Below are 288,358 nucleotides of genomic sequence, written 5' to 3'. Positions count from 1 at the left end.
GTGGAAGAGACAGAGCAAAATGATTCTAAACAAAATGAATTAAATGAGAAGCCTCAGCTGAACAAAAAAAGGGACAGAAACACGGCAAGTAAGCTGCCACCCACCCTTTACACCTTCAGAGGGAAGAGCTAGGCGGTAGCAGTTGAGCTTACTGTCTGTTCGCTCTGAGTCAAGAACTGCTTTGTTCCAGGCTGGGGAAACATATAATAAGTGCAAGCCACTTTCCCAAAGAGTTTACAATCCAAAAGGACAAGGCAAACAGAGAAGAATGACAGTCTGAGTTGTCATTGCCAGTCCCTGAAGGTGCAAGTCTGTAACCTCGTCTGTTGTGTAATGAAGAGACTGCTGGGTCCTGCCATGGCTGTGATCAGGAGCAGGATCTGAATTGGCACCGAGCATGTCAGCTTGCAGCAATGTAGACTTAATGGGCTGTATACTGCTGTCAGCGTAAGGCAGGACATTTACGGTCTTCTTTTCTGTACAGTGAGAAAAAGATTTATAGACACAAGTGAATTTCAATAGCAGGTTGAGATGCTCACCTTCATTCTCTCCATTCAGAAGAATGGAGAAGGGTATATTAATAACTCCACAAAATCATTTTGGCTAGCTTTTCACTTCTCAGCTTCCCAGCTGGCTATCCCAGCAGAGCTCTTTGTAGGGCTCTTTATTTTTCTGAAACTGGCTTCATAGATGTTTCTCCTTCCTTTTATTTCTTATGACCTTCAGCTTCGGTGCAGTAATACATCTTTACTGGAAGACATAACATCACTCACAGTTTCACCATTCTCAGTCCTCATTCTTTTCCAGCATCCAAAAGGTGAATGCATCCAAAACGGAATTGAGATTTCTTTCCCAGCTGGATCTTACAACAGTAATAAATGAGTTACCATCTGCATTTCTAATTAAAAATCCAATTGGTATAATGTAATGAGGTTTCTGGATGCAATTAACAACTGCTGGGGGTCTCTTTATAGAACCAGCGCTACAATTATGAGGCAAATAGATTCTATCATATGCAATGAAGAGCTTTTCTGTCCTTAGCTGGGTGGATTCACAACAGGGAGTTAGGCACTTTTAGATACTGTAATCTACTGAAATGCACAATTCAGGTTAGTACTTGGGTTTCCTGTACAGTTCAGGGCAGAATTAAATGCCTAATAGGATCCATCGAGCCTTCAAATTCATGCCTAACTTCTGGAGTTTTACATTTACTGCAGAATCTAAGTCCATATGTTTATGTTTGGATCACAAGCACCATATTAAGAATAAATAGTGGAGACATTTTCTTTTTCTTAGAAGTAGAGCTGATGAAAATGGTGAAACTTTCTGGGGATTTTTCAGGGTGAAGAAAGTTTTACCTGGTTTTTATGATCAGTAAAAATTTCAAAGCCACAAATTAGTCTTGAAGATATTCATGGATCACTTCTTCTAGATCAAAATTTCGTAACTTTGTTATAGCAATGACTTAGAGTTCAATGATCCTTTACAAATTAGACTTTATAAAGAGAAGAGTGAGAATGACAGAGAGTATATTTAAAAGCCCTTTTCTCCGCCTCCCTTATCTCCATGTGTATACACACACTCAGCTATATTCAAAGGCTTGCATAAAAGTCTTCTACCAGAATATTGCCATGTGCCTGAAGTGTTATCATTTTTCAGACTCAGACTGTGATATCTGAGGAAGACACTCAGCAGGCAATGCCACTCTTAGCCTAGCTAAATCATCAGCAGCACCGCCTTATTCACCAGCTTCAGCAGAGTTAAAGAAAACAAAGATCATCAGTATGACCCAAAGTCCCAGGTTGCCTGGATTTCAGGTTTCTTGGGGGCAGGCCTGAGAGATATTCTCAGGTTCTTTCAGCCTCTGTCTGAGCATGTGGAGGTAACTCCTGCCCTCTTTCCAGGGCCACCATGTCATCAGGATCTTGCAAATCAGAAGAGTGCCTGTGTGGGATGGGCCTCCATCCAGACCTATGAGCCCCTGAGATCAGTGCTTCCTAAGTGCTGTTTGATCCTTCGAGGAAAGAGAAGCTAAAGGACACAAATGGCTTAAAGAGCATGTAAGATGCTGTTGCTTCCTCACAACAGAATTAAAATGACTCCTGCTCTAATGATACAGTAACAGAAGCAACAGAGCTAACTCTACAAAATGCATTTTTTAATGCAAATTTCTGTGTATTCTTTGTTAGAAAGCATAGAACATTTGATAAAACTGCTTCTGGCTCACAAAACATAAAAATAGGCAGACTTCAGTAAAGAAAAGATAATTTTATTTGGTTTGTACACAACTTTTTCCTAGTTTGAGTCAAGAAACTCTGCTAGCTGACCCAAAGAGATTTATTCCAACATTAGATTAGACCACAGATTTATTGCCTTTACTAGAGGTCTTAGCAGTAGCAAAGGGACCAGGTTGCAAACTGAGGCAGTCTGAACATTCATATACTGTGCCTCCAGCTCATGACTGGTGTTTATAAAATGCTATTGCCATGCTAATGTTTGTCCTGTGATGAAGCTCTTGGCTTAATTTTAATTTCTTAAATAATTTTGTATGATTTGTAATACATGGCTGCTGTTGAGACTGTCTGAATCACGCAGCCGGTGAATTTAGGAAGCAATGAATGAGTGAGGGAAAGCAGTGGCGTGACAGGCAGTACCCAGACTAGTCAGAGCAACACTGCTTAATCTGCTTTGCCACAATTTGATGAGTATAAGAAGAGTTTTGTGTCTTCCTTGTAGGTCAATTACAATCAGTTAAGCTTACAGTTGTAGTTCAAGGAATTTCTCTGGAGTTTAGCAGTGAGATGAAAAGAAGGGGTTCCTGGGAGTGTCATTTTATCTCCTTTGTGCCAGAAGGATAGCAATGCTACAGTGGTTTAACAAGATAAGAGCTAGGCTTCCTTTTGAGAATGGGGCTTGTGAGCTGCCCAGCCTGCATAAACACACAGCAAGCCCATGCCTGGACAGACGTGCTTGTGGGGCCATGGACTACATGATGCCTCTTCACTGAGGCTGGAGCCACATCTTGCTTCAGCAGTCTGGCTCTTGAAGAGGAGACACTGGGCAGAGGCAGGTGGTATGAATCTCCAGGTAGTGGGGTTTTTTGCTTTATTTTTGCTACTCTGTTTCTAAACATACTTACCTTGACTTTGATAGACTATATGAAGCTTTCTCTCCACCTTATCTTTCTCCTATAGTCAGCACAACCTCTGCAGTCACTGACACATCTAAATCACTCTGGGTGCCACAAATCATACTGCTGGAATACCTCCCGGTCAGCACAACTTGCAGAAGTATCTTGAGCTGCGGACAAACTACTGCAAGGAGTTTGGAAAGCGGGGATAAGTTTCCTGTGGCAGGAATACCCACTGGTCAGCAGGAGGGGCCGTCACGGCTACCACCCATGAAACCAGACTTCAGCTGGGATCTGGCCCTAATTGTACAGTACTGAAAAATAGCCCTACAAAACCAAATCACATGTTGACAGGTAATGGCCAAGGTGGCAAGAGCAGTTACAGCAAACATGCCTAAAGAGGCTCCTGCACTGGTTTCCTTCAAGTCTTAGCAGAAAAAAATAAACAAGATAATAATCAGGAGATTATTATCTACCGATTCTTCACTGTCATAATAGGCTGCTTTGCTTTACAGGGCCAGAAGTGTCCTAGTGTGATAGTATGATAATTTTTGTTTGTTTGTTTTTGTTTTTAGAAAGAAGCCTAGAAATACATGTCAAAGACTGCCAAGAAAAAAAAAAAAAAAAAGAGGGAAAAGAAAATCTGATTTTTCTGACCTCTCGGGCATACACAGCAGTATGGTTAAGTTAGTGAGCAGAGTTCGCCATTAATATTTAAAAGATTGCACTGTCTAAGTTACCATTATTGAAATTCAGATGACTTGGTGCTTTTCTGCCTAATCTTGCACTCCTGATTCTACTTTGATTCAATTCACTGGGGGGGAACTTTGGGCTCTCGGTCACTAACATAAAGTCAGATACAATATATCAGTTCATATTTTTTTTCTTTTGCCCATTCTTCTTGAGTTAAGAACTCTGATAATGTATAGCTGACATTTGGGCAAAATCTAGAAAATGAATTCCTTTTTATCTCCAGGCTAAGCTGCACCAGTGAATAGAGTACTATAATAAAACCTATTTGTATGCCTGTCATACAAAGACAAACCTTTCCAAAGGAAATGGATTTGAGTATTTGCAAGAAATGATAAACAGTCAGACAAAAAGGTACTGAATTTCACTTTGAGATGCATGGGAGAAGTAGGTTTTAGCTTCCCTTGTCAGGGAGGAGGAATTCATATCAAAGGCACGTCAGCCAAGAGTCTCAGAAATGAGATCTTACCCGGATCTTTGTGAAAAGAAGTGACTTGGAAATATCTTGAAGGGAATGGTTTAGAGTTATGAACAAAATGTCAGCCTGCATTTCTATCAGAAAAAAATCAAAAGAGGCTTATCCACTTCTGATAAAAAGAATTACCTGGATTTCATTTGTGCAAAATCCTTGTGCAAAGCTGTGTTAAAATCTAGTCCTCTCTCTGGTGTGTGTAACTGAATTACTACAAATAGGTGCTTATACAAGACAGGGTGCTGAAATCAAGCCTAATTCCAAAGCGCTGCTACTCTCCCATGAAGCCAAAGAATATATTTTACTGACAAAACAGCTACAGAACCAGAGCTGGGGGGTTCCCAGACACCTCTGGCAGCCTGGGTGACACACAGCCCTGCAGCCCTGCTGTCGCACCCTCTCTAGCGAGCATGGCAGGCTGCCGGCTGCCGTCTTGCTCCTGGGATGTAACTACACCACAAAAAAGGTGGCTAGTGGCACCAGTCTGCCATGGCAGCTGAAGCATCTCATCATGTTTGAAGGCATTTTTGGAATGGTTAAAAGGGAGAAGTTTTTCTCGGAGCAGCCTTTTCCACAGAGAGTCACTGAATTTATTGATGTAAGCAATGAAGTAGCATCTGAGCCACTTGAAAAGGCATGTCCTACGCTAAGGAAAGGCAGGTGGAGGCACATGAAGACAGACGTATGCAGTTAACTGGGGAGTTTGGGCCTGCGTTATGCAGAGGAGATGGGCGAGTTCAGCAGCTGCATATTTGTTCAGGGCTTTTGCAATATTCAGAGGTCTTTTAGAGATTTCAACCCATTGCTGTAATTCCAGACGTAATTAATATATTTTCCAAAGCAATTTAATTATTGACTAATTGTAGTTGAAGGATACTGTCATGTTTAAGTCTACAATGGAGTAGTTAAGACACCTACTGCCTGAAAAATGTCATGGTGGGTTAATGCATAATGATGGTAATTATACTAAATGAAGAATGTTTGAGTGCTTACCAAGCTTAATTAAACTTTGCAGCACTCCTAAGACAGAAATATTGTTATGGTAATTTTAACAGGTAGGTAAATTGCTCATCCTGGCACGTGAAGGTTGGGTAATTTACTCAAGGTCACACATCAAGCCTGCAGTATAGCCAAAGTACAGCCTATCACATTGACTCCTAAGCTGACTTCCAGCTGCAGTCTTCAAGTAATTCCCTCTCTCCTAACGTTTTAGCTTTTTTCCTGAAATAGAAACTGGCTTTTGTTCATAGACCTGATTGTTGATAAATTCCTCTATCCTTAAAGGACATATATCTCCAATCTTTCCCCAGTAATTCATGCCAATGTGGCAATTTGCTAGAAAGTGAAGGATGTGAGGGCAAAGAAGAGGGCAACATGAAGAAAGAAATAGAGGCAAAAGCTAATAAAAGAGAGTGGAATGAAAGGAACTAGAGGCAGAAGAAAATCATGGCATACAAGTGAAAGACAAAGGAGTCAAGGGGAAATGCAGGGTCAAAAGAAAAGTGAAAATAATGAAATGGGAAAGGACACCATCAGGAATTAGCAGACAGGAATGTGAGTGAAATCAAAATGCTCTAAGAATTGAGATGCATTTAGTGGAAATGTATTAAAAGTAAAAATCTACTGTGTCCACTACACTATTCTGTTTACATGCCAGGAAATTCCTTACATCCTCAATCTATTAAGTGGTACTGTACATAGGGACAGAAAAACTGCTGCCTCTGAGTAAAGATGAGAAACACAGCAAAACTCCTGCAGAGTAACCCTAAAATGGAAACACGAGCAGACTGTGGAAGGAGTCCCTACTGAGATCTTTTGATTAACCTTGCTATGATGTAAGTGGGGAGCCTAGATAAAACCAGACCTTTCTTCCTTTTTTCCCCTCTCCTTTTATGTTACAGTAATGCAAATAACTAGTACAAATACATACATGAAGGTGGTGGGTTGTTTTTTTTTTAACACTCAGTCTTGCTTCCTTAACTTGGCCACTTACTTTTTCCATTGAAAGCAAGAGTAGTTCAAGATACTGTTAAAAAGGAGTAGATGGGAAATTCAAAGACAAAACTGCACATCTTAGCTGACAGATGTGGCCTTCCTAACCCAATTAGGATATCAAAGAATTGAATGTGTAGAAGGAGCAGGAGCAGACCAACAGCTCTTGACCCCAAACTGTTTCTCCTAGCATATAAAATGTACAGCTGACTAGACCCAGGATGGGATGTTGTCCTCTTCCCAGTGCTGTTGGTCATTGTTATGGATTGTTTAGCTATCGTGCAAAAAGTATTGAGGTGGTCTGAATGTAAACCTCTGCTTAGGTTAATGTTTTTAATCTATGAGAACAGTCTTATACCCATCTCTGTTGTTCCTTCCATGTGGACTACTCCTTCCCAGAGATGCTGAGAAGCATCTTCCCCTCTCTGTAGCCAAATCTTTTAAGAAGCTTTGGCCCTACCAGGATTTCTGTCAGAAATAGCTGACTACCAGCAAAACAGAAGATCATTTCTATTCTCTCATCAATGGCATCTTCTGCTGCTTCATTCGGCACCTTGCTGAGACTTCCCAGTGAGGTTTGCCCATGGAGGTCATGTGCATGGACATGGTGGTGATGCCGTACAGTTAGGATTGGTTTGCTGAGCACTGTTTCCAGACAGACAAACTCTCCATAACTTGTCATACACAAAATTTAGTGAAGTTTCCATATCATGATGCACCATACCTGTTGACTAGTTTTCACCAAATCTTTGGTCAGATAGAATGGTTCCTTCACAAAGACTGGATGACTGCTTTTTGTCTGTCTGACAACACTTATTTTCAAGTCTAATGTTCATGTTAGGTGTCCCTAAAACACAGTGGCTAGTGCACACGTGTGTATGGGAGGAAATGGCAGAAATGCAGCCACGGTGAATTAACTTCTTATCTGAGTGAATATTTACACAAGAGGTTTTGTTTTCAGCTCACTGAAGCACAACCAGCCCTCATTATTCAGTTCATCAACCAACAGTTAATGGCTTGAGGTTAAGAGCACGTTTCTTTTCTTAACCTCCTGACTGCATGACCTGGACACTAAAGAATGTATAGATGCAGTCTCATGGCACAAGGTCTGATCTAAAAGTTCTCCCAGGAAATTTAATAACATACTATTCATTTACCCATTTTGTATTTGTGTTTGCTACAGTTTTCACTTGGGAATGTGAAATCTCTGGAGTGGTAGCTCTGTTTTGTGAACTGCCTGTTCTGGCACAGTCAGGTAATCAGAAATGTCATTGCCACTGGCTACTCACTGCATTTTATAACTTTTGATTAAATATATCTGCCGTGGTTTAACCCGGCAGGGAGCTAAACACCAGACAGCTCTTTGCTTACTCCCCCCCCCCCCACCCCCCCGCAGTGGGATGGGGGAGAGAATCAGGGTGGGGGGGCGTGGAGGAAGTAAGATTTGTGGGCTGAGATAAAGACAGTTTCATAGGACAGAAGAAGGGAAAATAATAATAACAACAAAACCAATAATAACAACAACAGCGACAATGATAAAAGGATATACAAAAGAAGTGATGCACAATGCAATTGCTCACCACCCACCCACCAATGCCCAGCCAGTTCCTGAGCAGCATCCCCCCGAGCCAGCTTTGCCCTAGTTTATATACTAAGCATGACATCATATGGTATGGAATATCCCTTTGGCCAGTTTGGGCCAGCTGTCCTGGTTCTGCCCCCTCCCAGCTTCTTCTGCATCTCCAGCCTTCTCAGTCAGTAGAGCATGAGAAGCTGGAAAGTCCTTGACTTAGTGTAAGCACTACTTAGCAACAACTAAAACATCAGTGTGTTATCAACATTATTCTCATACTAAATCCAAAACATGGCACTTTAGCAGCTACCAGGAAGAAAATTAACTCTATCCCAGACAAAACCAAGACAGTATTCACCCCTTATTCTATACCATCTATGTCATGCCCAGGTTCCACAATTTCCAATGCATTCCAGTTAATCACCACCACTTCTCCTGCCTTTTTATGTATACACACAGATATCAAATGTTCATTGTGCCCATTTAGTCCATGACTTTGGGCTCCATCTGTCATAACAGTCTTTCAGGGCAGGAGAGGTGGTGTGTGGTGTTGGATTGTTTGCATGCTGAAGCCATTTCTGGTTCCATTATCACTGTGCTTTGCTTAGTTTTCATCAAAGTTCATTTTTCATTAATCTGTAATGCCATTGATATGGCATAGAGCCACCATAGAGGAGATGATATATAATGTTATATAGTAATTAGTGTAGGTTAATGGTAGGACTGGATGATCTTAAAGGTCTTTTCCAACCTAGACGATTCTATGATTCTATGAATTAACATGATACAATTTAATTTATTGGCTATTCTCACCCAAAACCAAATTCCCTTGAGGTACATGTGGGACTTCCCCATCCTCCCACATTACCCACCAAGTGCACACAGGTCCTTGAGCAAAAGCAATCCCACGAATGGGTTTGCCTTTGCCCGAGGCAGGAATAACCCAGACTGTCTTCCCCAGCATATTTTTTATGTGCACTACAGGGACTTTATCCACTTCTACAGTACGTAAATGTTTTGATTGGGCAGGGCCAGCCTGATTGGGCTTCTAGTGTTGACTGACCAGGTGGCTTTTGCTAAATGTGTATCCCAATGTTTGAATGTTCCAGCACCCATTGCTCTCAGTGTAGTCTTTAACAGTCCACTGTATCGTTCAATCTTCCCGGAGACTGGTGCATGATAGGGGATATGATATACCCACTCAGTGCCGTGCTCTTTGGCCCAGGTGTCTATAAGGTTGTTTCGGAAGTGAGTCCCATTGTCTGACTCAGTTCTTTCTGGGGTGCCATGTCACCATAAGACTTGCTTTTCAAGGCACCAGGATAGTGTTCTGGGTGGTGGCATGGGGCACAGGATACGTTTCCAGCCATCCGGTGGTTGCTTCCACCATTGTAAGCACATGGCCCTTGCCTTGGCAGGTTTGTGGGAGTGTGATATAATCAATCTGCCAGGCCTCCCCATATTTATATTTCAGCCATTGTCCTCCATACCAAAGAGGCTTGAACTGCTTGGCTTCTTTGGTCAGTACATATTTCACATTCATGGATAACCTGTGTAATAGTGACCATGGTCAAGTCTACCCCTTGATCATGAGCCCATCTATGTGTTGCATCTGTTCCTTGATGGCCTGAGGTGTCATGGGCCCATGAAGCTATAATAGTTCCCCCTTATGTTGCCAGCCCAGATCACCTGAGCCACTTCAACCTTAGTGGCCTGATCCACCTTGCTGGTTGTTTTGATGTTCTTCAGTGGCCTGACTCTTGGGTACATGAGCGCCTACATGATGTACTTTTACAACCAGATTTTCTACCGAGACAGCGATATCTTGCCACAGTGCAGCAGCCCAGATGGGTTTGCCTCTGCGCTGCCACTTGCTCTGCTTCCATTGCTGCAACCATCCCCACAGGGCATTTGCCACCATCCATGAGTCAGTATGAAGTACTGCCCATTTTTCTCATTCAGCAATATCTAAAGCCAGCTGGATGGCTTTCCCCTCTGCAAACTGACTTGATTCCCCTTCACCTTCAGCAGTTTCTGCAACTTGTTATATAGGACTCCATACAGCAGCCTTCAACCTCTGATGCTTTCCCACAAGATGACAGGACCCATCAGTGAACAGGGCATACTGCTTCTCATTTTCTGATAGTTTATTATACAGTGCGGCCTCTTCAGCACACATCACCTCCTCCTCTGGTGATATTCTGAAATCTTTACCTTCTGACCAGTCCATGATCACTTCCAAGACTCCTGGGCAACTCGGGTTTCTTATTCGAGCCTGTTGTGTGATCAGTGCAACCCACTTACTCCATGTAACATCAGTCGCATGATGTGTAGCAGGGACCCTCCCTTTGAACATCCAGCCCAGCGCTGGCAGTCGGGGTGCCAGCAGGAGCTGTGCTTCAGTACCAACAACTTCTGAAGCATCTCAACCCCCTTCATATGCTGCCAATATCTTTTTTTCAGTGGGAGTATAGTGGGCCTTGGATCCTTTGTATCCCTGACTCCAAAACCCTAGGGGCTGACCTTGAGTCTCCCCTGGTACTTTCTGCCAGAGGCTCCAGGTGGGGCCATTCTCCCCAGCTGCGGTGTAGAACACATTTTTACATCTTGTCCTGTCCACACAGGCCCAAGGGTTACTGCAAGAACTATCTCCTGTTTAATTTATTTAAAGGCTTTTCATTACTCAGGGCCCCACTTGAAATCGTTCTTCTTCTGGGTCACTTGATATAGAGGGCTTACAATCAGACTGTAATTTGGAATATGCATTCTCTAAAAACCCACAGTGCCTAAGAAACCTTGTGTTTCTTTTTTGCTAGTTGGTGGGGACATGGCTGTTATTTTGTTGGTCACATCCGTTGGGATCTGATGATGTCCATCTTGCTATTTTATTCCTAAAAACTGGATCTCCTCTTCTCGTAGTTTAACCCCAGCCAGCAACTAAGTACCATGCAGCCACTCACTCACTGCCCCTGCCCTGGTGGGATGGGGGAGAGAATCGGAGGAGTGAGAGTGAGAATACTCCTGGGTTGAGATAAGAACAGTTTAATAATTGAAATAAAGTAAAATGGTAATAATAATAATAACAATATAATAATAATAATAATAATATACAAAGCAAGTGATGCACAATGCAATTGCTCACCACCCACCGACCGATACCCAGCCAGTCCCTGAGCAGCAATCGCTGCCCCCCAGCCAACTCCCCCCAGTTTATATACTGAGCATGATGTCACATTGGTCAGTCTGGATCAACTATTCTGGCTGTGTCCTCCCCCAGTTTCTTGTGCACCTGGCAGAGCATGGGAAGCTGCAAAGTCCTTGATTAGCATAAGCAGTACTTAGCAACAACTAATCAACACAATCAGTGTGTTATCAACATTCTTCTCCTACTAAATCCAAAACACAGCACTACACCAGCTACTAGAAGAAAATTAACTCTATCCCAGCTGAAACCAGGACACCTGTGCAGGTCCCTTGACCTTACTTTGTTTTATGGCAAAACCAGCTTTCAGCAGGATTTCAACTAGTTTCTTGCCTTTCTCAAAAACCTCTTCTGCTGTGTTGCCCCATATGATGATGTCATCAATATATTGCAGGTGTTTTGGAGCTTCACCCTGTTCCACTACACCTGGAATTTACTGCCCCAGGGGTGGAAACACAGCCCTACAATTTGCCATGGACTGATGCCCTGGACATAACTCTATCCCAGCCGAAACCAGGACAATATCTTATTATTTTTACTCAGTACTAGTTATTATTTCCATGACTTTGAAATGAGAATTGCAGATGCTTTGATAAAGGGATTGAAAGTCTGTAACTTGAGGAAAGGAATTCTTGCAGAGTCCTGTTTTGTAGCTTTCTCTTTCTTTGATGACTGAATGTTAATAGTTATTGTCTTTCCAACAGCAAGGTCAATGACTGGTGCAGGAAATACAGGTAGATAATTTAGGTACAACTCAAGCCAAGCTGTTCTTCTAGTGGCCAGGTGGAAAACAAGATGCAGGGAATTAATCCAGCTCCTGGTCCTCAGGATCAGAGAATCCATTCCTTCAGCATCTCCCTTGATGGTCCACACACCTGAAATGTAGAAGGCAAGCTCTGGACATGGCAGCTTCATGGACCAGACAGTACGGCTGACCAGCAACAGCCTGGGCACATGCTGCAGCCCTCAAAAGATGACTGATTTGAGCAATCCCTCTGCTCCCAGCACTGGGACAAGAAAATCCTTTCAGATTTCCTGCCACAGTTCCTCTTCAGGCTTCACAGCTCTTTGCTACTCACAAAGGGAGTCTGGGTTAAGTGTTACACCTGGGCCTGCAGACAAATATCCTGGCCTATAAATTTAAGCAAATTTAACACTTGTGGTAATTATGTACTCTCCATGGACAAATGCTCTCAGGTTTCATGGAGGAAACTGGAATCTGTAGTGCGTTACCTGAACAAAACCTGCTCACTGCAGTCAGGCTTGTACACTACTTTCCCTAAGGTGCTGTAAAGCCCACTGAAGGTCTCTCATACCAAAATCTGTGAATCTGCTACATATTCCTTCTCCACATCATGATACACCATCATCACAAAGAGACACAGCAAAATTAGTAGTGGAGCAGAAGCATAACATTAACCATTTTCTCTGTGGTCATATTTGAGGGGAAGAAGTGTGTGTGTGGGGTATTGTCTTGTAGAATTGTTTGTTAAAGCAATATTTTGATTCAAACTCAGACACCCACATTTAATAGGAAACTTTGCCAGAATGAAAAAAACTTGATTCCACATCAGGAAAAAATATCCTGAGAAATTTCTAAATTCTTTGTGGAACAAGTGTTTCAGATGCTAATAGTTCTGGACACATTTGGTCTATGTTTCATTAAGGGAATAGAGATGTCTTCCTCCTAAGGATTCCTGGTCTGCATCCTCATTTCCAGGGGTTCCCCTGCTGTTCCCCTGGAGTTTGGGTCAGTTAAGGGAGCCCCACCCGGTCCAGGCCAGTCACTGGCAGCTTGAGTTTGTTCTTCCAGAGCTTTTTGGACTGCCCATTCCTTGCCACGAGGATGACTAGATACTACACAGAGTTTGCAATAGTTTCTGTGGCTCCCTTGGGGTAGATCTTTGTGCTCCTGCAAGAGCTGTGGTTTGCAGAGATTTTGCCATCTCAGTTTCATACCTTAGGGGCTAGAAAATACGTCTTTATTTTTTGAGGAAGTCAGCGATGCTGAGATGTCCTGCAGCTACAGCTCCTGGATGATGTAAGGTTTCCAGACATTTGACCCTGTCTGGAAAGGATCACATTAGGGTGAAAGTAGGGTGACCCAGAGGCCAGTGGTTGTAGGATGCCCCGAGGTCCCTGGTGAAGGGCACATAGAAGAAGTGCAGGGACATGCACTGAGGCTGCAGGTAATGATAGTCCACACACCACAGCAGCCTATACCTGCCATTCTTCTGGAAAACTTCACCGAAAATGAGACATTTTCAGCGATAAAGTAGCATTTTCCTGACCTCACAATATAGCATTGTTTTCTCTGATGTGATTTTAGTAAGTCTTATTAGTAAGTCTTATTATTACATTATCTTTTGTCCCATTATCTTAACAGTTTTATAAAGCACAAAACAAACAAACATGACAGAACTTGATTCAAAGTATTTCCTCTGAAAGCCATTTTTGATAAAAAAAATAAAGGCCTGTAAAAATAAAAGCTCAGATCTGGTTTCAGCATATGTCTATAAATCCAGAATAAGTATACCAAAGGCAGTAGAGTTATTTAGATTTTTTTACCACTAATGATTAGTGTTATACAGTATTGCTATTCTCTCACCAGATCCCTCCCAAATCAAGAGAGACATTTTAAGGCAGCTACTTTAATACTCTGAGGGCAAAAGTTTTTGTATAAATCCACATTCACTTGATGTTTACAAGATTTTTTTCTTTTTACAAGCATTCTGGTAAACACAAGCGTTTGTGGAATGCAGCTGAGTGGTTTAATGAACAGCAGTAAAGCCAGTCTTCAGTTTTTATTCAAAGGAATAGTCTTCTTATATTCTCATTAAAATATTCTTGAGCCTTGGTTACTACATTTAACAGCTTTTGGGGATGACTGGATTAGAAATAGTTAGAAATTGTACATTTTTTCAAGAATGTAAAAATTTTGTTTTTCGAACAGTTATGTGAAAGATCAAAAATTTCAACATATCAGATAGTTATTGGCAAAATATCACCAAAAACACTGGGTACCTTTGGTGAAAATCTGAAGCTGCAAATGGGTTTATATCCAACTGCAATAGTTACACCTCCTCTCATATAAGCTAAAGAGAAAATCATGCCCTACCCCACATAGCTGGTTTAAAGTCCCAAACTCCATATTGCAGCGCTGTCAAGAGTGACCTCCATAGGATAAGGGAGCAGGCATATCACTGGATAACACGTGCCAGTGTATGAGGACCTGGCATCTCTTGCTGGGGTAGCTGTGGTCTGTGATGTTAAACGTGCCGTGTGTGCAAATGAATCGGGTCAGCAGAGGCAGCCATGGGAGCACCTGCATCTGCAGTGTCTCCTAATTAGCAGGCTCTTCTTGTACTGTAATGCCTGTCTGATGTTTGTGGAGGAGGAAGAGCTGTATGGCAAAAGGGCATCTACACCACATGTGAAACATTTAAAGGGAACATTTGTGGTCTTCATGTTCAGCCATAGGTCTGCCTGAAAGAGCCCTGCCCAGTTATCTTCTGTGAGAGCAGAGTGTCCACAGGCACCTGGGGGCATCTGCTTTGTTTGCTTAGAAAGGTAAGGAAGAGAAAACAAACCCTGCAGGAGAGAGCTGAGGACATACCCTTACGGATCTATCCTGTAAGCACCTTGGACAGAAATACAAAATGGAACAGGTTGCCCAGAGAGGTAGTGGAGGCCCCATCCCTAGAAACATTTGAGGTCAGGTTGGATGGGGCTCTGAGCACCCTGATCTGGTTAAAGCTGTCCCTGCTCGCTGCAGGGGGGTTGGGCTAGATGACCTCTAAAGGTCCCTTCCAACCCAAAGCATTCTACGATTCTATGATTCTATGATTCTATGAGCCTGCATGGGTCAGGTCTTATCACGAGCAGTGGTTGCTTTGCATGATACTTTCCAAGTAGCACAGCCAAAGTCCTCCATGGACTAGGATAGTCTGTGAATGGCAAAGGTCTGGTTTAGCTGCCACCATGGGGATCACCCCCACCCTGCCCTCTTTCCACACACAGAGATGTGTGGCCCCTGTCCCAGCCTTTGGTCTGTTCCAACCTGGTATCATTCATGTTTTCGACTGAGGCTCCCAGGAGCTACACTGAGCACTGAAGTGGTCCCAAAGGCTCCGTGAAGATCAATGTACACATTTGGTGGTAAACAGCCATTTCTGAATCCCCGAGGGAGTTGCATCTCCTGCTTACTGGAGCTTGCGCAGCCTTTAAGCTGGGGTCACTGAGCTCCCTGAGACAGAATTATTTTATAGAAGAAATACTTTTAAATGAAAACTATGAAATAGTCACACACAAATGCAATGATGACTTCTAAGAATGAGTGTTCACACGAGAAACCAGGCTCTGTGGGACTTTCATCCCTCCAGAAAATAGAAATAGCTTTTGTATAAAATTAAAATGAACGAAACCGAATTGACTCTTAAACACCGAGCAGTCACAATAAGCTGCTTGTCCATAGCCTGATGTATTTACTAAAAGCACATTCAAGAGAAACAGGAGCTACTCAGAAGCAATTTACAAACAGGAAAACAGAGGAAATTGGCTGGGTAATTTATTCTCCAGGAAGTAGTCTCATGGTTGTATAAGCAAGGCACCCAGCAGAAAGGCACTGTCATGTTGTACCTGTTCATGACTTAAATATCAGTGTCTTTCAGCGTATTTATTGTGTTAGTGCCAGGTGCCTGCTAATGCAACTCAAAAATTGCAGTTTTAAGTGCCAAGTGAAGATTTAATTTTAGGATTTGTTTTTGCCCATGGAAGAAGACTGAAAACCCATGAAAGGCCAGGCAATTATTATTTTGCTTCCTGGTGACTGAAACTTCATACACATGCACAAATACGTATGTAGAGCTGAGACACTTATAGTAGCATGTGGGATGTCAGTACACTGAGACCAGATAGTATGTTTTCATCTTTGTGCAAGTGTCCAAAACCTATCCTTCATTATATTCTTGTTTCTCCATGTCATTCACTGCCCCTTCACTGAGAACTTGCTATGCCCACTGCTGTTTTGTTCTTTGCTCTCTTGTTTTGCCAAGCTTTTCTTCTTAACTCTGTCCCTGGCCATTTAAATGGGAATTAGTCAGAAGGAAACATCTCTCTCATCCAGCAGCAATCTGCACTGAACTGTGCCTTCAACACTTCACTTGAAGATGTGAAGTAGGAGATAAAGCAGAACTGAAAAGTTGTGAGGCAAAGCTAGATCATGCTCTGGATCTTGCACCTTTCATATGTACTATTTTTCTGCATCTTTATCACTCATAACAGGGATAGAGATTGACTATAGCTGTGATCTGGGTGGTCATGTTCCTGCTTAGGGCCAGGTCTCCAGGTTTCTCTCCCTCCAGGACAAATATGAGCACAAAGGAGTTGAACTCCAATAACATTTAGTGAGCAGAAACCCCAGCTGGATTTGATCCTTTGACTTTCTGCTTTTAATAACAATATATTTATCAGTAACCAAGGACACTGCCCCAGCAGCCTGGTAAGTGGAGACTTGCTCCAGCTGAAGGAGAGGAGGCAAGGGAGGGAACGGAAAGCAGCTCACCCAGTGAGATGCTTTCTGCTCCGGCTACTCAACCACACTCCTGTTACGTTAGCCTTAGAATATGACTTAGAAGTAATTGTTCAGCACTGCAGAAGAATGGCTGTGTACCCCACCATTAATTATTAGCTTCATTTTGCATGAATTAGTTGACTTCCTGCAATTACTTCTGCTCTTCCCCACCACACAAGTGTGGCATTCTGCTTTCCAAAGGCAGCGAGTCAGCAGCTTGCTGACCCAGAATGCCTGTGAGTTACAAGGTGCTCATTCCATTTTCTGCACCAGTCGCTAGGCTGGGGCATCCAAATTCCAGCAGACACAGGATGGTTTATGGTTTGCTATCTGCACCAGATGCTTAGCAGGAGGGCCAAAGCAAAAGGAGAGTGTGGGAGAGAGGAATGCATTTGCCTTGCCAAGGTGAGAGTCACCCGTCAAGGAGTCTGTTTGGTTGTGGTCAGAAAAGTGACCTTGTTAAAAAAAAACAACTTGGTGTTTTGTATTTCTTCCCTTTCCATACTGTCCACCTCTGGAGTACTCCATCTGACCAGCCAAAGCACTTAGCTAAATGCCAATTCATCACTGCATTTGGAAAATGAAATAGAGCACCCCTTGCTTTGCACTCCATTGATAAAAGCAAAGTCTCTGCAGCTGGAGCTTGCCTGGTGCTTTTGTGGATATGCGAGGCAGTGCTGAACACAGTGTGCTGTGCTGCAGCCACCCTGCCTCTGCCTGCTCAACTCCTGCTAGTGCTTTTTATTTCCATTTAAGCAGAGTGCTGTGGCCCAGAAGGCAGGCAGGAAACATGTGAAAGCAGAAAGGTACTGTGTCCATAGCCATGGCTTTGCTTTGCTTTTCAGCTCAGTGTGCCGCCACTTATTCTACAGTGTAATCTGCGACCTTTGGGACTGACCATTGTAGAGCAAGCATTTTGCACTGAGACACAGCTGAAACTGTGGTCTGACATTGCAAAATAAGGAATGTGAGCACTCTGGAATAAAGGTTTAGACTTAGCAAGGCCCACTGGTCCCAGCTCTGGTGTGGTCAGCAGTGCCAATTCACACCTCAGAGCTGCTAGGCAAAGGACAGAAACACCCAAAGGGCACAGATGGGATCGCTACTTCCACAGAAAATCCCATGTCAGGAGAATATACCCAAAGCTGATGCCTGGAAAGAGGATGATGGACCAGGAAAGGAAAGATGCCTGCAGGAATACTGGGAACCTGCTGAAAGGGTGATATGTTCATGGAAGAAAATCAAGAAGGTGATCAACCACGCAGGGAGGAGCCATGACAGAAACCTGTGATCCTCTCTAGGTGGAGATCTGGGCTTTTGACTCTGGACCTGGTCCCAAGGAGAGGGGAGAGAGGGATCGTTCATATATCTGTTTCTTCAAGGGAGGAGTTTTCTGTGGCATTTTCCTACAGCATATTAACTTCTGTTTGAAATTACACACTGAACATGGGTTTCCAAATTCTCTTGATTACGCACCTCATCAGACTCAGCAGGTCTTTGGTGACATAGCTTTCTGTCTCCAGCTCCCACCATTTATGGAGTAAGGTGAAGGCATCCAATACTCCATGTGCTGAAGAATACAGTTATTGTAGACATACTGAACAAGGGACTTCAGAAACAAAGCAGTGCTACTCCTTATGGTCTTTGCACTCCTAAGCCTAGCTCCTGAAGAGCTATGACAGCCATCTGCCAGATCAGGAGCCTCCAAAGACAGTATATATTTGTAGTGAAGTTTCTTGTGCTGGCATGGCTTGCTTGATCCTCCACACTGCTGTTGATGTTATCACTTCTGTGTCCTTTTCTGCATTGTCTGTACTGAAGTGAGCCTTCTGTCCTGGGAAGAGCTGGGAGAGTCCACAGGGGCTGTGAATCCCAGAGTACAGAAACAAAAGCCACCCTAAATCACATCATACCTCCTCCAGAAAATTCAGGCCACCTCCAGAAAGTCCTCAGTAGGTGCTTGCCTACCTCTGACGTCCCAGACACTTGGAGGGGGCTGATGCAGATGCACCAGCTTTCCATTATTTACTAGCTTTCCCTGACTGCTGTCCATGAATGCACAGATACCTTCAGAAACTGAAGAATACAATTAAATGCAATGTGTCCTGGTTTCGGCTGGGATAGAGTTAATTTTCTTCCTAGCAGCAGGCATAGTGCTGTGTTTTGGATTTAGTAGGAGAAGAATGTTGATAGCACACTGATGTTTTAGTTGTTACTAAGTACTGCTTATGCTAGTCAAGGACTTTGCAGCTTCCCATGCTCTGCCACGTGCACAAGAAACTGGGAGGGGGCACAGCCAGAATAGTTGATCCAAACTGACCAAAGGGCTATTCCATACCATGTGATGTCATGCTCAGTATATAAACTGGGGGGGGGCGGGGTTGGCTGGGGAGCAGCGATCACTGCTCGGGAACTGTCTGGGTATCGGTCGGCGGGTGGTGAGCAATTGCATTGTGCATCACTTGCTTTGTATAGTATTATTATTATTATTATTATTATTATTATTATTATTATTATTATTATTATGTTCTTATTATCATTACCATTTTACTTTATTTCAATTATTAAACTGTTCTTATCTCAACCCAGGAGTGTTTCTCACTCTTACTCCTCCGATTCTCTCCCCCATCCCATCGGGGTAGGGGGAGTGAGCGAGCGGCTGCGTGGTGCTTAGTTGCTGGCTGGGGCTAAACCACGACACAATGTTAAAGCTGGCTTTTTGATGGCTCTGTCTGCCAGAATAAAAGGAGGAAGGCTCAAAAAGTTATGTGCAAAGGGAAGAGGAATGCATGTTTACTTCTTTAGGGCATATGTACAAGCAACACCTCCGCAGAACCCCAAAGCTGCGCTGACCAAACCTTGAACAGACAGAAAGCACACCAAAGCATGAGGCTGTTAAGAAAATGCAATTTTGGCTCTCCAAAGCAGTATAGCTATATATTAACCGCTGAACCTGAAATAACAGACTCTGTCCCTCAGCTTTGGCACAGTGCTGGGGTCCCAGCAATTTGGAGTATCATGGTCCATTGCCTGGCAAAGACAAGTGCTAAGATCCATAGGCCCAGATGTAAGAGCTTGACTTGACAACTTAACTGATTTTGGAGGTTTAGCCATTAAAATCAGTGGCTACAGAAGAAATGGACTATTAATGAAAACTCCATGAGGTTGTGCTGTTGTTGACCCTGGAGACCCATCACTTCTGCTTGCCCCCACTGGTGCTTCCTGCCCTGGCCCCTTTGGCACAAATGTGGGTCCAAGAGGCTTAGGGGAGCCTTTTCCCTGCCCCATCCTTGTGCTAGCATTGTCTGGCCCTGACCCCAGAATTTGCCCGTGTCCAGTCAGCCAGCGGCACCCCAAAACACTCCAAAGAGAGAAGTATACTGCTCCTCTGCTTCCTACCTGCTCTCCATCAGCAAATGCTCCCAAGATTTATGGGGTGACAATTGAAAAAAATGTTGCTGTAAATAACTCTGAAGCTCGACATACCTTTGAGTGTGCAGTATTTCCTACATATACGTAGGAAATTTTATACGCATGTATAACTGTACTATTACATTTGCATTTTGGTATGTGTATAGACAAAATGGATTTCAAAGGCTCATCTAAGAATATACACCAAATATGAAAGCTCTCAAAAAAAATCTTCATGCAGAAATACTTACATACTTATATTAGCAGGAAAGAGGCTCAGAACAATATGATTTATCTGACTTTATTTGAAAATTCAAAATACTGAGCATGATGAGAGAAGAGCAGTCCATTTATAGAATTAAAATGTGAGAAAGGCACACAGCAAATGCTTGAAGACATTGAATGAATTTGAGAAAATTAAATCCTATTAACAAAAATATTGTGTTCACTAGAGAGAATAATTATGAAATTACTGAGCTCTTGTGATTACAATTATTTTAAAAATACATAATCCATATAGCAAATAGAAATCCAGCTTTAATTCAGTTATACTGGATGTATGATTCAGAAAAGATATCAGATCATTACATATGTTACTATAGCTAGTCTTAAAAATATATCGTAATTATAGAACTATAGGAATATAGAACTTAGCCTGTCCTCAACACTGCACAGCTTCACAGCACTATTTTTCATTTGAGACCGTTCATCTAGTTGTAATGCAGTTCAAAATCTGAGTCTTTTCATTATGAGCAACTGCCTATTTCTGACAATCCCATAAACATCAAATCCTACTTAAAGCAGCCATAGTCTGAAAAGGAACATTGTAAAACTGATGCCGCCTTATTCAACTTATTGGCTCCCCTGTGTACCTTCACAGTCATAGTTGTGAAAAATTGCACAGAGAAAAAGCTACACTCAAGGTAATGCATTTCAATTATCTACTTCCATCTTTCCTTCCTATTTTTTCTTTGCTATGGTATCAGAACAAGGGAATGTGATATGTATAAAGGAGCTTCGGGTTAAAAAACATAGTTACTATCTGTTTAAGAACACAACGAATTTGTAGTGCAGTTAGTCTCATTTAAGACACTAAGCTCCCTAAATTGAAAGAAATGTGCAAATACCGTGTAGACACATGCATATATAAAAGAATATCCATGTCTATCTTAATTATCTGGTCTCTATGACTTCATAGGCAGTTAGGGCTGCATTACATCATTATTGAGGAAACGGTGCAGATCTCTGCACCCAGCTGCATCTGTGCGGGCAGAACTGCCAAGACCCTGCTGTGCTGGGACAACAGCTGGCAGCAACGTTATGCCTAACCTCACCCCCGAGATTGCCATGATTGCTCACGGGCAGCAGGGCTGCGTACCACTGCTCTGCAGCCGGGACCTCCTGGCCCTCGCAGCACTGTCACCAAAGTGCTTGCAGAGAAAGGGTCCCTCCCAATGAGGCTGGAGAGTGCAGCTGACAGGCATGTGATGGATTAACCCCAACTATAGAAATCAGACCACCTTCTGTGCCATATACATTGCCTCAGCCCTGACTTCAGCAAAAGTAACATGAGCATGTTAATGTACTCTGGAGTCTGGAGGAAAGGAGAGATGCAGAACACAGATATTAAACATCTACTTTCCTCTTTGCCGAAGGGTAAAGAACAGAGCAGAGTGACGGCTCTTAGATAAGCAGGTCTCCTTGCTGAATCCATTACCAGGAGAGGTGTCAGATAGCACAGTGCAAGAGACCCTCAGAGAGGAGTAGGTGGCAGAGACCAACATGAAGGAGCAGTCATTTGCTTCAGGACTTACTGGGCAAAATTTAGTCTGAAAAAGAGAAGCATGAAGGCAGCTTGCTAACAGTCTCTAGGTAAGTTGATTTGAAGAGTGAGACAATTAATTGGGAGTGGAAAGGGAGCAATGTGACGGAGTTACCACAGAGGTGACTTAGGAAAATCTGTGTTGCAGTAAGCCAGTTGTGAAATCTCCATCCCTGACCTTCCTTACACAGGGTCTAGAGAAGCACTTAATCAAAATAATATAGAGGAAGGTGGTTCTGCTTTGGGAAGAAATCAGCTGCATTACCTCCCAGGGTCCTTCCCAGGCCTGCGGTCTTCTGCCCATTTAATAGTTTAATTACTTGGGAGTTTTGCTCTAACTCTTACTTGCTAAGTAAGGCTGAACATTGTGCAGCCGAACGTTGGGAGAAGGGGGCTGTTGTAAGGTCCTTGGAGCTTCATGGCTAGTGTGGAAGTGAGTCTTAATGGCTGTTCATTAAAAAAATTGGTGACAAAATGCTCTTAGTTATCTTTTTCATAACTAAAAAGATTGCTTTTCTTTTATCCTCCAGAGCCTGATGTTTCAGCTAAAAAACATATTTCCAAAGCATGGAGCTATCACTGTTTCTTATCTTCTTTTTACCTGGGCATCGTTGAGAAAGCAGAGTGTTCTCCGTTCATCCACTTCTGCAGCTGTTAACAAGCATCAGAAATAATTAAGCTATTTTACCCAGCAGCACATCATTAAATATTCTTTTTTGAAAACATGCTTAATTGAAAGGAATATCTTCATTTTTTCCCCCCATCTATTATGCCAAAGCCTCATTTTCTCTGCTTCATGCTGTAACATCCTTGCACCTCTGTAGGTATATTTTGCCAGCTGCCTCAGCTTTGGAAGGCTTGGGTCTTCCAAGCAGCATCATATGGAAAAAAAATTGGGCTCTGTAGAAAGTATGTATGTATAAAATATGCCTTTAATTCTGGTATGCCTGGAAAACTAAGAGCATAACACAAGTGGATTAGGTGACTCAAGCTGCTTGCAGGGATGTTCTACCCTGAGGGTTATAGATGAATTCCTGAAAAAAATCTGCAATAGATCAGGGTCTTTCTTGACAGCAGCATGGCTGAGGATCAGGGAGAGTCTCTCATCTTCACTCCCTGACAGCTCATTCCTCCCCACTATTCTCTGTACATGCTCTGCTATTCTGCTTTTGCTAACAGTGGTCAGAAATGAAGTGAGCCTTATAAAATATATATTGCAGTTGCCACTCAAAATAGACATCAGGAAAATGAAGTAAACAGTATGATAATAACTGTTTTCATCTAGTCCAGAGAGAAGCTCAATATACCTTAATGGCAATCACTAACCAGGAATGGTCACGGGGGAGGGTTTAGGCTTACAAGTCACTCTCTTTTCCTTGTTATTTATTAGGATGGAAAGAGCAACAGGCATGAATGACACAGAACGATGAGCACAAAGGCAGCCTTATGATCGAAGAGCCTCAAGCAAAAATAAAATCTTATCTGCAACTGCAGAAGGGAGAAATCCCACTGTGGCAATAAATCCAAAGGAACCTGACCAGGCTCTTAGTTACATCCTTTGATTCAGCCATAAGATGGAAGCAAGCAGCCTGTGCAGGAGCAGAAGACCAAAAGATCAGTCAGCTGGGGCTTTTTGGTTTTGTCTAATATAGGCACAGCCTCTTCTTCTACAATTATCCTCCTGCCAAGGTGATCCCAGTTCTGTCCTGAAGGACCTTTGAAGCCTTGTCTGCTTGCAGTGCATGACCTGAAACCATTGCTCCCTTGCTCACAGCATTATCATTATGATTTGCTCCTCTATGGACCCTGCAATTACAGTTGACTGTCCTAAGTTTCCCCAAAACAGTGATGTTTTGTGTTGTTGTTTCTAAAATAACAGTTTCCAGAGGCCATTCCCCACCACACAATAAGCATTTGAAAGCAGCATTGTGTTTGGAGGCAACCTAATTCCCCTGCGGCTCTTTGCAAGCCCCAGCACTGCTGTGTTACTGAAGATGCTTTCTCCCTCCTCCCAGCCTTGAAATGCCAAATATATCCTGACTACAGATGTTGCAGATGATATAAGGACATTGGATTGTAATTCAGCTGATGATTTTACTGCCAAGTAAAACCTTAGCACTAACTACAAACCTAGCAATATTCTCCAGTGAGAAAACAATATTTACAGTAGGATTTCAGCCACAGCAGCTCCGTGGTGCATTCAAGCATCTCTTTACAAAAAGTCCAAAGAGGCTGAATTGGCTACTGCAAGAAGTGACCAACTTCCCACCTTATTATGACTTACCTCCATACATACTACCACCAAATATTACCTCCACTTAAATATTAGGATAAATTTTACAGACATAAACACAGAAATAGCTGCTTATATAACTTTGAATTGTGGCACAAACTTTAATGGTGGGAAGAAACACCAAGGGGAAATCCATTGTTGGGTGACCATCTTTGACGTAGTCAGGGTTGTACTCTGTATTGTGTTGGGCATCCAAGACCTAAGCTGAGGTGGAGGCTTTAGCACCATCCTAACTTTTAGCTTCCTGACACACATTGATTTGTATCACAGCCTTCATGTTTTTTAAACAGAGTGATTCCTGTATGTTTAATACGGAAGCTGCTATTTGCTGTGGAGTTTCCAGAATTTATACGCCTGCAGGATATTTAAAAATATTTCCAAATCAGCCTATCAAGGCAGGTTTTTCTCCTGTCAAGAATGTTTATGCAATAAAAACAAAGATCTCAACAAATGCCTCCCTTGTAACTTTGCCTGTATAAAAAGTGTGAGGTTTGTATAAAAATGGTGTCAGTTATATGCGTGTTTCCCTGCACTGCTGAACATCTGCTCCACTCTCTAAATTACTAGCTCCATATGCAAACATAGCAGGTTTGCAGAAAAATACACTGCAACTGACAACATTCAGATTTAATCTACCAAAAAATATGGTTGCAAAACTACAGGGTAATATATCCCTTTAATGTTATCCACTTCAGGGCTACTAAACATATTGTAACCACCTTCTCCAGCATGATAGCTGGACCCTACTAGGAGGAAGGGATGCCTTCTGGCAGGATGAGTTTTACGGTGATTTTATTTTGTTTTTTCATGGGGCACATGGGAGGCAGAAGCCACAAGGAACAAAATACGTAGAGCTCCTCACAGTACAGTGCAACACTGCACACAGCCGTGGCTTGGTGGACAGGAGGTTTGGCAGCAGAAGGGGATGGAGCAGCCACTGAGCCCCATCCCCAGCGTTGCTCCCAGGCAGAACCTATCATACAGCACCCAACTCTACCACTGCCTGACACAAGCCAGGAGACAAAGGACGCACTTTTCTAATGCAGGTGCACTCCTTGCTTTGAGATGACCCTGTAGCAATCCCTCAGTCAGGGGCTGTGAGTAGGTGGCACGTAGAAGTGCATCGCAGGCCATGTAAGAGTGATGGCGGCATGACCGGCCCCAGCACTTGGCTTGACCCCACATGGAGCCAGCACCGGCCAGTGACACCCCTTCCCTGCGGACGGTGAAGGCAATGTTGGGTCTCTTTCCCAGTCACAGAAGGAGGCATCGGGTGCCCTTGTTTCCCCCTCCCACTCCCCACACCTCAGGGGTCCTTCAGCCCCTTTAGGCATGTTTCCAGATCTTTGACATTTTGCTGCCATTCTGTGTCCCCCCCTTTGTGCTTCTTAATGCAATGTTCAGCGACGCTACTGACTCCTTCCTGCTGGCATTTTAGCTTTTTTTGTCTTCTACAGCTGCTTTCCCTAGCAGATGTTCTCCAACTGGAGTCTGAGATAATCCCCTCCTTGTCGTGGGGATTTGTAAAGCCCATGGCCACCTCTGTGTTGCCTCTGCTCTGGAGGTCTCTTCTCCTGCAGACGTTGGGGTACTCACCCTGCTTTCCTCCAGAGAGACAGCCAAGAGCCCATTGCTCCACCACAATGGCATGAAGGGTCTTGACATGAAAGAGAAGCAGACTCATCTTTTCCTAAATTCAACCAGCTTGTCTGCATTCATAGACGAACAAAAAAATGGTAACAATATTATTCAATAACTCAATAACTATTCAGGTTGTACAAAAACATAAGGCAAGGCAAGGAAAAGAAAAGATTGTGAGTATGGGCAGCTTTAGAAAAATATGCTCACATGAAGTTTTTTTCCTTACTGGGGGAAGTTAATAAAAAGACATGCTCTCGGAAGAAACTGTAGTAGTTCCCTTCAGGAAGCTCTATTTTGGGATAACATAAACTATGTGCTGGTTGGATTAATATTTAACATGGCTGAAAAATAATATCGCCCTATTACAAGTTCCTCCCAAAAATGGGCACAAGCCAAATTTCACTCTAAAGTAATACCTATAGAAATATAAGCACCTCGTAGGAGGAAGATACTATCATAAGCCAAAGTAAATGTTTAAATATTATGCTTATAATTAAGAAAATAAAATCAAGAAATTAATGATGGAAGAAAAATTGCAGATATCTGCATCTTGATATTATGTTGAATCACCTTTATTTATGTGGTTAATAAATAATCTGTTGATTCAGAATTGTAAAAAATGGGGATTCTTTTCCAGATCTGGAATTTGCTTGGGAAAAGACATGCAATAATTCATGCCAAACTACACAGACACACACGTGTATTTTAAAAGCACTTTATTAGGATAGAATCAAGCTCTTTTTTCATCAGTGTTTTGAATCTTTCTAGGAAGAATGCAGTATTTTTCAACTTTTTTTATTAAACATACCTGTTTTTTCTAGATATCACAAGTCATCTCTTATTACCTGTGACAGTGAAATACCAGCCCTTTGGAGCCTGGTTCAAAGAGGTCCTACATCTTCCTCCTCTATTAGTTCTGAATGTTTTCTGTGGCTAAGATTCATGACTGTACAGATGGTCTATTCATCATGTTAGGCTCAATTACCTCTCAAAATATATGGGGGAAAGCATGTTTCCATTGAAGTCAGCGTTGAAATTCCTATTACTGCAACAGGGCTACAATTTCACTCACAGGGTTTAAATGGCATACTGACCTTTGGGAGGTCTGCTGGATGGGAGTGAAATTCTTGCACTGTGTGTATTGCCATGTTTGATAGCAATGTTTCTAGAATATGCAATTTCTGTAGCATATAATACTGCAAAAAGTAGTCATGCCATTTGCCAAAGCAATTTTTCAAAGCTGAATTTGTTCAATGTTTTTTATAATTAATGGCATTATGGAGACTCTTAATTTAATTATTCAACAGTGTATTCTCTCTTTTGATGGATGTCATTGGTCATTAATCTTCGTGCTTCTTTTTCAATTATCCTTGATAGGTTTTTGCCCTTACTGTTTAACCCTTAACACGCATCCAACAGAGAGGGTGCAGCCCTAATCTGACACATGGCATGAGACAAGGATATACATATTGTACTCTGTCAGAAGTGCTAATGCTCACACACACAATTTATAATGACTTATTGGCCTAGAAATTTCTTTGTCAGCTACTTAATATTCCTTCTCTAAAAATGGGTTTAAAATCAGATCTAAAATTCTAATATTCTATCTTTATATTTCCTCCTGAATTCAAACAGCATAACAAAATGCCAGTTCTCTAATTTACTAAATATACTTGCAGAACTTCAAAACAGTGTAGTAGACTCCAGTCCTGTCTTAGTATGTATTCAGGATTTCAAAGCACACCCTTCTCAAAGCAGAAATACTGAAAGATCACTCTATATGTTTTGTTAAAGAAAATTACTCTTTTAAACAGTCCGGTGTTTCTCCTGTGTAAAGACTTGAGGACTAGGAGCCTGTGTGGTGACTAAGGACACAAAGAATGTCCTGATTTTTAAATTGCATTTATAAAACAAAACTATTGATAACAGGACAAGGCCTTAAAAGGATAGAGCAATTTACTGCTTATATAATAAGAATACGTGTGGCAAAAAGGTTTAGAAAGCTTTGGATAGCAAAATTGTTTGCAGATGGCAAAGCCATAAGTGAGTATACAAATCATGGCAATGAGAACTGTATCAGGAAAATTAATTTCAAAGGCAAAGTGCACAAAAGAAGTATAAAAGACTATGTAAAAAGACTACTAAAATGTTTGTCTGATTTTTTTTTCCAGGAACACTTACCTGACATCTTACCTGTTTCCTCATGCTCACTACCAAGAAAATACCTGTGAAAGCCACAGAAGAATTCTCATTAATGTACTTTTCACTGACTCCTTCCTCTGAACCTGCATTTTTGGTGTCTAGCAGCCCAAACATGTCTCAGGGGGACACTTTGTGCCCCACTGTCCTGGTTTCAGCTGGGATAGAGTTAATTTTCTTCTAGTAGCTGGTGTAGTGCTGTGTTTTGGATTTAGTAGGAGAAGAATGTTGATAACACGCTGATGTTTTTAGTTGTTGCTGAGTACTGCTTATGCTAGTCAAGGACTTTGCAGCTTCCCATGCTCTGCCAGGTGCACAAGAAACTGGGAGGGGGCACAGCCAGAATAGTTGATCCAAACTGACCAAAGGGCTATTCCATACCATGTGATGTCATGCTCAGTATATAAACTGGGGGGGGTTGGCTGGGGAGCAGCGATCACTGCTCGGGAACTGTCTGGGTATTGGTTGGCGGGTGGTGAGCAATTGCATTGTGCATCACTTGCTTTGTATATTATTATTATTATTATTATTATTATTATGTTCTTATTATCATTACCATTTTACTTTATTTCAATTATTAAACTGTTCTTATCTCAACCCAGGAGTGTTTCTCACTCTTACTCCTCCGATTCTCTCCCCCATCCCATCGGGGTAGGGGGAGTGAGCGAGCGGCTGCGTGGTGCTGAGCTGCTGGCTGGGGCTAAACCACGACACCCACGCTGAGGGCTCAGCTGACGTGTGCGGGTGTGGGAGTGGGTGCTCTGGCACTGGCACGTGGCAATCATGGAGACCTGCGGTAAGGAAAGGGGGAAATGTGGTACCCACTGTGATCAGGCCAGCTCAAACCTCTTCACAAAGACATCTTCTCTTTCCCAGCAGTGGTATTTTGCTGTCCCATCACCTTGTCCTGAGATCTAGATAGGGCAACAGTCATTGCTTTCTTGTGTACTTGGTCATGTCTAAAAACTGAAAGGTGTTCTCTAAGTCTTCATTTCCTTCAGAGAAAGCCTTTCCCTGGTTCACGTTCCCTTCAAGAAGCCCCTCCCTTAGCAGCGCAGCATGGTGCCCTCAGCACCCCCCAGGAGATGAACCTTGCAGTGCAGCTCAAGAAAAGATTGACACAAACTACTGAAAGCAAATTCAGCCTCCCCTTTTCAATTAGATAAGGTACCTGTTTGTAGTGTCAGCTGGGCCAGACCTCAAACATCACATAACAGAGAAAATAACACTGTAAGCCTTGGAGGACAAACACAAGGAATCTGGCTGCCCTTTGGCTGTCCTTGTGCTGTCCTTCATCCTAGAAGAGGTGACATGAGACATGCATATCTAAAGCAAAGCCATGGCAGAGTGATTTCCAGGTGGTGTATAAAGCTTGGGAGCTTTGAACTGTGCCCTTCCAAATTCCCACATAGAGAGAAGAAGCATGACCTGGATGTCCCAAAGCCTCAGAGATCCTCTGCCTGGCATGACCTCTGGGAGCATACAAAACTAAATGGCATTTAGAGAAGCCCAGATGTTTCTCTAAAATGTGCCAAACCTCAGCATTAACTCAAGGAATATTCAGATATTAAGATGATTTCAGGGAAAGATATTTTCTCCATCCCATCAGATATTCTGGACTCGCAGCTGAGGCTCTTGCCTGCAGAATTCCAAATCAGGGCAGTCAGCTCCCATGCAGTGATTTATACCACTAAGGCAGCATATGTGCGATTAATAAAAATACCTTATTTACCTTTCTTTGGAGCTACTGAGCTGCTGTAAAGCACCTCTTTTACCAGACACAGCAATCATCCTAGATTCTGATCTCTCTTCTCCACTTTATGGGAAACCGTGGCTTATGGGAGACTTTCTATTTCACAGAGCACTAAATCCTGGAGAAAAATCTGTATGGTTGCTGTAAGTGTGGAGAGAAAAGAAACAATTAACTGTCTTCCAAACTTCAACCCAGCTCTGTGCTTTGGAGTCCTCACCTCTTGCATCTGGCAGCAATGTGAGGGCTACATGCTGTAGGAAGTTGTAAGGAACTTATTTCTCATAGGGCATAGCTTCTGGTTCCACCCAGAAAGGGAATGTAATCACTGTCTTCAGGAAGTCTAATTAAACATACTTCATAATGACTACAGCATGAGAAGAAGCTCTCATTTAAGGGAGCTTGAAGCTAGAGTATGAAACTACCTGTTTAATAAAGTCTTTCTAGTATCTGCTCCTTTCTTTTCCATCTTAAAAACATTTACCATCTATTTTCCAAGGTCATTGCCCTTTAACAGTCCATTTTTTTCCTGTTTGCTTTTCTTCTGTTTACAAGCAGTTCCAATAAGAATGAATGTATTTATTTAGTCCTACAATGCATCAAAAAAAAATAGCATTCCTTTGGTTCACTTCTCACTCTGGGAAAACACCTGCCTCCCCTCCTATCAGGGACGGGCCAGGCTGTAACAGAAACCCACCAGAACCTTTATTTATTTTATGCATTTGTTCTTGATGAAGCTAAGCAAATGTTGTATCCCCATTGATAAGCAAAGCTTGAAAGGGTTGAATGTCTAGTTTGGATAAACGGTCAAGTGTTTAGACATTTGTCCTATATTAAACTCCCAGAAAACAAAGAAAATTAAGAGAAGCATCTAAAAGGTGATACCTTCTGTCCTTCCTCTGCTAGTCATGGGCTTCACCAGTAACACTGCCACAGAGCACACACTCGTCTCCCTCTTGCCTTTTTACCTCTGCTAAAGGGAGGGCTTTGCAGGGTGGGGGGATCTGTTTAGGACTCAGGGCTGGACTTAGACGTGTTTGCAGCAGCTCTAAAATCACACAGCCTTGAATACCACCTGCCACCTTGCCTTGCCTTGCCTTGCCAAGGTTTGCAAGGAAGGAGCAGGGAGCTTGGCAGAGGTCAGGTCTAGAGACCTTTCATGCTGCTAATGGGTAGACTGCAGAGGAGAAACTCTTGGAAGCTCCTATTCACCCCCATTTCACATTTTTTCACTTAAATCATTCTCTCTGTCTTAAGGTCTCCAGGTAAAAGTCCATTTACTCCTCTGTTTCTGCACCATGGCACCCTGACACGCATGCTAAAGCTCAGCTTCACCAGAAAAGGTATATGTGATGCCTCTTCTCCTGCCTCCACGCGGGGAGTCAGCTGTGGGAACAGGTTCTGCTCAGAAAATACCTGAGAAAGATGATGTGCTTTGAGCTAGATCAGTTCTGGCCATGCAGACCATAGGGCAGACAAGAGGGGAGGAGGTGGAAAGAACTGGCTTGCTGTAGAGGACCAGACAAAACCACTCACTTCTTTGGATAGCAGCTCACATTAAAATAATTCAGAAACTACAGCCATGTTTCAGACTCTTTGTGGGGATGCGTCTACATCTGATATCATGCATATGACCCCTTCTGTGCTGCATATTCAAAGAAAAAAAATCTGATCAGTTGCTACTTCTCTTCCACAACAGCTGTTTTTATAGCTGCTATTTCTTTTTATAGCTGAATCATTCTTTTTCAAACTTGGCTTCTTCGCACACATGAAATGGTTTTGATCAGATTATATTTATGGTGAAGGCAAATGCTAATTTAATATCTGTCACAAGATCTTGCAAGATTTCCCATGAGGTCTCATGATGGTGTATCAGCATGTAATTAGATAAGAGGGCCAAGTCAGTCTCTGGTGTAAGTCCTGGGAAGGCAGTGATATTACATCAAGGAAGCATTTTATCCTTCTGCAGTCAACTCTAGCTTGCCTGACATCTTGTTATTTTAAATTTCTTTGGCTTTCTTTTTTTTCTTTTTCCCCTCAGCTCTCATTCATTTGTACTTCAATTCCACCTTTCATTTTTCTTTTTCCTAGTTTCAATCATCCAAGTGAAAGAGTGTCACTTGTCACAGATTCCTTTGATATGCAGGTTGGTTTCACTTTGTTTTATTCATGTACTGATTATCTGCTTATTTATAATTTCATCCCCAAACAGATCGATGCCTACTGCTCTCTGACTTGAACAGCAAGAGGCTTGCAATAGTATAACACACGGTGTCATGATAATGCCTAGAGCTTTAGGTAGGATTCATTCCTTTTCATATGTTTCCTTGAACTGTTCCACACACCCCATATATTCATTCACAAAGAGAGGTTTCTATTTTCAGACATTCTCTGTTACGGCTGCCCAGTCCATTAAGCTAAACCTGCCTTTGCTGAGCCCATCATACATGTTCAGGTGCTGCATGTCACTTCTGACATCTTCTCCATCAATGTCCCTGGCTGTTGTGAATGTCCCCTTGTGTTGTCCTCCTTAGGAGCTGGACACAGACACCTATAGCAATGCAATACTGCCAATTTCTGCAGCTTGAGATCACCCTGTTATCTGCAGGGCCCAATGCAGCACTGTGCAGATACAGATACATTATAGATGATCAGCTCTGCAGAGAGGTGGGATGCTGGCCAAGGCAAATGTGCTGTTAAAATGGCAGCATTGCTTCTAGAGCCTCCACAAGATGGCTCAAGGCTTGTTCAGGTTTCTCTGTATGGTGGTGCATGATGCTGTATGGAGCTATTCCTTCTTCTGCTGGAGTACATTAGTATGTCATGAGTAGGTTTCTGCCCATGCTGGAGCTCTAAGGACAGCCACAAAAAGAGGACATTCAGCTGGGATGTAGGTCCAGCGTGGCCACAGATTTCTAGAGTGACTATAGCCACAGTACAAGAGATGGGGGAAGAGGCATTTTTCTATGGTTTTTTTTCCATTGAAAATTTTCAGCCAGAAGTGTTAAGGAGTGGGAGACTGAGTATTGGTCTTGAAAAATCAAGATTCCAGATCTGCTAAAAAAAGACAGCATCTGTGTGGTCAAACCACAGTTTTCTATTTAAAAACATGCCAGTGGATGCTGGATCCTCTCACCAAGACATGTAGCCTGTCCCGTGCTTCAGTTCCCTCTCGGGAAAATGGAGAGACTTCTCTACCCCACAGGAAGGAGCTGTAGCCACAGCCTCCAAGCATGTTTCACACCCCCAAGCCTCTGGAAGCCCTCCTGGCTCCTTTCCCTCCCTGCACTCCTCTCCACACTGGCAGTCCCTGTGGGGACCCTCCTGCCCCATCCTCCCTCCCTCTGCCCCCAAACCCATCACGCTCTCCCCAGGTTTCTACCTTACTGACCCCTCTCCTTTCCCAGTTCACTTCCCTGCCTCCACAAACCCAAATCTTGCTCATCCCACCCTTAGTAATCTTGGTTACTTAATACAACCCCACCTTTGTCCAGTGCGGGTGCTTTCCTTTTATACTAGATTTGGTCTAATACAAACTTCACTACAACATGTCCAGTTGCTGACTGCCAAAATCTGTTCCTATAGCACAGACCTTTCCAACTAGTAGTCTGGCTGTCCTCCAGGCTGTCTGCAGGACAGATATTCAAGGGAGAAGCCGAGAAAAGGAAGGCCTGGCACAGGATCCAGATTTTTCTCCTTTAAATAAAGCTGTGGAGAGCAGCAGTAATAAGTCTGGTGTTTGGGATCCCCACAGATATTGTTAATGGGAAGAGAACTGGGAGCATCTATTGAAAAGTTTGAGAGGACTGTTAGAGAAATTAAGAGCAAGTCAGTGATTTGCATGGTGTATTTATTTTCTAAAATGGAAATTAAGGTTCTAATTGAGCATTTTATGTAATTAAAATATTTTACGTGGAAAAATGAAGTCTCTGCTACAGAGGTAATAGGAAGTAGAAAAATACTTTGGACGTGCTAAAGATAGTGTCGCTAATTAAATGTTCTCCATGCTTCGGTTCTCTCTCCAACCAGATCAGGTAATTAATGTTTGCTTGTGCCAGATGCTGGATTACTCCCAGATCCTGCTGTGCACAATATGATTCTCCCACAAATCCCCATTTGTGATGAGGTGAGTTGAGATAACCTCACTGCCGCTATGAGTCTCTTATTCAGTAAGATGTATCCCTCGGAGAGGTTGAGAGTCCCGCTGTGCTGGGTGCTGCGCAAATGAAGAGCAGGTACATGCTTGAGAGCATTCCTCAGCAGAGCACTTGGTATCCTGTTGGATATTTGGGGAGTGGGGATGAGAAAAGGGACGTACAGAGCCCAAATGCTTAAGCTAGCGCGGTAATTGTGCCTAGTGTGAAACAAGCAAGTCTTCCAGACAATATGGGGAGCAGAAAAAGGTGCCTTTGTAGCAGGATGTTTTTCCTGGTGCTGGCCAGTGAGAAAACACTGTGAGATGAGAGAGAACAGGAGAACCTCAGGAGGAGTTTCCAGATAGTGTTTCCATTTTGTCCAGCAATTTAGGTTTGCTTTAGATTCAAACATGAGCATGTCTACTTTGTCTTAACTGCAGCTTTACATTTCCAGCATGATCCCAGAATAACTGTTTACTGGAAGCTCCTGCTTTCCCAGCTCTGTGTGGGTTCTCTGGAGGCAGGAGGGACTCACACCTGTGTGAGAAACAAAAACCTTACCTGTTCATGAGACCATTTTAGTCTGGGATGTAAAAAATTTTCTCTTTTCTTCCCCTTATGTTTCTTGAGCTCATAGCAAATTTTTGTTCCTTGTGTGCTTAAACATCCCTGTGTAATTTCCATTTCTTTACACTATGCCTTTATTTCACATATAGAAATGCGCATGGCCATTGCAGAAGCAATGGGACAAACAAGGTGGTCTTTACACAGTCAGAATTTCCATTGATTTCAATAAGCAATTCGATTAAGTGGACACTATAGGATTTGAGTCAGCCTATTTCACCCGGATTAAGGGGAAAACACGCCTGAAATTGATTGATATGGAAGCAGCAAGCCCATGTCCATTGGGCACTCACAGCCTGTAGGCATCATGCATGCTGTATCAACACTAATATAAATTTGATAAGAGTACACTGTCCAGAAGCAGTTTTGTCTTTGATAGATCTTTAAAAGCTGCACAAGGAAGTTCTGCCTCTGAGAGCATTGCAATCTTTCTTGTCAGCGGGATGCAGGCTCAGCCAGGTAATCAATACCACGCTCTCGCCCAGCTCACTGCTGGGTTAGGATACCCCTAAATAAGCAGCCCTTTCGTGACAATTATTCCCTTTTATCAGCACGCAAACTTCACGCTGCTGCTGCCAATAGCACTATTACAAATTTGAATGTTGTAGGATAGGCAGGACCTATGAAGGTGAGACACCTCCTGAATTAGTGTTCAATCCCATTTTGTTGAAAGCATTGTGCCACCTAATCCTGTTCATAAATGTATCAAAATCTGTCTTATAATATACAGCATGGAACAGCTCTGTGCAGCTGCCTTCCTCTTTGAAAGCTGATTTAAAGGAGAAATCCTAATGTGATGCTAACGCATAATCTTCCTTTGAAGCCTATGGAGCCAACCACCTCCTTACAGTCAGCACTTCCACGCTCTTGCTTACTTTAATATCTACTGTCAACAGGACAGTGAAGCTTTGGGGCTGCCAATTTGCATTCCTCTTGCATGGGGTCTCTGTGGAATACACCTCACACAGTATGTCTAACCTCCTGGCTGGAGACAAGCCCACACCATGGGCTGCTACACCGTATAGCTCAAGAGCATCTTCCCTGTAAATCTTTTCCCTCACCCTTGCGCTTGTTGGCCAACGAGTGAGCAATGCAACTGTTCCCTTTAAAACAAGCCCACAGAGAAGCAGCCGAGTGAAACAGTTGTCCCGTTGGTTCATGTTGTAAAGGCTTTACAGAAAAGGAGAGAAAGATTTCAGTGAAAAATCCGCTCAGTTGGAAAAGGCAGTTCTTATCTGCACTCCAGCAATTTCCAGCAAAATTTACGGTTTCCTTTATGTAGCAAATCCTCTGTAAATATGATTATATACACAAACATTGAAAATTTCCAGGTCCCAGAACATATAATAATATTTTCCACTTATAAAGCCCGTTTCATCTTCAAAGAACTCCGCAAGGACCAGCTAATGAATCCTCAAGTTATTCCTTTGAGGTTAAGTGATGTGCTCAAGGTCAAAGCTTGAATCGGTCTCAGAGACAGGATTAGATATGAACAGATTTTTGCCTCTGCATTCCCTACTTAACCCATGACCTTCATATGAGCAATCACTTGCCGTACTTTAACAGAAATTCAGATATAGAAGCATAACAAATTCTTTAAGAGAAAAAAAGTTGGATGTTTCAGAAGTAATTTCTCACCTTTCCTCCAAATTATAACTACCCTCTGTGCTTTAAAAATAGCAGCCCGTTGTGTTTTGCAGTTTGGCAAGAATGCTTGCCCACCTGCTTTGCAAGATGAGTCGCTTTGTTTCTCAACAGCCTCTGCCTTTTTCTTCAGTCAAGCCATCCCCAGGCCTACTTTCAGATGACAACCCAGTCACCTTCCTAGTTAGATGCCAACTCTATTCCAACACTACCCCGTGCCCTGTTTTCCCCAGCATTAAGTGTGTTCACTTGCCCCCTGAACTAGATGTAAAGAAGAAAGTCTTATCAGAGAGATCCAAGCACGATATATCACTGAGCACGTTTCGTTTGGGTCATGCAGAGAGTTAATTCAGAAAATCAGTGCAGTGTGCTTATCAGTACAAATTTAACAGGATACTTTCTTATCAGTACAAATCTTGTCAAGGTGGATTTTTTTTTATTTAGCATTAAAGCAAGGGGGTTGTAAATCAGTGTAAACCTTGGAGAGGTTTAACTCCCTCAACACCTGGGACTCATTGCAAAATAGCACCAGTTGCAAACTGATCTTGAAGCACGTGGGTTTGTGGAGATTGCAAAGTGCAATTTGAGCTACAGAAAGTCCAGGAAGCCCCAACCAGGCATGATTGGGGTGATGTGTCCCAGGGGCTGCCCAGCAGGAGGGTGCCTCTGGGACCCCCAGTCCTGCCCAGGCGGCCCTGCAGAGCCGCACACAGCCCCTCCTGCCTCCATCTGCCTCCAGCTCCGCTTTGGATGCACAGTACCTGCAAACCCAGCACCCATAGGAAAATCTATCCCAACAGCTCAGTGGTGCATGACTCAGCCTAAACGAAAAACAAGATGGCTTTTCACCGTAGCCAGTTTGGAGTCACTCTGATAACATATGATTGTAATTTAGGTGGGTGGGGAGCGGGGGAGAGGGAAGGGGACATCTTGCAGACAGCTTGAAATGTCCTAAAAGTTTCTGAAATCGAGCCTGCAGTGTCTCTTTGGCTCTTGTAAATGTTAGTCAGAGTCCAGCATGTATTTATGATCTGAGGCTTACATTGCCCAGTTGACTCATGTCTTCCAGATAGTGAACCACAGCTACCTCGCAGTCTTCCCGTGGTGCCCTCCACTGGCAGCATCAAGCTGCTCAACAGATAATGAAATCAGTATTTTCGAACACCTGTAAATCCAATAAAAATCTCTTATCAGCCGTGGTAGAAGTGTCCCAGAATATTAATAATAATTTTGTAACCATCACTGCTATTCAGCAACAATAAAAAGATTGTGTGATACAAAAGACAGCAACAATCCTGGGAAAGAGCAACCAGGTCCTGGGATTTTCCCCATCTGCCCACCTAGTAGGATGTACTCATGCAGCTTCTTACTTTTTCTCTAATTTGGTGAGGCTGAAATGACCTTCTGCATAATCAACCTCCTTCAAGAAAGGGGATTCACCCGTTCCTGGCACATGGCACATTTAGGTTTCAGTCCTACCCAGCAGAAGAGCATCAGGGTCCCCCATACCCCATGACATTATCAAAGCACTACAACAAAGCTGGCACAGGCTAGCACTACCTCTCTCACAGGTTTAAAGTTAAGAGGCAGCTGCTACTGTATTTTCTGTGGGACCTGGTCCCCTGCCTTGCATTAGGCATACTTCAAAAACAGGTTTTGCATCAGGCCCCTGGGGTACACTGGCTCAAATCTGGGCTGGGGCGGGAGGCAGCACCATGCTGCTGGGATCGACACAGCCCTGGAGGACACGGAGATCCTGTCCCAGGTCTCAGCATGGTTGGCACTATGTAACCCAGGTGCTTCCAGCATCCGCGGTAGTCAGCTGGGATTTTTTTGATGTATTTCTGGATTTAAGTAGTTAAAGTCCTCCTAAGTCCTTCTTTAGACACTAAGTCCTTTACTGGATCTAACCCAAAGCATATAAGTAGGAAAAATGTGAAGTTTCTGCTCTCTCCATAAAGATGTCTAGCTGTCTTTTAAATTAATTCCTGTTATTTGCTTCAATAGCTTCACCTAGCAATAATTTATTCCACATGCTTATTACTTTTTGATTGAAATAGCTGTGCCTGAATTCCCCTTTCACTCTTAATTTCCTAGTTTTTAGACTGAGTCTCTTGTTTTTCCAGACTTCTCATCAGAGTGAAGAGTTTATCTCATTCCAGTTGATCAAACCTTTTTACAACTTTAATATTTCTTCAGGTCTTCTTTTCTCTGATTTTTCTGACAAGAATAAATGCTTTCCTTTTGAACAAATGTAGATTAAGTCTGCTTATGCTTCCATCTCCAGAAAGGCAGAAAGCTATGTGAGAAAGTAACCATGTCAAAAGCCTGTGTTTCAATCTTACGAGTACCCTTTTTAGTAACAGCAACAGTGTTTTAGGGGTGAGAAATCAAACATCCTATATGCCAATTCCCATCTTTCATTACTTTGACAGCTCTGGATTTTTTGAGCTGGCAGAGCAAGGTGTAGCTTCTTTCGTGGCTGAAAGTGTACAAATAACTTCATGAATGACAGGGAATGATTTGGGAATAGTTTTTACTCATTACATATTTTTTTCTTATTTATCTCACAATGCTGCAAAAAGATGCAGAATACAGCAAAAAATACAAGGTTGTACATGGATGTGTGTGCAGGAGTGTGTGTTTCACTGATTTCATAAAAGCCAGCTATAGTAACCATAGTTCTCAATGACTTAACTATGAAGATGAATAATCAGCTCAGAACAACAACTCATTGAATTTCTTTTGTTATATTCGTTTTTGTCTTTCACTGTGTTTTCCTTTTTCAGCAAGATATGTATTACAATCTCAGTGAAGGTTTTGGGCTAATGTCCTGTGACACTTATAGGGCAGTTCCCAAGTCTTGAAGTTATTGTTTTAGTATCTTTGTGGAGTGTGGCACATTGCTCTGCATTGGTACATTTTCTGAAGGTTTTTCCTTGCAGCCAGAATGGTCCAAAGCATTATTTGAGACTGGTACCTTGGTCTGGGGAACATGAGCCTTGAAAAGGAGAAGATTCCCCAGTGAACTACGAAGCCATGGATGGAGACGTGGCTCCTGCCTGGCACTCATTGAACGACTGAGTTCTACCTAGCCCTTGGGCTGGTGAACAAGAAAACCAGTGGGGGAAAACCCACTGGTGGTTTTCAAACTGGTTTTGAGTAGGATGATTTTGTCCTTCAGTGACTCAAATCTCTGCTTGTAAGCCTGAACTGAACCTGCTCTGCAGAGACTGAAATCTGTACCCATCAAAAGGACATTGAGGTACTGGAGCATGTTCAGAGAAGGGCAATAAAGCTGGTGAAGGGTCTGGAGCACAGGCCTTATGAGGAGCGGCTGAGGGAACTGGGGTGGTTTAGTCTGGAGAAGAGGAGGCTGAGGGGAGACCTTATCGCTCTCTACAACTACCTGAAAGGAGGTTGTAGTGAGGTGGGTGTTGGTCTCTTCTCCAAAGTAGTTAGCGACAGGACGAGAGGAAATGGGCTCAAGCTGCGCCAGGGGAGGTTTAGGTTGGAAATTAGGAAAAATTTCTTCATGGAAAGGGTAGTCAAGCATTGGAACAGGCTGCCCAAAGAGGTGGTGGAGTCACCATCCCTGGAAGCGTTCAAGAAAGGGTAGACATAGCACTTTGTGACATGGTTTAGTCTAGTCTACCCTTGATTGGTTTAGTGTGGACTTGGTAGTGTAGGTTAATGGTTGGACTGGATGATCTTAAAGGTCTTTTCCAACCTAAATGATTCTATGATTCTATGATTCTAAATGGATAATTTATGGTCGATAAGTATTCTGGGCCTCCTCTCCTCCTTCCATAGCCTGACCACTGAGTCCAGCACACCCAGCAGGACTCTGGGGAGACGCCTGGCCCTGCAGTGGTGTCAAACATTGCTACTGGTACCCAGGGGACAAACAAGGGGACAGGCAAGATAGGGGAATTTTGGGTCTGTAAAGATTGCCCTGCTGCAGCCTAAAGGATAGTAAAGTGGTAATTTGTTTCTGTTGGGAGTGTCACAAGATACTGCACCCACACTGCCTTCTCTAGATGTTCACAGGCAACTTAACAGATGATACAACTTTACATCTTCACATGTCTACTTTTCCTTACAAAAAGTGACAGAGCTGGTGGAAGGGGAAGAAAGGTGCCGGAGGAAAGGAGGTAGCCAAAATGGGTAACAAGGAAAGGAGAGCAGAAGCATGCACAACTGAGAGACGGTAGATGCCCCATCCCTGGAAACATTCAAGGTCCGGTTGGACAGGGCTCTGAGCAACCTGATCTAGTTGACGATGTCCCTGTTCATTGCAGGGCGGGTTGGACTAGATGACCTTTAAGGGTGCCTTCCAACCCAAACCATTCTATGATTCTATGATTCTATGATTCTATGATTCTATGATTCTATGATTCTATGATTCTGTCCTCTCTCATAGTGCCAGTCTTGCAAAAGAAGAAGAAGGTGGCCAGAGGGAAACATACCAGCAAGCCTGCCCCTGGGGCTCCAAAAGTTCACCCATGTTTTAGAGGGGGAGGCTGGAACTGTACTCGAGTGGTTTCCATTTATATTCCTGCTACTAGTGGTGCCCATACAATATATTACACTTTTATTTTTTTTTATGGTGTCCAGAGCTAACGATATTAATTAATATTAGCAACAGAGAAAAAATGAGCTTGATTTTCAATAAATATCTTATTCATTGTTTCCTATTAGTACTACTACACATGGTAAGTCAGAGCTGTGTTTCTTTAAACATCCACCATCCCCTTCAGTGGCACAGGAAGACCAGTGAAAGGTTCAGAGTAATGAGCTATTTTAATTAAATTTTCAGGGCTTGAGGATATAGATAAATTAAAAGGGGAGAAAGGATTTAAGTAGGGAGTGATTTGGGATCAAAAACACTGTGGTTTTTGTCAGGGAATGACTCTCCAGAATATAATTCTGTTTATCTTGACTATTTATCAGTGTATCAGAGAGAGGAAAATAAGGTATTGTCACTGCCAGATATGGAAATGAGACCGTGGTGACTGAGTTTATATCTCAACACATTGTTAGTTTGTCCTTCAAAAGGGGAGCTACAACACAGAGAATTCAGTACATCCTGAAAGGATACTAACTTTGGAAACTGTTTTTGTAAGACACTTTTCCAGGAGCACAGAAATCCTTGAAAAATGTCAGATATATTGGAATGTATATATACATATATATGGTTGGTTTAGCAAGAAAGAAAATCTTTTACTTCTTTCTTCTTGGCTTTTTCTAGTTCCTTCTTTATTTTTATAAAGAAGAAAGGACTCTTCTCCTGTTGAAAGGAATCCTGTAGCCTCCAGAAATATTTTCTTAACAGCTTTGCTGTCAGTAGATTGCAAAAAGAGTGAACCATCAATATACAACTGCATAGGGATGTCCATTCCAGTTCAGATATGAATATCTGACTACAAAAAAACCAGAAGATCAAAAAGAGGGTTTTTTTTTGAAAGAAGAAAGTAAAGCAAGCATAGACCAAAAAGCATTAAAAAGAAGACAGTTAAGACACAGTAAATAAAATAAAATGCCCAGAGAAAAGTATTCCCTTTGAAAAGGAACATCAGAAGGAATGGAATTAGTGTTCAAAACATGCCTGACAATACCCCAGTGACAGCAGCAAGGTGGTGATGGAGAGTTGCCTGGTGCACCAGCAGCAGTTACCGCTTAAAGCAGAACTTCATTCCTGTGCAGAATGGGTGAGATATAGGAGCAGATTTTTCTGTTCCTTAGTGGCAGTGGTTTTGTCTAGTATTTCCATTTGGTTTGATTAGCACTCTGGGAAATGTACACGAAAAGCAGTGCTAATCACAAGAAGCAGTACACTGAATACTTTGTGGGAAAACATCATGGGCTCAGTGCAAGATTTCGGCACTGGAAGAAAAGTTTCTAACACGTACCAAGGAATTAATACTAGCAGATGCACAAAAATGCCTTAATGGAAAAGGCTTTCTGTATACAAGATGCTTGGTACAGGGATGCTATATATGTATTAGAAATACTATATGTATCTGAGAGATGAAATATAAAAAAAATTAGTAGTGAATATACCAAAAATGGAATATCGGTCGAACTCACAGTGATTCTGATTTGGGGTTGAGTTGGTTTGGTGAAAGTTTTTTAAGCCAAGAAATCTTGAGGAGGGAATAAAGCTATCAATGCAGAACTATTTTGACATGAAGCATTTAATTTTGGAGCTGCTGTAACATTTCACACAGCTGTTTTCCTAATTAAACTTTTCAGCTTGTATTATGAAATATGAAAAGAAACTAACCTAAGTTAAAAGATTAAGCAAAATTAGAAAATTTGGTAGCATAAGCAAAAATTTCAATTAGTTTCACCAGTCGTCCCCCAAAACATTGTTTTGATTCAACTCAAGTACAATATTCATCCTGTTTTCTTTTTTGTATTTTGAGCACAAAACTAAAAAAAAAAAAATTATATAGCTTTAGCTGAATATTCCTACTAGGCTTTTAAATATGTAACTTGAAGGAAAAGAGCCAGTGAACATAATCTCTAAGAACTACATGCTTGTGAAATTGCTAGTTCACTGCAAAGCCGGATCACTACCCTAAAGCCATTCAGTAGTAGGGTCAAGCCATCAACAGGGGGAAAAATGTACATCAAAAGCTACAAAAGACAAGGTGAAAATTAAATATAATAGACTAATAGAAGATGCAGGTGCAGATACGTCACTGTGAATTTATGTGCAATGTTAGTAAGAGGCTTTGTGTTGATCCAAGACATTTTCAGATATCTAATACAAGAAAAAAGAACACAAAAGCAACAACAGAAAAGATTAATCCTAAACCCAGAAATTAATTACCCAACTGAGGAAACTCATGTACTATCCTGACCTACACAACCTGGCAAGCCTTCACAAGAAGATAACAGATCCTCTCTGGGAAACGTATGTTCCCGAAACCGAAACAAGGCCCTGGTAGAAACACAGACAAGAGCTGCAGACCACCATGCAGCCAGCGATGAGCTCTCCTACCACATAGGCATGGGATGAAAAAGCAATTAACACTGGCACTCAGCATATGCTAATGAATAGAGGACTGTAGATAGGAGTAATACAGCCACATAATGTACTCAAAACCTGGCAAGGGTGACCATTTTATCTGGCCAAGAGAGCATCCGGCCAACCTCTGGGGACAGATGTAGTCCCAGTTGTTTGAGTGTGCCAGAGATGGATTGACGTGACCTGTCAAAACGGTCATGCGAAAATTGCCCCAAAGCCGCAGGGTTCAAATACTCGGTGCTTCTGACACAAGCTCTGATTTTGCAAGTCTGCATTTTTGCAGGATGCTCTCAGGCTGTGAAGTACCAGCTGTGTCCCATGCCAGCGAGGGGTTGCTCTCAGCAGCCTCTGGAGGAGAGCACGGGCGACAGTCCCAGCCCTCCGCTGACCCCTCTTCAGCCACCTGCTTGTTCACAGGCGACATGCTCCCTCCAAAGCCAAGTCCAGGGACTGAGAGGGCTTTGTGCTGACAGTCTTGAGAGGACAGGAGGGAAACAAGTCTCAGGAAAACCTAAGGTTTGTTTTCCAGAAGTTGTCCATGTTTCACACAGCCCAAGTCCTAACCTATCTATCCTATAAAAACCCAAAACACTATGCTTAAAAAAACCCCAGTGATAATTTAAAAGGTTGTTTAGCCAGCATCACTATACTTTGTAAATAAACAAAGTAGAATTCTAAAGAAATTTAGAAATAGGGACCTCTCCCTTTTTAATGAAAACAATCAGTGTATCAGTAAGTCATCTTTAACAGATTAAACTGAAAGCGCAATGAAATACTTGACATAACATTTTCCATTATGTACTAATTCTAAAGCCACATCATCCTTAAAAAGCAACAAATGGGCAGCAACAACAACAATAAAAACCCAAGAAACAAACAAACTTACAAAGCCAGATGTGTCAAAAGCATATTTTCAAATAAGCACAAGCAAATTCAGACTGAGGGGCACTGGCCCATTCCTTCAGCTTTTTGTTCTTCTTCAATAGTTTAACTAGCTGCAAACTCTGCTCCAAACCCCAAGCTTTCACTAGAAAGCCATCATTCAGCTTGTGAAATGAAGGCAGACCCATGCAATCTGGCTCACCTCTGCTCACCAACAGTCAGCATCTGGAAGAAGCATCACCAATGTCAAACCAACCCTGAAATTTCTAGATGGCTCTGAGCTGAACTCTAGCCCTATCAAAGTCACAGATTTTTGTATTTGGGCTTTTATTCATTTGTTTACACTTAGCTGTACTAAGTAAAATTATTTTTACTGTCACTATGTGGGGATTCACAGAGAAAAAATAATCAAGTCTGTTAATGTCAAAGAGTAGTTTACACAAAAGATATTTAGGATTTGACTGAAGAAGTTCTACTCACCAAAATTAATTGCTTGGCAAAACAAAACCATTCTTGGCTTTTGTGATGACAGCACTGAATGCTGCTGAGATCTTTGCCAAGCTGCCAGCATATGTAATACTCAAGGTTAGAACCCTCCGGCACAGAACAGGTACCCCGGTGTTGCACAGAGCACACCATGTGCAACAGCTCCTCTGCAGCCTTTTGCAGCCATGGGCATTTCTAGCACTCATCAGCCCCATGTATACTCCATACATCTCTGAAGCACACCTGGCACTTGCTGTGACCATGTGCTCCCTTCCACCACGCCCTCGCTCCTGCTGCTGCTGGCCCCCCTGGCTCCCGCGGTTCCCGTCACCAGGCCAGCCTGCTCTGGGCTGTGGAAATGACACCTGGTAGGCTGAGCTTCCCAGTCTGGAGATTATGATGCAGGATCTGTAGGACAAGAAACGCCTGAGGTCTTTGGCACTGAACCAGGACACGGCATGGACAGGGTCCTCTTCTCTGAGAGCAGAGCTTGGGCCCAGCAGACCAGCGGCTGGGAGTGACAACCCCCTAGACAGGGTGTTGAGGGACTGGCAGGTGACTGGGGGAGTCCATGTTCACTCACACTGTTTCAAGGTGTAACCTGTCATCCAGGGCTAGCATGCTGCCTTTTGGACACCTCTACCCACTAAGAGGGAGGTGTTCATGACCCTTTCAGCTCAACAGCCCCCAACCATTTTGGACACATAATTTGGTATGGGGCAGTTGACAGTGATTCCGTCTTGCAGGTCCCCAGCACTGCTGCCATACTAACCCCCTGAGGGGATCAGAAGCAATTCCCCTGCTAGGAAGTGGTGACACCAACAGGATTCACATCCCCACATTGTGTTCACATGGCTTTTATGGCTATATCACCTCCATTATCTCGCAGACCCTTGTTGACCTCAATAAAACATTAATGGATAGGTTGACCAGCCTACTGGTCACATACACTGTCCAGATCTTCTGCAACTCCTTGCTTTTCTTCCAGAGCTTCCACAAAGTCCTAATACCAGTATGATGCTACACATGCCCTGTTACTCTGGGTCACATGGCTAAGCTCTTAGCATGTGCTTCAGCTTTGCCATCAGTGTCTACAGGAGCACGGGGGAACCCTAAAAGGCAGACTAAAAGCCAGCAGCTCCATTGTGGCCCATCATGGCCTGCAGTGCCTGGCCCAACTGCAGCAGGACCATGCCTTCCATGTCATGTGTGCCCAGCTTTGCACTGCTCCTACCAGCCATAGGAGGGAAGGGCCCAGTGCCACTGGCAATCAGGGTTAGCACCATCACAGACCCACAAATGGAGGCCTGTGTGCCCCAAGTGCCCCCACTCTACCCACTGATGAAAGAACAGAGAGAAACCCACTGATACTCCAGAAGAGATATGAGAGCTTTCTCCATAATGCTGCCCTGTGGACCCATTCTTATTCATGTGCATATGCTTGTGGTGGGCTCTCTTCACCCTTGTTTTATTGTTCACAAGGTCTCTTGTCCACATCACCCTGCATCCTCTGCTTGCCAGCCTGGTCCACTTCCTCCTCACTGGGCCGTGGGTCATCATGTCCCTCCCCATTGTTCCTAGTGTAAAGCACTTCTCACTGGGTTGGCCAGCCTGTTGACTGATCCTCAGTCCCTGATTCTGAAAGAGGGTCCTACGGTTGTAGAAAACAAATCCGTGTAGTCTACAACAGCTGTGCAACTAGTTGTTGACCCACAGGATCCATCTCCTCTTCCTCAACACAGCTCCCAGACCCTTGTCTGCCACCAGGGGCAGGTGGAGGAGGGTCTTTCAGTGACTCTTGGGTAATAAAAAGCCTACACCATTTGTGACAGGGGAACTCCGGTTTGGATTCCCCCATGGAGGGCCCAGTCCCTCTGAAGGAGATCCATAAAAGACATGGTGCTGAGTCAATAGAATCCATGATGCTGCAGTAAGATCAAACAGACTTAGACAGCACTGCAAGGAGACATCTCCACTCTGGACTTTCCTCCTGCATCCTCTCCTGAGGGTGGGTACCCCAGGCTTTTCTTTGTGAAAGTGAGCTTGGTCGCTTTCAAAACAGTTCTGGGGAAGAGGGAGCTGAGTGGTTGGGAAGCCAGGACGTGCCTCCAGTCTTCTGTGGGATATTTTGTTTTGTTTGGATTAACACAGCTTCAGAAATTCCTGCAGATTTGTTTTATGGTATGTATTTCCTGCATTGCCCAGGCCATACAATTTCTTCCACTTAATTCTTAATAACACAACTGATCCCAATAACCTGACATATAACCCCCTATGTCTGTAGAGCAGCTAATGTCCAGTCCTTCCTGGGGCTTCAAGAAATGCCTATAGTAAAAGTTATAACTGCTGCTGGCATGGCTAGTAATCCACAGACAAAGCAGAGAACACCCTGCGGCAGGGCAAGCAAATGCTCCTTGTTTGCTGACATGGGCACACTCAACATGGCTTGCTTGATCTAACTCTGACTCTCCCAAAATATCATGCTCTTAGCCTCAGGCTTTAGGCTTCGTCTCCGTACAAAAACGCAAAATCACACTTGGCTTTTCCTGGCTCTGCAGGCTGCATACTTGCATTTCAGCCGTCTATCCCTCCTGTGCCCCGTGTAAGGGACAGAGGCACCAAACATGGGTCTCTTCACTCCATACCCTTCTGTCTGTGGTGCAGAAAGCTTTCAGAGATGGTCCTTATGTTCTTCTGCCCAAAATCTTTTAAGGATTTTGCCAAAATATCCTATTTCTTAATTGTAAAATGGAAACAGAGTGGTGTTAGGGCAAATAAAATAAATGCTAAGAAATACTCAGGCATCACTGTGAGGAATGCAGAAAATGAAATGGCATCTGTCCTGGCACAATAAAGCACTTCTTAAACATACAAGACTACAGTAAAGCATCTGTAGCATCACCTACCTCCACCACAGATTAGCCCTATTTTATACATAGGCTACAGACCCAAAGCTGCCCAAGTGGGTATATTTTGATCTAGAATTCCAGGTTTGCTCTGTTACTACATTTTCCATTTATGCAATGACAAATCCAAATTAATGTGTACCAGGGGAAGGAAGTCTGGCAAACAAGAGAGGAAAAAAGTAAGTGAAAAAAGGTTTTCTCCTCTCTGGTGTGTGATGAAACTATAGCAGAAGCAGAGGCTACGGCATTGTCTTTGGACAGAGGATACCTGGTGCCTTAGCTTGACTGGCTCTGAACTGCAATCAGTGGTTCTCTCACCTGGTGAAAACAGGATCGTTCAGAGCTATTAAAGAGTTACTGGAGTCTGGAAGGAGAGACTCTGTGAGCATGGGGACTGTGGTAGTGTCTGGCACTCCATCGGTAGTTCTACACTAGGACTGCTGCCCATATGAAAAGTAGGAGCTTTTCTGCATGATGCGTGCCTCCCTTGGAGCAATGCTTAAAGTAATTGCTCAGAGTCATTTCACTGTCTGAGAGCTTTGTTGATTTGGCTTGGGTTTTTTAAATGCAAGGATCCTTGTCCAAAACTCAAAAGTCCAAAGATACAATTTCATTCTATTTTGGGTTCCTTCTTGCCTCCCCTGTCCTGGTTTTACCTTGCTGAAGCTCTTCCCTGCCCTTGGTGGAAGCAGCATTTGGTTTTGGGTCAGAGAGTGGGTGGGAGCAGCCCCCTCTGTAGCGGCCGCTGATTCACCCTCCTGAATCATCTACCAGGGGTGCTGCTCCTCCGGCTGCGGGAGTGATGCAATGAGTGCGGCTGCCTCCATTTCAGTCTCCTTCCACTGCGCACTTCTGGGGCCGGCACACCCTGAGTGACACAGGCTGCTCGGGGGCCTGGGAAACTGCGGCGGTTCTCAGCAGCGTGGCTCCAGAAGGGCAGTTGCATCGCTCTACCACCAACATCCTCCCACCAGCTCGCCTGCGAATTCAAATAGCTGGGATGTTACCAAACAGATCCAAGAAAGCCAGACAGTGAGGAGTCAAGCCTCCCACCCTGTGCTGCCTTTATGTTGCTTGAGGTCAATTATTATAAACTATCAATTTTTCAGGAATGCCATTAATTTAACTGCTGTGTAAACTGAGTTTCTGTTTCTCAGCAATTATAATGTACAAGATCTCAAGCAGTAGTAATCCCTGAGTTTTCGCCTCCTTTTTCTTTTTTTTTTCCTTTTCCTTCCAGAGTTAACAGTTTCCAGCTGTGTATTCTTTGGATGTGTTTCCACACCAGTTTTTTCCATAATATAGAGCCGGCCCATTTCCAAATCCCAGATGTGTTATTTATTTACTCTGAAGCATCTGGGCCCTGACATGGTCTTGTCACTGCAACGTGGCAAACTTGTGAAAAATCAGAGTGGCAGCCAGTTAACAAGCTGTACTACACTGGCAAGTGGTGAGAACAGTTCAAAGGAGAGAGGAAGAGGGGGGTGGTGGAGTGGAAATGAAAAAGGAGCGAATTTCATGTTTTGCTACGCTGTGCTTTCTAAGGTTACAAATGACTAGTGGCATTCAAATTGGAAACTGGGGATTTTGCTCTTTTGTAAACAGAGCCATAAAGACACTGAAGCCTGACAGAAGCCGACCAGCGTGGTTGTGAGATATTAAACACCCTCTCCCCAGGTGGATTGTCTGAAGAGCTTCAAGCTCAGGCGTGATGCTGCAGGTCTTACGCAAGCTCATGTATCCTCCTAAAGACCCTCGAAATGACCACAGACCCTAGAATAAACCGAGAAAGGTATTTTAAATTTGCCTCTGAATTTTTTATGCCTGAGAAAAATATCCCTATTGCTGTCATGTTGTACACAAACCTCTGGTTTTGTTTTAAACTGTTGAGTATGAGGGGAAAAGCAAGCGTGCTCTGAAATGAAAACTGCAAGACTGCAGCGCAATAGAAATACGGCAAGCTAAACTGCAGCACCTCAGTTACAACTGGGGTCTTTGGCTTACATTTAACACTGCCTGTGAGCCAAGAATCTGAAATTGCTTTAGGGTTACCGAGCTTTCAGTCTTTATGTGGCCCAGGGGATACTGCTGTTGAAGCAGGTGTCAGCATTTGTTTTAAGAAATAGAGTCAGAGTTGCATGTGAAAGGCTGAAGAGTCCAAAGGCTGTTAAAGGCAGCAAGGGAGAAACAAACTACTCTGTGAAAGCAATATGTTACCTAGTTTGAGTTTAATCATGGAAATGTTTGATCACCCAGAAACAGAAGAGTTTCTCTACCACTGTAGCTTGGCTGCCCTGCGTTCTATTATTTATTTATCTATTATTTACTTTTTAGAGCTAGTAGGGTATATATGTTCCCCATTTAAAACTGAAATAGGAGACCAGGTGGGAAAGATGAAAAAAGAAAATTAAGGGGTCTTGCATGGAAACAGAAGGGATGAATGCAGGAAAAAGGCGTGGCAACAGTGTTTTTGCTAAGCTAATGATGTTCCTTGCTTTGTGTTAGAAGAAAGCAATATGTGACCCGTGTCACATAGCAAGAAGAAATACCTCCCAGATCTGTCCCTCTCTCCCTGTCTATCACACTCTCTCAAAAGCATATGAGTAAAGGAGGTGTGTATATATATGTCCTTCCTGCAACATAGAAATCAATCTTCCTCAGCTCATTCCCTTTCCTGTGTCCTGTTTACCATTCATTTAGGCAATAAGATATGAAACAGAATAAAACATTCACAGGAACTGAAGTAGTTCTGTCAAGAGCTGCTGGAAGATGATTAAAAACTTCATAGGAAAGGTTTTTAGAATCTTACTCAGTGAGATTTTTCATCTTCAGATCTTCTTTTCACAAAACTCTTGGGTAGCAATTTTGGTACTAAAACATATCAAAAGTTACCATCACTCAAAAGGTACATATAGAAGAGAAAGCACAAGGCAGAGAAAGAAGTTGAAGGGCTGAGCCACTACAGGTTGTACAAGACCAAATGCAACACTGAGACACAGGCAATTTTGTCTAATCCCCCATGTGGGTTATTTTAATTAAAAAAAAAAAGTCATACAGCAACATCAAGAACCTTTTTAAAAGTGCCTAATTCATAAGACACGGGGAAGGAAATCCAGGTGCTTCTGCTTGGCAGATCTGGAGTTTCCACTGCCCCGGGAGCTTGCTCCATATCAGGCAGCTGGTGTCCTCCCTAGCGAGATGGGAGCCAGGATGCTGTGATTGTCCAGTGGCAAGGAGCGATGTGCGGGAATGGTAGAGGTAATAGAGGTAACCATCCCTCATATCTTTTCAAGGGAAGAAAGGCATTTTCCTAGCTGTGAGAAGCAGAGGGCATGGAGGAGTCTGTAGTTCCAGCCTCGAGTACAGGCTGATCTTTTCCAAGTGTCACACTTTTCCCACCATTATAAAAACAAAGTAGAAAGCTTGCAACCAATGTAACTGAAGCACTCAAACATGAGTATCTGTCTTTTCATCATTTCCTATGAGAAGGTGCCATTTTCAGGCACCCAATGGCTCATACAGTGCTCCAGCACTGCTCGGAAGAGGCACACGTACCACCTCGTGTGGAGGTCTCCGCTGCACCCGTAATTCAAACATGGTGTCATTATTTCCAAGCCCGTGCAGTGTGGTGCCACCCCAGGCAGTGGCAACGACTACCAGTGCTCCTAACAACACCTCCCTGAACTGTTTACACAGCAGCAAGATTAAAGCTCCCCATCACCTCAGTTCACCATGACTATCATTTCCTGAGATCACAAAATTACTGCAAAAATTAAACATGATCTTTGCCTGTTGTCAGAAAGCTTTAAGATGCTTTACAGAATAGCTTATCAAACCGCCTGTTCAATTCCCGTGGGAAATGCAAGTATCACTTATGGGATTGCTACACACTGGCTTTTACTGTTAATGGACAACAGCTATTTGGGTGTCCTTTCACTCTGACATATTGCTGCATACAATGGTATAGCACATCACATTGTAAGTAGCAAGCCATATTTTTTTGTCTTTTAAGTCTTGAGAACTGAGCAATGCTCAGTGAAACCAGCGGGTCAGACACGCTTTTATTTTGGCTGTTGGAAAGGCAATCCTCCAGCTATGGCCAGAGAATCACCGAGTAACTTTTATTTAAAAGAAAAAAATTCTCAAGAGACAAGAGTCAAGCTGAAGGTTTTGTAACCTAAACAATTAAGCACAACCAGCGCTGTTCACAACCAAGATGTCAGTTATTAATGATGGCAGACTGGGCAAATATTTTACGCTGTGAGTGGTATATACTGTGGACTGGTACACCAAAAGTTTTGAAGCCTGCTTTTAAAACCTAGGGGACAAGGCCTTAGACACAAAAGAGAACTACGGTGTTTCTGGGTCAGTGGGTCCTCTGCAGGTATCCTGCACCATCTCCGGGTTTATCACTTTGCATGCTCTTTAGAAAATCACCCTGGCCATTGCTGCTCCCTTTTGGAAAGTGAGATGATACATCATTACCAAACAACCGAATACATGGCAAATGTTAATCTGATTTAGAACTGCACATAAATGCTCTGCAGATTAGTACTCCTGCCATCATTCAAGGTCATCACTCTGTTGTAGCCAAAAGGGTAATGTCTCATTACATTAAACCACGAGTGCTTTGGCCCCAGGCCGGATTCAGCTCAGTGATGTAATGCTGCAGGCATAAGCTATCATAAGATCCCCAACAGTGGAAAATCTGCCTGCAGATGGGTTGGGTTTGAGGTGCTGCTCTGGTGGGTTGAAGGTGTCCATAATTCCTGCCCTTCCAGGAACATATCCCTGAATGCCCCTTGCTTACCAGGGAGCCTGTGTAATCACCATCCTTGGAGGACAACCTCTTCCAATGCCAGCAGGGAAAGGGCGGAGACTTTAAAAGCTCCACCGGATATCCTACCAAGTTCGGGCTTCAAGCCAAAGCCATTGCCTTTTCACAGACCCTTTGGGATGTCAGCACTGCCTGCTCTCTAGGGTAGAAATACCCTCGGGGAGCCACCAGCAGAGATGTGCATTTCCAGCAGGGGAAGATGACCCAGTAGACCAGAGATTGCTCACAGGGTCCCTTTCAGCTTGTTTGGTGTCTAAATACAAACCTATCTCAGGAAACCTGCCATTTCCTCTTGAGCAAGCAGAAAAGCAGTGTCTCTGCTGTGATAGACTCTTAATTTCCCTTTTATTGCCCATGCTTCAAATGTCCCATGCTCAGAAGCACCCCTTCCCTTTCCTGAAGGCATGTTTTTTTTGTGCTGTTGGATTTTTTCTTTTTTAATTACATGTGTTAGCCTTATATCTACAACCTCTCTCTTCCTTCCAGAAAGGAACTGTAGCCTTATAGGCCACATGAACTTTTCCATAAATCAGTGGCCTTGTTATTTAAAAAAAAAAAAAAGATTAGGTAATTCTCATTCTAGAATTTTAGGATACAGTAATCTTAAATAAACTCATTAATTTTGATAAATTAGGGTATTTTTCCTGAGCCAGAGTAGCTGCCACAATATACGTCACCTTCCTCTAAGGTCTTTTTCTTTATTATTTTTTCCAGAGTCTGTACACATTAGAACCCAGCGGGCTTGTTTTGCACATAGCATTGGGAGCCACATTTACCCCTGGAGTAATTCCACTTAAGCAGAGGGAATTACAGGAGGCTGAAACTGGTTCCAGCACGTTAGATGGTTAAAACATTCCTGGTGTTGATAGATTGGCATTTCTAGATCCCAGCATATCTGCGTGGAAACGATAGTCCCAGGAGTGTGGCTGGTCTCCATGCCTTTGGGGTTTTTTTCCTGCTGCTCTGAGCTCATTAGTGGAAAAAGGAATTGAGGAAAAGTTTGTCAATCCCTTGACAAAAAACAGCAGAGCAATACAGCAGTCTAATTTACACTAATAAAAGTCTTGGTCTCCACAACCACTGATTATAGCTTCAGCTGGAGTGGAAAGAGAACAGTGGGTACTGAGAATCTCTACTGTAAATGAAGCTAAGTCATAGGACTTGGCTATATTCATCAAAGGCACAGGGTGACCTAAGGCACACAGTATTCATACTAAACGTCTGTTGGTTTTGCTACAAGCAGGACATTCAGGGGAAGAAGTCTTAAAGCTGAAACATAGTCACATACTTCTTGCATGAAAACCAACAAAAAATCTGAATTCATAAGTTGTTAGAAGTACTTTCAATAGTTATCAGCTCCGGACATTGACTACTTAAAATTGATCCCATTTGGTGATCTCAAGTCTAAATAATGATGTTACTATGCCAGCCCTGCCTCTGTTACGTGAGCAGGATAATTTTTTTTCCTGAATAAGAAATAAAGTACTAGATTTACAAGCAAGAGAGAAGTGTTTTTAATATATTTGTAATTTAGGCAAAACCAATTCCTTTCTCACAGCTAAAGGAGCTTATATCACGTCTGTTGAAGATGAGAGTTTAATGTAAGTTGTAAGTTACATCTGAGAATTTCTCAGAAGAAAAACCAAAGGTATTTGGAAAACTGAGGTTCTCTCAGTGGAAATGTAAAGTGAAAAATGTCAAATGAAGCATCTCTTTTTTTCTTCAGGAAGTTAAGAATGAATTCAAATCATTCTATGATTCTATGAAATGGGGGAAAAATATTTTAACTATAGGGGCTTCTTTTTTTTTCTCCTGAGCTGGCGATGCTCAATGCTGTAAATGTTTAAAGTTAAGCTATTGTTTTCAAGTTTTTCCATAGAAAATCTAAATGTTTTCACCTGAATTAGCACCTTCCAGTGGAAAAAAAAAAAAAAAAAAAGGTGGGATATTTTAATTAGGAAAGCTTTGTCTACAAGAAATTGCAGCCAGCTCTAGCCGGAAGCCATAGTAGCTGCAAAGAAGGAGCACCTAGACTAATTTGTAAAACCAGAGAAGAACTTGGGCTGGGCTTGCACAGGGCACTCTCCCATACTCTTTAACTCTGGGCATGTTCCCCAGCACCATTTTTGGCTATGCCAACCAATGGGCACTTTCCTGGCCCCTGCCCAGTCATGGCTCAGGGGACAGTGCATGTCAAGGACCACTGCCAAAATGTCCCTGTCATGGGGTGGAGGGAGTAGAGCTCACTCATGCTCACAAGCAGTGCCCTACCACCTGGCCGCAGGGCTACCAAATGGATCCAGACAGCTCTGTTCAGAAGGACAGACATAGCCTACGAGCCTGAGGACTGTAGGGAGAAAAGATGCTATCAATCAGACACAACGGGATGTTGAAATTATACAAAACCGACCTGTAGGTTTCCTGGAGTAACACCACTTAAATAAGCTGACTTTTGTCAAAACATCCCCTTAAGCCTTTAACACATTTGCGTTCCTACAAGGAGAGTTTTTCCTGCTGATCGTCTGGAGCATGGGCAAGCAAATGTGACCCAGGCTGTGCGTCTGCCTCACTGGTTGTAGGACATTGGGCTGGTTTATGGCTGTGTGTGCACTGCCTGGGCTCAGCATGCAGCTCTGGAGCTCTTCTAGGACTTGTCTGTCCAGCTCAGCTGGGGGTAGGAACATGGGATATATGGTGGAGGCTGGGGACACTGATGGCTGCTCTGTCCACGTGGTAATGACAACAGAAATGAAAATTTCCCGAGGTCTTACTAAAAAGCACTGGGCTGTAAGCCTGGGATATTAGCAAATACACTCCAAATAGAACATAGATGTATCCTCCCTCTCTTCATCCCTCCTAAGGCAGCAGCCGTGACCTTTATTTGGGTGGGATTTTGCCTTATTGCAGTGCTGGAGTCATTAAAGCAGCTGCTGACCTGTGCAGAGAGCTGGGACAAGGCTGGGAGAAGAGCAAGAGAGAGGCCAAAGGAGTTTGCAGCTGCTGGGGAAGAAGAGGGTGGTGCATGTGGTGGAGGAGACGTGCAGCAAAAATTAGTCCTATGTCCAACTGCAAAGCCATTTTTCTCCTGCTGCTAAGGAAGGGGTTAGAGCAATGGGTACAGCATGAGGAGAGAGTCCCTCCCAGGGCTGTCCCTCTGCCTCCTTCATACATAGACCTTTAGCCGTCCCATTAACCCCCACTAGAGCAGATAAAAACTACCTGCTCCACAGCCATCTGAGCTTCTGACTCAAACACCAGAGCAACCACCAACCATTTTGGCGTGGGTCAGCAGGCCATGTTGCATGGGTTTTTGCATATCATTGGCAACCATGCACATCATCAAGACAGTTTGCTACAGCTGCTGTATGAGAAGTGACACAATGTTTTTCAGCTCTGATGGTTAGTGCTCTACCATATTAGCGGGATGTTTCCAGTGATGTTGTGAACCTTAGCCTGAAACAGAAGGAGGCTATTTGTGGGGATGAGCTCCAGAACAAAAAGCCAGAATTGCGTTCAATGTCATAGCAATATCAAGGCACACTTGTACTTTCAAAGAACATAAAAGGACTTTTAGGCTATATTCTATCCTAAGGAGACATCTCAGCATGTTGCTGCTCTTTGTCATGTTACATTTTCCGCATTAAACTATGAGTATGCACAGGAAGAAAATGCCTTTTTGTAAGAAGAGCGAATCACTTTTGGTAGCTTAGGAAGTCAAATACTGCTTTTGGATTAAATCTCAAGAAGGTGCCAGGGAAGCTCTGCCGAAACCTTAGTTGCCTGACCTGGGAGGCAAATCTCATCAATTACTGGACACAAGCATGTCACAGCCATCTTAACTTTTGCTGTGGGCTACCTTTTTAAAAAGGGTTCGGTATCTTATTCCTTAAGGAATTAAAACCAAGAGAACAAAGGGAAATCTGGATTTAGAAATAGCAATGACAGGGGAAGCAGACACTGTTGATATGGACCAGGGCATTTGAAGAGCATGTAACTCAACATGAGCAAAGGTAGGAAGATGTTGTGTGGCTTTACACAGTCCACTAGTGGCTGTGCTGTACCTGTGAGCCCCCAGCTCTCCTAAACTGCTGATGCTCTGCTGTTCACAGAGGCAGGCAGCACAGCACTCCCAACAAACTCGATGGCTGAATCTTAAGTTAACTTTGTGCAGGCCTGTGGGTCCCAGCCAGACCTGGTTAGTGAAGCTTAGATTACAATAAGCACCACCCAACCTAGGAAGTCTGAAATGATGGATAACCATCTGAGAGAGGAAGACAGCTCCTTTTCAGGAACTGTCCAGATTGTTCCACTTCTGAGTTAATTCCCAGGCGAATCCAGGAGACGTCTGGAGTTTTCTGCCAAAAGCAGCCCTTACAGACATTATCTCCCAAAGCACACCCTTGGGAAGAGACAGATACAGTGCACTGTGTCCCGTGACCACACAGAGAAAGCCAAGCATGCTGATAAGAAACTGGAGCATATGCCTTGTTTTTGTTCATATTCCTTTCCTCCTATCAGAAGTTTCAAATTATTACAACTACACTAATCAAGTCAATGTTGAACAGCCCCACAGTTAAGACATTACTTAATAATTGAACAAATTAATAGATTTAGGATGCTGTAACAGTTAAATGGCCACTCAGTGAAATAATACGGGGTTTAACCTATTATTGGTAGCAGCTCAAACAACTCAGGACTGATGTTCAATCCTACCAGCGAGGGAAGTAGGAGCACATATATGAAATGTAAATATATGTGCATTGTGCTGAAGCTTGGCTGTGATTTCCAGCAACAAGAATAATGCTAATTAAGCTCCAGCTGCTTTCAAATTACTAGCATCGGGCATTCCCTCATCTTGAGAATGAATAGCAGAGAGGCCAGTTTCTGCTTCTTCAGAGCCTGGCTCAGTGGGAAGAATATGACTTATTTGTGACCGAGTCTCCATAGCTCACACGAAACTTCCTCTTCAGCTGCTACAAGGCTCTAGCTTAGATTTCATTAACTGTAGAGAATAGCACAGAAAGAGAAGCATAGGTTATAAAAAAAAATCAATCCATCAGTCAGGAGAAGCACGAGAGGAGAGAGAGCTGTGTGTATGTACACACATGTATGTGATTTGCTATGTGCAATCATATTTGCTAAAACAAAAGAAGAAAACCACGCTCATCTTTTCAGAAGAAAAAGTGGTCTGCTAGACGTGTATCACCTAGCAACTGGACACTGATTTCTCCTCACGCCTTGAAACCCATCACTAGCCTCCCACTGGCTTTTCAGCTTTATCAACATTTTTGCCTGTCAGGAGGCAGAATTCATTCATGGCTGCTGAACCATGGAGTTATATCAAGAATTGATTCGCCCTCCAATCTGGGTCCTGTAAATTACCTATTAACTCTCCTTTCCCCTTCCTCAAATTAAATAGCAAAGAAAGTGGCTTTCTGTTTAAATTTTCATATGGTTATGTATTGACTTAACACAGATAAGGCTCTCAGGCAAGTTTGGGGAAATCAGCTGAGCAAAGATGTGCAAATTTTTTTGCTGGGAGAAGATAAGTGGGGAAAGATTAAAGCTGCAAAGCAACCATACTGCGGATTATTGCCCATATCACTGCAGAATAAAAGCCTAACCAAGTAGCACAGGGCAACATGTCAACCAGTATCTAACCACCCAGAAAGTGTCATCCTTTTAAGACCCAATGAGTAGGGCAAATGTTGCCATGCAGTTATCGACCAATCCCACCAGCCCAAGTGACACTGAAGCAAAAAGCCAGGGAAAGCAGAGCTGATGCATCATCCCGTTGTCATTCTGCAAGCACGGTGTGAGGCTGTCGCATCCCATGTAGGAGGCAAGTGTCTACTTGTACCACGGCTAGATAACTAGATAACTAGATAGCTAGACCTGCAGGTGGTCTTTGCAGCCAGCTCCGGTGAGGCAAGTAGGACTGGGGTGGGCTGCTCGCATGGCAGGTGGAGTCGGCATTTAACAGCCCATCCAGGATGCTATTCAGGACTGACAAAGCACATTAGAGCAGTCAGACCCAACAAGGGAGTGGCCTCTCCTGTATGGTAACTCCAGGCTAACATCTTGAAGGCAGCACTGCCCCAGCACATACCCCCAGATCCCTTCCTGGTGCAAGAGAGAGGGCTGCTCTGTGGGCTTCATCTCACCTTGCCAGCTTCACTCTGGGGGCAGGGGGAAAGGGATGAGAGCACCGAGCCAGCTGCACACCAAGCCGGGGAAGTGCAAGCTTTCTCTTGGTGTCCACTACTGCCTCCCCCAGTACTCTCTGACCCATTATGGGTAGGCGTGGGCCCCACCATTATGGATAGCAACTGGAAGCCACTGATGGGTCTCACCAGGGGAATTCAGCTTGGCTGACAGACTCCAGAGTGAATAGCTGCCAAAGGACAACCAAGAGACTGCAAATGAAGGGCTATTTTATCACTGTGAATACATTTGTCTGAGCCCTGCCTATATTGCTGTTCCTACTTCAATCTGGCAGAGTCAAAAAGCTACCTGAGTTGACCAGTTCAGAGATGGAGTTGGATTTATAACCGCAGGAGTCCTGGATCCCTGTCAGCTTTACCCATGACGCTAGATTAAGTTGTTTCTCATAACTAGAACAGACAAAAATCATGTCTATTCAGTCCCTCTCCAGTCTCAGAACCCTCAGATTCAGCTCTTAATCAAAAGAAACATCACTTGTCTAAAATCTTGTTACAGCTTTCTCTATGGGTTACAGTGGCGCTCACATCCCTTTGGGGGAGCACATTATTCCTCCTCTTGCTCAGCCACTGCATCCAGCTGCTTTGTAAGCTACTTTTCAACCTGGGCAGAACTCGCCGATTCCTTTTAACAGGCACCAAAACAACTTCTTCAGCTGAGACAGATAATAGAAGATTTCCATTTCCTGGCACACGCAACTAGCCTTTAATCACTGATCTGGGACACGAACACTGAGGCTGACACATGCGATTTGCAGTTCCTGGAAATGCCACATAGGTTTTGTAGAAAAAGGGTGGAACTGGGCAGAAGGATGATTCCAGCACAGGCACCGCTCCTTTGCAGGGGATCCCTTGAGTACCTGCTGTCACCAAACATCACTTGGCTCTCTAGATGTGCCCTTTCAAACAGTTCTTTCAGGAAAGCATCAATAAAGCAAACACTTGTAATTGTTTTTAATAAGGAAAGACCATAAACAAAGGCGCTTTTTTGCTGTGAATGATACACTTTGATTTTCAATTTTTAGAGAAATATGTCACCATCTATCTATATTGCTGCTGGCGTTCTGCTGTTTCATCACCTGAAATAAATAAGTAGTGAGCTCAAGAGAAAGGTTGATGTTTTAATTATGCAGTCTACTACATAGAAAGTATGCCAGAAATACCTCGCAAAAATACAGAATTTGTTAATGCACATGAGGAAGATTAACAAAAGATTAGGTCTTTGGTAAGTATCATCATTTGGTAAGCCTAGATGTATTAGGCTATGTTCCTGCCACATAATCCTACTAAATTAAATTGATTTGCATCACTAGATAAATCTGAACTCCATAAAGTAGCTATTTTAAACTTCTGGAATAAATTTTATTCCCTCTTAGAATTTGGTTAGTTCTCTGCATTTTATTACAGATATTTGCTCTGCTGCAAATAGCATCTAGTGGTAAGGTTTATTACCAGGATTCTGTTTGCAAATAAATCCCAGTATTACTGAAGCCCTGGAGGAAGGAAGGTATTTGGAACATTTGAGAGACAGGATATTGGGATCATTGAGAGATGAGGACTTCTATCTGCTCTTTCCTTCAGTTAAGTGTATGAGCAGGTAGTATGATGCTGAGGGATAGGGCTGCCTTTTGTATGATCAGAAGGTAGAGTACTGAGTTTACTTTATAAATAAAAAGACCACAGTATGCTTCCTTGGTCATTCATCAGCCATGTACCATTAGACTGTTTACAGTCACCAGCCTGCTCAGTTTGAATTAGACATGGGTCCATCCTAGAAATACTTTTGCTAGGAATTCCAGTTTGAATTTTGGAACGAATAGCAGCCCCACAATTTTCAGGGTTCATGTCTATCGATCCATATGTTAGTCTAACAATTTGTCCAAGATTAACATCAGCTGACTGAGAAGTCACAAGAGCATCCCTTCATGTGCCTCACAAATTCTTTCTGAACTCCTTTCTTTTCAACCATACCCAAAAGCCAAGCATCACTTAAGGGCCTCATAGTGAAGAGAAGTGCAAGTGACAAAGCACAGAATTGTTTTTCTTGCTTGGTGGCATTTCAGTCTATAGAAGATGTATAGAACTAATACAGACAGATGTTAGCTGTCCTAGCAAGAACTAGGAGGAGGACTTACAAGAAGCTTGAGCCTGAAGTAAAGATGTCAGAGATACTTAGATCATGTTTGGGGTCAGGGCCTGCTTCATTCTAAAGAGGTCACATAAATCACATTTGATACAGACAGAAACTCAAAATCTTTTGCTACCTGCCCAGTAAACCCAGCTGCAATGATGTATATTTAACATCACCAGAAAGTCTCTATATTAATTCCATGGAGACCTCAAAGGTGATCTGACCTTTGTACCAAACCCCCTTTTATAAGTGTTTCTGATTTGACAGTCATTTACACATTGAGATGACAGAAATTTTGACCAAGTACAGCTGATCAAATTTTGGTGCAGAAACAAGGCGTGGAACTTCAAATCACATCAGATTATCTTTTAGGAGAGTTAGAGACAGTGGCTTCCAAGCAGTAAGTATATTCAATCTGGTTTTGCTGCTCCCAGTGGAATAAAAAGCAAGCAGCAATATTTTTAAAACAAGTGCTCTGTTTTAAAAATTGTTTGGTATTTTCCTTATACTATTATACCTCAGTTTTATTACAAATCTAGCACTGTCTGATACCAGGACACTGCAGGTTCTCCTTGGACAGCCACTTTCAGCCTTTACAAAATACTTTACAAAATTATTCAAATAAGAATCAACAAATCTTTTATAATATAGGACCTTTTCCTTAAAAAGTAAAGCAATGCTTCAACTATACACACTTTGACTTCAGATTAACAGCTCCCTTGGACCACATTATTCACTTAAATCCCAGACTAGGACTAGGTACAAATCCTAAACAGTTTAATAGCATTGCTGATTTAGCTCTTCATTGAAACATATTTTATGTTTGCTTTAGTTCATTTGAATTAGAGAGCAAGTAGTCTCCTCTAAACACAAGGAACGACCTTTTACAATTTTAGTATCTATTTGTAAAAGCAGTAACATCTATCATGGCACAGAAATAAGCTGGGGTGTTTACAGTGGAGTGGCTGCTGTGCGTTTCTCCTGGTTTTCCACCCCCAAGGCTCAAGCCTAGTCTTCCTTCTCATCCATGAAAGATGATGCTCTTCACCCACTGCGCTCCTGGTACTACTTGAATTACTTCAGACCCTCCAATGCAATTAGCCCACAGGAGCTGAAATAAAAAGACAAACAAAATTAGTTTTTTCTGCCTTCTTGGGATCAAAACCAGGATTTAAGGAACTACAATTTAAAGTTAAATTTAAAATTAAATTTAATTAATTACCTGTTCTTGTAAGATGTGGTCTGTATACAGAAGTAGCCATTAGTCTTCATTGACCCTCCTCCCTTCTGAAAAATGACAAAGCAGAAGTTGTTTCCCAGCCACCCAAGGCTTATGGAAAAGGAGGTGTTTATTCAAGCTTTTATTCCAGCATGATTTCTCATGCTGTAAAATTTAGTTTCATTCCAAAGATTCATTATCCTTTTATTTTTCATTCAAGTAATAAGATGGAGACCTTGATACTAAATAGTGCTGACTTGACTTCTGCAAGTGTTTCTAAAAAAAAAAAACACTAAACAGTGGAACTGAAGCTTTCTAGAGATCAGATGATTTTTCCCCATCACCACTGACTTTAACAAAATGTAGAACTTGGCCAAGACATTACACATGCATTGCAAGCTCCGCTGTTTCCATTAACCACAACCCAAGGTCTTTGCAGAAAGGACTGTGCTCTGGTTTGTTTGACTTTCTTACTCGGGGCCCCCTGAAGAATTAGATATCCTAGCTTAAAACCTGTTAAAATATATCTTGGTTTCAGAGCTTAAAAGCTGGTAATCCATAACTCAGGATCTGAAAACACACTTATTAGCAGAAATGAGAGGTCCATAAAGATGACATAGGAAAGATGAGAGGTATTTTATTTATATGGGTCAGATCAATTCACAGTCTCTCAAACTGCAACACCTCACCTCCGTGGGCAGGTCAGGGCTTTTTGCTTCTTTACTCCCTGTCGTGGTTTAGTCCCAGCCAGCAACTCAGTACCACGCAGCCGCTCGCTCACTCCCCCTACCCTGATGGGATGGGGGAGAGAATCGGAGGAGTAAGAGTGAGAAACACTCCTGGGTTGAGATAAGAACAGTTTAATAATTGAAATAAAGTAAAATAATAATAATAACAATATAATAATAATAGTAATAATAATATACAAAGCAAGTGATGCACAATGCAATTGCTCACCACCCAACGACCGATACCCAGACAGTTCCCGAGCAGCGATCGCTGCTCCCCAGCCAACCCCCCCCCAGTTTATATACTGAGCATGACGTCATATGGTATGGAATAGCCCTTTGGTCAGTTTGGATCAACTATTCTGGCTGTACCCCCTCCCAGTTTCTTGTGCGCCTGGCAGAGCATGGGAAGCTGAAAAAGTCCTTGACTAGCATAAGCAGTACTCAGCAACAACTAAAACATCAGTGTGTTATCAACATTCTTCTCCTACTAAATCCAAAACACAGCACTATGCCTGCTGCTAGGAAGAAAATTAACTCTATCCCAGCCGAAACCAGGACACTCCCTCAGAGTAAGACTCTAATACTTTCTTAAGACTGTTACAGAGCATTAAAAAGATGACTTTTCACAGAAGCCCGTTATACTAACACACAGCAAAACAGTCACAACACATGCTGATACATGACTATCTATTGCCTTACACTGTGCTCTTGGTGAGGAAACTCCTTCCAAGTTATCATATTGCAGTAACAGGATTTGAAGTTCAGGCAGACAGAGATACGTTTTTCACTTCAGCATTGTTTAACACGTGTCTCATGGAAAGAGAAGTTTAAGGGTAGGACCAAAACAAAAGAAAAAACCCACAAAGATGAGACAACCCCTCTGAGGTTGGGAGGGGTTGTTGCACGTGCACAAAGCAGCCCTTGGAGTTATTCCTCTGCAGGTCATTTGGTTAAACCCTTCCATTTCTATTGCAATGCTCAAGAGCCCAAATCCAAAGTGTTCCTGGACTTTCTTAATGGTCGGGTACTTGTGTTAACTAGGAAATCATTTTGCATGATGCCATGCAAAAGAGTGACCTTGCCTCTACCATCACGGGTCTACACTGTGAAATGGATGTTGGCAGTGGGGACGTCCTGGGGATCCTGAAATGTCTCCTGCAGAATGGTGCACCTCAGAAACCTGCACCCTGGGTACAGGAAGGGGTCACTTCCTAGGGTGGGGTACTCACCCCCATCTGGGGTGGCAGGGTTGTGGACAGGGCAGGATTGCACAGATCTGGGGCACCCACACCTCCCACTGCAGGGGTGTGCGGGTATGAGGTCCTGCATGCCCAGACAAGGAAGGGTGCATGTGACCCCCACAGCCTGGGAGGGAGGGGTGTGTGTGTGTGCACAAATCTGTGTACGTGTGGTACATGCTGGGGTCAGTTACAGAAGGGGGTTTAGAAATTTGTAGTTGCATGTTGCCACTTGTGGCTGGTATTGTGGTTATCTGTTGTGTGGCTGATATTGATCCTGAATGTATTGTTCAGTGACTGCCAGTTCATTACATATCATTAATAAATGACTGCACCACTTCAACCCTGATTTGACTTAAACTGTGTGAACCAATTGGGATTTGCTACAGTGTTTAGTCAGTGAGAGGAACAATGAGCTGAATTTTGTCAAATCCTCCTCAATTTGTCTGGATAACCTGGCTGATGAACACTGAGAAAGAGTTTCTAATGCATCCATGTGTAGAAGAGCACCACCTTTTTCCTCCTGTCTTAATCCTCCCTACATGTGCCGTTGTAGGACGCCCCTGAAGGCAGCATTGCAGGGTTTCACTGCATTAATATGATTGATCCCTTCCATGGCCAGAATGTGGGTACTTCAATCTGGGAGCAGCTGGCCAATTATCATGACAGCAATTAACCCAAACATTGCTGTGCCAAAGTCACTGACGATAACGTCTGGGCTACCTTCTTTAGTCTTACTCGATTCCTCCATTTTGAGACAGTTTCCACTTCTTTCCCCTCCAGTGAAGCAGGGTAGACTGCAATATTTGGTGTGCTGCCGCAGATCTGCGGGTATGCCACGCAGCACTCTGTGTGCACCAGCAGAAGTACTGCTCACGGAGCTACAGCCATTTATTTGCAACAGTGGGTTTGAATACCATCTCTATTGAGCTGTGCCAGCAGGAGGGATGTAGAGGAAGTTCCTAGTGCACTATCAGCATCCAGCACTGATTGTAAGTTACTTGCAGTCATTCTACCCCGAAAAAGGGCCATTTTCATTGTATGCATATTTATGCTCAGCAGTAAACCATCTTACAGAGACATGGGAAGCAGTTTAACTTTGATGGTTGATTTTAAGTTTTCCCACTCTACCCCATGAAAATACAGTTGGCAGCGTATGTTCTCAGAAAGCACATTAGTGCTGCATTCATTCAAACCTCCCCGCGTGGGCAGGAAAAGGACTGGAGCTATTCTTACATTATTCATGGCAAGCTTTGGCAACTCTCTCGGTGTCAGCATTCACAGCTTCTGCTCTGTAGTATCTCCATTGTCCCACATGTCTCCCATGTTCAGGCTCAGCATTTCCAACACTAATAAATACATTAGAGGCTTCCGGTGCCATTATGCAAAGGCAGGGAGGAAAGCCCTAAGGCAGCCTGCAGGCCAAAACGATGAGGAAGGCATCTCCTCCGTCTCTTTTTTCTGCTGGTGATCCTGCACCTCTTTTTCCAGAACACAGCTCATCCTTTTGGCAGGATCGGACATATTAAAACTCTTTCTCCACTTGTTTCACTTTCTTTTGCACTGTTAAGCAGTTGCCCTTGAACTTCTCTTGTCTGTGCAGGATCATGCAACGAAAAGACTTCGGGCAGGGCAAGGAATGGCAACAAACAGACCTGGCAGCAGTAAATGAAGGTTTGTGAATGCCCATTTCAAAACTCTTCCATAGTATCCTCATTTTGTCAACTCATTGCTATCCCAGATCATCCTCCATTCACCTCCCCATCACATATAATTCGTAGTTGTTACTCTTTCTGTTGACATATGTATGATAACTAAAAATCCTCAGGTATGGAGACATAATAATATATCAATCCACCACCAGTACCCAGCTGAAGCTGGAAGTTATTAAAAAATATATTTATTTAGGAACATCCTTCCTGGGCTGACATGTGGCATTTCTGGAACCAGCTGGATTCCTTTCAGAATAAGGTGCAGACTGACTTTTGCAGAAAGGGCATGTTTGTAGGTAGTCTGGAGGCTTCGGTTTCGGGGGAGACATTGCCCCTCTCTAGGAGAAAAGGTTTTTCCTTCGCTGCCTCCCGCTTCCCCCCTGCTGGCTCTGATGCTGTGTCCGTCTTCAGGGGAGCTTCATGAGGGCAATCGTCTCACTTTTCCTTTAATATCTCCTACTCTTGCGCGATGGAGAAATACCAACACAAAATTATATGGTTAACATTTCCAAAAGCCACAAAGTGGATGTAAAGGACAGGTGCCCAGCATGGTGTTGGCCTCCGACGTAATTTTTTAGATTATTTTGAAAATGTTTCCTTTTGTATCACACAGCTTTCCTCCAAAGCACGTGATTGAACTGAACTTCAATGGCTTTGTCTGGGTCCCTGTTCACAAGTTTTCCTTGTACCGTGCTTGAGATGAAATAAAGCTGCTGAGGTTCCTTTAAAGTTGCAAAATGTGCTGTCTAAGATTGTTGCCCTAGGGTTTGGTGTGGAAGAAAGACAGATGGAAAATATAATTTTCCTTAAATCCCTGCTGTCCTTTGTTTGAGCATTTGACTCTAATCCTCCTTAGTTTCAAGAAGTTTATTACTTGTTTCATGTTCCTTTTGTGCCCCTGAAAATAACAGAATTAAGAAAAACAGGATGATTAATAGTTGCTCATGGAAATCATAAAGTAAACCGACAGCTCCCTTCAATTAGCGTAGTGCTCAGGCCAGCCACACCAGGAGGCCATGGGGATGGGGATGCTGCAAAGCCGTGATGTGGGGAGCCCATGCCCAGCACCAAGGCCTGTAGCTGCAGCTCTGAGGACAACTGCAGTTCTCTGAGACCTGTGCTCCGTCTCACACCTAATTCAGATTCAAGCTTCATTGCCACGGCCAGGAGACCACCAGGAGACCACCATTGCTTATTCTCAGGGAGGACCAAGGGCACAAGACCAACGGTTCCCAAACAGAGAGCTCCAGGACCATTGCCCATGGAGATAGATAATTTTATTTCACTTACTGCTGACTCTCCTCCAGTTTGTTTAATGGGTCTGAGGTCTTCATTGCAATGAAGCTAGTGGCCTGTGAAGGCAACTGAAAACACATATTGCCATCTTCTCTGTGGCCACCAATCTACTAGCAAGTGGAATCCAATTTTATATTTAGTGAGTGTTCCAGAGGGAAAAGCAAGATCTAATAGACTTCTTTCATTCCTAACTGCTCTAACACTGCTCTCCTCCATATCCACTTGGAGAGCAAATTCAATTAAAATGTCCTTGCCAATTTACAAAATGATTAACATGTTAATGATTTTGCAGTTTTACAGAAGGGGAACAAGAAGAGAGGAAATAGCCTTGCAAATCCATCTGCACTATGGTGATGAAGAGTTATGGAGGGCTGTGGGCACTGGGTTGCGATGAGAAATCTCAGCCCCAGGCCAGAGCTGCCTCCAGCTCTCCCCTTGCCTGGGGCAGAACAGTTTCTTCCACCACCAAAACCAAACACAAGCAGGTTGGGATGGCAGGAAGGAAATGAGGCAAATGTAGATGAGGACAGACAAACACAGGGTAATTCTTATCAGAAGATGGTTAAGAAGAGCAAGTACAGTTATGCTACACCCACAGCAGCTCAGTGAACATCTTTCCCTCACACCAAGAAGGACAAAGATTTATTGCACTGAATCCAGCAGTGCTGCACTTGTTTGAAACCAATACTACTGAGAACTGGGCTGGGCTGCAATTTCTGCAGGCATTTCAGTGACGCCTTACAGGCACAGCAGGACTCCAGCCCATCGCTGCGGGTGATAGTCCAGTGTGGGCAAAGAGTGAGAGACTTGTTTCAGATTACACTGACTTCAGCAAACTATTAACAACAAGCAGAAAAAAAGCTCAAAACCAAGCTCTGATCACTGCACAGCCCCACAAAGTGCTCTGGGAGCGGTGGACCTCTCCTTAGAGGTGGCACACTGTGAAACTGCAGCATAAGTGGGTGGGCAGGTTTCATCTCCCCTTGCATGACGGCTTTGCTCCTGGCACTCAGGGCAGCAAAGTGCCAAAAGTCATCTCAAGCTCACCTCCAAGAGCTGCAGTCATGGTGGTTCCTCCAAAACATCAGGGGTTTCTCACATGCTCAGAGTACCCAATGGCTCAGTGAGTAAAGCCCTAACTATCCCCTGATTTGGAAGAGAAAGATTTCTTTTTTTTTTTTTAGTTACTCCTTGTTAAGTTTCCACTTGAACACCAGTGGTGGTAGCTGTCTTTCAAGAGGTGAGCTGTCATTTTCAAAACCTTCCCCCTCACTAATGGCCCTTACTATCACCCAGAAAAACATTACAGATTTGGGAATGGTGGGAGCATGCTATTTCCTTTTTTTTTTCCTGAAAGGAAATACTAACAGTATTGCCAAACCTCAAATCTAACATGACATTTATGCTTTACGCAAGGAAAATTTAGGAGAGTAAAGCTGGGAACAACGGCAGCTGATGATCCCCACATACTTTGGCAGCGGGAGCAAGTTGAGTGAGGTTGTGTCTTGTACGTTTATGTTGGGGTGCAAGAAAAAGAAAAGAAAAAAAGAAAGAAAAAAGAAAGGAAGAAAGAAAAGAAAAAAGAAAAGAAGAAAGAAAAATAAAAGAAAAGAAAAAGAGAAGCTCCTATAAAAAATGACGATGTGAAGAGCAAGGCATTACGATCCCTGCAGTGGATAAGCACCAAGGAAGTGCCTGCACGATGTTCCTGATGATCGTGGCAGCAGGACACATGTTCTTGAGCCTCTTTTTTAGAAGAGCTGTGGGGGGAATCTCCGAGGGCCTTGGCTGAGCTCAGCTGCTTGGCATTTCGTTGTGTCTTGGCTTTCCCTTGGTTTGTACAAGAGCACATTTGTACAAGCCTTGGTGCTTCCCACCAGGGGCTACTTGGGGCTACTTGTGAAAACAGTGGTCAGTTTGCGGAGCACCAAATATACATTAAACTGGCAATTTTGCCTTGCTTAGGACTTTCTATGAAAATGTCCCACATATTTCGGATTGCACAGTTTGCATAAATTAATGGCAGCTGACGGATTAACCCAAAGGCCAGATTCAGCGAACTAAGCAAGACTGTAACACTAAACCATAACTACCCCGTTAGAAGACATTATATTCCAACAGGTTTAAAAAAAAAAGCAAGCACCCCCCCACACACACACCATTTGTAAGCTTTGTAAAATTGCCCAATTAGAGTATATTTTACAAGGATTTTTGGCAGCAGCATCGACTTGCTAGCCAGATTAATGTGACAGAGCGTGACAATGGCTTCTCTCTGAAGTTCGCCGGACCCCACAGCTAGATCAGGCTGCACAGTTTATCTTGGGCAGATGCAGCTTCAGCACCAGTAAAACAGTTCAAAGAAGAGGGAGGTGACTCCGAAGCCATGGATGCGTGAGGATATTAATGGCAATGCTTGTCTGCTCCAGCTCGCAAGCCTTCCTTCCACATCTCCAAAAGCTCTGCTCAGCGTAGCTACATTTTCCCTTTAAGGCCTAATAAGCTTCACATGGACCTCTTTCTTTTGGTCAAGAAATTACTTGGGACATAAAAATGACTTTTTAACCCACTCACCTGCCGGGATGTTGTTAGTGACCACAGCTGAGGCTGCCACTAATTACGCTGTAAGTATGCATGGAGAGACGCAGCCCTTACCCCAATGGGTACGTTCATTCTGCTGGTCCGCAGATTTCTTTCTTTTTGAGAGAAACTTGCATTTTGCAAGCCCAAAGCCCAAAGATGGGCTTGGAGATGCTTGGAGAATTTGGGGCAGGAGGCCTGGGTTTGGATTACTCCTTTGAAGAGAGAAAAGCACTCACCTGTTGGGAAGATGGAAAGCCCTGGCACACTAGGCCCGCCCTGGCTGCCCCAGATAAGCTCTCTGTCCTTCAGAAACCTCCTGTGACTGTAGGTTTCTCCTCAAAAGGGCACAGGCAGGAAGGGACAGCTGAAGAGACCAACTCAATATCATTAAAAGGATGGTAGCAGAGCTGGGGCTTCTCCCCACTAGCAGAAAATCTTTCTTCCCCTTTCCATACTGCAGGTGCTTTTTAGTTACTTAGTCCTTTAGTTATGAATATTTATGAAAAAGAAATAGAAACGCATGCCTGCCTTTGGGATGAATTCTGAACCATGCGCCTGCAGAGCGTGGTGTAAAGTAGGAAAATAATTGTTGAATGAGTTGGGATTTCCCCTGCACCCTTCCTTCAAGTTGGAAGAGCTATGCTGTGGGATTTTGAAGAAGCCCCAGTCACCCCAGAGAAGTGATGGCAGCCTGCCCACGTTCTCCAGGTGTTTGCTGAAATGGCCAGAAAGCAACTGTCCTCTCCTGGTGTGCTCTGAGGGGGCCAGTCTGCCTCGGGGACCAGGTCCCTCTGGTGCTGTTCGAATGAGCTGCGGTACATAGGTACAAGACTTGCTGGGCGAAAGCTCGGGGATGGCTTAACTGTGGAACAGGAAAACAAGACACAGAGCTGCATTTTAAGACAGTGATTGTTTTTTCTGGATTAAATTACAAATGAAAATGTAGATGTTACACTGGTGGGGAAGACGCTCATTCTTCAAATGTCAGTGAGCTGGCTGTACTTCTATAAAGATTTTCTGAGCTTTGTGAAGGAGCAATGAGGACAGAAAGAAAGAAAGAGAAAAGGTGCACTTTAAAAGAAAGGCTTTTCTCCCAGTAAAATGTGTGTGAGGAATGCAAGTAAAACACAATTGAAGGGGAAACTTTTCCTTATGAAAAATTTTATATCAAAGCCAAATATAGGTCATTCCACTGGAAGAGGGGAATGACTGTGTTAGTCATAGAAGTCCTTTATGAAGTGATAGGCTTTATTGGTTTCTGGTTTATTCCAGGTAAAACCTTGAATCTGGAGTGAGAATTCACCTGGGCTCAGGCAGACACATTAAGCAATGCCCCTTCAGCTTAAAAAAATAGGTTCTCACATCAGATGGGCCCTCCTGTCCCAGCATAACCTACTCTTTCCCTGGAAGCCCATGCTGGCTGACAGACTTCAGGATTAGTGGCATAACTCACTCGGCCACAGTTTCTTGCCTGCAGCCCATTCAGTGGCAAACAAGGGTCTGGCATTTGTGTCAAGAGAGATAAAAAATAGTTTGAATGATGTGAAATTACAGGTGCTGCTCAGTCCTGCAATTCATAAGCTGAGCTGAATAATTTTACTGCCTTTTGCTGAGAACAGAGAGAAAAAGGGGGTGAGAGGTAATCACGGTGTCATCTACTGCAGAAGCCTTATGGAGGACTTTACCCTAATTTAAATCACACTGATGCGAGGAACAGTGCTGTCTTTGATTTACTGAAGTGGGTGAATGTGGAAAGCCTCTCAGAGCTTCCTACAACGCTCTGCTTCATGTGGATGCTCTCCTTGGGACAGCACGGAGGAACCTTCCCTTTCCCATGACATACCATTCAGTACAAAACCACTCCAAACAAAACCAGCAAAGCTCCCCTTCCCAAAACAAATGCCTCTCCCCACATCGAATGGTATTTCGAAAGGGCAAGGTTGTTAAATAACAAGGACGGACATCCTTCCCTTCCACCTCCTCCAGCTCACAGCATGGGCCAAGGCAAAACTTGCAAGGGGAGCTGCTGCCCCGCTACTGCATTTGCTGCAGGAGCCGGGGGGTGCAGGGTTTCAGCGCTGTGCGGTACAGCCAGTCAAGGCCACACATTGAACTCTGTGGATAAAACTAAATACTGAACAGCTGCTCTTTCAGGCAGCTTTATTCACCCTGCACAGCAAAGAAGGCAGGGACCCAGAGGAGAGGTAGTCCGTGGTTGTGGCAGTAATGCACGCAGGATGCTGCAGGTGTGGAAGGGGAGGAGCTGCGGGTTCCGGTACCATCTTCTGGCTTTTCCTTACTTCAGGTGCTTGTCTTGTACCCTCAAAGTGTTCCGAATGTGAAATGTGGTTGGTTCTGAAAAAAAAGTTATCTCTAGCATGTCTTTGTCACTGCTAAAATAGAGCATAGCGCTGCTAAAAGCCCTGATTTCATCGCTCTGCCATTTCACATCAGCGTGCCACATTTTTCTTTCTGAGCTGTGTGTCTCTGCTCTGTCTTCCCAGAGCTTGTGCTGATTTCCAGATCTTACCCTATTGCACAAACCTCTGGCTTAATCCTGTCCTTACCTGCTCGATGCTAGCAGCCAGGACTTTTAACTGCCTCGTTCCTTTATACACAAGTGTTGCACTGAACATTTCAAGCCATCCCTTTACAAACCCCCCGTGGACCAGGGTACACCAGCACCTCTTGGGCAAGCTGAGGCAAAGAGCAAAACAACCCAGGGAGGGGGAAACCTTCAGCCTACCCTTTCCCCCTCCCGCTCGCCCTTCTGCCAATATCAGAAAGGAAATGGGCCAAAGCTTGATGCTTTTTAATGTGAATGAGGCACTTTGAAATTGCCGGAGAGGGAGCTGATCAGACAAGCTCGGCTATTCTTAATTCTGGCAAACAACAGAGCAGTATGTTATCGGCCCCTGCCTCAGGCGAGGCCAGCTTAGATCAAGCAGGAAACCAAATGTTGATGTTTCAGAGATTTCTTAGCTCTGAGGTACTCTAACACACTGAAATATTTGTGCCATAGAAATGAGATTCAATGCACTCGCTATTTTCTCACACTGTTTGAACACCCACGAGGGGTTCCCATGAATGCCTGCCTGAAAGCAGGCAGGGGGTTGCTGATGCCATAATTATCTTGAAATGGTTGCACTGCTTTTTTATTGGATTAGCATTAAAAGCCCAAAAACAAGCTTTCTGTGGGATGCTTCAGTGTAATTAGATGTTAGAAGACATGCAAATGTATATAAGCCAGGGCAGAAGCTAACTCAATCCGTCACTTATGAGCAGGCAACAGTGTCACTTTGTCACCGCTGGACTGTGTAGAGTCACTGCACGAGCCCTAAGCTGGAGTTTGGGGTTGCCAGTGAGCATGGGTCTATTTAAGGTCACTTAGGACAGGAGCTGAACAAAGGATTAATATGAGTCTGACAAAAATCGTGTTTGAAAATATATTTATTCTGTCAGATTCCATGAGTGGTAGCTATTGCTCCATTCAAGCTGAATGATAGCGTTCAGCATGCGCACTTACTCATCCTGACAGCTAACAAGATAAACATGTCATCATGTGATTTGCCAAATATTTTCCAGTGGAATTCAGGCAGGAGTTGCCAACGGAGCTGGCTTTTGAGCAGGGGGACCAAGGCATTTGAGTATACACACGTGTGCCATGCACAGCAGCAAAACCCACACCAAACCTGCGAGGGACTTTTTCCACCATTCTGCCCAAAACTTAGGTGCGATGGTGCTCTTCAGCTCTGCCCACCATGACAGCTCTCTCCTGACTCTTTAGAAAATCTCCAAAAATCCTGGTTTTGCTGCACAGGATAATTGCAAGGAGAAGATCTGCTATTCATGCAAGCTCAAAAGATGCCAGGATCTGGGCAATGCTCATCAGACCTTGGCAGCAGTGGATGCAAAGGTCAGTACTGGCAGGCCCCAGATTGGCTTTACCTTTCATTGCGGGGTAATTCTTCCCAGAGACTGAGCTCGTGACCTTTATCATAGCGAGTTTTATTTACAGATTGGGAAATGGCAGGGTGTCCTTTAAGATGAAAGGAATCAAAACACAAGGGAAAAAGAAAGATTTTGCAGAAGCAAAAGATCTGACTGGAGAACTGTTTAGAGAAGTCTGTATAAACAGACCTGTTAGGCTGATATCTCACATTTTAGCCACAGCTTTTTGGAGCCTTTAACTAGATAATGAAGGGATTTTTAGGCTTTGGACTCCCCGGTGCATCCATCTTTTAATAACACCGCACCTATTTCCTCATGCGTTTGCAGCTGACTGCAGTGTAATTTTCCCTGCCTTCCCTTTTTTACGTTCCCTCTCTGTCCTCTTACCTGTCACCAGCAGGTCACAGCCACTGCTTTAACTATTTTTGTCTTGAAGATGCTCAAAAGCATTTTGCAGCCTCGTCCAGGTATCTATTCCCACCTACGAAAAAGGACTAATTGCTATGTTGCTAATAACAGCCCCTGTGTAATGGGTAGGGATCATGTCACACCATAGAAATGCATCCAGGCTCAGCAAAAGGCAGGTGACAGTCGCAGGCACCGAGCAGAGATGCCCCCTGCTAGCCCCAGCCCTGCTGCACGGTGCGTGGCATGGAGCAGGGAGCAGGCCGTGCCAGGCAGCTGGCCAGGACCTGGATAGCCTGGCTCATTCCCAGAAGTCTCCTTGGTAGCCCAAAGTGGGACCCTGGACTCCAGGCTGGGCACCACCATGCTGCAGTTCCCGGCGAACCCCAGGGGGAAGGGTCCACTGCCTTCTCCTGCCCGTTTAGGGGATGCTCAGGAGAGCAGGGTCCCCTCTATCCCCCAGGAGAGGCGTCAGCATGAAGTTTGTGGCAAAGGCTGAAGTGGCTCCAGAAAAGCACAAGTAAAGGTCTGATATGAGGAGACAGGATAAGCCTACTGCATCAGGCTGTGCCAGAGAAAGGGGGTCTCCTCTCTCAACTTGCCTCCTAAGGAGAGCGCTGGGATGATGGAGACACCACTGGCTTTCCCCTTCATGGCTTACCCTCACAGCAGCTGGCTGTTTTAAGCTGAATCCACTCCACCGTTAATTTTACTGAAAGAAATCTTTAAATAGCAAGAAACAACCATGTATTATACCAAAGAAGAACTAGGAGAATAAATAATGATTTACTTAATGCTCAACTGTTCTCAAAGATGCAAATCTCTCATAAACACTGCTGGTGGTAAATGACCGACCCACATTTCAGGCAGCCCGACATAGCCACCATTAGTATTGTTCACAGAGCAGTGAAAGTTCCTGCCATCCTACAGACATGGAATAAAAATAGTTTGCATTTCTACAAGTAAGAAAGACTTGAGCCTGATAAACCTGCTGTGAAGTGTCCCCAGCTGAGAGAGGAAGGGATCCAGGTTAACCACCTGCCCGTGGCCACACAGGAGAGGATGGAGCAGAAGTGAACAGGGCTCTGCTGGCCATCTGGCTGCGTTCCCCACCTGTGCCCCCCTCCACCATCAGTGGCCCATCCATATCCCACTATCAATCTGTCAAGAAAATAGGAGATATCTGGGTACTAAAGTACTCAGTGACTTAAAATTCTAGGCTGTCCATAAGGATCTCCTAGTTCCAAGTGTTTTTTGGCTTAGCTTGCTTGTGAAATACTTCATCAGCATTTTAGTGGAAGATGCCTTTCAAAGGAGGTCATCCTCTGCAGCACTTGTAATAGTCCTAAAAAGAAACACTGCTCTTGTTCCTCGTTTGTACAGCTTCCCTCCAACGCATGATGCATCCCACCCATCATTTCCAGTGTTCACCACCCTACCCCAAAGCCACGTCCCACACCCTGACCCAGCTTTGCTGTGGCTGTGCTGTAAGAATGCCCCCGCAGTGCCCCGGAGGCCAAACCCAGCACATTGTCTTCACCATGCTCTTGAGGGTGTCACAACAGAGTCTGCCCTTTCAGCCTCCCCTTTGCAGAACGCCTGAAAGAAAAATCCCCCCTCTGCCACCACACAGGAGTCCCAGGTGATGCTTGCTTCACAGAAGCAACGTGTGTGCTACCTCAATGGAGTTATGTCTGCAAACCAGAAAATGCTGGAACTGGCCAGCTATTCAAGCCTGCCCACTATCCCCTATTTTTGATCTTGATTCACCAGAAGACAGCATGTAGAACTACTCCAACAGCAGCTAGGTTTGCACATGGACCATCCTTCTGGCTGTACTGGCATCTCCGACTCCTATTGATACATCCTGGCCTCCCCTTCCCATTCCTCTGACCAGCTCAAATGATGTGTAGGTATATGGTCCTATACAACAAACAAAAAGTGCCATCTTAACTCAAAACCAGGCACAGGTCAGCCTGGTCTTCAGTACCTGTTAGAAATCCAGTTCAGAACAGGTGGTGTCATCTCAAAATGCCACATTTGCTCCTCTCTGGCGGACAGAACAGCCTCTGTGGGTGGCAGTAGTTTCTGAACATTTGCCATGCCCTTGCTCTACAGGTCTCCTTTTCCAGCCCTCCTGTGACTGACCACTGGTGAAGCCATCATGCTGACGAAAGAGAGGCTTCTCCCATCTCCCCTTGGCCTGCTGCTGGCTGGAGAGGGGTAAGGGCTAAAGCCTTGACCATTGTTTTTGGTCAGTCAGTTGAAACAAAAAGTCCTAGGGATGACTGAGATCCTTGGGCCCTGCCTTGGACCAGCCATAAGGCCAAACTCAGCAGAAAACTGTCAGGAGAGCCCAGGAACTCAAGCAATGGAAACACCTTGGGGTATAGGCAGAGGCAAGGGACTTTCCCTACAAGCCCTAAGGTGTGTTTTGGATGTGCTTTTATTTTGGGCTGTTTCTATCAATTGGGAATTCCTTTATTTGGAAACTGACCTGGAAGACCCAAAAGGACTGTGGGAGAGCCCAGTGGGCCTGAGGAGCTTTGGACCTTCTGGTGGCCACCAGCTGTCCAGTTCGGGTCCCAGGGCTGGGGTGAGCACCTTGCCTTTGCACAGGAAGAGCACTGGGACATCGTGTATGGTGCAGTCATTTGGGCAAACCTTCAGGAACATGAGCGTTAAGTGCAGACAGCGACGGGGAGAGGAGTGCAGAGGCTGTTGGTTGAGGCAGGGCTAACAACCGCCTTTAAGGTCCAGGTGTGTGCTGCTGAGGTCCTGCTTCTGCTTCCTGTGCCAAGAGAGACTCGGGAAGTGGACCACTGTGGAGAAGGGCTTTGCAGGGAGACTGGGGGCTTGGTGGTACCCAGAAGGAGCTGCATGGACACTGCACACCCTCACTCGGGTATAGTCCAGCTCAGTCCTCTATGCACAATCCCTGCTCATAAATTTCTTCCTCAGCCTGCTCTAAGAGTTGGCTACAAAGCGTCTGCTTCCCAGAGGAGCCACAGCTGAAGGCTTAGCCTCTGCTGGTGGCAGTGGCGGTAAGAGCAGCCCTTTGGATGCAGAGAGGTTATGCCCAGTGCCTCTGCAGAGGATGGGAAGGCAGCCTGTGTCCCTTCCCTTCTTCTCCCACAGGATAAATCAACGCTATGCCTTTTCATTTGATCCGCTGGCATTTCTGAAGGAATTTACACAGCCTTTAAGGTGGGTTGTTTCTCTGAGTTAAACAGAAAAGGGCTATAAGCTGAGGCTACGCTTATGCCAGAAATCAATAAGCTGCAATGGAGATCTATGGAAATACACTGAACCATGTGCAAAGGGCCCAGACTCTGTCAAAAAAAAAAAAAAAAAAAAAAAAAAAAATCCTTGAACTGGTTTGTGCCAGCATGGTTTTGGTCTGAGCTGAGGGTGCAGGTGTTTAGTCCCAGGAGGGTGCAGGGCTCTCCCCCAGTGCTTGCACAGAGATGGAGTCCCAGGGAGAGAAGGAAGGGAGAGAGAGGGAGAGGCTGTGCAGGGTGTTTTGAGAGTGGTTTGGGGTGTTTTTCATCCAGTCATAAGAGATGATGAATTGGATACCGAGCAAAGTTAACAGGAATAGCTTGCAGTTTGTGGCTGCTCAGGCACTGGAGAACCAGCCATCAGCTCCCATTGCACTGCGCTCAGATCCACCCCACGGCTGAGCAAAGCAGACAGTACCGCACCTTGTAATTATAGGCTGCAAACAAGCAGTGCAAGATGACAAACAGGGAAAAGTATAGCCTATCAGAGCAGCTCAAATCACAGCTGTAAATTTGACTGAAATGTATTTTAAAATTCAGAGATTTGCTGTAACTCTAAATGCACCGGTAATGTGCTGTATTGTATTTGTAATTTACCATAATGTAATTTAATGCTAGGCTATTTTTCAATATTTCAAGACACTGTCAAAAGGGTGAGCTGACTAAAGGAAAAAATCACTATAGTGGCAAATTTCAAAGAAATGTAACATCTAAAAAGAAAACACCACATGCCAATATAAAAAAAAAAAACCCACCAAATTTTGAAAATGAATTTGTGAGTTATCTCCTGAACACATTAGAACAGATAATATCAGAGGTTTACCTTTCAACTTTCTCTTCTACTTCGTCATTGTTTGAAAAGTTAGTGAGAGGGGAATAAAAGAGAGCAGAATCTCATAGCCTAAAGATTTACTTTGTCACATTCAATGACAGAAGAAAGGTGTGAAAAAAAGGAAAGAACAAAAAGCATTTAAGTCTCAGATTTGGAAATACCTAAATATCTGTTTTGGGGGATTCCCCTTCCCTCCCAAACTTTAGGAGGAAATGAATTCTTTTCATAAATGTCATTTCTTCTTTGGGGAAAAAAAGAAAATGATTCATGCAGAAAATTTCCACCAGTTCCAGTTGTAACATCTTTGCTATTTGAAGAGTTATGTAATCAAACTGCATTCTTACACCCATTTATGGATATTTATGTCATACAGGGTATGCAGCCTTGAACTTAGCCATTCACATACAAGAATATGAGCTGATATCAGGTTAATTTATTTTACATCATCTTGTAGGGATATTTCACTAACATACCATTAAAAAAAAAAAAAAAGAGTATCTTGACAAATAAAACTAGGATTGGTTATGGAGATCCTGCTGAAATTACAAACTGAAGAGGATTCATATGGGTGGAAAGTAACACAGCCCAGGAAGAGGCGATGATGAACCTCTACAATGCATGAAAATGGAGCTATTTTGCAGGAAAGTCATTCCACAGCAATTTCTCTTTATAGGCATGTACTGTGCAAGCCAGGAAGTACACAGTGTGAAGCTTGCACTGCAATTTTTTTCCACTCATCATTGCTGAAACAGTGTTCAAATCGATGGCATTTTAGATTTCTAATCAGTATTCCTTGAATGTTAGTTAAAAAACCCCAAACAGTTAGTGGATGTTTAACTACATGTTTAATTACGGAGTTTCAGTTTTAAAAGCCAAGGCCTGATGCTAAGGTTGGGCTGAGGTCCCACTGAAGTTAGTGAAATGTTTGTCTAAATAAAAAACCCAGGGCTAGCTCTGGAGGCCAGGTGCAAATTGGAGGCTTAGCTTCTATCACATCTGCTTGTTTACAGGTATGGCCAATAGTATACGCAATTCCTGTGGACATGGGGTTGCCTGATACAGCAAGCACACGAAACACAGGCCCAGGATGATAATTTGAATTTAAAGGGTGTTTTCCTGCTTTCACAATTTTAATACCGCTAGTGCTGGGTTTCCTGCATGGCATTTACACGCACATACGTACACAGACTTACTGTACTGGAGAACTCAAAGTTTTACTGGCGACTCACAGGTATCAACATGAATTACAGCTTATTATAATAATTAGGACCTGCAGATCTACTCTAATTTTGAGTGCAGGTGTGGGAAGGAGATGAAAGTTTATTGTTTCAAATTACTTTAACTTTCAATGCATTTTGGTAGGAGCAGTATGAAAAGACAAGACTGGGTTAATTCTGCCAAGATTTTTAATACCCTCCCTAATGCAATTAAGAAGTTAGAGCTGTGAAAAATAAACAAACAAACAAAAAATGTTGTCAGAAGTTGGACAGGGAGGGTGGGGAGAGAAACCTTTACCAGGTCAGTCACTTTGCATTCCTAACTGTGAAATAAGCCATAGCCAGTGAACCAAAAATATTCACTCCATCCACCAGATTCCAGCTAATTTTTAACATTTGGCATTATTAACACACTCCAGGTCCATTTACTTAATCATAATTAATACTGCTTATTCCTTCTTTAAAGAATTTATCATTCATTTGACAGTTACTGCCTAGATTTGGGTGCAGATGTAAAACATCACGTGTTTTACACATCTCCAATAAGATCTGCCCGTATTTCCAACTGCTACGCAGGTCTAGTAAAGTTTTGCTGTACAGTAAGAATGAAGAATTGAGGAGTTACATTTATTCAACTCAGCAATCAGCTCTCATTGCAGCCTGGTTTTCTTTTAGCTGGCAGAGACCACTTGTCCTTCAAGCTGATGCTTATATGTCCCTTAACGACTCTGATGTGAGCAAAAGCCAAACACAGAAGGTGGAAGGGAAATTATCTCCCTCTTGTGTATGTGAAAAACCACCCAAACATGGTGCTGGTCCAGCTGAACACGGGGATGCTGCTGAAGGCTCTACCATGCTCTGTGGCTCTTTCCTGCTCACATGGGGAGCAATAAAGACTGAAAGGCTCCTAAAGCACAACTCTATTTACCCAAAAACAGGAGTCTGTAGCTTGGGGAAACTAAATGAGCTAGACAAACTCAGTTCTGTCCTCCATTTAGACTCCTTTTCATAATGCCTGTCCCCACCAGTTTGCTTCTTCCAAGAACAACTGTTTTCTACACTGCCTTTTACACATGGAAAAAAGTCTACTAGGTCAATCGAAACAGCTGCTATATACCTTCAACTACTTCCTTCCTATACATTAAAAAAAGGGTAACCCTGTTTTGATGTGCTTACAAAAAAAGGTTTTTTTGAATGCATTTAAGTTAAAGCAAGCTGTGCCACTAATAACTTCTAGAATTGCATGATCAGATTTTTTATAGACATTACATCCCCCCTGTATCTATACCAGTAACTGTAAGTCAGGAATGTGCCTCCAGATACCTTCTTTGTACATCTAACGACTTTTATCACAGGATCAAAAACATTATAATCTTTGTAATATGCATTTGCAAGCAAAATCTCTGCTTTCCATTTAATAAGTCTGACATAACAAACCCACATCTTACAACATTATCCTACAAATAGAGAGTACTTTTATAGTTTGCTATATATTTCATTAATACTGATGTAACAGAGCTAAATAGATTTCCCTCTATGTGGCTGTCAGTTAACTGCCTCTTCTCCAAGCCTGCTATGACCTGTGAAATGCTTTCACATCCAGGTCTTTTTATTCTGGTGGCAAAGAAGCTTTATTTCTTTAATATCACGAGAGTCATTCCCAAATACCATGTGCAACTGTTTTTCTATTAAAAAAGCAAAGCAGTAAACAAAGATTAACCTGAAGTAACTGTTTTGACTGGCTTCCATTTCTCTGTGTACAAAACTGCACAGGGCAGAGTCCCCTACCAGTGCTGGAGAAGAAACGATGCCAAGGAAGAGTTTTCAGATTATGAACCGGTAGGTCAGGGCTGTGTCTTACACGAGTGCACTTTACACTAATGGTTTACCGCTGATGTGTCACAGTGATGCCACGGGTTATCTCAGGACTAGGGGAAGGACCGACTGCCGTCACTACACCCTCATGCAGAGCCAAAGCGGCGGCGGCAGCAGCTCACCTTCTGGAAAACAAGTCTCTTGGCCAGAAGCCTGTAAATTCATATTCAGCCGCCTTGGTGCGTTACGGCGATCGGCCCTTGGCGGCAAACAGCATTTGCGTGCTCTCTGTTGGCTCTTCAGAGAGTTTCCGCTTCCAGCACTGCCCAGACACCACAAGCAGGAGAGCGCAAATGCCGAGTCCCTGCTTCACCACAGCTGTACCATTGAACAACTCACTTGGATGCTGTTGATGTCCAGGATGCCCAGACAACACACTTGGAAATGATCCCCTCTTGCCAACCGTGACTTTGTTTGTTCAGACAGAGGTTAGATGAATTGGGTGGAGAAATAATGTTGCAATCAACTTGTCTTGTTTCAGAAACAACCCAGGCCGCAGGCACCCACACCAATGGTCCTTTCTCAGCGCTGCCAGGGGTGGTTTCAGATTGCTTTTTGCTTCTGGTAGAGTTGTTTCAACCTTATCAAAGTGTTTGCAGAGCAAACACAGGCACGCCCGCCCATGAACGGGCAGCCAGTGACGCAGACCACAAGCACACCGGCAGCCGTAGGGCTTATCAGCAACAGCAAGTTGCACCACTAACCTAAAATTTGCTTTGCAAGTAAATGCAAAATCCTGGGTAAACACCGATTTCAGTAATGAGTGGCTGCTTGCAGTGGTGTAAACTGATACCACCAGATAGATACAACTCAGTTTGTTTTCCGAGATGCTGGTATGATTTTGCACCACTTTCTATAAGTTAGCGTAACTTCGAGTGTTAACACCGTATTGGTGCAGGGTCTTGTGTGGAGAAGGTGTAATAGTCTGTGTATTTGAATTTGGGAATGACTGGAGCTAGCCTACCTGTGCGCATTCAAGATCTACATCTTGGTTTATTACATTGTCAGCTTTAAGCACGCCATAAAATACCTTATAGGGTCTTCTCCATAAAATCTGAAATCATATTGAATGTAACTGGCTTTGTGCCTTAATATATATTTCATTATCAGGTTTCCTAAGCTTCCTATGCCTTTACTCAAAACTAGGTCTATATATAGCAACAACGTACATTGACTGAGGAACTTAGTTTTTCCACCGTATCTTCAGCATGAAGCCAAGAGAAACGGCAGTTTTATAACTGACTTTTCCTTGAGAGGTATGGAGCTTCTTCAAACTCAAAATTCAGAGGAAAATACAGCAGCAGAAGACTTCATGGAAGCTCCTTCAGTCTGAGGACCAATGCAGGCAAGTCACTGACTTGTGAGCTGTAACGCTGATGCTTTCTGAGCCCATCTGTACTTGTGTAGCTCTGGTTCGGCGCCCAAGTGTAAGTCCAAGCATGTAGCACACTTGACTATAGGGAAATCTCAAGGGACAGGCTCTTCTCTGTTGCTTTTTTTTACTATTAATTTTTAATTTTTTTTTTCCTATGACACAGTTGTAGCAAACAGGGATGTTTGCAGCCTGTCACCATTCAAACCCAAAGGAATCAACATGGAGAAAAAAATTGCAAAAATATTCTGTAAAAGGAAACTTCGAGAGCTTTGCCAGTTGCTAATGAAACCATGCTACGTTGCACCAGAACAGAACACCGCAAAGCTGCATAAATACGTTATGGTTAATATCAGGTGTTCAGAAGGTTTTACAGAGACTGCCTGTGTTTGAAGGTAAATAGATAGCTGTTTGAACGAGGGAAAAAAAAAATTTAAAACTTAAAACCCAGTTGGGCTTTTGTTGTTGTTGTGTTAAACATTTGTTTGGTTTGAGGTCTTGTTGGGCTTTGGTAGCCAGGTCTAGGAAATAGGGAGAGGTTGGAAATGAAAGACTTTTAACAATACAATGAAAAACAATCTGTAGCACTCACAGGAGGGCTTGTCTTTGTGCCAGGCACAGTCCTTTCATTTCACGTATTACAAAGGAAAGACAGTAGTGGGTTTTTCTCAAGACCAAATGAAACAGTCTGTCCCTCTGCAGCCAGTCAGGGAGAGAATGCAACTTTTTGTGCAATGGTGCCAAGATGATATAGTTACTTTGAGGGAATGATTTTCAATTTCTTGTGAAAGTTCTTGGTTTGCAGAAATTAGAGTGTTGTAACACGTTGCTTTGCTTCACAGAAGTTTTGATCATTTTTTCCCCAGACACAAGGTGCCCAGGACATGAGTGCTTGAATTCTTGCAGGCATACGAGCTTACGTTGTATCACTCACGTTTTAACGACTTTACATTGACTTCCAGGAAAATCATGTATTGATTTTGAAGTTCTCTTTATTAACTGCCATTAAGAGACTTTCAGAGGACTTGCTACATCACAGCTCTCTGATCTTTTTTTCTATTTATTAACCACACCATTATTTAAAATGCAGATTGGCTGGCTATGTAATTTGATCTGAATTTATGGATCCTCACAACGTTACAGGGACATTTGTTATAAGATGTATCTTCAGACAAATTCAGTAGTGAAAAAATGTGCACCTTCCTTTTATCTCACAGAACCACACCTTCCTCCTGCCGGGAAATGTCTCACTTCATTTGTGCAGTATCTTTTGCTTCAATTATGTACAAAAAATGTGCAATCATTTTTTCTAAAGATTAAAGTGTAAAAACAATCTTTGATGCACTTTTATTCCTGTTGTTTACATTAATGTATTAGGTAGCAACCTACAGTATTAGGCAGCAACCTTACATAAAACCCTTTGGGGGGAAGGGAGGCAAGTCTGGACATTTCAGAACCTCCTTTATAAAGAAGGGTGAGGCATAAATGCCCTTTGGATTTTGTAAGCCTTCTCTGGATGTGATATTGAGATATTGAATTTGTAGTGACATACTGAAGGCAAATAGCACAGCACTCAGACAACCGACAAGCCCTGCCTACGCTCTCCATGGGGCAGTTTTCACCTGTTATTCCCAGGCTGCTGCTGAGGTTCCACAAAGGTGCCAATGTCAAAAGGGTGGAGAAGCAGCAAAACAGTTGGGTTTTGCTTTCTTTCTTTCTTCCATTAAGAATCACTACATGTAATATAAATAAATCACCTACATCTGCAGTCGCATGAACATCATTTTCTTCTAGAATACAAATTAAAGGGCGGGTTTTTTGTGCCTGAAAATTGTGCGAGCACACTGAACGCCAGCGTTATCCCACTGGTTACAAGTTACAAGCTCCAAAGAAGTTTGTAGAGAAGATTCATTGCAAAGAAAATTTGCTCAGGGGCAATTGTGGGAAGCCCATCAATTTCGAACTTTAAAGTAAACCTTGACAAAAGACTCAGCATTGACTGCATGAAATAATCCTCAGGAAAAGGAAAAAGAAAGATGAAAAGCCCTCCTACAGCAGTGTTACACGCTGCAGTTTCCAACCACAGCTTCACACAACAATTCTTTTGGCATCGGAGACTGTTGTTCCAAATTTCCCTTGAACCAAAAGTCTAATATAAGTGCACCGAGATCAGCCAATTTTCACTTACTCGGGTGATGAAGGATAATGAACCCGTAAGTTACACATTTCTTCCACCCAGCTGGCTCAGGTTTGCTTAAAGCTGCTTTAAACTTCCAAGCCTGCCATCAGCCTGGCCCAAGTCTTGGTCCTGTAACAACATCTGAGGCAATTGCAGTGTTTCCTGGATTAAAAATTCCTTACTTTTTATATAGTTGTACTGAATATAGGCATTTTGCTCTTCAGTTTCTTCTTTATTTTTTCCAGCTACTAGAATAGTTGAGTGCTTTGGGTATCTTGGCGCTACATTACCTTACTTGGGAACATTAAGAATCTCATCTTCCCATTTGCACTTCTTGGTTTTTTACCTTATACATCCCATTTCCCTGAAGATGTTTAGTTTTCTTGCACCCTAAATACAAGACAAGAATATGTTTTTCATTGCTCAAATGGCAGCATCTCAGACTTATTATTTGTAATTGCTGGTTCTACTTTTTTAACCACTACTTTTTTATTACACTAGTGCTTGCAAGAAGAGGAAGTTCTTCCCGCACTGCTTTCTTTTGCCTGTGTGAATTGTGAATATGCGTATTACTAGGGATAGAAATTGAAACTGACTTTTTAAAAAAGTATTTGGAAAAAATATTTGAGTGCAATGAGTCATTTTAAAGACAGTTTTAGTTTCACCGTAAAGTACAAAGAAGAGCAGTTTTATACAACTAAGTTACGTTGTAATTTCCTTTAGCAAAGAGATGCAGTTAATACCATATATCAAATCTAGAGCTGGGGTTGGCAGGTGAAAAAGCGAGTAACTGATGTTTTTGGGCATTTGAAGACTGAGCTACCAGTAAACTGTCTTCTTAAGCCACTGGCATTACTTTAAATTTTACCTTTAATTTATACCCTGAGAAGTCTTCAGTGTCAGTAATTGTATCCACTAAGAAAATGGAGAGGAAAGTAGATAAATTTGTAATAAAACCGAACATACAGGGAAATCCTCTGACATTTCACTAACTTGTAAGTGCTTTATGAGGGAGGACTCCCAATTATTTGTATTAAAGGCTCAGTAAGCACCAGGAACAGAAGCAGAATATGTGACATTCGTGTAGATTTCTGTTCAGGATAATGAAGATGGTGGGACCTATTTCTGTTTGCTGAATTTTCTCTGAATTGACTCCAATAGGGCTTATTTCCTGCAGCTATAAGAAAATGACTTTGGATTAAGAATAAATTAGACACTTTATTAAACTTACTCTGCAGTTTTATTATCCTAACTCTTATTCTTGAAAAAAAACCCAAACCCCAACACTTCAAATTTGGAATATATTCCCTGTTTCTAGGCTCATGGTATTACTACACATGATGGGTTTTGTACTAAAAATTTCTGATTTTTTCCCTCGATGTTATTTTCTAGAAGTCTCTGTGCAGAACTTTGATGGGAAACATCTACAGTTTCACATGCAGAGGGTCCAGTTTTTTAACCAACAGAAAATACTCCACAACTCCAAGGTTTCATCTGTTTTGAAGTCAAAAAACCCACCAAATTCTGATGTGTTTTCCATTCCAAACTGTGAATCAGCCACAGTGAAGACGGACAGCACCGGTATTCAGATTTCAGCTAAGCTAAAGTATTATTCAGCTACCAGGTTAATTCACCTACGGAGCATGAATTAGAAGATGCCCAAACCTCAACTGTTTTCAGGTTATGACCAAAGATAAAAGATACATCACTAAAACAAACATTGTCCCACACCTCTGGCCGCATCCAGGCTAGGAAATAGACCTTTTTTTAGTTTTTCACAAATTAAATCCGCACAGAAGGCATACCTTTAGGGTGTGCCAAGACCACCCAGCAAGACGGTTACCGAGGCAGAATTAGAGCTTGGGAGTTCCTGGTTTATTGTCTTACGTTAAAACCACTAGACTGAGCTTATTCTAAGGGGGGAAAAAAGTGGCCAGAAAGTAAACTTTTACAAAGCAGTAGTAAATTTAGAGCTTGTTAGAATGCTGGAGATTAATGGCAACTGGAGGATTTTTGTAAAAATCAGGATAACTTGGGGAAAAAGGAGTCTAATGTAACTGCTTGCTCTGCTACAGTGCAGAACACCCGACGCCATCTGCCCACATTTGCAAATGTTTTTAAAGAAATTCCTACTGACTTGACCAATGCTTATCTGAAGCTGCAATCTTTGTTTCTTCATATTTTAAGCCAGTGTAAATCAAAGGAACTCTGGGAGCTCTTCCTACAATTATTTTAAATTGGGCTGATGGGTTTTTTCCCATAGAGGAATCTAAAAGTGATAAGTTAAAAAAACAGGTATTAATTTCACTTTGTTAGTTTACAACAATGAAGTAACAGAGGTCTTTCAAAGCTTTAGCTGGTCAGCAAAATGCTTCTGCAAGTAGCGCAAAACTCTTCTATTTTAAAGGATCGTTTACTACTGTGGGAATAAACACTGCACAATAAACAACATTACTACATTTGCAACTTCTCTGAAGTTTGCCAAATCCTGATGTCTCATATAATCTTACACCTCAAACCAATTTAGAAGTATTGTAGCAGCAACTCTAAGACTAACTGCTGCAGAAACACAGAGCAGTAATGTTTTCCCCATCCATCACTTCACAGTTGAGGAAGGGAGGGATGAAATTTTCATTGACACCTAATAGAGTGCACACAGCAAATGTTTACTCAAGTTCTTCTGCTTTGAAGATATTGTCAAGCGCTCCACTGACAGCCATTACTGTTCCTGCTTGTTTAGACACAGCTCTGAAATGCAGAGATACGGAACATGAAAAGTATTAAACTTCAGTGATTTCACAGTGTGATGACAATATTATATATTAAAAATCCATTGCAAATCCAAGACTAAAACACATACAAGTACTGCAGTTTGAACTATAATTCAGGCTATTTGGGAGCAAAAAAGAGCCTGTGACCCTGAGCTTTTCCTGAACTTCTAGCAGTTGGAGTGCAAAAAAAAGTATTCACCTCCACACAGCCACCAAGCATGAAAACTCTCCTCTCATTCTAGTTCTATGGAAGCACGGATGCAAAGGACCTCTGCACCCAGGGGATGAGCAGAAAGATTCTCCATGGCAATCCTACATTAGTAGTATAAAAAGAGGTCAACCAAACACCTGGACTCTGGTCAGTGATCTTCAGTTCTCTTTTCTCTAGATGAAGCCTGGAGTGATCACCCTTTCCACAGGACCACAGGGCAACCACCTGGGCTAAGGTGAGCTACCAACAACTAGTTTATTATTTGTTTATCACACGAAGATGTGGTGTCAAGAACAGCTGTGTCACACACTTCTTGCAGAACGTTCCCAACACATACTTCTGGTCCTCACTCCATAAATTCAACCTTACATAATTCTGGGAATATAGCACACCCAGTGTGTTATCAAACGTGTAGGGGATGGAGAACCCCCTAGCCAGAGAGCCTCCTGCAGAGCAGCCTGATACCAGCAAGTACTGTTGGGATTTTGCTCAACAGAGAAGGATATGCACATATTCTCTAACTTCTCCTTTGAGTTCAAGCAAACGCACGATGTGAAACACCTGAAATAAGATTTTGCTCAACTGAAAGTAAAACGCTACACTTCCTTCTATCACGTCTGCTTCCTTCTAACAACTTGGAAATGAATCCTCTCTTCGTATTTAAAAATTTGTTCTTGTTGATAAATGGATTCATTTTTTGTAACTTAGGTTGTTGTTTAATACATGTGGCAGTTTCCTGAATTATTTCATTTATTGTCTTCTCATACCTATGAAGACACTACTGCTTATGAGAGGAATGAAGAGTGGTTTCAACAATTGCACATGCCAAAACCTAAGTTCAGCTATTTAATGAGCTAAAGGTATTTGTGTGCATTTAAAAAAACCCCACTTTCATGGTTTCATGAAGATCTAACAAGACCAAATTTTTAAGTAATTTCTTCTACTGCTCATACGTACCCTTTGAATAAGCTTGCCATATAGCCAGAAGGGACTCCTCCTTGGAGGGACAGCAGTACTAAAGCTAGGCTGAGTTCCCAATAGAGCTGCATCCTGTTTACCATTGCAAAAAAGGCATATAGGAATTCACAACAACTAGTGTGTATTTGCTCCTCGATGTTTCATGTTACAGGTTCAGGCTACATTATAAAGGCTTACAATAACTACTATGCCGAACTTTGCACTGGGAATCACTACTGAAGAGAAGCATCCATTTTCTTGTAGATATTTATAGCTTTCTCTGCTTCTACAATGAGCAATTTGGAGAGGTAAAGCTGTCAACAATTTTATTTCCATTCAGAAACTATGCAGTGATTTACGCCTCTTACACTGTCCACGGTTAAATGTCTCATGGCTCACTTTCTAGTAATTCCTTTTATTAAACTCATCTGACTGATGAGCAAAAGCTTGATAATAGCCACAGAAAGAACAGCACGGCAGTTTTATTAAAAAATGTGGACATTTTGTTATCTGCTTTTGAACAATCATTAGCCTCTACATTGTGTATCATATTAAAAGCTGTGATACCTTTCTGTCCTAGTGACAGAAATTGAAAGCAAAATAAAAAATGACGACTTGAAGTGTAAAAGAACTAGGAAAGTTGCTTTTAAGTGCAGGCAATGATATGAATTCTCTGCAGCTGTACCACTGACATAATATCCCTGGAAAAATAAAAAGATATATATAGACAATTTAGGATAAGTCCAAATTCTATTTTGAAATGGCAGTATCTGGAGGAGGAATATTTCTTTTTGTTTGTCATGACAAACAGTAAATGCAAATAGTAATGCAAATGCGACTAACGCAAGTAATGTAAATGCAAACAGTAATTACTAAAAGACTTTTTACAGATGAATTCTCATGCAGCTAAAAGGCATTAACTTCTTATTCCTCTCCTCCAACTGAACCTCACCTCTGCTATGAACTTACATTTTACATGCATCATGTATTTTAACACAGTGTTGTTAAATCAGGCTACACCAAACACAAGCACCAAACACTACTACTAACATTTAACAATGAAACTGAGGTAGGTTTAGGTTGTGTTGCCCAACTCACCCAGAAAAGCAGAGTAAAACATTGGCACTTGAAGTCACAGTCCCTGCCTCAGTGTTACCTTGCTCTGATTTTTGTCGTCCCTCCTCCAGATCTTCCCTCTTTGGTTTCCATAAACCTGATTTTCACGTAGTTATAAGAAAGTCATGACTGGTGATGAAAACTCATTGCATTGATCACAAAGCTCTTGCCTGCCAGTAACATAGGCCAGTGATAATGGCAAGTGCTGGCCCTGATGGAGCTCTCACCCATGTGCTTATGTGTTGCTCTTCAGAGTCATCTCAACTGCATCCTGCAGTTCTTGAGCCCCAAGGCACAAAATACACATATTTTTCCAGTTGGTTAGTCATTCCTAATATCCATATCACAGTACAGATGCTAAGAAAGACAGAGTGAAAGACCAAAAAAACCCCAGAAAATAGAAACTTAACATAAACTAAAGGAGGTTGATCTGTCCTGAAGTGAAATCAAACTGCAAGCTAAACACAGAGCTGGATACAAAGTTCATCAAGGTCCCTCCTCCAAGGGCAAAGAGTATTACTAAGAAGAGAGGTGCCTGAAGGCCTTAATCAGGTGCTAGCACTTATTAAACAACTGTAACTACAAGTCACAGCTCCGTAGCTGGCCAAACCTTTGTGCAAAAGGGCTGGAGGCTCCAGCAGCAACGACCATGAAAGACTAAGGTGTGCGTGTGGACAGTGCTTCCATGCATTTGCTGTAGACAGAAGATTACAAAAGGCTAAGTTAAAACTTTTCCACAAGTGTGATGCAAAGATAAAATAATAATATTATTAAAATAATATTCCTTTCTATTATACATGATGAGGCTCTCATATTATTTAGCAGAAAAGAGAAGGAAAAAAAAAAAAGATGCTTCTCTTGCAGAAAGTCTTGAATTTTCCCATTCAAGAGTGAGCTGCGATGCATGCATCATTAATTTCTATGCAGAAAACATTGTTCACTTCAAACAGCAATTAGTGGTAACATTTCTATCCTGTGCAGTGATGAGATTTTCATGCTAATCATTACACAGCAGTAAATTAATCATTTGGGCACATTTAGATGGTATGTATATTTCATGAGACAGATATAGATATCAAGATCAGTTTGATATTTACTCATGGTAAATGGAAGTGTCTCAAATCGTTATGGGGGAAGCATACTAACTAAATATACAGCCAGAGATGTTTGCAGTGTAGCAGCACCAGAAGCACTGCTTCATCTCTTGTTCCAGGAAATAGCTCTCTTTCTTTGTTTTTAATTATTTTAAGGGAGGTAAAAATCTTGTGGGATTACACAGAACTGAATCATTCAAAGAGACATTGAAACTCCAATAATGTCTTGACACATGAAGGACAAAAGCACCAACTCGGTTTCCTATCCTGCAATTCTTCTTTTATGACTGGCAAAATTACCTACGTTACATTATGCAGTATTGAAAAGAGACTTTTCATCAGCATTTGTGCTATAGTCTAGTCGGGTAAATGAATTATGCATTGGCCTTGTCCTTCTGTAACTATGTCTGAAAGCTTTGAGTTGTGGCAGAAAGGAAGGCTACCCAGGGGCCTCCCTTCTTCTCAGCAGAAGCAAGAGATTTGTAACACCTTGAGGAAAGTGTTTATTTGAAATTAAAATTTTTGACGTATATTTAAATACCACCACTATTTTTTCAACTCTCAGCTCACACATCTTTGCGGGCAAAAAGCAATCTAGTCCAAAGCTGATAGTGTTTTATTTTATCAGAGGGAAACGTACACATGGTCCCTTTACCTTAGAATGTCATCAAAATACTTATGAAAAGCACAGATTTATGGCAGCTGACCGTGACAATAATAGTAATATAAATAATATCCTCAGCCGTTACTTTCTCAACTGAAGTTGAAAAAGATTCTCAAAGATCAAAGGTGGCATGCCAGTGGAAAGCAAAGTTATGCCGGCACACTTGCATCACTTCAGAAGTGCTCTTGAATTGAACATTGACCAACCAATATATGTTTAATTGTCACTAACTGAAACAGCATAATTGCTACACTGAGCAGGGATAAAGATGATCTGTTGCACAGAAGGTACAAAATCCCACTGGGAAAGGAAATAAATTTATTAGCATCTCTTTGTTTATGGAAATTTTTGGGAGGGGTACATCTGAACAGGGAGGTTATTAGGACAGCACTGTGAACAGCTGAACTTTTAGATCTGAGAACTATTACAGATAGAAAAAGATAATGTCTTATTTTAACGAAACCTGTTTTTACATGTAAAAAACCTTTGTTTTTCAATTTGAGAACTCAAATATTTTTAATTTCACTATTTCTATAAAAAGAAGATAGCAATTTTGATCTTTGAACATTTCTTCAAAATCCACTCTGCCAAGCTTCTCTCTAAAACTGTGTATGTGAAGTTGATGTGAAGGTTAAATTTTTTTCAGGGGAATCAGGGTCTTAATTTTTGCAGCCTATCTTACGTAGTCTAGGAGCCAACAAGCACACCTTGGGATGTGCTGTGGCATCACGTGCATACCGCAGTGTTCTTCTCCTCTGCAGAATATTCCTTGACTCCAGAAATTCTCCTTTTGACTTGAGGCAATGGAGAAAAACACAAATAAACCCCATTTCCAAGTGAGAAAAGGTTAAGATTTGTAACAATAAATGTAACTTCACGGAGAACCCTTCTGAATCTCTGATGTACAAAGTGGCATACCTTGAGGGAAAAAGATGTGGAACACAGTTCAGGAAACAGTCAGCAACATTCTGTGAAGGTCAAAAGGCTGGATTTAGAGACAGCTGAGGATCTGCCAGTGGTAAGCACCACCAGCTATGCTCTTGTCAAGCAAATCAGAAAAAAGAAGCGTAGGCATCATGCCTTGAAAGCAGAGGAAATTTTTGCTAACTTTATTTCAGTACTGTTTCATTAAAAAGAAAGAGCAGAGTATCTCCAGGAAACTTTTATATTCCTGAAATGATTTGGAGGGAAAATTGAAATATTTAATAAATTTCCTGTAAAACCGCTATTATCATGGTAAACAGATACCATGGTTATTAATTCTATAAAAATGAATGGCTCATCACTCAGCTATTGCTCAGCTAAAGAACTGATTAACAGCACCAGGGACTGCCTACCATTTGGTTTAATACTCTGTGTTGTTCGTTATGTTAGCTGTTTGGTGTTGATTATATTGCAACAGTTATTCACATCTGTATGTTTGCTTGTTGTAAAATTTAAATGCACAAACAAGGATCATGCCACAAAGAAATGAGCAGAAATCATATGCCTTAAAATATTCCCCAGCACCAGTTATTCTTCTCTACCGTTACCCCTGAAACTCATCTGAATATCCAAAATCTTTGAGCAGGAAAAAAAACCAAAACCAAAACCTAACAAAGTATACAAGAATCAAATTCCCAGATTAATTCCTCCATCCAAGCACAAATGTATCAGCATTCTCTTGCCTGGCTTCCAGCAGGGGAGGGCATCCCCGCAAGAGAGAGGCGGCTGGGAATGGCTTCAGCAGCCTGAATCAAAATCTGCTCTTGCACTTCGTTTGGATATCAGCTGGCAGGTAATGAAGGTCACAAATCACAGCTGTGATGCTGTTTCTGAAACATCATGGCATTTCAGAGAAAAACTGCCATACAAAATTCTCTGTCATGTCACTACAGCAAGTCTTCCATTAGAAAGAAAAGGACACGCACAGCTTTCCATGGGGAGGTGCCCAAAGAAACACAGGAGATCTGGGAATCCTGTGGTTGGCTTCCTATCCTCTATGTCTTGGTTTATCTGAATCTTGCATGAAGAAACCTTTAGTAAGATTTAACAGCGGGAGCTGAATGAACTATTAAAAGCCCTACTATTTTAGCATTTTGACCATTATTTGATCATTTTACCATATATTACCATTAAACCAGTCAAGATTAATTTGTCCTATAACCTGAAAACTGTATAGAAACTACAGTATTATCTTAAGAGAGTAAAAAGAAATGTCTGTTTTATTAACAGTACATCATTCTAACGCATGGAGTGAAAGACAGAAAACAAACCCATGAACGTGTACACTAACTCAATACATTAGTTGTTCTGATGCAACGAATTTATTTGGCATATTTTTCCTGCTGCACAGGATCACTTTGCATACAAATGGTTATTATATCATAGTCAAAGAGGTATCAAACCTTCATCAGAAATCTAAAAAGTACTTAAAAGAAGAAATTTTAAGTGAATATCACAATTGGAAGATATCAGAACAGCAAAAAGAAACAGGAATGTGTAGAAGAGCATGTACTTTGAGGAAAACAGACATAATAATGCACAAAATCAGGGCGAAAAACAGAATTTCCCACAGCTGTAGACCACATGCATTAGTGGACTCACAATCTTTACTGAAGAACAGAAATCGTCTTTCTTGCTGTTTTATTACCTTGGCAACATCTCCTCCATGTCAGCAATTACATAGGAGACAACAGTCCAAACAGCAGCACAGAGATTCATCTGGTTTGGATCCTGAACTGTCATTGTGTCCCCTTGAGAATGATGAAACCAGAAGTATTTACTGAGGTCATCACGTAAGCTGGCACCTACACAGAAAAATGGACAATATTCCATTATAGGAATACAAATATTTAAAGAGGAATATAAACTTGAATCCATTCCTGGGCTGTTTACAATTAAATCCACATGCAACTGTATAAACTTCCATATAATAACTGCACAGAGCCATGGCATGTGCAGTTTGTAGGTTTTAGGTTAATTGACTTGAGTGAGCACGAGGCAGCAAAAATTCACACCGGGGAAAAGCCGATCTTTCCCTGGGAGACTCGTTTCCTCAGCAACAGTATACATCCATTTTCCTCTAAGACTACCAGAGTCCAAGCAGGAAAATCCCTACAGTAACCCCCACACAGCAGCGCTTCCTCTGATCTCCACTGCACTGCTCTGATGGTGAGTTATGACTGAGTTACGGATCCTCTCCTTGCTGTTACTTGTGTTGGGGAAAGCAAACTTTGGAATTTGCTTCTGCTTTTGATCCTCTCTTCATCATGAGGATGTGCTGTTTCAGAGCAGTTTTCCAGATAACCTGGGGTAACCCAGATAGCTCAGGGCTACATTACCCTCGCTGTCAGGCGTCCTCACCAGCCGGGGCAGAAGCAAGTTGGGTGAAACCACAGTTCTAAGCTTGTTTAGCTTAGAGAAGAGGAGGCTGAGGGGAGACCTTATCGCTCTCTACAACTCCCTGAAAGGAGGTTGTACTGAGGTGGGTGTTGGTCTCTTCTCCAAAGTAGTTAGCGACAGGACGAGAGGAAATGGGCTCAAGCTGCGCCAGGGGAGGTTTAGGTTGGAAATTAGGAAAAATTTCTTTATGGAAAGGGTGGTCAAGCATTGGAACAGGCTGCCCAGAGAGGTGGTGGAGTCACCATCCCTCGAAGTGTTCAAAAAACGGGTAGATGTGGCACTTTGTGACATGGTTTAGTCTAGTCTACCCTTGATTGGTTTAGTGTGGACTTGGTAGTGTAGGTTAATGGTTGGACTGGATGATCTTAAAGGTCTTTTCCAACCTAAACGATTCTATGATTCTATGATTCTTCCCATTCAGGAACAACTGACTCCCTCTGGGGGCACATGGGCAGGGAAAGGAGTACTCTTCCCCGAGTCAGCTGGGCTCTGGGAGCACAAATAATTCTGGTGAGGGATCACTCAAGGCCCCAGTGCAGACCAAAGCCAAGAGGAGCTGGAGAAGCTGCTGCTCCACAGGGCACTGCAGCAGGGACACCAGTGGGGTATTTTCACTCTGGCCATTCTCCACCTGGTCCAGTCCCCACCAATCCTCTCTGACTCCCTGTCCCCTTGCATTTTCTTCTCTCCCAGTTCATTACTTCTGCCTGTTCTTCTCTGCTTTTATCAGCATCCATCTGCTTTGTTTTAATTGCAACAACCCTCTCATCACAACAGAACTCCACCCCAAATTTTGAAAATAAGTAAATGTGATGTTTTCCCCCACCACACTGATTCACTGCTTCCAGTTCCTTTGCCTTGATTCCCTTGGCCTGCCCACTGATCGGGGCTAGGGAGGTGCACAGCTCCCACCTAGCACAACAGGACCCCCTCCTTGCTTGGTCATCCCACCCAGAGAACAAGCACCAGTGTGAACTCATGAGTAAGAGCTATGGGCCCGGGGTGGAAACACAGACTGAGGTTACTCCTACCATGCCAAGAAAGACAGAAAAAAACCAGGATTGCTTGATTATAAAGATGAAGTAAATAAATTATTCATATATTTATTTACACACAGTGGAAATCAGTATCAGATGATGAGGGCTTTGATAAACTCATGTGTGCTCATAAGACTTATTGTTATGATTTTTCTTGGTTTCCCTGAGATGCCTGAAGCCTTTGAAGAGAATGAAAACAAAGTTTCTCACAGCATAACTGTACATTCCTATAATATGTATCTTTTGATCACTCGTATAGCCATTCAGGACAGAGTCCAGCTCTCACTGTGGTTAACAGGCATGTTTCTATCGCTGTAATGGGAACTGACTTGGACTGCTTATTTCACTGCTATTTTACAGAGAAGGAAAAGAAAGATAATGCATTTTGTAATTCCATCCAAGATGAAGATCCCTTCATAGGAGAGATGATATGCAGAAAGACCAAATGCTGTAGCATATGGTTATACAGTGTTGTGATTGATTTTAAGAGGCTCTTCTTGCTCTTAAGAGACTTGTTTGATACTGACTTGAAGCAATGCAATCTCACAGAAGTCAGTGAGTAGGTTACAGGTGCTGAATTATGTTCCAATAATTTTAGCATTGAATTTATGTCAACTCATATTCACTTTTAAAATTTGATTCTGAATTCTTTTAAATATACACAACCATAAAAGGGTTGAACTATGATAAATCCTTTAACTGATGGACTTCTGCACTACAGACACATAACAAGTCAAGCCACTGAGGCAAACCCATTACAATTTTTGAACACTTCTATAAGACTCAAGACAAAAATTGGTTGCCTGGAATTTGTCATAGACATTGCACTAATCACAGTAACTATGGATTTACAGAATAGCGTTTTATCTCTGTGAATGGAACAAGGATAAACATCCTTTGCTTTGTAATGTTTAACTCCCTGAAATGCTGAAACAGATTTGCTTCTCTAAACGGATTTTAAAAATCAGAAAATGATCTGACTTTGGCATCATCCAATTACTGCACAAGAAACATCAGAGTGTGTGAGTAGAGAGAATATTGAAGGGTTCCTAAACTGGCCATGCTGTCTCTTTCATGTCTTGGGCTAGCACTGAAGTCAGTGACCTGTAAACATCTTGTGAGACTAAGAAAAAGACCCTAAGAAAGCAGTTTTATCCTACGTAATTAGAAACAAAAGTGAAAATCCATGTTCTTGGCTTTGAGCACAAGAACAGTTTACAGCCAAGGGCCCCACGCAAGCCTCTAGACAAGAAACACCCTGGGGCACAGATATGACTGCAAGCAATTTTCACGTCTCCTGCTCCAAACTTGAGACTCCTCCATGTTGATGTTAGCTGCCCGGAGATATTTATGGCTTCCAGAGGTCTCCAGGCTGCGGCAAGCCACTGAATAGCGCCCTTTCACCAGTAAATGCATCCAGGAGTGAGAACAACTCCTGCAGATAACCATGAAGAAGGAAGTTCTGCGGGGCTCCGCGGACTGCAGTCATGTTGGGTTACCTAAATAAAGTCCGTGGGATCCTACAGCCCCTTTTCTAAAAAAACATAACAGAAGAAGCAATGCTGTGAGCACAAACAGCCATCCTACAGAAGGCAGGGGCAGGGAGAGAAGAAATCTGCGTTAACACCAAACAGTGAGGTTTCAAAGAACATCAGCTGGCTGACCAAACTGGATCCTTGGATAGTCACTGTATTATTAACCCTTCTCAAACAAAATTTGCCTGGAAGCCAAACATGCCACTTCCAGAAGCTTGAAAGAAACTGGAAAAATTTACCTAGACACAGGTTTTAAAACTCCAATTGCTAACCATTTCATTCTTTCACCTAAAATTGATCTGGGGGTGGGGAGTGTTGCTATTAGGCAACATTTCTCTCAGGAACAACAGCCAGCAACAAATGGAGGTTTATTTTGGCCAGCTACATAAGCTAGCAGTCAAGTAAAACACATGAGCAGGCATGTCTCACAGACCTGCTATAAATTATTCACTTGTCTCCATGCTAGCCACCTAGAAAGGGGATAGTGTACAGCCTTACAAGAGTCTGAAAGCTCTAATTAAGTACTTAAAAATCCTCAGATGGGAGGTGTTATGTAGGTATGTATCATGTGTTTAATTCTGATTTCTAGGTGGAACCAATACTCAAACAGAAAAACGAGCAACGGGCTGGGTGCTCCACTGTCACGTTTTATGTGCTTTGCTGCTTTCCTGTGGTTGCAGAGCAAGAACACCCATAAAGAAAAAAGGGACGTTTGTCAAACACCCCTCTTTAATTGCCCTTTTTCAGTCTGTTCACATTTACAGTGATGCAAATCACATGAAGAATACTGCTGGCCAATAAGGAATTCAGTGAGAAACTGCTTCTAGCTACATGTAGTAGATGTTGTGGCATGGAAACAGGGAACGTTAAAAACCACTGCCAAAAATGCTGTACTTATTATCTGAATGCATCAAAAATACTGGAAATTAAAAACTGAAAATAATTAATCATTTGCAGCTTCAGTAAGATAACATACAGATAATTCATCATTCCATTACAAAGTGGCAGGAAACCCTCTTTAGTAGAGCGGTCCAGTTCAGTTACCTAACGGCAGCCATTTAGTGCCACTTGCGATCCCTCAGGTGCCTGGTGGGAGCTCTTGGTATGGGTCTGACAGAGAGGCCAGAGAAGATATATCTCATGTCCGGAGCAGCTACTGGGGCCAAGCAGTCCACTATTTGGTAGCATGACATGCGTGTTTCAGGAACTTAAAGCAGGGTTCTTCTTGTCACAGGGAGGCACCACCCTACTTGCCATTTTTAGGAAACAGCTGCGTAAGTAGGGTCAGAGACAAACACTCAGCAATGCCTCTGACTTCTCAGGTTGGGCTTTCTGGTTTCTTTGTTGTAGAGGTTGTGGGGTTTTGTTTTGTTTTTCTGCTTTCGACTCCTTTGGAGATTATTTCCTTATACGTGATCTATTAGGGAGCCTGCACGCTGAGCCAGCTGCAGATGAAACCACTTTTGTCCTCAGGTTACAGAGCAGGGCAGCACTTGCCAAACAGATCAACTTACTCCATAAATGTAATAATTTTAAAAATAGGTACCACCAGCATATGCTCTTTTGTGACCAAATGCCTTGAAAACCCAAATTGCACTGGGGTCTTGGGGTGATACTGATGTCAACTGAGCTGACAAAATCATTGATCACAGGGGTACCCACAGCACAGCAGGCAGGTATCCTGTATCAAATCCAGCTCCTAGGAAACATATTGATCCTACATATTGCAGGCCTGCTACACACAATTCAAATATAAGTACTATTTACCCCTTCTCCCTTCCCCAAGAGCTGCACCTTCTTTTAACACTTGCCATCTTCCAAGCTTTGCCACCAAGCGCAAGTGTTTCTTCATGAATCGGTTCACTGTCATGCGGCTGTGAGAAAAATAACACAATGGTATAAAACTGCACCAAAGCAGTCCATTGCTTTTTGTTTTGTTAATGTGAATTACGGTCACTGGTACCAGAAGGAACAACCAACCATAACAACTGTTGTCTGTCAGCCTTTTGCTGCTACCATTGCCAACCCTGCTACCCTCTCTGTTTGTCCTGTTCTTGACTTGTCTGAGGCACTGTCACAAACATGCCATCAGGACCTTGTTTCCTAGCTCCAGATGGTGGCTACCTCATGGAGCATGAGTAAGATATGCCACCTCTTGTGCCACTGCACCGGGGGTACCATGTAAAGAAATGGCATCTCTCCATCTACCCATCTGGAGCTCCTTACTGGAGTCCAGCGCAGGGTTGCTAAGATGATTAAGGGACTGGAGCGTCTTTCATATGAAGAAAGGTTGAGAGAGCTGGGGCTGTTCAGCCTGGAGAAGAGAAGATTCTTAGAAGTCTTATCCATGTGTATAAATACCAGATGGGAGGGAATGAAGAAGAGGGACCCAGGCTCTCCTCTGCAGTGCTGACTAACAGAACAAGAGACAATGACCATGAAACAAAACACATGAAATTCCATCTGAACACCAGAAAACACTTTTTTACTGAGAGGGTGGTCAAACACCGGCACAAGTTGCCCAGAGAGGTTGTGGAGTCTCCATCCATGAAGATATTCAAAACCTGACTGGGCATGGTCCTGGGCAACCTGCTGCAGCTGACCCTGCTTGAGCAGGGGGGGTGGACAAGATGATCTCAAGAGGTGCCTGCCAATCTCAACTGTTCTGTGGGAGTCTCTACCCCATGGTGCCATTTCCTTGGCTCACTCAGACATCTCTTATAACTGAGACACCATAAACAAATTCTTCAAGTCAAGCTCATTCATGTCTTGAACTCATTTCATGAACCTCTGCATAACCAGCTATTTCATACACGGTTTGATGCACTGCATAAGGCAGGTAAAAGCAGATGCTTTGGTAATTGATACTGACAATGTATTTTCAGTAATGAGCTGTGTAAGGGTATCTTGATGAAAATACACACACATACATTGAGGAATTCTGACAAACAGCCCATCCCTTCTAGCTTCTGATCTCAGCATGAAATGCACAATGTGAATATTAATTAGCTGATGACCAGACTATTTACCTGCCTTACATGTCCACATTAAACACCAATTCTTCACAAATTAATAAACCGTTTGCCACATTTTTTTCTTGCCAACTTAAGAAGATGCGATGCTGCTATTGAAGTAAAAGGATGAATGAACCACAAAATGAATGATGAGCGTTGTCAATGATGACCACTGCTTCTTGTCAATCACCGTCAGGTACTACAGCCTTCATATGCACTGCTGTGATAAGACATCATTAGATTAAACGCTATTGCCAGATATTTAAGCATTAAAATTATTGTCATTTGTGCAAACAATGACTGGCAAATTAGTTATTGATTATCAGAATGATTACAAAGGCAGTTTCCATAAAACACAGATATCTTCAAGGGGGAAAGCATATTTTAACTCCTGAGTATTTTTTCAGTGTAAAACATTTTGCATTCCAATCCTCCCTACATTTTCTTTCTTTTCTTTTTTATATCGCAAACAGCATTTGCCAAAGGAAGCCAAATGTGAGTCTTGAAGTCAGTATACATTTGCTATACAATGGCTTCCCAGTTGTCTTTGCTTTCAAGTAAACTTCGCAACACAACTATTCCACGAAACTTTCCAATATGATGGGAAATTCCCCACTGTTTGTGTAACCTCTCTGGGGTGTGCTGGGTCTTCAATATTACAGTTAGATCTTTGGGATACTGACCTCTACATGTACATTGCCATATATAGTGAAGTTAATATACTAATGAAATACAATAACGTATAACTTTTTTAGGTTTCATTTTACAGTAGTCCCTAGAGGACCTGACAGAATTGCGACTCCACTATTTTACACAGTATATATACCTCTCCAAATAAAAAAGACTCCAGCTCGGAAGAACAGAACACTCTAAACAGACAAGAGGGACTGCAGGATGACAGAGGCACGCAAAAATGAAATGGCACATTCATTTTCTCGCAGCAGCTGAAAAAGGAATAGATGCCAGACATCTGAGCCTAGGCCAGTGCCCTGTTGAGCAAGCTGTACTACCTCCTAACAGCAAAGTTGGAAATGTCTTAACAAGGGATATTTTGCTCAATATTTCCAAAAGTTTACGAAGCTAAAAGAAAAGCTTTGCAAGATAACTTATATGTGTATCTCTTGCAACTTCCAAGTATCTATGTGTTCGAGCTTCATCTCCCTGTCAAGACAAATCTGTGTACTATCAAAGGTACTGCTTGTAGTAAGACGTTGACACAAACACCTGATCTGAAAACTTATTTTTATTTCTGCAGTGATTTTCCTGGCTACAAAAGACAGATTCCTTTTTTTCCTCACCTGTTAAATCCTGGTTTTGTTTCCTGCTTTTTCCTTATGAAACAAGAAAAACTCCTTTACTTCATTATCAAGTTAATTCCAATCTTGGACCTTTTAGTGCCAATGACACTATTCAGGAATGTACTAAGAAACTACAATGCCTTGGAAATAAAGCAAGATCTGATGAAATATGTATGTCCTTTTCCTTTACACTGAGTACTTGCAATTAGGAAAAAAAAAGGCATCACAACTTCTGTGCAGTTAAAAACTGCTATGTACCAGGAATGCATAAACTACTGAACGCAAGAAACATTCCTCTCCTCACACCAGAGTGCTAACTCAGCTTTATGCTCCTATGAAATGGAGGTATGGGGGTATGCATATGTCCACAGAGTAACCGAATCAATATCCTCTCACTTCTCATAGCTGGAGCATTGCTGCCCCGGGCATTTTAAATGGTCAAAACTGCAGGGCAGAGGTGGGGAGACGCATGACTTTTCCTTCAAAGGATATGTGTCAAAGAGCTACCAAAGGAAAAGAAACAGATAAATGATATGAACAGGAATATAATTTAATTCTATTTTTTATTTTCATTTTGCCTCTTTTAAAACCCAGCAAAGTCACAAATCTTAAATGGTCAGGCAGTAAGCCTGCTGCAGCAGTAGTTCTGTTTGGGATGGGTTGGCTGGAAGGCTCCTCCCATGCCACAGCATCCTCGGTGCTGCACGCCTCGTGAAGCGCTTGGCTGCTTGCACGAGGCGTTGCACAGATGTTTGTGAGCTGCCCTCGCTTAATTGCAGTCTTCAGAACTATTACTGTAATGAACACCCAATTATTGCAGACATGTATTGCATGTATTTTGGTGCACATATTAAACTCTTCTTTCATGGGATAACCTGTAGTTGATAGCTGGCTTTAATGCCAATTACTTCCTTATCCATTTTTCAAGTAAGCAGAGGCAATGGAGAATGCTAATGTTGTTTAGTGGGGTGCTGACAGCATTAGTTCTCCTGTCATTTAGTCCCAAATGATGAAATTACAGGCTAAGTTGCTTGAGTTTCATGTCTGCAGACACTGAAATAGTTTCCAGTACAGAGCTTATAAATAACATCAGAAGCCCTGTTGTTTCACCTCCTGAGTCATTCTCTCAAAAGTCTTTAAAATTCATAACTCAAACAACTAGGCAGAGGGAAAGCTTTCAGTCGGTTGTTTCAGTGTCTAATTAAATGCAACTACAGTGTAAGGGAGACAATATGGAGTACGCATTATTTCTTGTTTTGCTTAATGCATTTGAGAATTAATCCTCTGGATACACTAAACAGACTAAATTACAGCTCAGGATTATCACAGCTACTTTTGCAATGCATTAACCTTTCACTTATTGCGGCAGAGGACCGTTGACAGCTGGGGATTCAATCTAAACTCGCGTAAAATCCTGCAAAATGAGGTCTCCAGGAAGGAAGTTGTTCTACTCCATAGAGCACAGGTTGACTCTAAAATAATATCCTAAACAGCCCTTGACGGGACAAAAAACCCCAAGAAACGGATGAAACTTCAACAATAAAAGGCACTGGAAGCTCTTCCTCCGCTCATCCACCCTCTCTCTTAAATCAGCAAGGCTCTTTTTTTTTGAAAAAGAAAATAAAAGGGTGAGTCTCCCTAGCTGGGTATTGAACAGCCAAGCACTGCCCAAACGCGACCCCACACTTGCAGCCTGGCTACCTCTGATGGAGGGATCCTCCACTCAGGCTCACTAATCCCATTTTTGAACCTATTTACACCTCTGCCTGCCATAGCTCCCTGAGAAAATGCACTGTGTGCCCCAGCATTTCATGTGGGCACATTATGGTTCTCGCTTTGTGAGCTGCAGAAGTAGCACCCTACCCTTCTTTGTTCACGTTCTCCATACAATTGATGGTTTAATAAATTTTTATCACACCCCACCTCAGAAGCTTTTTCCCAAGCTGAAGAGTCCTCCTCATATGGAAACTATTTAATATCTCTGAGGATGCAGGCTGCTGGTGACTCTTCTCCCTTTTCTAATTCTCGTTCACCATTCCTGAGAGAAGAAGCCCAAACTGCCCACAAACACCAGCGTGTGAATGGACTTGTGATGTGACTGCGGCATACCACAACACATTACCTAAGGAAGCTTTCTGTTCCTTCTCTCTTCTTTCCCCAGCAGCACAAAACACTGTGTTTTTTACCATCCCTGGTTACTGAGTTGACAATTTCAGACAATTATCCACAGGGATTCCCAGGTCTTTCTTCTTGAAAATAACTCATCTGGATCCTGTTGTCATGTATGCATAGCACGTATACTGCATTACTCTGCATTTATTGACAACGGAATGTGGCTGGCTGTTGTATTACTTAGGCATTATCTATCACAAGATTACTGTCACATTTTCACAGTCAGCATCAGTTTTGATATGAAATATTTGTAGTACTCATCAGCAAACTTTGCCAATTTGCTATTCACTCCCTTTGCAGCTAACATTGAATTTGATGAACATCCAAAGTTCCCCCAAAAGGGGGCTGGGCAGCCTAATAAAGCCCTTCTCCATTATGAAGACTGACAATTTATTTCTACCTTCTTTTAATCAGCTATTACTCTGCAAGAGGAAAATACCTCTTATCTCACAGTAGCTTATTTCTCTAAAGGTCTTTGATCCAGGAGCTTTTGAAGACTCAACTGTACTTTGCGGACAAGATCCAACTACAAAACCAGAGGGACCTGGACAGGCTGGATCGATGGGCTGAGGCGAACTGTATGAGGTTTAACAAGGCCAAGTGCTGGGTCCTGCACTTCGGGCACAACAACCCCATGCAACGCTACAGGCTTGGGGAAGAGCGGCTGGAAAGCTGCCCAGCGGAAAGGGACCTGGGGGTGTTGGTAGACAGCCGGCTGAACATGAGCCAGCAGTGTGCACAGGTGGCCAAGGTGGCCAACAGCATCCTGGCTTGTATCAGGAATAGTGTGGCCAGCAGGAGCAGGGAGGTGATTGTGCCCCTGTACTCGGCGCTGGTGAGGCCACACCTGGAATACTGTGTCCAGTTTTGGGCCCCTCACTACAAGAAAGACATTGAGGTGCTGGAGCGTGTTCAGAGAAGGGCAACAAGGCTGGTGAAGGGTCTGGAGCACAGGCCTTATGAGGAGTGGCTGAGGGAACTGGGGTTGTTTAGTCTGGAGAAGAGGAGGCTGAGGGGAGACCTTATCGCTCTCTACAACTACCTGAAAGGAGGTTGTAGTGAGGTGGGTGTTGGTCTCTTCTCCAAAGTAGTTAGCGACAGGACGAGAGGAAATGGGCTCAAGCTGCGCCAGGGGAGGTTTAGGTTGGAAATTAGGAAAAATTTCTTTATGGAAAGGGTGGTCAAGCATTGGAACAGGCTGCCCAAAGAGGTGGTGGAGTCACCATCCCTCGAAGTGTTCAAAAAACGGGTAGATGTGGCACTTGGGGACATGGTTTAGTCTAGTCTACCCTTGATTGGCTTAGTGTGGACTTGGTAGTGTAGGTTAATGGTTGGACTGGATGATCTTAAAGGTCTTTTCCAACCTAAACGATTCTATGATTCTATGATTCTATAAACTCCTCTGAAAAAGCCCTGCTAGATTGGTGAGGCCTGACTTTCTTCAAAAGCTACACAGACTCTTCCATTACTTTTGTATTTTCTGTCTTCGCAGCCCTTCTCTTGGCTCTGTGAGCACCCTGGTTCAGTGATTCACAGATCCCTATTTAGGGGATTCCCTACTTAGGGTATTTCAATTTATAAGGGTTATATACCTGTATTAGATGTCTCTGTATGTATGTATGTATTCGGTATATTCTAATACAGTTTATTTCACTTGTGCTTTCTTTAAAGCAAGGTATATGGCTACATATATTATGTAGAGACTACTTAACAAATTTGATAGTTTTAAAGTTGGTTGTTGGATTTATAAATCTTTTACATTTTGCCTTCTCTTTTAAACACCATGTAAGAGGGATGGAAGTCATTGCAAAATTGACAATTTCTCTAATTTAGAATTCTTTTTCATGTGTTTGTTGTAAACAAAGCAAAGCAGTTAAAGTTTGAGCATGTGATTTATGAATGCCATTAAACTCTAAATGTCACACGAGGGTCAAGTGAAGTACTTTATAAGACTGGGACCCACGTAAACCATCTTTCCTAACCAAATGCATTTCTGTACGTCTCTATACCCTTTGTATAACTGCAGCATGTATCTGATGTTATAAACTTGCTTAGAAACCTGAAGTATTGAAGTGCTTGCTTCACCGCCCTCTGCTAGCCAAAGAACTTCCTGCTAACACCCAGCGGTAGACGCTTGCTCCACCCTGTGCCAACAACTTCCAAACTACCCCAGAAATTCGGTGGAAACAGCCACCCGCTGGACCATTTGAAGGTCAGATATGGTGAGAGGGAACTGTGAGAATGACCCACATTTTGAGCAGCATTTCTGTCTCCAGTAACTTTGCATTCACTTACATTTCAATCAGTTCAAGAAGCTTCCCTGTATTTTACAATTAACTATTGTAGGAGCTATTTCCTAAGTCAAACTCACAATTCAGTTTAATGCAAGCCTTCAGGTCTGTTTTCCCAGGGGATGCTGGAGATGGAAAGAAAACGTGCAGCTTTCCCTTCAGGTTCCCTTCGGGCTCTAACCTCCCCTCCCAGGTACAATCACAACTGGATCTTTCATGACAGAGTTCCTGTAGGGCCCATGCCAGCAGGTAGCTGACTCCTACAAATACCAGTATTCACAGGACACAACTAAGCAGAGCTCTCTTCCACCCAGATGGTGAACAAAGCCTGTTAATGACCATCCTGGTGCTTAACTAGTTAAGAAAAAACAAATGGTCATCCTGCTGTAAATAAAACACATCCTAAGCAAACTACAAGTCTATTATATTTTAGATCACTTGAACAGCAACTGTGCCATTTATACAACCACACCAACAGAATGAGCAATGTTTTTTACTGTCTCTTTACTGTCATACCCCATTGAGATTATTAAACTCTTCAAGGTCATGGTAGATTTTAGATGTAGGACCATTAGACAAGGCTGGAAGAATACTATGACTACGATAATAAAATATCCTTCAAAAAACCTGTTGTTACTCTGATTAATGCATACCTGAGTTTTAAACCAATGTAAGTTATTTCCTAATAAATGTTAGATGCTCCAGATATTGGTGATGAAATACCTCTTTCATTTGATCTACAAATCAGTGTATATTTAGCTAGTTCATTATTAATAGAAAAACAGAGAGGTACTTGAAACAAAGTTCAGATTTGATCTTATCGCAAGGTTCAGGGCTGTTCAGATCTGGGAGTTTTAAGCCATTTCTGAAACAAAGCTGTAGTAATCCTTCCCATTCTGGTCTACAGATCATGTTGTCCCACGGGCTGTGAACACAAAGTAGCAGGAAGGAAAATATGCAATTCTAATGAGTCTATGTTCTTAAGCAATAAATTGCATATTTGTGTCAGCAAAGCTGCAAAGAAATAACACACTTTTAGAAAAAAAGAATAATTAAGGTACAATGAAGCAATGAAGACACCTGCTGCAACACTGTCATCTGCAATTTCAGAATCTTTCTCTGTTTTAACGTTTCATGAAATTACATGGGGCCCCATTCAGAAAAGAAAAAGAGAAATTAAAGGGAGGGAAGGACAGAAATTCCTTACACCTGCTCTGACTCTGCAGTGTATCACTAACTGTATGTGGGCTCTGGCTAATCCACACAGCAGAACTCATCCTAGAAGACACCAGAGTAAATAAAGCAATGTCCCTAGCCAGCATGATTCCTTCAGCCTGTAAATTTGAGTTGCTGCGATAGCTATTTTGCCACAGTGCAAACACAGTGACTTGTCAAAATGCAAACATATTAAGAGTGAAACAGAAGTCATACAAGCTTAAAAAGAACACTAAGAGAAGCTGACAATTAATTTTAAGTTGAAAGGTTAAGCTGCTTGCTTTCAGCAACAGAGCTTCAGTCATACCAGTAAGTGGAAAGAGCATTTGCCTTAAAGACAGGCTTACTGCATTCCCTGTACTACCATGCACAGAACATGCTGTTTTCTTATTAATTTGAGGGGGTTTGAAAACAAAAAAGGTTTTCCTTCAAATTAAATCTCTATGGGTGAAGGCCCCATTAAAAAGAAAAAAAAGCGAAGACTGGGTGGGTGAAAATTTACAGAAGCAGAACAAGGCACCAGCATGTCCAGCTGCCCCGAATGCTGAGCTGTGAGCATAGCTTTGAAAATGCTCTTCCAGATGCCATCTGACTATCTCCATCTCAATCACGTTATTGCACAAATCAAGACTCAATACATATTTTTCACCATATGGGAATAAAAATGTCCAAGGCCCTATCTTAAATTATATGCTTGTGTTGCCCAGTGCAGCTTTACAGAAATTTCATGAGCAGCTCCAAATGGCACAATGTTTTACATATGATGCAACAAATGCAGGTAATTTGATAACAGTCACCAGACCCTACAGAATATAGAGTTAAAAAAAACCTCTATTAGTTTAAACACTCCCTATCATCCTTCTGATACATTGTGACAATGCTAAAACTTAGAGCAGTGTTTACAGCTGTATAAATCAAAGCCATTTTGATTTGGATGTAGTCAACGAAATCAAGCACAAACACCCACTTGTAAAGCTGTTTATGGTGTTACATGCAAACACCACCTATAGCCTAATGCAAAGGGGGAAAAGAGCCAGCAATGACAACTGTTAGCAGCCTAGAACAAGTGATATGATCTCTGCAAGATTATTACTGAATTATTGTAATGATTTTAATAGACAGAAGCTAGAATTTAATACATTCCTTCAAAAAACCTTAATCTCTGCATTGCTACACTTACCTTTCATAAGAGGCTCCCCAAATGCAAGTTTTCATAACCGGAATCCAATTTGACTGGCACTTGGGGCATTAAACCCAGATTAGATGGATTTAGATCTCTATTCTCACCAACCTGCCTTTCTTTTGATTGTACTAATATACACTTCTTAAATCAATCAAAATGTTTCTTATTCTATGTTCATCATTAAGAAGTCTGAGAATAGATGAACCTTACAGTCTATCAAAAAGTTCAAAGTACTCAGGTTCCGTTGGAAAAGAGTAAATATGACAATTGGTTCCTTTCGAATACATAAATTGAAGACTTTTTTTACACAGCAAACATACATATACATACACATATACATACACCAACCCACCTATAATTTAAAACATTTCGGGAGCCAAATGACCACTTGCTAGATAGAATGACATGCTCCAAAATTAAAAGGACTGCAAAGACTACTCTGTTAAACTAGAATTAAAGGTCTTACCTAAAAATAACATCTGAATGAAAAATTTTTACACTCTGGCCAATATTTATTTTACTTTTACATCCTCACTTTACTTTTACATCTTCACTTTAAAACTGACAGGCATTTGATAGTAAAGAAAAAGAGGTTGCTTTTTCTCTCTTTAAGATCCATCATTGCAAAATAGTCTTGCATGATTATTAGTGTAACAGTTCCTATTTCTCACTCCTACAAGGACTGACACAGAAGAAAAACCAACAGGTCTTATTAGCCCTGGGTAATAGCCCAACCTCAGACTTAGCTAGTATCAGGTTCCTCAGAAGAGGTGAAAAAAACCACCACCTTTTCAGAAATGCAGCCATTGAAATTAGAATGCATGGAGCGAGGAAGGGAAAACTTTCCGCTGTCACATATTCTTTTCAGGGTCAGAAAACAGACAAGTGAGATTTTAAATAAGTAACTCATTCCAGGTAAGTACAGTCAAATTGTTCCCAGGCTGACAGACTGCCATCACGTCCCACCACTGCCAGGAGGGTCCACAGCTGTGATTCCAAAGGTGGCTCTGGGTTTGGAATAACACAGTGTAGCAGAGGAGGCAATAGTAATTACTTCAGTAATTAGATTCTGTCTTGCACTGTGTATTGAGAGCCCAAGGCTTATCTGGAATTAGAAGAGGCACACACAGTGCCTTTACAGCCATCGATTTCAGTGAATGGAGCAGCCAAATATCCTCTTCTTGAAACAGTGAAAGAAAAATCACACTTTTTCCTGTCTCAATGAATTTAAAATGCACTGTAAATAAAAAAGGAAAAGAGAACGACTGGAGAAAAGCAGCAATAGGCATGCGATAACACTATCCATGACGGGGACATGTATTCAACACTGTCCTGTTTTTTTGCCACAGAAAGGATGCTCTACGCCTAAAACAGGGAGGCAGATGTTTTTGCCCAGGTAATCTGTAAGGAGCGCTGAGAGAGGGGCCAAGCCACAATTTGCACAGCTCGGGGACGTGAAGCCAAGACACAGCCGATTGGGGAGGACGGACACAAGACACGGGCGAAGCAGCGATCCTGCCCGTTTCCACAGAGGCAGGAAAGCTGGCTCGGCAGGCAGGAGCTCTCATGCCTGTTAAATGATTACAGGAGTGCTTCCTAGTGCTCTCTTAGCTCAGGCCCCAAGGACCATGCACAGTCCCTTCCCACTTGCTCTCTAATTAGAAACTTGAAGTCATTACTTGGGCCAAGGGATAGTGAAATGAAATTGTTACTAGGTTGAGTATACTGAGTGAAAAAGTTTTTACAGACACCAAGATAATGCTCCCAGAAACACTGCATCATGTCTCGAAATCGTTTTGCCGTTAATAGATTTCCTGGCAGCTACTTGTCTGACCGAAAGAGAGGAGCTGCATGGAAAAGAAGAAAGCAAGCAAATGACATTCTTAACTGTGTGATGATCTCTTCTTTCTTCCAAGCATCCTGAAATAAAAGACATAAATGCAGAGCACTTGGAGGCTTCAGCAGCATCCAGTGCATGTGCTTTTAATTGTGACTGCACATAAACATCTGCCCTAAAATCTAGCCAGCAGGTTATGGTGGACAAGAAAAGTACCCATTGTAATTAGGAGCTAAAGGAAGAGGCAGGCAAACTAATTAACTTTCCTCAATGCTTCCCATTTAGCACATCTTAGGGATTTAAAATTAAAGACTTGTATAATTTGGGATGTTTTCAAGATTAAGATGTCTAAAACTTGTCGATTAGTTGCACAATGCACAATTAAATCTGTTTCTTAGCTAGAAGTTAGACGGGCTAAAATTGTTCAGGCCAAGAAAACAAGCTGCTGCAGCGGAGTGTCGAAGCCCTGACATGTTGAGCCTGCGCTTCTCATGCCCCAGCACAGCAAGAGTGAGAGCTGCCCTGTCAGACCCGATCTTCGTGCTGCTGGCAGCCATGAGCTCCAGAGTAATGGGCTGGAGAGCTAATAACAATTTTCAAGGCTCGCAGTGACACTTCTGTGCAAACAGCTTAGGAACCTCCCCAGCATGGGGAAAAAAAATACCCAAGATTTAGGCTTTGCCAATACTAGGGATTTTAGCCATTAGTGGTCATCTATTTCTGCAGCCTTCTGCATACAGGCTGTGAACAGAGACAACAGATAGATGTGGCACTTCGGGACATGGTTTAGTCTAGTCTACCCTTGACTGGCTTAGAGTAGACTTGGTAGTGTGGGTTAATGGTTGGACTGGATGATCTTAAAGGTCTTTTCCAACCGAAACGATTCTATGGTTCTATGATTCTATGATTCTATAACAAAACAAGACTGCACTATGGCTTGTTTGAAACCGGTATAGACTGTGTAGGTACATACTGCTGCCTACAAGACTGCTGGCTGTTTCTCCAGGGGCTGCTATTAATGCTAGGGCCCAAGTCAGTCTGCGAGATGCACCAGTCAAAGCCTGAGTGCTACAAAAACAACAACTGCCCAGCCTTCAGCAGTATTTTTCTAAAGACTTCTTTTGGTGACATCTGCACATGCTACAGGGCCTTAATTCTGCTCTGAAATACAAATGAAAAGACAGTAAAAACTCTTTTTTTTTTTTTTTATTTCAAACCCATTCAGCTTATTTCAGAGTCTCTGTAATTTGGAAGCAAAGGACTGCTGCGGCAATGTCTCGTCTGCTTGCAGATTTGGTTAGCATTTTTAAAGCACAGAACAAAAATAATACGCAAGGAGTCAGCAACAATCATTGGTATCATTAATATCTCCTGCTTATCTCTGGCCTAAATCTGGAAACCAACTAAAAGATGCTTTCATTTGAGAGCAGCTAGCCTGGAAAGCTGAAAGCCTAAGACTCTACACAGCACTACCCCAGCCACTTCATCTTCCCTCTCGCCTTTCCCTTCCCATCTGCCTTACAGTGCCTTTCAGCTCACGCCAAGTGCTGCAGCAGGAAGCCACAGGCACCCAGCTGCAGGACGAGGGCCTTGGATTTATATCATACAGAAACAAAGGCTCAAAGGAAAGACTGCATCATAATTTACATCTAACACTTTAAATAACATGCAGAACATTCCTGCATCTAAAAGGCCACTGACTGTAAAGAGTACTGTGAGCCTGGCTACCCAGATTATTTAGCACTATTTAGACTATATGCAGACTCGTGCTACTTAGAACATAGGAACAGCTGAACTGGGAAAAAACTCAAAGGTTCAGCCAGCCTGCTACCGTCTCCAGTAGCAGCCGATGTTGTGAGAAAGAATGGGAGAAAAAGACTCTCTTCCTTCAGTAGATGTGTCCAGCCAGTCCAGTTCATGGACTTTCTGAATAGGAATTTGCATTCATATCACTGTGTTGCACAGCCTTTGCTGGACCTTTCTCCCACGCAGTAGTCCATCCTTTTTAAATTTGTGTTTGATCCTGGTCTCCAAAACGTCTTGTGGTGCTGATTTCCTCCATTCAATTATCTGTTGTCCAGAGAAGCGTGTCCTTTTGTCTTAAGTCTGTTCTCTGGTTAGTGTTGATGCTCTGATCCTCCAGGTATATTATAAAAGGTGGACCGTTATTCTCTATAGTGTAATAGGGCACTACCTATAATATAATATTATAGAGGACAACTATTCACCTTTTCTGTGCTGTTCATGTACATCTCTCATGTACTTTTTTTTCCAGAGATTATGATACTTTTGGTGGTGGCTTCCACCTCAAGACATGACTGGGCAATCTGATAAAACCTGGAACTAGTCTGGTTCATGTCTGCATCAATTTCCTGAGAGTAGCTTGTACAGTATAAGGACTGGTTTGCTTTGATTAAACTAATAATTTGTAACCTATATTATCTTATTGCAGTAATACATGATGCAAAGAACTGCAGTTTCGTGGAATCCGTAAGACACACAGACAATGAAAGGCAGAGCTGGGAAAAGCTGGGCTTTTCATTTTGCAGCAAATGACATAATTCTGCATTTCTCTTTTCCCAACTCAAATGCAAATAATAGGCACTCCAAACTTTTCTCACAAAGTGAAATAAAACAGTAAAACCAAATACTCCAATCATGCACATTTTCTTGACTTAATACATATGTGAAATAAAAACCTGAAAAAAATAGTTTCTATATTTGTTCTGAATTTTAACTAAATGTTTATTCTTAGTGGAACTCACCATTCTGTTATTTTCTATTTCAATTTCATCAAAATAGATCTTGTTTATGCAAATCAACATTTCTCAATATCTTTCTTTCCTTACGGGATTAAAGACCTAATCTCCCTGAAGAAAGTACTTCTGCAATGCATTATAACTATGAAGAAACTCCAAAACATACACCTAGGATCACTGCTTTGCATACCAGTCACAAATGCACTGTGATCTCCAGGTGCTACCAGTATAGAGAATGATCCAGCACCTCAGTCTGTATCCTCAGTATACATCATGGCTCCCTTTGAACTAACTTTCTGATCCCATAAAACATGTGTAACAGCTCAAAGTTATGTTCATCTCTGAGGACACCAGAAGAGAAAAAAGAAAATTATGTATATTATAAGGTTGGTCCAAACTGGATGGACAGTGTACTTAGGGAGTAAAAAATGGAAGGATGTATAGAGTGGGGCACCACAGGGGTCTGAGGCTATTTGATATTTTCATTATAGACCAAAGTGATGGAGTAGAGTCTTCCTACGCTAAGAGATGACACCAACCAGGGACGTACAACAGGGACAGTGAGGGCAAGATGAGAATTTGTTAAGTGATCTTCACAAACTGGAGACACAAAAAAACCCCAGGATGTTGATCAGTAGGGGCAAGTAAAATCTACTGCACCAAGAAAGGAAAAAAAACAACTTCACATAAAAGCCTGCTGCAAGAGGAAAGAAATAACCATGCCTCTGGGTTCATAATGGAAAGAAAAGCGAGCTAATGCACTTAAATTGCCACAGGAAAGAGGTTAGATACTAGAAAAACCTCCCTGAGCACTAACAATAGCACTGGGACAGTCCGGCTGGTCTATAATGTTTCCATTGTAGTAAGTCTTCACCAACAGCATAAACAAATGTGAAATAAATGACACGGGCACTGGCGAGACTGTGTTGGCAAGGAGGATGTTTAGAGGCTCTCTAGAGACCTTCTTGCCAGCTCTGTGGTTCTTTGAAATCTCATCTGTTTGTACACACTTCTGAAATAGCTCCTTAACAGACTACAGATCTTCTTTCTCTGGCGCATTACTTGACCCATGGGTATAGCCACGTTTGGCCTGCGAGGCAGAGGGAAATTCAGGATCACTATTCCAAGTGGATCCTGCATGCAGCATTAAACTAGACATCAAAGCTCTGGAGTAACCTCATGGCATTTTATGGACAGCCTAGAAATAAGAACATTACACCAGAAAAATGTCCCGCTCCTAAGTATTTCGTGTGAACTGCAATGCATGTATGTGTAGAAAATACTGCTAAAAGTCCTGCCTCTAGAAGTTTCCCATTTAGAGAATACAAAGCATAAAAAATCTTGAAAATCAATTTTGTGACTTCACCAGTGCTAAGTTTAGTTTTTGTTTCTCCACATGTGTCTGCTCAGAGATGGGCAACTGAGCATTGATGTTTCTCAGCCTGCTCCCAGCACCTTCCACTGTGCTTTGGTTGTTGTGCTGTGGGTTTGGATTTGGGGAGGGGGGGAAGCAGGCAGGCAATCCAGACAATCCTTGTTTAGGTAAAACCATGTTACTTTAGGATTCTTCACAACAACCTCTGTCCTCAGATAATTTTAGTTTTTCTGTCTTGCATCTCTAATTTACTTTTGTAAGTTGCTTCCAGTAGCTTCCAGCCGATGAGGTGTTTGTACGGTACACATCCCCAAGGGAATTGGGGGTAGCTGTAAAAATGCCAATCCTCTAAACCTCATGTCTCTGCTCATAGGGGTGGAGAATTTATCCTTTGAGAAACCAAGCTGCTCAACTTCTTTCCCCTCCACAATGCCACATTAATGGTTTTCAACTGCTTCCAATTTTAAAATCCATAAACATTTTCTAACACATGGATGATCCCAACCGACAACAGATGGATAATCAAGCCCACTGACAACAAACTTGCTCTCTTCTTAGTAGCAGATGAAGTTGTACATTTTTAGGAGTAATCCACAATCCCTCAGGAGTCTGGAGACCAGAGACTGAAAATCCCTGCTTTCAGCTTTCTTTAAAAACAGCAGCAACAACTACAAAAATTCTGCTGTCCCAGAAGGTCATTGCTCAGGTTTAATATAGTTAATAGAACTGAACTGTTTTAAAATCCAGTTTAGTCAGCTAAGCAACAGGAAAAGTGCCCATTTTCTTTGGTGGATTTCCAAGCCCTACATGGTGATTGAGACAGCGCTGTCACGGGCACTGCAAACAGCCGAGAGCTGTGGACAGACTGGCCCTAATGGACAATAATTCTTAATTAGGTTTTCTGGCTCTTTGGATGGAGAACATGAATAAACTGTTGCTCGCGTTGAGGTGCATGCTTTGTTCTCGCAGACAGATTTGTTTACATGTCCCTAAAATACATTTGTAGGAAGCTCTTCCCACATACGCCGCTATTTTCGTTACACACATCCGTAACATTTGATCAGGTAAAATTGCTCTGGTGCTAAATAAATGCAAGGTCTGATGATTCCAGCAGAAGACAGACCAGCTTAATTAGGAAGCTATTGAAGGCTCTTACCTCTTCATTGCACCTTACAGACAAAAAGTAGCTCCTCAGCTCCCCTCACATAACTGCTACCATTAGGGAAACTGAGGAAGCATAAAATTGTTCAGTGATGATGGCAGTTCATGTTGTTGCAAGAACAGTAACCCTGTATCTTCTCTCTTGTATTCCTATGCAGCCCACAATCGTTTCTTGAGGATGTGCCACTACAAAATACAAATGTATATTCAGTTTGTTTCACACTTAGTGTTTTTCTGGCTGAATTGACTGGAATTATTACATGAAAACACATGTAGTCTCATTGGAAAGACAGATATCTGGAAAAAAAAAAGGTGCTCAATAAATTCTGCTCTTCAGAAATTCAGTAGCACTGTGGACCAAATCTGTAGAATCAATTTTGAAGACAAACAGTTAGAAGGGTTCCCATTCTGAAGTATATAAATGTTAACGATTTCCTGGACAGTGTGCCACTGAAATAATTTTGAACTGCTCCTTTGAGGAAGATGTCTCTATAAATGATTTCTGAGCTTTGCATTTGTTCAGCTAGGCCTACTATCAAGAACATTCTTCAGAAGCCTCAGACATTTACACCTAATATGTCACCTGCAAATGCAAGCACGATGAGTTTGCTTCTCAAGGAAGGGATGAGTTTTCTGAGTAATATCTAAAGTTCTGTCACTAAAAACCTTTCTGATCCTGGATCAAAACCATACTTGGTTCAAACCTCCAATGTGTGCTGCACAGTCAGTCAACATGTTTTTACAGTCTCCTTTCCATGTAAAACTTTTAGATTGTTAGGGAAAAAATGCTATGAAAGTGCTATATTATTCACTATATTAGCTACAATGAGTAACTAAAGAATAGTAAGATGGTAATCGCTGTGGTTTTTAAAGTAACTCTGAGGTCTCTGCCTGGCAGCAGAGTTGGGGAGAAGGGGGAACAGGTACTACTCATGGTATAGGAAGATGAAATTAGGGATTGTTTAAGTAAACGGGGCAAATACAAATTAATGGTACTGGATGGGCTGCATGAGGGAGCTGGTCAATGCTACTGAGAGGTTGCTTTCTATCATCTCAGAAAAGTTGTGGCTATCAGGGAAGTCCCCAATGACTGAAAAAAGGCAAATGTTATGCCTGTTGTAAAATAAAAAGCAGCAGGATCCAGAGAACTATAAGCCAGACAAACTAACCTCAGTCCCCAGGAAAATTATGGACTGGAGGGGTGGAATAAAAGTGGGTGGAAAACTGACGCTGGGGTCAAAGGGTAGCCATCAACAGTTTGAGGTCTAACTAGTGGCTAGTTATGAGTGGTGTGACCTTCAGGGGTCAATGCCAGGCCAGTACCCTCTGCATCTTCAGCAATGATCTAGATGACGTCTTGGCCCGTCATGGGGTGTGTGGCCCGTCATGGCCCGTGTCTTCATTAAATATGTGGAAGGAGCAGTTGTGAATGCTGCGTATGCAGAGCTGCTGTTCGGAGAGCTCAAAATCCAGGAGTGGTCTGACAAGGACCTCAGAAAATTGAGCAAAGACAAAACCAAAGTCCTGTACCGGAACAGGGCAACCCACTGCAACAGCACGGGCTGTAGGCACACCAGCAGGGTGGCCGCTCTGCAGAGCAGGACCTGCAGGCCCTGTTGGACAAGCGGCATCAGTGAGACCTTGTGGCAGCGAAGGTAACGTGTGGGGCTGCATTAGCAATAGGGTAGCCAACAGGTCCGAGGAAGTGATTTTTTTCTAAATATCGCATCTTCTTTTGGGCCTCCAGTACAAGAGTGGACAGAGTGAACTCACACTAACATAATCGCCCTGGCCGGATGACCGGCTTGTTCTCATCATTCTTTATCATTCCAATAGCAATTACATCAGCCGTGTTTTGTTGTAATTTTAAACTTGATTGCAAACCACCAATGGAAACTCTGAATAGTTCAGGATGTACCAAGCCCTGAAGAATCCTACTAGAAACACTCATCATATGACTTCATACAGGAAACTTCTTGGAGAGCTGCACGCCAGATCTTAATCCATTTAACCTGTGTCCCTCCCATCATGAGCAGCTTACGCATGGTCTTCCTGGAATGCTACTGCACGGTTTATTTTTTTATTCAGTTTTTAATATTGATGCCATTACAGTTTGTTTTCCAGGAATGAAATCCACGAATCCACATTTATTTCTGCGGTTGTTCCTAACAGCCATTCTGCATCATTACACATTTGGTGAGAAATCTCCCAACATTTCCACGCTATGAATGCGTCTTATTTTTCACACAGTCAAATTCCAAAAAGGTTAAAAAAAAAATTTACTTTGTTATTTGCATAAGCTTCAGTGAAGTCGGGGGCAGTTCTAGGAATAAGGCTTAACTAACTTGTACTTCCAAACTGCATATTTAACATGTTAACACTGAGCTCTGTGTGTTCATGTAGGACATTTGTTTTTAGGATCAACAAATGGCAAATGCTTCCATATGAAAAGAATATTCCCATCCACAGAAACAGAATTCAGCTTTCCTATGCAGCAAACAATAGAGCATTAATATGCCTCTCGGAAGCACAGCCAGAATAAAAACAACCACACCCCAAATCCAAATGAGATTCTCAGTCAGATATTTTCAGTGTTTGTTTTCTGAGACAGAGCATATTGTCCTACTAACAAGGTGAGTGTCAGGAGGAAATTTATGGACGATTTGTGAAACATTTTTGTGTGCTTACAAAAGGAACCTATTTAATAACAGTGTATTTTATGCCAATCCACCTCATGGAATTTTTTGAAGAGTGAGCATCTACAAGTAAGGAAAAAATTCAACTTTATTGATATTCGCAGAAGGAACAGTGTGAAAATATCTTTAAGAGAAAGAAGTCCACTAGCCAAAATGTGCAAGAACCATTAGAATTTATGATTTTATTTGAAACACCTTAATTTGTCATTACTAGATTAATGAGCTTATTTAGTATTTGGACAGTGTTGAATGCACTGGAACAATTTTGCTTCTTCTAGGATTCTAAAAGCCAATCAGAATGTCAGTGTTTCAAATTAATTTATTGCAATATTCATATAAGATTATTTTAAAGGCAACTGCCTTGCCTCAGTTTTTTGAAAGATAAATTTAAGTGCTATGTAATATCAGCTTCTTAACCCATTCTGAATTCTTAGCTTGTGACCACCAAGAAAACTTCATCAAATAAAATGCATCACAGATACTGAAGGAAAGAGAATAACTAGAAATAAAATAAGAAATTCAAGCTGTTCAGCAATGTATGATAGAGTTTTGTAAATATTTTTGGTTTCACAGTTCAAATTTCCTCTGGGATTGGCAAGTTAACAATAGTTCTATTTTTGTAATTGTAATTAGGATTATCTAAATGTTGTACAAATCAAAGACAAGAGGTTTTGATATTCAAAAAGCTAGTCCGTTTGAAATAGGTAAGGATTAAATGGGGAAGGAGGAATTTCATTATGGAAAATGCTTGTAAGATTTACTGGCAGATTCACAGATTTTTTTAAGGCCAGCAAGACCCATTACCATCTAATCACACCTTCTGAATAACACATGGCGAAGAACCTCACCTTGTAACTACCACATCAAGCCCATTCCTCCTGCTTGAATTACCCTTCACTTTTTGAAGGACGCTCAAGTCGTCTTTTACATGTTCAAAATGATGGAGATTTCACCAAGTCTGCAAGGTGCTTCTGTAGCTCACTAACATTATTAGCAGAATGTGTTTGCTTTCTTCCACTTTGAATTTGTTTAGACTCAGATACACTGAGTTGCTAATGAACTATTTTTTAAAACAAGGGAGAAAGGTGCTGTAATTAGAAAAATCACTTCGCAGCCTAATACGTATGCTGTAGTTGAGTCATCACTTAACATAGTTTTGCATAAATGGAGAGAGATTTAATGCCTCCCTTTTCTCACTGTAAGGTACAATTTCTAGACTTTCAAGCCTTCCTGCAGTTCTTTTGTGATCTTGCTCTCACTAAAATGTCACTAATATTGAGTGCAGTGAAACTACTTAGTACTACCTGCTACTAATTGCAGCGTTCGCCGTTGATCGTGTCAACTTTTCTCTTCTTGGTATTTTTACCAGTCTCTAATCAATTACTCTTAAAACACATTACTGAACAGTGGGAGTTCATAGTTAAGGGAGACTTCAGCAAGTTCATTCAGAAGTAGTCTTCATTTTTGTCACAGTAAGTGTGAATGAGCAGTTTTCAAGTATTTGCTACAATCATGAATTATTTTGCCACAAAGATGACACATTATTTTTGACTTGTGTCGTGGTTTAGCCCCAGCCAGCAACTAAGCACCACGCAGCCGCTCGCTCACTCCCCCTACCCCGATGGGATGGGGGAGAGAATTGGAGGAGTAAGAGTGAGAAACACTCCTGGGCTGAGATAAGAACAGTTTAATAATTGAAATAAAGTAAAATAGTAATGCTAATAGTAACAGTATAATAATGATAATAATAATAATGATACACGAAGCAAGTGATGCACAATGCAATTGCTCACCACCCGCCGACCGATACCCAGACAGTTCCCGAGCAGCGATTGCTGCTCCCCGGCCAACCCCCCCCAGTTTATATACTGAGCATGACGTCATATGGTATGGAATAGCCCTTTGGTCAGTTTGGATCAACTCTTCTGGCTGTGCCCCCTCCCAGTTTCTTGTGCGCCTGGCAGAGCATGGGAAGCTGAAAACGTCCTTGACTAGCATAAGCAGTACTCAGCAACAACTAAAAACATCAGCATGTTATCAACATTCTTCTCCTACTAAATCCAAAACACAGCACTATGCCTGCTGCTAGGAAGAAAATTAACTCTATCCCAGCCGAAACCAGGACAGTATCCACCCCTTATTCTATACCATCTACGTCATGCACAGGCCCTCCCCTTTCCAATGTGTTCCAATTAATCACCACCGCTTTCCCTATCTTGATATACACACAGATATCATTCCCTTCGTCTATGGCCCATCCCTCTAAAATGTCCATTGAGTTCATTTAGCCCATGACTTTGGGTTCCATCTGTCATCACAGTCTTTCAGAGCAGGAGAGGTGGTGTGCAGTGTTGGACTGTTGCATGCTGAAGTCAGTTCTCATTCCAACATGGTTTCATCAAAGTTCATTTTCATTAAGCTGGGCAATTCTTACTGCAATACCATTGATGCGGCATATAGCAATCATAATATATAGTATTATATACTTAATATTAACCTACTATATTATTATATTAACATGCAGTTAAGAGATAACATATAGTTAAGAGATAACATACAGTATTATAAAGCAATTAATATTATACAATTCAGTTCATTGGCTATTTTCACCCAAAATCAAATTCCCTTGAGGTACACATTGGGCTTCCCCATCCTTTCGCATCACCCACCAAGTGCACCCAGGTCCTTGAGCAAAAGCAATCCCACGAATGGGTTTGCCTTTGCCAGAGGGGGAAGTAACCCAGACTGTCTTCCCCAGCATATTTTTCATGTGCACTACAGGAACTTTATCTCCTTCTACAGTACGTAAAAGTTTTGATTGGGCAGGGCCAGCTCGATTGGCAGATCCCCTGGTGTTGACTAACCAGGTGGCTTTTGCTAAATGCGTATCCCAATGTTTAAACGTCCCACCACCCATTGCTCTCAGGGTAGTCTTTAACAAACCATTGTATCGCTCAATTTTCCCGGAGGCTGGTGCATGGTAAGGGATGTGATACACCCACTCAATGCCGTGCTCTTTGGCCCAGGTGTCTATGAGGTTGTTTCGGAAATGAGTCCCATTGTCTGACTCAATTCTTTCTGGGGTGCCATGTCGCCACAGGACTTGCTTTTCAAGGCCCAGGATGGTGTTCCGGGCGGTGGCATGGGGCACGGGATATGTTTCCAGCCATCCAGTGGTTGCTTCCACCATGGTGAGCACATAGCGCTTGCCTTGGCGGGTCTGTGGGAGCGTGATGTAATCAATCTGCCAGGCCTCCCCATATTTATATTTCAGCCATCGTTCACTATACCCAAGGGGCTTGAACTGCTTGGCTTGCTTGATTGCAGCGCATGTTTCACACTCATGAATAACCTGTGCAATACTGTCCATAGTTAAGTCCACCCCTCGATCACGAGCCCATTTATACGTTGCATCCCTTCCTTGATGGCCTGAGGCATCATGGGCCCACCGAGCTATAAATAATTCACCCTTATGTTGCCAGTCCAAATCCACCTGAGCCACTTCAATCTTAGCAGCCTGATCTACTTGCTGGTTGTTTTGATGTTCTTCAGTGGCCCGACTCTTAGGTACATGAGCATCTACGTGACGAACTTTTACAACCAGGTTCTCTACCCGGGCAGCAATATCTTGCCACAATGCGGCAGCCCAGATTGGTTTGCCTCTGCGCTGCCAGTTGCTCTGCTTCCATTGCTGTAGCCACCCCCACAGGGCATTTGCCACCATCCATGAGTCAGTATAGAGATAAAGGACTGGCCACTTTTCTCTTTCAGCAATATCTAAAGCCAGCTGGATGGCTTTCACCTCTGCAAACTGACTCGACTCCCCTTCTCCTTCAGCAGTTTCTGCGACTTGTCGTATAGGACTCCATACAGCAGCTTTCCACCTCCGATGCTTTCCCACAAGACGACAGGACCCATCAGTGAACAGGGCATATTGCTTTTCATTTTCTGGCAATTTATTATACAGTGGGGCCTCTTCAGCACGTGTCACCTCCTCCTCTGGTGATATTCTAAGGTTTTTTCCTTCTGGCCAGTCCATGATCACTTCCAAGATTCCTGGGCGACTGGGGTTTCCTATTCGAGCCCGTTGTGTGATCAATGCAACCCACTTACTCCATGTAGCATCAGTTGCATGATGTGTAGAGGGGACCCTCCCTTTGAACATCCAGCCCAACACCGGCAGTCGGGGTGCCAGCAGGAGCTGTGCTTCAGTACCAACCACTTCTGAAGCAGCTCGAGCCCCTTCATATGCTGTCAGTATCTCTTTCTCAGTTGGAGTATAGCGGGCTTCGGATCCTCTGTATCCCCGACTCCAAAACCCTAGGGGTCGACCTCGAGTCTCCCCTGGTGCTTTCTGCCAGAGGCTCCAGGTAGGGCCATTCTCCCCGGCTGCGGTGTAGAGCACATTTTTAATATCCTGCCCTGCCCGGACTGGCCCAAGGGCTACTGCATGAACTATCTCACGTTTAATTTGTTCAAAGGCTTGTTGTTGCTCAGGGCCCCATTTGAATTCATTCTTCTTCCGGGTCACTTGATAGAGAGGGCTTACGATCTGGCTGTAATTTGGAATATGCATTCTCCAAACCCCCACAACGCCTAAGAAAGCTTGTGTTTCCTTTTTGCTAGTTGGTGGGGACATAGCTGTTATTTTGTTGATCACATCCATTGGGATCTGACGACGTCCATCTTGCCATTTTATTCCTAAAAACTGGATCTCCTGTGCAGGCCCCTTGACCTTACTCTGTTTTATGGCAAAACCAGCCTTCAGAAGGATTTGGACTATTTTCTTTCCCTTCTCAAAAACGTCTTCTGCTGTGTTGCCCCACACAATGATGTCATCAATGTACTGCAGATGTTCTGGAGCTTCACCCTGTTCCAGTGCTGTCTGGATCAGTCCATGGCAAATGGTGGGGCTGTGCTTCCACCCCTGGGGCAGTCGGTTCCAGGTGTACTGAACACCCCTCCAGGTAAAAGCAAACTGGGGTCTGCACTCTGCTGCCAAAGGGATGGAGAAAAATGCATTAGCAATATCAATTGTGGCATACCACTTAGCTGCCTTTGACTCCAGTTCATATTGAAGTTCTAGCATGTCTGGCACGGCAGCACTCAGCGGCGGTGTAACTTCGTTCAGGCCACGATAGTCCACTGTTAGTCTCCACTCCCCATTAGACTTTCGCACTGGCCATATGGGACTGTTAAAGGGTGAGCGAGTCTTGCTGATCACTCCCTGGCTCTCCAGTCGACGAATCAGGTTATGGATGGGAATCAGGGAGTCTCGGTTGGTGCGATATTGCCGCCTGTGCACAGCACAGTTGTGGTAGCAATCGGCACCTGTTGTTCCTCAACCTTCAGCAACCCTACAATCGAAGGGTCCTCTGAGAGACCGGGCAAGGTGGACAACTGTTTAATTTCCTCTGTCTCCAAAGCAGCTATACCAAAAGCCCACCGGTACCCTTTTGGGTCCTTGAAATACCCTCTCCTGAGGTAGTCTATGCCAAGGATGCACGGAGCGTCTGGGCCAGTCACAATGGGGTGCTTTTGCCACTCACTCCCAGTTAGGCTCACTTCAGCTTCCAGTACAGTTAGCTGTTGGGATCCCCCTGTCACTCCAGAAATACAAATGGGTTCTGCCCCTCTATAGTTTGATGGCATTAGCGTGCACTGTGCACCAGTGTCCACTAGAGCCTTATACTCCTGTGGGTCTGACGTTCCAGGCCATCGAATCCACACAGTCCAGTAAACCCGGTTGTCCCTTTCCTCCACCTGGCTGGAGGCAGGGCCCCTCTAACACTGGTCACAGTATTCGCTGTTCACTTCCTGTAAATGTGAATCAAAAGTCCCCTGATCAAGGTCGGAAGTAAAATTAGCCCTCTTACTCTGTCTCGGGAACTGCTCACTGGAAACTGGAGCTGCAATTTTCCTGGGAGAACCGCCTTTTCTAATAGTTTTTCCTTGCAACTCACGCACCCGTGCCTCTAAGGTTGAGGTGGGTTTTCCATCCCACTTTCTCATGTCCTCTCCATAATCACGCAGGTAAAACCACAGGGTGCCCCGTGGTGTGTATCCTCTATATCCTCTCTCTTGAGCATAGGGATGTTGACTCCTAATGGCTGAGACACTGGTCCGTGCAGGTGGGGAGTAGGACAGATCCTCTCTGAGTTGTTGGAACTCTTGGCACATTTTTTCAGACAGTTTTTCCACAGCCGAGACACAGGCCCGTAGGGAGGAAGAGAGCTTTTCTTCATAGTCCCGGAGTTGTCTAGCCACTTCATCCACCGTTGGTGCCTCGTCGTCTTTCCAGGCTAGTATTGCCAACGAGTTGGAATACGATGCTGGTGCGCTCCGTACCACCTTCCGTCACATGGATTGTGTGCACCTGACTTCATCTGGGTCTTTGGTTAACTGCTCATCATTCAGGTCACTGTAAATCACCTCCAGCACGCCTAATTCCCTCAGGTACTGGATACCTTTCTCTACGGTGGTCCATTTGCTTGGGCGGTATAAAACATCCTCCTTGAAGGGATACCTTTCCTTCACGGTTGACAGAAGTCGCCTCCAGAGGCTGAGCGGTTTTGCCCCTTTTCCAATTGCTTTGTCAATGCCCCCTTCCCTGGAAAGGGATCCCAGCTGCTTGGCTTCCCTACCCTCTAAATCCAGGCTACTGGCCCCATTATCCCAGCATCGGAGCAGCCAGGTGATGATGTGCTCGCCTGGATGACGACCGAAATCTTTTCGCATATCTCGCAGCTCACTCAGGGATAGGGATCGGGTGGTCACCATCTCATTTATGGGTTCTTCCTCCTCTGGTTCTCGTGATGGCCCTGGTTCATCTTCATCCCTTACTAAACGAACTGATTTCCTCGTGTATTTCTTCTTCTGTATAGGGGCAACTGATACCGGTGCAGGTTGGTTCTCTGGTTTAGCCGCAGTGCCTGCCACTGGGGTTGGAGTGGCTGCAGTACCTGTGGTGGGTGTTGGAGTAGCCACAGTGCCTGTGGTGGGTGTTGGAGTAGCTGCAGTGCTTGTGGCTGTGGTTGGAGTAGCCACAGTGCTCATGGCTGTGGTTGGAGTAGCCACAGTGCCTGTTGTTTTGTCATCAGATCCAGAGACCCTCTCTTTCCCTTGAGGGTACTGAATAGTGTTGAACAGGGCTCTGTAAGCATGGGCCAGTCCCCAGCATGTTGCAATGAGTTGTGTCTCTTTGGAGTTGCCAGGGTGAGAACATACTTCTTCCAAATACTTTACTAGTTCTTCAGGATTCTGCACTTGTTCAGGGGTGAAGTTCCAAAACACTGGAGGTCCCCACTGCCCTAGGTACTTGCGCATACGATCCCACACACCCTGCCACTCATAACTATCCAGCCTTGGGGTAGATCTCTGGATGGTATTTTTAAACTGCTTACTGACCTTTATCAAAACGGAAACAACATTCCCAAGAATTATCAATAGAAGTATCTTAACTGCCCAGGGGTGTTCAAGATACAGGAAAGTTGTTGTAATGAAGGAGGAAACATCACAGAAGAAAGCAGCAAAGGTGCCATTCTGTATTTCCTCCACAACAAGCCTCTCAGAGTAAGAAGTATAATTGCTAACTCTCTCTATGAGGTAGTACCCGAAGTACAGTAGTGACTTCTGTATGAAACCCAAATACCAAAGAATGCTCAAGGTCAGGGCTTTGATAAGGAGCCTCCCAAGCAAAAGATCATGAATCACTGCAGAGCATAGCACACTACACAAACTGACAGCAAGCTTTAACGCGTGCTGCAAAAAAAAAAACATGGTGCAGATCAGAAGAACTAATATCGTGACCGGCAACTGTTAACAGACTCCTTAATACACTCTGATTAATCTGTTGTTATCTCAAGCCCCACGTTGGGCGCCAAAAAGGACTGTCGTGGTTTAGCCCCAGCCAGCAACTAAGCACCACGCAGCCGCTCGCTCACTCCCCCTACCCCGATGGGATGGGGGAGAGAATTGGAGGAGTAAGAGTGAGAAACACTCCTGGGCTGAGATAAGAACAGTTTAATAATTGAAATAAAGTAAAATAGTAATGCTAATAGTAACAGTATAATAATGATAATAATAATAATGATACACGAAGCAAGTGATGCACAATGCAATTGCTCACCACCCGCCGACCGATACCCAGACAGTTCCCGAGCAGCGATCGCTGCTCCCCGGCCAACCCCCCCCAGTTTATATACTGAGCATGATGTCATATGGTATGGAATAGCCCTTTGGTCAGTTTGGATCAACTCTTCTGGCTGTGCCCCCTCCCAGTTTCTTGTGCGCCTGGCAGAGCATGGGAAGCTGAAAACGTCCTTGACTAGCATAAGCAGTACTCAGCAACAACTAAAAACATCAGCATGTTATCAACATTCTTCTCCTACTAAATCCAAAACACAGCACTATGCCTGCTGCTAGGAAGAAAATTAACTCTATCCCAGCCGAAACCAGGACAACTTGACAGGACCACCCTGTGCCCTCCCATTAGAAACGTACATACTCTACTGTGAGATATATGACAGAAGCCCTCTTAAAACTATCAGTAAAATTTGGATTTAGACACTGTGCCTAATCACCCAGATCCATCCCTCTCTCCAACAGCACTATCCCAGCTGAGTATTTGCATGGTCTGTGCCTAGTCTACATGAAACAAACAAACTTGCAATTCCGATGTTTCCTGTTAATGATTAGAAGTAGTCCCATACTCCAATATGCCAAAACAAGACTCTAGCCCAAGCAGAACAAAGGTGGAAAGAATTGTATGTAAAGCATGGTCAAGCTTGTCTAGTAGTCAAATAGCACAACTAATAAGAAAACATACCATAATTTACAGACTAGTCCTTTCATTAAATGATTAGTCTCAAAGACTTTATTAACTTTATTAAAAGAAGAAAAGGTCATATGAAAGGCTAATATAACTGAGATATTATGTTAAACTACGAGCCTTTTAAGGTATCCACCTTCATAAAAAGTTGCAGCATATTAAATTTATTTAATTACTCTAGAGTAATTTCCAATTTCAAAACCCCATTTTTATGGAACAATGATAAATTAGAGCATAGATGAATTATTTTACAGATTAATACACACAGTTCTTTCTGCAATCAAGATTTTAAATGGTTCTAATAGCTGCAGCACTTATAGTAGGTTCTTTAAGTGCCAAGCAATTATAATTGTTCTCTTAGCATACTGTTTTAATTTAATACCTCCCAAGTTGCAGAAAATTTGACTTCTGCAGTGGAACACACTTATTCACCATATTTTCTTCCAGAATGATAAAGTAAGATATTTAAAAGGAAATGAATGACCTGGAAAAAGCAATACGACGTTACTAATTATCAAACAGTGCTGATATATCTCAGACTCATTGAGATCAAGATTCAGGCAAGACACAGGTGTAGACCATAAACCCCTTACCCCTCATTTCCATGCAAAAATAAATCAGACCCATAGTGGCTGGTGTTGGTGGTGTGCTTCAACACAAGTCCAGAGCAGTGGGAACTCAGCAAGTACAAAAATGCAGCAACTGTGGAGTAACTAAAATTCTCTCAGTACTCGTAATACTATGTGTAAAGCTAGTTTTGTGAGTAGCGTTTAGGAGTTTTGTCCAACCTTTTTCTCCATAAGCAAGCAGGAGACATTTCACTTGTGTTAGTCACTTGGTCAAATCACTGGAGCTCTCCACGTGACACCCTACACTGAACACCTCAGATCACGAATCACACAAATGCTACCTGTTAAAGGGGGGAAGTTAAGTTTAATGTCTACTTTAAGGAAACCTTTTCTTTTTCCTTCATCTTATAGGAAGGTCTTCGTCAAGTGCAATGTCCCTTAACCTGTGTGCAATCAAGCCAAAGACTTTACAGCATTGGCCTATGACGTCCTAGATTATGTCAATCTGATTTTTCTTCTTTTTCCTTACAATTTTTATTCTTTTGGCAATAAACAGAAGCTGAGAAACTGGATCCAAAGAGTCTGCCCAAGTCTGCAGAGAGTATGAAGCAGGTACGCTGAGGGGCAATGCTTCATGCATCACAGTGGAGTATCACTTCCAAACAGTGATATAGCCAAGAGTGAACAGAGTTTACCTACCTATAATTTGGGAAATAGAGAGTTTACCCAATTCTTCATGCCCAGCTGGCAACCTCAGGTCAGGGAGTTTTCCCATTACACCACTTTCTCAAACATGCCCCTGGCTGACACCGAACAGAGGAGCTGGCTTGGCTCAAGCATGCCGGCAGGCTCGTGCTGGAGTTTGGTGCTACAAAGGATGATGGGGATGGGGGGACAGGTGGGCAGCATGCTCCGGAAAAGGGGTGGAACTGAAGGATTTGGCCTCTTACATAATAAGAAAGGAAACCATGCATGTCAAAGTCCAGTGCCTAAGGGCCAAAATACAACTTATTTTAGATGAAGGTAATAAAGAAGCACTATGAAAATATAAAAATGAGAGAAGTTGTGTATGATAGTATTTTTTGCCACCTCCAAGAAAATGACTAATAGATTGGGTTAGCAATGAATTTTTGATTTCTGAAGAAACACTAAAGGTAGATGAACTACTGGTTTATTAGTTTCTGGAAGAATAATTCCTCCTCTTGTGTAATGTAACAAAAAAGCAAGACACCGTCACTGTGGAGACAGAGAGGCAGGAACAACCATCAAGATTCAGAGTGACATTGTAAAAAGGAGTTTCACCTTTAAGGTCACTGGCTGAATTTTAAATACAGGAGTTGCCACATGCCTTTAGGGAGTTGTTTGATGTCCTGGGTCAGCTCCATCTCAAACACAGCTCAGTTCCTAATAGGCAAGTGTTCCCATCATAAGCACCGCAGCAACAGATAACCTCCCTGACAAGCCTGGCAGAAGGGAGCATCCTTGAAACAGCTCTCCTGGAAATACTGTGTCACAACAGCATACCCTCTGCAAAAATAGGAGAGAACCTGTTTTCCTCTCCCCTAACACCTAAAGCTGAACTAATGTTCACTGGATACCATAATACAAATAGAATCACTTCATTCCCCTTTCTCAGTTTCTGAAGGTTTGCAGGGAAGGCTGACTCAGCCCTGGTGCTATTACCTTAGGAACTGGTCTAAATCATGTTCAAAGCATCCTTGTCATCATCAGATACCTTGCTTTTTCAACAAAAATACCTGAGTGCTGGTCTAGCAGGGCTTGCTTAATGTTTTTTTAACCCTTTCAGACACTGAAGAAGCCTGTTGTGAAAAGGCATGCAAAGAAACCAAACAAATAAACCCAACCAACCCGTCTCCCCACCTATATTTGCAAATTCTGGCCAGACTTGATTAGGACTTAGTGTTGGAAAGGAACAGCTTTATGTGCCACAGATTAGATGTATCCCTAACTAAAAACAAATATGTAATTGAACCCTTAAAAAGAAAGCTGAGGAAGATAATTGCATAATTAATAAAGGAGCAGTCTTAGGACCAATGGTCACCTCAAACTGTAAAACCACAGTGTAAAATATGACACCACAAAAACCCCATTTCATTTGATTTATGCTTCATGAAAAAGCAAAACAAATGTTATACAAATATTTTCAGTAGCTGAAAATTGGCTATCACTAGAAAAACACAGCTACAGACATTCCTCATTGCTGGGCTGAACTGTTCTCAAAATAATCCAATGTAAAGGCCACCAACGGAAATATTTCTAATACTCCACAGTCACAAAGCATTAAACTGCTGTGTTTGGTGCAGATCACCTTGCTTGTGCTTTAGAGGTACTAGTTAAGCTTCAGTCTATGGCTTGCAAAGCACTCTGAACTCTCCTGGCCTCTCTCACCTTAAAATCTCAGAATAGTCACCGCTGTTTTCTTGCAAATACATTTAAGTAACATTACAACATTTCATTGCATGCCCATTAAAAATAAACATGTTGGAAATTGCAGAGAGTAAGGAGCCAGAGTCACTTTGCCTGTCTCAGGAGCAGCTACGAACAGCTCTGAAAAACACACATGCTGTTGCCCTCTGCAGATCTTTCAGACCAAAAGGAGCAGGAGGAGCAGAATTTTAATAGCATCTAAACAGGCAAATCCCACAATCTATTTAACACCAAAAAGGAGAAAAATTCTAGAGAAATTATGTCAGAAACCATTCTTATTGTTCAAGAAGTATACCCTATTTTCTGTCACTGTGGCAGAAACAAAGCCACAAGTGTATTTTCAAGAAAATATTTAAATAAAATTGATGAAGTGTCAACACTTGACTGCTTGTTTAAATTGGACAAAATTATAAAAGCTGTTACAGTGTATTCAATTTGTTCCAATGTTATTATATACCATAAGGGCTCATTCGAGCAGTGAGAATACTGCAGACAAGGCGTGAAGATTACAAGATGTCTTAGCCTTCTCCTTGGTACAGTATGAAATACAATCTAAAGCAGCCGAAATTCTTTTAGTGGAGCTAATTCCTTCCCACTGGGGCTTGATGGGGAAAAAAAGAATCACTGTTCCTCTATGCTGCAAGAACACTTTGTTATTTGCTTAATGGGAAGTTAAATGAATCAAAGCTTCAGACAGCAAAAAAACCCACCATCAATTAATGTGTCGAATTTTTAATAGGAAAGCAAATCAGGTTTATGTAAAAACTGAGGTCTTGGTTCTGGTGTATTTATATTTTCCCAAGGTTGAGCTTATAGTTTATGATATTTTTCATAGTTTATGCTTTCTGAGGAGTATGGATGACTATGGGAGAGAGCTCCCATTTCTGCCCTGCTCCTGCTGAGTGTACTTTACACATGTAGCCCAGGTGACAAGAGGACCATGGCAGGCTGTAGCTGGTTATGCTCCAGGTACACCTCAGCTGATGAACAGTGGTGTACAAGAACTCAATAGACACTGCCAGCACAAGCACCACTCACATTATCAACTGAAAACAAGGCATTTGAATGTTAAATTTTTCTCTCTTCTTCCATAATCTGTCACACTCAGATGGGAAGCGCAATGCAAGTCCCCAAGGAGCATCTGTAATGCTCCCAACACCTTACCTAGGAAATAATTCTAATACACTCACATTTGCTAAACACAGGCTGAGTGGTGAGTTCTCATATTCCAATCACAGCACAGACATGTCGGTCTGAAATTCTAGACCAGACATCTTTGCATGGGCCCTTACAGGCTGTGGAGGATGATGCACGGCTACAGCCTCTCAGCAGTGCTTACAGTCTCTCAACTCAACTCAGCGCGTAGTCCTCACACTCATGTAAGGTGCAGAGGCATCTTACAGAGCCTAGGAACACGAGTGCACAGCAGTGTCACAGCTGTATGTCATTGCACCAAACAGCTTGCATCTCACCTGGAAAACAGCACACCAGCTGAAGATGAATCCCTAGCTGTTTAACAGTATCCGTTCATCCATACTTCTTGCCCAGCACAGATATTTTGCTTTGAAAATTAGATATTCATACATTTATCAAGGCAGTCAACTTTATGGTATCTTTGTACACCCCAGGTGAGTGAGAAGCAAAGGGTTCTGCCCATAAATAAGAAGCATATATTCCATGATCCACTGCATCTTCCGCAAGACCAGGTAAGAAACTAGGCAGTTAATCAAATATAAGAGATCCTAAGCATATTGGAACTACTAGTAGAACTAGCATGAGAAATGTGCCAGTCTGCTTCAGTCATAAAACATGGGAGAAAAAGAACCTTAAAATTTTAAAACTGATCATAATTTTTTAAATATCGGTGTTATGAAACTTTTTTCTTTGTATTGTTATTCAAGTGTGGAATCTACCATGGAAATTCACCAAGGCTTCACCCAGGCTGGCCTCTAATTGGGACTCTTGTGCTCTGCAAGCCCCTGTGCTAGTGTGGGGTCTCCTGCATGGGGGGCTGCCAGTGGTGGATCTCTCTCACAGCTTGCAAGCCTCTTTGCCAACAAGCTGCTCCTCACTGCAAGCCAGATACAATACTCCAAACAAACTCCTAAACCAGTTCAAACTTTGCAGAATTTTACCCCTTTAGCACACCTTAATGCCCCATAACCTTTTAAATGTCACATCTCAGAAACATTGTTTCTTCAGTATACAAAACAGGGAGAAAAAGCCCTGTATTTCAAAGTCAAAACAATAATAATAATAATAATAATAATAATAATAATAATAATAATAATAATAATAATAATAATAATAATAATAATAATAAAAATTGTTTGTTCTACATTGGAGAATTCCCCTCTGCCTTAGTTTACTATTTATAAACCACCAGTCTGGGATTAATTATTATAAATCCCTAAAGCCGAAAAGAAGATTTCAGGCATGTTATGCTACATATAATCTATATCATTATTAAACTGCAGCTCAAATACACTTTATGTCTTATTTCTGTTGGTCACCTTTTAACATTTCCGCATTTTACCTATGGTAAATTTTACCCCTTGAGAGAAAGCATTTCTTACTATTTTCAAAACACCAGACCACCCATCCGACATGCCAGTGCATGGGAGGAGCAGTGTCACCTATAAAGCATGCTCACCAGGCACCCCGTCTCTCATCCAGTAATCAATGTCCGTTCCATCTGCGTTGTCGTAAACATCTGTAACATTGATGGGCTGTAGCAGAGTCATGATCTCTTTCACGATGTCCCGAGCTTTAGCATTGCCAGTAAAACCCAGTCCAGATGGCTTGAAGGTGCCCTCATCAGACTCCATGACGATATCAAAGTTGGAGATATTTTCCTAAACATGTAAGGAATAAAGATATTGGTTTATGATTCCTATTTTAACTGGAACCATATACTGGCTTCTAGATATCAGTGTGAGCATACCATAACAAATTTGTTTAAGAAGCAGAAAAATGCTTCCTGTGATTATGTGTATATAAGCATAAATGAAGGGACCTAATCTTTCTGTATGAAAATGCTGAAACAGTTTAAGTTCAGTTCTGAGGCATCAATATTCTGTAGGAGCCACAACGTGACTGGCCTGCTGTGCGCAAATACTTGCTTTAAGACTTCTGAAGTGCCACCTAGAAAGGTAAGCCATTACCACATTTCAATTTTCACTTGCAACTCTCACTTTCTTCTCAGACCTGAAACTCAGAAATTCTGTTGCAGGGGGGAGGGTATGCAATCTGGTTGGCTTTAAAATTAGATGCATTCAAAGCTTGCTTAAACTGTGAAGGACATCCCATTTAAAAATACAGCTGCTGCCTCTTCAGAAACACATTATTTTCAATATACCATGTACTCAACTCTGACTTTGGTTGGAGGACTGAAATGCCAAGGTTCCTCCTGACATGAAGGAATAATGTCTGTTTTAAGGGAAGTTTGTGCTTCCAAGGTAAGTCCTTACAGGAAACATAAAATTTTAAGAATTTGTGTATAAACGGCATAATATCATTTGCTTTTAGTGTGCACTTGGAAGATTTTCTATAGCTAAAAGAACAAAAATTAGCACCCAGAGCCATTTATTTGCTTCCCATACACTCAGAATGCTCAGTCACAAAGGTTTAATTGGAATAAAGTACTTTGGGACTTTACGTGAAGGAAGGTCTCACTCTTTTTGAGAGGCACATAACTTTTTTTGCAAAGTAGAACAGTTTATGGCCAGGTCAGGCAGAAAAAAGCTATACTTCAGACTGTCTTGAATGTGACTAAGAGAGGTTACTGCAGCTTTTACTCCTATGCTCAGATCTCATTCCAGAATTTTACGGCTGTCATGGGTTATTACAAGAAAATCGTTACAAGAGATATGTGATAGTGGTGAGTAACAGATCCATGTCATTAACAGCTCACATAAGCCTACAATTCAGTAAAGAATTCTTTCACATTTTTCTGGATATAAAACCAAATATGAACTACAGGTGGCTGTGAATGTGATATTCACTTAAGTTTTCAGAAGTTCTTTATAGAATTTGCCAAGAATTGTGTTTTACACTCTGCTTTCCCAAAACTTTTCTCTTTTGAGTGAAACAAGATCTAGCATAGCAGGTATTCACTTCTAACTTAGAAATATATCCAGCAGTTAAAAAATCTAATACAAAATCTTTGCATATGATGAAGTAACTGTAAATGTTATAATATCTTAAAATAACCAATCTACCTATCCACCCATCCAACTACTGGAAATCAAGGTGGAAATAACCAACATTGTCTCCAAATTGCCATCACTATTTTTATACAATGAAAAAAATCTTCAGTTTATAAAAGATTCAATGTAACGAATTAGGATACATGTTGTGTCTAGGCCTGTCATCAAATGCAGTATTACAGGTCACGAGCCTCATCATGAAATCGTGATTCACAAACCCTCTGAACACCGTGGGAGAGAAGCAGGCCAAGAAAAGCACGCTGCATGGTACAAGGGACCAATGATGCTCCAAAGTCACAAGTACAACAGAAAGAATGTCTCAAAATATAAATAAATCTTCTCTATATCATAAGCCCAAGGAGCAAGACTTAGGAAAGACAATACACATTTTGGTGTGCTGGTGAATTGCCAGCAAAAGCTAACTTAATTATAGTGAGCCCTGCATAAATACCATGATAGAAATCATTCAGAAACAGCCTCTTCGGCTGAGTCTTCGAAGCAGGACTTCTGCTCATTTTTAGAGAAGCAGCAATGAGTAGCATCAATAAGGCAGGGCAGCGAGGTGAGAAGAGCGAGTGCGGGAACAGCATGGATACCGAGAAGAAATCTCACCTACCACTACAAAGAACAGAATTCCTAAGTTCCAAAACTTCATAAACTGCTAGTATAGCAGCATTACTGCAGTCTTCAATTGTGTTTTCTCATATAAATGTTTGCATGTGTTTTTAATATGAAACTGAGAAAACAAACCACCCACAATACATTACACCATATTCTTGCTCTGTAAGAAAGCTGTTCAGTTCTGAGAACGTGCTGGAGTGGCAGGAAAACAGGATGCCCTGGGGAGAGAAACTGGACTCACTGGGGGACAAAAAAGAAACAGGTCATAACTACTTGAAGTACCACATGACCTTGAGAAAGCTTTTTCCCTATTTTGTCCACTAGAAGTAGGATTAATTATTCACCGTCGAGTTTGAAAATTGCAATCTTAAAAAAAAAAGGGGATTAGGTTGGTTTCACCATACCCGTTTTTTGTACATGTATACTGGCGTTTCCACTTACGCATAAAGAAATACATGCTGGAAAATATGCTATAGGGAAGATGCTCCATTGTCCTTTGCCCTCTACATGCAGGAGTAACTGCAGAGCAGGGTGAGACCGTTTGACTAATTCAAGGGAACAGCACAACAAACCAGTAAGATTTTATAAAATAACTGCAGGCTCATCTGTTTCCTTCATTTTTCCCCATACTGAATGTATCATTTAAATAAGCATTTTAAACTCACTACACAGTTTTTTCAGAAAGTAATCCCATTTGCTGCATCTTGATACTGTGCAACTTCTCTTAGCACATACCAGAAAATTAAATCTTGTTGGTGTAACCTGCTGCCTAGTTCTCTGAACATCACAATAGACTTTTATCCTTTATCTTCTTATGACTTGATCACAGAAGAGGTCACCTCTCTTTATCTTATCATGTTTAGCTCTTTGACTGAATTTTTCAACAAAACATTACAATAAATACCGCATGGGAAACTGGGGTTTCTATAGCTTGCTGTTTTCATTGAATATGCAAACAGGCATGATCCTTGCAATACTTCTCCTATTTCTATTTTTGAATTTTAATTCCTTTTATTTCTGTTTTCTCTGTAAACAATCTATTTTTATCTCTGTTAAGCAAAACTAAAAATGTAAGTGCTTCTCATCTCGAAGGCAAACACTTGAAAACATGAAATACAGTCAAATCTTTTCAATTAAGAAAGCAAACCCTTGTCATACGCATGACTCATACTTCTATCGGTAGGAAACATGTCCCACCTAGATTAGATGCTGGCAATCCCAAGCATACAGGTAGCTACTTATTCAGTCAAAATCCCAGTTGTTAATTCTTACCAAATATTAAACTAGACTCCAAGATCTCATGACTAATCTACCGAGTCACTGACAGCAATTCCTCTTACCCAGCTAAAGCAGTGAGATACCTAAAAGGATAAGGGAGGGAACAGCTGTCCTAAAAGCCTTCAGTAATTTGGGGCTGTTTAAAATAGAGTGTTATTACTTGTCCAATACCTCATTTACTGGTTTTCTTTTTTTCATTCCACTGAGAAAAATGACCACTTTACAGGGAAAATACTGAAGTCTGTAACAGCAAAGCACTGTCCTTGACTGATGGTTAATTTGTTCCAGTAATAAGGGACATCAGTTAATCCAACAGTGCATTTTCAGCTTTCTGTTATTGATTTACACTTAACTTTAGGAAACACCAGCACTTGTATTCTTGTATTCCAGTATTTGACTCAGAGCCGTTAGGATCCAAGTATAGCATGGCAACAACTGTGTTGCAGAACTTAATGGTGAAATGACAGTCATCCCACTTGCAGTACTAAAAGTGTGTTTAAATCAACACCCAGCTTTTTTAGGCTGGCAACTAAGACTACAGGGAAGACAAAACACTGGAAACACCTAAGTGGATGTGACAGCTGGAAAAGAAAAAAATAAAATACATAATATCCTCTAAGTATTTAATAATATATAAACATGGTGTAATGTAATTTTGAGTTGCTGTTTAGGATCAAGATTATTTAATGAAGCAAAACAGCATAGATGGAAGCTAGAGAAAAAACACCAGAACAGCTGTTAGGAAGCAGAGACGCACCAGCATCAAGGCATAATAACCACCAGCCACAAGCATGATCATACCGCTCACACTCTTTTTGAATGAAGAGAGGGAAAATCAGGAACACTGCGAGTTATAAATTTTTGTAAATTACCCCATCATTATATGGGAGAAAGCTGCTGTAAAGCTGAAGATTAGCGCAATTTTTGATAGATGACTGTCCTGGTTTCGGCTGGGATAGAGTTAATTTTCTTCCTAGCAGCAGGCATAGTGCTGTGTTTTGGATTTAGTAGGAGAAGAATGTTGATAACATGCTGATGTTTTTAGTTGTTGCTGAGTACTGCTTATGCCAGTCAAGGACTTTTTTCAGCTTCCCATGCTCTGCCAGGCGCACAAGAAACTGGGAGGGGGCACAGCCAGAATAGTTGATCCAAACTGACCAAAGGGCTATTCCATACCATATGACGTCATGCTCAGTATATAAACTGGGGGGGGTTGGCCGGGGAGCAGCGATCGCTGCTCGGGAACTGTCTGGGTATCGGTCGGTGGGTGGTGAGCAATTGCATTGTGCATCACTTGCTTCGTGTATCATTATTATTATTATCATTATTATACTGTTACTATTATCATTACTATTTTACTTTATTTCAATTATTAAACTGTTCTTATCTCAACCCAGGAGTGTTTCTCACTCTTACTCCTCCGATTCTCTCCCCCATCCCATCGGGGTAGGGGGAGTGAGCGAGCGGCTGCGTGGTACTGAGTTGCTGGCTGGGGCTAAACCACGACAGTCCTTTTTGGCGCCCGAACAGGGACACGAAGGGTTTGAGATAACAACAGATTAACCAGAGTGTATTAAGGAGTCTGTTAACAGTTGCCGGTCACGATATTAGTTCTTCTGATCTGCACCATGTTCTTTTTTTTGCAGCACGCGTTAAAGCTTGCTGTCAGTTTGTGTAGTGTGCTATGCTCTGCAGTGATTCATGATCTTTTGCTTGGGAGGCTCCTTATCAAAACCCTGACCTTGAGCATTCTTTGGTATTTGGGTTTCATACAGAAGTCACTACTGTACTTCGGGTACTACCTCATAGAGAGAGTTAGCAATTATACTTCTTACTCTGAGAGGCTTGTTGTGGAGGAAATACAGAATGGCACCTTTGCTGCTTTCTTCTATGATGTTTCCTCCTTCATTACAACAACTTTCCTGTATCTTGAACACCCCTGGGCAGTTAAGATACTTCTATTGATAATTCTTGGGAATGTTGTTTCCGTTTTGATAAAGGTCAGTAAGCAGTTTAAAAATACCATCCAGAGATCTACCCCAAGGCTGGATAGTTATGAGTGGCAGGGTGTGTGGGAACGTATGCGCAAGTACCTGGGGCAGTGGGGACCTCCAGTGTTCTGGAACTTCACCCCTGAACAAGTGCAGAATCCTGAAGAATTAGTAAAGTATTTGGAAGAAGTATGTTGTCACCCTGGTAGCTCCAGAGAGACACAAATCATTGCAACATGCTGGGGACTGGCCCATGCCTATCGAGCCGTGGTCAACGCTAATCAGTACCCTCAAAAGAAAGAGAAGGTCTCTGGATCTGATGACAAAACAACAAGCACTGTGGCTACTCAAACCCCCACTACAGGCCTTGCAGCTACTCAAACCCCTGCCCCAGGCACTGTGGCTACTCCAGACACAGCCATGAGCACTGCGGCTACTCAAACCCCAGTGACAGACACTGCGGCTAAACCAGAGAACCAACCTGCGCCGGTATCAGTTGCCCCTATACAGAAGAAAAAATACACGAGGAAATCAGTTCGTTTAGTAAGGGATGAAGATGAACCAGGGCCATCACGAGAACCAGAGGAGGAAGAACCCATAAATGAGATGGTGACCACCCGATCCCTATCCCTGAGTGAGCTGCGAGATATGCGAAAAGATTTCGGTCGTCATCCAGGCGAGCACATCATCACCTGGCTGCTCCGATGCTGGGATAATGGGGCCAGTAGCCTGGATTTAGAGGGTAGGGAAGCCAAGCAGCTGGGATCCCTTTCCAGGGAAGGGGGCATTGACAAAGCAATTGGAAAAGGGGCAAAACCACTCAGCCTCTGGAGGCGACTCCTGTCAAGCGTGAAGGAAAGGTATCCCTTCAAGGAGGATGTTTTATACCGCCCAAGCAAATGGACCACCGTAGAGAAAGGTATCCAGTACCTGAGGGAATTAGGCGTGCTGGAGGTGATTTACAGTGACCTGAATGATGAGCGGTTAACCAAAGACCCAGATGAAGTCAGGTGCACACAATCCATGTGGCGGAAGGTGGTACGGAGCGCACCAGCATCGTATTCCAACTCGTTGGCAATACTAGCCTGGAAAGACGACGAGGCACCAACGGTGGATGAAGTGGCTAGACAACTCCGGGACTACGAAGAAAAGCTCTCTTCCTCCCTACAGGCCTGTGTCTCAGCTGTGGAAAAACTGTGCCAAGAGTTCCAACAACTCAGAGAAGATCTGTCCTACTCCCCACCTGCACGGACCAGTGTCTCAGCCATTAGGAGTCAACGTCCCTATGCTCAAGAGAGAGGATATAGAGGATACACACCACGGGGCACCCTGTGGTTTTGCCTGCGTGATTATGGAGAGGACATGAGAAAGTGGGATGGAAAACCCACCTCAACCTTAGAGGCACGGGTGCGTGAGTTGCAAGGAAAAACTATTAGAAAAGGCGGTTCTCCCAGGAAAATTGCAGCTCCAGTTTCCAGTGAGCAGTTCCCGAGACAGAGTAAGAGGGCTAATTTTACTTCCGACCTTGATCAGGGGACTTTTGATTCACATTTACAGGAAGTGAACAGCGAATACTGTGACCAGTGTTAGAGGGGCCCTGCCTCCAGCCAGGTGGAGGAAAGGGACAACCGGGTTTACTGGACTGTGTGGATTCGATGGCCTGGAACGTCAGACCCACAGGAGTATAAGGCTCTAGTGGACACTGGTGCACAGTGCACGCTAATGCCATCAAACTATAGAGGGGCAGAACCCATTTGTATTTCTGGAGTGACAGGGGGATCCCAACAGCTAACTGTACTGGAAGCTGAAGTGAGCCTAACTGGGAATGAGTGGCAAAAGCACCCCATTGTGACTGGCCCAGACGCTCCGTGCATCCTTGGCATAGACTACCTCAGGAGAGGGTATTTCAAGGACCCAAAAGGGTACCGGTGGGCTTTTGGTATAGCTGCTTTGGAGACAGAGGAAATTAAACAATTGTCCACTTTGCCCGGTCTCTCAGAGGACCCTTCGATTGTAGGGTTGCTGAAGGTTGAGGAACAACAGGTGCCGATCGCTACCACAACTGTGCACAGGCGGCAATATCGCACCAACCGAGACTCCCTGATTCCCATCCATAACCTGATTCGTCGACTGGAGAGCCAGGGAGTGATCAGCAAGACTCGCTCACCCTTTAACAGTCCCATATGGCCAGTGCGAAAGTCTAATGGGGAGTGGAGACTAACAGTGGACTATCGTGGCCTGAACGAAGTTACACCGCCGCTGAGTGCTGCCGTGCCAGACATGCTAGAACTTCAATATGAACTGGAGTCAAAGGCAGCCAAGTGGTATGCCACAATTGATATTGCTAATGCATTTTTCTCCATCCCTTTGGCAGCAGAGTGCAGGCCCCAGTTTGCTTTTACCTGGAGGGGTGTTCAGTACACCTGGAACCGACTGCCCCAGGGGTGGAAGCACAGCCCCACCATTTGCCATGGACTGATCCAGACAGCACTGGAACAGGGTGAAGCTCCAGAACATCTGCAGTACATTGATGACATCATTGTGTGGGGCAACACAGCAGAAGACGTTTTTGAGAAGGGAAAGAAAATAGTCCAAATCCTTCTGAAGGCTGGTTTTGCCATAAAACAGAGTAAGGTCAAGGGACCTGCACAAGAGATCCAGTTTTTAGGAATAAAATGGCAAGATGGACGTCGTCAGATCCCAATGGATGTGATCAACAAAATAACAGCTATGTCCCCACCAACTAGCAAAAAGGAAACACAAGCTTTCTTAGGCGTTGTGGGGTTTTGGAGAATGCATATTCCAAATTACAGCCAGATCGTAAGCCCTCTCTATCAAGTGACCCGGAAGAAGAATGAATTCAAATGGGGCCCTGAGCAACAACAAGCCTTTGAACAAATTAAACGTGAGATAGTTCATGCAGTAGCCCTTGGGCCAGTCCGGGCAGGGCAGGATATTAAAAATGTGCTCTACACTGCAGCCGGGGAGAATGGCCCTACCTGGAGCCTCTGGCAGAAAGCACCAGGGGAGACTCGAGGTCGACCCCTAGGGTTTTGGAGTCGGGGATACAGAGGATCCGAAGCCCGCTATACTCCAACTGAGAAGGAGATACTGGCAGCATATGAAGGGGTTCGAGCTGCTTCAGAAGTGGTTGGTACTGAAGCACAGCTCCTGCTGGCACCCCGACTGCCGGTGTTGGGCTGGATGTTCAAAGGGAGGGTCCCCTCTACACATCATGCAACTGATGCTACATGGAGTAAGTGGGTTGCATTGATCACACAACGGGCTCGAATAGGAAACCCCAGTCGCCCAGGAATCTTGGAAGTGATCATGGACTGGCCAGAAGGAAAAAACCTTAGAATATCACCAGAGGAGGAGGTGACACGTGCTGAAGAGGCCCCACTGTATAATAAATTGCCAGAAAATGAAAAGCAATATGCCCTGTTCACTGATGGGTCCTGTCGTCTCGTGGGAAAGCATCGGAGGTGGAAAGCTGCTGTATGGAGTCCTATACGACAAGTCGCAGAAACTGCTGAAGGAGAAGGGGAGTCGAGTCAGTTTGCAGAGGTGAAAGCCATCCAGCTGGCTTTAGATATTGCTGAAAGAGAAAAGTGGCCAATCCTTTATCTCTATACTGACTCATGGATGGTGGCAAATGCCCTGTGGGGGTGGCTGCAGCAATGGAAGCAGAGCAACTGGCAGCGCAGAGGCAAACCAATCTGGGCTGCCGCATTGTGGCAAGATATTGCTGCCCGGATAGAGAACCTGGTTGTAAAAGTTCGTCATGTAGATGCTCATGTACCTAAGAGTCGGGCCACTGAAGAACATCAAAACAACCAGCAAGTAGATCAGGCTGCTAAGATTGAAGTGGCTCAGGTGGATTTGGACTGGCAACATAAGGGTGAATTATTTATAGCTCGGTGGGCCCATGACGCCTCAGGCCATCAAGGAAGGGATGCAACGTATAAATGGGCTCGTGATCGAGGGGTGGACTTAACTATGGACAGTATTGCACAGGTTATTCATGAGTGTGAAACATGTGCTGCAATCAAGCAAGCCAAGCAGTTCAAGCCCCTTGGGTATAGTGAACGATGGCTGAAATATAAATATGGGGAGGCCTGGCAGATTGATTACATCACGCTCCCACAGACCCGCCAAGGCAAGCGCTATGTGCTCACCATGGTGGAAGCAACCACTGGGTGGTTGGAAACATATCCCGTGCCCCATGCCACCGCCCGGAACACCATCCTGGGCCTTGAAAAGCAAGTCCTGTGGCGACACGGCACCCCAGAAAGAATTGAGTCAGACAACGGGACTCATTTCCGAAACAACCTCATAGACACCTGGGCCAAAGAGCACGGCATTGAGTGGGTGTATCACATCCCTTACCATGCACCAGCCTCCGGGAAAATTGAGCGATACAATGGATTGTTAAAGACTACCCTGAGAGCAATGGGTGGTGGGACGTTTAAACATTGGGATACGCATTTAGCAAAAGCCACCTGGTTAGTCAACACCAGGGGATCTGCCAATCGAGCTGGCCCTGCCCAATCAAAACTTTTACGTACTGTAGAAGGAGATAAAGTTCCTGTAGTGCACATGAAAAATATGCTGGGGAAGACAGTCTGGGTTACTTCCCCCTCTGGCAAAGGCAAACCCATTCGTGGGATTGCTTTTGCTCAAGGACCTGGGTGCACTTGGTGGGTGATGCGAAAGGATGGGGAAGCCCAATGTGTACCTCAAGGGAATTTGATTTTGGGTGAAAATAGCCAATGAACTGAATTGTATAATATTAATTGCTTTATAATACTGTATGTTATCTCTTAACTATATGTTATCTCTTAACTGCATGTTAATATAATAATATAGTAGGTTAATATTAAGTATATAATACTATATATTATGATTGCTATATGCCGCATCAATGGTATTGCAGTAAGAATTGCCCAGCTTAATGAAAATGAACTTTGATGAAACCATGTTGGAATGAGAACTGACTTCAGCATGCAACAGTCCAACACTGCACACCACCTCTCCTGCTCTGAAAGACTGTGATGACAGATGGAACCCAAAGTCATGGGCTAAATGAACTCAATGGACATTTTAGAGGGATGGGCCATAGACGAAGGGAATGATATCTGTGTGTATATCAAGATAGGGAAAGCGGTGGTGATTAATTGGAACACATTGGAAAGGGGAGGGCCTGTGCATGACGTAGATGGTATAGAATAAGGGGTGGATACTGTCCTGGTTTCGGCTGGGATAGAGTTAATTTTCTTCCTAGCAGCAGGCATAGTGCTGTGTTTTGGATTTAGTAGGAGAAGAATGTTGATAACATGCTGATGTTTTTAGTTGTTGCTGAGTACTGCTTATGCCAGTCAAGGACTTTTTTCAGCTTCCCATGCTCTGCCAGGCGCACAAGAAACTGGGAGGGGGCACAGCCAGAATAGTTGATCCAAACTGACCAAAGGGCTATTCCATACCATATGACGTCATGCTCAGTATATAAACTGGGGGGGGTTGGCCGGGGAGCAGCGATCGCTGCTCGGGAACTGTCTGGGTATCGGTCGGTGGGTGGTGAGCAATTGCATTGTGCATCACTTGCTTCGTGTATCATTATTATTATTATCATTATTATACTGTTACTATTATCATTACTATTTTACTTTATTTCAATTATTAAACTGTTCTTATCTCAACCCAGGAGTGTTTCTCACTCTTACTCCTCCGATTCTCTCCCCCATCCCATCGGGGTAGGGGGAGTGAGCGAGCGGCTGCGTGGTACTGAGTTGCTGGCTGGGGCTAAACCACGACAATGACAAGGTATGAATAATGCTCATATTTTGTTAAAAGATGAAATACTTTTCTGCCACATTTTGTGGGAAAGCAGTCTGTAAAAATGTCCACAGATTTTATGGCACGTTCTCTATCAGAGTTACAGAGTTCTGACCTCTGACAAGCCAATGACAAGAGTCCCAGTAACTTCAACAGCCCTGGAGCAGGATTTGGTCATGTACTTATTAGCATTTCACTCAGTAAAAACATACTACTAGCATGTCTTGCCTTGTACAATACCGCTACTGTTTCCTCTACAGCCACTTGCCAGCACTCACAGAGATGACCATTCAGTATTGTAAGTTCTCTGGGATGATAGACAAGAAAAAGCAGGCAGCTCTGAAGACAGCAGCAGGCTACATGGGGTATGCATCAGATTACCTGCAGCCTTGTCTTGGGAGGTTTTTTCTTTGGCGTATCAAGGACAAGTGCTCTTCCAGGAAAACATTCCATAACTTAAGCCCTTTTACTGCTCAAATACAAGGGTATCAAAACACTGTCTATGACTCTGAATGACTCTGTCCCACTGCTATCCCTTTTTGAAAGGTTTTAGGTTTTCATTTGAAAATAGGCAGCACTGCCAAGATTAAAAATCATGGTTTACATCTTTCAACCAAAGACAACTTCTACTGCTTTCAATAAGAAAGTGAGTACTTTTGTAACTTTCAGTAACGAATCGGTAACAATAAATCAGCAATACCTTAGAAATTACCACAGCACATACATCGTTAATATTTCCTGGTTCTACGCAGAACGCTTTTAGGTTCTCATCTGAGTGAGCTGCAACATTAAAATGAAATGAAGTCAATGAGGAGGAAGCTCATCACGATGAGTCAACAAGAGGCAACAATTTTCTGTGCAGGGAGTTTGGGCAGAAGCAGCCCAGCTTTCTTACAGCAGAACATCCCAAAGCACCAAGGACCTGCGGTCGGGTGCATCTGCCTGGACTATGAAAGCAGAGCAGCTATGCTCAGGAGATGTCTCCACCAGTGCACAGTGTTTCAGATGGCACCTCTGCTACGTGCATGAGGGAAAGAAAAGGGAGGAAAGGTAAAAAAAGAAAAGTTCTCCTAACACTACCTGTGTATGAAATTTGCCCACAGGGAATGAAGACCAGGCAGCCCAGGGACACACTGCCATGGCTGATTCTGGGTTTTCCCTGCTTCAGGCAGGATAAAGAATCAACCCCTTTCTGTGTTTTAGTAAAATCTGGTTTCCTCTGCAGCTTTCACTAGGACTGTGACACCTCAATACTAAGAGTTATGAATTCCTACTGACCTAGAACTGGTGTAAAATATAATTGCATAAATATGCTAGATTTACTGTTCTTAACACAATCAAGGATACTTTCGTTTGTTAACTGTGATTCTGGAGAATACAGTGCAATTATTTTCTTTTTGTTATTTTGTAACTGAACATTTCTTTTTTTATGCATTTCTTTCTCAATGAAAGGGATCAACAGGACAGCAGTGGTCAGAATAACAAGCAGTAATTTTACAGAACTTTGATTACAGAGAATATTTCCTGAGAACAGTCAATAGGCAAATGGTCAACATATTTCACTGGGATAAAAGAACCCACATTGAAGTCCTTTGTTTGGTTCAAATCACACACAAATCCATGTCTCACGTTCCACCAGAGTACTTGGTACCTTGGAAAATAAACATCATGTTGAAATACAGGAGTTTTCTGAAAACTCTGGTTTTGAGGAGCCAATATTTCCTGGGGAAGAATCATTTCAACCAGAAGTAACAAGAAATTATTTTAGTATTTGCTTCTTAGAGGAAGTAACTCATTAGCGAATCACAGTAGAAACCTCATGTGAGCATCAACAAAGAGTACTTAAATTAGCAATGAGATACCAGCATTTCAGAAAGTCCTGCTTTCATGCAGACCCAGTTTGGGCAAAATATCAAATCTTCTTGGTAATAAACACAAAAAGGAAACCATAGTAAATACTGGTGATAGATATTTTTCATAAAGTTAAACCTTTCCTAAAAAGTTAAACAGTGTATGGCATTTGCACCAGAAATTTAGGTAAGTACTGTAAACATCATTAAGATAGCACTAAAAGCATGCAGAAATATTTTAAGAATGCTTTCTCTAATACGCTTTGACTTAAATTCATAACATATTAATGCCTCCAATGATCACAACAGAGTTACTAAAGTAAATTTGAATGTGACCTAGGATCTCGTAGTCTTCTAATTACAAAATGTATTTGCTTTGCCAGAAGACTGTATGCAATACTTCTGTTCCAAAATGAGTATTATCAGCCATTCATAGTCCCTTAATTCAGCTGGGTAAATAACTGTAACCTTGTCTTCATGATACACAGATCTTCACAGAAACTAATCCGAAGCAACAAAAGGAGGACAGATGCTTCGTTACATGTACTTCTTTCTCCCCTCGGGAAGACAGCATAAGACTAAACACACAACAAACTTAAAAACCCTACTGGAGGGCACTCATGTACCATTGTTAAAGACTGTAGGAGAATCTGAATTGCTGCAATGTGAGGTCCTCCAGAATTACTAAACCACGTTCCTCCTGCTTCTTCCATTCAACTTGGAAAGGAAAGCAGCAGTTGCAATGTTGCACATTTTTGAAGTTATTTTCTGTATTGTCCATACATAAGAGCCCTACTCAGCAACTGGGTCACACAATACTAAGCACTGGGCAAAGACGTCAGATGCAGTGTCGAATCCCAAGATCTGGAGCCTGGTTTACACTTAGATCCTTTAATTTCATTACCCTTCATCAAGATAAGGTGTCTTCACTGTAAAGGAAAATCAGGCTTTTTTCCAGTCTGGGATTAAATCTAATTATTGGCTAACAGTTAAAAGCAGTGAGCACTTCAGCAGGTATCTCCTTTGGGAGCAAAGATGCCGGTGATTCCCCTGGGGTTTTGAACCCATGGTCAAAACCGAGCAGGTGCTCTGCGACGTGCTGGTGGGTGGCAGGTACCCCTGCACTAACGGAGGCACCAAAACTGCTGGATGATACTTGGCTTTCAACTCTTGGAAATATCTTAGAAAAATCATACAAAGGAAACAACAGATGAGGACCATGAGATGCTCACCAGAAAAATATGTGATAACATGAAAGCATGGTTGCATGAATAATCTATGTGTCTGAGCTTATTCTGACTGCAGCTGAGCAAACATGCTTTTTGCTAAGCATCTATTTACTGGATGCTGTCAGAAACAGGAGACAACGCTAGACTGAGCTTTTGGTCAACCCAATATGGCAGCTCTTACATTCTCTTACAAGCTCTGACAGCCAATATACCCTGTCGCTACTTTTAATAATCAGAAACTATAATACTGGGCTCTACAGAAATACTTGAGTGGTATAAATAATGCTATTATGCAGGGATGTGAGTTAATTATTGGCACCATAGTAAAATCACTATGCTGCTGCTATCTCAGTTATTTCTGCACTAACTTATCTGCTTTCTAGCAGTGGCAACCTACAATGACGGATGAGGAAGAAAGCCCTGAAATTAAATTGAAAGAAAAAATAAATAAACTACAAAAGTAAGCGTATTTGTACTTGTCCAGTACTATATTGTCTTCATTTCTTCTCCCTTGCCACATTTCCACTGACATGAGGAGGTAATTTACAATGTCAAGGAAATCCATGTCTGTCTGTGCTGAATTACTGCATTCATATTTCTACTTCTTTTGTAGCAAACTGAAGTCATAATAAGCCCAGCTATGTAGATGAGTCATACAGGCCATCTTTCATTTAACAAGGCATCCTTAAATACCACTCTTAGTTAACTTGTACTCATTACCATCAGCAAGCAATGTTTATGCCATACTATCCTAATTACCAGAAATTTGCGCAAGTAAATCATTAAAAGGTTAAGTTATTTTTCATGCTAAATATAATGTACAGTATTAATCTGCTTTATTTTATTATTACGAGTAACGTGATGTCCTATAGTTGTATCAATTTATAATCATGCCAGATCACATGGCAGGGGGGAAAGAACAACAAACAACAGACAGATGTCATTTCTGCTTAAATTCTCCATGCAAATTACAAATTCTTGTGAAGTTAGACCAAGCTTTCTTTGCAGAGCACAACATCCAGATGGAATCACAACAGCAGAACAAAAATTGAGACACATCTTTGTCTCGATTTTTTTAAAAGCAAAGAAACAAACTACCTTTCAAACAACACCCTTTAGATGCTTTATATTTCCTTATTTGACCCTTAAGCCTGCTTTTTGATATTACATCTGAACATAAATCCTAGAGACAACAGTGAAATGCAGACATTTTGGCAAAAGATGAGACGTGCATGAGACAATCTCATGTGTTGCTAACACCACCACCATTGGATGAAGCTTATTTTCTGACGTGGAAATCCACAGAGGTGATGATACATTTCTCATGAGCGGTGTGCACTACACACAGAGCACCCCTACAGCTCCTCCAAAATGCACTTCTACACATGAGAAGCATCTCTTTCCTGTGCTATGTATTCCAGAACATTTCATTCCAGTTTAACCCTGCTGAATACCAGAGTACCAGTGGTAAATCCATAGTCCTTAATACATACTAAACTGCAACCTGTCACCTCCCCAAAGCTGAGAAAGCACGCTCTTAGGTACCTCTTTCAAATGAGACAGCTGAGCTATCCCTATAATTTGGAGATACAAGGAGGAACTACATTATATATGGGTAGTTAAATACACTTAGTAATTTCAAACCAGTTAGTGGGAAATAATTGACTGTTCATGAATTAGCCAGAAAACCATAACCACTGTAATGCTATCTCTGACAACTCTATTGCAGATGCAAACTGATTTAGTTTTGTTCATCACAATGAATTTGATTTAAAGTGAAATTTCCATTTATTTGTTCTGATAGATTACTTACTATTAAAAACATACTCTTAGGAACTGCTTGTAAGTCTGCTTTCATACTATTGTACAGCAGGTGACTTCCTAAACACATTTGCATTCATCTTGTCTCTGCCTTGGATACATTAACCGTAGCAGAGAGTAATACTACTAAATTAGGGAAAAGAATAAAAGATAGCTACTTTAGCTTAGTTATACAGGTACAGCATACTTTTTCTGGGGAAAAAAACCACACACATATTCCAAAGACTTACCTCCAAAATAGTTTTATGCAACTGTCCTTTATGTCATGATGTACTTTGAAAAGGCAGTTATTGGCAGGAGAGACAGATGTGACAATACACAATATTTTTATCCTGATAACCAGTCATAGAGTTTGTGTGTTCCTTGCATCATCAGAAATCAACCATTTAAAATGTTCCAGATCCCATAAAAACTAATAGTTGGCAAAGAGTATTTTAGATTACACACTATTAAGGTAAGATAGCAAAGATTTTTCTTTGTATTATTTTATGTTTTGCATTGTAAAATATTATGGGAAAATGCAACAGAAGAAATATACGAGGCAAACAAAATTTATTTATATTGCCAACATATGTGGACCATTTGTCATTAATTCTCAGAAAGTTAGCATTGTTTGAAAGCTATGGCAGATCTCATCGTGAAATATCTGTTTCAGAACAGTTTTGTGACAGAATATCTTAGGTCAAGAGGAATACGTATATGTGTGGTCGCATCACTTTCTGTTAAATGTAAAATGAAGTTTGCATTTATGATTAAAACCAGAAAATATACTTTCAGGCAGAAGCGGAATCACTATTTTTGGTTAGAAATTAAGCTGAACATTTTGACAAAAACAATACGCAAGTCACAAGACTAGGGAGAAAAGTGCTGTCAAGCAAATCATCTGAAGACATCACTTACCTTGTGCAACTGATAGTATTGCTCAGCACCTATTCCTCCTTGCTCTTCTGCCGTCCATAGCACCAAGCGCAGAGTCCTTTTTGGGCGAAGTCCTAAAACATAATTTTAAATATTGTTTTTAGTACTAAATATCCATATATTTGAGCATTTTTTGTATTGGTCTCCACCCCACAATGGATGAAAAGCCTGGGTTTCCATTCAGTAATCTCTACTTTCACCAAACGTAACCTATTCAAAGTGTGGGTTTTGCTGTTGAGAGCACTTTTTGTTTGGGGGGAAGGACTGGGGTGCGGGGAGGGAACCCACGCGAGGAAGGAGTGGGCTGTTGTGATGCTGCTACCAGTTGCAGTAGCACAAGAGAAGCACATTTTGGAGACATGCTGTAGGTGTCTGAAAACTGTAACATAAAACAACTACCTTGATAGATTTCTGAGACATATGCTGCTGTCATTGTGGTGGTCTGCAGTAAGTAACGCGCATCTGCTTTCAGCAGATGCAAATCAAATTTTCATGAGAATTACCATTGCTTTGTCAGGGTTAATTTATTACAATTAATTGAAAATGAGCTGCTGGATTTTTATGAGAAATGTTTACCCATTTCAGGAATTGAGGGGCTCTGCAATATTAGTTTGCTTTTTATCAGAGAAATGAAAAGCAACGATCTGTACTTTGGAATCTGAAATACAATCAGCTGCTGAATGTATGCACGGCTTTTTAAAACAAGGCAAACACAAGGCCATTCTGTATTTTGCTATTGTAGCGCAGTAAGAAAGACAAGTTCTCAGATAAATTTTGAAACCATCTCTGCCATGGCAGATCTGAACAGATAGAAGTTGTTGCCCTTTATTTATTTGATTGATTCTATTAATAAACGAATACATTCGAGACATCAAACCTGAGAGCATGGAAGAGCAAACAGACCAAGAATAAACAGTGTTCTCTGTACAGTGTAATGCTAATTATGTTTGAGCAAAAATAAAGCCCCCAAAACCATTAAAAATAAAAAAAAAGAAAAGAAAAAACAGTGAGGAGACTATCACAAGTGATAAAGAGTAAATTACCACACACACTTCTGTGCTGAGGAGAAATAGTATCAGTATCACCGTCAAAACTAATTTCATTTCCTAGCTGAAATGGATGAAGTTTACAAATAGACCTGACCTTCATTATTTTTTTTTCTCTCGACACAATGAAACTCAACTGAAGATTTCTTTCTCAAAACTACATGCCAACAATCCCCATAACTGAAGGCAGAGTATACAAGGAATACTCAAAATCTGAAAAAAACACCTTGGATTTTCCAGTATTTCATAATGAAGGAAGTACAAACAAGCGGTTTAAAGGTGTATTTTCTACATGTTGATCTGCTGACTGGAAACAGAAAGGTCATCAAACCTCTTTAGTTGAAAGACAACCCCCCAGTGGATTCCCTGTTCTTCTCCTAAATCATGACAGTACAGGATTAGCCTCCTTTGCTTTTCATGAGCCAGACGGCCAGTGAGGTAAAATTAAGATAATAAAACAGCGGTCGGGTTGAAGTTAGAAAGATTTTAGACCCAAAATAACCACAAATGTGTCAGCGGCTTGGTTAGAAGAGTTGGCTCTAAAGAAGAAAGGGTCCTAGGTATAAAGCATGGAGCGGCTGATCCTGTAGCACGGTCACAATGGCACTGCAGTTTAAGCGGTGAATAGAGGTGTGTTTGTCCTATCACAAAATGGAAAGCACTGAAGCCCAGTCTCTAGCCCACCACGCCAAGGCTATGAAAGCAGCTTTGGCAGGAGATGCTTGAGACAGAGGAGCAGCATCTCCTGCCTCCTCCCAGGCAAAAATCAAGATGCTTCGGTCTGCTACTACTGTCCAAAGGGGGACTTGGGTCAGTGATCAGGGATGTCACGTTTGGCTCCAATGTGCTGTAACCCTGGCCGACCTCTCCGGCTCTGCAGGAGCTTGAGAAGGTCTCAGCTCACTTGTGGAGAAGAAGTCCGAGACACTTACGGGCCCCTCCTAGCCCATCATTGTATCTGTACATTAAAGTTGAGGATAGAAAAAAGCCCTGCTGAGCTTCAGTCTTTCCAGACCTGGAGGTGGAGTATCAGCTTTTCCAATCTCACAGATTTCTGTCAGCAGATTCACTTGTGTGTTCTACTGAAATTAAATGGGGAAGTAAAAAAAAAAAAAAAAAGAAAAAAAGAAAAAAAAAGCTATGGAGGCAGTTATTTTAAATACAAAACAAAGTCTACAGAGGAAAATTTAATTTCCTCATTATCTTAATCTGAAAGCGATAAGTATTTATCTACCTGTTATTAAAAACACAGCTATTCTGACCAAAGAACATCAAACAAATCCAATATTCACAAGTAAAACTGCTAAGAAAATTCTCAATGCATTTTTATTAAAAATATGAGGTACTGTACTTCAGTTACAATTTTTTTTTTTAATGAGGTTTAACTATTTTGGCTTGCTTCTTAAAAACTACTGGTTCCTAAGCAAGGTACCATCTCCACAAAATCAGAAGTCTTGCAGATCACAGCCTAAATATGTGTGTTGAAAAGGTGTCATAAAATAGCACTTGGACTAGAAAACTATGTTCTGTGATGGGTGTACCGTGTAGAGGGGGAGGTAGCAAATACTAAAATGAAGGAAAACTGTTTCACAAATAAAATAGTGCCTCTTTTCTTTCTATCTATATAAATGACATATTACATAGTCTAACAAAAAGGACATCAGAAGAAAAAAAAAAATAAAGTTACCCAGAACATTTAAATAGGCCATTTTGGCAAAGTGCAGCAGGTTATAACTGCATTCATTGATGGATCAGTGCAAGGATCCAACCATGTCCTCCCTGGGTCACTTGGATCTGAGACTGTGTAACTCAAATGAAAGTTGCAGAGCTCAGCATCTCTCAAGAGCACCGAAATCCTACAGTTTCCATCCTACTGCAGCATCCCAATAAAGAGAATAGCAGGGGTTTACAAGAGGATACCATTAAGGAAGTGATAGCTGGTGCTCAAATAAATTGTTCTTGCTAAGCTCACGTAACTAAAATCAAAACCAAAACAACAGATCCTCCTCCAGCTACAGATTAATTTACAAATCTCTAATGTTTTAGAAAAATGAAGTAGCTTTTTTTTTCCCCTCTACCTTACCCTTAACTGGGAAGCATAGTCAGTTTACCACAAAGGTGCATTTTACTTAGCAGCATCTACATTCTTATGATTGATCCCAAGCGTAAGAAATACTATAGGGCACCTGGGCTACTAAGTTAAAGGACAAAATAAAAACTTTGATGTGGTCTATCTATGACTAAGAAAACATGCGTAGCGAGTACACCAGGACACTTGGTGTATTATATTTCCTCTGTGCTGGTGTGGCTGCTAGCCCTTTCGTTTTCTTCAGGTAATATAGTTTATGATTGCTCTGAACACTCAGTCATACTAAGTTGCAGGTCTTATTGACTCTATTTTCTGTTTCTTTTAAATTATCATAGAGTGCTTACACTCGCAGATGTCAGCAGCAAGCCTGCATTAGCCAAAAAAACAAACACCTGAGAAAAAAAAGATTTGTAATGAAGCGGTGTTAACTAATCGGTTAACCTCAACTACAATGAAGTATTTTGCTAAAAGCTTTTCTTTCATAACTTATGTAAAAGATAATTGTCAGCAAATAACATGGAGGTGTTAAATACACACACACATATGTATACATTCATTTTATATCTAAAATGGGTATTTTCCAGACGTGACAGCATTTATTAAATCCACACATGTTCTTACACATGTGGATGATCTCTCTGTGATAAGATACTTACCAGGACACTAGACAAGACCTGATTTTTATGCCTTACATATCTTGCTTATGCTTGAAAGAATTGAGACATTCCCACATAGCAAAACTGAAATGTATGATTTGGTACAAGCACAGACAAATTATGCTCATCTCTCACATGCAATGTAAAAAAATAAACATGCTTCACCCTCAAGATAGCACATAAGCCAGGTGGGAGAACTTGAATTGTGCCTTTTTAAAAATCAAAATACAGATCAGTAGTGTAAATACTGAATTTCCTTCAGTAAATATTTTCCCACTTTATAAACATAAATCCTTACTGATGGGGAGGATTAAGTACAAATACACAGTATTTTCTAAGATGACCATGTATGATGGCTAATCAGACTTCTTCAAGAGAAGCTATCATGCTGTAAGACTGATCAGCTCTTGAAAATATAAAAATATTCCACCTTTGTGAAAAAAGATTTTTCTCCCCTGCAAGCCAAGGCAGTGGGATCACCCACAGTAAATCAAATAGCTGCTCAGCTTACATGAAGCATATAAGCAAACTGCAAATTGATGTGAGCAGATTAACAGGTAAAGTATTTTAAGTAGCATTTCTAGTGTATGCAGTGGTAAAATACTATCTTCTTGATTTTAAATTCCAAAGTATATTTCTATTTCTTCAGTCTGAAAGCTGCATTTATTTCCCACCCCTCCTGATTTTTAAGAACATTCATAAGAAGTTGCATTAGCTGAAGAGAGAAGCTCCTTAGCAGTACAAAGATGGGGCTGAAGCTCATCTGTATCCAATAAAAAGGAGAATGAATGTAGCCCCCCACCATGCGCTCTGAAACTGTGAAGACCATGAGGTTTCTTAGAGCTTTGCCAGCTTTACCCTCCCAAGACCCTGCATAAATGGCCCAGCAAAGCCTTGAACTGAGCATCAAAGTAGAAGAAATTGCACTACCAGATCCCTTACTCTCTAACACTGCCTGAGCCACTAATGTCTTTGCTTCAGGAGCTACTAGGGAGAGGTATATACAGATATATCATCCTCAGGTCTTGTCCACTGCTGCATTTAACATCACAAGCAACGCATTTTTCTGCGTTATTACCCTGTGGCCTGGAATTTCTTTAAAAGGGTATTTATACAAAAAGTAGTAAGATACATGATGGTGCTGCTGACAATCATTACATTCCTAATGCACTCCCTACCTTTTTCAGGTTTGCAGTTGATTAGACATAGGGGATTTACAGTTTGACATTAGTTGGGATATTTCTATCATGCAAGTGCTTCTCATAAAACGCCTGGAATTTCTAAAACCTCTGCCACAGCAAAAAGTAAAAATAAAAGCAGTACTCCACATTTTGCTGAAGACGACAAGAATTCATCATCAAACACAGTAGTACAATCTGCTTCCATTTCAAGTATCAGCATAGTTTTCTGTAAGCAAGAATGAAACGATATATTAATAAGATCTCTGTTAAGTCCCTGATGTAATGTCAATAATGTGGAACACTTCCCTTCCTTCAGCTATGTTACAATAGCAAAATCCCACTTGTGTAATGTGCTTCGTAGCAGCTGAAATTACTCAAGCAAGACAATGACCTTACCAAGCTCAAACTCTCTGCTTTTAACTGCAGCAGATTATTGTCCATGTCCCATCCACTGCTTTTTGGAGCTGAGTGTTTTAGCTGCACACCATTTATTTTCTCCCAGCCATACTACAAAACACTGATGCTCTCACTTGATACTCTGTGCCACAAATCTATCTGAGAAATTATTCCATGACCAATTTGCAGACGACCCTGATACACACCTAATACACCAGTCACCCATGGCTTGTTCACACGATGGCATTCTGGTTTTAAAGGATTCCTTTGATGACAAGCTGCAGGTTCAGAGTTTGAAGTTGGAACACACAGAGCATCAACAAACTTAAATACATGACTACTATCCTTTTTAATGAGGCATTTACACTTTTCTTTATTACTAGCTTGTCCTCATCCTTTTTAATTTATTGCAGTATCAAATGGGTTTGTCTGAAAACTGTGTCTCGAGTCTTTTGAGTTTCCTCCATGCTATGCCTCCTGCTTTCCCCATCCTCTTTCCTGCTGTGTCTTCTTTGTCGTGCAGTTTTCATGGAAATTCCCCGTGTCTCCTGTGACTTTACTAGCAGCCTTCTGCAAAAAAACCCAAAGCAATTTCTGGTGCATATTTTAAGGTCCAATTAGCTGTATCAATAGTCACTCTTAATTGCTCTGTTTTGCATACAGCACACTAGCGGTCCCTTTATGCATCATTAAAATCCCCTCTGTCCTGATTTTGGCTGGGATAGAGTTAATTTTCTTCCTAGTAGCTGGCATAGTGCTGTGTTTTGGATTTAGCATGACAATAATGTGATAACACACTGATGTTTTAGCTGTTGCTAAGTAGTGTTTATACTAAGTCAAAGACTTTTCAGCTTCCTGTGCTCTGCCAGTAAGGAGGTGCACAAGAAGCTGGGAGGGGGCACAGCCAGGACAGCTGACCCAAACTGGCCAAAGGGCTATTCCATACCATATGATGTCATGCTCAGTATATAAACTGGGGGAGTTGGCCAGGGGGCACTGATCGCTGCTTGGGAACTGGCTGGGTGTCAGTTGGCAGGTGGTGAGCAATTGCATCACTTGTTTTTCCTGGGTTTTGTTCCTCTCTCTCTTGTTGTTTCCTTTTCATTACAATTTGCACACCCCCCCCACCCCCCCCCACCCCCCCCAATTATTAAACCTTTCTTATCTCAACCCATGACTTTTCTTAGTTTTGCTCTTCAGATTCTCTCCCCCATCCCACTGGGGGTGGGGAAGGTGAGCAAGCAGCTGCATGATGCTTGGTTGTCAACTGGGGTTAAACACGACAGTCCTTTTGGTGCCCAACATGGGGGTGGTTACAGCAATGGAAGCAGAGCAAGTGGCAGCGCAGCGCTAAACCCATCTGGGCTGCTGCACTGTGGCAAGATATTGCTGTCTCGGTAGAAAATCTGGTTGTAAAAGTACATCACATAGGCGCTCATGTACCCAAGAGTCAGGCCACTGAAGAACATCAAAACAACCAGCAAGGTGGATCAGGCCACTAAGGTTGAAGTGGCTCAGGTGATCTGGGCTGGCAACATAAGGGGGAATTATTATAGCTTCATGGGCCCATGACACCTCAGGCCATCAAGGAACAGATGCAACACATAGATGGGCTCATGATCAAGGGGTAGACTTGACCATGGTCACTATTACACAGGTTATCCATGAATGTGAAATATGTACTGACCAAAGAAGCCAAGCAGTTCAAGCCTCTTTGGTATGGAGGACAATGGCTGAAATATAAATATGGGGAGGCCTGGCAGATTGATTATATCACACTCCCACAAACCTGCCAAGGCAAGGGCCATGTGCTTACAATGGTGGAAGCAACCACTGGATGGCTGGAAACGTATCCTGTGCCCCATGCCACCACCCAGAACACTATCCTGGTGCCTTGAAAAGCAAGTCTTATGGTGACATGGCACCCCAGAAAGAACTGAGTCAGACAATGGGACTCACTTCCGAAACAACCTTATAGACACCTGGGCCAAAGAGCACGGCACTGAGTGGGTATATCATATCCCCTATCATGCACCAGTCTCCGGGAAGATTGAACGATACAGTGGACTGTTAAAGACTACACTGAGAGCAATGGGTGCTGGAACATTCAAACATTGGGATACACATTTAGCAAAAGCCACCTGGTCAGTCAACACTAGAAGCCCAATCAGGCTGGCCCTGCCCAATCAAAACATTTACGTACTGTAGAAGTGGATAAAGTCCCTGTAGTGCACATAAAAAATATGCTGGGGAAGACAGTCTGGGTTATTCCTGCCTTGGGCAAAGGCAAACCCATTCGTGGGATTGCTTTTGCTCAAGGACCTGTGTGCACTTGGTGGGTAATGTGGGAGGATGGGGAAGTCCCACATGTACATCAAGGAAATTTGGTTTTGGGTGAGAATAGCCAATGACATGAACTGTATGATGTTAATTGCTACGTAATACTGTACGTCATTATTACTATAGTTGTTACATGCCATAAAAATGGCATGACAGTAAGAATCACCCAGGTTAATGAATGAACTTTGATGAAACCGAGCAAAGTACAGTGGTGATGGAAACAGAACTGACTTCAGTAATGCAACACTCTCCAAATTAGCAGCGCTCTGTTAATTTTTTTTACTCTGGCTGAATATTCCGAGGGTTTTTTTAATTTTCTTTTAGATTTGATTTGCTAAAGTGGAAACTGTTTCACTTGTTAACATATTGGGAAACCGATTTTCTGAAATTTCCAGAATCCAGCAAATGCTTTATTTCCTGGTTTAATTAAACTGCTGGGCTTCACAGCAAGTTACATATTTTAGCTCTCATTGCATTCTCATTACACGGCCTATTTTTTATATCAGTGATATTTTTAGTTATAATATTCCCTATTCTGGTCTAGACCTCAAGTGAACTATCAAATAAGGTCACTTTCACCAAGCCACAGTAACTTCTTAAGCCTTTTTTCCTTCTTTGTAATAGGCTGTACACAGTTTTGGTGTTGCAGCCGTCTTTTCCATAGTATTTCCACAGTAAGAGCCCACACTCACTCTGCAGTTCTGGCCTCTGCTAGAGGTCCCAATAAACTAAGGTCCCAATAAAGTGAGTATGCATAAATTCCTAGCATTTACTACCCAATTATATTGCTTTTCTGACAGGGTTCGGATAGCTTATGAAATAGAAGACAGGAAGATTTCAATATTCCTAAGCATTTTAGAGAATACTACTCAATGTCTGTATTCTGTGGCACAGGCAAGCTCTGTTTTAGAGAAAAAAGCTCTTCCCTTTAGCATCCTGTTTCTCTGGCTAATTTCAAAGAATACACACCAATAGTAATAAACTGCAATTTATAGGATGGCAGTAATAATGCAATTAATTGAGGATGTCCAGACTTTTCCCTCTGAAGACAAAGAAGTAGTCTCCATTCTAAACCAGCAGGATTTTGGCTTTCATTCTGTTATTAGAAACACACTCCTCTATGATTCAGACAACTAATCTTGCTATTTGTGCAGAAATAGCTAGTTAGACGTTTACTTAAAAAGAAATGTTTTTTATTTGAGTGAAAAATAACAGATTTAACAGAGAAAATCTAAGGCTACTGAAGTTATAAGCTTCAAAAAGTAAGGTAAAGCACACCTTTTAAAAAACCTTTTAGTATTACTTAAATGTTGACTATGACATATTTCTAATTCTCTAGTGAAGCTCAAATTAGACAAGGGAAACAGCTTTTTGCTTGGGAAATTGCCTTTGTTTTCTTCTTAAAATAGTCCAATGCAATGCAATCGGCTTGATTTTTCTCTATTGATATGGGTTCTGTTTGCGGCACTGAGAATGAGGCACTTGCACAGGACAGCGCAGGGAAGCGAGTAAACCTCTGAGTCTTGAAGGTCTGGAGTAAAGAGAAATGAGGTCTCCTGGAGAAGAGACATGGCATCACCCGAAGAGCACAGAAAACGGGCAGGTCAGGGGCTGGAGAGCGGGAAATGAAGGTGGAGGCAGGAGCCAAGCTGGGCACTGCAGCTTAATCTCACCTAAGGCTGGCAGCATGTTTTGGGGGGTGACAGCACACAACTCTGCCACAGCTGCAGAGCGGGTGCAGCTTTTTGGACAGGCCCCTACGAAGAGAGCACAGGGACACAGCAAGGCCCGAGGTGAACCGGGCTAGGGAAGGACTGGGGCTTGCATAGCTCCAGTGGTGGGCCAGCGGTGTTGATGGCAGTGCAGCGAGACACTGGGATTAATCCCAGCAATTTTATTTTTCTGTTTTTAGGGAGGCTGATGAACTTATGACAGAATAGCAAGGGCAGATTTACAGAAAAGTGGAGGTGGGAAACGTGAGAAGTTTTAGGTAAATTTATTTTAAGAAAGTGATGGAATATCTGAGAGGAAATGTCAAGGAAAGAGCTGGATATACAAGAGTGGAGGGGGAAGCTGTGAATGATTTGCAAGTCTAGTAACTAAAAATAACAGGGATTAAGCCTTTTGACTGGGGAGATGGAGGGAGAAGCAGGAAGCGCAGCTCAGAGCCCGGTGGGATGGGCTGCAATCAAGCCAGGCAGCAACGCTGCCAGAGCGAGGGTTCCTCTGGGGGCCACCTCCCTGCCACCCGGCAGCACAGCTCAGGGACAGCTCAGACGAGCAGCACTGACAAACATGCTCTTCTGTCCATGGGGTTTTAAACAAAGAACCTGTTAGTGTAGTGTCATGAAGTCAATACAAGTCATGTCTACAAAAAAAAGGAAACACGCTACTTGCCTGTTTACACGATAGGACGAGAGGAAATGGGCTCAAGCTGTGCCAGGGGAGGTTTAGGTTGCATATTAGGAAAAATTTCTTCACGGAAAGGGTAGTCAAGCATTGGAACAGGCTGCCCAGAGAGGTGGTGGAGTCACCGTCCCTGGAAGCGTTCAAAAAACGGGTAGACATAGCACTTTGGGACATGGTTTAGTCTAGTCTACCCTTAATTGGTTTAGTGTGGACTTGGTAATATTAGGTTAATGGTTGGACTGGATGATCTTAAAGGTCTCTTCCAACCTAAACGATTCTATGATTCTATTAAAACAGCAAAGCCCCCAGCCAGCAGAGCGCTCCTCCATCCCCTTCCCTGCTCTGATCCTGTTGCCATGTTCTCCAAGTCTCACAAAAGGAAGAGGACACTGTCCACCTTTAAAACGCACTTTATTCCTCTTTAGGAGAACCTTCTTCCTTAAAGGTATTTGGACATCTCATCAAATTGTGGAGCAGAAAAGGCAATGCAGGGCCCTGCTCCCTCACTCTCTGGGATTATAAGCGTCAGCCACGGTTTGACCTTACTGAGTGGTGGCTCTGCCTTCTGCCTCTGCTGCCTAGCTCCTTGCATCAGAAAAACCCCAAATCTGTTACACTGTCCTCAGAGCTGATGAGTCAGAAAATGCACCAGCCACACTTGTCTCCCTGTATTGGAAATCTATACCTTAAAAAACCTGACGTTAAGGACAAGATGCCCCTGACTTCTTCTGGGAAGGATTTCAGCATTTCACCATGTCAGCCATGTTACAGATTTGAAAAAAAAACACAGTAGCCTCTGTCGCCAGGTTTTTAAGACTTTTATAGATAAACAAAGCACACAATTTATCTTGAATTTCCTGGGTAAATTAAAGCTTGCTGAGAAGCAGCAGTCCACAGGACATAGGGCAACACTGTTATGGAGGGCTGTATACCTAAATTTACAGCCAGATTAACAACTTCGTATGTCTGCAGTCACCCCTCTGCTATGCCAACCCAGTATGGAAAATGTAGATTTAAGTATTTGCCAAATACGCATTCAACCAAATGTTGAAATGAAGGAGTAAATGCAGTTGTAGTGTAACAGCATATGCAGATATTTCATACCAAGTAGATTTAATAGATTTGCAAAAGGTGAAGGTCAGAATAAAATATGCAGCTTTGGGGAAGTGGAAAGAATATAAGAACAAGGAGTTAATATCAGGCATATTTCATTAAAAAAAAAACTCCTACAGTAAAAGCAGTCATTTAATCATGTTTCACAAAATATCTCCTAGACAGCAAACAACCGCACCACCACAGCTATAGGAAATTCAGAAAAACATTTAACAAAATTTTTGGCAAGTAGGTTAAAATTGCAGTTATATGACTTCAATTAAACTAGCAGAAAAGGAATGACTCCAGTGATTGTTTTTTTTAATAAAACATGTCTTTACTCCTTAAATATTAGCCAGTGAATCTGGACTTGAGAAATGTAACTTCATACAAAGACTACAGTGAACTGCATAAAAATCTGTCTCATGGTCTTCCAGTCACGTTAGTCACGGGTATGATTCAGATAAGAGTTACAATTTCAATTTTAAGTAAGTTTTAAGGGGAAAAAACTGCCTAATCAACTCCGTATGAGTTACATAAAATGTAATTCAGGTAGTACCTTAAAATTCTTACATGCATTGTTTTAAAACATTTCTGTAGTTTTCTGTGCCTTTATCCCATGAAACAGATCTGTTGTACCAGATCCATGTCTACTTCTATAGGAAAGTTGACTCATGAAACTGCATTTCCCCATAATGCTGGCAAAGAGGGGGGAGTACGCATAGCACCTATCACCGTACATTTCTCCCTTTCTTCATGCGTATAGATCATCGTCTAGGAATGTAGGAAAGCCATGTAAAAGGTGTGATGGCTGGGATTAGACTTTGTCAACAGTCATCTTTCCTTCATCAGGCTGTTCTAGCAGCAATGGCATCAGGCATCCTGCCCTGGGTGTGGAAGAGGAAAATGTGCCCTGTTCATCTACTCGACACCTGGTATTCACTGGCTCTGGCAGCTCCCCATAGCAAATATTTTTTTACATGGAAGAACCAGGATTCCCAGAAGCATTTGGAGGCATAGTCTGAGCAGGAGACTTCCTGGTCTCATGTGGCATACAGACATGACTGAACATGAGCTCAGTGCATGAGACAACAGCAAAAGCAGGGAAACGTTTACTCGGTATCACAATCCATCACTATAGTGGTCCTTGGAGTGCAGCCTTTCCTGAAGTCTGTACCGACTACTTCAAGACAGGCAGGAGTTCAGATAGCAATAACTGGCAACACCTTACACTGCTGCAGTTCAAGCAATTGAAGGGAAAGAGGATAAGTTTGTGATTTGGCAAATTCACAGCACAGCCATTGGGCTTCTTCTGAAGATGCACCCTGTAAACATGCAGAGTGGGCAAGGCACCAAGAGTTGACTAGTGATGGAGCAAGCAAGACCCAAACACAGCCAGGGGAAGGTAGAAAACACATTTCTGAACAAGGAGAGAGAGTTTGTGGGTAAATGTTGCTGAAAGAAACCTGGGATGTGAACAAAGGACCTGTTGACTATTTGATTCCTCCTGTGCTAGCAGAGATGAGACTCGGAAAATAAACTAGACTGTAGAGTCAAGTAGCAGACCCCATCAGCTTCTCTTCTCAACAGGGAAAAAAACAAAAATTGGCTCCAGCTGTTTTAATTAAGAAGCAACACAAGAGTTATCATGTCTGAAGTTTTTCAGAAGAAAGAAAAGAAATTCATCCATCAAAATCGACTGCATCTCTGACTCCAGTGGGCTCTCTACTGCAGTTAGGAGGCATAAAATACTATGCTTGGAAACCTGACACTGCCATATGACCACCTTCTGAAGACCTTTCTCTGTTATTGTCATTATTCAGTTCCCTCAAGCTCCCTTTAAGGAACACAAATACATCCTTCACAGAAACCGGCAACCAACATCCAGAGCAGGATCGAGTCCCACAGGCTGTCTGTCCAACCTGTATAGCCAACTAAAAGCAAAATATGGCACCAAAATAAATTTGGGGTAATTTTATAGTGATTTTTTTATGAATAGCTGCTTAACTGCTTTTATCTCACCTGGAAAGGCAGCTGCTTTTGTAAACCTCCTGTGACATGGGGACAAGAGAAACTGTGTTTCAAATAACACCAGAGCATTAACCAGACTAACATGAAAATGCCGAGGCAAATGACATTGGCCATTTCCAGAGACACCTTTTTTGCACACAGACTAACAAATGTAAAATTGGAGAATTATAAATGCAATCTGAAAACAAGTTGGGTTTGAGGTTTCTAGACTGTAATTAGCAACACAGCTGTTGTTCTGCAAAACTAGAAAACCCCAATTTGCTTGAGTGCTGTCTCTCCTACAGCTTCTAAATGCCCTCACACCACCTCATGCAACACTCCATGGATACCCTCAACTTAAAGATGGGAATGCCTCAGCCCTTCCTCCCTAAAACACCCCCAGTGCCTTCCCATCATCTCGAAATTACCCCAAACAGTCTCACTACCGCTGTAGCAGTATTTGCTACCTATCACACAGAGTCTGCAGACAGATTAAAAAGAAAGAGGCTCTGGTGCTTACACCAAAGCTACACGTGCCGATTAACCAGGTGTTCGTCATCATAGGGAAAGGATAAAAGCGGAGTTTCCTCCTGCCTCTCCCTCAGCTGGAACATAAATGCACTCGTCCATCTCTCCTCCATCACCCATTTGCAAAGAACATATCAGAACTTCATATTCTAAATATTTCTATGCCTCTGTCAAATTTAGTTAAAATTGATCAGAAGGTTAAAAACTGCAGAAGGCCGGGGAGGGCGGCAGCTGCCAGACACAGCTGCAGGCAAACTGCACATTGCACAAGCTTACTGCCTCGGACACCCTGCCTGCAGTTATGAAGGGTAATTTCTTAAGCATCAGAAATTCTCAGCTAATCGCAACAGCCCTGGCTCTGCTGAAGGAAAGGGAGTTTACCAGTTCAGACCAGCTCACAAACTGCCTCAGCGCCTCTGAAGACATCTTTATTCCCAGAAGAAGGAATAAAGACCAATAACTGGCTGAAACTTTCATCTTTCTTCACATAAAAAACTTCTGTGGAAACACTTGCAGTTCTTTGGTTTTTAAGCACATAAGCCATGAAGTAGCTCACCACAGATCTTGCTGATCAGTGGTGCATATGAGCTTTAAGAGTTCCAGGAAAAAAAATACTGTTTTTCTTTCCTTTGTGCTTCATTAAACTTCAGCGTTAACTGGGAGAAAAGACCCCTTTGGATAACATTAGTCAATACGGCCACTAGTTGGTGAATTTTTCTGAGATTAGCTACGAGCAAAGCAAGGAGCCATGAGAGTATAGTTGATACAGAGAACTTGATACGGGTGCACTAAGGAATACACTTCTGTTTACTCTGGTCAGGAGATGTCTGCAGCCAGTGCTGGTACCAACAGGTGCACAAGCTGGTGCTGACATGTAACTGCACATTGCTGAAAGGGATGTTTCGAGAGTGCAGCTGCAGCTGCGCAGAAGAGAAGAGACAGGGTTCAGTTTTCTACACAGGGTGGCTGTGGAAAAGCCACTTGGAGCAAGATTCGCCTTGCTGAAATGTAACCACCTAAAAGTTGGTGTTTGCTCTGAATTTGCTGCCTGTGCTTCCTCCCTGGAGGAGGAGGAGAGGGAGTGACACCTCCAGTAGGTCCCCCTTTCCCGTCACCCCAGTGTGGAAGACGGACAGAGAGACATTACAGCTATTAGAAGCAAAGCATTCAGACAAACTTGAAACTTTCCACTTTTTAGCTCTTGTACTTTTCAGGTCTAACTGAATTGTTATAGCTCTAAACAGTATTCAAAAACTACAGTAGTTCACAATCTGGCCTTATGTTTTTAAGGAACTAGTCTTTTGAGATGTATACGTGGGATTTTACATGAATTAAATCTTTTTATTCCACTCTCTGGTAATATAATACAAAACTATCTCAATTCAGTCTGGCCTTCATGTAGTTCCCTATCTCTCAAAAAGAAAGAACGAACACTCATGTGAAGTCAAAAAGTAGAATGGAAAAAAAAAAAATCCTACCAAAAGTTTGAAGTTTTGAAAACTGTGTAAAACTACTTCAGATTGTGCTACTGTTATGTGTCCTTGTAGGGAACATATAACTATTATGGTATCTGAAAATCTACAAAAACACCAGAAAGAAAAAAAGATATCAATATGGTACAGAAACTGCCAGCTTAATTAAAAAAGTAAAAGTTAACACTGAAGATTCAGGAAATACAAAGGCTAACATGTTAAGTAACTGATTTACTTAGAAATAAAAGCAAAAACTGTTAAAAAATTTTACTTGAGGCAGGAAAACAAACTGCACTGCTTAAAGTAAAATATAACCATCTTAAACTACAATTTTAATGATTTTTCAATGAATTTCATGTATTTGGTCCTAAGCCAATAGCTGTTAAATGGTTTGGGGAGGAGGTTATGTTCAAAGTATGGAATGGTATTTAAACTAAAATCATTCTTCAAGTACTGCACGCAATTATCAAAATCCTAATTAACAGTCATAACTTGTGTCCACCAGCCACATCCAGGGATCACAGTGGTATCATGATGAATTAGATCATCACTGAAAAAAACTTGCTTAAATAGCATAGTAGTATCTTGCTTTCATGAAACCAATGGACCATGGCAGAAGTAGTGGCACTACACCATTCAAACTTCATATGCTAGAATTCATATTTCAGAATGCTCGCTTCAGCTTTAAGATCATATCACCATAGCTGTAAGATCAGTTATACTCTGGTAAACGCAGACACAGTTTTTATGGCTGCGCACCAATGGCTTTAAGACTCCCAGTACACAGTAAAATAATTCTACACGTGCATACAGACAAGCCAGATGAGTTGGCTTATCCCCATGTCAAACATATTTGGTGGACTAGTCTGAGACTAAATTTATCAGAGTCCAAAGGGATATTAAACCAAGTCTCCACAGTTCAAAATACAATGCTCACAGATTTTCTGTGCATTGTAAGAAATAAAATCTGCATTAACCAATCTGCTATGGAAGACAGTTTATGAAAAGCCCTGTCGCCCATGGTTATCTACGGGTTAGATGTGATGACCCAGAAGTCCTCGCCTAGCCTTACGTTCCTGCAGAACACTGGTATGACAAGAAGAGCTGAACACAACAGAGGGCATCAGCAAAGGCACCGGCATTTCCCAGCTGAGAAAACAGCATTTCACCATGGGTTGTACAGCAAACACACAGGCTACTACCAGAGGAAATCAAATATTTGAACAAGCAGAGTGTGATGCATTTCAGTCATGCATGAAGGGAAACCCAGTGAATAAGAATTATACAACGCCACCATGAACTTGCCCTTAAGAGACACAAACAGTTTATTCTGAATGGAATAGAGTCAGCAAACACAGAAGCATAATTTCTTTTTTCCTGAAGGTGCAGGGGGCATAGACAATTTTCCAAGAATCATAAAAGAAAGATTAAAAAACACTAAAAGGAGGAGTAGGCCTGGATTCTTCTGCAGAAGAATCCTCTTTAGTTTACTTTTAAAAGAGCAAAAATTAAAACAGATGCCCTTTGTTTTCGGTCACAGACTGATATTCAAGTCATTCCAAGGCTGGGAAAATAAGACATAAGAGGTTCAAATAATGCAAAATAAAGGAATAGGAATTCACAGGGATGTCTGATATTCACCAGTGCAGTATGAGAGTGGCTAATCACATCACAGAGCTTGTCTACAAAGAGCTCTTCAAGAAACACTGAGATTGTTTAAGCGCACAAATCCTTCTGATCGGAAGCAGGGAAAGCTAGTTTATTATTTAAACTCTGCCAGAGCTAAGAGCAGAAGCAGCAGCTGATTTTAGCTTTTAATGAATATGTGGTGCATTCCTCCTGACCACAGGTTACAGTTCTGGAAAAAGGGAATAATGAGGAAAAAAAGATTCCACTTGATGAACGGGGAAAAGCATCCTTGGGTATCAACTTGACAATCTAAGAAGTCTGTTTTGAACTAGTTTTGAGGGGTATAGTGACAAAAGCCCATATGGAAGTAAAACCAGCAAAAAACTACAGATCAAGCAGTAAGACTGAAATTTGCAGTTTGGAGACCAGAAATCAGACTAGGCCATGGCAGACTGGGAACAGCAGGACACCAGACCAAACTTTGAGAGACTGGGTGTCTGGAGAACACAGGCAGGTGACCGTGCAACCATAGCTCCCTCTTGCACATACACTGTCCCTATCTCCTCTTACCTTGTGGACCATCTCTCCCACCAAACACACCCTATGTAGGCATATGTAGACCACGCCCTTCTACAATAACACACTGTCTGCAGCCCACTTCTACCCACAAGTCAGATAAATCCCATGAGTAGAAGAAAGTGGCCTTTCAGATCCCACATAGGGGCGTTATGCAAACCAGGAGGCAGTAGGCTGAGCAAGCCCACACTGGTATTTTATCCATAGCACTACTGGAACAGACATATCCAGACTAGAAGCTGCCTTTTCCTCTTTCTCTCCTTCTTTATCTACATTTAGCATTGATGGCATGGAGGTTTAGTTCAACTCATACTTCTGCTGAGCAGGAATTCTGGAGGAGGAAGACCAGCAAGTCCAGGGTTGACATCCTGTGTGCCAGAGTATTGACTTCAGAAGAGTCCAGCTGATCTACAGACCAAATTCCAGAACGCGGTCACCTTGTCACCCTGCTGATTATCAAGAATAATTCAAAGAAGTGATCCCTGGAAACAGAATGTTGCTCTGCATCCCACAGACCTATTGTAGCAGGATACTACAGTGTGCAAGGCCTCAGTGTCAAATGGCAGAGCCCAAGCACACAGCAACATAAAAGCAGCATAATCAGGAAATCAGCCCCCAAGTGCAAAGCTGAGAATGCAGTGGTTTGACGGTGTCTATCAGTATCTGGTGGAACAAGTCCAGACAGGATATAATTTCATTTAGGAAGACGTTTAAGGAAAAACCAAAACCACCAAAATATATACATTGGAAATACGAACTTCTGTGAAGTTCAGAATCATTTTTGCTGAATATCTTTACATGTAGATAAAAGGGAAAAGACCAGAGGCATGATCATTGCCTGGATCCAGTCCTAGTTACATGCTCTTGAGAGAGACTTAAATGAAATGTCTTGAGAAGTTATCAAAAGCGACGTCAGGGGTTGGGAATTAAATTAACTGAGTAGCTGCTGTAAAAGCAACATGTAGGACAGTGAAAGATTTAGGAATGTGTTGAATGACAATGTTTGCTTAAAAGGCAGAGAACAGTATCAGAAGGCTGTCTGTGACTTCATGAAGCTTCATCTTCATTAATAGGGAGGAACTCATTAAGACAAAATGAAAAGGAGTGACTTCCTTCTAAGGTACCTAGAAATTCTATCTTACACTGAACATTCATTCTATGATGATGGTGACCAGGCAGGCTCAAAGCACCTTCTAGATCATTGACCGATGTGTTGCTTTTGGACGTCCCCTGTGATGAAAGGAGGAGTTTAACAGACAAACTTGCAAAATATTTATACTAAGTATGAATATTTGTGCTCAGAGAAATGGATAAAATAGAAAATCCAGTTTGACAAGATACAAAATGTCCTGGAAATGTAATGCATTAAAAATATTTTAAAATTAAATATTTACCCAGGTCCTTAATGAGTGACAATGCTTCCCAAGATATAAATGCTCCACCACCATCATCCATAGCTCCCTGCCCAACGTCCCAGCTGTCCAGATGTCCACTGACCAATACAATCTGGAAAAGCAATTATGAGAAAACATATCCACATGAAAACACTGAATCAGAAAAGTCAGTTCAGCATTTAAGCATCTTAATGATTTTGTCATAAATTTGGCTTTTTAGTTTAGAACAGGAGGAAGGAAACATTTCAAATAAAACTAAAACATTGTTCTCTAGTCACTGAATATAAACCTGGGATGACCAAATGCATCCTACTGCTTCAAACCACTGCCTAAATCAAACTAGATATGCTGTGAGAAATGTTTAAATGAAAGGTTTTGTCTTGTACATTAACAAAGTGCATACTTTCCAGAGATACAAGACTACAACATTGCAGAATGGTGAAAATTTCTTTCATATTCCAGCTGTTTAAGCCCTTAGGCATGAAATTTGATTAACCCTATTTTTGGGTGCATAAGGAAAAAATATGAACTTAGACTGAAGTGTTCCCAGACAGAGGTTGTTGTTTTATTATACATCTATGGTACTTGTCACAGGGAACCTCTAATTCATTACTGGATCCCCTATGTGCTACAACAGTGACAAGGTATTTTATAGTACCATTAGTCATAAGGATATTTTAAATTAAAAACGACATGGCAGCAAGTCCCAGATGGGTTTTCTGCGAAGAAAGTTTTGTGGCTACAGTATAGTAGTATACGTATCTCCAGAAACACCCACTTTCAGATCTGAACTCTTCAAATGTCAACAAGCAGCATCAGACCAATATCTGTCTGAAGTGAGACAGTTCCTTAACTGGACCTGAAGCTGAAGGGCTGATCATCTATGATTGCAATGGAGAGGTCAAGGAGGGACGAGAACTTTGAGCTGAGCAGGCAGGGTGGTAAAATGATGCAACAGGACAAAAACAAGAGCAAGGAGCCACTGCAGTGCCCCAGGAATCTCTGAAGAACTGGTACCAGTAAAGAGTGCCCTTAGGATAGGGTGGAAGCGTTCAACCCATGACAACTCAGCACTGACGAAAAACTGAAAGAGACCCTGGAGCGTCCGCCTGTGTCCTGCCCAGAACTGGCCAAACATGAAGGGATGCTTCCCACTCTCTGGCTGATGTCAAAACAGGTCTCAGAGTTGTGGCATCTAGAAAAAGGTGAAAAATACTCATTTCTGCTGCTGCCGCCTTCTCCCTAAGGGATGAGGATCTCCTGGCGTATCATCTCAGCTTTGATTCATCACAGGACAACTACTCTAGCACTGAAAATGAGAACATAATGAGTTTTTCCTATTATCACCCCTGGAGGGTGAGAGCCTATGCTGTCAAGTGTGCAGTTAACATTGCAGGGAACTAACTTGGGGCCCAAGCACGAAGGTCTCTATCTTCCCCTTCACATGAGAGAACTCTTAGTACGTTTTCACTGCTTATTAAAAATAATGGACAAACAGATCATGATAAGACAAAATGCATCTAGTGCTCATCAAACAACCGTGTTTTTTCATCCAACCCAATATGAACTCAGGTAACACAACTAAAAGGCCCCTTTGTATTAAACAAGGGCCATGATAAATTACTAGTCATATCCACTGTATTTCCATATGTCCAACCAGAATGCACCAAAACTGTTTAAATGTACAAAATACACTATGAAATGTTTATAAATGTGTGTATTCTAAAAAACAGAAGTGTCATGCCTTAGAAGCTGGAAAAGCTTGTGATCAAAATCTGAAGAGCAGCTTACTCCTTCCTTCTCAGATGTTTCAACTCTCTTTCCTGCTTATCCAACCTTAACTCAACATGTGCTTGCTTTCCAGCACAGACTGATTTTCTTGGCAGTAGATAGACATGCTTGCAGCCTTTATTCTAAAACCTCCCCTCCTTCAAAAGTGCTTAAATTTGGACGGAAGGCCCCCCTGTAAAAGCCTCAGATTTACTCAGGAGGTATTCCTGCAATTTAATGTCATGATCCTCCCAGGCCTGGTGTGAAAGACTGCAAACAGCACGTTTTCTGCGGATGCTGCCCTGCAGTAGAAGTACTTAATCTGCGGCAGCCCTCTGCTACAATAACAACATAGCTTGAAAACAGATAATCTAAGAAAAGCCATGCCTGCTTTGGGAGTAGAAACCCTTCTGAAATGAGAGCAGAAAAGAAGTGCTCACTGCAGCACTCTGCTTTTTCTTTTCTTGTAAGGGAGGACTAAACCACATACACAGAGCGCGCGCGCTTGCTTGCAGGAGGCGAGGGCAAACCCAAAGCAGAGTTCGTTCATGCACATGCAGCCCCACTGCAACCTGCCTCTGGAGGACAGAGCTCAAACACCACCACACTTCGCAGCTGACTGATGCAGACTTATTACTGTCCACTCAATAAGGAATTTGCAAATAATAAATAATTTTAAAAAAGAACAGAAAAGGCTCTGAGTGAAAGTACAACTGTCTGCAGTACAAAGGACGTCTGTTCCACAACTTCAAAATCACCATGTGGTTTGTTTGTTCTTAAAGCAAAAATTGGTTTTAAGAAGATAACTATTCATTCTCCTGGGAAACAGAGCTTCAAGCTGAAGTGAATTATTTAGAACAAGTTTGTAAACTCATTGAGAGAGAACCAAGTTTATAATAGAAGCAACGCCTAGTCTTTAGCAGTGAAAGAATACCTCACTAACGCTGTTCCCTGGCAGCAACCTCAACATGAGCGTCTGAGAGAGAATTACTCCTCATTTCTGTAAAACAACACATATTGCAACAGCAGGAAATTCTGAATCAGAAGAAGGTGGTGTAATCCCATTTGGGGTTACAGACTCCAATCATAAAGCATCTTTACCAACTCCAGAACATTACACCAAAATAGATCAAGGTTCAAGTGGATTGAGAAAGTCAGATAATTTTATGGATGAACTTCTACTTAAATTTACTTAAGCTGATGCCAAGAGCGATTACATAAATACAGCCAATGAACTTCTATGTGAAAGTTTTTTCAGAAGAGTTGTTTTTTTAAACTATCATGCTTTTATAGCAGCTGCTAAAAGGAAAGTTTCAGTGATCCTGCTGATAGCTAGCCATAGGCATTCTTAAAATAAGGCAGTCATAAAACAAAAACACTATGTTTATCTTGGTCTTTAAGTAGACATAACGTGTCTAGGCAATGCATGGAAATATTTCTGAAATTTACTCTAAACCACTATATTATTTAAAATAATATTATAAAATAATAGTATTATAATTCTCTGTACAAGTGCGCTAATAACAAACACAGTTAAAGCTATCAAGGACAAACGATTAGTGCATTTTCCACATTGCTTTAAAATCTGTTTCGTTGTTCTCAGCTCCAAATCTACACATAGACTAATTGCTTACATTTGCACAAAACATCCCTATAGAACTGTCAGCACATGCCAACAGAATGTAAGCATTGCAAAGCAATCTACGGAAGTATATGTAAGTATAAGTATTTGTTTTAAATACACAGAGAAACCACAAGCGACTGTATAGGACAGTACAAATAGAGCAATATACATTTGCCAAATTGACCAAAAATAAATTTAGGGTAAGACAGCTTGCATGCAACATGACAGCTTAAGATTTGGCTTTCCTGCAGTGACACAGCTAAGAAATGCTACTCTAGACACAGTCCTGAGACAATACAAGAGAAGTGAAACTGCAGGAAACATTTCAAATAGAAGTTATTCTGTTTCCTTCTGCACCAGCACTATGACCTCTGTCGGATGCCTTTAAGTCTTCCCCAGCATTTCAGTCAAGCCTATTGAAATATTTTGAAATTTTTATTATAATTCATATATTTATATAAATATATATCTATATATTTCGTATTTTAAAACCAAGAAGATTAGGAAGAGAACCACCCACTCACATACATTTGCATATGTCGTGGAGTTATCCTTTTCTAAGCAGGATGGGTTTTGCCACTAAAAAATAATCTCCCATTCCATATGTAGTCACATACGCCTATTGCATTTGTCATGCAGTAGCTTCATAAAATGTAGGTGAGCTACCTTCTGCTTGGTTAGAGGGAATTTTAAGACAAGTCTATTCCACTTTTAGTTAGTTTCTGCAGTCTCATTTGCTCCTGTAGAGGTACAAGGCAAAGGCTTCTTTCTATGCAACATTAGAGATCATAAATAATAAACACCAGGAAAAAACTGTAAGTAACATGTTCAATCACAGAATTTAATCTAGAATAACATTTGTATCAAGTTGTGAAAATGAGCATGCAAAGTTATTTCAGGTCACTGAGGTAGATGTTAATGGAAGAGTAATGAAGTCATCATTCATCTTTGCCTTTCATGGATGAAGAAGACTTCAAGGATGGAAGTTAGGGTCCACGAAGTAGGACCTTTATTGATGGAATCTGGCTATCAACACATTCTCTTAGAAAAGCTGAGGAATAACTTTCATTATCCAAACCACTGAAAAGCATTTTTCCTTACATCTCCCTCCAGCAGACAGGGAAGATAAGGAGCACCTTAACTTGCATGGAGAGGACAGAAAACTTAAACAAGGACCACATACACAGAGAATGGGATGACCAAGAACTAAACAGGATATTAGAACCAGATCAAGCATCTTTAGCTAAGATGCATTCAAACTCCAAGTGCCTGTATGCCATAACTGTATGCTAAAACAGGGAAGTGCTTTAGACTGTAACTCAAGTTCTTTTCAACTGCTTGTCCACATTTTCAGCCAAATACTGCCACAAGTTAGTCATTTGCTCAGGAAACACAGGTCTATGGTGTTCCAGCCCAGTTCCCAATTACCTGGAAAGTCATAAAAAGCACTTCTATTCAATTTTTGTGGTTCTTTTTTCTCCAGTTTGCTTCTAAATAGGTCCATCTTGAGCTCTAGGTACCACAATAAGGTCTTATGTTATTTGACTGGATATTTCTTCTGCATGAATCCCCTCCCAGTGCATAGGATATTTGTACAATACTTAACTTACACATATGAACACCACATACAGCTGATTTGTGTTTGGACCAAAATTAGAGGAAAACAGAAGTCAGATAATCCCAGCTTCTCAGACAGAGGAGCCTGGCACCAAATTCAGGCCTGTGCTCCTAAGCATAGGGAGTACATTTTGAGTAATCTACCCATTTGGATAGCATGACAACTATGAACTACCAGACAGCTTCAGTTTATAAGGATCTAAAGATTTTCTTCATTTCACTGTGTTAACAGCATGAGAGCAAGGGAAAAGAGAAAGACAGCATATCATGTACCTAACTAGTGGGCAAATAAAACAGCTGTCAGGACTAAATTTAAGCCCATCATGCTTAACTTGTCTTCAAAATGATGATTAAACAAAGTCTTCATATACACAGATTTGTAAATTAAGAGTAGTAAATCCGGCACGGCAGCTTTAAGATGTATTAGCATCATCTGCAGTAGTGCTTGCAAATATGTTCCAGAAAATGGCAACACAAAGCAATATGCTTTTCTACTGCTTAAACAAATAGCAAAGCTGGCACTAGTGTCCACAGTCACCTCCCTCTTTTAAAGTAATTCTTAGTCTGCAGACTGTATTCTCTTTCTCATGTTCAGGAAAAAGTTCTGTCATCTCAATGGAATAAAATTTTGGTGTGTAATTAGGTTTTTTGCCCTGACCCATTCTCTTCCCTACTCCACCTCAAACATTTCTCCCTTCACCCACACAAATGACAAATTAGAGAGTTATCTACTCTTCCTACTTGATACTTCATGTTCAGGCAGAACCACATTTCTATATACAAACCAACATTCCTCAAGTTTTAAAATATTTACAATAGTTATTTATTTGTATCATGCCACAAGATTCTGTAAATCAGTCCCTTGGCTTTTCCATCAAAGGCCTTCCAAAATCTAAACAATCAGAACTTGTAATCCCATGTGCTGTAGCAGCATACAAACTGCAGCAAATGCATCACACATCATCTTTCTTTCTGGAATCCAACCCAGCTCTTCCAACAGCAGGATAGAGACTCGAAGGAAACTTCTCGAGCACTGCATAATAGACAACCACTTAAATAGTTCTTGCAGGGACAGTGCGTTTTGTATCCATACTACCATTATTTCAAGCTCAGCATCTCAACATTTGGGGAAGACGAAACTGACAAAGTTGAGTCCTTGTCAGCAACATAGCACTATAGGGCATGGGATTAGAATTAGATTTACATGCAAGGTTAGATATATACATATAACGTATATATTTGAATATAAACTCTCCTGTATTTAAAAATGGGCAGTTTATTACTACCAGAAAAAAAAAACTTTGTCCAGTTATGGTTAAACACAGGTCTACTCTATAGTGCGTAATTCCATCAACTTCAACAGCTAAATTCAAGCATGGAGCTATATCAGAGATACTCAGTTGTAAAAAACACTTACTTGGTAAAACCTCTTTGTGAAAGTCTACCCTGACCATTTCCCAAATATTTGTTTTGGGCTACAAACTTAAAAAATTATTTGTGAGTTTCTGCACTTGCCTTTAAGAAAACACTAATTGCCTCCAGTTAAACTGCAATTGGATTAAATCATGCCCTAAATGTAAATCAGGAACATTACCACATTTAGACTATTTTATTTTGTATATATATGAACATTTCTTCAAATTAGTTTTTAGCTGTGGTGTCCAAATAATATGACTTCACTGTACAGCTCCTTTTATTAGATTTCACGCTCATTAGGAATGGTTCTCAAATAATCAGTCTAGCTGTCTCAACTAATTTACAGTCCTAAAGATACAGTGAAGTTCAGAAAGAAAAAAAATGATTAAAACAAAAACTGTCTTTTCTACTTACTATGCAGTGTAGTAAGTCTTAACTTCCAGGCTTCTGATTAAATGATAAATGTGCACTTGAAACATAAGTGACTCAGTCACACAAGAATCCAACTATTCTTTATTGCTAAAAAGCTGATTAACCTTCAAAGAGCCTCTGTGTCACAATATACAGTAAACTCTTTAAAACTGAATCTCTACTTTGTAAAAGTGATTGAAAATAAAATGTTCTCAGAAAGTATTGCAACCAAACCTCACTGCTTGAAGTGAATCTCAAAACCACTGAGTAGTTAAATAGCATGGGCTGATATAATTTATGGTATATAGGACAGTGAAGGAGAAAATTAGACTGAAAATAAGTTATTACTGATAAGGGAATTGTAGTAAAGGTAACAAGACATAGAAACTATATGAGCATTCAAAAGATAATGAAGTATTGAAATGACTACCATTTTCTTATTAAATGTTGAATTTCAAGACTTAGCACTTCCATATCTAAGTTCCCTAGAATCTTTTAGGAATAGGAAATTATTTCCTGAGCTGTAACATTTCAGAAATAATACCATTCTTCAAAATACTGTATTTCAAAAATATTTTAATTTATACATTTCAGGCCACCTTCTAGAGGTTTTGAGAGGAAAAAATCATAACAATAACTACATCTAAACAAAACCAGGTATCACTGAAATATCACTTACCCTTGCATAAAGATGAGGATGTAGCTGCTATTTTTCTAGTTCAAAGATCAGCAAAGAATCTCTGCAAATGCCTGCGTATGAAAGCTGAAACAGTGTCTGACCTGATATGCAGACAGAAACAATCCTTTTTCTACACTTACCAAAGGAAGACTTCGTTTGCACATGTAGTAGATTATTTGTGTATAAAGAAAGGGATTATTTTATAATCTATGTAATCTTTGTATTTATAATTTTTCACTTTAGGGATATACATGGCAGTTCTACACCACACTCTGTATGGCTTCTGCCACTTTACTACAGATCTAGCAACATTCACAGTTGTTTTATCTTGGAAATGTCTTTTATCAGATATTAAAATTCACCTCAGCTAAAATCAACATTATTGCATAGTGCTACTTCTTTCACTGAAGCATTTACAAAAACTGTCCTAATTATACTCTGTGATACTAATGCACTACTGGTAAGCATCATTTTCCAAAACTGTCAAAATTGTAGGTTTTTCTCCCCAAAATTACAAAACTATTTTTTCCTCTCCAGAATGCTAAAGGACCCCTTAAGTCAGACCCCATACCCTGCTAGCACTGCCTTAGAGCATTCTGATAACCCAAAATGTCCTGAAAGCCATCCTGAGTAGCCACCTCTGAACTCTTCTCAAGAAAAAGGATTTAATTTTACAAATCCCCCAAGAAGACTGCTGATGGAAGCAAATCAAAACAACCCTTAGATAGTTGCAGTAGTGTCAGAGAACTACAAGAGGGGAGGATTCAAAGCATAACATTTGTGTCCCACTGCCAGACACTGAGCATCAGAGAATATCTGAGGTTGGAAGGGGTCTCTGGGTGCTCACTGACCGCCACACCCCGCTCACAGTAGAGTCAACTTAGATATGAAAGCTCAGAGTCTTGTGCAGTCAAGTTTTGAAAGTTTCTAGAGATGGAGATGCCGCAACCTCTCTGGACAAACTTTCAGTGTTTGCTCTTAGGAAAATAAGTTTTCCTTATCCCTATTATAACATAAGGTTTTTTAAAACATGCCCTACTGAGCCCTCTCTGCAACATTCAAAAGCCAAACTGGATTTTGAATGCTTTCAGCTCACAAGCCTGCCTTGTAATTTTACACCTTCAGAAGCTTTTACTTAATTCATCACCACCAGCTGGACACAATGGAAATTAAATTCTTGTCTTCTACCACACCATTGTCCCTCACCATTATACATACTAAAAGGAGTGCTGATCATGTAATCAGTTCTCCCGAAACTGTTTCATCATCCCACTTTTATAGCCACAATGATCTATCAAAACTAGTGATGTCTCTTGTCCTTGCTGCTCTATAGTGGGAGGTGGCTCCACGCCTTTCTGCTGTGATGGCAAAAACTTCCCGCTCTCCAGCACTAAGTATTTTCATGGTCACAGATTCACAGGCTTGTGCTCACACCTGCCACTCCAGCCTACGACAGAGGCTCTTCTGATGGTGTTCTCTTACTCCACAAATCCATGCGTAGGCCAGGTTCTTGCCATTTCTTCCTCTGCTTCACATTGTGAAGCATGCTAAAACACTCCACTAGTCTTTCATATGGTTACTGTAACCCTTTTTTATTTCTATGGCTTATCCTACATTCCTGGCATCTGCACTAGTTTTTTCAGCATTTTGCTAAGATTATCTTTCTATTTGTCACAGGTTTTTTAAAGATTCTTATTATTCCTTACTGGTTTTTTAATGTGTATGTAACATTTTAATTTCTCTTTCCCATACATACATTGCTTCTCTCTTAAACTGCAGAATAAACTTCTCAACGCAGTGTTAACTTCATGTATTTCCAGAAGTGCAGCAACCCACTGGACTGGGGTGGGAAGTTCCTACAAGGTGATGACTGAAACACCAGCACACGCAGCACGGGGAACGGGCAGGAGAAACAGAGGTCTGCATGCAGCTGTAGGGCTGCCATCTGCTTGGAATCCCAGAGGCATGGTGGGGAGGGCTGCAGATGATGTGTGCAGGCTCTTTAGGAAGGAGAGGCTGGGAGGGTGATGAGGGGGAGTTGCCCGTTGTGTGAGAGAGCAGTGGGATCACCTGGAGCTCTGCCCGGGGCTGGATGATGAGCCATCTGGGAATTTGTGGGTCAGGACTATCAGGCAGACCAATGTGGGTGACACTGTGGTGTGTCTGCTACAGATAGCCCTTGAAGAGGAAGCAGCAGGTGAGGCCTTCTTCAGAAGAACACAACAAGCCCCAGGTTTGCAGGCCCTGGTCTTCATACCACCCCGATACCTGCTGGAGGGACAACACAGTAGGGCACAAGCAATCCAGGAGGTCTCTGGAGTACACTGATGACAACTTGCTCACAGAGGTGATCAAGGAACCCATAAGGGAGATGCTCTAACAGACCTGATACTTACAAACAAGGAAGAACTGGTTGGGAATGTGAAGGTCTGCAGTGAACGTAAGACGGTGGAGTTCAGGATGCTGAGAGGAAGGAGCAAGGCAAATGACAGCTATCAGCCCTGGACACCAGAAAAGCAGAGTTTAGCCTGTTCAAGGACCTGCTTTTAAGAATTCTATGGGACATAGTCTTGGAGAGAAAAAGGGTCCAGGAGAGCTGGCTGATTTTCAAGGATCAGGCTGGGGCTGACAGGCTAGAAAGCAGCTTGGCAGAGAAGGATTTGTGGTCCTTGTGGACAAGTAGTTGACCATGAGCCAGCAATGTGCCTGTGCCATAAACATGGCCAACAGCACCCCAGGCTGCATCAGGCAGCGTTGCCAGCAGGTGGAGGGGGGGATCCTTCCCCTCCACTCAGCACTGGTAAGACACATCTGGGTGCTGTGTCTAGCTCTGGGCTCCCCAGAACCAGAGAGACATGAATATACTGGAATAAGCCAAGGGCCACAGAGACGATGAAGAGAATTAAGTGTCTGAGAGAACTGGGACTGGAGAAAAGGCGGCTCAGGGGATCTCATCAATGTGTATACCTGATGGGGGATGTAAAGAAGATGGAGCTAAACTTTTCTCAGTAGTGCCCACTGACAGAACAAGAGGCAACAGGCACAAAATGAAATAGAATAAATTAATTTCAAAATAAGAAAAAAAACTTTTTTATTATAAAGGTTGTAGAACACTGGAACCACAATCCAGAGAAGCTGTGGGGTCTCCATCCTTGGAGACATTCAACACCCAAGTGCTACGCAACCTGCTATAGTTGACCTGGCTTTGAGCACAGGGTGGGACTACATGATCTCCGGAGATCTCTTTTTGTAATTATGACACTGATTCCAGAATTAATAATTCACATTTTCTTCTGGCTCTATAAATAATCCACATTTTTTTTGGCTCCGCAAATTTCATTAGAGACCCAAAAAGCAGAATACACCTTGGAAATCAATTCTACCAAACCCAAGTATGTCCTTCAACATCCAAACAGCTAAAGTACAACTGTAATCTTCTTCAATATAGTATTTTAGTGGCAGAAGATAAAAGACCTCTTTTCTACTTAGGGCAGTCAAAATCACAGTAAAAATTAAAGTTGGTATGAAATCCATTTTACGGAATCATTTGCAATTTTTGTCTAATAGTTTTATGAACTAATGCAAGAACCCACAGAAACAGGACATTATTTGACTTGGAACATGAAAAAAAGTCTTTATCTTACACTGACCCTAAAAGAATTGCTTTATATACTGTATGAGACATGTCTTCAAAGTCTCAACATCATTTTCAGATTACAATTCTTCTTTCACCAATTATAGTGCCTCTGGTTTCTTTTAGTTTCTGATAATTAAAACAGCATTTCTATTGAGACTTAAATGTGGACTCAGAAAATCATTAATTTCTCATTTCTAAATTCAGATTAGTTAATTATATTGTATTGATCTCTTTATCAGTAAAATGGGACTAAACAACTGTTTATTATATAGGGATATAGTGAAGATTAACATTTATTCCTATATTTATGACAGCACTCATGGTAAATACTAAGAAGTGGAGACTCAAAGTCCTTGTCTTACGTTGAAATTACTGGAGCTGTATCTCCTTACACAAACAAAAACTCAGTCCACAGTTTCCAGTACCTGTCCACAAACCCACAGAAACAGAAGAGTCATACTCACAGTGACACAGCTAAGTACTTGTAAGTAACACTAACATTTTCCTACTCACTTCCTATTAGTGTATCTCAAAACCCCAGAGTTTTGATACGAAGTGATAGCTCACACTTCATGTTTATCTGTCCTTAATTTCTTTGTTTATACACTATTGTGAAACTTAAAGTGTGTTTGACACAAGTTTTCACCAAGATGGAGAAGAGGATGATTTTTCAAACTCAAACAATTTCTGTAAAAGACCAGATGAGACAACTGTTGTCAGGATGATTCCTAGGGTGGAATTTCTGCTCTAAGTCAAAAGAGATTTGGTTTATTTGAACCAGCAATGCAAGGGCTCTGGAATGTATTTGGAGTGCAGAGGAGCTCAGAAAACCTGTTGCAAAGTACAGCTGTGGCAAAGCAGGCAAAAACAGTGGCAACATGGACTTCAAGGCATTTGGCATACCACAAGGCTGGAAAATGGTTCAAGTTGTCTGGGCACTGTATGGCTACTGCCTTTTGCCACCTTTTAATATATGCACAAGCCAGGCACGAGCCAGTGTCCCTTGCACAGAGCAGACAGCAGATGGGTGTCCTGGTTTTGGCTGGGATAGAGTTAATTTTCTTCCTAGTAGCAGGCATAGTGCTGTGTTTTGGATTTAGTAGAGAAGAATGTTGATAATACACTGATGTTTTTAGTTGTTGCTAAGTACTGCTTATGCTAGTCAAGGACTTTTCAGCTTCCCATGCTCTGCCAGGTGCACAAGAAACTGGGAGGGGGCACAGCCAGAAGAGTTGATCCAAACTGACCAAAGGGCTATTCCATACCATGTGACATCATGCTCAGTATATAAACTGGGGGGGGTTGGCCGGGGAGCTGCGATCTCTGCTCAGGAACTGTCTGGGTATCAGTCGGTGGGTGGTGAGCAATTGCATTGTGCATCACTTGCTTTGTATATTGTTATTATTATTATCATTTTGCCTTATTTCAATTATTAAACTGTTCTTATATCAACCCAGGAGTGGTTTTTTTCCACTCTTACTCTTCTGATTCTCTCCCCCATCCCATCAGGGTAGGGGGGAGTGAGCGAGCAGCTGCGTGGTGCTGAGTTGCTGGCTGGGGCTAAACCACGACAATAGGTAACTCATAGCTCTGGACAAACCCTGGAGACAAATGAAAAACAAGTCAACTGCAGTAACAGAAAGGGATGAGAAACACAAGTCCCTTGTCCTGCCTGTTTCCAAAATCATGGTATGATTACCACAGGCAGGGATACCAGAAAATGGAAGTTAGCTTGTTTGGAACTGGTCCAGCTTATGTGAAACATTTGAGTATTCATTGCAAGGGACATGTAGAGTGATTATCACACTCATCCTAAAAGTGGGAGAGGTGTCCTCATGGCCACACTCTGGAATCAAGCCGAGCTGTGCTTTGCACAATGGTTTCCATCTCCCCCCTATCGGCACCTCAGGAACGGCTGCAGGTTGGCATCATCTCTGACATTTTCAGAGGCACAAATTTCTTTATGTCCTCCATAGCATGGGAAACTTTTTGAGCTTGTGAAAATGTTCACAGCAGATTTTTTTTTCCCGTGTCCAGCTATAGAGAGCAAATTGGGAAAAAAAAAGTACCAGAAACACCAGCTAGGGCCAGGTTATACAGATAGGTTTGTGTGATGTGGGTTTCTGTCTACCTGGACTTAACATCAAATTTATATCTCTAGGCCACTCAAAATCTGTCAGTGCTAACTAATACTCCCTGTCACTTCACCTTAGATTTGAATTCCTGACCTTCATCTGAAAGGTTATGTCTCATTGCCAATGCCATCTCCCCCTAGTTTCTCTTCCTACGGCTGCAAGTTGAAGGAACTTATTTACTTAACTACCCCTGCACTCCAAATTTCACACATGACAGAGGAATGTACGCTCACAGAAATTCTGACACCTATATAGCACTTGCTAACCAGCTGGCAAGCACCACTGAGTGCTATTAGACATCAGTCTTCAATCACCTCCAAAATATGCATTAAAAAGACCCCATATTCATTCAGCCTCCACAACCCTGACACTGAATGCAATAAAAGTTGTTGAATTTTTTAATGAAACCTTGTGTCATACTAAAATTATTACTGCTGTTCTATTTGTACTTCATTTCATATCTGTTTGTGCTGAAATGAATTTAATTTCTCCTTCAGGCACTGTTCTCAGAGGCTCCTATTTAATTTTATTAGCTTTTGTGCCTTTAACTTTCAAAATTAAACACAATGGTTATCACAGTAGTACACAAAACTGATTATATGTCCCAGATTAATAAGCTTGAGAGGCATGTTTAGTTAAGATTATATCAGGGCTGTACCTGCTTAAATATTTTAACAGCTGAGTGTTAAAAGAAACTTATTCTAGCCTTTAAATAAACCTCTGACAAGATTGCACAGAGAATTAGAGGCATGAGGAACAAGGTTCTCCTAATGCATCCACTCCAGTCCTTGTTATCAGAAGTAACTGCATGAGTTAGTCTTATCTTTATCATTTGAGTGCGTTCAGCAATTTTTATTCCCATGTTAGTGGATTTAATAACACAACAATTTCAGAATAACTGATAGGAATCTCTAGTTCTCTCTAAACTCTTCTCCTCCCACTGATGTCTTATAAAATTTACTACTGACTTTCCAAGCCATTCTTGGATACTTCATTCCTGTTGAAAGAAGAAAAGATGCTCGAGGGTCGGCCAGCATTTCTTATCTCCACCACGTTCTTCTCAAGAAACTGAAGCCTTTATGCAGACAGTTCCCTTTTTGTCCACATGTGGCAAGGACAGACCAAAACAAATGTGAGCCACCGGTTGGTTCAAAGGTGGTAACACTGGAGGACTTTTTATCTATGGCTTTGAAAAATGCTGATTGCAAAATAAGGTCAGGACAAGCAGGAAACTTGAACATTTATTAGACTGGTCTTCCTGAAAAACAGTAAGCAAAAGTGTTTACCTGGATTTTGGACGTTACAATTTAAATAAAATACAAATTAATTTGTTCTATTAGTAAGAGCAAAAAACGCAAAACTACTCTGCTAGTGGGCTGCTATTCCTGTCATACTGAAAACCCCAGCTTGGCAGGATGACTTGCTTGAACAACAGGTGACAAAGACACCCTCTTGGAAAAAGCTGCTCCAAAAGACAGGTCCTCTGCAATGCATATATCGCCAAAATGTGAGCTGCATACTCATTTTCTGAAACCACCTACATTCATGTAACCCAGAGTGTAGCTGCAGATCTCACTCTGGTAACTAACTTTTACTCTTCCCAGCTGCAGGACATCTGATACTACCACTGCTACCATAATTGCACCATTATGTGTGGCTCAGTTACAACTGTAAGGCAAGAAGACAGAGAAATGAAATATTTCTAGGATTTTGCCTACAAACTCTGCAATCTGACAAGCAACTTACAGCTACTTTCTATTCCACAACCGATACAGTGCTATTCTACATTCTCCAGTAAACATGCTTTTCCAAAAAAGAGCTAGCTAATGTTTTATTTCTTTAAAAAGACATAAGGGAAAAAGTTAGTAGAAACAGTAAAGAAGTCAAATGAGGTAAACAGAAAGCTGCAGATAAAAAGTTTCTGCAGTTCTGTAGAAAGCGTGGACTCCAATTCAAGTATGTCACCAGAACTGCCCATGACTTGTTCCCAGTATCATCAAATCAGCATAGGTTCGAGGGGAAGAAATTTATAAAAACTGCTGCCTGGGGACAGATATTAGCTGGTGGTACTGTAATGCATCATTTGCCCTGAGCATGTCACCAGTGAAAACACAACTGAGTACCAGAAGTTCAGAAAACACACACAAACACGAAGCGTGCTAGATTGCCTCAACAGTGATCTGTGTCTATTTGAGCTACAGCAGATTCTTGTACTAAGGACACAATCTCTCCAAATTACCCCAAGGAAACACTGGAAAAACAAAACCAGGACTGAAAACCAGGCTGTAAGTATATTGAAGAAAAGCTTTTAAGTGGTTAGGAGAGATGTGTTTCCTCTGGGAAGAAGAACAAAGCACAATAAAAGCTCAAGGTACATTGAGCAGGACTGCACTGGCAAAGGATGGGTGTTAAACAGGCGTTCTATGTAATAACAAAAGCTGTGTTAGACATGCCAATGATTTTCCATGACAGGGTTGTCTAGGCATCCCCACCACCACCACAGCTGCCATAACAGTGGCTGGAGACCTTCCTTTGCTTGCTTTCCAGACCATCTTGATCAGCAGTTGCACCCGTATGTCCAGACTGGTTTTCACGAGCAAGAAAAGCTTAAGTATCAGGTTGTAACTAAAATCTCTCTCCCACTCTCCCCACTCCCATTTTTTAAACTTCAGGGTGGAATCTGGACCTCGGTGCACCGGACAGGGTTTCCCTCACGGGTGTGAGGGATCAGCCACCTTCAGTGGGTCACTGCAGCTACCAGGTAAATCAAAAGAGAGAGTGTTTCTCTCCTCAAGACATTCCTCTCCTCTCCCACTGCCCAACTCAAGCTGAATCAAAGCAACTTTAGCTGAAAGACAGGAAAATGAATACTCATAGTAAGGACGGAGGGGAGAGAGCAACCTCCATTCGGCAACTAGTGACAGTGAAAATGAGACATGCAAGGATTTTATCACATTCCTGGAAAGCTACTTTATCATCTGATTTCATTCTTTTCTCCTGCCTCTCCAATATTCAACCCCAATTTCCTCTCAAGTAATTCAGCCCCTAGAGCCTGTTTATTGACAGCTTGACCACTGTGGAGGAAACAGAGAAGAAAACCAGAAAACACTTCATAAAGCAGCATTCATCTTTAGAACTTCATAATGGGCCATACATCTTCAGGTATGACGTGTGTACACATTCTAACCAGAACATGCAACATTTCAAGTACCCTTAAATGTCCCACAAGTTATTAAATTTTTAGTTTTCAGAATCTAATCTCAGATCATCAAAGACTTAAATCAACAACAGTTTATATAAAAAATGAGATGCACATGTTTTTCAATATGAGAAAGTGTATGCACATACAAAATACAATAGAGTGTTACAAGATTAAAGTTCATTTAGCATGACATTTGTAGCAAGTTCCTTTTCTGAACTAACATTGCAGAACCCAGAATTATACCAAAACCAGAGAAGTACGTTTTCTTATACTTGAGGGGAAATACTGATGGGGAGATTATCTAGACCAGTAATAACAATGTGTTAAAGTAAAACAAAGAATCTGCCCTCAATGCTTCTGCATTTTGTTTTTGCAAAATGTTTGCCTTCCCCCTAAATCTAGGACCTTACACACAATTTTTCATAAACTCACAATTTACTAGATATTAAATCATATTTCTTGACTCCAGACTACTATTACATATTTTTAAAGGCATTTTCTTCATGCTAATCAGCCATAGCAAAAAACCTGCTTTTCCAAGGTTTTCAACAGAAGGGAATTCACTAAGTATATTACTATCACATTAGGAATATTTAACGGTGACCATACGACCAGTGGTTGAAATTCCAGTGAACATATACCTGGGTTTTGTTTAGATATAGGAACCAAAGGACCTTCTGAATACAAATGTTTTTAATCCAGACAACACATGATGTCAGAGACATTCAAAAAAATTAACATATGAGCTAAAAATATGTTACTCCCAATTCTCCCTTCAACATGATCTGTGGGGTCTGGACTGTATTCTGAGTTTGGGGGTTTTTTGTTGTTGTTTTTTTTAAAAAACTTTTTTCTCTAATTGAACCTACAACCAAGGACTATTTTATTTCATGGGGTTTCCCAAAATCCACCACAACATCTGAATAACTTCCATAGTGTTTAGTGACGTGTCCAGCATCCCTGTGTATTCCCTCCCTCTCCCTATCACAGTGGGAAATCACTCGTTGATTAAAAAGCACTGTTTGCATACATTACACTGATTTTAGGCAACGTAAAAGATGTGTGCTTTACATCTGCAGGGGACAATGATTGGGTTTGGTGCAGTATGGAGTTTGACTGATTCCCAAGCTGTTCCCTGCATATACAGACAATATGCTCATTTCTCTCAAAATGAAGGTGCCTACCATGACAGACCACAAGCTTTTGCCAGAGAAGTGTGAGTCTCTACAGAGAATGAGTCCAAGCAATATTCTGTGGGCAGAAGGTTAGTAAACAAGGAACATGGTCTGATTTTTTTTTTTTTTCCTGCAAGGGTCACATTTTAAAAATTAAGGGTTTTTTTTATTGCTCATATATATTTACTGAAAAAAATTACAGCTTTCAGTGTCAAGGGCTTTGGCAGCCCATCCTTTATAAATGAAAGTACTAGTTAGGTTTATTAGTTGGAACATGTTAGCCACAGGCACAAAGAAGCCATTGTGTATGCCTGGTAGTTTGGTCTGAAGTTTCTCCTCTCCCAGTGCTTGCTGGCAGGATGCTTCTTATACAGTATTTGGAGCAACTGAGCACTAGCCACATACCTAAATTGTGTTATTTAATGTGCCATCTATTACATCTCCTACACTAAAACAAGCAAATGTAAATTTTGACAGATTTTTAAAAATAAACAAATAAAAGCACAAAGGAAGCAAGGGACGGTGCTAATAGATTACAAAAATAAAATTTGAGTAAAAGTTGTACAATAACCTAAAGCATTTTTCTCTGGACTAGCGTGGCTGAGCGTGGCAGCTCCTTAATTTTTATGAAAGGGGATGCATAAGACAACCAGCAAACAATGCATTCAGGACATCAGTGCAAGTAATAAAACTCATATCAACAGAGCAGGAAAGCAGAGAAGGATACAGCTTTTTTTCTCATGGGTTTTATAGAAGGAAAGCATACGGAAACTCTGATCTTGTGTAAAAGCCTTTGAAGCTGGATATAAGCATTCTCTACAACAGCCAAAAAACAATTTGTTGGATCTTGTCTAAACACTTAGAGCTAACGCAGTTTAAATATAGTTTTGATTAGTCTGGCTGCATCCATCTGAACCAAGCAATGTTTACAGTATTTATTATTTCTTTTGGTTTATCTAACATGCCCCATGCATTAATTTTCCATGTAAATAGCCAGCGGTTAGGACCAATGTCCAGCAAATGTCCTCAAATTTCCAGTATCCCCATGATGTAACACTTCTCAGACAGTAGATAGTCAATTTGTCTCTCTTTTCCATGAGATGCTTAGATGTAAATACAGCTAGATTCCACTTTATCCACAAGTTGGACAAACTGTCCTTAAAAGGATTTCATTGTGGCTTTCATATAACTCAGCAAAATGCATCCAGTTTGGACAAGTCACTGTTACCATCGCCCTAGAATGCAAAATACCTTGCCTTGAGCCATGAAGCATCTGAAGGAATCCTAAAAACATGTCACCAAACTGTATATTGGGAGAAGATGGGTTATTTCAGAAGGTGGAAGACATCATCTCCAGAAAGCTGCTGAAAGAGTCCAGGCTAGCTTCAATTTCCATCAAAATAGAAGAGATCAAATGGTTGGATGAGCAAATAGAAAACATACTAACTACACAGTGTTACCAAAGCAGCATCAAAGATGTACAAGGCTGCAAGTGCAAGGCCAGCAGAAGTTCACCAGTTCCAGAAGCATCTTATAAAGACAACTGCAATGGAGTCTTCTCCCAAAAGGTATGTAATTTCTGTCACTACTACTGTTGGCTCATTCGCTATCTACTACATGGATGGGCAATTATCAAAAAAGATCATCACTCTTTTGCAGGGTGCACATCCTTTGTTCTTCCTTTGTGCTTTTCTCCCAAACTTTCCAGGTCACAGAAACAACCCCGCATTAAATAAATTAAAACCTCCCTCACTAGTTCTGACATGCTGCTGTCATCTTCACCAACTGAACAGAAACCAAAACCATTGTGGTTAAGGACAAAAGAAAATTCAGCTTTGAGCATAAGCAACAGTTCACACCTCCAAGCCTGGAGATTTGGATATGCCAGCCCACAATCCTGGAGCCTCTTCTCCTCTTTGGATTGGGCAGTAAGAAGTAAGCTTCTCCAGTAAGAAGACAGCTGAGCAAAGGTTATTTATTCATACAGTGGAATTTGTTTTGCTCTTTTAAGTAGAAGTTTGTTTCATAAGATAGTGGAACTAACAAAAACAGACTAAAAACTACAGGCAGAAGAGATGCAATATGACAACAAACTTTCCTCCTTGTCAGTACTTTGCAGCATTTGAAACGTTTAAAACACAAACCAAGGAAATTCGGGGAGCTAAGTGATTGCACATTCTGTAGACAGCTGACCATCTCTCTCAGGAAGCTTTTCACGATGTTCCATCTAAATATTCCTTGCTTAGTTTATCTCAAGCAATTATTCATGCTATGTGCAGACATTTTGTCCTTCTCCCTCACCAACCCGCTCACTTCAGAAATACATAATTATTCTACAGTCATACTCCCCTGTCATTCCCCATGCTGTGCCTACATTTTGTGTTCTTTCCACTGATTTTTTTTTAAAGTAATCAATACTATGCCTTTACAGGACTGAAAACTGAAAGCTAAGGATGGACTTCCAGATGAAGTCCCATCCTAAGATAGCTAAATTGCAACAAATCCTTGCAAATACATTATGTGGGAGTGTGGCAGCTCCAGGAAATTCTATTCCAGAAAAGATCTGTATTAACCTGGGGAAAAAGTGATTAAAAGGAATTCCCTGTTCTTGAAAATATTAGTCATAGAAAGGGCTGAAAAAAATACTACATATAGAGAATTTAAATCTAATTGCAACCGTCAAGATGAAAGTATCTGAAGAGGAGAGTTTGTGAGAGCACAAGAAGGCCAACTGGCAGACACCTCTAGGGCCTACATGAGCCTGCAAGAAATGCTGGCTATGAGAACAGACTTCAGTTTCAGAAGAGCTGAATGATTAAAAAGACTCTCCAATTTACTGTTGGCCATTTCTCATTTCTCTCTCTCTGTCAGGTTTTGAAAAACTTGTGTCTCCTCTCTCTCACTATCCTCTGAAGCCATTCTTGTTTTAATTCCCTGTGCACACACTGTGATTCACACCTCTCCATCCTTTTTCGTTACCTCCCCTTTGTAACCTCCTTTTCCCTGACATTCCTAATTCCTCAGTTAAACATGACAGAGTAAAAGGATTTCTCTTTCTACTGCCCAACCATGTCACTCCCCATGCCTCAAAATCCTCTTAGTGAGTTTAATCCCTCAGCTTCCCCCACTTCCGTCAAACAGCTTTCTGTGCTTGCTCTGAACTTCTGGAACTTTTATTTCAAAATCCATACTTCCAAACTTTTTACAAGGCAGTACTTAATTGCTTCCTATGTGTCATCCACTTAACTCTTCTCTCATCCCTAGTTTCAACTGTAAAATCTTTGGGAGAGTAACTACCCTGTTACTCTGTTTAAGTGTCCTGAAAACCTGGGGTACTATGGACACAACTACAGCTATCTGAATACAGCAAAATTAGGAGGGCAATCATATTATTTGTTCTAGATAAGAACATCGCTCAGTCTCATTTTCTTATTATTGGACCATAAGTTTAGCAGGTACCAAACATTCCCACAGAGGGTAACTGCATGTGGATAACTATCTGGGTTGCAAGATTTGGATACCTGATCCCGGAGTTTTCAGTGCCTGTGAAATTCCACCCTTCTACCAGCGCAGATGGTACCTTTTCAGCAACACGGACAAAAGCCAAAGCAATAAACCCATTTAATTCATTCCTCTAGAACATCTACTCCGCTTCAGACTATCAGTCCTTATTATGAGATGCTCAGTGGCCTGAACCTAAAAACCAGCACGGATGACACGGAGCCGGCAGGCAGTGCTGTGACACAGCTGCAGCTGGTGTGGCATAGGAAACAACAGAACAGTTGAGGTCACAGGTGTTGTCACCACCTACATTCAGCATGATGGAATATTTACATGGCACTGGTTAAAACACAGCTAATTTCTGTCCCCTTTAGTAAGACTGAAAGTTAACAGTACCACTTTCAGAAAAAATACTTTCTCAAAAAAAAAAAAAAAAAAAAAAAAGAATGTAAGTGCTTGATAGATCAAATGCAAAGCAGTTTTGCTCCCCACACTTGATTTTAAAGCAGCAACAGCTACAAAACTTTAAGTAGTTATTATTAACTACTGTAACTAACACACTATAAACATTTACCATAACAAACAGGCCAATAACGCAGCTCTGAACTTCATCTACTAGCACTGTTCAAAACATTTTCTGTTCCGATAAGAATTTGCATTACCTAAAAAATACTCATTGCCAATTGAATTTCCAAAAGACACGACTTTGAATGAACGAACATGGTAATTTCACATACAGTTATACCTTATGTCTAGATTCAGAGGTGGGCATTCATCACATCAAGTGCAGATTTTTCCCATCCCCTCCTTCAGCCCTGCTGTTGGGGAAATACCAAATTTTCAAATGCCTTCTCAAAAACATTTTGAATCCTACGGGACTCATAGTACAAATATTTTCCAGCTATTAACACTATAATTTAACTGAATAGCACAAAAATGCTGTTCATTAATATTGATTAGATATGTTTCTTTACAAGTTCACTGCATGGGCAACTGATGCGATATTAATGATAAAATGATAAAGACGCCTATCTGCTTTATCTCCTGAAATCTCTTTACTAAAGGTTATACAGTGGCTGTTCCTCATAGATTTCCTTTGCCATTATAGAGCCTATTTAAGTAGTTCTACTGAACCCTTCTTAAGTTCATAATCAAAGAATTAATGACTTTTGTAGCTCAGCAATGGGAATGCTGAGCTAATAATACTATTTCAGTACAATTTTTAACATACTTTAACATTGTTGAAAGCAACAGTTCATTCCTATTCTCTTTCCTTAAGTCTCCTAAGTAGTTTTACAAGCACAACCTGCTGGAAATAGTCTTGGCATGAGAAGTACTTTGTTATTTGTAAGGATATTTGCTAATAATCTGACAGTCTAGAGTTACATAGAGTTACATCACAGTTCCTTTCAAATGCTCAAAAAACTGAAAAAGAAAAGAAGTTCTTTTTTCCCTAAAATCATTCTGCTTTGCCCACTTCATATCATGGTCATCTGCGTATCTGTCACTTTATTTTTAATTCTTTATAAACAATTTATAGAAGCAGAGCAATTCCCATGATCAGATTTTTAGATATAGGTACACTCTTTTGCCCTCTGCTTAATCACTATATTATACAAACCGCACTCCTCTCACCCAATTTTTAAAGCATGATTGTTGTCCATTACAACACATAGTACAAGGAAGCCAATATGGTTCAGATGATAAAATTCCTGCACGAGGACACAGTGAAAGCTAAGCCAGATTTTTCTGCCTGTTTTTTTGCTTATAAAAATATCACACTTAATTAAGGGGCTTTTTTTAATTTTCTGACTGAGCACAATATTGGCAAAAACAAATCAGGCACCACTCAAAACAAATAATCCCTTTGATTTACTCCTCTGACGACTCTAACTGGTTGAGTGTAATTCATTCTTGAAAGAATTTCGCTCCCCAAATCCCACACTGTGAGCAGCTTTGAGCCCCATGAACAAAGTGAAGTGGTCTCTGGTTTTCACGGGGAGGCTCAGTGATGTGGAGAACTTTGGCAGGGCTACAAAGGCTCAGCGGAATGGAGGCAGTCTAAACAGATACGGCTGTTTGGTTTCTCTGCTGGAACTGCTGAACACAGAAGTAAACTGTATGAACTCTGCTCACTCGAAGTATCACAAAAAGCACAGTTCATGATTAAGTCCGCTTTCTTCTGACAAAAACGTGCTCAAAAAACCCTTAAACAACAAGCATGTACAAATGTTAAGTATTCTGTACATACAAAAGAACTTAGCCGAGATTGCTAAAAGCTTAGAGGAAACATGATCAGCACAAAGGACACAAACCAAGTCAGGAAATTAAAACTCAGAATGCCTCGGGTTGTTCTGCCTGGAAAACACAGGCAGAAGGACCATTCTGGATTAGCTACTTAGCAGGAGCCCTGAAACACTTGACCTATATCCTTGTCAGAATAACTTTACACTTTATTTCAGTAAGGAAAAATAAGTAAGGATCAAAAGACTCTTTTAAACCAGGTATAAAACAGTACATCTCTCTCATGGAGTCACCTAACTGCTGCTTCCTGAGCATCTACCTCCGTTCTCCCAACTTCATGGAGACACAGCCAGTGACATGGACTTCTGTGAACTAAAACTGGAGCAGACTGGGTATAACTATGCTGGTGCAACTGGGTCTTGATTCATCTCCACTTGGCCTCGTTCCCCTCACTGGTCAGCTTTACAGAGTGCAGGTTCCACTTCACTGAGCTGATCCTGCAGACTTGCTATCACAGCATGGCAGGGTAGGCAAGAGCATACTAAGGCAATTCCAGTTCTAAAACTGCATCAAGAAAGAAAGAAGGGGATGCATTTCTCCAGCACAATCACTTGTGGCATCTTAATAAATCTAGTGCTCCACAATGTTCAAATTCTGTATGATATCCCAAGTCTCCCCCTCCTAAGTCACAGTAAAATTATTTATTCCATAAAAAAGGGTACATTAGCCTGTAAGTAAAGAAAGGTCAGGTTGGATGGGGCTCTGAGCAACCTGATGTAGTTAAAGCTGTCCCTACTCACTGCAGGGGGGTTGGGCTAGATGACCTCTAAAGGTTCCTTCCAACCCAAAGCATTCTATGATTCTATGAAAGCACCATTCAAAATATTTAATTTCACTGTAAAAAAGTTTTATTGTTGTTGCATGAATTTTTTAGCAATTCAGTTACAGCAAAAGTGACTCGCTTCAAGTTACTAAACCAGTAATCATTCTCTCTAGCCTAGTAACTGCTGCACAAAATGCACTAAATAGAAGTCAAACTCTTTTTCCCTTGAGCAATCCATTTACAGCATGCAGAAATTAGCTAGTGAAAGGACTGTAACAATTTCTTTTATCTTTAGAAGAGTTATAGTTCCTGAGTGCAGCATCACTGGGAACCTCTTTCACATACGCTTTCGAACAAGACAGTAAATCAAAAGTACCAAATCTACTTTCAGTTGCAGTGTTTTTCATCCTTGTAAGACAGAACAAAAAGCCAAAAACGTGTCACAGGTTTCATAAGACGTCTCTATACAGTTAAACTTTGAAAGTCTGTTCAGTTAATACAGAAAAATGCAGAAAATACACTGCGTGGGTTACCAGTGGTAGAGGTAAGGGAGAAAAAAAAATGTACCCCAACAAACAGCAAGTGAATCTGTTGGATTTAGTCACTGCACCTTGTCCTCCACACAGCCTCTTGAATAAATAGCTTTGTAAACCTTAACTGAAATGGAGTTTGCAGATATAACTTTGGTTATTAGATATAATTTTAACAAAAGTCTCTACTACGAAACTCAGCCAGATTAGAATTTCAAGGAAAAGTGAGTTGTTCTTAAGTTATTGTTTTATAAATGCGTGCTTTGGTCCATTCCCAGCTCTGTCTGACAACATTCACTGAATATCTTCCTGATTAGATCGCCAAGAACAATGTAACTCCATACCCAAGTATGTCAGATATATATTATTTGTGAGCCATCACACCCAGAAACAAAGCATCTTACGCAGCAAAAATTTCTCCTAAAGTTTTCCAACTCTTCTTGGAATGAGCAGGTTTAAGTGAACAGAAATATTCCTATTTCAGTGCAGAACATGCATGTCCAGCCAAAGATTTTTCTCAAAAGTATGTAAGCCAGGCTGTGCAACACTAAACTTTCAGCAACCAAAAAGAGGATTCAGCACATATGGCTTTTTAAAAAAAAAAAAAAAAATTAAAATAAACTTAGAATACATTTTCCTTGGTACTTAAGATCCCCCTCATCATTGTACCAACACATTCCCATGAATACAAGAATAGAAATCTCTTCCTCCTAGCCCTCTTCCTGAGACTGGAAGTAAAAAAATAACCTTATTCACTCAGAGACATGCTTGGTCAGGACAAGGAGGATGCAAGCAGAAAGGAAAGTTAAAATTCTAATAAATAGATATGAAGTCTGATTTTTTTTTTCCTTAGGAGAATCCAGTTCATCATCTATATTCATTTCCCCCGGCAGTTGTCTCCTACCTGTCCACTGCCAGACAAACTAACTGTAGAGATTTTGAAGAATACATTTAAAAATGGACAGTGGAGCCATGTAGAGCATTAAAATTAAGGTACTAACATCAGATCGTGATTCTGCATTCAGCAGGAAACTACTGCAGTCAGCAGAACACTGGGATGGAAGCTCAGCACGCAGGCTGCTGCTATTTGGTATTTGCTGAGTCTTTGAAGAGCTGCTTAATTTCCAGCAAAAGAAAGAAAAGGAAAAAAAAAGATACGGATCATCATGAGTCATGGATCTGGCCTACTGCATCTTTTGGCAAACTAAGTTTAATCCAGTGATTACTAGCATCACGAATATTTGGGCATCCATAAGGACTACAAAATCCAAGAGAATCCCTAGGCAAAGGAATGACTTCATCCAAGAGCAGAACTCACACACTTGGACTGGGGACTTGAGTTTCTTTTACTGATGGGTCCCATGTGTGAACCCTCACAGGGACGGCTGCTTTGGGATGTATACCACCATGGACATACATTTCTCTCCACGGGGAAATACAAATGCCAGACTACTCCCCAGTGATTTTTATTTCCAAGTGCTTGATGAGTCCAGATGCTACTGGCAGGAAGAAGACAACGTCTCCTCAAATGCTTCTGCAGCCCAGCTACAAATGGAGAAAACTTCATCCAGATGCCATTTTCCTGCTTCTTATCCCAAGTTCACCTACCAGCCTATCTACTGGGGGGAGGCCCTAAATTTTCAGTAAAGATTTTCATGGGATTGGTGCCCCTTAGTCAGGTACAACCCCCTACTCCCAAAGCCTGATCTTTCCCTGCCATTTAAGACATAAAGTAAGGGACTACAATATAATACTAGATCCATCCTTAGCCCTTTTTTTTTTTCAAAACTAGATAGATATTTTTTTTTTTTTATTTGTAGCTGCAATATCAGAGTAGCCCTGGCTGTCCATTAATCTCTGTAACGAGTATGTGTTAAACACCCACTGGCAGTGTATAATTCTTCAGGATGAGCATCTGTCATATCTTGTTTGTCCTTTAACCTATTCCTAGGGGGAAAAAACATGTATTGGAATGTCTTCTAAAAAGTTTTGTTTATTTTTGCTGGCAGAACAGTGTTTGCAGATGCACATAGTGCTATATGTCTATGGCAGAGAAAGTGAGGTCAAAGGAAGCCACCTTTCTCTGGAACAGAAGGTCAGCAAAAGCCCTTATTTCCTGAGGAATTTAATTCTACAGGCTTGGACCAATTTTGAGAAGTAACATCTCCTATAACAGCTTTGTCAGAATGTGGCCCATCATACAATATGCGCATACCTACTGAGTTTACAGTTTTCATCCTGTGCTTTTAGGTAACACAGGCCCATAAAATTGAAGAGCAGTAGAGAAGGATCAATACCTTGAATACAACTAAATCACATTTATCAGTATAGGGTACATATCTTCAGTAGAAGACAGAAGTACCAGGTTTGCAGATTATTCAGAATGTCTTTTTGTCCCACCAGAACTCTCCTCTGTCAAGTTCACCTTCATCTAGCTGTTCTTCATTCATGAACTGATCTCATCTAAGCACAAGATCAATATAGTCCTGGTCCTATTACTATAGCAATACGCGGTGAGGAAGAAAGAATATGTAGACTTGTCTCCTCCACATGTTATTGGTGCTTGAGTTCCTGTTGTTGTAACAGTTCACCCCACAATTCTCTGAGGTTGTTGAAAAGCAGGAAGAGACAACTGCACGATAGGAGTTTCATCACCACTCATGGAGACTGCTTCAGGAAGGACTCAAAAGCGTTTTAGCAGAGAACTCAGGAAGACATGAATGTTGTCTCTCTTTTAACTACTAACATTGCAACACAGGTGGCTCATCTTCTGGCCCGGACACTGACCATGCCAATTCTAGAAGGTTAAATTCTGACAGATGAGCTTATAGTAACTGCCTTTGAGTGTTCCTTCTGTGTTTTCGCTTGGGAATGAGACGTTCAGGACAGAACAGCAACCAGCACATTGCATTTCCTTGGAGTTGCTTTAACATGTAAATACCTGAAGGAGAAACTGCTCTCTGAATACATCTCTCTCCCATTTCTTTTCAACACATAAATCAGAAATGAGGTAACAATACTGGGTAGGAGAGGCTACCCTCTGTAGGCCACATTGAAGTCAGAGAGCAATTACTTCAAATTTGTAATTGAAATAAATGTGCCTCTCATAGCTAGCACTGCATGGATTACATCAAGCGGTCAACTGAAGAGGAAAAAATCTCTTTAGAAACAATCAGTGGCAAACCCCAACCTGACTGCCTTCAGTTTTCCCTGGGACTTGCCCTTGCACAGTCAGCATTCCCCAACCCAAACCAGCAACGCTTGGGAAGGTGCGTTCACTATACGTGCAGGCGCTCAGCAGGGGAGCAGCAGAGCAGGCGCACAGTTAAAGCGTCACAAAAATAAAGGCTGAGCCAAAAAGCCACACAGGTTATGGGCTCAAGACCTGTACAGCACTTCCTTCCTCTTCCCAGAACTGCAGTCTGCCCACCAGCTGGCTTGTTTTGTTGACCACCAAAAAGGTTTCCATCATTTGGTACTCTGCAAGCCACAGTGCAAGAATCTGGCTGTAGCACACAGCTAAACAATTCTTCCTGCACTTAATTTCAAACAAATGGGAGAAGGAGGAAAGACTATCCACACCACTTCAAAAAGGGACTGCAGTAAGCCAGATGGTGGGGATTACGTCTGGGGGAAGGCTGCTGGTTTACAATGATAGGATGTGAGGGGAAGGGAGCTAGAAATTTGGCATCCCCACCAATGCAAACTTAGCACTGCAGTGCATTACCTGTTGTGTGGGTAGTGTTCCAGCGGCGAAGGTGAAGGTACCTCCAGGTCCAAGACTGAAACAGAAGGTCACATCATGGTATCTTGAATTCACATGTGCTTTTTTTTTGTAAATTTGTGATAGGTAGGTTACCTACAGACTGTTTTTATTCACCACAATTAAATATTTTTGTGCTGTTTATTATGCATGTGAAAAAGTGATGCAGAATTATTTCAGTCTTTTGCTCACAGTTTGGGTCAATTTTGCTATCTATGCTACCATTTTTCCTTCATTTTTATTCTTTTCAAAAAGCATTAAAACAAAGAGTGTAAAAAATTCTGCAAAAGGCTAGTTACTTTCAGATCCCTTTTCCAAGGTTCAAAGAACATTATGATAAACGTTTTAGATTTATCACTTTTTAAAATATTGATCTTATGTACCGATACACACATCCAACCAACTCCCATTTCACCTGCAGAACAAAATCGTTAAAGATGCATGTTTGTTAAACCTGTACCAGAAAATAATTTTATTTTTTGCTAGAGGCAAAGGTTTGATTAAACCTGAGACACTGGAGAGAAAATGAAGAGAGCTCTGAAAAAATGGAAGTTCTTCACAGGACAGTATTGAGAACCTGAGATAAACTAAGGTTTCTTAGTTACTAATTCAGTAGGTCAGCTTTAGAACAATTGCACAGCACTATGCTAATTGTTTCAGATAAATAATTTCTGTGGATTATCATCTGATAGAGTTTAGAACTGCAGCTGGTTCACGAAAGAAGAGGGGAACAAAGATATCTCTTATTCTACACCACAAGAGATGGATGCTTTGAGTTACACGATCAGAAAGACACCACATTAGCTTCTGTCACTACACTTATATCCCAGGTCAGTGTTGCATCCATACAGCAACACACTGTATTTATTCAACACAGTGCAGATAATAATCCCTTGATCACCAGTTCTGCTTGGTTCAACATCCCAGTTTTAAATTGGTATTAGCAATTATGATCCACGTTACAATTAAATATGTGGTTTCAGAGAAGGGAAAAGGAAAAAAAAGATCAGTTCTCTGCTTCAAAGATTCAACAAGAGATTTTAGTGCTCAAAGAAGCAAAATGAAGTTATTGAAAATACGCTAGTGTCTTTTTGCACCACCCTGAGAGAAGAAACCCTTATCTATTCCTAAAAGACACACATTTAAATGAAAATGCAATTACAGACAAAGAAGATTCTTTCAAACCACTAAAACTGTATTTACAGCAAGTTAAACAGTTTCAATGCCACTAGATTTAAACAGCTAACATTACTGCAAGCTAGCTGCTCTTTCTTTAACTTCTTAGTCGATTTCAAAGACAATCTTAATTAAATGCATTAAGTGATTCTCAGTTAAGCAGGGAAAGGTTTGGTTGGAATTTTCTTATTTTGGTTTTCCTTTAAACATACACGGCTTTTCCCAATTAGGCAAAAGTTTCCCATTAGAAAACAAAACTGAAATTTCTTTGTGCTTTCAACACAAACTTGGATTCCTTTAACAAAACTGAATTTAGCAGCAAGCAGTTCAATTTGACAGACATGCAAATCATGTATTTTCCCATCTATTTATTATTTGCTGGATCTTAAATAACTAACATTCATGCTTTATGATATTGCAGAATCCTATGCTGAAAGGTCACTAAAAGAGCTTTAAATGTGCTACATATATAATTTGATAAACAAAGCCATCTCTTTAGTGCAGAGGCTTTTGAAAGAAACTGCAGCAATTACAGCATGCCAATCAGATGCTCACTCAGCAGCCTGAGCTTTTTGCACTCACAAAAGATGGTCTAGATGCCTCCACTCATCTCTGTACAAACACATTCTTCAAGTGTGACCCTTCAACCCACCAACTTGTGGATCTAAAACACGCTTGCTCGCATATAAAGACAGCTTTTCCAAGGAAAAGCTGGATGTCATCTCATTACTTTCATGCCACAATTTGTACCATGCCTGCTAAGTCCTAAGTACCTTACAACTGTTTTCAGTGAATATGGCAAGGCCCCTGTATGAGCTACTCTGCCGGGGGCACACAGTACATTCCATTTCTGCTTCCCAAAGAAAAGCAGATCACATTTCATCCTGATAGGTATTGACGATTCTCATGAATTTGCCAAGATTATTCTCAAACGCTCTTCTCTCCTCCAGAGTATTTAGTACTTTATCTTTCTGACCTTGGCAATACTTGCAGTCACATTCTTCATTCCCTCACCCTGGTCCAGTCACCACCAGATTCAGAAGGTCACACTGAAGTGCGACAAAGAACATCCCCTGACTTCTTAATTCACAGCAAAACCTGTTACAGATAAATGAAAATGGAAGTAATTTGAGTGTTGCTGACTTTGTACAACAAATAATCTTAAGCATTCTGAAAGGACGGCTGGGTATTTTGCAAGGGCAGGGAGGGCTGTTACATTGATCTCTAGCAGGAAGTTGTGTACGTAACAAAGTCCACAGATAAAAGAATATAAAGCTCATATATTTTCATATAATGTAGGATATTATCCTTCCCACTTGTGATGAAATTTAACCAACCTGTCAAAGCCAGCTTATTTACATTTCTTTATACTTAGCTGTATCTCTTTCCTGAAACTCAGCATTTAAATTTGTCTAGGCAATTTTAAATTAAACTACCAAATTAATCAATGAAAAAGTAAATGCACCATACTTAGTGGGTAAGGGTGCAATCCAATTATTTTGTCGAACTTATTTGAAGGTTGGAAACTCTAATGAACGAGAAAAAAATCATCAGACTTGGGCTTACTATAAATAGGCTTATTAACTATAGCCTATTTATATGCACAGTATAACAGCTGCAGTCTTCCAGGAAGACTTGCAGAACAACTTGCAGAATGCCTTAAGAGACAGTCAAATAAAGTATCATCTGAACATTAATTCCAGCTAAGTGAACAGATCCCTGGAGCACTTTAACATATAAACGGAGGTGAGTGGACTTGAAGCAGAAGTGGAGAACATAAATCCAGGACATCCCTGAATTCGGGTTTACAATGCCAAGAAACAAAAATCACACAAGCAGAACAGACCACGAGCTGTAGTATCTGCTTGTAAGATAAGACAGAGAAGAACATACTTGTCAACAGTTCCAGATCTTGTTTTTCCTTTCCTTCACAAAGAATAATGTAATCTCAGGTCCTCTTCCAGATTTTTTGAAAGGAGAAAGAAGAGGAGGGAGGACATCACGTTTTAGGACTCAGTAATCGCTCTCCTGGCAAGAAGCTGGATGACAGGCATTTCCCATTTGGAATGGCAGAATATGCTCTACTCTGCTGAGCAGCACGCCACAGAAGAAGGTGTCCTAAAACTATCAGATAGATAGATAGATGGATATGGAGCTTACAGCAACAAATTCCATTACAGTGAAGGAATATTATTTCATTAAATACCTTCTCCCACAAGCAGCACATTAAACTTGGCACATGGAGAGGATGTGAAAAATCTTTGTCCAGTTAACATCACTGAAAGCAGAAACTAAGCACAATGATCATTAGACCAGGCACACAATTAAAAAATAAAGCCCAGAATTCTAAGTGATACAGAAGTACTGAGATAGCACTAGTATTCTTCCCTGCTGAGTTGAAATATTTCAAATAGAAGGGAAATCCTACTTCTATGTGCTTATATGCACTCTAGGAAAAAAACCAGTGATTTGGTGCAATTTCTAAAGCAGTATGGTTTACAGACTATTTCACCTTACTTCATGGTATTATTCCACTCTCTGCCCTGTATATGATAACATATGTATGATTAGATGAAATGGGACATAGATGTTTTTTTCTAAGTAATTTATACCAGGACACTGTACACTGTTCTTGAGACTAATATTTCACAATGATGGTTGTAAATTCAAACACTGATAGAAATCAGATGTCAAGGGACTATATAACTACCAGAAAAATACACATTTTAGTTTATTTTTGTCCAAATTTGTAAACCAGTCTATGGAATAAATGTCAGAATAAAAACTAGTGGGAAAAGCAAACATAGACTGTGAGGAACATACTTTCAGCATGTATAAAGAAGCAAACCTACAGAACCTGTAATACAAAATACATTTTCTGTTAAAGACCCTGTAACATGCCCTTTTTTTTCTTTGCAACTTCAATAAAGAAGAAATGGGATCTCAGTCCTAAACACATAAACCAGTTTACTTTTCTGACAAGTACTATTGAAAAGAGTCAACCATGTAAATCAGGAATTTGTCCAAAATTTCCATTTACCTGTTACAATGAATTAGAATTACATTTGTGCACAACAAAATTCTAGGTAACTTACATATTACATCATGATGTATTATTAGTATAAGCACTGATAATACCTGAGAAACTCTATGAACAAAACTCATTCTTTGACTTAATGAAGATTTATGCCTGCCAGCCTCACAAGATCTTTAGCATTTTATTAACAATAACTTTGAACAAATTTTACTGGTATAATGTGCTTTACAGTGTATTTTGCTTTGCCAAACCTTAATAAATACTTCTGCATCATTTAGAATAAAGCTACAGTGGCAAAGTGCAAGGCCTTTAAGAGCTCAGAAGCCTAGGGGACTCCTAGGCTGATGAAATTGTATAAAAAAATATATAACAATGGTATAAAAAAACCAGGAACAAATGATACCAACGTTTGAAGCATGTACTATCGAAGCAAACCAAGGTCTTGAGTCTAATTCTCTTAAAGACCATGCCAACTGTGGTGAGCTTATAATTTTCACCATCTCTCCCCACTCCTTGTCTTCACAAAGCAGCAATGCAATGCATGAAACATTAACAAGTCTACTCACAATTCTGCAGCTGGTTCAGTGCTTCTCAAGACTACTGTCTCTCTGTCCACCAAAACTACAAACTCTACTAGATACTCTGCTACACGGTTGAGTAACCATCTCTCTCAGCTGCTGCAACCACATGTTTCTTAGCATAACACCTCTACTGTCGGTATTTCAGTGCGATTGAGCAGACCGAGTTCTTTCCCCCTTTCACCTCAGACCTAGCCTGAACATTTTAGATTTCACTGCTATTAGCATTTCCCCTCCTTTCCATTAACAAACAATGTTAGCTGCACCTACAATCTCACTGTCAGGTCTTCCTCCACATTGGTCCCATGTGTGAGAACCTCTGGTCTGTGTCAAACAGCCCTCTACATCCAACCCACACGCTCTTAGGCATGCAGTTTTTCATCAGACTTGCATGGAAAATACGGGGGGTTTTTTTAGCACCACACTCATCTCCTGGTCTGCAGATCACTAGGACAGAACTATCTTGGTAGTTCTCCTTCTGTTGTACAAGATCAATCATACAGTCTGCACCTAACAAATACAAACATAGGACTATTGACTACTTCTGAATAGTTGTTTTTAGACTAATCCTTGACACTTGGTACTAGCGTTTCTGGCACCTACTTATTCATAATGAAAAGCACGATACAGTTTCTCTCCTCCTTCCTCCTCAATATTGTGATTTCTTACTTCATGCCTCAGGCAAGCATCACATCTGCCAAACCCAGGACGACTCTTTAGATACTCTTGCATATCAGAATGCAAGAAGGGGAGGTTTAGGTTGGAAATTAGGAAAAATTTCTTCTCGGAAAGGGTGGTCAAGAATTGGAACAGGCTGCCCAGAGAGGTGGTGGAGTCCCCATCCCTGGAGGTGTTCAAAAAACAGGTAGATGTGGCACTTCGGGACATGGTTTAGTCTAGTGTACCCTTGATTGGTTTAGAGTGGACTTGGTAGTGTAGGTTAATGGTTGGACTGGATGATCTTAAAGGTCTTTTCCAACATAAAAAAAAGAAAAAAAAAAAGGATGCAGTGTAATTTTTGTAAGATAACTTTTTCGATGTGGAGAAAAAAAAGCTTTTCTGTAAACCCTATGTGTATTTGTAATTTATTACTGAAATAAAATCCCACAGTAATTCTTTAAACTGCTGTGTGGGAGTAGAGACAAAGGGATGGGTGGGAAGAAAAAAATATTACAGTGTATCTGCTTATACTCACATCCACAAAAGGACTACAAAACTCTATGCTCAGATAAATTCACTAGCCAATAGAACAAGCACCCTAAATGTTCATTTTTAACTTCTAGTCTTACAATTTAGTTGGCTGCCAATTAAGAAGCAGAGAAGTTAAAATCCAACCAAATGTTCCAAAGAGTAGTGCACAGAGCAAAGGTGTAGCAAGTAGCTTTGGGCTGACACCAGACCGCATTCAAAAAGAGAAAGTCTCAGGGAGGCAGCCAGCTGACGTGTATATGCTGGTATCTATGCCCAGGCTCAGGTGAAAGGCAGAAAGCACGCTGTCTGAGCTTACATCAAGAGAATTCAAACGGAACGTGTACAGCAGGGTGACAGCAGCACTCAGTTCCTCTGAACTCCACTTGACTCTAGTGAGGAAGGCCACCTACATGTCCTCATCCCTTGCCATTGTCACCCTGGTGCTGCAGTAATCTAGGCTAACACCAGTTGCGTACCAGCAAGTTGAGTTAGCACACTCTAAGAAGGTCCTGCTCCCTCTAGAGAGCAGTTGCTGATGGCAACTAAAGCTAACACATTTTTCTTTCATGTTTCAATAGCTCATATGCAGTGATGGCTACTGTGCCTCAACTGGCAAGAGGAGGATCCTGTCAAAGAGCTGCTGGCTTCCTTGTACCCAGTGGAGCACATCCCTTGGTTCTGCTCTGGCATCACCAAGCTGAGAGACCCAGCAACTTCAGGTGCCTCCAAGATCAGCAAAGACTGCTACAATCCCAGCCCTCTCCCCCACTCTCAGCTGCCCATTTATAGATATGATCTAGTCATTTTGAAAACATCTGAACATTGCAAAGGCCACATTACATTGGTGAACCTGACCTGATGCCTTCCAGCAAAATAGTATCAGAAAAATGATTTTTAAAAAGATGTAAGCTGTTTTGAATCTTTCTTCCACATACGCATATTCACTTGTTCCACTAGTATTTCAGACTCACACTCGAAGTAGTACAATCCTTTTTAACTGTTGCCCCTTAACGACATCAACCACGTATGTACAAACCACTTATAAGATGTATTTGTTGCAAACCCAGATACTGAGATTTCCAAAACACATGGCCACTTTAGGATATATTGGTCATTCAGAGTCAGAAGGCAAACTATTGCCAAGTTCTCCCCAGCATAATTAAATGCTTTCAGTCAGCTCTTGGGTTTTAATTGGGCAAATCAAGTTTTAGAAGATTTGCCAAGCTCTACACCACAAAATTTAGCACACACTTTAGACTTAAAATTTGGTAGGCCTTTTGGCAGTTAAAAAAAAAAAATACATTTTTAAAATGGTCAAGTTACAAAGAAGAATTTTCCTCCCTATCAGTTTCATATTAATTTGACTGTTTTCATCATGAAAAGACCTCTGTTTAAGAACAAATGACAGCAGTATTGCCACTCCCATAAGGCACACTATAAAAACAACCCCCTCAATTAATAATACAAAGTCCTATTACTAATAAAACACACACACACACAGAGGGTACTACTTCTTTCAGCAAATAGTCATACAAAAGCTTCAAAGAAAATAAAACATTTCCTAACAAAGCCAATGTTCCTTCTTCACCCTTTCTCTTGTTTCTTTTTCACCATTTCTCTTTCTTCTTCTTCTTTCCCATCAGTTTGCTATCATGAAGTAATGGGCTGGCACTCTCAAAACCTAATCTCCATAATCATCTCTTAAATTCTTTTAAATTCTCTTAAATTCTAGCAGTGACAGGCATCAGCTTACAGTCACAGGAGAGAGGCTCACAGAACTGCACTTATAAATGCTTCAACATTTTGGAATGAATAGCAAAACAATCCACATGTAGAAAATGTGATAATGGAGCCATAACGTGATGGCATTAGGCTCTTAAAACATTCCTACTCAAAGCTCTATTGTATGCATGATTTAGTTTGAGCATAGGGATATCTGGAAGCCACATCAAAGGACTAATGGATAGACATTTTGTTAACATACATAGAACTCATGCCAGGCCATAAAACAACAGTGTACTGAGTATTACACATCTTCAGAAGAGTCTTTTTTTTTTTTTTTCTGGGGTTGGGGTTTCTTTTTGGTCTACAAATTATTTCATAGAATCATTTAGATTGGAAAAGACCTTTAAGATCAGAGTCCAACCATGAACCTAGCACTGCCAAGTCCACCACTAAACCATGTCGCTAAGCACCACATCTACACATCTTTTAAGTGCCTCCAGGGATGGGGACTCAACCACTTCCCGGGGCAGCCTGTTCCAATGCTTGACTACCCTTTCCGTGAAGAAATTTTTCCTAATGTCAAATCTAAACCTCCCCTAGTGCAACTTGAGGCCATTTCCTCTCATCCCATTGCTTGTTACTTGGCAGAAGAGACCAACACCCACCGCACTACAACCTCCTTTCAGGTAGTTGTAGAGAGCGATAAGGTCTCCCCTCAGCCTCTTCTTCTCCAGACTAAACAACCCCAGTTCCCTCAGCTGCTCCTCATAAGACCTGTGCTCCAGATCCTTCACCAGCTTCATTGCCCTTCTCTGGACAAGCTCCAGCACCTCAATGTCTTTCTTCTACTGAGGGGCCCAAAACTGGACACAGTATTCCAGGTGCAGCCTCACCAGTGCCAAGTACAGGGGCACAATCACCTTCCTGCTCCTGCTGGCCACACTCTTTCTGATACAAGCCAGGATGCTGTTGGCCTTCTTGGCCACCCGGGCACACTGCTGGCTCATATTTGGCCAGATGTTGACCAACACCCCCAGGTCTTTTTCGGCCAGGCAGCTTTCCAGCCACTCTTCCCCAAGCCCGTAGCGTTGCATGGGGTTGTTGCGGCCCAAGTGTAGGACCCAACACTTAGCCTTGTTGAACCTCATACAACTGGCCTCAGCCCATCAATCCATCCTGTGCAGATCCCTCTGTAGAGCCTTCCTTCCCTCAAGCAGATCAATCCTCTCGCCCAACTTGGTGTTTTCTGCAAACTTACTGAGGGTGTACTTGATCCCTTGTCCAGATCATTGATAAAGATATTAAACAGAACTGGCCCCAATACTGAGCCCTGGGGAACACCATTTCTTCCTTTATGTGCATGAATGCCTAACAGGTTCAGAAGCCTGGACAATTTTCATGTTCCCTTGTTCCCTGGAGCTTTGCCCAGTATCACAAATTCCAAGAGAGGGCTGACTTTTGAAATAGGGACAGGAGGAAGAATTAAAAAGTAAATAAGCTGCTGTCTCCTTTGTAGAACAGGTTTTGTTACATCAATCACGGACTGGTAAAGAACTTCACAATCTATTACCTTAGCATCTTTGTGTCCTGGTTTCAGCTGGGATAGAGTTAATTTTCTTCCTAGTAGCTTGTGTAGTGCTGTGTTTTGGATTTAGTAGGAGAAGAATGTTGATAACACACTGATGTTTTTAGTTGTTGCTGAGTACTGCTTATGCTAGTCAAGGACTTTGCAGCTTCCCATGCTCTGCCAGGTGCACAAGAAACTGGGAGGGGGCAAAGCCAGAATAGTTGATCCAAACTGACCAAAGGGCTATTCCATAACATGTGACGTCATGCTCAGTATATAAACTGGGAGTGGGGGGTTGGCCGGGGAGCAGCGATCGCTGCTCGGGAACTGTCTGGGTATCGGTCGGCGGGTGGTGAGCAATTGCATTGTGCATCACTTGCTTTGTATGTTATTATTGCTACTATTATTATATTATTATTACTACTACTATTTTATTTTATTTCAATTATTAAACTGTTCTTATCTCAACCCAGGAGTGTTTCTCACTCTTACTCTTCCAATTCTCTCCCCCATCCCATTGGGGTGGGGGGAGTGAGCGAGCAGCTGCGTGGTGCTTAGTTGCTGGCTGGGGCTAAACCACAACACTTTGTTTCTCAGGTCATTCCTAGGACTACTACTTTCAAAGTGCTGTCCAAACCTGGCTCAGTACATTCTTCAATGGTCTTTTATGCCTGTGGTGTTCAAAATGGAGTCACTTTTCAAATGGTACATTTTGTAGATATGGCACTACACAACAACAGGAGGCAAAAAAGCACTGTAAATTCCTGGAACAGCTGTTCAGGATTCAAAAAAAGCCACTTATAAGCCCCTCCGTTTGTGCTCTACAGTATCTATGATAGATCACAGAGTAACGAGCAAGCAATTAAATTTATGTACTTTGTAGGGCACTTAGGGAACAGTTTTCCCTATCGCTTAGTAACTATAAGATATGTAAAACAGCACTGCACACCAAGAAACATGCAGTACAGAAAGGTACTGAAATTCAGGATTATAGAAGAGTTGCATCTTTATCCACTTTGATACTTTCTCAGTTAATCAAGTATTTTGTGGTCTGTGTTTGGCACATTAGGTACACTGAAGCCAGACTAACAAGAAACAGCCACTATTTATAGCATTTCCCCAGAGATGGGAACAGTTGCTTCTGCACTTAAGACCAATCATGTTACATCTGTATTAAAATGAGAAGACAAACATGTTTTACTGCCAGCTCTGCCTGCACTTCAAATGAAAACCACATTACTTAACTTGTGAATTTCTCAGTCAGTCTCCAGTGTCAACTTACATAGTTTAAATAAAACATCTCACCAATACACAATACAGTACAAAAGGATGCTAACAGCATGGTCCCAGGTTGAACAGTGGGCTTCAAAAACTCCTTCTCCAAGACAACAGTCAGGAACACAGTGCAAATGTCTGTAACCTGCAATTGCCTGGACCTCAGCGGGTTCTGCTACCATACCTTTCTCATTTCACAAACTCTTTGGCTCAACTGTCAGCAGTGATACAGGCTTAAATATGTTAAGTCCCACAACCCACAGGTTTTCCACTCTCGCTGCTGTCCTAAGCACCGGGAGAATGGGATCCCAAGCTCAGAAAGGCTGCCAGGGCATCAAGTCATAGCATGTTTGGTCCCACTGCTTCCAATCTGTTTATATGAAGAAAAGCTTGATCTTAAACTCATTATCTTATGGGCACAGGCTCACCTCCTTTGGGCACTTACAGTGATTCAGGCCTCAGCAGGCACTAAACGAGGACCTCAGCAAGGATGGTGGATGTCTCTGCTCAGAAGATGCAGAGTCATGCCCACTCTGACATTAGCAAGGGTCCTGTCTGGGGAGAGCAGCCCTTCCCTAACTTAGAAGGGATAATACAAAGATAAACAGAACTGAGACATTGGTGAGACACTGAACTTTACTGACAGCATGACAAAATCCATTTCCTTTTTCTGTTCAGATGCTTTCTACACCACCTGAAAACTTGGTAGTGCAAAGTTGCAACCTACAGTAGGTTTGAAAGTACATTTTTCCTGGCTGAAGCAATTGATGCTAAAGCATTTGCTTACTGCTACTGGCTGGCCAAACAGAAAGGATAAAGCAGAACAGAAACCTGAAGTATCAGTGGGTTAACTTTTCAAAAGCAGCTGCGTGCCTTGGGTGCAGAGCTGCCTCAAAAAGCAACAGGGCATTTGCACCCATGTCACATCATCGCTTCTGAAGATGAATGCATTCCTGAGAGCTTGATGCTTCACAAAGCTGTAATTATATTTCTTTTATTGCTTTAAGTTGTTCAGAAACATAAATGTGTTAAAGCACAGGTGCCTAAACAAAGGTTTGTGAGTTTGACAATTCTGAGTATCAATTTTGGTGATATCAAACACTTCTTGCAACAGCAAAACAATGCATGTATTACAAGACTTTAAGAACACTATGTCTAAAATAAAGGAAACTTTTAGGAAAATATGGCAGAAGTATTTAAACTACTTTTTTTTTCCTGATTTCCTTAACATTTTTCTAGTTTTACTTTTCTTTCCTCTATTGCTACATGCAAGAAGCCAGACAAAGCACTTACAAAACACCTGGAAAAATTACTTAAGAAGGAGGAACTGAACATGACATGCTGCAAAAGTGGTCAAATAAAGCAAAAAAAAAAAAAAAAAAAAGGTAGAAAACACCAATAAATCATCTTCCCCTTTCAAGCATTTTCGAAATAATATTCAACATGTCTTGTAACGGATATGATTTTGGTTCTTGGTGACTATATTAATAAACGTGCTAAAATCTCACACGAGGAATTAATGAATTATTTATAAATCAAGCAATATATTAAATTCTGGTCAATATATATATGAACACAAACATGCCTAACATGCAGTTACATCTAGAACTGTATCACTTCTCACCAGACTTCTTCAGTATCCTACAGTGATCCTCATTTTCAATTAAGTTCCGTTTTTTTAAGTTATAATTTGCTGCAATACCTGTGACCAGTTATGTTTCACAGCCTTCAGCCTAATTTCCAACTGTTTTGCATTAGACCTTTGTAAGAGCGATACCACCCGCTGCTGATTTCTCACCCAGAGTTCAGAGATCCAGATTTGCTTTTGTTTCAATTCAAAACTTTAAATTGAAATTTTGGCCCATGGAAATGGCACCTTTCTATTCCCCTGGATTTGTAATGCATTTTGAAACACTTTGGCATAAAAGGCATTGTAAGAGTTTGGGTCTGCAATGTATTTTATTGCCTAAATAGCTAGATGGTTCCCATTTTTACCAGAGTAACACAGTGGAATGAGCATGGTGAAGTACCCATTAAGGCTCCAAGAGGAACTGAGTACTAAAAAACCTAAAACATTCACTTGTTTTATTTTTCTGTTTCTTGGTTACATTTTCAAAGTGTGTCCACTACCACTCCAGTTAACATCAGCAGGGGGCTTGTAAATAAGTCTTTACCCAGTGTTTCAGAAAACTGAGCTTCTCAGTGGAAGAAGTGAAGAGATCCCAATCCATTTCATTACTTAAAGAAACAGAGCAGGACAGTAAAGCAAAAACCAAGCACATGCAAGCATCTTAATGCATCTTTGAAGGTTACATCTGGACACTTTATAATCTGAATTGAAATGTTGTAACTTTGAAATACACCAAACATAATTCAGGAAAGAGAGCCTATTAGCTGGTTAGAAGCACTGCTAAAAATTCAGATGACATAAAATTAAAGTAGCTGTACCCTAATTCAGAAGTTGGGGCATTGTCTTTAACTTGGTAAACATATCTTTCATGAAGCTAAACTCATAGGTGACAGTATGTAAACCGATCAACCATGATGGTCGTTACTTTTTCCCTGCCCAGTGATCAAGCTTCTGAATCTGTACATTCATGCTAACACTGAGAATCTCTAGACATCACAAGCCAGAGCAGAACTACCATCTCAGAAACAATAAAATCTTGTAAGAACTATGCCTGGTTTAAAGGACAGATATAGTCATTCTTATTTTCCATTTAAGTTAGAAAACTACAACGTTTAAAAAAGAATCGTGGCTCAGTAGATGTACTTCAGCAGCAATTTCTAGTGCTGCTGTAACTGAGGTTGCATCAGCATTTTCACAATAAACCATGCTGCCAGAAAAATCATTCCATGTTGTAAGCTGACATAGAAGACTTCATACCAGGCACAAATCCTTCAGCACCATGAACTTAGTTTGTATGATTTTTGGCTAAGAAGTTGGAAGAAAAGAGAAAGCGAGAAGAAAAGTCTTAAAATGGAAACCAATAATTTAGGACTAACTAGTGTTCAAACAGAATGTGCAGATACTTTTTAGCGCAGATGGTTTATTCTTCCAAACTAACACACATACAACTCTTGCCAAACACAGCAATGACTTGCACAAGAAAAAACATCTTCAAAAAACTGACATCCTGCATTCACTTTTACACTTGAGGAAAAACTCAGGCAAAACAATTTTATTTCCAGACAGCATAACCTGGCTTATTTGCCTGACCAAGAAACCACTTGAAGATTATGAACAGAACAATAAGTAAACTCCAAGCACAAATCATTATGGCAACCTTAACTTACTACTTGTTATTTAAAACAATAACTGTATTCATTACAGTGATAGGATTTTAATTCCGCTTACATACATGCTTCTTCGTAAGCCTATGTAGACGGTACTATTTAAAGTGAGCTTTAAAGCCAGGGAAATAAAAAGGAGGAGGTTAAATTGTGTACAGTTTAGTTGAATTTCCTGTTCTTAGAACACAGTAATTCTTATAGTTTTCTAAAATATATCCTAGTACTTTAGAACTGAGCCTGGTGGTTTCACACCCGCTACCTGAAAAAAAAGGAAAAGCTGAGATGTCAGAAATGTAGAAGAGTAGGTGACTAAGAGTTACTTGTTTGAGGGATTTCTTCAGAAGGGCTGTTCTTTGGTTGTGTTTTTTCATATTTTTAAAGAACAAAATAAGTTTCTTTTTGCATATTCTCACTCACCTGCTCTGGGTACTTGCTTCCAACTATCTCTGCCACAGTGTTAAAGGAAGGAGAGTCTGGATAGGTCTTCGCCCCCATCTTCAGGTGCACAACGATCTTAGTGCCCCGCAAAGACATCCGTGACATCATTTCAGCATCCTCCACGGAGATGCAAGCAGTGGGAATTCGGGGCACACCAGGCTGGTAATCCTGCCACCCAGTATGTGGGCTGCGAAAAGAAAAATAAAAACATAGCGTTAACAACTTAGCTCTGTAAGTTATTATCATTATTATAGAATTATTAAAAAGAATACTTTCACTACAATCCCCAACAGACTCAAAAAGGATATATTTACTATTTTTAAATAAACCTTTTGATAAAATACATCAAGTGTTTTTATACTAATCAGAATATCTGACTATCAGCATTCCATATGTCTGGAAAGGTATTCTGTGTCAGTTCCATTTAGGTCTTTGCCATGCTTTGACATTACAGTAGTAAATCCTCTGATACCACACTTCACTTCTTTATCAGGAAGAAAAGCACTGAAAAGCCAGGAAGTGAACAGTTCGTAACAAGTGCATTTTTTTCCCTGTGACAAATAGTGAAATTAAAATTCACTACTTCAACTATTTCAACATCAGACTGGAGATTTATTTTGAAGAGCACTAATATGAGAGACTTCAGGAAGAATAAGACCATAAAAAAATGCACATTTATTTGTTCTCACTACACTCAAGATTTCAACCACTACCTGTAGATGAAAGAGAACTGAAAAAAAAAAATCAAAACCCAACAATTAACTTCACACAAATTATGCAAAGAAGAAAAATACGCATCATCAGATGTAAGGCTTCAGCGTCTCCCATTTAGGAACAGCTATGCCTCATGGAGATAAAAAAAGGGAAAAAAAATCCAACAAAAATAATCACAAAGTTCCTCTGACATTCACAGTGTGATATGAGTGACTTCTTTCCTCTCAGAAAGCTGAAGACAGTTTCATGACTGTTTAAAGCAATTATTTCCCTTTCAGAGGCTCCTTCTACCACGGCTGCGTGCAGAACTAACTGGGGTGAGTGATTCAACATATGACATCACAGGATCACTAAAAGGTAATGGACAAGTTCCTTCACAAGTTCCTTCGATGTTTTTTTTCCCCATCTGGCCATTATTTACATATTTCTTATTTTCTGGTGCTTCTGTTGAGATCTTTGGATCTGACTTGCAGAAGTACCGAGCATCACAGCTGCAGCTGAAGTCAACACTTTTAAAGTGAAGTTGTATATAAAGCCAGATACAGCAGGAAAAAAAACAAACCCATGTGTGGGGAAAAAAAGATAAATCAGGATCTAGATTCGCAAATGCTCCTGATATTAAATCATTCATTGTCTTCATTTCCCACTTGTAAAATGGGAATAAAAATACTCTTTGTTTCACAGACAGGACAAAAAAAGGGAATAAAAATACTCTTTGTTTCAAGAGGACAGACTCAATGAACACTTGAGAACCATTCTGATACCACAATAATGATCGGAAATCGACTGTTATACAATTACATGTCCTAAATCCTAAAATAAGCTTAGAACTGCACATTGAAATATTAGGGTAAAACTCTGAATAAGCAGCTCTTCAGTACTGGCCATCCTGTGCAGTAAATCTGTAAGCTGAAACAATACATCTGCAACCCTTTACTTCAGGTCTACTTTGTAATTCTCATGTTTCAGTCTCTACTCAAGAGGCATTTTCAATATATGTAAAATATTCAGTCATATAGAGGCTTCCTCAATGTTCTTATAAATATGCTATTTGTCTTTTTGTCTCAGTTACTAAATTCTGACTTTATCAGTGAAATGCCAGTGAATAAAGTTTCCAAAGGAAATCTCTAATTAAACCATATTTTTACCTACATGTTACCCTATGAAGAAGGGCTAGAGTTGAAGCTTTCAAACCAGATTACAGACATTCTTCACATCAATGGTTACAAATTTTAATACTATTTTTCCATATAATAAGATTGAGGTTGGCAGGGACCTCTTGAGGTCATCTGGACCAACTCCACTGCTCAAGCAAGGCCACCCAGAGTCGGTTGCCCAGGATCATGTCCAATATGTGAAAATCTTCACCTATGAGCCTACTTACAGTAGCAGGCATGTATTTCTATACTTTTAAAGAAAAATTAAAAAAATTGGGGGGATTTTTAAGTCTTCTACACTGGAAAAAAACCCCACTTAATTCCTGTAGAAGATGTGGTGAGGAAGAAGGGCAAACTCCACTTTCTAAGGATCTAGATTAGGAAAAATGGGAGAGATTATTCAGTTCTATTTGTTTAGAAGAATAAATCCTTCTCAACCATAACAAGTCATATTGTAATCAATAACATAACCCACACAGTAGATATGTAAAAACATTTATTTGAAACCAAAATACTAAACATCAGTTACAGAGGTCTTATGGGAGCTGCTTCAGAGTGCAGACAGGTCTGTTTATTAGGTTGCAAGACTTTAGGAAGTTATTGCTCCCAATTGTTTATGGCTGAACCTGATACAAAGGCCAGTGCCCCTTCTCCTCATCACCTTTGCAGGTCGGGTGACCCGTAGCTCACCTTTGAAATAACAGAGTTACCGTGGTACTCAGAATCTCTTGTGCCACATGATCCTCCCTGAGTGGGATAAACTCATGTAGACTTATAAGTTCAGATCTTATATATTTTTTTCTTTCCCTTTGTCCCTATTAAAAAAAAAAAGCTCCCCTCACCCCCACTTTTAAACTGTAACAATTTGCTGCATATGTTTAATATTTCTTTGAGTGTTTGGGAATATACCCAGCATGTTAACCAGGAGACTTTCCAAAAAACTTAAAATAAACAACACACTGAAAAAAAAAGCGATGACAATTTCATGTATTAACGTTCCACAAAAACCCTACATTCAACAACTGAGCAGATACAGTTTCTGCTCATTTTAAATGAATCCATTCACCTGTGTCTTCTGGCAAGATTATGTCTTAGTACTAACATGCCCTGTACACTGAATTGCACTAATTCAAGTTTTATCACCATCTGTACTGATTTCACTCCCCTTGTTATTTCCCAGATGCTCAACAAAATAAACCCCTAAAACTGTATTTGTCTCTCCAATATAAGTAGCAATTACATTTCTTTCAGATGCACAATCCCAACGCTCCACCACAACTGTGAATAAAACTTCTGATGAGCCACTGAGACACACATATGCTTACACACCTCAAATGAATGAACATTTGCAGGTACAAAATTTACCCCAGCTAGCCCAAAAAATAAACCTTGAAGTCACCTGGTAATCTTGCCATTTTTATGCTCAAACTACTATTTTGCCAAGAGTATAGAAGTAAACCAAAGTACCCGAATTAAGACATCTTCTCACAGGCAGGCAGAGCCAGCAACTGTTCAGACGATACTGGGACCTGAAGGGAATGACTGACTGTTCAAATGATTGCTACAAAAAGGGAAATGGACCCTAAGCATTACCATTACAAAGGCACAAGGCAATATCACAGTCCTGTATATTCCTAATGCTACAAGATGAACTCACACAGAAAACATTTGCGGCAGACACTAAGCATCCTGGGATATACCTGATTAAAGTTTACGTGCTTGCAAAACACACCATGTGTTAAGTGTATCTACATAATAAATTGCTTAATAAAGTGTCAAAGAGTACATCAAAAAAATTCTAAGTAAAGAAAATTAAGCCCCTTTTATGCAGGGATAACCAAAAACTGGAAAGGCTGCTGACCATATGGCAAGACCTGAGCAAGAATGAAGTAAACAAAATAGAAAATAAATTACTAGCAGACTCTGTGTGTAACGTGAAGACGGAGAGCAGCAGTCCTGAGTTTGGCTCAAAACCGGGTGAAGAGGATTTGGTTCAGGAGAAAGAATTTTGGTACTGGTGGGCAAGGAAGATTCCCCCCGCCCCGAGTCTGAACAAACATGACTTTGTAGCTAGTCTTTCTAAAGAAAAAGGATTTTAGTAAAAAAAAACAAAACACCCACACAAAACCAAACAAAAAACCAAAAAAACCCACCAAACTGACTTGCATTTATCATTCCCTGCCCCTTGAAAAAGAAAAGAAAGAAAAGCATCACATAAAACCAGCTAAGGAGATCACAAAGCAACCCTGACTCAGAATCAGCTTTCATCTTTGCAACACTGGTACCTACAGGCAAGCAAGGTGCACCTCTGGCATTTCCTACTAACACCTGGGAGCGACGGCAGCTTCTGCTGCTTCAAACCCACACTCTCTCTGAAAATGCAGTCATCCAGCAAAGCCTGAATTCATTTTGCAAAACTTTAAGGGTAATTAGACCATTTAATATCTAACATACCCATACTCCAATACCATAGTTTGGTGTTTAGCAGAGGAGAACAGGTGGGCGGTTCTTTTATTATTATTTTTTATTTAACAAAAGCACCTGTTCTTCTGATTTTACATCTACTGGCTCACCTCATCTCCATATTTAAACTACTTAAAAAGCTGAACACATCTAGCTAGATTAATCCATTATAAACCTATTAATGTTAATAAAAACTCATCATTATTTGGTCTCAACATTCCTGTTCAACAGCTGACAAGATTCAGATAAATAAAGTGGTTAGATTTTGCTTTTGATAAACCCCTAGATTTCACATCTTTGAAAGTATTTAAGAGAAGTATCACAGTATGAATAAAAAAGCAGGGGAAAGGCTTCAAAAATAAAGCATTTGCTCTGTTAGAAGTGCACGTCAAATGACTAGTAAGAAACAGATGTGGCTTACATCTTACAGAAAAGCGTAAAGGAAGGATAAAAAAAGTCAAGAGGCAGCTAGTTAGTTTCTCTTCTGAGTAAAATACTCAAATGTGGAGAAACTACAAGGCACGGATGAAAAGATGTGCTGCTGGTGTCAGGTCAGTTCCAGCTCTTATTACTGTGGTAGCTGACCTTGCATGCTTCATTACTTGTTCCTGGACTACCAACCCTTATCTCTAAGATAAGCTAAAATGCCCAAGGACAAATAAACTGTGTAAGAACCAGTGCTTCAAGCTAAACTGGATGTTCTGATGGAAGACACATCTCAAGTTGAAGCCACAGGCAAAGATAGCAATCTCCTAAAGGGAGAAGTAAGCAAGACATTACAAGAACTCTAACATGACTAAAAGAAAAAAAACCTAAAACTTGATTATACGAAAGCTTACGAAGATCTGCTTCAGCCATAATGTGAATACACACGTCCTCAACGCACAATTCTTCACACCAACCTCATAAAGCAATCTAGGGTTGGGAAACACAAAATTAATGTTGTCTTAGTATCTTTAGTTTACTCACTCATACAAACATATTGTGAGACTCTAACTACATACATGACCACCTATTTTCTACAGGGCACGTGCGATGCTGTACCAACCGCATATAAACTAAACATTCATACCAGGTCAGCTAGTTTGTTATTATTGTCTTAAATCATAAAATACGTACCTGAATCGAATCATGAATATATTAATCGCTAGCTATACCCATAGCAAGATCACAGCCCTAACTTTTGATAATAGGCTCACACTCTCCTCATGCTTTGGTTCTGTTTTTTCACTTGTATATTCTACATATAACAGAAACCCCCCTCATACACAAAGCTTTACACTTTAAAGGAGTGATGGAACATCCTGTAGCAAAACAGAAGGGAAACTGTACATCTCAATCTCACGCTTAGCTATGGAAAATAGCTAACTCATCAGTGGCTCACTCCTGTATCTTTCTCTTCATCAAGGGCAGCAATTCATCCATTCAATTAAATCCCCTTTTCCAGCACCATAAAGTCCTTACAAAACAAAACTTGTCCTTGCGCGCACTCAGACTCTGTACATTCTTTCAAGATTCTCACATTATCTGGACAGAGAGGCCAAACTGTAACAGAATTAGTCAAAACGTCAAAAGTATTGTTAATCTTCTCCAAAGAATTAGATCTTTAAAAATAAAATCAAGACTATTCCCCATTTACAGCCATTTGGCAAAACATAAAAGAAATAAATTCAGCCTAATTTTGTGTTTCTGTCATCATTTGTCCCAAGATTCTCTTGCTTTATTTGCTTCTTATATTGGCTTCATAGGATTTGATTTGTTGGTTTACAGTAAGTTGAAATAATAGCAAGACTGCTGAATTTGAAACAAAAGATGAATATGCACAGAAAACTTTAAGAAACTAGGAAGCAAAAATACAATGTGGTAGAAATATGGAATTAAATAATATAGCAGTCTGTTACCAAGGATAGAATATTTGGAGTCTAGTTACACAGTCTTTTCCAGATTACTTTGTACCAACCTTTAATTGATGTAGCATCTGCACAAGTGTAATGAAGTGCAAGAGAGACTCCAGAAACCATTTGCCTTACCAAGGAAAACTCCCTTTGAAAAAGAGTACAGCATTACTCTGTTACCACATGGACTCCATTTAAATTAACATTTAGAAAACTGCATCTAATCAGTGCTAGGCACTCATTAAAATTAGGCTTACCAAATAAGCATAATAGCTTTGACGTAATTACATATGTGCTAGGCTACAGAATGCAACTAACACGTATACATTTGTATTTCATTACAATATTCAGTACCACACGCACCAAGGGAATTCTATGATAACCACAGAAGTTTTTAAAAAATAGCGTAGATTAGATATGGTTTGTCAAACAAGAAGCAGAAAACAACTGTGAATGGTAAAATGATCAAATGAAGCAAGTCCAATGAATTCCACCCCGGGACTATCCAACTGCTGGGAAAGTAGAAAAGTCTGCACAATCCTTTCCAAACGCCTGTAGGAAATGAAGGCTTGCATCAGCTGCTCTTCAACTGAAAAAGAAACTTTCTGCATCTTACAGACGTGAGGGTGACTCTCCAGCAGCTGACAATACCTTGAGGGAACCATTTAAGTCATACACCTGTTTGGCCTCCTTCTGCTCAATATGAACAACCAAGCTCCCTCCTCCTGTGTTTATGTCCCTGCCTTGTGAGAACGCAGCTGCCTGCTGCACGCTACCATAGGTATGTTAGCAGAGGGCTCCTGGAGGGAACGCCAATGACAATCCTAATTGCCAGCAGCTGCAAGGCTTCTGGCTTCATGGGGTTTCTTTTTATTTTTTGCTGAACTCCTGGCTTCTCAGCCTTGAGCAAAAGCCATATTTATACCTTCAGTGACCTCTCTATCACCAGAGACCAGTGAGCACACAGGACAAACTAAAAAAACCTCACTGGAAACAGATGTTGTATTTTATACCTACAGGAAGGACAGAAATAAATCCAAACAAAAAAACCCAAAACAACAAAAAAAACCCCACATTTTCTTTATTTGGAAAGCAGAGAATCGGACAAAGAGGCATCACAGGGCTCGCAATACATAAGCAAACTAAATAACAGCTAGCTGTCTAGAATACTGATCTGGCCTTCGTACCTCCTCCATTTAATGATGTTTGCTATTACTGATAATGAATTCTTACATTAAAATTATCAGGCACAAACAGGTGTGAAGAGGCATCAGAGCTTTCAGGGTAGGATCATCACTGTATCAGTGCTTCCAAGTCTCTGCTTCACTGCAGACAGTAAGCAGTGGGGAAGGTCACGCTCTCCCACACACAGGCACATACATTAAGTCACACCAGAAACTTGATCCTCCTCTGGCATTGAATACAAGACATTACGCGACAGTAAGGGGAGGTTCCTCCTCCTTTCGAAAGATGGTCATAGCAAAGGGTAACACGCAGCCAACACTTTCAGCGAGCTGAAGGGAAAGGGTAGGGATGGAGGATACTAGTCTTACCCACCATAAAAGTTCTTCCTTTTAATCAGCTGACCACAGAGGTAAATAGAGGGGAGCGAGGTCTGAAAAGAGGCAGGGGAAAGTTTCAAACTCACAGAAAAGGGTGTGGATGGAGCTTTTCTTCTTCCCTTCCTTCTCCACACCACACACTACTCAGAGCAGTACATTCTTTGGACACTGTCCTCCATAAAAAAAATTAAATACAAACCTATCTTAAGCTCAAACCTGCTGGAGCGGGTCCAGAAGAGGGCCACCAAAATGATCCGAGGGCTGGAATACCTCTCCTATGAGGCCAGGCTGAGGGAGTTGGGGTTGTTCAGCCTGGAGAAGAGAAGGCTGCGAGGAGACCTTATTGCGGCCTTCCAGTACTGAAAGGGGGCCTACAGGAAGGATGGGGAGAATCCTTTTAGCAAGGCCTCTTGTGACAGGACAAGGAATAACGGATTTAAACTAAAGAAGAATAGATTTAGACTAGACATAAGAAAGAAATTTTTTACAATGCGGGTGGTGAAGCACTGGAACAGGTTGCCCAGAGAGGTAGGGGAGGCCCCATCCCTGGCAACATTGAAGGTCAGGTTGGACGGGGCTCTGAGCACCCTGATCTGGTTAAAGCTGTCCCTGCTCACTGCAGGGGGGTTGGGCTAGATGACCTCTAAAGGTCCCTTCCAACCCAAAGCATTCTATGAGTCTATGATTCAAACGTATTTAGGAATAGCTTTTCTCTACAACAGGTTGGGGCAATGCAAACAAAACTTCATGGAGATACATTTTTAAAGTGTAAAAAGTAAGACTTAACGGTCAACAGGAATACAAGGGCAGTCTAGAAAAAACCCACGAGGTAGGAATGGGAATGTCAGAGGGGAAACAAGTCTCTGAAGACAGCAGGAGAAAGAACAGTATCTTAGTACCAAAGGCAACTATGTAGATGGATAAAAGGGGAGAGCTTTTAAAAGTAAAAAACTAGACAGTAGAATAAGTTAGGTATTATCACCATAGATAGCATGGAAGTAAATCCCAGGAGTGAAACAGAATAGAGGAAATAGAGAAATCTAGTCTTCTTTTCTGCTGTTTGTGAGAATAACCCTGTTTCCACTGAAAATCAGTGGCAAATCTTCCACTAACTTCAACAGAAAGGCGGGGGGGGGTGTGGGGAGCGGGCAGGAAAGGCTTTAAAAACTTACTGGATGTGAGAAGTAAGAGCAAAGGGCCTGACTGGACTCATTCTCAACCAGTGAGCAAACCAAAAGCCACTGCAAGACACTTGCCTTGGTGAGCCCCTGTATTTTCTGAAGAAAACTGAAACATCTTCACTACATAAATGCTCCTTTTACTTCCACAGATCTAATTTCTATAGAATATTAAACTCCTTTTTGATGTTCTATTAAACAATCCAAGACTTTCACTGTTCAAGTTAAAAAGATAATTTCAGGTCAAGAGAATAAAAAGTATGTTACTAAAAATAATACAGAGGGGGTACCACTTACTTTTCCCCTCAAGTGAGAGATTTTAGTAGTGCCACATGAAAGGAACCATTTTAACATCACCTGTTCATTATATTTGCCTATCTAGTTCACATATTATACAATGACACTCACGCAATGTAAAATGCAATGTAAATGCTTAAGGGATAAGGATACTTTATCTAATAGCATATTACACTGAGTTGATAAATTCATTCTCCAATAAAATGGTATGGTTTTATTTTCGATACTCAAGCAAGTCTTGCCCGTTGCTCCAAAGTTACAGATACACCCTGAATTTTTCAGTCTCAAACTTGAAATCCACTGTAAACAGAAATGTTCCTTTTAGCAACAGAATATATTTTTAAAGCTTATTATAACTTTATAATTAACTCCTGTGAACTAGGACTAAATATTGAGCAGCACAGCAAAATGTCATGCCAAGCATGAGCATTCTTTCCCCAGCTGCATTTGTTGACTGTGGCAGATTGTCCCAAAAGCTTCATAATCTACATCAGATGAAATATAAAATGTCCCAATAGGTACATATTTCCTCTGAACAGCTCCTTTCCTGGCAATTAGTGTTGTGTCTGGGGAATGAAGAGTGTCAGGCTGGGGAAAAAAAAAAAAAAAAAAAAAAATCTTCCCAGTGCAAACCATGGTTGGGAGAAGGATTCAATCAGTTCAATCAGATCTTCCCATGCTGCTGGTTTCTTCGGAAGCACGCAGGAAGAACACCCAGTACACAGCACCTGCCGTGAGTAAATGAATGTGGGCGTTTCCCGAGAAAATAGTTAAGTCTTCAGAATTCAATTTTCCTTCCTCAAAAGGAAAAGAGAAATCGCTGTCAAATGGCAACACTTTCTCACTGTTTTGTTTTCGATATCAAGTTTGTCATGCTCTTCAATACATACTATATACTCATACTATTTTGCTTATTGTTTGAAGGCTTGTGCTTTTCCTATTTAATCCCAGAGATACGCTGATTCCTTCATCATCTGCTGAAGGGGAGAGAAAAAATTATTCTCAATCCAATTCTTACAGGGCAACAAAGCTGGTGAAGGGTCTGGAGCACAGGCCTTATGAGGAGCGGCTGAGGGAACTGGGGTTGTTTAGCTTAGAGAAGAGGAGGCTGAGGGGAGACCTTATCGCTCTCTACAACTACCTGAAAGGAGGTTGTAGTGAGGTGGGTGTTGGTCTCTTCTCCCAAGTAGTTAGCAATAGGATGAGAGGAAATGGGCTCAAGCTGCGCCAGGGGAGGTTTAGGTTGGAAACTCGGAAAAATTTCTTCTCGGAAAGGGTGGTCAAGAATTGGAACAGGCTGCCCAAAGAGATGGTGGAGTCCCCATCCCTGGAAGTGTTCAAAAAACGGGTAGACGTGGCACTTGGGGACATGGTTTAGTCTAGTCTACCCTTGACTGGCTTAGAGTAGACTTGGTAGTGTGGGTTAATGGTTGGACTGGATGATCTTAAAGGTCTTTTCCAACCTAGACGATTCTATGATTCTATGATTCTTTAATATCTAATGAAGAGTGCCTAGGAGAGTCCCTGCTGGAAGAGAGACTGTCTGAAACAATACAATTTTCTTTCCTTTTCATTAGTTGATCCATGTTGCTAAGGAAAATGTTGCTGGAAAAAAGGTAGCAGGCTGGAGGTTTTTGTTGGAATGTACAATAACGATCGTGACTTTTATAGGCTGTACATAAATTTAAAGACACAAATGCTTTTGGACCTTAACCAAGACATACGGCCACACAGCCAGTCAGATCAGATGAATTGTGGTGGTGAAGGTGAACTGGATTTAGGGACACAACAAGATTCCAGAATACCTGAAAAGTGATGGCCATGGGAATGCCGCAGCTCTCCCAGCTCACCTCTAGTAGCAACAGGAGAAGAGGAGTGTTCTGGGGGACCATGGGCTTCCCCACTTTCTCCTCACCCATCTGTCCTGAGCGTCACTCTTCTGCTCAGACAGCCTCCACGAGGAAGGGCATGCAGCAAGTCACCTGCCTGCATAGACTTGCACACACACCACAGCCACAGAGCTCAAGAGATGAAAGCCCACTGTGCTGCATTTGCGTGGCAAGGTTTTGGTAGTGGGGGGGCTACAGGGGTGGCTTCTCTGAGAAGCTGCTAGAAGCTTCCCCTATGACCAACAGAGCCAATGCCAGCTGGCTCCAAGATGGACCCGCTGCTGGCCAAGGCCAAGCCCATCAGCAATGGTGGTAGCGCCTCTGGGATAACATATTTAAGAAGAGGAAAAAAAAAACCAAACAAACCCAAACCACTGGGACACAAACTGCAGCTGGAAAGAGGAGTAAGAATATGTGAGAGGAACAACTCTGCAGACACCAAGGTCAGTGAAGAAGGAGGGGGGAGGAGGTGCTCCAGGCACCAGAGCAGAGATTCCCCTGCAGCCCGTGGTGAAGACCATGGTGAGGCAGCTGTGCCCTTGCAGCCCGTGGAGGTACACGGTGGAGCAGATATCCACCTGCAGCCAAGGGAGGACCCCACATCAGAGCAGGTGAATGTGCCCGAAGGAGGCTGTGACCCCATGGGAAGCCCACGCTGGAGCAGGTTCATGGCAGGACCTGTGGACCCATGGAGAGAGAGAAGCCCAGGCTGGAGCCTGTGATGAACTGACCACAACCCCCATTCCCTGTCCCCCTGTGCCACTCAGGAGGAGGAGGTGGAGAAAATGGGGAGTGAAGTTGAGCCTGGGAAGAAGGTGTTTTAAGATTTGGGTTTATTTCTCATTACCCGACACATGTTCTCACTCCTCTCTTCTACTCAGTTTTGATTGGTAATAAATTAAACCGATTTTCCACAAGTTGAATCTGTTTTGCCTGTGACAGTAATTGCTGAGTGATCTCCCTGTCCTTATCTCAACCCACAAGCTTTTTCGTTATTTTTTCTCTCCCCTGTCCAGTTGAGAAGGGGAGTGATAGAGAGCCTTTGGTGGGCACCTGGCATCCAGCCAGGGTCAACCCACCACACCCACCTAGTGCAACACTGCAAGACAGTAACAGAATAAAAGATGGGAATTTTCTTCCCAGTGTTCAAATGCTAACTAGGAATGATTCTCCCCCCGTGAAGAACACCATGCAAGAAAATTATCTTACTGATTGTTAATGATTAATGTTAACACTGAGACCATGTATATAACTTCATGAAAAATATAAATAGAAAATCTGTTAAAAAACTGTATCTACTTAGAAAGAAGTGTGTCCTAATTTTAGAGTCAGAACTGTGTTTTACAAGCTAATACACACAGGCTGAGTTAACTTGCAGCTGTCAAGCAAAAATTTGTTTCTGTAAAATACTTTGTACTACACTTCTGTGTAAGCATAGTGGAGTTACTTAAATTATTCACTGGAAATGGTACTTGTTTCAAATCTAGCTTGTCTATAAACAGACACTGAATTCTACAGAACAACTCTGAATGTGTGTAGTTCACAACTACTTACCACGTAGTTTAAAGCAGTTGTTCTATAAGCGCAGCCCAAAGATCACTTGTAGCTTGCAAAGCTTTTGTACACCCATCCCTCAAAGCAGGCTTTTAATAGTTTCATCTACATGAAGATAAATGTTCACTGACCTGCAGGTGAATCTTGTGATGTAGTCCATACACTGATTAATACCAGTATTAACAAAACTCCTGGTTTAACAGGACAGTGCTTCATCCACGACTTAATCACTGAACAACAGTGCAATATTCATCTGCAATGAAGAGTTGATGGTCGACATGACCCATGGTACATTGCAAGTCACACGGTATCCCTTCTTGCTGCCAGAGCTATAAAACTACTGAGTGGCCTGGCTGCAAAAATGCTGATAAAACATCATCTTCCTTGGAAATTTGTGATTTGTCAAACATGTCAGGGAGACAGACCTGTCTAGGAGCATCCTCCTGAAACCCCAACAGCCGGGCTGTCCAGCTCACGAGGTCCGCTCCCTGCTAACCCTGTAACATCCTTCTGAAAAACTCAGGTGGAGGTGGAAAAAATAGTGTATTTGTGGTTAGAATTTCTCAGCCACAAACATACTTGGACTAAAAACCCCTTCAAGCCTCACAGATAGTTCCTCTAATACCCAACAGTCACCCAAGCATACCAAACTGACCTAAGTGCTTTGAAATCCCATTACACTCTCTTTAATCAGCTAGACTGACTTAAGAGTAGCAACATCCTCTTTCTATACATCTTCTGTTTATACAGATACACAGCCAAGTGCATCACATGATGAGCTGACACTGATCTAAGCATTTAAAATTGTTCTTTTCTAAAATTTTGAATTAAAAGTATGACCAGTGGTTTCAATTTAGACACCTTATGGGGTAGACCCTCAGAAGAACAAATGGCTTTCTCCTTTCCTTTCTCAGGGAACTTCTAGGGACAAGCATTACCTGGAAGTCTGATGCTTTACAGTGGTGTTAGAATCATAGAATGCTTTGGGTTGGAAGGGACCTTGAGAGGTCATCTAGCCCAATCCCCTGCAGTGAGCAGGGATTGAACCCGTGACCTTGGCGTTATTAGCATCACGCTCTAACCAACTGAGCTGTTCTCCAATTCCTTATCACCTTTTTGCACTTGCCTGGATTCTGCCATCTTTTCACTAACTCTTAAGTCATTCTACTAAGTAACATTGAAATATCTGAGGAATAAAAGGTACTGCTCTATATGGAAAAGGGTTAAAGGAATCCATCACTGATTGTCACTGAGAAGTACCATACAAAGATTTACATGACTGAAACCTAATTTTAGGCACTGAAAAACAGTTATGCTTCTAAAATCATAAATTGCAGCTGCACTTATTATTCCAAGTAGCTCTGCTAAAGTTTTCTCATGGGTATGCCTATTCACATTGCATTTCTGGCAAGACTGAAATGTTAGAATTCTCTCAGACACTGCAGCACACCATTTCTGTTTTCGTAGATTGTCAGCATTATAAACTAAGTAAAGGAAGAGAGGAAAAAACCCACAGTTTCGTGGAGTTACAGCCTTGGATGGTCTCTCAGATGAACCCAGCAGCAAAGGATTCTGGACTCCAGGTGCTGGCTGAATCTGGACAGCATTAGAATCCCTGCTCAAGCTCTTTGGACTTGAACACAAACATAGAATCCTCTAATGCCTTTTCTGGAGATACAGAGCATGTACTCAAGCTGCCTGGACCCTTCACATGCTTTCTGGCTCTCCCATGCCCTCAGCAGCAACTGCAGCCTTCTTCAAAGCCTGAAACTGGGAACCCTGGAAGTTTTTGTTTCTGTCTTTGGAGACTGCAGGGAGGGATACTTAGAGGGAGACACAGACCCTCCTCAAAGAAGGATCACAGTCCACTCCCTGAAAGGTGCAAGCAATACACTGGTTATAGAAGAACAGCTAAAACCTTCCTTACGTCCCACCTGTGAGCTCACGCTTTCCAAACCTCAGACTTCTGGCAAAATCACATTTGAATCCCAGGACCTGTTTTCTAAAGTTCATGTTGTTCTTGATGATGAAGAGCTGTTACTAAGAAAAAGACTTGTACTTTTATGACATTCCAGCTCCTTCATGCTCTTTCCAGTGGCTTCAACTCTCTCAGGGTGAGTTGTTACTGAATTGAACACAAAATCCAAATCCTTTGAGCTACAGTCAACTAACTGTCTTTAAATATTTACATTTGAAAATACAATATTCCAAGGTAATGACCTGTATTCTCTGTCATTCACCTCCTACCAGAGCCTTCCCACAGATCTCTGTTAGGTCAACCTGAAATCTCAATCTAGCAGAAGTTAACAATCAAACACACTACCTTGTATTTCATAATAAAAACCCATGGTTATATAAGGGATTATTTATCAGCAGTACTCACCCACTGTTATGTAATAATACAACCGTTACTTGTTTTTGGCACAGGCAAATTATTGCAGAACCTACTATTGACTACCTAATCACAATAGAAGAGTCAACTTCTAATGTTGTCTTCTTTACAGTAAATAATGTACAAATGTTACACTAAATTAACATTAAAAAAATATTACCACTGCTTGCAAACAGGGAAAGAGAGAAATTACTGTGAGCTACTCAAGATCCCACAGGGACACAAGGCAGAGTGATGAATGAAACTTCAGAATCCCTGGTTTTAGTTAATTCACATGACAATTCTCCATCATCTGACAAAAGTATTTTTTGTTGTCCTGTGCACAAACATCTAGAATCAATCTGGATTTTCCAGACCTAAATGGTACAATAGTTTCAAATGTCTTGTTGAGGTGTATTTTGTGTGCTTCACAGTCACCAGCAAACTAATGTGATGAAATCCAAATAGAAATAAGTAAATCGGAAACTATGTGGTACCTTTCTGTTTCTTATTCTTAGAATAAATGTTCTTCTTTTGTGATGACAGTAGATTAAAAATCCCAGAATTGCAGTCAAAGCTCAACCCTGCTTAATAATAAAGAACAGAAACATATCAAAGACAACCCCTCTCTGTTTCACGGAGTATTTGCAATATTCATATTAGACAGCCAATGCAGAAGTACTGCAGACAGTGACTAGGAAAGCAAGGTAACGGTGAAACAGTGTAGCAGAAGTCACAGACCCTAGTCACCTACCCAGCTAATGACATATGGGAACGATCTATAAATACCAAACCAAAGGTCAGATTTAAAAAGGGAAGTTGGAAGATAACAAAGTTACGGTTTTAGGTTTGTGCCATCATCCTAAATATAGAAACAAAATGAAAGAAAGTATAAAGTGCCTGAAGGAGAGGACAACAGGCAAGTAATCAAAGCTGGCATCACTGGCAGAGCAGAGACAGGAGTTGGCACCTCTCATTTAATAAACCAGATGGAGAAGGATTTTCACCATTTAGCCCTACCCTGCAGGCAATACCAAAGGATTAGTATTTGACGCAACAAGATGGGCATGATCAGAGAGAGGCTCAGGTGACTGATTGGATTTGAAGGGGAAAACAAAGCTGGAGAAAAGGATTAAAGTAATTGAAATGGTTACACTTACAAGGCACAAGACATTACTTCTACAGGGAAGAGTCCATTATTACTGTTGGCCATCAACATCAGGCTACATTCAGAAAACAATTCTAAACAACTGTGGAATAATTGGCTCTGACTTCCTGAAAACACAAGTCCACATTTGTGTGCCATAAATAAGGGTTTTCATCATACAAACAGGTCTAGCTCATCACACTTAAATGCCTGACATAGTAGAGCTAACTCAGCAGGGTGAGGCCATCCTATGTGAAGACAACATTTAATGAAATAACACAGAAATACCCTACCATACGGACAAGCCACAAGGAAGACTGTGGGAAGTGAAAGAACCAGCAAAAATGAGAGGCCCCCTACCCTCCAAGAAACAATGCAAACATTCTTGTAAGGAGAAATCATAATATGTTGGAGCAAACCATACAAGTTTGCTCACATGTTTAAGCAAACAAGGCAAAACAAAATGAGGAATTAGCATTTCCAAATCCTCTGCATGCCTGGGGCATAAATCAGAGAGACTGTGAATATTAACAGTTGACTAGCACATTAAGTATAGTTTTAAAATCGCACCTATATTTGTTCGCCTGTTTGTTTTACATGTATAACATGTTTCATAAATAAAACTTTAATATATACATGCTAAAACTGTTCTGCAATATGTAGATAATTTTTAGTAACATCATCAGATTAAGAACAATACCAAATAGATTTTGAAAAAGTTATCTTGAGTAACACAGGAAGTAGAAACAATACTCAGTGGGAAGTACAAACTAGAAAACCAATTATAAGACATGAAAATAATAGAATTGGATAGGCAGGTGAATCTATGTAGTAGACCTCTGTACAAGCTGTTTCAGCATTGCCTGGACCAAAATCAAAAAGTGAGTTGCTGTGTAACTTGAAATTAATGGAGTTAATCCTAGAATACATCAAGAAACAGAGCCTTTACTCTCTCCTTTTTTTATTTAAAAAAAAACCAAACAACAACAACAAAAAAAGTATTAGGCTGGGATTCCCCAAACACCAATTCTGTACCATTCTGGCACAACCATTCTGGCATTCTGGTACTATTTAATCTCTTCCAGTTGTCCAGAGGCATGTGCTCATGTGTTCTGGAGATGAACACTGCAGATAAAGTCCTCAGTGCTACACTCACACAGAAGAAGCCAAGCAGAATTACAGAGAAATGAAATGGCAGTCCACATACTTCTCAGATCTTATCAGCAGCTGAAAATAAATACACCCCTTGTGAAAATAATTCATTGGCATTGTATTACTCAGATCCTTCTCTGTAATCTTTATCTGCATTTTTGTTGTCAGGTTTTCCTTCAATCCTCTACATTTGTGGTCGCCACATACTAGTGAGACACTTGTTGTCAGTGTAATCAAGAAAACTGAATATTGCGAGAACATTAAAACAGAACTTGCAATTGATAGATCAAGGCATTACAATCATGTCAGACCGTTCTGAACTTGCTAACAGGGCTTTCATAGGCCCAGCAACTCATACAGACTCAGAAAGGGCTGGCAGCACCGAAGAAAGCCGGAGCTGATTAGGGCAAAACAGGAAATCACGGAAAACTGTTAAAGTTCCTAGTGCTTAACCCACAGCAAGCATAGCTGTAGCTCCTTAAAGACCAGTACAAGAAACCCAAGACTTGGCAGTTTCATATGCTCCACATCTTTATATATATGACCAGTAATGCAAAGGCAGTCTAAAACTGTTCCTTTAAATCTTACTAACTCTAGAATATTACCAAATCTAATCAACGGATGCCCACAGTACCCGAAAAAGACCAGAGTTAACACATGTATTCATGATATGGGTGGCCATCTAGCCACCAACAAAATGTATGAGTCAGTAATGTCAGGAGACTGGGTGGGCCAGAAGAGAAGAAAAAAAAAAAAAATCCCCAACCCCCTTGAATACTACATTAATAAAGGTTTGCCTTGGGAAGCTATTGGTGAGGAAGCAAGGATTTCAAAAGGACCGTTATCTTCACAGCATCTTTCTGGATAACAGAGTCTAATGATAAAGATTTTACTAGCCCTTTACCTGCCTTTGCCAAAGTTACAGGACACTGCTTACATTACTAGACACTAAATGCATGAAACTCTTCCCAATTACATGAACATACTCCTGAAAAGGAGTAGCCAAAACTAGGAGGAGGTAGAGAAAGCCCTGTTAGTCTCATTGGCATTTTACTGACTTTGTAAGAAAACAAATATGCCAGATATATGAAATTACCCAGAAGTTTCACATGTCACATCAAGCCCTGTCTATTGGAAAAAAAAAGAGTTATGCAGTTCAAAGCAAAAAGAGGCAAAAAGTTTGGCAAAACCCAAAGAGAGACTGGGACTTAAGAAACATCATCTACAGATTTCTCACTATTATGAGAAATAATAGGCTGGAAAGCTGCCTGGCTGAAAAGGACCTGGGGGTGCTGGTCGACAGCCGGCTGAACATGAGCCAGCAGTGTGCACAGGTGGCCAAGGTGGCCAACAGCATCCTGGCTTGTATCAGGAATAGTGTGGCCAGCAGGAGCAGGGAGGTGATTGTGCCCCTGTACTCGGCGCTGGTGAGGCCACACCTGGAATACTGTGTCCAGTTTTGGGCCCCTCAATACAAGAAAGACATTGAGGTGCTGGAGTGTGTCCAGAGAAGGGCAACAAGGCTGGTGAAGGGTGTGGAGCACAGGCCTTATGAGGAGCGGCTGAGGGAACTGGGGTTGTTTAGCTTAGAGAAGAGGAGGCTGAGGGGAGACCTTATCGCTCTCTACAACTACCTGAAAGGAGGTTGTAGTGAGGTGGGTGTTGGTCTCTTCTCCCAAATAGTTAGCAATAGGACAAGAGGAAATGGGCTCAAGCTGCGCCAGGGGAGGTTTAGGCTGGATATTAGGAAAAATTTCTTCACGGAAAGGGTAGCCAAGCATTGGAACAGGCTGCCCAAAGAGGTGGTGGAGTCACCATCCCTCGAAGTGTTCAAAAAATGGGTAGATGTGGCACTTTGTGACATGGTTTAGTCTAGTCTACCCTTGACTGGTTTAGTGTGGACTTGGTAGTGTAGGTTAATGGTTGGACTGGATGATCTTAAAGGTCTTTTCCAACCTAAACGATTCTATGATTCTATGAAGTTACCTGAAATTTGACTCCTTAATCACTGCTCAAATAGCAAGAACCCACTGTACAATACAATCACCTCCTAAAGCACAGGCTCCATTTCTTCTAATGACATCTAAGTTCTCTTGCTGACAGCTAGGATTTGCCCAAAAGTGAGCACAAAGACTGCACTGCAGAATGCAGTCTGGCATGTTGGCATACAGAGAATGTAGGAAGCAAAGTAAAAATTAATGAATTGTCAGTCGATAACATATACAGACATCCTGGAGGGAAAGCCCCTAAATGCAGGGCAAGAAAATAAATCCCACAGCACACCCCAATGCCTGTCTCTAAGGGCAGCAAGACAACATGCATAGTGCTACGAAACATAACTAGACTCTTCCACAAGCTCACCAGAGACTTATAAAACATGGTCTGCTCTTATTTCCTCTTGTTACACCGCAAGCGAGGGAGGGTTTTATCCTTGTTTCTTGGTCCCTTAGTAGAACAGAAGACAATATTGCTGTATCCTGTTGCCACAGGATATTGCCTTAGCACAGTCTCTCATTGAGATGTTTCCTATGAACAATTACTGCCGCTGTACTAATCCCACAAGTGAAAAGTGTTCACAAATAATCAGTGGTGCTTCCTGATTTCTTCAGTCATGCTACAGCATTACCGTTACATCTCTACAGTTATCACCCAGCTTTCTGCTGTCTTTATGCCTTGCGCATTCCCCAAGCCTGTGCAAAGCAGACAGAAGATGCTGCCTACTCAGAAGGAGACTATTTTTGTTAACAATTCTGCAGTGTCAAAAGCGAGCACACACAACATCAAGCAGGGGAGAATCAGGTTCATCAGTTTTCCAATTCCCTCAGAGATCAATTCGAAACTACCTTGGCCACAACTGTGTTCTCCTCCCCACTGAAAGAAAATAACTCTTCAGCACACACATTCACCACTTCACCCTGTGGGCATAAAACTCACATGCTAGGGAGGAAACAAAACACTTAAAAACACAACAAGGCAATAATAAGAACAGGTACTCTACCACTGGAAGATGGTAATGAGCAAAGATGGGGGGGATGTTGTGGTTTAACCCCAGTCAGAAACTAAGCACCACACAGCTGCTCACTCACCCTCCCCTCTGCCCCCATGAAATAGGGGAGAGAATCAGGAAAAAAAAAAAAAGTAAAACTCCTGTGTTGAGATAAAGATAGTTTAGTAGGACAGCAAAGGAAGAGAAAGTAATAATAATGATAAATGAATACACAAAACAAGTAATGCACAGTGCAATTGGTCACCACCCACTGACTGACACCCAGCCCATGCCCAGGCAGCAATCGCTGCCCCCCGGCCAATTCCCCCCAGTTTATATACTGAGCACTACATCATATGGTATGGAATAGCAGTTTGGTCAGTTAGGGTCAGCTGTCCTGGCTGTGCCCCCTCCCAGTTTCCTGTGCACCTGGCAGAGCATGGGAAGCTGCAAAGTCCTTGACTTACTATAAGCACTACTTAGCAACAACTAAAACATCAGTGTGTTATCAACATTCTTCTGATACTAAATCCAAAACACAGCACTATGCCAGCTACTAGGAAGAAAATTAACTCTATCCCAGACAAAACCAGGAGAGGGGACCAGAGTGAAACGAAGCAAAAACTTACAAAAACTAATTATGTAAAAATTCTACTTCATTTTGTACACATAAACCAATTTCATTCTTCTCCTTTCAGCAGGTGCCAGAGGCAGTGAACAATCTTAGTTAAACTCAAATGCCCAAGGAAAGTTAATTTTTTTAAGTTGCGCAGCAATCTGGATGACCAGTCCCATGCTACAAAAGACAGTGTTACTGAAGAAAAAGTGATGACAGACCTAACTCCTATTTTGTGCTACCATAGGCTTGCTTGTTCACAGCAATCGCTCTGTTTATTAAATAACCAAAATGAACGAAGACAGTAAAAATGAAGAGGTTAGCTGCAGAGTTCCTGAAATTATTTTAGGATGTAGGTTAAGTTTTAGAAATTTACACATGTCAAGATTTTTTGGCTGGTGGTCCAGGTCATTTAAAGGGCAACAGGGGCAGCTTTTTAGGGCAAAGTGACCTGTCTCACCCGCTTGACTCACAGGCTATGATACACAAAAGGGAATACAGGTCTGCTTAGCTAGACCATGTGCACACAGAGCGATAGAGATGCTCAGGACCTGACCCACAGCTCATGATCAGACTAGGCTCATGTCATGTCAAGTCGCATATTAACAGAGAACTGCTCTCATGCTCACACCTAAGTCTTAGCCAGTGCTTACCAGATGAAATACAAGCCCACATGGACACAGCACTGCTCCCCCTCTATGGACAGCAGAACAGGTCATAGGAAGAAAGACTCCTAAGATGGTAGCAGAAAATTAGGTACACTGGCATTCATTGTGGAAGGAGGGGCAGAACAGGAGGGAAAGGAGCCTTCAAGGGCTAATGACACAACCAGAGGATACAGTATTTCAAAGATAAAACAACAATTTTAAAGGCCAGATACATCTCTTAGATGTAAAAAACCAAAAAAAGCAAAAGAAATCCTACCTAAACTACTGTACCACCCCAGATTTCAGAAAACTTGGCAGAACAAGCAGAAGTTGAGTCTCCGCCACTACTGATGTGAATAAGCACTTACTTCCTTAGACATGGAGTTTTAGGGAAAGGAAGAAGCTCTCCTTCACAGGCAAGTCTCACATCTGTAACCAAAGGCAGCAGACCAAGCCTTAGGAAGAGGTGATGTGGTAAGAAGTCGCTGTGCTAGCACCCGAGAGCTGAAAAATGACATTAACTCACAAACATTGCCAGCAAGATTGAGAAGGGAATGAATTGTTTACAAAGCAGTGAAGAATAAAAGGAAAAACAGGAGAGGAAAAGAAAATGCACTTTGAGAGTACAATGTATATACAAAAAGGCATACATTACTATACATTGTAGAAGAAAATAAACCACGTGAGGTTACAAAAAGCAGAAATTAAGACAAAGGAAAAGCAACAGTTTTCAAATTCACATGCATTCCATGAAATTATATTCCAGCCCTGGCATGCCTGCACTTAATTGTGTCACATGCATCCACTAAGGCTATCCTTGCAACCTCTGCTGTAAATCTTGAGTTGCACCATGCCGCTCATGAATTCAGCTTTCATTCAGACACAGGTTTTGATAAGAGTTAGTAGAGCTTCACAAGCAGACATTGTGCCTTGGCCACCTGTAGCCTGAAGAAGGGGAGAGAAAGTGAAGGAAATTACTTATTTCAGATAGGTATAAGATGCTGAATTCAGCCCAAAAAGAGAAGAACTTGACCAAGTATGTGTCCTTGTTAACAGCCTCCAGACTGTGTCAAAGTACTACTTGGTCTATTTTGGCCTTGTAATATGTTCCCTGCTGGGTTTCTTACATATTGGAGAGATTGTTCTGCAGCATTTAAAAGAATAATAATTGGGCTCTTGGCATCTATTTCTGAGGACTCTTGGGAACTTTCTTTTTGAGTTCTTGAAAAACATTCGATTTTGCTTCTTTCTAGAGCCCTTAAAGGGGTTATTATTACAAGACACAGTGTTACGACTTTATCTAATCTGTGGTTCTTGAGGAACAGAAGGATTTACTTATGGTTTTGGATGCATAAGAGTACATTCACCACAGGATAAATACTGGACCTTTTCAATAGCTAAAGGATACCTTTTATCTACAAAGTGTTCTAAAAACATACAGCTAGGAAGCAAAAAATCAGACTTACGGCTAGCTTATTACAACCACATTTTTAACCATGCCTTGTAAATTAAGTATTTTTCCTGTAAAAACATCCACTACGAACTGGGAAATACTCATCAGTTTAATATACAGAACAGTAAACATATGTATTACTTTAACTTGTACAAAACCATTAATCACAGCATAGTCAAGCTATTAAAGCAAAAAAAGTCAACATCCGGATTTCTCCAAAAAGCCAAACACTATGGATACTGTTGACTGATTACAATAGTATGTGTTATTTGAGAAGGTTCATTAAAAATGGTTCTGTTACTCTTAACTCCTAATATCCACGTTTAAATGTTTTCACCACCAAATTGCCAGTACTTCAGGAAATTGTTGCTAGGAAAAAGGCTGTCATAAACACACCATTTGGGGGAGGACAGGGAAAAATTACCTACCTGTTACAGTGACTTTCTCCTAAGTAACAGAATCCACTCTTACATAATACCTATAAAGTAGCAAGAGAATTATTTGACTCTAATAACACAACATGAGGACAATGCCACGAGACACAACTGCCACACAACATGGTAATACCAACCCATGTAACTACTGTCATCTCTTCATAGGCCAAGGGAGTTGCTGTTGCTAATGTCATTTCCTATTCACTTACCATTTCTGTGCTAAATAAATGAATCCACTCCTTGAAACTCAAAAACAAATTCTTCAAGCCCTTCACTGTCACTGATGACTTGACATGAGCCGTAATATAAACAGAGCAATGAATTTTCCTGAGTGTATTCAAGTTCATCCCTTCTTGCCCTCATTCAGAGTTGGGATGCCCAAGTCCTCAAGCGGTTTCATCTACTCCATAGCTATACTACCACACCTTAAAGAAAAATAAGCTGCCCACATAATCCCTGCTCAAAGGGTTCCTTCACACTTTTTGCCCTTGACAATATAGCAGCCACTTGCCATCTCTGGAACAAGAAACAGCCACCAAGCTGCCAGCAGAGAACACTGTTTTAATTCACATTGTGATTTTACTGTCTTATCAGTAAGCTTTAATAATCAGCCCTAATAAACCTGAGATGTTAATCTACTAGAAAGTACCTAGCTTTAACCTACCAATATTTTTCACATTGCAAGATCACCTAGGAATCACAGCACAGAGTGGCTTCCATTGTTCCAGCCAGCCTAATTCATTGCACTTGCAAATAACGATAAGCAAACCCCTCTCCAAAAGGGGTTGAAATCTTAAAACAAACAAACAACAACAAAAAAAAACCCAAAACCAACCCCCCCAAAAAACCGCACCACACCAAAGCTAATATAGCTTAAGGAAAATTGTGAAGTTGCACCCTTCATTCACCTGAGGAAAGTGGTATAGTGCAGTATCAGAAGGAGGATACTTTCTTCCAACATGTTTCCAGGATGTTTTGGAGAACTGCCACAATCCCATTAACAGTTATTCATATTATAGGTGCAGATGTAAACACACAGGCCCCAGAAGTAAAGGTTCTGGTCAACAAAGCAGCAGTATACAAATTGCAAGAATGCAAGACTTCCTTTCAGAACACTTAGAAGTCTTATTGGCTTTTTACCTTTCATCTCTCACCCTTCTAACAGGTTACACCCTACAGCAACGCAGTATTTCCCATCAGTCAATCAAAAAGACAAGTGACTTGAACAAACAGTGCCGCAGACACTGATTGACAAGAAGCACCACATCCAGCACAGAGTCCATCCAGCACAGCATATTGGTAGGACAGAGAAGGAGACACACAGCTGGTGATTAAGAGAAAACATAGGAGAAGGCATAGAGATAAGGAAATCCATCCTGCCTACAGCAATGCCTATTTTCTGTTAGAAACAAGACAAACAGATCTAGGCATCACAGGGTGGCAAAAGTGACGTACTGGACCTGAATACCTCCCTTAATATAGGAAAAAATAGATTAACCAATCCCTCCCCTCACCCACAAAAACCCTAAGTGAAGGTAAACAAAAAAAAGACAGAAAGTGCATTTCATGAAAAAATGCTTCCTGGCAGCATCGAAATTTGAAATTGCTTTTGGGAATGACACCTCGGCTCCCAGCCTTGATTAAGGATCCAATACTTCTAAACAAACATGCATTTGGCATCTGTTTCTCCTCTCTTTTCATTCAATTCTGAAAGTGCTGCAATGCCAGTACCCAGACCTAATAAACAGGCTTTACTACCTTCAGTCTCCACCTCTGTTCCTCATCTCTAAATTTTCCATTACATGTTAAAATGCACTTCCATAAATAGTCTGGCAAACAGAAGATACAGAGAGTCGCTTTCAAAGGAACACCTCTGCAGGGCACCAGAACTAAGGACTGGATAGATCAGTGTTCAGATCATCTTCTAGTTTTCAAATAATCAACAGATTAGAGACTGCAATATTCTTTGATGATACCAAATATGACTATTTCGAAAACATATAATTTTTCATCAAACTGGTTTTGAAACATATTCTACTCTCTGGTCATTATTATTAAATTTGTTAGAAAATTATAGGTATTGGAAAATATATTGTAAACATTGCTACATTTGTTAGGCATCAAGAAATACACTAGTATAGTTTGGTTACTATCTGAATTCAAAGTACTTTACTTTTGAGAAGGCATTTTAAACAGGTAATGTTGGCTTCTTTAGGGGAATATGGAGCACATAAAAATGCTATCAAGCAACTACACTGGCAGCAGAGCTGTCCTCTGCACATGATCCAATACAGTTAGCTGGCATTACCGCATTTCTCAAACTTCTTGAAGCATCACAGATGGTGATGCTTGCACACTTCTCACACTGCGGAGATGTGACCACTTCCGTTTTGTCTGTGTGAGGGACTGAAAGAGTTCATGTATGCTGATGTCTCAAACATTGTGGTGAGACAAGTTAAGGTCTGCATAGCAACACTAAACCACAGGTGAGAAGCTGGCTGGCGCAGGGCCAGGGAGGCACGTCTGAGGATGCGCAGTTCCGCCTTCTGATGTGCCTGACAACTCACCATCTATGGCCAGAGGTCATACAGAGTTCATTTGAGAAAGGGGCTCACGACCACCCGAAAGACCCCTTGCAACCACCCCCCACCCCGCCCAATGCTGCCTGCGCAGAAGATCAAGAACATTCTGGAACAAGAACTATGTAAGTCCTCAAGGGGGTGGGATCGGCATGACTGAGAGGAGGGGACTGGTGTATAAAAAAATGCAACTCCAAGGAGCTGGGTGCGCACCCATCACTGGAGGACTGCTACGTCTACCATCGTTACCACGGGATCCAAGGGTGGTGATCATACTCACTTCACACTCACTCTCTCCCCTCCCCACCCCTTCCTCTTTCTCCTTTCTTCTAAGTAATTCAGTTAATATTTCAATGTTGCCTACCATTACATTTGCCAAGTCCAGGTTCTTTCTACCATCAATAAAGCGTTTAATCGATCGTTTGGTGTTGTTTCACCTTAATTTAGCCCCAGGGAATCACGAAACTGCTACCACCTCACCCTGGACTGCCCAGTCTGGGTCGTAACAGTCTGAAATGGTGGAATCAAGCATGCTTCCAAGTGCCTGTCCCAGCCACTTCCCAGTCCCAGCCTCAAGCAAGACCCAAAGCCATTCCACCGCTTCCCAGTTCCCAGCCTGGACTTCTGTAGAAAGAAAACCTAGGTGCACAGATCAAAAAGAAACCATGATATTATCCAAACAGAACACAATTCCAGTTTATGAGGTGGCACACATTCAGGGTCAGGTTAGCTACCGTCAATGACTCTTCTGTGGGTAGTGACTGGGCAACTAGGGGGAGGAATAAATGGCCCAAATATTTATTGTCCAAAAAGAGAACAATATTACAAAACACAGCACCTCAAAGAAAACTAAAAATGCTCATTTCACAATAATAATGTACAAAGACATCTAAAAACACTTCCTTTTTAAGAAATCATGATTTCAACCTACCTTACTTAAAAAGCAGAGTGATAATTACAAACCTCACTGCTGAAGTGTTCAAAATAATTACGTTCAAAGCAGACTACTCCATCTAGTACGAGGCAGCCTTGTGCTAGGAAAATGACAATACAATAAAAACTGTACACTTACATTCTAGTCAAATTTACAGAGTGACCAGTTCATATCATCCCTGACAGTCTGGTACATGTTGTCACCAAAGACATTTGATTTTTGTTGATCTCAGAATACTTATGGTAGCCTTGAGAATGCAGGAAGTTCTTTAAAACAAATACACAAAATTTGGATCAGTAACAAAAAATGAAAGCATTTTGAAAGACCGACAAAGCCCAGGGGAAAAGAACTATTGTGCAGCCAACAGTTTCAAAACTGAACACCCACTCGTAACTGGCAACGTTTAAGTCATAGAGAACAAAAATGCCTGCCCAGAAATGACATGTGAACTAAAGGCTGAAATGTGAGTCACAGGGAGAAAAAAGAAAAATGCTTACCTATGAATAGAAAAAGAAGCAATGGATCTAATGAGGGATGCCACTGCTCCAACTTTAGCAGCTTCCACTGCTCCCTGTGATCTGTATCGCACGGTTTCGCCATAATTGATGAAAGGTTCGTTGTAGACAACAATCTTTCCTTTGGCCTCCTGAGCTCTTTTGTGCAGTTCGTCAAAAGAGGCTACCACTATGACTTCTGCCGTAATTCCTGAAAGAAAGTATTACAGTGGCTTTAACATTGCTTTCATACAACTCTCTTGCAGCCAGTTTTAACTGACAGAAAAGCATGTGCAGAACACAAGAATCAGATTTAACTTCTCACTGGAAAAGGAAGACTATGTGAAATGCTTCATCAGGGATTGGTACTAAATAGCTGCAATAGCACTCTGAACCAAGTACACACAGTTCTGTAAACCATGCTATCAGGTTGGTATTAAAACAGAACTTGAAGGGCAAGAAGGATACATGGGGGGAATTCTGTTCTCTGCATGTGCTTCAGCGCCTCACTGCAATCATCTGTAGTACAAAAACATTTGCAAAAGCTGCCTATGGGATTAATAAAAAAACATAGTAATCTTTTCATGGAATTGTTTTGATATGTTGCTAAACAACTTAGCTTAACATAAGACAACTGGAAGCACACATTTTCAGAGTGAAACACTTATAAAATTATTTAATCCATAAATGAAATGAAATTAAAGCTCTGCAGTTTCAACAAATTTTGCAGTATGCTTATAAATAAAAAAAAAAATCTTCATATTTATTCAAGAGAATACCACAGTTCTACTGGATCTCCTTCTGGGAGTTTTCCCATGACCCCATCTTTCCCAGTTATGACACAGAGAACACAGGCAGGTACTTCTGTGGAACTATTCACTCATCGTGAGTCAGATCCCACCCAGCTCTTTGTTTTTAATGGTTGGAATAGTTTTAAATTGCTGAATTATCCTGCTTGAAAAAACAAAGGATTTTATAGATAAGTAGTTTTTCCCAAAGGCAGAGAATCCTTCTAACTTTTTAGAACATTAATTGAGGAACTATATTTCACAGCATTTAAGAAGTAATTAATTAAAATGACCACTATGCTTAAAATCCAATTTTGTTCATTGGTTACAGAGACAAGTAGAAACCACTTAACAACATGGGCTGGTACTTTTCTTTTAAATATAGAAGTAGTAATGGATGCCTGAAAATTTAGTGTTGTATATTTCACCTAAAAGCCACAAAATACATCAGCAAAAACTAATAACAAATGTCACAAGGATTTGTCAAAGAAGTCAACCTATCATGTTTTTAAGAAGAAAATGTTTCTCCTTGAAAGTCCTCTTTCTTTTTGGTTTTTTTTTTTTTTTGTGTGTTATAAGAATTATTTGGAGAAGATTTCAAAGGCTTGTATTTGAGATTGTAATACATGAGAAGAACTGATAGAAAAATAGGAAGATCATCTCTCCCAGCACCAGGGTATCCAGGCTCATGGTTTCTTTAAGATCAAACTACAGTATAGTTCAAAACCTTAAAGAAACTGTTTCACACAAAAAAGTTTTGTTTCTTAAGAGTGCACCACTAAGAGGGCAAGACACATCTACTGCTACAGCAAAAGCACATGAGTTTTAGCTACAGAACTAACCTAGTGTGAGAGGTGTAAAAATTTTAACCGAGTACTATTCAGATTCTTAGCTTTACAGAAAGAGGCACAGAGAGCCAAACCTGAGAATAACCTTCAAATTTTACTAGTTGTTGTTGGCAGGTAGGTGAGCATGCTAACAGACTCCAGCTGCTTCTAACAAACTGCAGGTTCAGCTGCCTACCTAAAGAGTATCCTAGTGACAGGATCATTCTGGGTATGGAACCATGCCACTGGAAATAAAGCCAGGTATCTGCAAAATTTCATTTTCCACAAGAAAAGTCATGGTCTCAGTAGGCTGATACTGCAATCTGTATTTCCTATTAGCTCTCCCCAGTGCTCCACTTGGATCATGCAGCAGGCACTGGAAGGGCACATTTGTGTTAGTGCCGGTTTGTCAAAGGAAGCGAGAAGTGCAACTCTTCCAGGCATTACTTCACTGCATTAATGAACAAACACCAACACTGGATGATTTTTAAAGAATGCTACAGACAGCTAGTAACTATCTGTAATCCCTAAGAAACATCATGGAGAAGTACATTTATAGCGCTCCCTAGACAACAGGCATCAGGAGTTTGTACAGTGAGAATTAAAACTAAGGAAAAGAACATGGAGCTGCAAACTCCAGCCCAGTATCTCTACTTTTGAATGTTCCCAAAGAAGCTGAATAAAGCCATCCTTTGACAAAACAAAACAAAGGTTCTCTCTGCGAGTTTAACTTAATGGCAGCATGGTATACACAAAGCATTAGTCACAGTGCTTTAAGTAACAAAATAAAACTTCACTCTTGTGTAACTTCTGACTAATTCAACGTCTCATTTGCATTTTAATCCCATTTTATACCATTGCAGTTTCATCTGTTGAAGTGACAAGAGCAATGGTTAAGTTAAATAAATATGTGGACACACATACATAAACCACCCTAAGACCTCCTGTGCAAAGGAAGAAATGAAACAAAAAACCCAACAGTTTATCAGTTTAAGGGGAGTTATTCCTTTTCTAAATGGGAAATGCCTCACCTTACTGAGCCTTTGACCGACCTCTACCCCCCTCTTACCAATTCAGTGCCTCATGGCTCTGCTTCCCATGTCAAAAACAGTTCTATATCTTTCTTACTCCTACCATCATCTGATCCAGAGCTTGGCTGTATGTTATTGAACAGAAGTCTTCAGAAAACCCATGTAAGGAGGGAACCAGATTGCCTGCTTACTTAGGCAAGACATAAAGATTATAACCCACACAGTCCAAGAGATGAATACAGAGCATTTGGGGAATTAGCTAAGTATAGGGCATGAAGCATAGAAGACAGAATTACAAACATGATAAACTTGGCTGACCATGTGAAGCTGAAGACTATTTATTTGTTCTCACCACGTGAAACATTATACATATTGTTGCACTGAGCCAGTAGGCAGAAGAACCTACGTAGTACTAGGGGTTTTCTCCCATTTCTCACATTAAACAGTAAATTGTACCCTGTCATTTCTGAGAATTAAGGTATAGGAAAGGTGTTAATGGTGGGAACAGGCAGGCAACTTTCAATTACCAACAAAATTACATATTACAAAGTCCCCTGTACATAGAAATGTACGTTTCTATCTAAACACTTGGATACACCACAACTTTGATAATCACATTGCCAGTTGAAATAAATGGCACAGTATGCATTAGCAAAGTCTAAAATCTGTCACAGGCAGGATGAAGGCAAGACTGATTACAGTTACTCTTTATTAGCTACAGAAAGTCATATATATACACATATATATATATATAAAAAAAAGCACCGGTAAATCAGCTGTCTGCAACATTGCCATACATCAGAAGTCTGATTCTTGGCATGAACAATTCTGTCTGGAGAGTCACCTCCTAGCACCTGCTTACCTGCCAGCAACCATGCCAGAAGTAGATTAGTTCAAATGGAATTCCCCACAAGATAACTTATTCTCCCCAAGATTAAATGCAGTGAACACTTAAGCCATTTTAGTATCTGGAGCACCTGTCTTCTGTTAGTAACAGGTTTCAGAGAAGAGTAAGGAAAAAAAAAAAAGGAAAATCCACCCTATTAACAGATTTTAAAAGCTGATGAATCTCTATTAAAATATAAAGGAAACCTCATACAGAATATTGTTGCTGTTATTGGCCACACCAGGGCAAGACATGGCAAGACTTTACCATATTGAGTATCAGGAATTCCTCAGATTTTGGAACCCAGTCTCTATTGGTTTTTATTTGTTACTATCCTAGAAACACTCAGCTTATAAACACACAGAAATTCAGGCTAGTTGGTTACAATCAAGTGCTCTATTAAAAGAAGAATTTAGCAAAGCCAGAAAGAAATATCATTTGCTTACTGTTTAATCTTACTAGATACCAATTTCCTGATTACTCAATTATGGCCTTACTCTCTTCTTTTTTTCCCCCCAGTCTCATTTTTGTCATCCAGTTAACAGCAACAGTCCCTTGGAGATCTAGTTACAAAACCAAATGCAGCCATCATTAATTTCACAATATTTTTTTCAACAACAGCAAGTTACCCCTACATACCTTCCAAACCTCATTTACTTCGCATGGTGTTAACGTAAGAATTGTGATTTCTTTTACAAATCACACGATGAAACAGCGATGCTGCTGATCCACATGCACTGAAGCTGCTGCTGTCAAATAAATAATCTGACAGCAAGGCAATTTTTGCTTGAAACAATTAAAATACGGTATTTTTAGGTCTACACACAACAAAGCTGGAAACTACATCAACTAAATCTCCACTAAACTTCCCTGTGCGTTATGTATTTAAAATTTTTGCATTCTAAGCATAAAACGCTGCCAGAAATACCAACACAAAAAGTCAACAACACACCTAAACTGTTCTGGTGCTGGTGGAAATTTTGAAGCTGGGGAAGAATGTATCCGAAACATGACCTGGCCTCTGCAGTCAGGAGAGCAAGAGAGAGACAGAATGCTACCTCCCCATTCATCAAAACCAGGCATCAGGACACCAGGACCAGGAAATCAAGACACTTATTCATCATGGGAAGAAGACGGAGTAGGAGCAGCAACACATGACAAGAGCAGGGCTTGAAGCCTACCTGATAATCGCAGCCCTGCCTCACAGACCGGCAACATCAGACCATGTTGATTCCATTGTTTCTTGTCTACTAGATGGCTGCCACTTCTCAGATTTCTCCATTTCCACCTCAGCTCTCCCACAAAGCTAATTTAGCCTTGAAGCTGCCACATCAAGGTATACTGTATTCCATGCTGCACAAGCATGGGGTAGCCCCAAACCTTTCTGACCTTAGCCTGGCTAATCCAGTTATCCTTCAGACTTGACCATCTCCCCAGGATAAAAGTACCATGCCTCTACTTCTTTCAGAAGTGGCCCACATGCACTGTCTTATGCCTACTTGCAACGTAGCTTCTTTCACAGTTACAGAGAACCTAGAGAACCTAGCTACAGAGAACCTGGGATCACAGGAAAGAGCTGCACATACAAAGTTGTAATGTAGCAGCTAGGATGTGCAGTTCTTCTGTAAAAATGGCAGTCTTGGACCCTGGATGCCACATCACCCTGCACAGAACTGGAGCACGTGCCAGGATCATACTCCTGGATGACGGTGGAAGAAGATGAAACATGCAACAGGGAAAAAGTAGGTATCTATGTCTGGAGACAGGGAAGAACGGTAATTGTAGAGACAGGTCAATGAAAAGAAGGTTTTGGGGAGTAGAGGAAAAAGGCAAATACATTCTTGAAAGCTAAGTAAGATCAGGGACCTGGCACTATATCCTATTTAGGTTCAGCATCCTGTAAAATCAGCCCAGAAAACATTTTTCCCCTCAACTTCTACCTTACCTGTTTTAAAAACGTGTTGCTTTTCAGCTCTCTCCAGGAACTAGTTCAGCTTTCCCCCAACACCCCACATAATTCAACAAGATTTTCAGGAAAACAACCCCAAATTTGGGGTCCATAATGAACTCATCAAATTAAGGCTTGGTGTCAGGCTGAAGCAAATTAAAGATTCACATAATCACTTTTTTTTTTCCTCCCTCAAAAATTATTAGCATGTACTGAAAACTTAAAATATTTTAACACCTAGAAACACATTTGCTCTATCAACACATATCAATATGTATTGATATAAGAATTACAATATGAAGAAAAGATTAAAAATTTTAGGGGAACTGTGAAACAAAGGAGAGGGCTTTTATCAGGAAGAAAGATTTTGTAAAATCAGAATATACTTCTGGAAAATGTGACCTCACCTACGCTGCGGAACAGCAAAGAAAATTACTTCATGAAACTAAAATTGCATAGGAGAGTTATCCAAAAGGATATGAGGCTATTTAGCTCTGATGTATAGCACAGAGACTAAACGTATTACTCCGTTCTTTAAGAAGAACACAGAGAAAAATAAACATTATATAATAGATACATTTTTGACAAATGAGACTTAATTTCCAGCAAGTACTGGGTCTCATTAGAATCATAGAATGCTTTGGGTTGGAAGGGACGGGTTTCAGTAACATGTAGCTTACTGTGTAGCAGTAAATCCTAGCAGCAAGGGGGTTGGACTCCACCCTGAGCACGAAGCCTTGGATGCCAAAAGAGCAGGGCAATAGGTCTGGTTCTCCCAGAAGCAGCCCTGCACAGGACACGGGCTTGGTGTGTCGTGTCTGGGGAGAATCAGGCACCCAAGAACAGGATCCAGAAAAGCCAGTTTTGGAGCACACAGGTGCCCAAGGCAGGAATTACAGAGGGCAACCATTCCCTCCTTAGCAAGTCAAGATGCCACTCACTACAGGCTGTCCCCTGGGAGGGAAGGTGACAGTGCCACCCAGCTGCGCATGCACTCCCCACACATGCAGGAAATCACGTTCAAATCCTGCCTCTGTTAGCGTGAGGGAGGAGCTTCAGCCTGGGCTTACCATCCTTGAGGTAACCACCCTCAAACTCAGTGACACTGAAAAGGGCCAAGACCTGAAAATTCAATTTTTTGCCATTGCCGATCCATACAGTTCACGTGAACATTCATTAAAACAGCGACTGGAACCCATGTCCTTCCCAGACAGCATGTCCGCCTCAAAGCCACACAGCTACTCCTACTCTCTAAATCTTTGAAATGCCACTGAACTAACTTTTGGCCCAGACGCTGGGCCACTGAATGCCACAGCGTCTGAGGTCCTTCATGGATGTCATCTTTTACATTCCAAGAAAAACAGCAGCATAATTATCATACCACAAGCAGCACTGCTCTAAGTAATAATAAACAATCCAGGCACCCAATACTGAGGCTCATGGTCTTAAGATGTGCATCAATAGCTCCTCATGCATAGAAAAAGAGGGATCCAGTGAGGCCAGGAGGAGGATTTTGCCGCGCGTTGTGCTCTCATCCCTACAACTCTCTCCAACCCCTGTTCTCAGCACTGAATGTCCCATCAAAGCGGGTACCCAAGTCCCTCCAGAAGGATCTCCTTCTCTCCCAGCAGGTCAATGGTCATCCAAGATGCTGGCAACTCAAGGGTAATTCCTCTGATACACATTAAAATTAACTTTTGTGTTGGCCTTTTGTTGATCTAGATGAATTGCCTAATCCACTTCACCACTGAGAAACAAAAAAGGAGGGTCAACACTGGGGAAAAATACATCAGCCACGACTGGGGCCAGACCACTTCTTTCAGCATCCCCGGCTTAAAAAGACTGTGAGCCTACGGCAACAGCACGCCTTCAACAGCTTTGAAACACATATTATCCCCATTTTATAAATAACAGGCTGGAACTATTTTCATATTATCTAAGTGGCAAAACTCCCACCACCTTCTATGAGAGCAAGACTGGACCAAATGTTGTTGATAGTTAAACAAAAAAAAACATGACTCAAACACAAAAACTAGGAAAAAGTCTGCCAATACATCATCTTCATATTTATCTTATTTCAGTTTCACTGCAACAAACAGTACATAGAAACCAGAGACTGTTCCTTTTTTGAGTAGACATTTTGGGCAGGCTGCTTTCTGGGGTTAGTTCTACTTGTCAGTATTTCTTTAAAATGAAAGGGCAGGGACACCCATCAGGGAAAAAAAAAGTACATTTTAAAAACACATGCAAAAAATATGAATTCTTTGATACTTTATGGTCAAACATCTGCTAAACTACTACTTTCCTTCAATTATAGGATTCTCAAAGCAACAATTATATCTATTTTCCTCAGAAGTTGGGGGATATAATCAGTACTACCAGAAATCAACACAGTCTCTATATATATATATCTGCATGTTTTGCCAATGTTGAAAGACTGGAAATGAGACAAGAACATTGACTAAATATGGCAGACCTCCAGTTTGTCAGCTCCCTGAACTGAGCACTTTCTAACATTCAATCCTGTTTGCTACCTAGAAATCCATTTCTTCGAGGTGGTGACCATTTTCAATCTCTGCTGACTTCTGAAAATCCAGGTCACTCTGCATTTCATGTTTCTCCTCTCCCTGTTGCTAAGACAGGCATGAAAGTTACTCCCTCCTTGTAAGGAGATCAAAGGAAGAGAAAACTTTCTCTTTGACCCAACACCTTCAAATCTTGGGATACAATGAGAGGGAAAATGTTTTTTTTTCTCTTCAGTAAAAAAAAAAAAAAATCTAACCTTTTCTGTGCTGCCCCTTTTCACTGCGTCAGACTGAATCTGAAAACTTGACATCCTGGCATGTTGCCCAGTTCTGAAGATGAAAATAGGGAAATGTGGATTTTATCCACAAGATCATAAGACACCAAAAAGCCTCCTGTACATCATCAGAACTGTTCCAACCTTGAGTGAGACAACCAGCTCTAAGCCAAACTCACATGTGAGCCAAAGTGGGCAAATCCCAGCAAATCCAATAAACAGGCAAAGCTCTGTCCACATCCCATAAGGTTTTCAACCCCATAGGCATGGGTTAGATAAAAGACCTGCAGGAAGAGACGCTCCGTGTATCCTGGAGTCAATGCTGGTTTGGGCTCCACAGCTAAAATACTGCTACTATTTAGGGCTTCCTGTTCCTGCCCAAATGGATCACGGATTTTTTTTCCACACACTCGCACGGCATATGCCAAAATGGAAAGTGAGGAGCCTCAGCGTGTGCTCTGGCCATTGGGCCACTCTTAGGAAACTCTGGTTTGAATTTCCATTGACAGAAGGGAAAACAAACCCTGAATTTCCAACATCCAAAGCCAGGTTTCTAATTGTTGTTAGGCTATTGCCATGTTAATAAAGGGCCCTTTAAGAGCACTAGCTTGGGGAGCCGAGTTCCAGGAGGAGCTCTGAGGGCACTGGGGGCCACCAGTCCAGCATGAAGCACAAAGCACATCCAGAGAGAAGCAACGTTTTAAGTTTCTGCCAATGCTTCCTATTTTCTTAGCTCATTGGGTCTCAAGCCTGGGGGCACATAATGGGAAGGGAGGAATACAGGACATAATGGAGAGGCTAAGAAAGCAAGAAATGGTCTCCTGTAGCTTCTACTGGGACATGGGATTCACCCCCTCTCATCTTAACCCCACCCCCAGACCTTAAAAGACAAAAAGTCCAGCCAGTGCTGTCCTCTGGCTCTAAGCAGACATCAGTAGCGTCAAGGAAGGGATCTGTCGGGGCTCTACAGAGACAGTAGTTTGTAAACTGAGGGGTCCGAAACACATTCTCATAGGAACACCAATTTAAAGCGCGCAGTAACTATCAAGCTAATCCCAAACACCTCCAGGGATCACCTGCACAGTCCACTTCAGAGGCAGCTCTGAAGGGTGATTCTGCCCCTGGGCAGAACCCAGGCGCCAATGGCCAGATCACAGAGCCGACATCTGAAAGCGAGTCCTCATCCTCCATAGTTTGATCCCATGCAGCAACAGCAACACAATGCCAGGAGAATCAGCATCAAGCATCTCATATTGAGTTGTATTATTTTGATTACAGGATGACTCACACTCCCACAGCTTCTTGGCTAAAAAAAGACAAATCAGAACTGCCGATACTCTCTCACTGAGGGAAATTGTTCAAATATTTCCGATGTGATTTAGGGCAGCTGCCTATCCCTTTTTCTCAGGAATACGGCATGGTGGCAATTGCTGCTTAGAGCATAGGGAGCAGATCTGGGAATGAATTCCTCAGAAGTGATGAGGCGGTGGTTTTAATAGTCTAACCACACGTCTTTTATTCTGTGCTTGGGATGAGTGTTTTTTAGGAGAGGTGCTTTTCTGAGCAGCACACCTTGCAATTCTCTTGCCCAGAGAGGCTGGTGACGAGCGGCTCTCGCCAGGCGTTTCCGTCAGCCAGGCGGCTGGTCCAGCGATCGGAAGAATGGGAGCCAAGAGCTCCCCAGGAACCAGCTACCCCACATAACCTCCTCCAGCACAAAAACCTGTCACAGCTTGCACAGAGCAAGATGAGACCAACAGAAATCATAACAGCCACAAGCAGTAGGATAGATTTTAAGTCAGAAGGTAAGTAATTTAATCAAAATTATTCCACCAGGTGTGAGAAACTGCCCCCTCTTCTGTGAGAGGTCTCATTGCCATGCAGCCTTCTAGCACCAACACATACACCTCTTCAGAAACACAGCAGATCTCAGAGGGAAGTAAAAAGGTGAGGAAGAGTAACGCGGGGGTTTTAACATCATCAGTATAAACCAGCGCTGGAAAATACAATCTTATCTTCCAACACATTACCAGCCACAGGTACCAGCCTGACCATTCAGTCATCAGCACAAGATGATCTTTACAGATGAAAAAGGACACAATTAGCCTCTGTGAGCATTTTTAAACATGTAAATTCAGTATCTCTCTAAATGAAAAAAGACAAACCTAGGAGTAAGACCAGTCAAGTGCAAATAACTACACAGCTAAGAAAGGGAAGAGAAAAACAGACTTCTCAGGATGTGAAGGTGTTTGCCAAGATTAAATTGCAAGTTCTCTTTGCAGGTTCAGTAACACTTGCTCAACACCAAAAACACCGTTTTAATTTTAGCTTCCTTTTTAGGAAGCCTGGAATAGGACTGGAAAGGATATAAAATAAGTTATAGGTTTAACCTTTGCTGTAAATATTCTCCTATCAAAGCACTAAGCCTTAGACATATAGTGGGATAAACAGATATAATTAATGATTTTAGTTCTGCATTTTAGGCATGTGTTTACCTCAATATGACAGAAATACCTCAAACAAAATTTACAGTAGCAGTTTCCCAAAGCAAGTAAGATTTATTCCAAACATTATCTTAATTTACGCAGTTTTGCTTTGTTGTATTTTGAAGGGCTATATATTTTTTCTAAACAAAACAGCTTTTATACATTATTTGTTTCATTTCAACTATCACAAAAATTTACAATTCTTAGAAAATTTATGAGTATCATGTTACCTTTTATTTCCTAAACTAAATGTATTTTCTCATAAAGGAATAAGAATGCTTTTGAAGTGGTCTAGGAATAAGTCTCTTGTTATTTATGAAGAGCAGTCACAGAAGGCGGCTGTCAACTGGCCATTAAATAGCAATCCTGAGAAAGCCCCACATCAGTATGTACAAAACCAGAAACTTATAAATCAGATCATTTGCAAGCAAGCTAACATTCTGGAGCTCAAAACACCTGAATTTTACTGAGCCCAGCCAACGATCGTTCTTGTTCCCTAAGTAACGTACCACACATGATCCACTAAAAGGCAACACACAGTTCCGTAACAGGTAAGTACCAAAGACTTTTCCAAGGTGAGCATAAGACAGCGAGTGGAGAGCAGAGGGAGGAGGTGGGGAGAAGGAAAGGACAAGCAGATACCAATTGCCACTCTTAGCAAGTGGCTGGCACTTTCCAAGCTCAGCATGAGATTCTCCTCCTCTTCCTGCTGTCTTGTTTTTTTCCAGAGTGAAGTGCTGAGCTTGGCAGGACAGGGCACAGCAAGAAGAGCAGAAATCACGTGTCAACTCAACACCCCATGGAGAACTTCTCCGGCCAAAATGAAAAAGAAGGGTTGGAAAACCGCACATCACAAGAACAAGTTGCCCACCAACCTCAGTGGCGGAGCGGAATCTTTGCAAATGAGGTTCCACAGTGTTAAACAAAAGGGTATAGACTTAATGGAGAGTTCAGGAATCAACTCTAATTTTACAAGCCAGTTCAACCAAACCAAACTGCATCATTCACAATCATGTCGTACAGAAAAGTCCCAGAAAAATAGCATCTTGTCTTGCAGAACTATCATAGCAGGAAGAAAACTTCAGTTTGTCCACTGACAGAAGTTGTTAGGGGGATAACACAGTTTGGTGTTAAAAAGCAAGTCATACTTAATTCCAAAACGAAGAGTTACCTTCTGGAGGAGTTGCAACACTGCTCCCAAGGCCCAAAATAGCAATGCTGTGATTCCTTGGTTCCAGCATTATTGCAAACTCTTCTCCTCTTTCCCAGTGTGGTACTTTCACAGGCTCCAGATGCACATTTTCCAGCCCATCTTCCTGCAGGGCACTGAACATATACTTGACGGCTGCATCTAGATTTTTCGAACCGCTGAGTCTAGGTCCTATGGTATCAGCAAAAACTGCTAATCTTTCATAGGATCTGTTCTGAGCTTTTCCATGAACAGCAAGATCAATAATAGCTTTAGCAATATCAGTATAACCAGCTACCTCATTTTTAATGTCTTCAAATGTTTTTGGGTAACTGTCATCTCTTCTCAAAGATTTCCCAGCATAGTGCGGTAATAAATTCATGAAAAATATTAAGAATGCATACTTCATTTTTTCTCTTTTTTCTTTTCCACAGATGGCCTGTTGAAGAGACAGGGAAAAAAAAAAAAGAGTATTAAAAAAAAAAAAAAATCACACAGCTATCAGCAATACTTTTTGTTATTTGGATTGGCAGACAGACCAAAATAAGAAGAAATCAGTTTATCATGAAAATGCTTTGATCAGAACTGGCAGGGAAGTAAACTCAACTTGGAGACACAATTATTGAAAAGCAAATGAAAAAGATACTTAGACCACTGGACACAATCTTTCTTGTGGTCTTCAGAAGCATCCTTGGAATGCTGCATCTCTTTAAATAATCACATCTTTCACTGAATCAAAACCCAGGGCTGCTCCCATCTAGGAGGGGCTTTGCATATCCTTTCTGGTAGGAGCAGGATTTGCCATAAATGCCAAATCAAATGTCTTCACACAAAACATCTGGACAAAAAAATTTCTTAAACCATTCATGAATAAAAGTGCTTCTTAATCTCTATCCTCATAATCAGGAAAGCATTTTCTATTGCACTAGAAAGATGTCACAGCAATCTAGATCCAATGCCCCCAGGAAGAAAGTATGAATTTCTTCATTGCCTAAGTCCATGACTACCAGAGGAACACAATTTCTTATTAACTGGTGTATCTCTTAAGGACTGACTTCAGCAGCACTATAGAGAGGTGCAGTGCTAGGGGTGCTGACCCTGTGTTGAACACCAAGAGTTATCTTTGTTAACACTTTATCCATCTTAGCATTAAAAGTTCTCATTTTTAAGATCTTACAAATTTTCAATGCCATAAAAGTGAAAGTTTGTCTATACTATTAATTGAACTGACAAAAAAGCCCTCTGGAATTCATTGGAGTAGTTGCAAAGCTCTTTTATTACACAGGAAGTATGATTATCCAAACCCAAAATATAAAGGTCTTTATTGATATACACAAAAGGAAATGTAATTGTTTCATTTTCCTTTGAATTTAAATCAGGCTGCAATTTGAATGATAAAAACTAGCAATAAGAAATAAGGCCTTTAAATCAGCTCTATAGCTGCAGCTATTATGGGACTTAAAAAAATAGTGATTAGTTACAGCCAAGTGAAGTGACAACTACTACTAGCCCAAAAAGACTGATTCAGCACTTTTGCCATTTTCATGGACTTTTATGGAAATACCGGTATTTTTCAAAAATAATGTAATTTGCCTGAAAAAATAGTAACACTAAAGGCAAATGTTAGCCTCTACTCTACAAAAGATGTTTTTCTTGGAAATAATTGTTCTACAAATAGCAAAGGGCTAGTTAGTTGGCTAATATGGATAAAACATGGGTAAATCAGACCTGCATGGCAGAATTATTACTAAAAGCTTTTGCTGTTAAGATCTCCACATTATCCTTCTTCCTTGTTTGTATTTATTTAGCATTTCTGGAGAGTTATACTCTTCATTTTATGATCACTGACCTGAGGAATCATGACAATATATTCACCTTCTGCTTTCGGTTCATGATGTTATATGCATACAGAGAGCTGGTACAAAGGTAGGGGGCAGGGTACGAGTGTGTGTGTATGTATATAGACATGTATTTGCATATATTATATCCACCTATGATATTCACATGCAAAATACAAAAAATCCTCCTTTATTTTCACACAATTGCGCACTACAGGAATTTTAACTGAGCATTAATTCTCAGTGATTTTACGGAGTATGCAAATTTCACAATAACTGAATAGCTTTGCAAATCATAATCCCAGCAGGGACCAGAGTATCTACCTCACCTGACTGCCACAGAACACTGATTGCAGGATACTCCTGAATTAACTCCCACCACTAGAAGCCACACAGCAAACCAGCAGTTGAGCCAATTCCTGAGAGAGTGAGGTTACACCAGTTTTGCACCTCTGGGAGCATGTGCCACAGTTGTATTTGAAGCTTCTGCAAGCTCCATTCTGAATGATCTAAGTTAAGAAACCACCTTTCCACCTATGTTTGTTGCAATGAACCACAAATAGATTAACTCATTTTCTCAAGATGTTCACTCTGGACCATTTTCCAGCATTTGCTAAAAATAAATAAATAAAAATAAGCCTTTGAAATAATGAGGTTACGGTAACAGACAATTAATTTCAACATCACATCTAATATATATCTTGTCCCATTTCCTTTCCTGTCCTCTATTAGTTTCAGTGTATTTGTATTTCCACCTAGAAATCTTTGTCTCGGTGTAGGTTGCAGGGACTACTCATTTGACTTGCCTTTGTTCAAGAAACATGTTGAGATAAACAAGAATCTGGGAAATTCAGATGTAAGTTTGGTAGTTTGTACAATTGCCACTTTATTTCTGATTTTTTTCTCAGGTTTTTATTCACCTTATTCTTCCAAAGAAGCTTCACCTTAACAGTGGCAGAGCATGCTAGGAGGAGTCGAATTACCACCCTCAGTAAAGAGTCGAGTTGGTACTAAGAATTTGAATGCTTATCCTTCCTATACATTACTATACAAAAGCACTTGTAACTTTAAAGCACAACTTCTGGAAAGTCAGGAAAGTGCAGACCACACAATCACAGAATGGCTGAGGTTGGAAGGGATCTCTGGAGGTCATCTCGTCCAACCCCTCTGCTCAAGCAGGGCCACCTAGAGCAGACTGCCCAGAACCATGTCCAGACAGCTTTTGAGCATCTCCAAGGAGGAGGACTCCACAACCTCTCTGGGCAACCTGTTCCAGCTTGGTCACCATCACTGTAAAAAGGTGCTTCCTGATGTTCAGATAGAACCTCCCATGTTTCAATTTGTGCCCATTGCCTCTGGTCCTGTCACTGCACACCACTGAAAGAATCTGGCTCCATCCTCTTAGCAACTTCCGTTCAGGTATTTATATATATTGACAAGAGCCCCCCTGAGCCCAGCTATTCAGCTAGTTTTCCATCCACCTCACTGTCTGCTCATCCAGCCCATACTTCATCAGCTTCCCTAAGAAGATCTCATGGGAGACAGTGTGAAAAGCCTTACTAATGTCAAGGTAGACAATATCTATCACTCTCCCCTCATCTACTAAGCCAGGCATTTCATCATAGAAGGTTATCAGGTTGGTCAAGCATGACATTCCTTTGGTAAATCCATGTTGACTACTCCCAGTCACCTTCTTGCTCTACTGCAGTGCTCAGGTACCACTGCCGATTGCCATGATCTTCCAAAGACAACTGTGAATGGCCTTGCAATGACATCAGCCAGCTCCCTCAGCACTTGTGGATGAGTTCCACCAGGGCCCATGGACCTATGGATGTCCAGTTTTCTTAAGTATTCCCTGACTTGACTCTCTTCACCAAAGGTAACTCTTCCTTGCTTCAGACTTTCCCCCTGGTCTCAAGGGCCTGGCATTTCTGAAGACTGGCTGTATAATAAAAACTGAGGTGAAGAAGGTATTCAGTTCCCCAACCTTTTCCGTGTCTTGTGTCACTAGGTCCCCTGCCCCATTCAGCAGCAGGCCCACCTTTTTCCTAGTCTTCCTTTTGCTGCTTATGCCCTTACAGAAGGCCTTCTCATTGCCGTTCACATTCCTTGTCAGGTTCAGCTCCAGGTGGGCTCTGGCTTTCCTAAACCCATCCCCGCATGCTCAGAAAGCATCTCTACATTCCTCCCAGGTCACCTGTCCCTGCTTCCACATTCTGTACATTTCCTTTTTTTGTCTGACTTTTGCCAGGAGCAACTAGTTTACCCATGTAGGCCTCCTGGCATCTTCGTTTGACCTCCTGCTTGTTGAAATGGACTACTCTTGAGCTTGGAGGAGGTGATGCTTGAATATTAATAAGCTTTCTTGGGATCCTCTTTTCTCTTCCAGGGCCTTATCCCACAGCACTCTTATCAAGCAGAGTTTTGAAGAGGTCAAAGTCTTCCCTCCTGAAGTCCAGCACTGTGATCCTGATTTTTGCCCTGCTCCCTGCTCTCAGGATCCTGAACTTCACTATCTCATGGTCACTGCAGCCAAGGCTGCCTTTGACCTTCATACTACAACCAGCCCTTCCTTGCTTGTAAGTATGAGGTCCAGCACAGCACCTCTTCTTACTGGCTCCTCTATTACCTCTGTCAGAAAGTTATAATCGATGCTTTCCAGAAACTTCCTGGATTGCTTACACCCCGCTGTGCTGACGTTCTAGCAGATACTGGTATAGTTAAAGTCCCCCATGAGCATCAGGGCCTGTGAATGTAAGGCTACTTCCAAGTTGTCTACAGAAGTCCTCGTCTACTTGTTTTTCCTGATCAGGTGGCCTATAGCAGACACCCTCTACAATGTCACCCATATTGGTCTGCTCTTTAATCCTTGTCCATAAGCTCTCAGTTGGCTCATCATCCATCCCCAGGCAGAACTCCAAGCACTCCAGCTTCTCTCTCACATAAAGGGCAACTTCACCTCCTTTTCTTCCCAGCTTGTCCCTCCTGAAGAGCACCTGTCTATCCATTGCAGCATTCCAGTCATGTGAGCTATTCCACCACATCTCCATGATTCCAACAAGATCATAGACCTGCAACTGCACACAGATCTCTAACTCCTCGTATTTATTCCCCATGTTTGGTATATTAGTGTACAGGCACTTAGAAGCATGGATTCATCAATGGAAACAGAAGAGGCAACCCACAACATTTTTGTGAGAGCTGTCTGATCAGCTCCCAAGAAGGGGGGATGACCCACCAGGCATGCATTCATAAGATGCTATCTGAAACACCAGCTGTGCAATGCAGAATTAAGACACAGAAAGAGTGAAAGGATTAAACCACATTTCTAGGATCCATAAACCACAAAAAGGTCGGGGGGGAACAAACCCAAAACAAACCCCCCAAAAAATACACACACAAAATTTTTGGAGTCACCAAGCCTAGCTCGTATGATAACCAGTAGAAGCTGCCAGCCTTTCATAGGTCTTTATGGGTCTTTTCATAAACAGCAAGTTAAACAATAGCTTTAGCAATTTAAGAATATTAAGCTATTCTCCTTAATTATTCAAATGTTCCCTAAACTTGAGATCAAGGCAATAACAAATTCTTCACAGTGAAGTGTCATTTTCCCAAAAGAACAACAAAAATCGTCTGTGATTTCATCTATGAATGACAAATCTATCACACAGATTTCCTCTCTCTCTGCAAGACAGACAGGGCAAAGGTCTTACACAACCAGAAGCAGAAGACTCTAGGGTTATCTCAGGACACTGACAGAGAACTGTAAAAAGCCTTTTATAGTCTGAGTTACTGTTTATTTGTGGTTATACTACACAGAGAGTATTGGTCTATTTTTATTGCTAAGCTCTGTACTTTCCCCATGTTCCTTCCCTTTGGACCAGTTAATTACATGCTCATAGACATCCTCTGCTAGAGACATCAGTAATTTTCTCAGGATGACCATGCTCATTCCCTGATTTTTGCCAAGCTCATCATCCACAAAGAAGCAAGTAAGATAATCTGATTTCTGCCATAAGACAAATTCTTGCTCAGTGGAGTATGACAACAACTTTGTAGAGTTAGTTTCAAAAACTTAAGGTTTGGGGTTGTGTTTGTTCAAGGGTTTGCAAAATCTACCAGACAAAGCTGATACATTTAGTTGTTAAACGGAAAACACAGGGGAATTGTTTAATTAGCACTGGCAACCTCAAACAGCCCCCAGCTACCAACTTCATGCATTTTTTTCAATAGAGGAATGAAACCACAGTTATCACATTTCCCTTAACTAAGAAATGCTGCCTTTGCTCTTCCTGGCCTCATTCAAAACCAGCAGCATCCTCACTCCAAAGGCTGCCCCAGAGGAGCTGCATTTAAGACTGCACTTTTTCCAGGAATTTCCCACCGAACACCGAGAACAGACATGTTTCCACAGCTTTTGTGGATGTAACATACTCCCGCCACGCACAGCGTTTCACTATCTGCCACTGCATTGTAAGAGGAGCATAACTAAATTCAAACCCTGGGCAAGGACACAAGAATGGGAATGTAATTTATTGTGCTCTCCTTGAATAGTCCAGCATAATCTGGCCAAAATCTAGCAGCATTCAGAAATAATTCCCTGCCAGGTAAAGTAATGTCATACTCGGACTGCAATACAGGAATCACTCCACTGCTAATTCAGGGAAAGAATAGCACATCTGTTGTCCCAGTCTCCACAACATTAAGTTTATCACCTCAGTGAATCATCTGGGAAAAGAGACTGCTGATTTTTGCACATCTCACTAGTTAGACTTAGCAAATGAACATTGCAGTGCCAGCCAAATTAAAAAAATAATAATAGGACAGTCACAATTGTTTAATGCATTTAATTATTCACTGAATTTCTTCAGTAGAAGTTTAGAGCAAAATGAGATAGGAAGAACACACACTTTCAGGAAGCATAGTCCTTTCTCCCTGCCACATCAACGCATCTCATTCCACGGCTCTTTAGTACAAAATAACAATTTTCTAAACTAGGGATAAGAATCTGGGATTCCCCTTGCCCTTCCAGGAGGCAAGAATGCTCATCATAAGGTTACAGCCCCTCTATTTTATTTCTCTGACCCTATAAACCTTGCCTGCTTGGAAAGGACACAGAATGGTCCCGTTCCAGCCTTGCCTGCAGCCTCATGTTTAGGATATTCTCCTAAAAAGTGTATGTAAGGCCATGTAAAAACCTACAACTCCAACCTTTCACTTCTTCAAAGGGACTTCTAATCACCGTCATATTAAGAAAAAAGTGGGAGCCACCATTGCTCCTCTTCCCATTTTGAGCAGAACTGAAAGCCCTTCATATACTAGACACTGCATGTTTATGCCAGACAAATTTGGTCTCTTCAGAAACTTCAGTAGGGCTCATGGCTTAATCATCTCCAGCTTCAAGGGTTATGTAGGCTCACAGCTTTCCCAAGTCCAAAGACTACGCTTAGGAACCATGGAAACTCTGTGATCCAAAATGAGAACAAAGCTAAAATGCAGTAATATAAAAGGGTTCCAGTTCTTTTAGCTTTAGGTGGAGTGGATAGTGAGCATCCAGCCGTGGCAGTACCTGGATCCACATAGAGAAGGAAGGACATGATCTGAATATAGTCCATATAAGAGAGAGATTTCTCCCTGCAAAATCCTAGCAGAACATTTCAAAGGGAAAGTGTGGAACAAAGATGACATACCCTCAGTGGAGGAAGACTAAGTTAGGGAGCGCTTAAACAAACTGGACATATGTAAATCCATGGGGCCTGATGGGTTGCACCCACAAATGCTGAGAGAGCTGGCTGATGTCATTGTGAGGCCGCTCTCAATTATATTTGAAAGGTCATGTCACTCCTATCTTCAAGAAGTGCAAGTAGTAAGATGTGGGAAACTACAGGCCAGTCAGCCTCACCTCAATCCCTGGCAAGGTGACAGGAGAAAATCCTCCTGGAAATTATTTCCAAACATACGAAGGACAAGAAGGTGACTTGGAATAGTTAGCATGGATTTCCCAAGGGCACATCATGCTTAATCAACCTGATAGCCCTCTAGGACAAAATTACTGGTTTGGTAGATGAGGGGAGAGCAGTGGATGCTGTTTGCCTTGACATTGGTAAGGCATTTGCCACTGTCTCCCATGAGGTCTTAGGGAAGCTGATGAAGTATGGGCTGGATGAGCAGACAGTGAGGTGGACTGAAAACCAGCTGAACAACCAAGCTCAGAGGGTTTTGATTATTCATACAACATCTAGTTGGCAGCCAAGTAACTAGCGGTGTCCCCTAGAAGTCAATACTTGGTCCACTACTCTTCAATATTTCCATTAATGATCTGGATGCTTGGACAGAGTGCAGCCTCAACAGACTTGCAGATGATATGAAGTTAGGAGGAGTGGCTGAGGTACATGATAGTTGTGCTGCCACTCAGAGTGAATGGAGAAATAGACAGGCATGAACCTTATGAAGTTCAACCAGAGGAAAGGAAAAGTCCTGCATCTGGGGAGGACCAACCCCCATGCACCAAGACAGGCTGGGGCCACCCAGCTGGAAAGCAGCTTGGCAGAGAAAGACTGTGGGGTCCTGGTGGACAAGCTGAGCATGAGTCAGCAACGCAACCTCATCGCAAAGACCAAGAGCCTGGCAGGCTACACATTAGGAGGAGTGTTGCCAGCAGGTGGAAGGAGGTGATCTTTCCCCTCTACTCAGCACTGGTGAGGCCACACCTGGAGTATTTGTCCATTTCTGGGCTCCCCAGTACAAGAGGGACATCGACCTACTGCAGAGTCCAACAAAGGGCCATGAAGATGATTAAGGGACTGGAGTATCTATCCTATGAGGAGAGGCTGAGAGAGCTGGGGCTATTCAGCCTGCAGAAGAAAAGATTCAGGAGGGATTTCATCGATGGGTATAAATACCTGATGGGAGGGAATGAAAAAGACAGAGCCAGGCTCTTTTCAGTGGTGCCCACCAACAGAACGAGAGGCAATGGGCACAAACTGAAACATATGAAATTCCATCTGAGCACAAGAAAGCAGTTTTTTACTGTGAAGGTGGTCAAACACTGGAACAGGTTCCCCAGAGAGGTTGTGAAGTGTGCATATGGGGAGATACTCCAAACCTGACTGGGCATGGGCCTGGGCAACCTGCTGCAGCTGACCCTGCTTAAACAGGGGGTTTTGGATTAGATGAGCTCAAAAGGTGCCTTCCAACCTAAACCTGTGATTCAGAATATGAAAGGAAGCCATAAACACAAGCTGAAGGGATTTAAAAAAAAAAAAAAAAAAAAATCAAGGGAGAAAGGCTCTAGATATGCAGAAGAAAAAGAGAAATTGAAGGCAGGAAATAAGTCTTTTCCAACTTCAATGAGTAGTATAAGAGCATGAAAGGTACAGCACAATGCTGCACTGGTAGCGTGGATGGTGTCCCAATACATGTGTTTAATATTAGCTAAGCAGCTAACTATAAGGATGCTTCCACGTATTGTCTGATCCATTTGTCCGTAGCTAACTGCTGTCTTTGATGCTGAAGGGAAAGACCATTGGGATCTTCATCTTTTATGGTGTCCCTATATAAAAGAGCTTTAACATACACAATCTGTAACTAGGCCAACTGGTGTTACCACTATTAAAATCATTACAATACAAATTACTTAAATGTAACAGATGGAAAAGAATGAGAGAAAGAGGATAAAAAAATCTCAGATGAGAACACTGTCTACAGCAATCAGATAGCTGAAAGAAGAGCACAGGGAACAGAAATATGATAAACAAAGCTAGAGCAATGCTTCTTCTCCAGTGTGGCAAAGTTTTCCCAAAATCCCAGTTGAAAATACAGACAAAGGGATACAGAGAGTTCACAAGAGTCATGGTTATGGGAAATGAGGAAAGAAAACAATAGAGGATATTAACCACTTAATTGCTAGAGATCTGCTGAATCTGCACAGTATCTATCATTTTCCTAACTATGTACCATTTGATTTTCCTCCAAGGAATGTAGGAAACCTTGAAATCACACAGTAGTTTTGGTAACATTAGAATAGACTGAAAAACCCCAGGGTAACAAACTCACATGCTGCAGAGTGATGTCTGATACATTTAATAGCATCTGAAAGAAAGTTTGTTGTGACAGCTGTGGAGTAGGATGGCTGGAAGGCTAGGTGAACTTGCAAAACGAGGAGGAGATTTCTGCCTAAAAATAAAGTCATAGAGTCCTTCCATCACTTAGAAAGATAAGGGGGGTGGGGGGGGGGAAAGCTTTATGATCTTGAAGAGTGAAGCAGAAAAGCAGACATTCCTCAAAGACTGCTTTTCCAGAATTGTCAAGATTCCTCGTCTGGGAGAACGTTTAATCAGTTGGAAAATCTTGGCTTTGGGAATACTCACAGTCAAGTGTATCACACACTACAAAGTCCTTAAAATGAGCCTTTTTACATCTAAAGCTAAGGAAAGAAAGAGTACAACACAATATGGATACAAGACTTTGCATACAATATGAAATCTTATTACTAGGACCAAAAAGTCTAAAACTTCAGAGGAAACACCAAATCATGGGCTGGTTTACCTTTACTAACTTCAGAAGAACTATCTTTATTTGCTGTAATTCAAGGTATGTCTTGAAATCCTTGAAAAGATAAGTGTGACCTGGTAGCATATGACCATATATGCCCAGGTAGTGATACTGACTTATGTGGACAGAACAGGAAGTGAAATTTTTAAAGAATGCTAAGGATTAAAACAGAGAAAGTCCAAATGTGCCCATAGACATTGCAGTCATAGCTCCTTATTTTGCAAAAGTAAAAGTTCCTACCCTATTTATATTCTGTATTGCGTAAAGTACTATGGCTTAATATAGGAAGGAAGCAGTAAAAAGAACCACACTTAACTCCTTCACCTGCAAGCCTCAGAATAGTAACAGGCTACCTTGACATAATCTTATTCAGTAGCTGCTGCTACAACAGATGGCAGTAATCCTGAAGAATCACACCATAATCCATGTGCAGAGTATTGTACAAGCGGAGCTACAGAAATGCTCAGTCTGCTACTTCCCTAAGAAGCAGTGACAGCCAAGACAAAAATTAAGTAAAAAAAGCCATTATCACCAAACAATGCCTAGGCCACATAGCAGCTGATATTATTCTTAATGAGCATTCAAAATACAGTTCTCAAAAGGGAGTACATTATCTTTTCAGAGGCAAAAGACAGGAATTCAGTGAGATTTTTAGATGAGAACAACTGAATAGAACAGAAATATTCAATGAAAGAAACGCAGTTAGGAAACAATGACACTGAAATACACAATGCCGTTCATATTACAATAAATTCCAAAGTACATAGATAATGCCAGCTGATGGCGTTGAAAGACAACTAGGGTGGGGTGGGAAAGATGATTTTGGACAATTAAATCAAAACATAACAGAATAGGGCTGCAATTATATTATCTGGTATTTTGATGCTCAACTTTGGTGACACGTCCTTCAAGTCCGTTACTATTGCTCTAGCGTAAAAAACAAGACAGGTTGCCTTCAGACACAGAAAGACTGGGTTATGAAGAAAAGAATATTCACACACACCCATACCGAGACAAAACATTAGTGGCCTCTTACTAATTTAAGGAACATTTCTTGACTGCAAAGGCCCTTGGAATAGACACACATCCTGTATCTTTTCATGAAATTCGTACAGAATTGAGACACAAACTCTTCAGAACCACATATTGTTCTTTCAGCCTCTCCTACAGGAGAAAAGCACCCCCTTTTTATTGAGGCAATATAACCACAGAAATCTTCTCTTACAACCTTTTCCCTATTTTCTGTATTTTCTTACCTGAGGAGACGAATTAGGCTATGGAAAAGAATGAAGTGCCCAAGAGAGAGAAAGAGGCCACAAATTAAGGTGCACCGAAGAAGAATTGCCAGTAAGGTCACATACTTAAACATCTATCACTCAAAATTCTAAACCAAGTTTCTTTTTGAAAACACGTTCAACAAAACATCTTATATCCTGTACTTACAGTTAAATTATTCCTGCAATTCTGATGCTAAATATTTTCTTCATGAGTTTTTACAGAAAGTCTAGCAGATTGCATCCGGCCAAAGGATGAAGCCTATCTTCATACCAGGATAAAGCCTAAAACAGAAGGTATGAGCTATGAGCAAATGATCAATCCATATCTCTGGATATCAAAAGCTGCTAAGGCTGATGGATGGACGTTGTAACGGGAGCAAACCAAGTTTCGTTAACAACAGTCAGTGCACAGCTATCACTGTTGCAAGTTGGTCTGCCACCCCTATGAAAGCTGAAAGACATCAAAGTGTCAAGCATCTGGCTCCCGCAGGCACTTCGTGCCCCTCCAAGCAACGTTCCAGCAGAAGGCTGTTCAGTTCTACAGAACATATGTATGCTTTACATTGCTCCAGATTTTGGCCAGAAAATACAAATACTTTGAGTGTCTCCTTCCAACAATCAAATCTGTTTTAAAGGTGACTATACACTACTAAGGATTGGGATATTTGCCAAAAAAACCCACCAAAATAAGTAAACTTAGTTACTCATTATGTAACTGGGTGCAACAGGCCAAGTTTTCTGATGAAGTGACTGGTCTGGCCTTAACAAAAATTACACCAGACAATAATCTCACCTACATATATCACATACCACTCTAGAATTATAAACTCGTAAGTTAAATTCTTAGCATTTCCATACATGACAAGAATAATATTCCTCTATGACCACACAGCTACAAAGCATTTTTTGCTTTGTATATGGAACAAAATTTTTCATTTTAAATCAACAAGTTCAGAGAAGTTACACACATTATTAAATGCTTTAAAGAGAAAGACCAAAAAAAGGCAAGACCAACATTTTCAAAAGTATCCAACCATTTCAGCTATTTTACTCCATACACCTATAATATTTTACAGACTGTAAGTAGCACCAAATTCCAAATTAAGTCAATAATTATTCAGCATTGCTGAATACAATGTGACATTTAAGAATATTAATAAATAAAATTTCCATATTAAAGTAACTGTAACTTTTCTGAACATCTTTTTTATTTGTTAGGTTTTTTCATACAGTCTTTCTCTACAGTCACAAGAAAAGGTATGTTTGTCACACTGCTATGGTATCAACATTCAAGTGGTTTTGTGAAGCTGAGAAACCTGGTGAACATATTGCTAGACTTGTTAAGAAAACTGATAGTCTAGTCTTTTGCCTCCTTACTGTAAGATATGCCCACCGAGCCTTCCCCTACCAGAGCAACAATGGATGAATTTGTAAGTACCACTATGTGAAAAAGGCACAGAGTCAAGAATTTCTCATTACACTTGACTGAAAAATTATCTTTATGATGCATGCATTTCTTTACTTATATTAAGGGCGGGAAAGGACATTAATTTCAATGAGATATGTCAAGAAGTATGTCGTTTATGATTTCATCATGTTATCTAGGGCATAATACTGGTACTCAAATATCGTACTGTATTCCAACATATCAACATCAGCAATAAATTGCTACAGCTCAGTGGCAATGTAAAATTGGGGCCACCATCCCACAGCAGACTGCACTGCAATGTACAAACACACGCAAGCTTGAAAAGTTTAAAATGTAAAGAACCAAGGCAAAGAACATAACTGTAAACAAGATAAATACACTTTACTTAAAGAGCTTCATAGAAAACTGGGTTTTAGCCAACTTTGAGGAATAAACTAGCAGAACCAGACCTCTTTCTGATGTTGAGGAAAGCTCCAACACCATTTCTTTATCAAAGCTAATCCCCAGTGCAGCACACATTTGATCATGGAGCACTATGGCTACCATGCATAAGGCAGTTCTGATTTTGCATTTAACTTCTAATTACTTTTTACTGCCATTTAAGACACAAAAAATTGTCAATTTTGCTACTGCAGGACAAAAGTCAGTTATGACAGAAGACATCTGTGAGTATTAAAATTCTATTTTTTTATTTCAAGTGGCCTTCAACAGTCTCAATTAAGATCACGGTCCACAGTGCTATTCACTGCAGATACACTGAGACAAGTGTGCCATTAGGGCCTTACAACTACAGACAGACAAAATGGACAAACAATTGGAAGAGGAGGGACCCAGAAATGATACCTCCAAGTGATTCAGTTGCCACATGAAAGACGTTTCAATTAGCACGACCACTCAGCCCCTTTCTCCTGACACTACCAAGCGGAGCTGATCAAAAGCTTGCTGCAGTGAAGCTAATGGTCATATTACAAAAAGTTAACTGGAAATCAAAGCTGGGGGGAAAAAAAAAAAAAACCCAAAGAACATACCAAAAAATAAACACACCAATTATGTAGAGAGGACAGTGACAAATGCTGACACCAGTGAGTCTGGGTAAGACAATTCCTATTTTTCTGAGCCATGCAATTCAACTTCCAAAAGTAAATTTTTAAAGATGTGTTTGTGTTGGTTTTTTATAATAGAGAAGAGCAAAATAGTTCTAAAGGTAAGCAACTGCTGTATCTGGTATGCTGGTAATAAGTATCTGAAAATGTCTGTTCTCAATTTATTTTTGTTCACGCACTAACACACTGACATGTTTCTATCCAGAATTCTCATGCAGAGACTCCAAAGATCCATCATGCAGGTGACCTATGAGATAGCTTACACTGAGCTACAATAGGTTAGCAAATCTTAGATAAGTATCAACAATTTTCTGCATACACAAAATCTGAGCATGGGAAAATATGTACAGGGAAGCCCAGATGTATAAATTTTTCATGTGAAAGCACCTCAATGCAAAATTTAAAGCTCATTTTCAGTATTTAGTTCACAAACTTACACCTTGCTACTACCACCTACAGTATCTTACAGGTCTTTTGTTTCTTAAGGGGAAAGAGAGGTGCACACTGCTCAGAGCCAAAGAATAACTGACACCTGAATGAATACCAATTTCTTAATACCTTTCAATGAATTACCATTTTAAGCAGACTGCTGAAACAGAAGAAACTTCTCTCTGAAGCAACCAAAAAGTGACAGCATAAACCTGAGCGATGTTCAAAGTGGAACCAAGAGTCTAAAGCACCTTTTAGAGGACTGTGTTTTTTTCTCAGTATCAGTACCACAGAAGTATTAGCACCACAGAAGTATCACCAGGAAAAGTAGCTGTATTAGCACTTTGCATGTTCAAATCCCACTCATATGCTCAAATTAAAATATTTGAGTGCAGTAGCATTGGACTAATGGTATCACATATTACAAATAAGATCCTTACACAGTGAATTATCTATAAAGCTAAATATGCCTCCAGTATAGTTTTCAGGTTTGGGAGTATTAGCCATTGCCCTTGATCAGCATTTTTCAAGACACCTGAAGCCAACAGTTTCCAGAAGGTAATTTTTTTTTCAATTTTTCATCAGGGAAGTCTTTAGAAAAAGACCAAAATATAATATAATATAATATAATATAATATAATATAATATAATATAATATAATATAATATAATAATATATATTTTAGATAATGTTAATACAGATAACTGTCCAAGCAAAAACAAATGCCTTATTCTTGCACAGCTATACTTGCAGAGATACCATAGAACATACATGCACAAATGCCAATAGCTGCTTCAGAATAAATGAAAAAAGTACCACTGCTAAAACATATTCAGGAGCTACACTGGAGATAGCTTTCCAAAATGGCAAAAACCACTTGTGAGAACGAAGGTATTTTAATGAACTACAAAATTCCCTTTTCTCAACACAGCTACTGTTTGAATCTCATAGTATTAGAAAAACAAATGGAGGTCCATCCTTTAAAATCCTCACAGGTTCTCAGTTCTAGCCACCAAACTATCCATGGTACCATTTTTTTTTTGTTTGTTTGATCCAGATGCTTAATAGGGTCTTGAATGTGACAATACAAAAGCTGATACTGTACTTGAGTGTCATGTTAAGGGAAGATACTGACTTCGGCAAACATGAGCTGGCTAGGTATACATATATGTCATTTTCTGGCATACGTTGTACCGCATCTGGCACACATTTTACAGCATCTGCAACGCTATTAGAGACAGAATGTGATCAACCTGCAAATTTTGCACTCTCTGCAAATATTACACTAAGACATCTCCCTGCCTTTGCACTGACATGATTCTGACACTGCACCGGACCAGTAATACTCAAAGAATAAATTATGCCAAGAAAGTACAGGAGCAAACAAAACAGCCAAAAGTTTCCTCCTAGGTCTTAAACACTTCTGCACAGTTCAGATTGCGTAAGGCAATCTGACCTGCATGTCAGCTCCCAAACTCCAGAAAAGTTTTTACACTGGCCGTCTTTGAGAAAACCAGCTCACCGCCGCTGCCATGAATACAGGAGGCCCAGGTGAGTGCCTGCACCCAAACTCAGGAAGCACACAGGGACTTCAGCCAAGCGGAGCCGAGAGACTCCACAGCTCCATTTCCAGAACCCAGCTGCTCACCCTGTCCTTCTGCTATTGCACAACAGCCACAAGCTCCTTCTGGGTCTGCTAGAGGACTTCCGCCTGGAACACAATAAAAACTGGAGCTATTTAGACACTCTTTAAATTGCTATTTAGATACAGTGTTACCAAACTGGGCAGGGACCCTGGCTATTAGGACACCTCTGGCTTTTATCCTACCCTTTGAATAGCCCTCTGCAAGCACAGCTTTGGAAACGCTGCCTCTAAGTGTTTCTAGTCACAAAACCAATCATTACGGAGACAAAAGCTTGCAGAATCAACCTACTTAGAGCACTTTACTTTGATTTAGCTATAAATGGTGATTTCCAAAACTGCACATTTGCCCTAACTGCCTAAAATTCAGAGGTCTTTATCCACAGCACAAGTAGAGAGACTATTTAATATTTGGGGCTCTGGGGCTACTAGTATGAGGAAGAATACAGCCTCTGCCTCCTTCAGTGAATCCAGATGTTGCAAATCTCAGCCTCCTCAGAACTAAAATGCAATTCCAAATTAAAACAAAACTGGTATTAGAGGATCACTTACACTCAATTTTGATTTTATCACATACATCAGCTTGCAAGCAGGGGCAACTGATGAGGCAGAGTTCTCATAAAGTTACAACTGCTCCTCCATTCAGACACAGCCAAAAAAGCCATCTTTGACTTCTTGATGAAGCACTGCTCCTTTCAGGATGACGGTCTCACCACATCTGCCCACACTTCCACGATTTCCATATTAGGGTCACTCCTCAGAAAGCTCTTCTTTGAAACCATTTGGAAGCCAGGCTGGGATATAAACAGTGCTTTCAGCAATGAATTACATATCATTTCTGCTCCCTGATGACAGCAACTTCCCAGTTATCCATTGAAACAGATCTGATGGCAACACTAATCCTACACCCCTTACTCCATGTTTGCCAACAAGCCCTACTTGTCGAGTACAAAGTACTTACGCCTGGAGAGCAGGCAAGGTCAGCAAGAAGCCTACATAATTCTTGAGTTTACTATCCCATTTAATTCCTAGATTAAGGCTTTTTCTACACCAAAGTTACCTTCTGCTCTCAGAAGAGCAGCTGAGCTTGCACAGACCACCACTTGCAGTTGCAGCGATGCTTGCAGCTAACAGCCCAGCTGTTACCTCACCACAGCTGAAAATGTTTTCCAGGAAAAACACTAGTATTAGATGACTTTCATCCTTCCTACGCTACTTGTCTGTAGGGACAGGAGACCTTAGACAGTGTGTTTCATTTTGATAATTTTGGAAGGTTGCATTAGACAGATGCCTACTGTAGTTATTATTATTTATCCAGTGTGCATCTGGTTTTTTATATGCAGTTCACATACAACAGGCTCCCAATAGCTATTTTTATATGACATTCTTGAAAGGAACTTTCCCATGCTCCCATTCCTGTTTGCATGCTGCTTAACCGGGCCGTGTGTTCTGGATTTTCAGAAAGCAGGCGTATGAATACATTTAATTCTAAAACCAATGCACTGAGAACAGAAGCAACGGAGAAGTGCCGTATCTTCCAGCATTACAACAATGAGGAAAAGCCAAAGGAGATAAAGCAGCATGTGAAAGGGGAGAAAAAAAAAAATAAAATAGAAAATTTGACTACTGCTCCCCCAAAACATAACTGCTCTGACTTTGGTGAACCCTCGATGCCTACAAATGCATGATGGTGGAACTGACAAGAGTGTGGTGTGTAACACAGTGATGAGATAGCTGAGACAGCTGCACCATAATCACAAGAAAACAGCACTGGGTTAAAAAAAAAAAAAAGAGCATATAAATGTCAGATATGCTTCATAGACACATATATCATACTGGTTTTAACTGCTGGGTTCATCTCCTGACTTAACGTTAGGGTCAGCAAAACAGGATTTACTTTGTACGGGGGTTTTTTATGCTTCTACTTTAAATAGAACTTGCCATATTATCTGTCCTCAAATAAAGCTAAAACATGCATTGACTTCTTTTTGTCTAAAAGCTTAAACCATAAAGCAATTTTCACAAATTTGTTTCACAAATAACATCAGATGGGAGAGTATGATGGGGGGGGGACAGGACCAAAAACATGTCTAGCCATGCGAAAATTCCTATACTAGAGAAAGCATGAAGTCTTGTTCACTTATGAACACAAAATAACTCATGCTGTTGTGTCAAAAGGGTTATTTTTACCCAAAACCAATATTCAGGACCAAAAATTCAGACCTATTTTGAGCAATGACAGGACTGCTAATAGAAGCACCACTTAGCATGGGAAATACCTTTTCCTGTATGGAAAAAGACTTGTGAATGAGTTTTCAGCTCACCTACTGCCAGATGTAAACACAGGAAGACAGTCACAGTCATACTATTCTGACCACCTCTTTTTCCAATGAAACAAAAAATTAATTGTCCCAGTGAAAAATTTAGATGTGAGGCTGAAGATACCATTGTCACCTGCTGTTAGCACAGCAAACTTCTAAGCAATGTTTTGACATTCAGCATAAGCTGTTCTAAGTTTCTTTCAGTTTGACCACTTTCTCCTCTCTCGTAACCAGATTTGTTGGAACAGTCCAAAATCGGACAACTACCAAAAAGCCCCGTATGATCCGCCTGTATCGGATAAGCTGGGTTTGGCTATGTAAGGTCTTTTTAATAATCACGACTGTAGTGTACACCAGCTACCACTGCAAAGCAAGATGTATCTGCTGACTTGGGTGGCATCACTTGCTGGAAACAAGCACATCTGTCCTCATTCAGTTCCTCTTTGAAAGGCAGCCACGGAGAGACTCCTGCTACCACCCTTTCTGCAAGTTTTCTCTTCAGCTGTAACAGCTAAGTCCAAAATGAAGCATGAATCACAGACCTTAGCTGTGGTAGTAACGTATATTAAAGTCAGCTTAGGTACAGTTTACCAGCCTATGGACTGGGCAACAGAAGGTTTGGACCAGTTGTGGCTTAAGTCCATTTAGGTCCCAGCTACAGTGGCTCTGCCCTTCAAACTGCCATTCACTTGTACCAGAACTTCGTCCATATGGTCAGGCAGCAAGTTGGTCCTGGGAACCAATCCAGCGAAAAACATTTATTCTTTGTTTGCAGAAATTAATCATGAGCATTAGTACCAGTAGGTTTACTGCCAAAGAGAAAATGGGGGTGTACTACTCGAAGGAAGATTGGACTGCGGCAGCCTGAAGACCAGACGGGTCTGCTCTTTCCATGACCTCTGCTACCAGGGTGAGAACTGCCAGCCAAGGGACAGGCGGGTGGCTGGGGTGGAAACCTCTGCAGCTGCTGCAGGGAAATTAGACAAGGGCAGTAACTCAGAGCCTAAACAGAATTTTCCAAGCCTGTTCCTGAGACTTTTTTGCTTCTGCAAACCCTCTAGAGATTCCTTACCCAACAACTATTTCAAGACAACCAAACTGAACACGTAATTAAAATCAAGTTGACTTTGTTTTTCCTTCTAGGGTATCTAACTGCATCACTGAGGTGGAAACTGTCTGCTCTGTGTCTTTTTTGGCAGCACTGAATACATCACCTGAGATTAGTAATGTACTTTTCTGCCTTATCTACTTGTCATAAGAGAAAATATTAATAGCCCACTGCAGTAGATGATCAATCTTAAAGAAATTAGTAACTTACAATTCTTTTTGCTCCCAAAGCAATAAAGAATTTCATTACACCAAAACTCCAAGAAGTGTTTTCGCAGTCTGCCGCAGAAGAACACTCGTGTTTTATATGGGAGAACATGACCAGAGAGAGCACTAGAAGGTGAGCCCCGTGATTCAGAATAGTAAAAATCAACAAGATCAGAAACGCTAATCTCAAAACCTGTGGAGAGCAGAAGGGGAAACCATTACAGATAAATCAAATTTATGCTTTGGTCTTCAAAAGTTACAGATAAAAAAGCAGATGCTTTCCCAATGGAGTCTATTGGCTCAGATCTCATTTTAAGGCCTCAAAAAAGTACATTTCTTTCTCAAATGTCTATTGGCACATGCATAATATTGCATAAGCCCCTTTTGTGGGGCTACTTGAAACACAAAATTACCGTCAACTCACTTGTCTTATGTAAATTCACAGTCAAGTGCCTCCTCTCAAAAAAACTAACACAAAAATTAAAGACGCAGGATATCAATATACATGTAGCAGATGAAAGACAGAAAAATTGGGGGAGGGCGGAAGAGAGATCTCATTCCTTTTCACACAGAGTGTTCTAGCAGGAAATGTACTATTACTACATTTGAGTAAAAGATCAGACACCATAACCAGCAACTGGAGAAAAAAACCAAACACACATATACTTAAAACCAGAACCGTTTTCTCACATCAGTACTAAAACAGGCTTCACAAAGGTGACAACTCTCAGTTGCACAAGATGCTACATCTGTGGGGTCACAAAACAGGTTTAGGCAAATCCTGAGCTGGTAGAAACTGCCACTGTTGTACTGAATGCAGGATGGTCACTCAGGCAAGTTTAAATGATGTAAGAAATGTCTATGATAGAAGACCTGAGTTTAACCTCTCACTATAACATAAAGACCATTGATTTAAAATTTATCTTAGACAATTAAGAATTGAGATAAATTTGGCTGGAATTTTTCTTCTCTAAAACAGCATTAGTATCTTTTAAAGTCAGGTTTTAAGATCACAGGCTTTCTACCATACCTCTGATTGCAATGGGTAGCAGAGAGAAATGTTTCGCCAAAATATATAAACTCCTTACAGATGTTGTTTAATCCATATGTCTGTTCATTAGATACTTCTACTGAATCTCTCTGTCAGCAACAGCACCAAAGGCATTTTTACATTTTTCTCTCACACCCACTATGGAGAAAATTCATCAAACACATCTATGCTAATTAGATTTAAAAGACTCTGAGAAAATATTACTATTATTCATACCAGGACAGAAAAAAAAAAAAAGAATCCAAATGAGCTGGGTGTCTCAATGATCTCCATTTAAAAAAACAAAAAAATAAATAAATACCCCACCACCACCATTGGTCCATTCCTGCTGTCTCAAAAAAAGAAATCAAGCCTCTTGTAAGATCAAGGCACCCAAAGTATCATTTTTAAAACTAGAGGTTAACAAGGTTAACATTTTTCGCAAGCTGCCATACATTTTTTTCTTCTATTGTAAAACTGAAACAAAAAAGAGCAGAGCATTCTCCACAGGTTCTGTCAGAAATACTGACTTAGTCAAGTAATTGGCATTTAGGAGATTACAAATCAGAGCTAAAAATTCACTATTGCCATCGCAGTGAAAATGTAAGTGACTGGGGGTCACCTGAAGAAAGAACTTGCATTTATTTCAGTACTTTGAGATTACTGCAGACATTTGGTAACAAAAACGTGAAAGATTACTGCAATGCAGTTTTTAACAGATAATATTTCCTGTTGAGACAGAACAGAAAGAACCATAGAGCTTCAAGATTGTAATCGTTTTGTACATTTCTATGCACAAAGTATTTTTTTAAGAAAAATATTTCACCCCTGCAGCAGCTATCTCTTAGATGTACTGCCATCCTTCATCTTCATCCTCCCACAACTGGAAAGCAAGGAAGAAATGACAAGACAAAGTTTTCAATCTTAAAACAAGGAAGTTTTATACACTACAGCAGGACTAGATAAAAGAATCCCATGTGCATTATGAGTTTGTGCAATTATATCAACAGTAAGAGACTGTGTAACTTGCTTCCTTTCCCCATTTGGGAAAGACATGTAGGCATTTGCAAAACAGTGTTATAAAACAAGTAAGAATTTATATGAGCTTTTACTGACAGATGTCTCCCAACAGGGGTCAATGCCAGGTTGTTCTTCCCCAGCCCAGATTTGCAATCTGTTCTTATCTGATTTAGTATCTCATTGTCCTGCTGTTCAAAAGAATTATATATATTTTAAACACCAAGAAACAAGATTGGGTAAGACAAAGGCTTAGTATGAAGCTCTAAAGCTGCAATGGCTGTGATCCAAATTTATCTGCACAGACTTCATCTGAAAGATTGAAGTTTGGGTAAAGTAAAACTGATTGCAAGGCAAAATTGATAGATGCTATCCAAGACAGAGTGGGTATGTCTGAAGAAATGAGTCAAAATTTACAAGGAAACAAGGGATGTAAGAACTCTCACGGATATGGCAGACTTTGTAGGGTTTCTTTGGGGAAAGAAGTGTTTGAGGTTTTATTCAAAATAATAATCTAACAGAGGGAGTACCAGACAAGACTGGAAGGTGATTTTAAGGCGTGATAGTAGGTAAGCATGAGAAATACTTTTAATAGAAGCTTTCATCCTCACAGAAAAATAACCAGAGCAAAATCAAGGCCAACTTCAGCCACTTTAGCTTAAATCTTAAGAATTTCTCAAGCTAAAATAGCGAGATACATTCTAGACAGATGCAGATGTAAGCAGTCCTTCCATTCCCATACAGGAATCTGTTCTACAGTCACACCAAGGATTGCTTTGTAAGAAACACCCACATACTGCCCTTTCATCAATAGATTACAACACTCTTAGTCCTTCGATACAAAAGGGTGACCAGATGTGGAACAATCTCCAGAAACAGTAAAAATTAATCTGATTTTGAAAAGAGTGAAAACCACAGACAGGCAACATTTTAAAAATTAAGGCCTTCAAAGCAAGGAATCAGTATTTCAGGTGTTGCATGTGTATGGCCCTCTCTGAGCAGGTGCTTTGACTCCTCATGCAGCACTTCAGAAAGTCAGGTCCCAAAAATTCTGCAGTTTGAAGGAAGAAACAAGTAATCAACAAGCAAACAGAAATTTGGTGCTTGCATTTTGAATTTTCGGTAGTTCTGAGCAGACTTGTAACTTGTCAGACACAATCACTAGATTCAAAAGGCTCCTCCATATCTAATGCTTCCTTAGTAAAATCTGATTCAGCTTGCAGAATTCACAGTTTTTTCATGTTTTTTACATCTCACTTTTCTCTCCCTATTTTAGTACTTCAATAAAATATGTATATGCATATACACATATATAAAAACTGTATATACATATATAAAAATGCCTCTCCTTGTATACTTCTCCCTTTTACATCAATATGAAAAAGGTAGTCTTTGAAGAATAAAGTCCTGCCAAAACAGATCTAATGGGTACTAGTCACTAGAATTTCCTACTCAGAAGCACTAAACCACTTTATATGCCACAGCCTCTTCACTATGAAGCGTGCCGTAAAACGTGATTAAACATCTAACGCACCAATCTGGTATTTATGGGTTTATATTCGTTCGCAGCGGCACTTTTGGAGCAACACTGTCTGCAGCGACTGCTGTCAACTCTGCTGGTTGCAAGACCAGGGCAGAGCACCGTGCCTCGCCGAATGCGTCCCCCAAGCACGTGCACGACAGCCAACTGCAACCTGGCGTCAATATTTGCTTTTAAATTAGGGAGCGAGAGTAAGCCGGCGTTTCTCGTCACGAGATGGAGCGTCCGTGTTCCTGAAGGGCGACAAAGCTGGCGCCTGTGCCCCTCCAGCGAAGGGTGGGAGGCCGGGCGTGAGGTGGGCCCGACGCCCCGCTGCCAGGCCGGGGGGCTCCGGCCCACTGACCCAGGGCAGAGCTGGCCCGGCTGCACCCGAGGCCGCGGCCCAGCCAACGAAGGCCCCGCTCCGGGGGGGGGACCCCAGCACGGGCTGGCAGGGCTTTAAAGCAAGCCCTCGGCAAGAGGAGGAGACGGGGCTGAGCCCCGCCGAGGCGCCGGTGATGGCCGCCTGCGTGCGCCTCCTCGCCCCCAGGCAGGCGGCGGAGCCGGAGCCGGAGCCGGGCCCCCCGCGGGAAGCGCGGCCCCGGGAGAGCGCTGCAGCCCGGCGGAGGGGCGCCGGCAGCCCCGCTCCCGCGGCGGCAGGCAGGCCGGGCGAGCGCTTCCCGCCCGGAGCCCCCGGCCCCTGGGAGGAGGAGAAGGAGGGGAGGAAGAGGAGGAGAGGAGCCGAGCAAACACGCACCTTCCCCGTGCCGAGCAGGCCGCGGCGGCGCCAGCGCGGCCCCCACCCCCGCCCGGCCGGCTGGGGACGGGGGGAGAGGAGGAGCCGCGGCGGGAAGGGGGCGGGCCGGGCCCGGGCGCGGTGCTGCCGGTTGAGCCGCGGCCGCCTGAAGCCGCGTGGAAGCCGCCTCAGGACCCGGGCCCGGCCCGGCGCGGCGCGGCGTTGCGGGCGAGGCTGGGCGTCCCCCCGGTTGCCGGCGGGTCGGGCGGTGGCGCCTCGTAGGCCCCTCCGAGGCGAGTTTAGCCGAAGTGGGCCTGTCCTGGTTTCGGCTGGGATAGAGTTAATTTTCTTCCTAGCAGCAGGCATAGTGCTGTGTTTTGGATTTAGTAGGAGAAGAATGTTGATAACACGCTGATGTTTTTAGTTGTTGCTGAGTACTGCTTATGCTAGTCAAGGACTTTTTCAGCTTCCCATGCTCTGCCAGGCGCACAAGAAACTGGGAGGGGGCACAGCCAGAAGAGTTGATACAAACTGACCAAAGGGCTATTCCATACCATATGACGTCATGCTCAGTATAGAAACTGGGGGGGGTGGGGGGGGTTGGCCGGGGAGCAGCGATCGCTGCTCGGGAACTGTCAGGGTATCGGTCGGCGGGTGGTGAGCAATTGCATTGTGCATCACTTGCTTCGTGTATCATTATTATTATTATCATTATTATACTGTTACTATTAGCATTACTATTTTACTTTATTTCAATTATTTAACTGTTCTTATCTCAACCCAGGAGTGTTTCTCACTCTTACTCCTCCGATTCTCTCCCCCATCCCATCGGGGTAGGGGGGAGTGAGCGAGCGGCTGCGTGGTGCTTAGTTGCTGGCTGGGGCTAAACCACGACAGGGCCTAAAAACTCCCATCCCTGCACCATCACCAGCCCTTCCCGGGGAGAACCCCCCTCGGTGCGAGGGGGCTGCCTGCTACACGGGGTTGCGCTTTTGCAGGGCGAGCAGGTGTGTTCAGCGGTGCGAGGACATACAGCAAGCGGAGGCGGCATGAAGGAGGCTTTCCTGCTGCCTGCATGGTGGCAGCGGCCTTCTCCCGGGGTATTTTGGAGCATGGCAATACCACGTCGTTCCTTGATGGTTTCCAGCGCCATCGCTGCCTTCACACTGCTGGGAACCGAGGTAGGGCCACTGCTCCTCTCATGGCGGCCTCCTGCACAAGTAACACTGCACTCATTTAACTAAAGGTGTGTTTATAAAAACACTTAGGTAAATGAGTGTAATTTCTTCTGTAGATAAGATCTTAAAATACAAATGTGGGTCTTAATCTGCAAACACTGGAATTGAAGCTCTCGATTGGTTCTATTTAAGTCAATGGGACTACCCAGGTGCTTACAGTTAAGTGTTTTTAGGATCAAAGCACTTGGTGCACTTCCAAAAAGCTGCTGTAGCAGAAAGACAGTGAAGAACCTCCCTCTAATATTCAACGCGGTATTCCAATATTCATGAACTTTCTGCCTAAGTGAAAAGACTAATACTAATAAGCCTCATGGGCGTGTACCTCGAGGAGGGATTTGAAACACATGTTATTGTAAGATAATGACTGTCCCTGCCAACCTGACTTCACCCATTTATTTGAGGTGACTCATTTGTATTTTTTCACTTGGATTTTCAGTGCACAATCTGGATGGTACATTCTTACAGTGGGGGCTGTGTCCTCTGCTATACAGATCACAGAGCATGCTGGTGGTTTCTCTCAAACTGCCGCAGTCCTTAAGAGCCGTGTTCCATTGAGGGTGACAAAATAACTGTTTAAATAAAAATGCTACACCGATAAATTTCTGTGAGAGATCTACCTGTCTCTTTCTTGGGCGTTCTGTATATTCTTTACATATTGTGCCCCATAAACTGTACATGTCCATCTGGCACTGTGTCTCTGGAAAGAGATTATACACAGTGATTGAGTAGTTCTAAATGTGTCGCTGTAGGTCGTGCAAGAAAACATTCCATCCTCAAAGGCTGGCTGTTGCACATTCAACATCTTGAACTTAGCCACCAATGTATGGCTTTACTTTTTGCGTCCAATGAGAGACAAAACATAGGACAGGTCTGCATGAAGGAGCTCATGTGAAACTGTACTCGTAGTATTCAAATTTAGGATTTGGGTTGATTTCGGAGAGGAATTCCTCCTCTCTTCATTTGCTTCCTTTACAATTAAATCACCTGGTTTCCCATTATTTTTTCCTGAATTAGCTTCCTTTATTAATCCTTCCACAGTCAAGGAATCAGAAGGATGAATGATAATAAGCCAACTTTTTTCCCTGTCACCAAATAGAAGGCTGCAGAAATCTTGGCATGGCTGTCATTAATCCCAGGGCACAGGGAAGAGAAGAGCACGCTGCTCATGTCTTCTGTTGTCCTTGCCTGAGAAGCAGTAAGAGCGAGCAAGTAAAGAGATGTAACAAAACCTAGAGCTCCACCCCCCAAACCTCTTCAGCCAGCAACACGCACAAATCTGTTTATGGGTTTGAAACACATCAATACCTACTTAGCCTCGGGAGAGGTATTTCCATCACACCCATCTCTTACATTATTTTCTCATATTTTGCATTATTCACTAAATGCATAGTTTTGTTTTCCTTTAACTTTGCAGCTTCAGGACTTCCAGACTGCTGTTCTTCCCTCCTCGGGACTGTAGTTTTCCAGCCTTCATAAGCTACACTGGGCAGAATCTTAGCTTCCCCCCCCCCAATCCAGAAATCACCCATATGATCCATCTTGCATACTTCTGAACTCATTAAGACTATTCAGGTGCTTGAAGGTCCCCATATGGATGTATCTTTACAGGACTGCTAGGATTACACTGGTAGGAGCAGTGTCAGAGTGAAGAACTTAATATTCAAGAAAGAGATTGGATATGCTGGTGTAGCAGCATATTCACCTCTGCCTAAACCAGCGTCTGAGGACTTAGTGGTTTCCTCTGTAGTTTTAGGATCAGCCGTGTAATACTCTGTCTTTGCAAGAATGACTCAGACAATCATACATACTGTTTCTGGCAAGTTCATAGACCACTGCACAGGAGCCATACATTGTGATTTGGAACAGTAAAGGCCAATGTATATTTGAAAAAGTGTGCACGTTTGGCCTGAATATTTAGCACCAAAAGGAGTAGGTCCCATCTACTTGATTGTCAGTAGCAATCACTTTCCAGAACAATCCTTCTCTGCTGTTCTCCCTTCTATTTGTCTATCCTGAATTCTGTTGCATTACTTTCATTAAAAATAATCCAGCCACCAAGCCAGGAAACATGGAATTATTACTCTACCCTTAATTGTTTTAGTGGTGGACTTGGTAGTGTCAGGTTAATGGTTGGACTGGATGATCTTAAAGGTCTTTTCCAAACTAAACAATTCTATGATTCTATGATTCTATATCTGAATGTCAAAAATAATCAGAATTATCTGGTTGTAACTTGGTGCTTCAGGGAGTAAGCCAGCATCTACTCCTAGAAAGGGGAATGAAATCTAATGCGAGGACAGTTCTGACTTCTTACTGCTGGATTTTTTCACCTTCTATTATACAGTACATGAAGCAACTGGTGGAGTCTGCTGTTAGGCGCAGGATACTGCCTGAGTGGATCCTGAATCCCTTCTGTTATGACAGTCGCTTGGTACCATGCTCCCTGCACAAAATGGGGGTGATGCTATTTCGCTGTGCTTTGTTTTTCCAGTCCGTTTAGGCTGCATGGTTTTTGGAGCAAGGACTGCTTCCGTGGAGCTCCAAACTTTATTGAAATCTCTAAAATGTGACTGTATTAAAATAAGAAGAAGAAATCACAAGCATATTCACATACTAATTATTATGCAAAGTGAGGAGGGTGAGGGAAGAAAGTACGAGATTCCTTTGAAAAGCTGCCAGCACAGGTCCAAACACAAAAGGTGTTTGAAGTGGGAGCACACTGTACCAGCCTGAAGGAATTACCAGTATACCAGCTACTCTTGTTTAGAAGCATGCTCTCAATTTTCATTTTATGACATTTATTTACTTTACCAAAGCATTTTCCATTTTTTGTCTCCCAAAAGTGTCCTCTAGGTCCACGTTGTATTTCAGTACCACTAGAAGGTGTTTTCTTCATTTAAAGTTTTTCTTTGTTGCTTTGCACTGTAGACAGGTAAATATGCACTGCTAATTAACACAAATTTCATCTTTTATTTCCTCCTTCAGTTAAAGGAGCTGAAAAGAAATATTCCTAAGTTTCCAAGAAGCGCTGTTTTTCAGTTCTTCCTAGGAATGTGTTTTCAAGCTTGACTCTGACTTGTACATCTTTCCATTTATGCAGCCTGGCAGCAAATAAATATGTCCTAATAGTGCACAGAATGGAGAAAGAGGTAGGGACATTGTGAAGGATAAACAGCAGGCACCTCGTGGCAGCTGTTCATCCATACAGTTCTGCTAGCTTTTCTGCTGCTGTGTCAGAGACTCATGTTGTCAGGTATCAAGAGCAGCATCAGACGAGCAAAGATCTGCCAGCAGTGGGTTGGTAGGCATGCTTGCTTGGGACACGTCTTAGCTGGGGCCTGTCCAGTGCTATACAGGTTTACTGTCAGAAGTCAGCATTAATTGCCCCAAGTTTCTATGCATTCCCATGCTAAGTTGATATAAGCCAACAAAATTCAGCCTCTCCTGCTGAAGTGAAATCTCCTCTCTGAACAATACAAGGCAACATACAGCTGCTAGCAAAATGCCACTGTATACACACTCTAAGAACACAGCAATGTTGGCAGCTGCAAGCCATGGATCCTTACCCAGTGTGCAGCAGCCCTTCTGCTGTTACAGCCTCTTGCAGCGAGGGCATGCAGCACCTCAAAAAAGCAATAATGAACACACATGCTCCAGGGACATAAAAATGTCAGCAACTCATGACCCCACAAAAGTCCTGGCAGCAAAACTTGCTAGTAAGACGTAGCCTGGCAGTGTAATTTCTCCTGCAGATTACTACTACTTTACAGGGGCAATGGCTTTGCCATGCCACAGAAGGGTTTTCGTTAAGCACTGGTGGAAATTGTTCCCACTTGAATGTCCTTGTACACTGTGTGCCCTTGCTGCCATGGGTAGGGAGCAGAGAGCATGGGCACCGGATGTAAAACCAGAAGTGCGAGGAGCCCTCTCTGTGCATGCCTACAGATCTCCAGTCTTCAGGTAGCAATTGGTCCAGCAATATACATGCGTCCTCCTCCACTCCTGTGTTTACAAAGCAAAGGCATTTAGATGCCTAACATCAATTATCATATATTTGCATTAAAAATACATTAACTACTGCTCTAAATAACTTTTCTTATGATGAAGGAATTAAACGGTACATAGTTTCTCCCAGCAACTCTCTCCGCTACAGCTAGGTAGCTTTATTCATCTCAGTATTTTTGTGAGGATAAAATCCAGGTTCAACTCAACACATATTTGTCCCAAACAAGTTTAAATCCATAGATACCTTTAAAAATGCAGATAAAATACATCTTTTATTTCTAGATATATGGACTTAGAGTAAAGGGAGTCCTCTACCCTGCCGTGTACCAAAGCAGCCCTTTTTTCATAACACATCTACTGTAATGGTGAGTTCTGAGTTCAAAGGATATCCAGTGCCACCCCACCACCCTCCATGGAAACAAGTTACTCCCTGGGCACAGCTTGGGCCTGGGTTGAACTGTGTTGAACACGTTACAGGCTGTCTTCATACAGGATGAGCCAATAAAATATCCATCTAACAGAGGCAGATGGGAGGCTGAGCAGGAGTGCGACTTCTCTGGGTGATGATGCTTCAGCCAGCCATTGTACTGCGAAGGGGAGCGTTCTTGGAGTGGCAGATACTAGACAGATGGACAGAAACTGAGTGCCAAAATAGCTTGTTACCAACTGAACAGGCCCAGAAGTGAGAGGTGTTTTATTTTGTGGTGGGTTTTGAATGCAAACAGACACAACTCCCCACTCAGTGTGTGGATGCATGCTTTGAGACCCAGCTTGACCAATATCTCATTCTAGGTTTAACTACAGGACTCTGAACAGGCTGCTCAAGTCAAGCAAAGACACCATTAATCATTTAAACCAAAAAAATGTGATCCTGCAAGAGAGTCAATGTGTTACTATGAAAACTAACTGAAGTTTTGGATTCCTGATCCTCTACAGTATGCATTTAGAAGATGGCATGATTCTTACTGAAATTTGCAAAGTCTGTCTGATCATAGTTTGAAAGCTTCGATACACATGCTGAAAAGTGAAAAGCTGATATTCTAAGACCTTGTGTAAAATAATATATTGCTTATTTAAGGACAGGTACAGTATTTATTAGAATCTAGAGGAGCCAGAGCTGAACAACTCTATGGAGTTTCAGAATCTGCATTAAAAGTCCCATCAGGAAAGGCTGAAGTAAAATTCCACTTAGCTTTTAGTGGTTGAATGTGTGTTACAAAAAGCACAGACTGGCAGAGAAAAATTGAAGAGTTCTACTGCCAGAGCTGTTACAAAAATCAAACCATGAATTGGGAGAAGTCACATAGCTGAGCACCTGTAACCAGTTTTTGAGATGATGAAAGAAAACTTTAGACTCTTCGACAGCTCTTCTGTAGGTATAAAATTCTCTTTTTTTTATTTTCAGGCTTTTTTTTTTTTTGTAAAACAACTTAGCTGAAAAAGCAGGAAAGCTTGTACTCTTCCAACCTGTGGGGAAAAAAGAAGAAAGATTGAGACCTACTGGTTTAACAGACATTGTGGTTGGGATTACTCAGTTCAATTCAGTAACTAGAAAAGATGCTTTTGCCTAATAAATAAGTTACTTCCAGTAATTACATATAAAGTCAAAATGTTTTTGCTAATCTTTGTTCTGATGTGCTTAATATATTTTACTTTATAAGAAGTGCTAATTTTATGCATTCTTAATGAAATCTCAGTTTCCATTGAAAAGCAAGTTGAAACAAATAAAAGCTATAAACTGAATCAGCTGGTAAATAAATATTTACCATTTTAAACGTAACAGAATGGAAAAACTAGAATACAAAAATGGAAGTTAAGCTTTGTAACGGCATAAATATGTAAATAGTGTGTACTCCTGCAGAGCAAAAGGAAGTACAAAATTTACTGTAAAGATTAAGTTAAATTACAAGTTAACAAGTCGTCTTGTTTACCAGCCAATGAAAACCAATTTTCTTTAGGAAAATATCTGAGCACATGCAAAACAAGGTGAAAGCTGATGATTTAGAAGAAAGGTTTCTTGCTGCTGCTTTGATTGTAGTCAACAATTTAAGCCGACTGTGATTCTCAGGGAAGGTTTTCCTACAGGATGCAGCTCAGATAATGAAGATTTACTAGAATGGTTCCTGAAGCCTTGCCTCACCAGCATGAAGGTGGCACAGCCGCTAGCCTGGCAGTGAGGCACCAGGTCAAGGCAGGGTCCTTCATGCCCTCAGCCATCTGAGACTCAGGCCCAGTTCCTTCCCAAGAAGAGGTTTTTCCCCAAGTCAGCATTAATTCAGCTGGCACTGTGGGCTGGTCCTGAAGGAAGCACATGCTCTGTTTCTCTTCCTTTCACAAGAGACTCTTCTGTTAGCTCTGCGGTAACGAAAATTATAGGGATGAATGATGAAAACTGAACTTTGGACTGTTTTACATTCTTTCAGTACTGTTTAGTGTGATCGTTGTTGACTTCTCCCCTGCCGCTATAGTTAGAAAGGGGAGTAGGAGGGAGATGAGCGTTAGTATTATGGGTTATGACACAAAAACATCAAAAAGTCAGTTCCCATTTCTCTTTGGTATCCTCTGGGGAGCTGTAGTGTTTAGAGAAAGCTCTTGTTCTACCACAGGAGCTCAGAAAAATGGGCACCAAACTTTGTTTAGACTCTAGGACTACTACATATGGCCATACAAGGTGGGTGAGTAACTAGGACACAGAACTTTTTCCTCCACTAAGCTTAGTTTCCCACCACTAGATAAGCTTCAGATAAGCTTCAAGTAGCTTGTCTGGCAGAATTATTGTTCCTTATATGTCAGCGCTTGGTTCGTTTTAGGACTAAAAATAGAAAAAAATCAGAAGCTTCCTCTGCATTCAACAAATCAACAAAAGATACATGGGAAAAAAATTTCATAATGCCCCAGAAGAAATCTAAATGAATTAAAGTCACCCCCTACAGAGAACTTGGGCTCTGTTTATTTTCAACAAACTATTACAGGTTTTGCAATATTTTTCTGGAACTTTTTCACAAGCATTCCTACTTCCTCTCACTCTGGGCTGGGGCTGAACTGCCAGGCTGGAGGAATTCTTTGGACCTGACCTTCAGTCATGAGAGATAGTGGCCCTCAGCCCCAGCCCAACTACAGCACAGTTTTTAAGCTGCAATGTGAATTAAAAAACTCAAGAGCTCTGCAGGCTACGCCATAAACACATTTGATATTGAAGGACTTAGTGGTAGTGAAAGCTTGATATTTCCCAAGCATGGAGAAGAAATGGAAAGTTGCTTCAATATGCAACAGCACAGCTCAACTGCAAAGCCCCAGTTGCACATGTCATTTTTTCTTCCACCTCCCATGGAAAAAAGACAACCCAGACCCTTCCGAGTGCAATGCAGCACCCTAACTGTTGCCTCCTGCTGCCCTCCCAGCACCTCCTGTGTATAGCAGAAGGTGCACACGGTCAACCATGTAGATCCTCCACCCATTTTGCTGTAGCAGTTCCTCTGCAAATCTGGGGAGCGAGCAGCCAGCAGAAGCTGCGACTGGCAACATGTGCAACAGGTAGCACAGATCTCCCATGTGCTGGGGAGCTGTGTGCAACCAAGAGGGTCTCTCAGAGTATGACGCCAACATCTGCCCAATCTTCTGCCTACAGATTCTCTCTATTAAGAGCAAATTCAGTGTGACGGCAACAACTCAAGAATAACAAAATGCCTTGTAACTTCCAGTGGAAAACATGGGCTGTCAGGATGGTTTCTCTTCCTGCCTTCTTTTCACTCACACCAAATTAATATCTGTAACCCTAACCCTAACTCTGTGTTGTTCTCCCCTCCCCATTGCCGCTAAAAACTAAGCTCAGATACTGCAAACACACAAGAAGGTTTTTCAGATTTCCACCCACGCAAGCAGCTACTCTGTACATCCGATGCACATGTGAAATTGCTTCACAGCGGTCAGGGCAGGAGCCCACGTTTCCACTTCTAGCTCTACTGAGCTTAAGTTTTATTATTTGTTTGTTTTCAAAGCAAAAAATATACAACTTACTTTACTTCACAGGGGAAGAAATCTCAGCAAAGCATCTTTTCCACTGGCAGGGTTGGGTTACAGCTCCTCCACTCCCACCCACACAGCTGAACCCAGCGCCTGGTCAGCCCAAGAGGCAGGAGGAAATGAAATGCACATGTTAGCATCCCCCTCTCCCGCTCCAGTTCCTTAGCAAAACTGCTTTTCTGCTCCAGCCACAAACCATCCCAGGACCAAAAGATGTGCCAGGGAGGGGGATACTTGCTATATCTTTTCTCAAACTGTACATCAAAGTTGTGCTTTCTCAACCTGAAGAAAGTTGAGAAAGTTGGAAAGGCAATGCTCTAAAAGCTCACAGCACAGAGGTTTCACAACAAGGTTCAGAGCTGTGTCATACACAGGCAAGAGCTTAAATGTAACAAAACTAATATTAAAGCTCATTAAAAATGGACAATAATATTGCAAATTCTTTAAAGCAAATTATGCCGGTCTGATTAAGCACATACTAAGAAATATAACTGATTGCAAGTTAAAAAAAAATTGCTATGTTATTTCCATCTGTAAGAATAGTTTCCTTAGAGATCTTTATCCCCTCAGATTCCTTTTCCCCTTCTCTTTGTTTGCTTACTTGAACAAAGAATGTAATACTAAGTATGCTATCATCATTTCCCTCGCACCAATAGTTTTTGTTTAATGTTTATCTGGATACTTCTTCCCTTACAAAAGTTTCCTCTATTCCATATGTTGCTTAAAAATAGTATCTGTCATTTAAGACTGCACTCCATCATTTCAATACACAGCTCCAAGGGAAAAAAAGAGCACCAACTAGCCAGAGTTGCAAATATGCTATTCTCTTGTTAGGAGATGCAAGAGGACAATTTTGGTTTTGATTTATCCTATTTCCATGAAGTGCAATGCTCAAAGTGAAGAAAAAACTAGCAACGCAGCCTGTAAACATGAGCTACAATTCACTTTTAAAGCTGGCAAGCAGAGGAACAAGGAGCTCAACTTCTTAAGTTATTTTTCCACAAATAAAGCAAAGGCGAGAGACTTAACATAAGCTTTACGTTACTTGCATCAGGCTTCATTTGCAAAGAATCTAAGAGGAAGTAACCATTTATAACTCAGAGTAAATCAAAGCAAAATGGCATTCTGATAAACACTAGAGCCTATCAATCACAAGGAGGCGCCGGATCAGGTTGCTGAGGAATTTCAGAGCTGCTACAGCAGCTCCAGCAGAGAAGAGCCAAGGGTCTTTAGAAAAAGCCATCCCAGAGGTACAGATGCCGCTGCTAGCTGCGGGCACGTGGTGCAGCATCCACAGCCTGGCACCGGGACTCCCAGCTGCCCAGCAACATCCATGAGTAGCCAGAGTATTGCTAGAAACTCATCCAGGAAGGGGAGAACAAAAGGGAAGCAAAACCGAAGACGAACTCATGCTAGGAAGGCTCAGCGTAAGAGACGTGCATTCAGCTGCCCATTTCTTCTGAATAGCATTGCTGGAAGCTGGGTGTCTGCATCAGCCCGGTTTTCCGACTGATGAAAGCCGAATCGATGTTTATAATTGAGATGATAGCTGTTAGAATTTTTCCCTAATAATATGGTTTGGCACTGAAAAGAGAAAGGCAAAGAGATCGCCAGGTGATAAATGCGACTATCATGCCTACTGCAGGTTAAAGAAGTTTCAAGTTTTTGTTAGGGAGGGTGGGAGGACTGCGATACTTTCAGTCTGTGTACATAGCTGAGGCATTAAACCTCTTCTGTGCGTAACAGAGCAGATAATGGATGTGTAGGGGATAAAAGGGCTAGTGGTGAAACAGAGCTGAAACTTTACCATTGCTTCTGCTTGTAAGCAGATGCAGGAGGAACCCAACAAGCATAGTATTTGGTAGCCTGCGTAATTACAACAGATGTCTGCGTTGGATAAAGTGTCCTGTGCATTAGGTATACAGACAGAGTAACATTTATAAACAAAAAGGAAATGGGTTTCTTAATATCAATTTGCTTATGAAGAAGGAGGAAACAAATTTATCTGGTGTTTAATATTTATAGCTATACTTACAGCGATATTCATTGCACCCTTAAAGAAAATTCAGATCTACTACCTTAAGCAAAGTGGGCTTCAAAAAACTGGATGTCAGACTATACAAATAAAGTATTAGTTTAGGCATGGTAGACTTTATTTTGGCACTTTAACAAATGCTTTATTTTACAGCAGTGGCACAGCATTTGCCAGAAATTTTCTTTTCTTGGCACAGTTATTTCAAGCAGTTATTTTACTAATTGAATTTCACTAAATATTGCACAATAAGATATACCTGTTAAATTCTTACCCTGTTTTTACTTGTTGAACTTGTATGGCTTTGAAAAACCTGCCAGTAAGTATAAGTAATTTAAAAAGCAATATATTAAATATTTTAGCACAGGATAGCGTTTTTTGTTTGTTCCTAAATGACCACTGAACTTGGGACAGCAACAAATACAAGTTACGCAACTCTTATCTGAAAAGAGCTACCAGATCTTATTTACAATACATTGCCATTTCTGAGAAGCAGTTCAGCTTGACGTCTTGAACACCTATATTTTGGAAATCTCAAAAATAAAAAACGAGGAGGTTAACAGAGCAGAAGACGAAGCCATTTGTCTGTTACAAAGCATAATATAAGGAGGCAGACTATCGTCTTCTCACGTGCCCCTCTATCCAACACCTATCTGCGGTTTAAGCAACAGAGCCTTTTCTCTTCTACTTGGAATATTTCTTTCTTCTCTTATGAAGATATTCCACTTGTCTCAACTCTTCTGCTGGAGTCCGAGCAGAATAAACCAAAATTCTCCAAAAGGCCGGGGAAAAAAACAAGCCAGAACAACAAATCAAAAACCGATATACACAATAAATGAAACCGGGTACTCCTTTGAATTTTACAGTACGGAAAACAACATTTGCAGGAAGAACAGGTCTGTGTCAATACTGTCATTAATATAATGCAAAGGTTGAATGACTCATACACCAGATGCAAGACTGAAACATCCCCACTTTTCTCAGCGATAAATCTGGACTGAGGATCATCCTGATCAACAGCCTTTTTTTTTTTTTTTTTGGTCTGGATTTTTAAGATCTACTAGATGTACTCTGTGACATTAAAACAAAAGCAAGTAGACATAAAATGAAAAGCGTATAAAAGTATATCACAATGGAATTCTCAGTATTAGGCCACATGATTTATTCAGTAGTGTTTATGTTCCCAAATTACAATTATGTCTATCCATGTAAGACTACAAAAGTTACCATTAGAATTGTCTGTGCTTATAAAATACCAACATTTTCTTTTACTGTTATATACTCATTAACACCAGTCTGCGACAAGTTACATATAATCATAGGCACTTCAAAGGCTTTAAAAGACGTTTACAACTTAAATGCATTTTTAAAGAACAAAAATTTAAACCCCTACTTGTACCTTCAAATTGCAAATAATTAACAAATACAGTGGCCATAGAAATCTGCAGCAACTTCTCAAAATACTGTTAGAGTCTTTGGGTTTGCTTAGGTTTGTCAGTAGCTTACTCCAAATCTTCCTTACAGGAGATTTGTTTAGTAAGAATATGACTATACAGCTTGTAGTAATAATCCAATTTTACACATTAATTTGCTGTTACAAATCTCACTGAAGCTACAGGTATGCTGAGAAACAATGCAAAGTGTAAAATTGATATTCTGACACTTAAATTTATACAAAGTGGAGGTTAAAGTTTACATAGCTGAAAAATTACATTTACACTAAAAGTTACTGTTATCTGAATTATCTGAAGACAAATTGCACCATGACAACTACAAAAAGGCA

At 41.5% G+C, this 288,358-nt stretch overlaps 1 protein-coding gene across 1 annotated transcript; it reads right to left on the bottom strand.

Moving 5' to 3' along the window:
- Positions 1–94,039: 94,039 nt before the first annotated feature.
- On the bottom strand, positions 94,040–251,505 carry CPQ (carboxypeptidase Q). Its single transcript, XM_075706260.1, has 7 exons — positions 251,052–251,505; positions 239,118–239,325; positions 211,572–211,779; positions 168,785–168,896; positions 149,949–150,040; positions 132,869–133,070; positions 94,040–94,200 (listed from the first exon to the last, which is right to left on the bottom strand). Exons 1-7 carry the CDS (start codon positions 251,476–251,478, stop codon positions 94,040–94,042), a joined length of 1,410 nt encoding a protein of 469 aa, XP_075562375.1. The 5' UTR covers positions 251,479–251,505.
- Positions 251,506–288,358: the final 36,853 nt, after the last annotated feature.

This window comes from Pelecanus crispus, chromosome 2 (genome assembly GCF_030463565.1).
Source record: "Pelecanus crispus isolate bPelCri1 chromosome 2, bPelCri1.pri, whole genome shotgun sequence".
Lineage (NCBI taxonomy): Eukaryota > Metazoa > Chordata > Aves > Pelecaniformes > Pelecanidae > Pelecanus > Pelecanus crispus.
The sequence above is the reverse complement of the archived record's forward strand: the minus strand, read 5'-3'. Positions and strand labels throughout refer to the sequence as shown.

Bases quoted from the DNA above. Each gene is read 5' to 3' on its own strand.
- CPQ (XM_075706260.1), bottom strand. From the start codon at position 251,478: ATGAAGTATGCATTCTTAATATTTTTCATGAATTTATTACCGCACTAT. The intron at 211,780-239,117 runs GTAAGCATTTTT...TTCTTTTCGCAG, and splicing joins GCTTCTTTTTCTATTCATAG to CCCACATACTGGGTGGCAGG. The intron at 133,071-149,948 runs GTAAGTGATGTC...TTACATGTTTAG, and splicing joins AATACTATCAGTTGCACAAG to GAAAATATCTCCAACTTTGA.